The sequence below is a fragment of the Cheilinus undulatus genome, linkage group 8 (genome assembly GCF_018320785.1).
Source record: "Cheilinus undulatus linkage group 8, ASM1832078v1, whole genome shotgun sequence".
Lineage (NCBI taxonomy): Eukaryota > Metazoa > Chordata > Actinopteri > Labriformes > Labridae > Cheilinus > Cheilinus undulatus.
The window spans coordinates 18333942-18622299 of NC_054872.1; the positions used below are offsets into that span (position 1 = coordinate 18333942).

At 38.9% G+C, this 288358-nt stretch overlaps 3 protein-coding genes across 4 annotated transcripts in view; 1 reads left to right on the plus strand and 2 right to left on the minus strand.

Moving 5' to 3' along the window:
• The first annotated feature begins 5168 nt into the window (after positions 1-5168).
• Positions 5169-242339, plus strand: LOC121513676 (RNA-binding motif, single-stranded-interacting protein 3-like). 2 transcript variants are annotated; one of them, XM_041793581.1, is made up of 14 exons: positions 5169-6483; positions 67828-68024; positions 86821-86879; positions 102777-102868; positions 161614-161771; positions 164843-164922; positions 190529-190635; positions 201295-201338; positions 211941-212037; positions 217578-217628; positions 235781-235897; positions 236246-236332; positions 236819-236943; positions 238927-242339. In XM_041793581.1, exons 1-14 carry the CDS (start codon positions 6409-6411, stop codon positions 238928-238930), a joined length of 1293 nt encoding a protein of 430 aa, XP_041649515.1. In that variant the 5' UTR covers positions 5169-6408; the 3' UTR covers positions 238931-242339. The 2 variants fall into 2 exon arrangements, with proteins under 2 accessions (XP_041649515.1, XP_041649516.1); XM_041793582.1 differs by lacking the exon at positions 217578-217628.
• Positions 242340-245002: 2663 nt separating this feature from the next.
• entpd3 (ectonucleoside triphosphate diphosphohydrolase 3) lies at positions 245003-265909 on the minus strand. The gene is made up of 10 exons (XM_041794378.1): positions 265783-265909; positions 261350-261487; positions 257937-258054; positions 257502-257661; positions 254940-255099; positions 254602-254829; positions 252866-253129; positions 252666-252776; positions 248986-249123; positions 245003-245880 (listed from the first exon to the last, which is right to left on the minus strand). Exons 2-10 carry the CDS (start codon positions 261482-261484, stop codon positions 245692-245694), a joined length of 1503 nt encoding a protein of 500 aa, XP_041650312.1. The 5' UTR covers positions 261485-261487; positions 265783-265909; the 3' UTR covers positions 245003-245691.
• Positions 265910-285256: 19347 nt separating this feature from the next.
• The window catches only part of ddc (dopa decarboxylase), a 32933-nt gene continuing 29831 nt past the window's right edge, over positions 285257-288358 (minus strand). The window contains exon 14 of the mRNA XM_041794379.1: positions 285257-288358. This exon is cut by the window's right edge and continues 848 nt beyond it. The gene's annotated coding sequence lies outside the window, so the exon portion shown is untranslated.

Genomic DNA, 288358 nt, shown 5'->3' on the forward strand with positions numbered 1-288358 from the left:
GCGGGGCATTCAGGGACATGTTTTGGAGGGTTGTTCAAGCATGTGTGCACACTTGGATTTATCTGTTTTTATGTTGGTGGGTGATAACGGCTGATTCTGATACTGAGAAAACAGAAGAAAATAATAGCTTAAAATAACTGAACTATAGTAAATGTTGCTTCAAGGGTTCTGATAACTGTTAAAATTCTCTCACAGCTATCATACTGTTCAATTTAAATTATCATTAAAACGGTCGATAATTGTGTAATGTCACAGTAAGTTCGTTCAGGCAGCATGCTACATGGGATTGTCTACTGAGTTAAATGGGGAAAAAAAGCACACAGGTCGACTCAGAATTAAAGGAAACAATTAGGGTCTTTCCCCATCTTTTGTCTGCAACACATGCCTGATTTCAGGCTGATATCGATGCCTTCATTTATCTAAAAAATCTTAGAGAAAGCAGTGCTTTTACAACTCCACTCTTATCTAAATGATCATGGCATTTTTGATGTTTTCCAATGTGGTTTTAAGCCTTTTGACAGCAGTTTTAGTCCAGTTTTAGTCGCCAAAAAGTCCTTACATTTTAGTCTTTACTTTTAGTCATATCATATTTCCTCTCTTAAAAAATAGCCCAACTGTAAAAGAATTAAACACACATTTACAATTAATAGCCTCAATGTGACAATCTAAAATAAACTGTTGAAAATACTAACACTGGATAACATTTTTATTCATAATGGTACATTTACTAATGCGCCTTAATGATCAAATTCTTTATTGATAATTTTAGTAATATTAGTATGAATATTGATGCATTTGGGGTGGAAAAATGAGACAATATGTTCTAACTGAACTCATGCTTTACATCTTCTTATATTACTTATTATGCAAACATTTCTCCTTTAAAGGATCACATTTATTCAGTTTTTTCACTAAAACTAAAATTCCAATTTCTCCATGTGACTTTGAACACATCACAATAAGTTCATTTTATTCTCCTTGAATTGCCAAAAGTCCAAGCCTCTTTAAACACATCTGAATGTAACATACGTCACTTTCTTTGACTCGCCAATTAGCATTTGCCTTGCCAATTTTAACATGGATTTCAACTTTGGATTAATATTTTTAACTATAAAGGAACCTAGTACAAGGTTTTGGAGTTTTTTTTACCACTACAACTCTGACCAAGAATGAGAAGGATTACTGTCCAGTAGCTGCGATTGACTGGCAACCAGTCCAGGGTGTACCCCTCCTCTCACCCAGTGACGATGATGTGTAGTCTACCAATCAAGCTCCTCTCTCTGTCACACTTCTTCATACACTGAGGCATGCTGCTCCTCCTGCTCTCTCTCCTCTGGTAGTTTTAACAGACAGCAGGTTAGACACACAGAAGAGAAATGTCACAGAATGTCTATCACTCTGGCACGGACATTTTAGTCTCATCTCGTCTTTGTAACAAAAAGTAACCTACTTTTTGTCAGATTTTTATCATCGGTAATCTATTTATAGCCTGTCCTTGTCCCATCTTCCTCCTTGTAAAAAAGTTGTGTACGAACATTTTTCTCGTAGTTTTTTTTAAAATGAAAACGAAATATGAAATAAACGAAAATATTTTTTTATTGACTACTGACTCTTTTAATACTTTCAGATCTAAAAGCTGCCTTTAACACAATTCTCATTGCTCACTTTGAACATTGTGTAAGTTTAACAGGTACAGCCCGAAACTGGTTCAGGTCTTTCGATTCAGAGAGGTCTGTTAAAATAAAATTGGTAACTGTGTGGGGTTCCTCAGGGTTCTATATTTGGCCCCATTCTTTTCTCCCTTTACCTCCTCCCTCTTGGGTCTATTTCTGATAACAGGGAATATTGTGCCATCTTTATGCAGACGACACACAAATTTATCTGCTGATAAAAAGAAAAGATGGTAGCTCTATAACCGACTGCTAGACTGTCTGAGTGCCTGGGTGGCCCTGAGCTTATGGCTCTCTATTTATCCTTTTCCTGTCTATTTTGGCTCGTAATCGCTTGTGGTTTTCAGTGTCCCTTAGGCATTTTGGTTTCTTTGCACCACTTTCACATTTTTCAGACACATTTTTGTACTTTCACAAGTTCCTGCTGCCATCCAAAAGTTACATGTGCAGTTAAAGAGCAACTCAGCTGAATAATAAGTAGGCCTTCTTCCTATTAACCAATCACAAAGACTTTTCTTAATTCAAGTTATTGATTTTCCCCTCCCCTTAGGGCCCATTACACAAAATTTTGGATTTCTGTTATTCCCCTGGCCTTATTGGGCCCCTTCTCATGGATGAGCCCCGGGGCTCCAGCTCTTGTAAGAACTTGCATTAAAATGGGCAAGAGTCCAGGCAGTACATAAGTATATCAGATACAGTAATGTAAACATTGCAGATGCTAAGAGCTAGTGCTGCTAATGCTAATAGCCCAGCCCCACTTCTCCTGCTATATTTGTGATAGAAATGGTAAACGGAAGAAAGAAGTGGGTCTGCTGTTGAAAATGCACTCATGATGTAATAAAGTATGTTTAAAAATACCACGCACTTTAAAATATATATTTTTAAAAATTTCCATGCTAACTGCTCTTCATTACCCAGCGGTGGCTGTGCTTGCTTGACATCCCGTCTTCTGTCACAAGATTGAATCCTTTACACACATATTAATGGCAATTTACAAGTCGCATTCAAACCTACTGCCGCTAAAGTGTTTGTATGAGTGAGTAGTGCAACACAGTCACAGCAATAAATACGTTTAGAAAAATAAAGCTTTCACAATCACGAGCAGAGTTGCACTTGAACTCACAAATGTTATCACTCAGACATACGCATATCCCCGTGAGCCACAGACTCACAGCTCTATTGCTCAGCTGACAGGTATCTATTACGTTTTCTCCTCACTACAGTCAGTTTAAACACTACACTGTAGCCCCCACCACACTTAATATTAACATTTAACTTTTATTTGGATAGCCACCTCTTGATAGTGTTTTATTTCTAAATAGTCTAGCATCAGAGTGGATTGTAAGTTAGTAATGAATAAATCTGTTGTTCTCAGTAAAAACCTAACATGTTCAGGTGTTTTGCCGACAAAGGCTCAAAAAGCTGTTTTAAGAAGTGTAAGCCAAAAGTTACCTGAATGTTGAAGTCTGTGGGAAGTTTTATGACAATACTTCCCAGACTTTTCTAAACATCAAAGATTTCAAATTTTAAAACTGGGAAGCACTATAGACCACATCTGAAGAAGCTCAAAATATTTGAAAATGTAAGAGGAGGCACAGCATCTGGGTTACAAAGTGAGTCTTCTTCTGGTACTTTATTTGGGTCTCAATTTCCAATATTATTGATATTTTCATATAGCGTCTCTTTACATTAGGTATGAGTTTTCTGTTTTTGTACCACTTTCTTTCAAACTACTTTTTAGGATTATTAGAAAGGAAATTAATTCAACTGATGGCCGTCCAATATGGCGGTTCTGACCCAAACAAATCCCATAATTTAATGCACAGTGAGGTCGGTTGCCAAGCTCTATTGCCTCAGAATTGTAGAAATTAATATATGAATTCTAACATGAATAGATCTATTAACAAGTTGAAAGGTATATATATGCATATATGATGCGTTCAGGTCAGCTCAGAAAGTGGACACATGAAAATTTCATAAAGTGTTCATTTGTCACGTCAAGACAACAAAAATTCATTTTTTGATGAGAAGCTTCAATAAATACACTTATCAATATGAGGAATGTGTAATTTAGGGATATTTGATTGATGTGCCAGACTGAATCATAACTCTTTAACTTTAGCTCTACTAAGAACCCTGAGCAACGCCCCCCCACCCCCCCCCGCTTGTCTTATTGCATCTAATTGGTTAAAAGTCATAGACAGAAGCAAAAGCACCAATACAGACACAGCAATTCAGGCACAGCAATACCTCCTTTTATTTAGTGGTCTTGTGCGGGGAGGGGTCGCATCACTACAACAAAAGCGCAAAAACCTCTTCTCTGCACAATATAAGCTTTTGGTGTGGCCCTCTGTTCCGGTTTGAATAAGAGTGGTCCAGTTCTGAGTAAACTGTAGTAGTCCTATAGTGACATCCAAGCTAACAGCTAACGCCCACCGCCATGATCAGAAAGCCATGCCGAACAGAACGGGAGTAGAGCGAGAACATTTTTTCTGTCACAGAAAGCTTTCAGTGTTGCTCTCTGTGCTTGTTTATTGAAGACAGGTCGTCAAGTTCAGACCGCTGTGGCTCAGTCCCAGCTAATGAGTCCACTAGCAGGCCCAAGCACTCACAACAAGTAACGTATTTCCTCATAACTTTACCATACTCATGCTGAAGCAGGTCAACAGAAGAGCAAAAACATCTTTCCCAACACCAAAAGCTTATAGGGTTGTTTTTATTCTGTATTTCATGCTGAGATATGGCCCAGTTCTAGTAAAAAAGATGCAATGCTAAAGCTATATCAGAGGTAGTTAGTGCAGTGGAGGCAGCCATAACCACAGACTTTCAGTACAACCAAACCCAACTCTGAAAGTAGGATCCCTCACACACTCAGTCACTCAGACACAGACAAAGCCATATGTAGAGCTGACCTCAGCGTTCAGCCAAAAATCTACTGTCATCATTTTGTCTTTCCACCAAACAGCAAAGAAGTATTGATAAGGACTCTGATCAATAAGACATATAAATAAGGCTGTCAATATCAATAAAAATTGATAACTTCTATCCCTAATCATGATAGAAAGTTTAAATATTGTTTTATCTCTTTGCTTGTATCTATGGCAGCTTTTTATCATGGATAAAGTAGCACTGCTGCAGCGATAGAGTGCCAGTAGGGGGGCCTCTCTGTTTCCAAATTCTACTCCTCGTGTATCCTCTCCTCACCCTTTACCCCTGCTCCTGCTCTTCATGCTCCCTCCTCCTGCTCCGCCTTTCTGTCAGAAGAACAGCCCATCTCTGTCTCGCTCTTTTTCTCTGTTTCTCTCACACATGCACAACCCCGGGGCTGGAACGAGGGCAGGACCAACCACTCCCACTGTTCTCTAGCTCCACGAAAAGCACAGAGGGGGAAAAAGAGAGAGAGAGAGAGAGAGAGAGAGAGAGAGAGAGGAAGGGAGGAGCATCACTGCGCTGAAGCCGAGCCCCCTCTATGCCTCAGCACGCAGAGTGGAGCAGACGGCAACAGCCTCACAAACACGCTCCCCCCTCTCAGTTACATGCACAGTCACACACATACCACACGCATACACACATCACAAGCACTACCACCGCTGTTGCTGCTGCCATCACTACCACACATACACACGCTCACAGTGACGGCTGCCAAGCGCAGTGGGAAGCAAGCCGTCAGGGAGAGAGCTTGAGAAGAAAGAGGGATTGCAGAGAAGAAAAGAGAAGAGAGTTGGAGGAGGCACCTTGTGGATCAGGAGGGATTTTCCTCAGTGTGAGTCTGGATAAGGCTATCTGCTTCTTCTCTGAGCGTGAGGAGTTTCTACCAAGGCTTTTCCCTTTTTTTTCTTTTCTCCTGCTCATCCTCCATGCCGGGCTCCTGCCGTATCTACCTATCTATCCCCGGAGCTTAACAAAAGAGGGAGCGAGAGAGAGAGGGAAAAAAAGGCAGTCACAGCTTCAGCTTCAGCTCCAGACCACCCTCTCTCTTCCTCCTCCTCCTCCTCTCCAAGCTCCACATCCATCCCTGAGTTCATCGCTGATTTAACTGTCTTGTGTGGATCGAGCCGGAGAGGAGGACAAGCGTGTCTTCTCCAGGATACACAAGCTCCCGGTGGGATCGGGGGGGGTCTTGTCTGGTGCGAGAAAGAGTGAAAGAAGGAGGGAGGGGAGGAAGAACCAGACGGGGAAAACGGATACACAGGAAGAGAGATAGAGACGCCAAAGAGAGAGACAAGAGTGAGTGACGCCGGGAAATTCAGGGGCATGTTCAGGGCAGAAGAAGAAGAGGAAGAGTGAGTCTGGATTTCTAGAGCGGAGAGAGCAAGGAACCGGCAACCGGATCCCATCCATTCCCTCCTTCTCCTCCTCCTCATCCTCTTCTTCTTCCCTCTCCTTTAACCTCTCTTCTATTGTTTCCTGCATTCTTCTACCTATCCTAAATCTTCCTTTCCTCACCCTATTCCCCTTTTCCCCCTTGCCACTCCGGATTCTGTTTTTCCAAACCCCCTCGGGAAGGATGGTTCTGTGAGCTCCCAGACAAGTAGACAGACTAAAAAAAAAAAAAAATCCCATCCTTCTGTCACACGAACACTCCGCTAAGAGGAGAGCGTCCCTGTTCTGCATCCTCCACCTCTTGGAATCACATCGTCTGAAGGATCCAGGCCAGCTCCCTTGGAGTGATCGTATACCCACACCTGCCAGCTTCCACATCTCCAGCCTCCAGCACCTTCGATCGGATTCCAGCTACATGGGAAAACGTTTGGAGCAGCAGCCAATGTACCCCCACTACACCTACTACTACCCCCACTATCTCCAGACCAAGGTAGGATGGTCAGCCAAGTTGACCTATTTTACCCCTCTGAGTCAAAGTGTGTTTGTAAGACGTAAATATACACCAGTTTTCAGCTTGGAAATGCCTCAAAAGCAGCTGTAAATATTCATGTGTTGTCTCTTTGAATGTCCTTTGCAATGTAGAGAAAACTCCTTTTCCAGATGGTTTCAAGAGTTTGATTGCTAAGTAATTCCTATGTGTTCAAAAGCCTAAAAATGGTATATTTGTGGCAAACTGAGACAGTGCAATTGGGTTCGCCGAGCTAGAAAAGACTAGCATTTACTCACTTAACTCCCTATGGTGAGACTGCCTCAAAATCCAAAGGGTAGATGGGGAAATTGCCTCGAAGGGCAGCTTGCTAAATGGCACCACCTCCCCTCTCCCCCATCTGTCTCTGAGTGGGGTGATATTGGTGTCACTCAGCTGGGTTTTTCCTTTTTTCCATCCACACTGAGCGCTTGACCCCATCCTCCCCTCTCCGACCCCACCAGCTCCAAGTTCAAGTTCAGGCCATGAGGCCCCACTCTTCCTCCAGCTCTTTTTTTCTCACTCCTACTTTGTCCCTCTCACGCTTTGTCACCCCCTACCTCTCCACCCACTCCTCTCTGGCCACTACAGCCCATACTCTCTGTGCTGTTGACGGACCATGATACACTTCTTAGATTGCAAACTGTGTGGAGTTTTTTTGTTCTGTCACTTTTATGCCAGTGACGCATACACATAAACACACACTCCGCTCTGAGTCCTCTACCACCAAGAAGAGGAAAATGGATTACCAAGGCCTGATCGATTGCTCCTGCATCATATCGCCCGGCCCCGCCGTTCCCTTTGTCTGATGTGATTCATTTGTTTTTCCCTTCCGTGTGATAGTAAGTGTGAGGAGTTGGCAGGTTTGCTGCAATATTTAGTAAATGTGCTCATGTCAGTAGGCAAGAGAGATGGAGAGAGAGAAGCGGAGATGAAAGAGTGGAAGTGGGATGGGAATAGAGATCATGTTGTTGGGTGGACACAGTGTGGGAAGAACAGGTAAGGAAATTATTGCTCTGCGGTTAAAAATATCCTCAACTTTGACCAATACAGACACAGCATGATGCATTCACAGGCCGATAGCAATGCATCAAGTGTGAATATGGAGTCTTTAACACTGCTGTCTTAACTCTCAACACATCACTAGCTTTCCTCTTTTGGTTCCAAATACGTGATTTAACACACAGCATTCAGAGAAGTTCCTATTTGATGTCTACGCAAACTATTCTCCTTCTATCTTTCTCCTGCATGAAAAATCACATTTTCAGTGACCTTAACATGCCCCCAAACTCCCCACGCTTGGTACAGGCATCAGATACTGCAAAAAATGTTATATTTGGGGGATTTTTGCAGCACTCTTGCAAAGTGGCAGCATTTGAAATCTTCAAAAAGGAGTCCCCATAGAGGTTATTTTGACCTACATGCAAGAAATTGGGTAGGCGTTTTACACACATGAAGACTTCCAAAAAAGCCTCATGCATTCATGCCCAAAACCTCACAGGAAGTCAGCCTTTTTCATTTGAATTTCAAATAAAGGTGAGCATCTTTACAACACACTTTAAAAAACAGTAAGTTGAAAATATTATTGAAACTAAAAACGTCAAACTTCAGTGACGAGTGACAATAACTGAGAGGAACCAGAAAGTCCTCTTCCATCATGTCCAGTACATCATTCACTGGGTATTACTGTTGCTCCCCACAGTCGGGACTGCTCTAACTGAGTCAGTCGCTTCACTCATGGTGCAAAAGTGTCTAATGCCTTATGCTTTGTTCACACCAGACCCAAGTAAAATCATTCGAGTTACTCACATATAAAGTCAATGCCTTGGGCAGCACGAACACCACCAATGTGTGGGACGAATTGTGGATTCACGTCCCACTCGACGTTTGCTTCATTCTCTTTCTTGCAAGAGTTGGAAAATCTGAACTCAAGTGGATCACTTGTGCTGCAATGGCCAATCAGGTTATGCATGTCAGATTTATACATCTCTGAAGGATGGTCTTGGGGGTCAATTCAACTGGAAAATTGAAAGAAAACTTGTGGAGTCTGTCTACGGTTATCCCGAGTTATACAACACAATGTGCCTGTTCTACCAGCGCAGTAATATAAAGGGAGCTCGCTTGGAGGAAAGTGAGTGAGGAGGTCAGAATCCATGGAAAGTTGTGAAAACTTTTGCCTGTCATTTTGTCACAGCAGTTACAATGCAGCAATCCTGTCAATGTAGTCGAGCTCAGCCATGTTTGTTGACAACTGACTGAAATGCTGGACTTAGGAGAAGACAACCCCTCCCCTCTTGTGTCCTGTGGGCAACCACATACACTTTTGACACACAAGTGGAGCGACTTCGCTCGAATAAAAAAAAAAAAAAAATCAAACGAGTAAGCTCCCTATATTTGCACATATATGGTCGTGCAAATATGCAATCTTTCACATTTGGTGTGAAGAAGACATAAGGCATTCTGGGAAAACTTTGCAGATTAAGGGCTGATTGTCAAATAATTTGAGTACAATCACTAAAATACTTGGAATGATTGAGTACTGTTACCTTAAAACTGAAACTGTGTTTAATCAACTCAGAAAAATAGAGCTGAAATAGCTATAGCTTTGGATTTTTAACACATTTTGTAACAACCTTCAACTGTTTGGTCTTACTCAAAAAAAACTGTTTCCTAATTACTGTTAAAAGGTAGGCAAACAACACATTAGAAAAATCTGCCTCTGTGTCTTATCAGGCAGGTCATATTTAATGGATAATCAAAAAACAAACTGTTTTTGGCTTTTTAGGAACATTTTGAGAATTAAAAATGTCATTAAGAAAGATCAAAGATCACAATGCCCGAAGAAGGTCACACATATAGAACAAAATAATGTTACATCACCAGTGTCCTATTCTTTGATATTCTTATTTGATCAGAACGCAAAAAAAATATGATATACATAATTTACTTCCACAGATATATCAGCCAATAGATTAACAGCAAATTACACTCTGAACCAAGAAGGCATTGACAATACAATAGACAAGAAATAGGGAGTAATAATCCTGATTTATCATCTAAAATAAGACTTTACCAAGAACATCAACACAGTTGATGGACATATTTTTGTCCTAAGCTGAGGTCTCATGAAACACGTATGAAACATTTTTGTCCATCTCAAATCACAGGCTTTGCATTTTAAAAACTCATTTTACTACTGTTCTTTATACAGCTCCACCTGCCTTACTCTTCAACATCTAAATCTTTTCCTTTTTTTCCTTTTAACAGAACTAAACCCTGTGAAAGTATAAATATCCATTTTAAACGGCTGAGCAGGCTAAAAATAGCTTTTCAAGCACATCACAATTGGCACAATATTAAATTTGTCAGGTTGGGGAAAGGTGTTACTGACGCCTCGCTGATCATGAAAAGAGCTGTTTCATTTTCTTATTTGAAAAGATGGATTCACATTCAGGATGTTTTTAACGCTTAAGCTGTTGATAATTTTAGCATGACTATTTCATGCTTATTGACCTTATTATCAATCAATTATCAGCTCTTGGGACCACTGAGTGTTAGCCAGCTTAATATACTAATTTCAACACAATTACACTCGTGTGCTCATTATGGTTGTTATGAAACCAAGGTTTAAAACTTAGTAAAAATCAAACAATATTGGTCCCTGCTGTGATAACATGACAATAAAAATAAAAGCTCTAGGCACACAAAAATGGGTAATTTCTTGTTTTTAGTTATCAAAAGTTGCAGGTGAAGTGCTGCACACTGTCTAAATTGCACAGTACTTCTGGTTCAGAAACACTGCTGTAATATTTGCACAGTTTAGATAGTCTTAAAGAGTTGACCTTCATTTTTTGATGGATTTGTAACTCTTTCATGTAACTATCCTATCAAATGTATGCCGTTGTTTCTAAAGGTTTGGTACCTTCATATACAAACTTACATTAACCTCCTGAGACCTGAGCCTTTTTATGGAATACATTTTAAGCTTCTCACATTATTTGGGATAAGCAGGCCTGCCCATAGATTTCACTGGGCCCTTTAAAAACCCAAAGAATGAGCCCTTCCTAGTTGTGATTTATTGATTATCAGTGTTTGTGTGTTTGATTAGTAGCATTAACTAGTCTAAGGGCCACTTTATTGATTTTGCACTCTTTTTTCCTGCCTGTTTTTGCCCTTTTTGATTCATTTTAGCCATATTAAACATGTTTTGGCACTATAAACCCAATTTTTGCCACTTTTTTTGTATTGTATTTCACCATCTTTTCTGCCCATTTTTGCCATTTCTGTCACTTGTAACCACTTGTCACATTTTTTCTTTCTGTTTTTGTCACTTTTGACCCATTTTAGCCATTTTAAACACATTTCAGCACCATTGATCCAATATTTACCACTTTTCAGTTTTATTTTGCAGTCTCTTTTGCCATTTTTTTTTCCATTTTCCATCCATTCCTGTCACCTGTAATCCCTTGGCACCACTTTTTCTGCCCCTTTTTTGACACTTTAAATGCCTTAAAGCCCGATAACTCAAATAATAACCAGAAAATTCTCATTTTATGGAACTGAAATTTTTATTTCATCTTCATCTACCAATATCCAAGAAAAGAAAATTTGCCATAAAATTTTGCAAAGTTTCTTTTCAGAAATGCACACACGTTCCCCAAGATTTTAAAGATGTTACATAACATTTCTCTGAAATTCTTAAACATATTTCTAAAGTATCCCAAAAAAGAATACACAGAAATTTCTTCAAACATTCACATTTCCCAAATCTCCATTAATATTGCCTGAAAATGTTCAGATTCCTCCAAACATCCCCATAAATTTCCCAAATTTCCCTGAAAATTTCAACAAATTTCCAAGCAATTTTCCCCAGGACTTCCAGAAATTGCCAACATATCCAAACAAATTCCCTAAAATTTCCATAAAAATGTCTGAAAATTATAAAACAACTTCTCCAAACATTTCAAGCACATTACTCTAACTTTGATGGACATCAGAACTATTCACTCAAAAATTCTGACAGTCAAAATTATTAATCCTTTGTAGGAAAGAAAGCCAGAATATTATGTCCTTGTATGTACATGCGAGGACTTGAAATAACAAAGACAATTTCATATTGAAATATGTACCATTAAATTATTGAGGTATTTAAAAATATGACACTCCTAGTCCTCATGTTTCTAAATCCAGTATAGGCCAGTATAGGTTCAGCGCCATCAAATACAAGCTGATTGAAATGCAGCATTATTTCACTGAGGCAGCTCTCCACCTTCACTTTTTCAAAATAAAATAAATATTACTAATTAACTACTGAATAAATTTGCAGATGACACATGCAGATTGCAGTTGCAGCATGTCAACCCGTTTGCACTCACATCTGGGAGCTGTCAGATGTTTTTAAGAGCATGCTCAAGATGAGCAAACAGAAGCCGGAGACTGTTTGTTAATGCACATCTGTGATTTGGTTGTAATGATGAGCAGAGCTGCCTCTTTGTTTGCTAATCTGAAGCAGTAAATGCACGTCTACTGCTTGATCATATTAAAACTTGTTGTTTCTACATTTCCTTTTAATGAGAGAACCTTCAAGCCTTTATACTGTAATTGTCTCTCGGCAGAAGTGTTGTTTTTGTTTAATGCATATATTTTTCCTCGACCACAATAAATGAAAGCGACAAACAGAATAAATCTTCTTGATAATGCAATTTTCTCACAAATACCACAAGCAATAACTTTGACAGTGATATTTGCCCGCCTCTTCTTTCATTGTGTTGATGCATTAATACTGCAGGTTAACACTTGTTAAAAAATAGTTGTGATTGCATTTAATGAATTAAGAGCAAATCTCATTTAAATTCCTAGCAATAAAGATGCTGTCGATCTAATCATCCCTGCAGTGCATCCAATAAAAGTCAGCATGTGATTTGTGGGTCCATTATGCTGCATGCACATGCATGTTGGATAGACTTCAACATTTGATGCACGTCTGTCGGCCTGTTTTATGTGTGCAGATGTCATCATGTCACTCTGCTGTGTCTTCTTCAATGATTTATCGCTGATGGTTCAAGGTCATCTCATTTCACTCAAGTATCTGCAACAGGCATCAGGCTCCATCCGACACTTTGCTCCTTACACTCCATCCGTCCCTCTTTCTGCTGTCAAGGTCAAATCAAATTGGATCCTACCGTCACTAGCATTCCCTCTCGGCTGTGGTTTTGTGTGTGCATATGCATCCATGTATGAATAAAGTCTGCGTGTGTAGGTCAGCGTTGCACCCGTGACTGTGCATGAGCCTCTAACTTTGCCCGTCAACATGAGTGTGAGCGTGGACTGAATATATATGCACACTTTTGTGTGACTCATAGACTGTATAAGTGCCTGTGTGTGTCCTACATTAATATGTGTGTGGCCCCTGAACAGTGACTCCCCTGCCTGACCCCGTCTCTGTGCGGCTTGCTGTCATTAAAGCACTCCAGGTCCCAGAAGAACAGATCTGTGTATGTGTATGTGGTATGAGTGCAATAGTGTGGAAGGCCTCATATAGCTGCTCTACATCTATTCGGACCTTGACAACAGGACGCTCTTTGATCAGTGTGTGCCACTTTTAAACTCAAATATGAGCAGTGTTTGGGCATGAATGACAGTGTGCAGGTGCTTTCACAGCCTTCTCTTTAACAGTTGTATTTATTGTGAGGTCACTTTTTAGCTTTTTCCACATTCAATTATTTCTCTCTATTCCTTTTTCTTCTCTACCTTGTTTAGTTTTCTTACTTTCTTTTTTTATCCCTTATTTCTTTCTCTCTTTCCCTGTTTTCCTCTTTTTATGGATTTGGTAGCTAGTGTAACGATTAGCTCTGATATAGCACAGGGAGAACAGGGTTAGTTGTCGCAGGGTTGGTTGTCACACTCATTATAACTCGCCACCAGAGCATGCTTGGTATGGAAATTTCCAGAATTGGGATCAGAGCTCACCTTCTCTGGGGTAGGACAGCTGAACTTGACGTGAGAGGACATTTTCGTGTTTTTAATGTCAAACTGAATATATCAGCTCCACAGTATATTTTTTTAGGCTTTTACACAGTGGGTTTAAAACAAAACAATTGTTACCCTTAAAAAGTGTGAAGGGAAAGTTATGGTTTAGAGTTTTGTTTACTTGCTAACTTGTCATTAGACAGTTGTTGGTTTGGTCATTACATTCTCTTTGGGGTTGGTTGTCACAGCCGTTCAGGGGAGGTATGGGAGATGTGCTGGAAACCATAAGATACAATGGCTCCCTTTGGAGCATTACCTCAGTGGTAGCTATGGTACAGCAGGAGTTGTATCTGATCTGGGCCACATTTCTTTCTCAAAACCAATGCAAAGACCTTAGCATGAGTTTTATTCACCAGCAAGCTCATAGACTACGATAGCTCTTGTCTGTCAAGCTCAGCTTACTACCGGAGCAGTGCATGCTTACTACCTTATGTTGTCCTGTTGCTCTGATTGGCCCTTAACGTATGCGACAGAACATTGTCCTATATCCTTCTGGGATTCTTTTGATTCTCAAACGCTTTGTATGGGAGGTTTGCCGGATGAATCTGCACCATCACCCAGCCACTGTCCTCACAGCTGCTTTTGACACTATCAACCACTCCATCCTGCTCTCCCATCTGGAACACTCCCTCAGCATCACCAGCACCGTCCTATCATGGATCAGATCATATCTCACAGATAGAAACCAATTTGTTCACATAAATAACTGCTTCTCCTCCACAACTCCCCTGTCTCAAGGTGTCCCCCAGGGTTCAGTGCTTGGTCCCCTCCTTTTCATCATACTTCCCCTTGGCAACATCATCCATCTCCAAGGGCTCAATTTCCACTGTTATGCAGATGATCCATCCAACTCTCAACCAACTCATTTATAACTAGTACTCTTACAACCCTGTCAAACTGCTTAAACGACATAAAATCATGAAAGAATACACATTTCCTTTCACTAATTTAAAGTAAATCTGACATCATAGTCATCGGTCCTGAATCTGTCTCTAAGAACATTCAAAACTTCAACCTCACAACCTTCACCCCCTCCCCTCATATCCACAATCTAGGCATCATTTTTGACAGTAACCTCTCCTTTGAACAGCATCTCACGCAACTTACCAAAACCGCCTTCTTTCACCTTAAAAACATAGCCCGTCTCTGCTCACTACTGTCCTTTTCTGCAGCTGAAACCTTAATCCATGTTTTTATCACTTCCAGACTCGGTTATTGTTATAGCATTCTCTACGGTACATCCTCCAAAGTTCTCAGTAAACTTCTATATATCCAAAACTCTGCTGCACACCTCCTCACCCATACCAGATCCCGTGATCACATCATCCCCATTCTTCAAAATCTCCACTGGCTCCCTATCCCCTACTGAATTCAATTTAAAATCCTGCGCCTTACCTTCAAAACCCCTAATGCTCTGGCCCCACCCTACCCCACTGACCTCCTTCCCCGTTACACTCCCAGAGCTTTTCTCCATAGCCGGCCCTTCCCTTTGGAACTCTGGAACTCACTCCCAACTCATATCCAAAACTGCACGGACCTTCCCACCTTCAAACCACACCTCTTTAGACAAGATTTTAATCTGTGATTCTGATCTTGCTTTGTCTTTTGTTTTGCTTGTGTTGACTTTGTCTGTTTTTATGGTACTGTTTATGTGGTTTTATCTTTTTTTCTGCTTTGTACAGTGTCTTTGAGTTTTTATGAAAATAAAATTATTATTATTATTACTATTATTAAAAGTGCCAGCTGTCTCCAGGCGTATTACCAGGGGTTACAAGGCCCAAAAAAAGAAATGGTGTCAAGAACTGTCTATTCTCTCTCCTTTTTTTTGTCCCTATGATATTTCTTTTCCCTCAGTTTTCTCCTTTTTCTCTCACTCTTTCTATTTTTCTATCTCTTGTTAGTCCCTGCCTCTTCTTTATATTTCTCTCTTCTTTTTCATCACTCCCCCTTTCTTTTGCTTTCTTTCTTTTCCTCTCCCTCCTCATCTCTTTCTCTTTCCACTGCTTATCTTCTTCCTCCTTAACTCCTTTTTGTTGTCTCTCTCCCCCCACCCTCTCCCTAACTGATCTGATTGGAGATGTAAATGACCTCTTATTAATCTTGATTCCAGGGAGTGGAGCCTCTCCTCCTGTGGAAATCAATCATGTGTGTGTGTTTTGTGTGTATTTGTGCTGCTCCCTTCACTGCTCTACAATCGCAATCTTTAAACAGAGCGGCTCACATGCATTACGCCTTCACACAAAGGCAGTTATGAAATGACTAGCTTAAACTAACAATGCTCAGGCGGATGACGGAGTGTGTGTAAATGCTCGGCTATTAAACAGAGAATGGCTGCTTCTCAGCCTCCATAATGGGCTGTAGGTACAGTTAGTGTACATTAGCATGGGGCAGGGAGGGACAGCGCGCCCTCTTATGTGAGCCCAGTGGCCTTTAATCATGGCTGTAAGAGGGCTGGAGAGGATCAGGGGGAGGGTTAATGCTGAAGCACAGCTGCATTGTTGAGTTCTCTGTCATTTGTTAAAATTAAATCAGAGTAGAGCTGGAGGGATGAGCCATGCAGCTAAAAATCTATAATATATCATGTACAATCAATGTCTAGGATTCTCTTACAGTAATGGCCTCTTTCACTGGCATTTCTTGGTACCCCAGCTACTTAAAAGTGCATGATGTATCTTTTAAACAGTACATGATATGTTTTCTTAAATATTGAAGCAAAGCCATATGAGTAACTGAAGGTGAAAAATGAATTTTTGTGGCTCACATTTGATGTTTTGGATATTTTTCTTTGGTGGGGGACCCTTTTTGCTTTGTGTGTTGCTGGTGACACATTTGGCCAAGCACACTTTGCATTACTGTAATTACATTACAGTTAATGGAAAAATTAACCAACGTGTGGTCATTATGGTAATTTCACCTTTTCTCACTGAAATCCTAAAAATCAAATTCCTTTTATTGTTTTCTTCATTTTTAACTGTTGAGATGTTCTTTTAACATGCAGTGCATTGTAAATAACTGCCAGATGTTGAAAATCCTAAGTCAGGCCTATTCAATTAGCGGCCCGGGGTCCACATGCGGCCAAGAACCAACCCCAAAGTGGCCCAGCCTGTGGTCATGCCATAAATGCAGAGAGCAACCTATTCCGCAAGTTTTCATAAATTCCCACAGTATTTCAGACCATGAATGCAACACTATGTGGCTAGCAATGCTGACAGAAGTAGCCCCAAGATACCGGGTAGCCTACAAAACACATCCTTTTCAACTGTAGTTACAACTGTGCTCATTTAGTTTGTATGCACTTTAAGATATGCCTGGGTAAGATGTGACCAGAATTATATTTTTTTAAGAATTTCATTTTATTTTTCATTCAAGTGAAAAAAGAAAAAAAACATTCTACCTTGGGTTATGTTCAAATACAGCTCTGTTGTTGTGTTATTATGCACTTTTTGTTGTGCTTTTGTCATGTTACCAAATTTAAAAGGGAGACTATGAATAAAAAGTGCATATTTTTCATCAAATTGGTCTGTATTTGTTCGAAATTCAACATTACCAGCTGCTTACTGGGCACCAAACATGTCTGGCCCAGTTATATTTCTTGATTTTAAAATGTGGCCCAGTTGAATTTGTAATTTAATAGCCCTGTCCTAAGTATTCTGGAAAAAGCACTTTCTCACCGGACATTTTCTGGGCCTTTTACAGTTAAAAAAAGAGTCCAGACAGACATTTTGTTAAGGGCAATTTGACTGAATTTTAAGTGCTGATTTTAAGTCTCAAAGTGTAATTTTCACTCAATTCTGAGTAATTTCTGGTAAGTTGAAGTTTTGGGTAAATTCTTGTTGTTTTGATGTTAAACACTTCTGCACCATGTTTGAAGTTATCCACTGAGTTGAACACTTCCTGACTGTGTTTAGGAATTGTCTAAAAGATGGCAAATCTTCAACTCAGGGCCTATCCTATCTGTCTGCTCCATGGTTGCCATGAGCCATCTGACCTTGCCACAGTTGTTCAATGTGAGGTGGGCTATTTATAAAGAATGTAAAGTGCTCTGCACTGTGTAATGAATTAATGTTATAAATACCTCAAATGTACACCAGAAGTGAAGGAAATAATCCAACAGGACTTGCATGAGATAGTGCTTTTCTATCCATCTGACTACTCAAAGCCACAGGTCACACCTACCCACTCACACCATTTACTCCACATTTACACACTGATGGCAGAGGTTGCTATGAAGAATTGGCCATCAGTATTAACTATTCCCATCCATACTCATTTACACATCACCAGCAAAGCAGTGGGAGCAAATTGGGGTGAAGTGTCTTGCCCAAGGACACATCAAACTGACTGCTGGAGCTGGGGATCGGACCCTCAACCTTCTGATTGCAGGATAACCAACTCTACCTACTGAGCCACGGTCACATTGTGTTTAAAGTACACTTCAATGCGTAAATGAGGATCACCTGAGAGTAGTGAATGTCTCTCAAGTGATTGTAGTATAAAGTCATATGTGTCTGGAAAATCTAGTCACTGGTTAATCAGTATTCCTGGCTACCTCAGAGTACAGGTTAATGAAAAGTATAAGTAAGGGGGTGGGTACAAAAAGATTTCCAAGAAGCTGAACTTTCTACAGAGTTTGATTAAATATATTATAAAGACTGCTTGGTTAAGTGGAAGAAAGTTATTCAGTCTGATGAGATGAAAATGGAGCTTTTTGGCCATCAGGCAAGACATTATATTTGTCAGACACCAAACACTGCACATTACCAAAAACACACCATCCCCTATGTAAAGCATAGTTTTGCAGCATCCTGCTGTAGGGATGCTTTTTAGCAGCCAACCTGGAAGGCTTGTGAAGGTAGAGGGTAAAATGAATGCATCAAAACATAGGAAAATCCTGGAGGACAGTCTTATTCAGTCTGCAAGAGAACTTGGCTTGGGAGAAGATTTATTTTAAGCAAGGCAATGACCCTGAAGCATACACAGCTAGCTGTAGACAAAGCTACACAGAAGTTGTTTAAAGACAACAAAGTAAATATTCTGGAGTGGTCGAGTCAAAGCCTCAACCTCAATACAATAGAAAATTTGTGAATATTTATGCAGTCACTTATTTTACATTACATATTTTTATTCAACTGGCATTACTTTGTAGAACTCTGTTTTCACTTTGACATTGAAGATTTGTTTTCTATCAGAAAAGCCCAATTTTATTGGCCATGATTGATTTATAAAATCAGTCAAAGGGTTAAACATCCAAGGGGGTGAATACTCTTAATTCGCAGTGTATTATGAATAGAATGTAACACTAGATAGAATAATAGATACTAATAGAATGAATGGAGTGTTAGATTGACAGACAGATAGATGCAGCATTAGCAATATTGCAGACACACAAGACAATTTGGGTGACGAGGGAGCTGAGCCTGAAGTCAAAGCTGTCAATTTACAGTCGATCTTCTTTCCAGCCCTCATCTATGACTACGGTCAGGAGTTTTGGCCAGCAACCAAAAGGATGAGATCGCTGACAAAAGTGGACAAAATGAGAATCCTCAGGAAGGTGGCTGGGCTTGGATTTAGAGATGGAGTGAGGAGCTCAGACATTTGGGGGTAGCTTGAAGCATATTTTTTCGCACTTAAAGGAGTCAGTTGAGGTGAATTTGGAACCTGATCAGAATGCTTCCTTGGCACTTCCAGCAAGTCCAATGGTAGGAGAGCTCAGGGTAGACCCAGGACTTTCTGGAGGGATTGTGTATCTGGCATGATGACACCTCAGAATCCCCCAGGAGGAGCTGGAAAATGTCACTGGGGAGAGGGTTGCCTTGCTTTTTATACACCTATAGTTGGACCTTCATCAGTATACATGTGGGCTCCTGTGATTGTAGTACAGTTCTCTAAGTTTTCTATCTTCTCATCCTCTCCTGAAGACTGACTGAGGATGTGAATCTTTGATGCTAATCTGTAAGAGCCAGATAAAAGAGAAGCTGAAAGGAAAAAGAGCCACATTATCAACCAGCTGATCATTAGCTTGCTGCAGATCAGTGTGCTAATATGCTCAGTGGCACACGAGGAGCTTTAATTAGGCTAATGAGAAACAGCGTTCAGCTGATATCAAAGTAATGACACATGCGGACACGCCCGGACATCTAAATAGAATATTTCATCCCTTCAAAAATGAGCTTTTCACATTCAATTACTCTCTATTATGCACTCAATAAATGTGGCCGGCGGTTGGCTTAGCTGTGATGAGTAAACATCAGAAAGAAAGAAAGGAGGGAAAGGAGGACACTGAGATATGCTTGCTTTAAATAAAAACGGATGCAAAAACACTCGTGACACCACAGCTTTTCTGCTACTTTCTTCCTTCCTACCTTGTTTCCTTCCTCGCTTGTCAACTCCTAAGCAGAAACAGCAGCCATGAATTATGCAGCACACACATAAAGAAACTGTACAGCAAAGTAAACAGGGGATATGGGGTTTATATCACAACATGCATTCTGCTCATGCTCCATTCCTCCTCACACATCTGCCTCTCTGCTTCAGCTGCAGTTTTACAACCAGCAGTATTATTATATACTTCTTTTTTAAGACCAAGCAATTCAGATAGAATCTGCTCTTGTAGTATGCAAATGCAGAAATAGAGAATAGCCTTATGTTGCCTTCTTCTAATGCCCTCCCAACACTTTTTATCCCTCCTTTTTCCCCTCCTCTCTCTCCTACTGTGTTCTGGGCTCTCTCTCTCCTACCATCTGTTCACTGTGCCTGGCCTGGGTACTTTTTTACTGCTTAAAAGGGACTCTCCTAACCACCCATATATGTCCATTTATTATTCTCCGTGGGCTGTTCTATTCTTGTCCCGGTACAGTAGCGAGCGGGACGGACGCTCACCGATGCTTTGCCGTGTTGAACAGGAGTGAAAAAGCTTTAGCAGGTCAGCAACAGCAGCAGAAAAAAATCTCACCCCTGCCAGGTTTTGTGATGAAAATATGTGGAGGAAGGAGAACAAGGAGGAGAGCAGAGCAAAATATATCAAAAAGAGAGAACAGATGGTGCTAGAAAGAATTCAAATGGAGAAAAAAGAGATAGAGATCTAAAGGGAAATAAAGAGCAATGCAGTGAAGGAGAGAAGTTGTAGGCCAGGTCAGGGAATAATGGTGCTGCTGCATTTTTAATAGTTGGCCACTTTGTAGCGACCCTTGTCTAATGGATTCTCAGCCTCTTAAAAGCTCCTGTCAGAGCCCTCTACCTCAAGCAGTTACACCAAGGAAATTGCTGAGGGCTCCAATAGTCACCAGTGCTTCCTGATAGACGATCCGGTGATCTAATGTTGTCTGGCAGCAAACATAATTCCAGTTAGTGCGCAGATGTTTTGGCAAATTATGTTTGGAGCTAAATTTACTCACAGGAAGGAGAAAGTGAAACACAGGGCGGCTAAGAAAATGAGACTCGCTCTGATGTCACGGCTCTCCGAGACGTACAGCTAAGTGCCTGACAAAGACGTTATTGGTGGGTGCAAAAGGAGAGACAAAGAGCACAACCTCTCACTGTTAGCTATTTTAAGTGTCTGAGTGTGCGTGTAATTCAGTGCAGAGGGTACGGCTGCTGCTGATCTAGTTAAGAGTTAGAAAGAGAGAGATTCTTTACAGTCTTTACAAATACCTTTCACTCTTCATTTATGATGTGGCCTTCAGCTAGACAGTAAATAACCAATGCTTAGACAGATTTCTCACATCCATTTACTAACAGAACAGGTGGAAAGATGCTTATTCATTAGTTTTCTAGTGTCCTTGTTGCACGGCAACTTCATAAAATCTCTAATTAGATTTCAATTTGTTTTAAAATGTATAAAGGTTGTGATAAGTCTGTTTAAATACTCCTCTCATCTTTCTTATACTTCAAAAATGCGAGCATCTTATGTACTAATTTGCCTTACAAGGCAGTACTAAAGTTTATAATTTTAGTGTCATAAAATGAGATGTCAGTACATCATAGACACATTGAATGTGACAATTAGGGATGATATTGATGTGTAAATACATCCATCCATTTTCTCCTGCTTCAATCGCGGTGGCAGCAGGCTAAACAAGTCAACCCAGACATCTCTCTCCCCAGCAACATTTTCCAACTCCTCCTGGGGGATTCAAAGGCATTCCCAGGCCAGATGAATATATAATCCCTCCAGCGAGTTCTGGGTCTACCCCAGGGTCTCCTTCCAGTTGGACGTGCCCGGAAGACCTCCATAGGGAGGTGACCAGGAGGCATCCTAATCAGATGCCTGAATCACCTCAACTGGCTCCTTTTGAAGCGATGGAGCAGCACCTCTACTTCGAGATCTTTCCGGATGTCCAAGCTCCTCACCCTATCTCTAAGGCTGAGCCCAGCCATCTTCCTGACGAATCTCATTTTGATCGCTTGAACCTGCAATCTTGTTCTTAATGTGTAAATATGAATGGAAATCTATCTGTACGCACAACCTTGGCTTCAAAATATCCATCTGGAAGGGCTCCATGCAAACAAACAAAATCCATATTTTTTCCTTTTAAGGCAGGTGGTAATGATCTTGTAATAGGTTGGCTTTAACCAAGTAATAACTCAAAAGTTTGGAAATATTATATTGTGTGACCACATGCACCAAAACCAGACGTCCAAATGACGAATACAAATAAAGTTACACCCCTAGTTTTATACATGCTGAATATTTTTTACACCATGATTGCATCCATGCTGTCAGCATTAGTGTTTAAGAGAGAGAGAGAGATATTATAAATCATAAAAATTGGCCAGTAATGGTGAACTTTATTGGGCTGTAATTGAGAATGTGTTTCATTAAACGGAGCATGCAGGTTTCAGAGCAGAGCTACAGTTCATGTGAGGTTTAGAAGTTGAGCACACAGCTCACATTACCCACATTTGTTTAGACTGTTTCACTAAAGTGCTGCACTTTTCCTCAGTCTGGGCATTATTCACAAAGCCTTTTTAACCTTTTTCTGTATATTTTCTGAAAAATGTACATTCGTTGATTTTTTTTGTGTGCAAAAACCATCTAATTTGGTGACAATGATGTATTTAGCTTGGATCAATGCATTCATTAGTCTCAGTGGTCTCACGTATTCATCAGCCAATCTGTGTGGGAGGCTTTTTACACCAAACCTGTTGACCCGTGATCTCCCCGTGTCACACTGTTTACACAGAGAGTGGGTGTGGAAACGGGACATGAGTCAGGCAGAGCATCACATATTGGCTGATGTTGTCTCCTTCTTAAATTACAATTGAACTGATCCCGTTGAATGAGGGCTCTTGTTTGGCCTCTTCTATGAATCAGATAATACATTTTCTGAAAGTCGCTTTGTTATAACATATATCTAGTTCACTCTCAGTCGTCACTAATGAAGTTAACATTTAATTAGAGCCTCTTTTCTTATGCACATTTATTCAGTCATTTTCATTCAGCTGTGGGGTTGTGTGGGATAAATTTATGTTGGAGAGAACATTAAAATCTCTAAATCTGATGTTTCTTTACTCGCAAGATAAAGACAGCAAATCTTAAAAAGCCCCTCTGTTTTATTGCTTCTATTTCTTTGTTGTATATAACAGGAAATATTCTGATTAGTCTTTGTGCTCACTGACTGAATACACTGATTTAATTGAAAACATCCCTCCCTGACATAACCATTATTTGCTCCCATTCTGGGCATTAAATACATGATGTCATTATTACTGACAATGGAGGGATTTGTTCTGTGCTCTTCTTATGCTCATTTAGCGTGGGATGTTGGGGCGTTGGGGTGTGAGGGTCTGAGCGTTGGTGGGCGAGTGATCCCCACACCAGGGACCAGAGAGATAATTGAAAGAATGACCCGAGGGATTTCCCCCCTCATATGCGGCTCCTTATCTGACTTTGCCTTCTTGTATCTCTCTCCCCGCTGTCTCTCTCTTTTACTTTCAGTCTTCTGGGACTATTCTCATCTCAAGGCAGAGCAGGATAGAAATAAAGGAAATTTCCATTCATTTATGATGTTATTATGAATGTATCTGACCTCAAATGCAATCCGGAAAGTCTATCATTTAACCTTCTTTCTCGACTACTTCAGTGCCTTTGCATTTTTATCACAAAATGACTTTGAACATCCTCAGAAGATCTGGACCTGTTGGATTCAGAGGGAGTAATGAGGGTAGTGATAGCTGTAAGGAGACTTCTCTGAAGAGAAAATGGGAATTTGACTCAATATCCTCTGCTTTAAGAAATTCTCAACCTGTTTAAAGTAGCTGTCATCTCTCTTGCACTTCATATCAGGAGCTTGAAAAATGTTGTCCTGCGGCAGTTAAGTCTCATCTGCTCTCAGGAAACACACCAGATGAGGCAAAACCAAAAATAATGCTCTCTAATAGGACTGCAGAATATGAGCATGTGCAATAAAAAACACCACATATGAATAGATATGAAAAGTCTTAACAATGCTTTCTCAAACCGAGTGCACACATATCATGGCCATATTTTATCATCACTTTGATGGATTGGTTAAAGCTCAAGCAAACAGTCTGCCACCTTCACAATAACTGGTACCATATAGGGGATGAAAATTAAATAAAAACATTTAAGAATTTATTTTAGATTCAGGGAAACATGATGCAACCAGGGGTTATGTGTGAGAAGATACACTGAGAAACCAAACAAGGTACTCAAAATTTTTGTTGAAACTGATTACATCATATTTTTAGTTGTGGAAATACATTTTTGAGTATAACTGAAGTGAGAATATCTGATTTACTCTAAAATCCCTGATGAGTTAATAGAACTCAAAACATTAGAGGCGACTGATAGCATAAAAAATTAAGAAACTAAAACACTAAACTTGTGTAGTAGCAGGTACTTAGCCATTACAAGTTATATCAACTCAATTTCACTCATCTCTTAAGTTGGGTTAACTTTTTTTCAGTTAAACTACACTGTGGAAATGTTCCTACACTTAAAAATCTGGTTTAAATCCAACTCAAAACAACATGTTTAAGTACTTTTTGCAAAGCCTCATGTTCTTTATTGACTGAATTTTTCCCTTACTTCTATCACGCACTGCAATCTTGAACATTCATGCCAATCAAGACAGGCCCTCCTACCAGAATGAAGGGGACAATAACTGATAGGTACACACTGAACCAGGGTGTACTTTTTCATTATGTTCAGTGTATCACCCCTTGTATAATGGGATTGATCTCCACAGGTGGGACTTCTCTAACTGAGTCAATAACCTCACTCATAGTGCAAAAGCATCTAATGCCCAAAGGCATTCTGGGAAAACTGCCCAGATTAAAGGATGATTGTCAAATAACTTTATTAAGTATACAGCACTGATAATTGTACAGAAAGAAATATTTATTCAAAGGTCAGAGTTTTTATTGAAGTGTTGGAGAAACTCCAACAAACAGGACATCAAGTATTTAAAATCACTAAAATAATGAATATTTAATGAGGTAAACTCTTAAAGGTGCCAAGCTGTTTCAACTTAAAATAAAGACAAAGCAAGTTGCATTAATTAAATTGAGCTTTAACCACTCTTGTGAGCTTGTGGAGCCAATATTAATTCAGTAGTTCAGGAACTCATAAATAATATTAATATTTCCAATTGAATTCTACCAGCAAATATTTAAACTTTTCTGAGTATTGATATGAAGTTTTTCTACAAATAAAGTCAATTTATCAGCAAATAGTAAACTTTTCCTAGCAAATTATTTCAAGTTTTACAATTAAATAATTTGTCCTTAAATAAACACTATTAATTTTTTTCAGGAGTATTGATATATATATTTTTTTAAATCAAAAATGTCCCCTTTAATCATCTACTACTAAATTCCCTCAACAAGTAATATCAAATCTTATCAACAAACAGTTTCAGTTCTGTCAACCAATAATTTTTCCCAGACAAATGTCTGGTTACATGTTCCCAGCAGGTTACATCAAAATATCCCTACAAGTATTTTTTTTCCTTTCCTTTTTTTTTATTTTACCAACAAACAATCTCTAATTTATTCTGCAAAAAGTTGGTTCTCAAAAATTAAATCACAATTTGTCTCTATAATTTCAATTTTTTCCCAACCAAAAAGCAGGTTTTTACAATAATTTATTTACATTTTTTTGAATAAATGACACCAGCTACCACAAAAAATAAAACCAGGTTCAAGCAATAAATAATATAAGGTGATTTAATAATGAAATGTTTTCCTAACTACTAGTCTTAAAAATAAAGTCATTTTTTTTCAACATATTATATTGTCAGCAAATATCTAGTTTCTTCAACAAGTATTATCAAGTTGTACCCCCAAGATATGAAATTTTCCCCTACAAATAATATTAGATTTTTCAAATGAGTTTAAACTTTCCAACATAAAGTTTTCTTGCTATTTCATCATTTCTTTCCCCATATATTTTTTAGTATTGAGTACTGTTTGTTGGGAAAACAGATTATCAGTTGGTGAGGAAACTTGGTGTTGGGAAAGTTAAGTAATTACTTAGAGAACTTGATACTTTTTCTTAAAATCCTGATTTTATTTGTTGGGAAAAACTTGCCATTTTGGTGGTAAAACTTGATTATTATTCATTGCAGAAACTGGATGTTTGCTGGGAAAACCTTGATTTTACTGGTAAAATTTGATTTCGAAAAACTGGTTATATTTGCTGAGAAAACTTGAGAATAGTAGTTAGGAAAACTGTATTATTTGTTGAAAACACTCTATATTTGTTGCTTAAACTTGGTATTTACTGAGAAAGCTCAAAAGATATTGAGAAAACCTGTTATCAGTTATTTTGGAAACCATGTATTAATTCTTGAGGAAAGCAGCTATTTGTTGGGAAATCTTGAAATTTGTAAGGATATCATTCATTTTTGGGAGAAGCAGCTATTTGCTGAAGAAACTAGTGACTAAAACAATATCCAGTTTCTCCAACAACCAATGCCAAATTTCCCAAACAAAGAAAGAGCCTCATGATTCCCAGAAGAACTGAAAAAATGAACACCATGGACTATATAAATCATGGACATGGTCTCAGTGATGTCACTCATGTGTTTAGGTCTAATGAGGCCCATTGATGGATTAGTGGATGGTTTCAGGTCACGAAGCAGGCTAAGAAGCAGAGTTGGGGTGAATTAATGTTTTGGTTGTTGAAATACGCCCATCTCACCAACATTTTCCAAATGAAACACACAAACATCTCAGTTTAAGTTCAGTAGGACTGAGCTCAAATAAGGCCTAGACAGCTACAGTGTTCCCAGCCATCAGTCAAGTCAGCCACATATTTATAATGCCTAATCATGCATCACTTATAGCCCTAGTATGTGGACAAAGATACGAATGAGGAAAAACCTCCATTTTTAAATATACCTGTCTACATGTGGACTAGGCCAGAGAAGGGGCGGGGTTTCTCACAGAGCCATCATTGAAAGAGGGGGATTTTCTACATGGACACTCAAGGACGTGCAGTTCTTTTGCACTTCTGCCTTGGCTTCATTTTTCAGCACTACTTTGTTAGTGTACCTGAACACAAGTATTCAAAATAAAAACTGCCTGACATTGAGTATTTTCCATTTCAAAGGAGTCTAAAAATTCTATTAACTTACATTACTGTATTCAAATATTGCCATATGCTGTCATCATTACAAAAGAATAACAAACAGGAGCACACGCTGTGCCTTCTCCTCTTTTCTCCACTGTCTCACCTTACAAGCTGCTGGTGTTTAAATCCATGTCACTTAAGACAAGCACACAGGAGGCTTTTATTTTGTATCTAGCAGCGCAGTAGGACAGCTCCAAGTGTGAATAACCTCCAGAGCTCAACCCTGCGTGCTTTCTCTCCCAGTCTGTTTGGAATATATAAAGAAACAGGGTTCAACTCTATAAAAGTGGTGCAGTGTTTGCCCTCACAGACACTTTAGCTGGGTTACAGACACACTCTTGTCCCTGAGCCAGAGGTGGCCGTCCAGGCCAAACATCTCCTATTCCTCGCTAATGAAATCCTGAATAAAATCCTCCCTGCTCAGCTTGATCCCACGCGCACACACACACCACTTTACAAGCACAAACACACAAACACAGACACCCACTCTCCAGGGTTCTGCCACACACTGAACCCCTGCGGTCCCAGCCAGGGATTATCCTAGGAAAACACTCCTTTTGTTGGGCCCCAGTCAAATTACTTTTCAAAGCTCTCGTGCTTTTTATCGAAGCTGTTACTATGCGAGTGTGTGTGAAGCAGTTCTAACACAGGCTGATGCTGATTGCAGGGAGGCCGTCCAAACCGAGCGGTCACTAATGACACATGAAAGTAGGCTGTTTATATTGCCCCCAATTTGTGTGTGTGTGTTGATATGTGTGCACGTATGTGTGTGAGAGAAAGAGGTTGCGTGTCTGTATCTGCTCATATGTCAGTGATTTTCTAAAGATAGTTTAACACCAGATCACCATGTTCTGTTGTGTGTTGGCAGGCTGCTCTGGCGTTTGCGTCATTTCAACTTGACATTTATGAATAAACATAGTTATAGTCGTACAAACAACAACATGGATGAAGTTGCACTTGTTGCTGGCCACTCCTGGAGGTTCACCCAGGCAGCCAGAAAATACCGAGATACTGAATGGGTGCAAGTGGAAACTGATTGCTCCAAATCCTTGCAGAAAAGTATTTGTTACCTGAACAGAACTAAAAACATATGAAGAATTCATATCTTAGAAGAATTATTTTAATTCACCTGCACTGGAGGGTTTTCTAGCAGTAAAGGCCTGTTTAAGGTCATGTCAGAGCATCTCAATTGGATTTAATTCCAGACTTTGGCTAGATTACTTCAAAACCTTCAATTTTTTGAGCCATTCAGAGGTGGACCTGCTGGTGCATTTCAGATCATTGTCCTACTGCATAACCCAAATGAGCTTGAGGTTCCACATGCCTATTCTCTGAGTTGCTTGGAGTGTTCTTTTGTCTTCATGGTGTAATGGTAGCCAGGACTACTGTTTAACCAGTGACTGGACCTTCCAGACACAGGTGTCTCTATTCTGCAATCACTTGAGACACTTTCACTGCACTAAGGTAATCCCAATTTCACTAATTGTAAGACTACTAGTGCCACTTGAATGCACCTCTGTTGAATTAGGTCAGTCACTTTAAAGGGGTTGAATATTTATGCAGTCACTTACATGTTTTATCTAATCAACATTAGTTTGTAGAAATCTGTTTACACTTTGACATTTAATAGTTTTTTTTTTTTTTTTTTTTTTTTTTTTTTTTGTGTCAAAAAACAAAATTAAATTTACCATGATTGATTTTTAAAGTCAGCCTAGCGGGACCATGATGCAGTGACCACCTAACAGCATATGAGTAAAAAAAAAAAAAAAAAAAAAAAAAGGTTCCTGAGATTTTTCAAATGGCAGAGATTGTACCAAATGGCACAAGAGGGGATTTCGCCTGGAGATTTTTTTTTTTACTAAAATCTCTCTTATTTTGTCCTAATAACCCTCTAGTGGCATGTAAGTTGACAGAGATAATGTCAAAATATGGTGCTTTGGCCTATTGGAGATTTTTGGACTTCAACTGCATTATTTCTATGAGATATAGCTATGCAAAATCGCAACAAAAAAAAAAAAAGGGAAAAATGAAACGTTTTATTTGGCAACTTAATTCTCTCTGATCCAGTAACATATATAACCATATTTACACTTCTGAACACATTTTACAAGTTCCCTCTTCATTATTGTACCTTGATCATTCAAATAGAGCCTGTAGTTACAGAGTTATACTCATTTAAAGATGGACTGTACATTTCTAGCAGTAGAGCTTAATAAAAGAGGCTAGGGCGTAACAGTATAAAACATCCAAGGGGGTGAATATTTTTAAAGGCACTGTAGTAGCTTAAGTATCTCCACCTCGTCCACTCCTCAAACATAGTTAATGGTTTAATGAGAGCTCTATAATGACAGGAAGTGCTTGGTCATGTTATTGTTTGGTGGATAATTATTTTCAGAGAAACCAACTCTTTGCCTGGGCCTCAGCCAGCTCAGTTGACTGGGCACAAGTTGTTAAGCTACATTCAGCTTCTATTCATTCACACGACTGCCTCTCCTCTGAGACCACCAGTCTTTTTCAGAGTCCTGGGAGAGTGTGTCGTGTGTTGTGGTGTGTGCTTACTTGTGTTTGTGTTCATGGGTGTGTACACGAGATGTGAGTTTGCCTGAATCAGGGTGAGATGAGGCGAGAGTGCCAAAGTGAGAGATAAACAGAGACTATCAACACAGGAGAAGAAGCAAAACGTGTACGTGTGTCCTCGAGAGCGTGTGTGTCGAGGGTGTAAACTAGCTTTGTAGCTCTCAGTGAAGTGTTGATTTAAGTGGAAGTGGAGGGAGGAGATGGGATAAAAGGCCTGACTAGATTAGGCTGGCACACACTACTGAGGCGTGCTGTACTGCTTGGCCTTTCAGCGCACTCTGTACCGAGCGTGAGTGTGCGTTTGTGAGAGTGAGCCTGCTCTGTTGGTTTTTGTGTGCGTATCTGTGGGCTGCAGTTGCTCTGCTGATGATATTGGTGCAGCTGTGCAATAAAGCTGCAGATTAGCAGAGCCACATTAGCCACAGAGAACACTTGGCTGCTCTTATATCATCTTATAGGAATACTCTGTGTATGTTACCAAGCAAAGTGCCATTGTGGAGGTACTGAGGCTTTAAAGTGTCATCCACAGCCCTCAAAGTCCGTACAGAGTGTCCCAGATCTCTGTGGAGCAGAATGCAAACAGATCACAAACATCACAGCTGCTCTTTCCATATTTATTTCCTCTATTATAGTCATAACCTTGTATTTTCTGCTGGTATAAGTTCTAATATACTGCATATTCCAGCTCCCCCACCCAGACACCCCGCTGTTTAAAGTCAAGCTAGTCTCCAACAATAATAGTTCATTGGCTAAGTCGTTTGCAGAACTGTCTCTTGGCGTTAGCCTCCCTATGTGAAGAAGACTGACAGTCAGAGGTAAAAATAACATTTAAAGTGGTTTTAAAAGCTCGAGGTGTGCTTGATTTAACTGAAACAGACAACTTAACAGCTTCAAAAGTGGCAACGCTGCTTGTAAAATCTGACAACTCATCCACCCTCTGCTTTTTTTCAGGTATTGAGCATTTATTCTACTGCTGTTTAAGCCTGGTTTAAAGAGCAGCAGAGAAGCTCTCATATTATTGGCAGGGTGTTTGTGCAGTAATGTTTAACAATCATTGGGCTTTTATTATTAACAGAACAGTGCTTAAAGCGCAGTTGAATGAGTGGGAGTCCAGGGGCTGTCACACTTTGGCAACGCTGAGGTGTTAACTGAAGCCACGGCTAAACAATTGTTCATAGTAATAAAACATTTTCTGGCGTCTGTTCAGAGTTGCCTGAACTCCACCACCACACTGTCAATTGCACTGAGCTATCAGATGAGACAGACACATTAGTGTGCCACATGTGCAACACCAGCAATCTGCATATTTCATTGATTCCACCTCCTCTGTGAATGATTTAGAGGCAGTATCTGCATGTGTGATTGCATCCTCGTAGGTGTTGACACAGCTTCTGTGCGCATTTATAGGCTCAGTTTGTACGTGTGTATCATTCCTGGATGCCACCTTCATTAAAATGCACTTTGTGAAGTGAAAAGATGCTCTGTATGCATTATCTACAACAGAGCATCAATACAGAAACTACACAGGATATGAAGAGGACTCTCTTATCAAAACTTGACATTGTTCTTGAACTCTCACGTATTTGTGGGTGTTCCTCAGCTTTCCTCAGCTGTTTTAAGACTGACCTATGACTCAAGGTGACTGACTCACTATTGAAGTTGGCTGGGCTATGCAGTATTTCCCAGAAGTTTCCACTAGCAACATCCTTTTCTCTGTAATCTCTCTTTATTTCACTATAAATCTATGATCTCTCTCATTTCAAAAATCTTATCTCTTTTTCCTTTTATTATTAACTTTATTCATCAGGCTTTAAACAGACTTGACACTGGTTTGCCTTCATAGCTTTATTTCTAACAATGAACATGCTGGAGTTACTCGTATTTATTATTAATTAATTAATTCTCAATCATCCATCCATCTTTTTATTTGTCATTTATTTTGATAAGTTTCAATATCTTAATATTTCAGCATTTACCTTTGCTTTTGGTTCATAGTAACATGTAAGTATAAGATGTCAGCTGGAGGGTCGCAGATGGCTTAGCACAGTGGTTCCCATCCTTTTCTCTTGGAGCCCCCCCTTCATGTATGTAAGAGAAGCTGAGCCCCCTCAGCTCCCACCTTAAAAAGTGGCACATCGCTGTCAAAAATCAACCCAAAGGAAATCGGCCTCAGCATGTTTTCTTACCTCAAGACCTTTGTAAAAACTAGCTAATAAGTGTTTAATCAAGATTTTAGTTTATATGTGCTGATTAAAGTTTGACACCTTCAGAGCAGAGAAAGCCTCAACATCCCCCACTTAGTTGGGAACCAGTGGCCCCGTGGTTAGGTGGTGCCCCGTGGTTAGGTCGTGCCCAGTGGTTAGGTCGTGCCCCGTGCAATTCAGTCATTTCACCGTGTTAGTAATTTTTATTTGGAAATAGTAAGCTTTAGAATGGTAATGTTGTTAGATGCTACAATGTTGTGACAGTTAATATTATCATAAAAGCTACTTCATGCTTATAAAGGAATTATTATTAGTACATGTTTTTATGCAGTTGCAGTTTTTATTGTATTTCTATTTCATGGTCTAAGTCTAATGCTACATTATGGTTATCATAACAGTTATAACACGGCAACAGTTACAGCTCTGTCATAATAATAATAGTGGTCATTACATCTTAAAACAGTTACGACATCTTAATATTAAAGTTATGACATTTACATTAAGATACTACTGGTAATAGGAACAGATATTAAATGGTCATAGTTATTTCATTTATGTGTGATAGATTTTTGTACTAATAGCAACAGTTATTACATGATGATAGAAAATATAATATGCCTTTAATGGCAAGGTTACTACATAGAAATATAAAGAGTTGCATAGTAATCCATAATGAACTAGAAAAGCACTCAGAGAGCACAGACCTCCGCCATTAGCCTTATCTCCCAAGAGTGAAGAATCCTTTAAAAACATTTCTGGATCCAGACGGTGATCCGGATCACTCCCAAAATGTAATTCACCGATTCCTCCCTCCCTGGTGGGGTGGAGACATGGTGAGGCAAAGCATTGGCTTTGCTACGTGTGGACTGTCATGCCGGAAGCACCCATGGTCTCACCGGACAACTGGAAGTCATGGCAGAGGGTGAATACTCCTCTATTTCTCCCAGCGTTGTGAGTATTCTTGCTACAAATTCGCTGTCTTTTTCTCTGTTATGCTCCGACTCGTCTCCTCGACTGAACGTGCGTCTTTCAAACTCTATAAACTCCAAAACTTTGAATAGATACACATCCAAAAATGCTGCTGGGGTTGAAGTTACTCATGTCCGCCATCTCCTGGTGTAAAGTGGTAACAGCGCAGACCTATGCCATTATCTCCTAATAGTACAGAATCCTTTAAAAAATTCCTGGATCCAGACGGTGATCCGAATCACTCCCCAAATCTAATCAGTTCTTCCTTATGCCATTTCTGACATTTCCTGAAAATTTCATGAAAATCCGTCCATGACTTTTTGAGTTATGTTGCTAACAACAAACAAACAAACAAACAAACCCACCCAATCACATCACCTCCTTGGCTGAGGTAATAAGTGAATGTTGGTGCCATGATAGAGGTTGATTGGTGAGTCATGAGCTTGCTGTATTTAGCAGCTAGAGACCTTTTTAATGCTTGCATATCCGTTAGTATTTTGTAGTCATTTATAAAATGTACTTCCACAGTAGCTGATTTGTTTTCTAATTTATTTTTTATTTACTGATGTAAATGATTCAACTACAATGTCGACCGGAAGAAGTAAGAAATGCAAATACTCTTCTGTCTAGACTGTAATTACAGAAACACATGCATGCACACACAGACTAAAATAGGATGTACAACAAGTATTTGCACATGATAAAATCCTGTACACACACACAGAGGCCCTCTCTGCAGCTGTCAAATGCAGGATTAGATGCAGTGCAGGCTTTGAGTACAACAGGAGGAGCATTCAGTGCACCGCTGTGACAGAAAACACTAACTGCCACACTCTTACCAATACCAACCCCAGAATTATCCTCTCAGCAGAGGTCTCTCTCAGTCCTTTCTGTCGCTCCAAAGTAGAAATCAATGATGTGGGGGACACTCAGACGGTACGGCGGGAGACCCACCTGCACACGAAATGCACAATATGAGAAGGTGATATTTTCATCTGAAGAGAAAATGCCGGATGCAGATGGAGGCTGATGCTTTTCTTCTTCCAATACTTGGACTAGGGGTGTCCTTGACTGAGGATTTAGACAGTAAAATTTGATTGGTCAGATTTTGCTTATCAACTAATCAAGTGTCTTTAAATATTTTATTTTGAAACATAAGAGATAAACCATACAATTCAACTCTTTTTCTCCTAGACTTGGAATAAAGTCTTTTTTGATGCTGCATCTCTCTGGTGACTGGATTTAACCTTTCTCAGAAGTATTACTAAGACGACGGAGGTGAAACTGCAACCAATCTTCTTATTGCACTGCACTGAGTTGATCCAAAGGATTATATTCAGGAACCCAGCGTATTCTACTAATGGATATGTCTAGTTATGGGGAACTGTCACAGAGTGTACTTCTCAGAAACAAATCTGCTGCCAAGGAGGGGGTAAGATAAGTTGTAGGCAGGTACTTAAAAAATAAATTGGTCGAGAAACAGACAGCTGATTATAACACAAAAACTCTGCGCCTTTCTAAACAGCACACAGTTTAGCCTGATGCTCAAATCATGTTCACAAAGACCCTGTTCTGAGGGGGCTAAGGTGGAGTTGGTTACCTTCTGGTGGAGATATCTGGAGAATTAGACTTCCAACAAGGATGGAAAATATAAAAGTTAAAAAAAAAAAATCAGTAAAAGGGAAGGAGATTAAAGAAGACAACCAGAATTTCCTTTTCAGCCAAAGAGTTTAAGAGTTTAGAATGATATAATATGGTTGAATAAAATACAATAGGAAAAACTTTATTATCTCTCTGGCACCACTGATCCTTCACGTATTATGCCCTTTGTGACTGAAATAAAGAATTGGATGTTCAAAGTTTTTCTTCAGCTCAGTGACTCCAAATAAAGATCATATTATGACTCCCTCTGGCTCCTGTACTTGCTACATTAATAATCTCTCCCTCAGTTTAGGTGTCCTGTCTAATAATGTTTGCAAAAAGGCTCAAAACCTGGGGGTTATCTTTGACTCTGACCTCTTTTAATCCCCAAATGACCAACTTTATGCTTTGCTCAACTGAGACAGTCAACCCAAATCAGGTCAAGTCATCCCTGCATTAAACATATCAGACTCATCTGCTGCAATGCTTTTTATTCCAGGGTGAGCGCATCAAAAGATTGTAATAAATTCAAAACACTGCTGCAAGGCTTTTACATTTAGCATGAGAACTGACCACACCACAACTGCCCTTTCCCAAAAGCCAGATAGACTGTCTCACATATTTATGGCATGGGATGATTGCACATCCACCTGGGCAAAAGCCGATGCAGTGCCTTGAAGAAATGGAGGCTGATTGAACGAGTGTTCTGTCTGTCACATTCATCAACAGCCAATCAGAAAAATGAAATGTATGAAGTAGTAGGAGTGTGCCACTCCAGGGAGTAAACCACACAATGTGAGCTCAACTGGCAGCTGTTATCATTGTTCACTATTAGTGGAGTCCATCAGTGTATCCAGCTCTTTGTTATCCTTAAATGATGCTGATTGGTCCAGCCATTCTCAGACGCCTCTCAAGTCAACCATGTAGACTGATGGGCAGCAAAAGTCACTGGTCTTGTCAAGTGAGAACTTCCCCTCAACAGTGTTTTGTCCAGTTGGTTCCACAACACATGCTAGCTCTAGATAATGAGAAGCCCAATACTATCCAGACAGTGAAGTCCAGTAGTTTTAAATGTAACACTTTTTCCAGGTTTATGTAATTATCACAGGACCCAAGTTAAATTCACATGTTGGAAGTGTAATATTTTTACTCTCTTATAGTGTTAATTTTCAACACTCACTTTTAAGTGTACTTTTAACAAGGGATGTAATCTCATTAAATTCTCCAGGTATAATAATATGATAAAAAAGTCCTGGGTCCAGTATTAAAGACAGTGTCAAAAACAAACAAAACACAAAAACCATCCCAAATGAGATCTGAACAAAAAGTGATGTTTGCAGCAGTTGCACTTTAAGAGTCTGTTGGCCTGGCAGGATTCCTCACATCTTAGCGAATCTTTTAAGGGTGATAATTTGCCAAGTGGCTCCTCATGTCCCTCATATTCTCCACGAGGTATGTCACTGCAGTCTGGCAGGGTCTGCCAATTGTTTTTCTTTGCAGAAAAAACTGCCTGTCACCTTTCAGCACTCACCTCAGCAACAGAGCTGTCTCCACTACCCCTGCATGCTGCCCTGGCCTCAGACTCACTCTCAATCTCAACCACCTATATCAGGAGACATGGAGATGCATTGAGCATTCTTTCATATTGATAATTGAAATAAGCTTAATGTAGATTGTTCATATGAAGATTTCTGTGATGTTACTAAGTCATGTTATCAGCATGTCAAATACACAGGTAGTATAACAGCCTAATAATTATGTAGGCTACATTAGAAATGGACCACCTCCCTCAAACATGACGGAGCAGTTTGACAGTTCAGAAATTATCAAATGTGTGTTCAGACCTGGAGTCTTTTCTTAATGGATGCTGTCAGAGAGAGAGGAATAACATCATGAGAGAGAAAAAGTGAGTAAATAAGACCCTAAATATGTTTAGAACTACAAATGAACTTCCTTCTGTCAGTTCTTTTTTTTATAATGTCACAGTTCCAACCCTTATCCTTCATCTGGGCTTAGGACCTGCAAAAATGACTCAAGAGAGATACTCTTGCAGTTACTTCAAATTGTATTTTTAGTTGTTTTCTAAATTCTATTTTTCAAAAGTTTAGTTTTCTTAACTTCGGATTAGTTTTGAAACTTATGGTCCATTTAAGAGCCTACAACAAATCACAGTGAGACATGAACATTTTTAACCATTTGATTCATAATGTTTTTCTTTTTTTCTTCGGTTCTAAATGAACCAAAAAGAGAACAGAAAAATGTGGACGTGGAGGGTTGAACATCTGCTCTGACTGCAGCTGAGAGGGACTGCTGTGTAAAGACTGGGCTGCCTGTCTGAGTGCTTTGAGACTGGGAGGGGCTCACAGCAGCCTCCGCTGCTCACTGAGAGAAGCAGTAACAATACATGCTTTCACGTCAGTCTCCTAAATTTTCCAATAACACCAGAAAAAGTCGCTAGATTTGTCGCTAGTTGCTTTTTAAAAAAGAGTGGCTAGAGGGGTCTGAAAACTCACTAAATATAGCAACAAAGTCGCTAGGTTGGCAACACTGCTCCTGCACAACGCACCAGCCTGCTCGGGTTGCTAGCCTGCTAACATTCTTATCAGAAAAGCTGGCTGTGTTTGGCCATGGAAGAACGTGATTTAGCTGTTTGGTCACTCAAGGGAAAACTTGGGCAACTCTAACTTACTTTCCTTTTCTTTTGAAAAAAAAAAACTCCTTATGTCCATCTCTTGTCTGTAGAACAGTCAAAGAAAGTATTTCAGCAAAAGCTGGACATTTTGACATTCGCTGTCGCTGTCATTGATCCGACTGCCAGTCTCAATTGTCTCAATATGCCTGCATGATGCGGCTGTGTATGCAGGAAACCAGGAAAACACGGAGTGTGGATTTCTACAGATATGGGTATTTCCCCTACTGATAAAGTGGAACGGATTTGATTGTGAAGCAATGGAAAGTATGCTGGAGTAGACTGGTCATGCACAAATACTTTTGATGGCAAATGTGGGGGGGGGGGTCCAAATAATTTTTTTTTTTTTTTTTTTTTTTTTTAAGGTTAGGGGGACATGACCCCCCCCCATGAGCAAAGGAATCCCAGCATAGATCACTGTACACCAACATGTAGACACATCTTAAACTAAAACATACCATTAGCATTGAGTCAAAACTTCTTATCTCCATTTTACATGATTTTGACTTTATTTTTTAAATAAATGAGTACTATGGGTCACCCTTTAATCGGTCAGTGGGTTTTTACAGATTTTAAACCAGTTCAGTGTCGAGCATGATGCTGTCTTTCATAATTCAGTGCTAAATAATGTTAAAAAAAAATGTTTTCTAGAACATAAGGGATTTTGGAGACAAGAGCTTTAGCTCTGATGCCGATAATATGCAAACACTCTGCCCAAGGGCATGAAGAGGATCATTTGCCCACATACCCTCCAGATCTGAAATGGCAGTAGGCAGAGCTTAGTTTGACCTTTGTCAGAGCTGACCTAACTGATGGATCAACACTGTCAAAAAATTCCAACACTGAAGACCATTCAACTCAGAACAGAGTTAAAATTTTAAAGTTCCGGTAAAACATTAACAAAATATCTCACATGTGAAAAAACATTAAACACACTTCGAACAGAACGTGCTGTATATTTAAGGTCACAAATCCAACAGGGCAGCAGGTTCTTAATAGATACTATAGATGTTCAGTAATAACATAAATAATTAAATGCAGTATAAGTTAACTTCAAAATACCCTAACTGAATTGCATCACAGTTATAAATCACTAAATAGTAAGAAGAGGTGTAAATGTATTCACAGCATATCAAGAGCCAGCTCAGATTCAGAGAAAGCACCAAGACACTGTCACACAGACTTCAAAACACACAATCTGGTCTTCCCAGCAGTCTGTTAGAGACGGGAAGTCCAGCTGAATTAGAGATTGAGTGGAGAACCCCGACAGAAGTGGAACAGGAGTGACAAAAGTGGCGAAGAGAGAAAACAGAGACAAAGCAACAGAGGCAGACTCTCGCTTTCTTCCAAAGTACAGCCACAAGCTGTTGGTCTCATGCTGCCAACCTAGCTCAACTTCCCAGCACTAGATAAGCTTGGTGTCAGTGTGTGAGTGTGTATGTGTACATAATTCATAACCGTAGCCAAATCAAGATCCACAGATTACCATGACCAGTGGCACAGGAGAGGAGAGGAAGAGAGGGAGGAGAAGAGGAGAGAAAAAGTCTAAAAAATAAGCCATGCATTTGAGAAGCCATTTCAGGTTACAGAGCTTGAACTAGTTTATATTCCCCCCACTCTTACCTGTACACACCAGTGTGTGTTTACACTCACGTTCCCAGCGGCTCCTTGTGTAAAACACTCTCCTCCCTCTGTTTCTCTATCTCCCCTCGCCTCCCTCCCTCCCTCTTTTTACTTTCAAGGAAGGGTAATCCCTCTTGTAGCTAATGTGCTGTGACATTTCATGGTACAATAGGATTTAGGAGACACTATGTATTCTCGTGGTGCCGGGGTCTGGCTGATAACCTCGCTGTCTGGCTGATTTTGGACCGAAGCGACTCAGGATCAGTTTTTATCTCATTTTGGAAATCTAATTCTCAAGGTGGAAGCGGAGTTAACAATAACACAAACTCTGGGGTGACACAGCTTGAATCATGGGTGAACCAAGGTGGCTGCATTTGCTCTTCTGACATCTGGGATAATAAAAAAAGCTGCAAACTTGATCTGATTAATTGATTTAACTTTGAGAAAACTGCCATGGTGGATTTTTGTTTCTCTGAGTGGAGACGTCTCATATAACTAGTCTAAGTAAGGGGTGAACTTTTTTAATCAAATCATACGTAAAGCTGAAACCTTTTCCCTTCTTATAATGGATTAAGAAGTATTAGGAATAGGACAGAGTATTAAAGAAAGGATTTTTTAGTTGAAGAAACTATGAGTAATTTTGAGTAATTTAAGTTTAACAGAGAGATTGAAGCATAATATATCGCCGTATATTAGTGCCCTAATTTGCCGGTCCAGTTTTAGATTTTTTTTTTTTTTTTTAAATGTCAACTTTATTCAGAAACAAAGTCTGGCAATCACATTCATGAAATAATCACATAGCAAATGTTACACACTAACAAACATTTCATAAATAAAACAGAAACAGATCAGAGATCTTATCTGTGATTAAATTAGACCCATTAAGAAGTAGTTACACAAACGGTAGCTCACTGCTTTGTTAGCTTCAGCTACATGGCTATGTAACTAATGTTACTACATAAGCCAATGTAGCCAAGTTAGCAAATGTAGCTAAAGCTAACTTAGCCACTTAGATAATGCACATATGTAGCACACATAGCCGCTTTGCGAGCTTAGCTTTAGCTACATAGGCTACATTTTTACATTATCTACGTAGCTTACGTGGCTAACAAGGCGCTACCTAAGCAACACTTCCTACAATATTTTTTAAGGAGGATGAGCTTTTTCCTGTGAGCACACTGTTTACTCGGCTTTATTAAACATTTTGTGACTAGGTTTTGCAGGTCAGATTTTAACTTTTGGTATCTGAACCATTACCTTAACTCTTTCCCAAACCCTAAAAGGAAATGTGAACCTACTTAATTTCAAAAGTTTTTTGTGTGCATTTGCGTTCTGAAATATACTTTGTCTTAGATGAAAGGTTGGTGAGAGTGGCCGTCAGAGATGTACAGTCTGCAGCCAGACCCCCTCTCATGTTTTCTGCTGCTGTGGCCTCGCATAAATTGAAAACATTGCATTATAACAGCACAACAGTTACACCAAATCACAGAAAATTCAAACATGCTTTAGTTTACTGATAGCAAAAAGGCATTGGTTAAAGTTTGTGTAATTTCCAATAACTACATTAATATAGTCTCAGTGAGCCCGCCCACTGGTTTTTGAAAAGGCTCAGTAATGGCACTCAACAAGTTGGAAATGCTAACTCAAACTTACTTTTGATTAACCTTGTACCAGGCAAAGACCTGGAGTTCATGAAGACCTTAGCTTCCCTGCCTTGCCCTGTGCTGCGCTGTGCTCTGGACATGTTTCTAGTGTGTAAGGTTGTTTGCCTTTGGTCAGAGCAAAACTGCGGCACTGCAGAGCACTGTGCAGCTGATGTATGTGGAAATTACTTGTTAGTTAATAGTTAGCCTCCCTGCTAACGGCTACAATTTGGCCGCCTGTCAGTCAAGTCAGCCGCACCACTAATTATGCAAATGTTATGCATAACTGAAGCTTGATCCTTACCTGGGTCGTAAATCTAGGCTGTAGCCTACATGGTAGGTCTGCAATAGCCTGAACCCTACACTCAAGGAACTGCAGGTTTTTACTTTCTTGCATTGGTCTTTGGTATTTTTATTTTTCAGGGGTCTGCAGTACCACACTTCAATGTACCATATAAAAAGCTCTACATTAAAATAGAAGAAAAACATTCTCTAGATCTACGTTATCATTTTTATTGGCCTGTTATGATTTGTATTGATCAGGCATTCTGTGTCTAAACCACCTGACTTATTAGTGTTAAAGGTAAGCATTGTAGCTGGAGGGAAATGAATCAATTTTCTATAAAGGCAGTCTTGGCGCATGAGATGATGATTGAAACAGATAGAAGGGTTTCCCTTTGGATCAGCTGAGGGCTGCTGTGCTTATCTCCCCAGCAGAGCTGATGTGGTAGGACGGGATGTGGGGGCGGTAAATGTGCTCATCAACCTCCAGGCACAGATCTAATGCTGCCAGAGTGCCTTCAGCTGGGCAACACTAATGTTATGGGGGATAAATGTTAAACACTAAGCATGACATTCATTGTGGATTATTCTTTGAGTTTGACTGAACAAACAGGATGTTTGCCGGCGATAAATAAGAGAACAGAGGGAAGAGGTTGTGATGTTTTCCTTTTGTTTTGAACTTTACATCCCATGATTGAGCACCCAATAAAAAATCCTTTAGTTAGTTTTTTTGCAAAGTGTCAGCACCTTACCCTGAGAGGCATTTTAAACAGTTTACAAGCAGACAAAACCGTGAGCACAAACTGCTGACTTCTAGCAGCTTTAAAACATTCAACTGAACCAGTTAAGAGATGTATTTTCACTCAGAAGCATGAACTTGACACATTTTTTTCTGTATCAGAAAAATGCATTCTGCACAGAGTGATGTAATTTAAAACAAGGTTGCTTTACACACATTTCTTTGAGAGCTCAATTGTAAAACTGTTTCAAGTGATCTATTTTTCAAAGACCGAAAAGAACATTCTCATTTTTCCCCCTCTGATACCTGTGCAGATTTTAAATTACAAGAGAGCATAGAATAACTCATACCGGCATGGAGAGGACTGGAATAAAAAATGTCTCTCACTGTGGAATAAAATAAGGACAAATTGTTTTTTCAAGGCTATAAGATGATGATAACGGCTCGTCTTTTTTATTGTTTCCTTTTTGTTCAAGCTGCAGCAAATCCGAGGATTCTGAGAGGCAAATTCAATTCAGGACCTGTCATTTTCCACCAAGTCAAGCCTTAAATCATCAATGAACCACTCTAATCCAAGTCACCCGTGAGCCCCCGGTGCTGCTCCGTCTTCCCCAGCTAAATGCAGATTACAACTGAAGTGAGCCAAGTGTTTATCAAGCAAACAACCGTGCAAAGGGACCCACGTCTTGTCGCCTTGATTTGCCGTTAAGATTCATTTCAAGAGTGTGACAGGGAGCGTGAGATGGTCTGAAGCGGAGAAGTGTCACGCCCAGATTCATGAGACGGGGGGTTGGCAGGCCTGTGCTGTTTTGGCTGACTGTGTGATACCTGGAGGGAGCTCGGTGGTGCCGCTGCCGCTTCTGCTGCTGCACTGTAGCCAATTTAGCTGGAGCACAGCTGCTGAGAGGCTCCCTGAGGTGTGTGTGTCTGTGTGTGCTTCAGGATTAAGCCACAGCACCAATTAAAGCCTCAGACCGGTTTTTAAAGGATAAATTATTAACAGCAGAAGTGACCTCTCTGGTGGCCTTTCCTCCCTTCTCTGCAGCCTCCATCTTTGTCACTCTGCTCTCCGCTTTGCCATCCTTTTTGTTTCACTCCATCTTTGTGTCCCTGGTACAACCGCCAAAACACAATGAAGGGTTATTTGAAATGCTTGGATATTTTTCTCCCTTATTTCAGAGTTTAAATGGGAAAAACAAGTCTTTTCGCACATTCTGAATGTCCCAAAAGTTGCAATTCAAAACCTGAACTCTCATCTTCTCACATGGCAAGAGCGGAGAAATGGCAATGACGGGGAATGCGTTCCATCAGCAAAGCACATTGGAGAAAGATTTCTCTGTTTACCTCGCTGCAGCTCCATAACTTCTCTTTCAAGATGTGTTTTTCCCTTGCTGAATACTTTTGTGTATTTATGCCTGCAGGATACAGCTGATTGTTTCTCTACACAGCTGCATTTCCAATAGCAAAAGCATGTTAGCCAGTAATGGATACTTTTAACCTTTTCCAGGTAATTTGATCAGGCCTTTAAATCAATCACTCTGTCTAGGTAATGATCAGTGAATATAGTGTGCAGCCCTCACTGTTCAGCCCCTGTTTTTTTAAATGGCTGAACCATGTCTGTTTCTGATATGATGGCAGGGTCAATACTGGCTCTGAATTATAAATGGGAGCTGCTGTGTAGCTTCGCTCACACGGACAAAAGAGAAGTTGAAGTGGTTTAGAGACCTTAATATTTTTAACACCTGGGTGAATTCATGCAGCCAGTTAGAATTTCAGTAAGTGGAATTTCCTGTGGAAATGGTGCTGCATCCTCTCACTAATGTATCTTGGTCCAACGGCTCATCATAATCCGGACGCAATTTGTTTGGGTAGTTGGCTCTATTAACACACTGCTGGAACAAAGTACACTGAATATAAATTTTGAGTTTCTCAGCAACCAGAGGGTGAATATACAAGAGATGTATTTCTAAATGAAAATCCCATTCGTGTAAGTATTAGCTCCACGGCCAGCTCAAGGCCGTGTTCAAACGTTTTTCATGAATCCTAAGCTTGGATACTAAATGTAAACTGATGGTCAGTTTAACAACTTATCTTTCTCTCTGCTATCTCTCTGTTTCTCTTACAACCTCCCTTTACTTCAGAATAAAGCAGGGCACATATTAGAGGATAAACATGCCAATTTGGGTCAGACTTCCCCCTTCTGACAAAGTCAGCAAAGACCTGATAATCTGGTCTAAAGATTATCTCGCCAGATTATCCTGTGGTGTGATGTCTTGAGAGATGTTTCCCTTTTCATTCTGCTCAGGAGATGATTGGAGCTGATCCGACTTGAGATGGATGTTCAGTAATTAAGATTAGAAAATCTTGGGGGGTTGCCAATCAGGAAGTAGGTTGACCAAAAGAGGAAGCACAACAAACACAGCCATTATAGCAATAATAAATGTAAACTATAAAGTCAAATGGGCATCAAAGATGGAGCACCAACTTGTTGATTTATGGCAACGACACAAATATAAAGACAATGTGTCCTAATAAACATACTCCAAGCAGACAAAAGTATTTGGCCACACCGGTTGTTAATTGAATTGGTGTGTTTTAATTGGACCTGTTGCCACAGGTGTTTAAAAAAGAGCACCTAGCAATGCAGTCTACATTTGCAAACAGTTGTAATACAAAATGGGTCACTCTGTAGAGCTCAGTGACTTCAAGTGTGGTACAGTGATGGATGCCTCCATTACTATAAGACAGTTTGTAAAATTTCATACCTGCTGGATATTCCCTTGTCAACTGTAAGTGATATTACAAAGTGGAAGTGTTTAGGAACAACAGCAGGCATTAATGAAGTAGAAGTCCATGTAAAACAGAGAGCTGGGTCAACAACTGCTAAAGCATGGTGCGTAAGAGTCGACAACACCGCTGATTTCATAGCTGAAGAGCTCAGAACCCCCACTGGCATTAATGTAAGCACAAAAACTGTGCTGCCAGAGCTTCAAGGAATGCTTTCCATCACCAAGTCCTATGCTAAGCATCAGATGGAGTGGTGTAAAGCACACTGGCACTAGGCAGGACAAATCACACTTTTTTGTTTGGCAGACAGGTGAGTCTGGGTTTGGTGGATGCAAGGAGAACGTTACCTGCCTGACTGCACTGTGCCAGCTATAAAATTTGATGGAGGAGGGATAATGGTATGGGGCTGTTTATCAGTATTTGGGCTAGGCCCTCTACCTCCAGTGAAGGGCAATCTTAATGCTTCAGCATACCAAGACATTTTGGACAATGCTATGCCTCTAACTTTGTGGCAACAGTCTGAGGAAGGCTCTTTTGTATTCCAACATGACTGCATCCCTGTATTAATATGGATTTTAATAAGTCAGCCTCCAGCAGACAGGAACTGCACCTTTTTGCACTTCCAAATGAGCTCCATTTTCTTAAAACCAGAAATCCCCACATGACATGGCGGGGCATAAAGATCCAGGAAAAACTACATCTTAATAGGGGTAAGATGTTAGAGTTTGAAGTAACATCTCAGTATCCATTGATTTTTGATTCAGTGCATTCTGTTGTGGAAATTTCTTTGTTGTCATTGTAGGTGCTATCATTTAATATCATTTAAATAGTGAACAAATCATCTGATCACAGCGTACCTTAACCTGACTTCAACAAACCATAATCACCCCCTGGGCTTTAAATGAATCGAGCCGACCCACATTAGGTCTAACTTGTCTCACAGCTGATTCTGTGTCTGATGTCTGGCTTTCATTGTTAGGAATTTCTCTTGCCATATTTTTCTTGCATGTTTCCACCTAATCTCCCACATAAAAACTAATGATCTGCCTGCTCTCTACCTTTGTTACGAAGTCCTGTTATGGATTTTCCCTCTCGATATCCTCAGGTCATCATCTGATCTCAGTCAGCGAGCTTGGGTTTCACTCAATATGTTCTTACACTCTGATCTCTTCTTCCGCCTCTCCCTCTTTCTCTCCACCTCTCCGTCTCTGTCCTGGCCCTGAATATTTCTTCTGCTCAGATTTGATGAAGGAATTTAATTAGAGCAGAGACAGAAACAAGAAGGAATGAGCAGCAGTGAGAGGAGGAAGCAGAAGCAGAGTAATAATGAATGGTCAGTGACCCTGTGAGCAGGCAAGGTAAAGATAAGTGTGTTTAAATCAGACCTGGTCGATGTGAAGGAGAGAGGTGCATTGAACCTTTTACAGCATTACATGAAACTGTATAGATGTAGTGGTGCATTGATGTTGTAATATTGCTCCATTTCCTTCTGAAATTACAGATTCACCCTGAAGTATCCATGCAGCATCACATGAGTTGAATAATCTTTGAGCAGATGCCTTCTGCACCATCACATGCCTCATAATTTCACATTCTGTTTGCCTCATAGCTCAGTGAGATGACCTTAAACAGGAGTATTTTCTGCACTGTTTTCATTGGACTTACACTGACATAGAGTCTCTGGAGCACATCACATCACTGTCTGATTTGTTTGTCTGTGCTAAGCTCTATATTGTGCTGAGTGCCATTGCACACCACAAAACTGTAGGATATTTAATGTGTTCTTCATGCATTTGCAAATTATGAATCCATATATGACGTAAAGGATTTCACAAGAGCTATTGGAAAGTAGCTTGCTTGGTAATTGGGCAAACTAACACCTATTTTTAAATTTGCTCTCTAATTTTGATTGTTGCTTGTTGGATGGCTTTTTTCAGCCTTGCCTTTGAACATAGAGCATGCTGAGCTGGGAACTACTTTATCTGCAATTTTTGTTTGGTTAACACTACGTTTGTAAGCACATAAACATGACCAAACTGTGTTGTGCTAATGTAAAGCCTCACAGTGCTGCTTGTGTGGTTGTAGGCTATGGTGGCATGGTAACAAAGCCAAATAAATGAGACAGAGAGACTTAACCTTCCAAGATGAAATTAGTGGCTGCAAACAGTATAAACATTTGCCAGATAATTATGGATATCATAAACTTCATCAAAGATCAGTAAAATTCTCACATTTCTTTTACAAAACACCTCTACTACACTTGGCGCCTTCTGCTCAGCACACCCCTATAGAAGCCAATGGCAGCTCTGTTCACCATTTCCTGGTTGGCGCAACAGGCAAACAAATGCATTTCGACATGTTTAGCAATGAATTAAGTTTGTGAGTTAAGAATATTCATGTGTTTATTTGACTTTACCATGCAGTACTTGATTCAGGTTTGAATGTCTGTTGTTTGTCAGAGAGAGTATTTTTAACTAAGCAATGCTGAGCTAATATAACACAGGCCTCTCAGCTAGGGTGACCAGATGTCCCAGATTTCCAGGGACAGTACCCATTTTAAGAGACTTGTCCCAGACAGGTTTTAACTGTAACGAAGTACAAAAAACACTCCCACAAATTTAAACAGATACCACATTTCAATTGTGCAGCAGCTCCCTCTAATTCACAACAGAATATAATACTTTCTGGTATTTGTCAAACTGATCCACTGTCAAAAAATCAAGAGAAAGTTTACTGTTTTGCTCTGTAAAACCAGTTAAAATGCTTTTAATTGGAAACTGCAACTGCAGGATTTTTTTTCATAAGCCATACATTATGAAATGAGCAGGGCTTTAAACACCTAGTTTTTGATGTGCATTTACAAAATCTTAACACACAGATTTATCAAAGTCTCACTGTTTTCATTTCAAATGAATATTTTACCGCATGATTTTGAAGAATATTTTTGGTCCGTATGCGTGCTAAGGTACCACAATGAAAATGTGATCCTCTTTTTCAAGATGTTTATCTTGGTTCACCACATATTTGAAGAGTAATATCATCCGATGTGAGGTAATACAGACCGACAGTGACCCTACTGCGCTGTTTCATAACTTCCACCTCTGCAACAGACTTTCTCCACACTGAATCTATTCCCCTGCACCTGATGTTATTATTGCTTTGCTGCCTGCTGCAGTAATGTGATGCCTTTCCAATTTCTTTTGCTTTCAGTGCAGATATAATATACTGTATGTCATGACCTGCGATGTTTCTACACTTATACAGTTTAATTGATTCACTAATGAGAGTATCCCCCTCCCACACATACCTGCCAATTGTTATCTTCCAGTTTCTCATTGTTGCCGAGAGAAAACAAACCCAACACACACGTGCATGCGCCAACACACGCTATCCCCTATCTGTGCAGCTTCCTATTGTTGCAGCGCAGAAACATTATTCTGTCTGCACACTTATTCTATAGTCTCCATTCTTTGACCTGGCGCTATATAAGCATTCTGTCTTCTTCTCATGCCCTCTTATTCTGATGGTAATTTGACTGCCTGAAAGGACTGGCGGAGGATTGTTCCAGTCTCATTCAACAAAATACGCTAAAAAGTCATTCCTGGGATTAAAAAAAAAAAAGCTTGGCGGTGGATTTCCAGGGCTCTGTTGTCGTCTCTGCATTTGCCTGTCGGCCCCCTGTTCATATGCTAATGAGCCAGGGCTTGATTGTTTCCTCATATTTTAATCTCCTGCACAGTGTCGGAAGGGAGGGGATGGGGGGGGCGGCGGATAGGAGGTGTGCAAGCACAAGGAAGAGATGAGACATAGGGGGAAGAGATGATGGAAGAGGACAAGAGGGAGCTGTTGAGGAATGGAAAATTAGGGAATATATGACAAAAGACAATATAGAGGGAAAAGAAAGCAAAGTGTTTGACTGGAAAAGTATGAAGATGTGAGGGGCAGGTGTGAGAGCAGGATATCATTAATATGCAAGGAAGAGACAATGAGATAAAGAGGACTGATAAGCAACACATACAGTTTACCTTATAAGGAGAAATCCAGTCATTAGCAGTGACAAAGAGCTGAGGCTGCTGCAGAGTAATATTTAACATTCATTTATTTTCAACTTTGAGAAAAGTCACCAAAGAACAACGACACCTTCCTTTCTTATAGGTCTGTGTAAAATCTATCCTCATCTGCTGCCTCTTATGCATACTGCAGGATGGAAACACTGACCAAAGGGCAATGAGAGGAGGAGCGAGAGAGTCTTTCTTGAATAAACTAACGGCCCATTTACATAAATATACATAATAAAAGAGCTTTGTGCAAAGCTCCTCTTCAATATGCATGTTTTTTCCCCCTTTTTGTAACTTGTATGCAAGAGGTCATGCAATTAAGAGGGAAGAATGCAGCATAGTGCTTTTTTTTGGGAAATATGCTCACACAGGAGGACGTGGGTTTTTAGAAGTATAATGTGCAGTGGAATGATTCTTTTGGATGTCACTCAGGAAAGAGTGTGCAAGGTCAGCTGTTTCATTGCAGTTAGATTTGTTAGTTGCTGTGATTGTTGCAGACAGCAACACCCTAAGGAAATAGTTTTAATGAGGACTTGAATCTTGTGCAAAGTACGTACAGTATGTTCAGCATGAGAAATGAGCTTTGACAGACTTAATCATCTTAAAGTGTTTGGGAAAAAAACAAAAACCCTACTTCGTCAAAAAGCTAACCAAAAAAGAACGATGACATTTATGTGGTTGTAATTTTGGCAGCCATGTACAATTATGCATGGACTTGGTCTTTTTAGTTAATTTTTTTCATCTCTTTCTGGAGCACTCTCTTGGCCAGGTGTATTTTTCACATACCAGGAATTCATTGGATACTTCACTCAGTCTTAACAGCAGTGCTTTTTCTTTCATTCTCAGCTCTAAATCTAATCGCAGAGCAGAAAAAGGTCCTTTAAAGTCTACCTTTTGTCTACTGGGACAGTTGTGCAAAAATGTAGATACTGATGAATAATATCACATTAAATATAAAGCTGATAGATGCTTCTGTTGGTGAAACAGACAAGATGGCCCAGCCTTTGACCTACTTGCTGAAAAGTGATGTTGCAAATATTTGAGTCACATCCACCTCCAGTTGCATTACGTAATTACCTTATAGTCAGCTCATGTAGGATACAATACCAACACAATACAACCTAAGTTGCTCTACACCAGGTTATATGCTTGATATACTATACAGTGTTACAATACAATACACCATTATACAAGACAAAAAACACAATTCACCACTGTACAGAACACCACTCTATTAACTCATTGAGTGCCAGCCCTTTTATAAAATGGAAAGTGGCTTGTGTCAGCGTTTTTGGCCATTTTGAGTCACCTTTCAAGACCCACAGAGTATTTTGTACTATGACTCTGAAAACACCTAATAGCTCAAATGAAAGAAGAAACTCTCTATTTTATCATGGAAAAAAAACAGTTGTTTGCACCTTGCTCCGTTCTTGATCTATCTGAAGTTGAATAGAGGTTAGTTTCACCAAAAAGACCACTTTTTTTCTAGAAAGCTGAGAAAAATGCATTTTTGTGAAAGAGAGTCTGTCAAGCAAAACAATGATTTGAATGTTATAATTTTGCCTTCAGTGACATGAAATACATCTGAAAACTGTATTACAAATGTTATTTTATTGTAAAATAAGTAACAATGCCTCCAGTCATTGTCATGCCATTCACACTCTGGAACTGGACGGCCTCCACAGGACCCCCCAATACGCCCACGTCCTCTCCTGCTTGTGTTTCCCCTGGCACTACCAGTAAATTATATAAGTTATATGGTTTATATATATAATATAGAATTTTTTTTTTGTTCTTACCTCTTTTTCTGCCAACAGACGGTGTTGAAGAACTGCATGGGGCTTGCTCTTCTCTAAAGTCTGCTTCTGAAATCACAGGAGCACATGAGTGATGGTTTCATTTGATAAATTTGGCTGAATAATCAGTGAGTTTCTAACGTCAACTCACCTCCATTGCTCTGTTACGGAGAACAAGATCCGCTCCGCTCACTCGGCAGCCATTCCTCAGAGTCAGGGTCAGAAAGTCCGTCTCTGAAGTGTCGTTGCTGTATGCATCCAGCTGGCGAGAGGCTCCCTTATTTCTCCAACACACGGGGAGACCTCGTGGCTTTCTTTAGCCTCGTGGCTGGCCAAGGCAGATGAATGAAAGCGCTGATCCCTGGATTCACTGTCGTTAAGTTCAGTATCAGTTTCAGTGAGTAAGCGATTTCTCAGGCAAAAGTTTAAAGTTTCTTCTAGCGTCTATTTTAGAATTTTTAGCTTAGATTACCTCCATAACGATCGCTCTGCTCTTTAACCCAAGGGTCTCCACTGTGGCTTTGATCTACCTTCTCTTCCGACTGTAGTGATCTGACTATGTATCCCAGAAGCCCCTAATTACTCACAGGGAGCGTGAGAGTGCCCCCTTGTGCCAGCTGCTGAAAAAACACTTTGGCGTATATATACGTCAATGGCACTCAAGCGTTGGTTTTTAAATGAGGTGTATATACGTCAATGGCACTCAATGAGTTAACAAGAAAATAAGACAATATGTTTCCTTATTTTACAAAATCTAACACTGCAGTAAGGCAGATTACAATATGATTAGCCATGATGCGTTACAATACACCACAATACAATAGGCAACGATATGATGGGGTGTGCAATGTAACATTATGCTAGGATATAATATTCCATGCCACAAGATGATATGCTGCTTTATAAATCTCTACATTATGCTAAGATACAATATGATAAGATAAGCCATTATACACTACTATATGAAATGCCACAGTAAAACAGTACAATATGCTGTAATGATACCACACAATATGATAGGCCACACAGCAAGAACTGGAGAGTCGAATACTCAGTGTTAAATATTTAAGTGTAATTTTAACTACATTCTGAGTAAATGGCCCTCAGTGATGGAGTTATTTGACAGTGCTGATGCACCAGTGTTAGTCCAACTCTGTAGACCAGGGCTATTCAATTACAAATTCAACTGGGCCAAAAAAGCTCTCTTGAGTTGTGCATATACGCACCATTTTTGTACAGCTGCAGCTGTAAGATGCAATCAAACTCTGCACTTATACAGCTCTCTCCTGTGATCTCTTTGGGAAGTTTGTCCAGAAAGTCGGGTGTTTCTCAATGTGGTGCCTTTGGACATTGTACTCTTTCAGTACCCCAACGCACTCATGGCAAATTAAACATATGGGTTTGGCGTTTGAGCTTGATGGTAAAATAAACAAGTATTTGTCAGTCCACACAGGGTTAAAACGATGATTTCCATCGCCAATTTTAGGACATGTTTTATACAAGGCATCTGGGGCTACTTCTGTCAGTGTTGCTAGCAATGCTTAAAAACAACGCAGTGCATTGTAGGTAGACTGTTGCATTCATGGTCTGAAATATTGTGGGATCACTGCTGGGATTCACTTGCTCATGTTTCTTGAATTATCTTAAGTTTTTACGTTTTTGATGTTAAGCACTTTTGCACCATGAGTGTAACTGTCTACTAAGTTGGTACTTCTTGTAAAGGCTTTCTCATGATAATGGAGAGAGTGCAGTCTGTCAACTCAGGGCATGTTTAGACTCTGAGTCTGCCTCATTGCTCCATAGTTGCCATAAAATACCTCACATTGCCTGAGCAGTCAATGGTATCAGGTATATTAGTGGTTCCCTAATTTTCATTTTGAGAAACTTGCATGTCTTGTTCTTGTTATGAATAGGTTTGTGAGAGAGGGGCAGTAGTTATCCACAATATTCTATACCCACTGGAGTTAATTGTAATACACTCATTAGTGTAACACAGCAGAGTTAGTGCAGACCAGAAAAGTTGGTGTGGTGTTATTTTTTCTGTAGAAGCCTGCAGACCCACACAGCTGATCAGAGGATATCAGTGAAGGAGACAAAATGCCGAAAGCTGCATCGTAAATTAGTGTCTGGCACAGAGGTTTTTTTTGGGAGAACTTAAGTACTTTTTCTACGTTTTCGACACAGTGCACAGGCGAGCCAAGATATTTTTTTGCCCCATTCTTATGTAAAACTTGTTAAACTACACTGATAAAACATTCCCATCCATAGCCACTATGCCGTAGATCTCTCTGAGCTCGGAGCAACTTTCATATAAATCACTGGAGACTATAGCCAAGTACCTCATACGAACCAACTTCAAAAATCCCAAAATATCCCTTAAAGATCTGGGCATACTTAGCTACCGCCACAGTAGCATTGATCAATACAAACATCTTTTTCAAAATGTGATGAAGATTATTGGTATTTCTATTATTACCTCCACCAAGGAGGTTATGTGATTGGGTGGGCTTGTTCGTTTGTTAGTTTGTTTGTTAGCAACATAACTCAAAAAGTTTTTTTTTTTGTTTTGTTTTTTTACCTTTTCAGTTTGTGGTTTAAGCTTAACCTGAACTCTGACCCATTTCTGATGAGCACTTTTGTGCTGGACTTTTCTGCAGCTCAGCCTGTAAAGTTACAAAATGCTAAAAAAATAAGCACATATGCACAGAAATTACCCGCTCCAGACACAGCTGTTGCAAAAGCCTATGTCTGTAGATTTTGTTTATTTTTCACAAACACACACAGCCTTGACCCCACAATCAATATATGTGCAGCCTAATGTAGATTCAAATCAATCTTGAGTTAAACAGCTTGCCTGTAAACTAACACATCGATTGCACCTCCTCTCTCCCTGACCTCCTCAAAAACACAGCCACAGGAAATCTTGGAGAGTTCAGCGACTCACCCATCACCTCCTTATCTCCCATGCTGGTCAGACAGCACCAAACCTGAACTCCATGTTCTTCTGGGGATGTTTTTGCAATTTGTTTATGACAGCTCAAGTGTTGTTGATGCAGTTGTATGTGATGTAAACAAGAGAGTTAGAGAGGTAGCGATGACTGGAAGGAGGTGTTCCGCAGGGAAGTGAACTGGGCGACCTGATATTCTGAGAAGACGGGGAAAACTTGGAAGGAGTTGTTAGGGAGGGAGACTGTGAAAAGGCTGGGAGAGGAGAGGGAATTAGGGAGGAGGTGGAATAAATAAGAAATCTTTACATAAAGAAAGTAAAAGCACATAAGCTGCACATGTAATTCCAAAATGCAGAACCCAATCCTTTATGTTTGCAAGAAATTAAAACATAGGATTATATTATTTGAAACATTTTAGTTAAATAGATCAATGCATTTCAATCTAAGGAGTTTTATGCACTTAAGCTTGAAATTTAATCTATTGTTCTGCTTTACTCTTTGATTAAATCTCACAAACTGAACAAGTGTTATGGCTTTATGTTGCTTTTCTCCACTGATGAAAAATTGAACATGTCATGCTGACTTTATTCTGAAAGGTCAACTCTGAATTTCTAACTCTGAACTGATCATTTTTTCCATGCTGATTGACCTTAAAACTTTTCTGTCAGTCAGGGCTGATGAAACTTGCAGACACCCTGGTAAAACATGATATCAAGTTATTTTAGTCTCCTTATACTGCAGAGAGACTGCGGGTCCTGACTCTAACAGCCTGAAGAAACAATGATTATGGCTGTATCCGCTCAAGGGTATAGTTTAATCTAGTGTTACTCTTGTAAAATGCTGTGGTATGTTTTGTTTGGTGAAAGATAATCATAAAGACGGATAAATGACGTGTATTTTACTGCACAATGGTTCAGGTATGTTATTGAAAATGGCATGAGAAAAGGTCTTAAAACGTCTACTGTTTAACTTAATGAAACGTGCAGGCGCTGTTATGACTACGTTAACTCATAGAATGTGATTACCACTGGACTCCATGTAAGGAAAAACTAATTTCATGGAATTCTGACATTCTAACTGAATTTGACTTTGGAATGATTTTATTAAATAACCTTCTGGTGGTAATTCAACCAGATGTATAATTTACTCTTTAAGAATACCTGTAGCCCACACATTCCTCTGCTTCATACTGAAGTCTGTGGGTATCCTGATTGGATACCATTAGGCTTGTCTCCCAAAGATAATGCCCACATCCTTAACAGACCTTGCAGCAGTCTTTCCTGCTCTTCCAGCCTCCAAATGTCATTTCTTTCTTATTTTTAACTTTTATAAATATTCATACATTAATAGTATGCGATCCTTGTAAACATAGCTGCCAGGGGCATTCATCCAATCACCCTTAGAGGTTTTTTTCAAGCTCTGTTCTTTCCCAAATGCCGTCTGTGGAAGGTTTTCCACATGGATGTGTGTAACAAATCCATCTGGCGTGTCAGGTTAGCAACTTTTCAATTCAGTCTTTATGTAGCTGCAGGTAAAAATGTTGGCTTTGGAAAAAGAATCGTTAGCCAGTGGTGGAGCAAAATTATGGTCAAGTAAGCATGAGATATAACAGAATGGCAGCATCTAGTAGAAGTTCATGCTTTCTGTGTAGAGGTCCTTAATACAACATCCCATCTAGTTGGGATTTATTGACTATGTGTTGGTCCAGTAGGGTTGGTTCTGGCATCCCAGCTAAAAGTTACCTTCTGTTGGAGCTGAAAATTATGTGAAGATATTGTTGGGTATGGGGTTGAAAATGTGAAATCGTGCCACTTTTTTTTTTTTTTTACACCTTTTCACTATTACACCCATTTTTGCAACTTTCAACCCATTTCTGCCACATTTGGTGACTTTTAACTCATTTCAGACACTTTATTTGCCACTTTTAACCCATCTTTACAACTGTCTTACTACTTGAAAACAAGTTTTTCCCACTTTTAACCAATTTTCAATTTTTTTTAACCATTTTTAACCAATTTTCAAATTTTTTTCCCTTGCAACTTTAAACCCTTTAGGCAGTTCTTGCCACTTTTACTCAATTTTGACCACTTTTTGCCACTATTTACCCATAAAGCCACTTTTTAGCCCTTTTGAAACAAATTTTACAACTGTTTTGCCACTTAAGCCAAGTTTTGCATTTATATCCACTTTTAACCAGCTTTTACTAATTGCCACTTTCAACCCTTTTTTGTTTCTTTTTGCCATTTTCAGCCCATTTTGACCACTGTTGCCTATTTTTTTCTTTTACATCATTTTGGAATTATTTAATTATTTTAATTCATTCATTTATTTTTTTCAAGTTGTCACGGTTTCTTCTTCTGTATTTTCTTGGAGCCTGATGAGAAATAAATTTCCAAATAGTTTAGTTCAATGTGCTCATCCACACTGTTATTACCTAAAAAATGTTATTCTGTTTCAAGAAAAGGGGTTTACAATTTGAAAAATTCTATATTGTACTACAGCATTAACAAAGTAATTTCATAGTAGCTCTGATAAGCATGGTTATTATTTGGGTTAGAAATAAAGTGTGGTTATCACAGCTTAACTTTATAATGAATCATTATTTTCATCATCTCTGTGGGCTCCCCTTTGGCAGGGCCCCAGAAAGCTGCCCCCTTTATCACCCCTTAAGGGTGCCTTTTGGACACAATTTCCAATCAAAGACAACGTGGTGACCGTTCAATCAAGCTATTTTTGTAAATTCCTGAAAAATCTGCTGTTGTGTTTTCTAATGGTTTATGACAGCAGCAGTAGCCAAGGCTTAATTTAGCTGCTTGCATAATCTCTAAACAGGGACGTATATCAGGAGGTTTGTTTCATTTCCAATGTGTTCATAAGCTCTTCCTTAATGCCTTCCTCTGCTGTGTTTAGAGGCACGCAGAGTAAGACAGAGAATCTCGGCGCTGGACCCAAAAATAGATTGCATTCTTTCCGTGTTTCAGGAAGCATCAGAAGAGGCCGGAACAACTCGCTCTTCCATGTCCCATCTTTTCTCCCCTCTGTCCTTTGCCTTTTACACTCGTTTGTTCTCGTTGGCCATTCTTTTTCACTCTATTCTTTTCTCTCCTGCCTGCTCCCTCACTGCCTCTTTATCCCTTTCTTCCTACCTCTCACCGAAGGTTCACCCCTCAGTGGGAATATGCAACTTCTTTTCCTCAACTCTCCTTCCCTTCTACCTTTACTTAGTTATTGTTTCCATCCCTGTATCTGTAATGGACTCTGAATACAGCGCTGTAATGTCTCACGCCCACACCACTGTGAAACATTGTGTTGCATCATATTCAATTTTTCTCTCAGGGGCTTATTTCCAGATACGAGCCATGGTAAATGTACAGCATAAACAATGTTTCTGTTTCACATTTGATGTGTGCCTCTCTGTATGTCTGTCTCTGTGTTGCTCAGACGAAGATCAATGTGCATGGATACAACAGCAGCACGCTGACGCACACACAGCCATGCAGTAACAAAAATCGCTTTTGCTGAAAATAGCAGAGGAAACCTGACCTTAGCAAGGTCATTCCGCTTTTTCCGGAACTGTGGAAAGAACTGAGCTGTGGTCGAATGTGTGAGAGTGTTTGTGTGCCCGTTTGAGTGTGTAGGGGGTCATTTTAAAGGCTTTCCAGGAGCGACTCATTGTTTGGAAAGTAGAAAATCTGCAGGGTCAAAAGGGCTCTCTATAGACTGTACTCTCAGGTGTGCACACTACAGTGCAGCCTTGTTTGAATACTTTTAGACAGTGGAGTCTGCTTTGCCTTCTTGAGGACACATTTTTCAAGCCATTTCTGTAGAAATCACTGCATGTTTTCAATATTAATTTACTCTTGTTGTATTTCAGTACACCATACTTTTTCCAGGGCATCAGAAAATATTTTTACTAATTCATTTTTGTAAATAGACACAGTACAAACAGTTGATTATCCTTATCCTTATCCTTATATTCTTTATGACTATCAGTGAAAAAGTGATTCTCTCCAGATTCTCAATATTTCAGCTTCAATATCAATCAACTTAATCTTTGTTGGATGTATGGACTGTAACCACCTCCATGTAACTGCTTTTTTTGCTGGCTGCTTATAATATGAAATCTCAAATACCCATAACACTCAACCAAGAGGAATTAGGTCCTTTTGAATTTTTGCCATTTAATAGGAAGTAGTTTTTTTCAGGGGCATTCATGAAACCAACTAAGAATTTGGTTACCTGCTTAATAGACCAATGCAAAAAAAAAAAAAAACAGTTATTCAGCTTGTGTATGAAACTCAAAGGGCATTGCTCTGGTGTCTCCTCAAAGTTTGATGCCTCGCCATGGTAAAGAAAGTGGCTTTAACTAAAAAAAAAAAAGAAAAAAAAAAGAAGAAGAATAAAAGGAAAAAAGGACAGTTCTTTCCAGGTTACCAAAATCCCTCTTGAAATGGATTTCAACATCCTGAAATCAACCTGTCATGTTGTAATGTGGCAACAGCTGTTACCATGGCAGAGTATTATTCGCCATGAAAAAGGAAGTCATTTTTTTAGGGGCCTAACTCCTCCGGGGGCATTCATGAAACCAACTGGTTACCTGCTTAAGGAGACCAATGCAAAAACAAAAAAAAGTATTCCGCTTGTGTATGAAACTCAAAGGGTATGGCTGTGGCGTCTCCTCTGAGTTTGATGCCTCGCCATGGCACAGTAAGTGGCTTTAACTCAAAAAACAAGGCCAGTTTTTCCAGGTTGCCCAAATCCCTCTTAAAATGGGTTTTAACATCCTTATATCAACCTGCCATTCTATCATGTGAAGCTTACAGGTCTGCAACAACTGTTTTTGCCCTAGATAATTAATCACCATGAAACAGGAATTAGTTTTTTAGTGGCTTTGAACACCTGTACTGCCATGACTTCTAGTAGACACAAGGATAAGATACATCTGAATTTTCATAGGGGTTTCATCAGAGGTCATGGCTAAATGACTCAGTGGCTTAATAAGGCCACGACAACAAATTGATCAAATTGTTAACACTCCATTATCAAAATGTAGGTAAAGACTTTTCTGCATCAGTTTGTTGTGTTGTGCAGTCATGGCATGACTTGATGAGGCACGGAGCTGTTTATATCACACGCTGACAGTTGATAATCTTTACTAGCACTGAAAAAATTATGAAAATTTCATATCACATTCTCCAAAAATTTCAAGAAAATTACTTAAACTTCAAGAGACATTCAGGACAATTTCCTCAAAAATTCTAATAGCAGAATTAATTATTATGTTGTAGCAAAACCAAGCTGTAGCACCCTCATACTTACATGCAGGGCTGATGAGGTTAATGTGTCTGGGCCACCAGAATTGGACATAACTTTTCAATATTAAAATCCCCCTGCCATGTTCCCACTCTCTATAGCCTTGTTAGTAAATTCAGGCTAGAACAATAACTCAAACCAAAGCTGACCTGTAGCCTACATCTACCTTCCTGTTTTGGACCTTCATACCAAAATTGGTAGACATTGTTTCCTAAGTCTGATTCAGTTTGTGTGTGGCTACTACTTCCCAGACAGACTGCTGTAAAATTTGTTAAAGGAAATGTTGCATCAGTGCAGCAAATACAACACAGTATTTTCACCTCTTCAGCCTGAGCTTGTCTGGACTCTTTCCACTGTAGCTTAAAAATCTATGAATAGCATCACTGTGTCTGCAGTACATTCTTGTACTTATTGGAAGGAGAGACTTCCTGTTTAAAGACAAACTAGACAATGTTAATTGCTTAGGTTACCCACAAGGCCACTTTTCTCAAAGGAGAAGGCTTGAGTGATAACTCTAAAGATTGGTTCAGCAGACACCCTAAGACACAAATCCCCTTAAAAGGTAGCATGTAGGTTTTCTTTAGTGGCAGCTCTGATTAACTAAATTTGACTTTAAAGGGTATTTTGAATTAAGGAATATCAGAATTTTTGGAATGAGATTAGATGTTCACCGATGCATCAGTTCAACACTGATAATGCTAAGCCTTGCAGAGAGACCTCAGCACATCAGCAAATGGTGTTGACAACACCACCTGACAACAAAAGGTGTCAGCAGCACATTAATATCTGTTGTGTAGAATTGATTTAATGCTGGCATCTAATTCATTTAACTGTTGATTTGGAGGCGAAGTTTTCACCGTCATTTTTGGTGCTCCTGCCCAATAATATAATTTTTGTACCACTTTGGTGGTTGGTCTCTAACACTGTACTCAGTGCAAACAAGCCTTAGCAAAAACAACGTCCCAATATTCATTGTTTACTGTGTCTCACATAAAAAACTGAGTTTTAATTTCTGTTTAATTTTTTTCTTTTGCCTTTACTGTCCCATGACTTTTTTTAATATAAGTGACATTACCGCTCATATTCTTAAAGGCCAGGTTGTCCTAAAAAAAAAGGGTTGTGTAGAGCTTGACTGTGCTCCTCAGGGTTGATGTTTGACAAGCTTTGTAATAGTCCAGTCAACACACAGTGGTAAAAAACAATGCAAATATTAAATACATATTTAACAGATTAAATTTATAATTTAAACATCAAAGATATTTACACATACTTAAGCTGTTAGCCGTCCAGCTACAATAGAAAGCAGCTGTTTCATAAACAATGCCACGATCATTGCCGGGAGTTGTTAATGAATCCCAGATGACAAATAAAGGAAGATGCTTTGGAATCATCTCAATGAAAAAGGAAAGAAATAATTCTTTCCTTTTTCTCTCATTCATTAACTGCTAGGTCCATAGTTGTTTTAAGGATGGACAGCATTGGTACAGTGTTAATTTTGTCAGCTATTTTTAATTTTAGTCTTAGTTTTAGTCTTTAAATGAAATGCATTTTAGTTTTAGTCACATTTTCATCATTTCTGTCCTTTTACTTTTAGTCTAGTTTGAGTCCATAAAACATCCTCACATTTTAGTCTTTACTTTTAGTCCAAGCATTTATTTTCTTGCCTAAATCTGGTACCAAATCATGGTAGTTTGTTCTATGTACTCTGCCAAACCTGGGGTCCTTGCTTTCTACAGCTGAGAGGCAGAAAAGCTACAGCTGCATTGTATTTTGACAGATTTACCAACAGTGGAGAAAAATCATGGATTTTGAATGTCCGATGAAAACTACATTACATTTTAGTCTAGTTTTAATCATCTTGACGAAAACTAAACTTAGTTTTTTTCAGTTTTAGTCATCAAAGATCTGTTTTTGTTTATTTTAGTTCAGTTTTAGTTCAGTAGTTCAGTCGACAAATTTAACGCTTCAGTGGTGGTCAAGAGGGCCGCATCAATTTATCATCAAAGCAAAAGGGTTAAATTGTGTAAAAAATGGTACTTTTCTCAATTAAATCATTGTAATTACTATTATTTCAATGAAATGAAGAATATGTTGCCTACATGATCATTTATTATACCACATTTGGTTTTTTTTAAGTCAAGTGCAAATAGAAATAGCTAAATTTCAAGATGCTGTTTCAGTGCAGCGAACATGATAGTTACGTTTTGCATGTATTTTACTTGCATATTTATTTTTATAGCAATAAGTGATGATGAAAAAAAACCTGTTGTACAGGATGGAATTGCGTTTTTTTTTTACAGAGTAAATAATATTAATTATTATATTTTATATGTATTTTATATTAATATTATTATTATTAGTTAAATATTGGTATCGGCCAAAATGAGTTTTAAAATATTGGCATATCGGATATCAGCAAAAATCCAATATCATGCATCCCTACTAATTACTTTAAAGGATTTTTATTCAAGTATTAACTACTGACTTTATATCTTTTATAACATTATTTTGCCCAGATGAGTGTCTGATAAAAGAGGAACTCTGAATAAATGTGGTTGAACTCCTAAAAGGTAAGCCCCATACTTGTGTGAGACACGTTAAAGCTGAAAAGTCTCCACTGTTTTCTTGAATAGTAGAGGTTGTGGTGCTGTCCAAATACATGTGGATCTAACTGTAGGAGGTTTCCTTAAGTCCATCACCCTTATATAGACTGAATTTGAGGTCAGTGAAGCCAGTGCATGTACACTGTATTGCCAAAAGTATTCGCTCACCTGCCTTGACTCGCATATGAACTTAAGTGACATCCCATTCTTATTACATGATGTCAGTCCACCCTTTGCAGCTATAACAGCTTCAACTTTTGGGAAGGCTTTCCACAAGGTTTAGGAGTGTGTTTATGGGAATTTTTGACCATTCTTCCAGAAGCACATTTGTGAGGTCACACACTGATGTTGGATGAGGAGGCCTGGCTCTCAGTCTCTGCTCTAATTCATCCCAAAGGCATTCTATCGGGTTGAGGTCAGGACTCTGTGCAGGCCAGTAAAGTTCATCCGCACCAAACTCTCTCATCCATGTCTTCATGGACCTTGCTTTGTCCACTGGTGCACAGTCATGTTGGAACAGGAAGGGGCCATCCCCAAACTGTTCCCACAAAGTTGGGAGCATGGAATTGTCCAAAATCTCTTGGTATGCTGAAGCATTCAGAGTTCCTTTCACTGGAACTAAGGGGCCAAGCTCAGTTCCTGAAAAACAACCCCACACCATAATCCCCCCTCCACCAAACTTTACACTTGGCACAATGCAAGTACCGTTCTCCTGGCAACCACCAAACCCAGACTCGTCCATCAGATTTGCCAGATGAAGAAGCATGATTGGCCACTCCAGAGAGTGTGTCTCCTCTGCTCTAGAGTCCAGTGGCGGCGTTCTTTACACCACTGCATCCAACGCTTTGCATTGCACTTGGTGATGTATGACTTGGATGCAGCTGCTCGGCCATGGAAACCCATTCCATGAAGCTCTCTATGCACTGTTCTTGAGCTAATCTCAAGGCCACATGAAGTTTGGCAGTCTGTAGCGATTGACTCTGCAGAAAGTTGGCGACCTCTTCACACTTTGCACCTCAGCATCCGCTGACCACGCCCCATCATTTTACATGGCCTACCACTTCGTGGCTGAGTTGCTCATTCCCAATTGCTTCCACTTTGTTATAATACCACTGATAGTTCACTGTGGAATATTCAGGAGCGAGGAGATTTCACGACATGACTTGTTGCACAGGTTGCAACCTATCACAGTACCACGCTGGAATTCACTGAGCTCCTGAGAGCGACCCATTCTTTACAAATGTTTTTAGAAACAGTCTGCATGTCTAGGTGCTTGATTTTACACACCTGTGGCCATGGAAAGTAATTAAAACACCTGATTTCATTTATTTGGATGGGTGAGTGAATACTTTTGGCAATATAGTGTATTTCTATAAGCAGAACAACAGACCTGTTTTGATATATCCTGTGAGATGTGCATATATAGCTGCGGCCACATAACTAGTTTATTGAAGTAGATAACTGCCCAGGGTATGATGTATAAAACTTTACACAGTATCTAGAGAATAAGGAACTTGAACAATTTTCTTCTTTTTTGCCTCGTCTCTACCTTCTCAAATGTATGCTCATCAGGTAGTCAGCAGCATTCACTTATATGACACCTTGCAGAAATGTTTGGGGGTGTGCTGCTGTTCACAGGCTCAGCCGTGCATGAAATCTACAAAAACACGTTAACTGTGTTTGCTTTGTGTGACAGTTTGTGTCACTGCCTCTGAGCCTTTCTCCCACTGCGAGAGCTGCTCCACTGTACTAAGTGTGTCAACAATACCAGCTGAGAGGCAGCCTTCAGTCCACACACACCGACTGCACAGTAATCCTTAAAAGAGACAGAGACCGGGAGAAGGAGAGGAGCGAAGGAAATAGAGCAAGAATGTGGAAAGCGGTGGGATAGAGGTGAAAGGAGTGAGGGATTGAGCGATGGAGGAGTTGAATTTGACAGTGAGCGAGAGAGGGTGAGGAGAGGAGAGACAGAGATTTTAATGTTTCAAAGGATTTCCCTATCACAGTCTCTGACACGTTACATACACAGCTCACTATCGTCCCAGCCCTGACAGCTGCACAAATTGGCTGGAAGAGGTTTCCCGGGCCAGGCCTTTGATCAGGTGTGTGTTGTGTCTGTGCGAGAGGGGTTTGTGTATTTGTACATACCTGGGCTCATTGTGTGTTTGTGTGAGTGTCAGAGGGTGAAAAAAGATGCTTTTCTTCTCCAAATCATGCTGGAATGAGATGAATGAACAGAGAGAATGTTACCAGTGTGTGTGTGAATAAACACTGTCTGTCTGCATAAATCTGAGTGTATGCATCCATTATGTTTATAAGTATGCCATGTGTGCTATGTGTCTTATCTAAATCATGTTAAGCTGTTATTACAGATCTCAAAATAGAAGGCTGTGCTCTTTTATTCGTATCTGACACTCTTATAAAACATGTATCTAGGTTATTTTTTGTAGAGGGTTGGTAAACAAAGCCAGTGTTAAATGGCATTCAGCACAGCTCAGACTTGGTGGGTTTTCATAATTCTTCCTACAGACAAAGTCAACACTGCCAGGCACTGGAGAGTTTCTCTGGAGGAGTGCAGATTTTTATGTTCAACTTCGCTTTTTATACACGAGTTAAAAACGATTAGTCCTTCTATGAAATGTCAGTTTTTCCAAACAGCCTAAAATTCTTTTGGATGCTCACATTATTTTACTTTGAACACAAAAACTATGCTAATCGTCAGTTGTGCCTGCAACAGCCTGCAGTCATTAGTTGTAGTTTTCAACAAGTCTCAGACGTGTCTCCTGAGGAATACCAGCCCATTCTTCTTTGACCATTCTCTCAAGCTCCTCCAGATTTGATGGTCTTCTGGCATGGATCTTGGTCTTCAGTTCAGGGCTTTGTGCAGGCCAGTCAGTAATGTTCGTTTGGTCTTCTGGAGGTATTGCTTCACCAGGAGCCACGTGTGTTCTTGGTCGCCATGTTGGCAGACAAAGTGATGAATGCATTGGTGCGTTGTTCATGCCAGAGTGACCAACACAACCACATTAGCTGATTTGCGACAAATGCTGGTTGAAAAAATGGGATGCCACCCCACAGCAGTGTGTGACAGGACTGGTGACCAGCATGAGGAGGAGGAGCCAGGCTGTTGAGGCTGTGTATGGTTCTTTCACACACTACCACTACATACTATTCCTGTGTGAACTCTCGCTATGATCTCTGCCCGCTGATCAGGGCTGCATGTCTACAGAAAATGCCACCTAGAGTTCAATGCAAGGAGCTGCACTTTTTTTACGTATAGATTAAAAGCTGATAAACTAATATAATATTGTCCGTGTTTTCACCATTAACCAGCTTGGAATATGTATACTAGAATTACAGATATAAAATAGGACTGATATTGTAGAAATAACTGCAAATTTGGCCAACCAAGAAAGAGGCGAGTATGTCCATATATGGACATATGAACGCCCGAATAGGTTAAGCTAAGCTAAGCTAACTTGTGTTGCCATTCAGATGTTTGTTTTTGTTAATTACTCGTTTTGTATCTTACCATCCCTTCCAGCTGTTCACTTAAATGTTTAAATATAATTGACACTACAAAAACGATCTTACAGCACTTCATATCGACTGATAAATCCTGATATACTTCATATCAAAGCTGTTTATCTAGATGCAATTCATATCAAGCTGATAAATATGACTTGTCTTAGCCTGTTATCTAGTTGGCAGGTTGGTCAGCTGACACACTGCTAGCACACTGGTCTCTCCTGAAATCTAATGCAAAAGTTCATTTTTTTCAAAGTACAGTACTTGTGGCATATTCCGGACAAAAATGTTTAAGAGGGGAGAAGTTTTGTTGGCAGGTCGGACAACACAGAGATTTCCATAGGAATGAATGGACTTTTGGCTGACATACCTCCGTATGTCATACGGGGTATGTCCTAAAAAAATATGTGGAAATGAGCCTTGAATGAGCTTTCATACTACTCCAAACAAACTATTTGGGGAAACTCACCAAGGCTTTCCTTGGTAGAACATAGCCAAGTGTATGGTGGTAAATCTCCTCTGCCTTAGTACCCAAAATGAGTTGAGAACTGTCTCAATTCATATTAACCAGAGGGCTCATTTTTTTACATATTACTTATTTCTGATATAATGCTTGCTTAGTCTTGTTTAAATCTTAGTCTTGATTCTTAATGTAAAAAGGAACCGTCAAAAATTCACTCAGCTGGCCTATAAAATGTCAGATAATTCAAACTCAACATCAGTGGTTGAAAGATAACACCTTTAGATGTGGGAATTCCAAAAAATCAAAATTTACAAAAGAAAAAAAATGTTTTTTTAAATCGTTTTAATCAGTAATTGATCGTCAGACTTGTTGGTATCTTTCTTGATTGCATAACTGAGTTATTAACTCCTTTTAAATTGAATTAAGTCTGTGTTAGCAGGAGAAAATTATTATTTTTTCTATTGAATAAAAGAAGTGGTAGATATTTTGGAAAGTGCTCTGAAGGACAAACTTGCAACTGGTTTTATTATGAAGTATAACCAAGTGCAGCCTTTTTTTATCCCTGTACTTTGTCATGTTTTTACTGAAGTGTGTGGGCTCATTCGGAGCTGTTAGTGTTAGGCACTCGCCTGTAAATGACACTACTCCACAGGCACCATCTCCTCTTACTGCTCCATGTCTGCCGTGTATGTGTTGAATCCTGTTAGCACACTCTCTCTCAGCTGACAGCGTGCTTGCATGTGTGTGTGTGTGTTTGTGTCAGGAATTGTCTGCCAGTGGAGGGAAGTACAGGTAATGGATTAATACCAGAGCTGGCTGCGGCTCCACATCGCTGTGTGGTGACAACCTGTCATTATCACAAACAGCGGCTCAGACGCACAAGCTCATACACGCTTTCTAGTATTTGTGATCACACATGCACAGACATTAGCTAAATACAGTCTTGATCTGAGCACACCTGTCTGTCTCCCTGCACTCTCTCTCCCTTTTCTGTCTCTCTCTTCGGTCACTGGGGCTCACAGTGAGACTTGTCTGTGATCATCTCAAACCGCAGTGAGGTCTTGAACTTGTTCCAATCAGTTCCCTGCAGCGGGGCCGATCCTGAGACCAGATTTCTTTGTGGCTGTTTTGCTCCAAACATCAAGAAAGCAGGCAGTGTTTTGAACGCTGTTTTCATAAGAGCCATCTGGCTTGTTTACTTCCTCCAAACTTAACCTAATAGTTTTTCTGTGAGACAGCAAACAGGCAGGGGATGGTTTGCTCTCTGAAACCATCAGCTGCAAACCCTCATTAATCCACACACTGCCTTTCCTCCCTGCCAGAAATGGTCATCTTATTAAGTCATTAAGTCAGCATTGAGCTGTGTAATTGGACAGCCCAGGCTGATAGGAAACGTTTGGGTAAGTTAGGGACAATAATGGGCCAAGGCATGGATTAGACATTAAATGGTCTGCTTTATGCCCCAACAGTGAGTTTCCTCACACTTCTTAAAGTGCATGAAATATACCCACACAGTGTTGTTTTGTTTCAGAATAGATGACAGCATCTTAAAGTATAAAAGTCACTGGTATCAGAAAAATAAAATATGACTGACGTTGATGAGCTTCAGTAAAAAAATAGAAAAATAAAAAAATGAAAATAACCAATTCAAAATTCAGTTTAAGTGGAAACAGCCTGACAATTCTCCTTTGGCTGGAGTGATTTCTAAATGGTCACTTCAGTCAGAAAAAGGCACAGACTGAACTGTCGTTAAGAATATATCTGGTCTCAGTGAGAGGGAGCTCAGTAAGAGAGGATCAAGGGAGGGTCGTCCAAGAAAGTCCTGCTCATACCAAGTCTGGAAATTGGTCTTGTAGACAGAGAGGGGCCAGTTTACTTCCTGAGCACTGCTGGACAAGGCAACAGAACCCCAAACAACCCAAACTGTGCTCCTTTGTGGACGGCAGCCATTCACTCTTACATTCTCAATCAGCAAAAAACTTAATCCCAAATTTCACCCCTAAAAAACTGTGTGTGAATGATTAGATAAGTTCCTGATAGGACACTAACCTCTGCATTCAGTGTGTTATGAATGCCTGTATATGTATTACATGATGCAGTACAGCCTGTTGTGGCCATTTATACAAGCTCCTGCTATAAAACCCTGATTGTAATGAGGACTACTCATTACACATATCCTGCTTCCTTCCCTTAATGCGCTTCCTGTTGATTAATGATATTAAAGTCAGAAAAGATCCTTCACAAGGATTTGATTTTGCTGCAAAGATCGTTTGTACTTTGATTGGCACATCAGAGAGATGGAAACTTAAAAGGGGAATTTCAGTATTTTTGAAGTTGAGTCATATAAGGTATGTAGCAGTAGTGGTGATATTAGCCTCCAGTGATTTCAGTGAGCATTGCTCCTTAAGGACTCACTGGCTGAACTGTCCAGGAAGCTAGGCTATAAAGTGTAACAGATGGGTACAGTTTCTCCTCAGAATTAAATGACTTGGTGGTAAAAATGGGCCACAAAACAATGTTGGCTCAAACATATGCACTATTAAAATCTTTTTAAGCATTTTATTTTGTTCACAGAAAGCCTCTGTATTTGTGTCACTATTTTGCAAAGCAAGAGCACATAACCAGTAGCCAAATCCTGCACGACACAGTGGCGTACAACAAACCGAAAATACTGATTTCTTTCATCACTTTAAAATAACTGTCTTTGCATTGTGAAACTGTTGGTATTAATGTCTCATAAAGGTAAAAAAAACCCCAGTATTTTTCATGTTATGACCTTGAGTGACCTTTGACTTTCCTCTTCTCTCCTGTGTCTGCAGCAGTCCTATGCTCCTCCCCCTCCACCCATGGCTCCGCCCAGCCCTGGTACCACTGGAGGAGGAGGAGGGGGAGGTGGTGGAGGAGGTGGAGGAGGTCATGGAGGAGGGTTAGTGGAGCAGCTTAGTAAGACCAATCTGTACATCAGAGGCCTGCCACCGGCCACCACAGACCAGGACCTCATCAAACTCTGCCAGCCGTGAGTCCCATCATTGTCTTTTTTACTCTCCAACTCGATCTGAGTGTGCTGTCGCTCTGCAGATACATCCTTAGGAGTGCAGCTCCACTCAGTTCACTGCAGCTCTGCTCAGACCAGCTTGTTGTAATTAGTTTAGCGTGAGTCCAACAGCAGTGTATAATGAGCATCAACAGTTTGCTCTTGACCTCTGTGTTCCTCCCCTGTGCTTCCGCAGAGGAAAAAACACAACCCAGCTGGGCCTAACCCATCCGTTCCCTTCTGCACCAGGTCATATTTACACACAAGCTGCACAGGGACAGACACACACACTCCTCTGCATGTCAGCAGAACATGCAAACCCTCAAACTTCAATCTCCAACAGAGTCTTATTTAAAGACATTGAAATATCTCGCACCATGGCCCATTATTCCTTTCATTTCATGATTAAAGTGGTAAAGCTAAGTTGAAAGTAAACTTTAATTGCATTGCGGTTAACACTATCAAGGGAGACTTGTAAAATTTGTGACAACATTAATTGTCAATCCTCTAAACATTTCAGTGAAAGCTGTAATGAATGATCAGATGTTTCTGTACATTATAGCACACTGTAATGAAAGAGAAGAGTCCCTGATGTTTGAACCCACTGTAAAACAAATGTCTTAACACAGTTTGTGTTGTTCTCTGCTAAAACAGGGTAAACAGAGGGATTGTAAGTCCATTCTTCACTTTGAAAACAGTATTTGTCAAAAACAAACTTTCCACAGTGTCCTCTCAGTAGCTGTACAAAGCTTTAAAGCTTTTTAACTCAGTGTTCACTGGTAGATATAGCAGCAAAATAAACATTAGACAACTGAAGGTTATTTAAACATCTTTGATTCAGTGGATTGTGTTGTCTTTAATCATTTAGTATGCAGATTAAATAGATAGTATACTCCTTATAATGACTATATGAATGGCCTCCTTTAAGTAAAGTAGTTCTGTGTTCAACATAATATAAAAGGTTGTGGATTTAAACAAGTCTTCTTCCCCAGTTGTTGGCTGCACAAATAATAATCCATCTGGCAACATCTGCTGTTCTGCCCTGCTGATTCCATACTTTTACATTTTTCTTTATACATTAATTTTGGCCCTGTTTCTGGCTCTGTTTTCTCAGACGTTTCCTATTGAAGCTTTCCCAGATGGATGTGCGAAACAAATCCATCTGGTGTGTCAGGTTAACATTGGCCCCTATTTTAATAAATTTGCCTCAGTGCAAAAAAAAAAAAAAGCTAAATTCAGAAATACCTGGCTGAACTACTGTTAACACTCGGTGGCTACTTTACTTTGCTGAGATGACATGCGCAAAATTTCCAGTGATCAAGAAAACAATTTTGCATTTGCATCTGAACTACAGCTGACAGCATTAATGCATTAATTGTGATAAACTATGATGAGTACACTTTTTTTGCAATTAATTGCATGCTTTATGGACCCTTTCAGCAAACTCAAATTCAGTCACTGCATTGTCTCCCTGCAGTTACAGTGATGAAAAATTAGTACATAACTGCTCCTTAAAGTTTCATTTCACCTAAACCCTCTGACACTGATGTCATACTGTATGTGACAAGAAGTGACAGTTTATAAAAGTTTAAATACCTTTGAACCATTATTTGGAGACTCTTACATATCTTCTTCCTGAAGTTTGCCATTCCAATGATACTATTCATGCCAACGTTGCTCTTAGAGAAGCTTTTCTTTTGAGTCTGGAACCTGGGTGACTTTCTGGGGCCTATAAAAATGAAATCCATCCCAGTCAATATGATATTGAACATATTTTTATCCTTGTTTTGATACATTTTTTAGCGTTTCTGCCGCAAGCAGCTAATGCTAATGCCATTTGATATCCTACAATCCCCTTCCATTCTGACAGATGTGGTGTCTCACAGTAGTGGTCTGCAACAGGGGGTGTCTGAGATCTGTGGTCTGCAGTCAGACTGCTCTCTAAAAAAATGTGTAATCCAGTTAAAGTAGGTATCTAATAAATCAGCATACTAAATTAGCTTGATAAATAAACCTTGTTATAGCATGTCTCAGATTCAAGCGTGACATCATAGTCAACCCCTAATCAGCTCATCCATGTTTGGTCAGTGTGGCATGCCATCAGCGCTAAAACACACAGATCCATGCAAACTGCACAGATCAGGACACCCTTTGAGTGTTTGCACCTAAATAGCATTTCTCCAGTTAATCTGTGAAACAGACCTAGAGACATTTTAGATGGCTGGAGAAAATTATGTACAATTTATAGAGCTATTCATGCTTTTAATTCTCTCGTAGAGAATCAGTCGCTCTTAGCAAAAAGCTACAATCCTGTAGTTGCCTATCAGGACTTTAATTTGAACTGTTTAGCACTCATGTTGTCCTCTCCTTTATGCCCGAAGTCAGTCCTGCACATTTCATTCCAAGTCTTCCAAGCCTGAACCAACAGAGACAAAAAAGAAATGTTGCAAGCAGCTAGCCCAAAGAGGATCATGTTTGCCTTCAGCTATTACTTGATGCGATCAAGTGTAACAGGGGAAAGATATACTGAGCTAAATATTCTACAGGATAGGACTTTGAATGAGCTTTAAAGCATTTTGTGAACAGTGTCATTGATTTTGGATTAAAAATAGCAGATAGATATATAATGTGAAGGCTGTAACACAGAGTATAAACAAATACACACTTACTCATCCACCGTACCTTGGCCTTCTGCGTGCCAGCTGCAGTTCAGGCCTGTTGTATTTCAGCTCAGCCCTGGAGGCATTCTGGAAAAGCGGGGTGAAAAATGGGGGCCAATAAAAGTTTCATTAGACGCCCCGTCAGTGTGCCAAGTGCCCAGTAACATTTAGGAAAGGTCAGCAGGGGAGGGGGCCTGTGTGTGTGCTGGTGGGCAGCGGCCTTAGCCTTGGGTTTCCAACTCTCTGCGGCGTTCGGAAATAGACTGAGTGGCAGTTTCCTGTCACTCAGTGACACGACACGCACGCACAAATGCACACAAACAGGCTTTTCATTCATGCACACAGTTACAATGAATAACGGAAGGACGCTCCCTCGACGCTGGCACACACACACTCTCACACACTCACTCTTTGAGATCAATGTCATCCTCTTCCTCATTGTTACCAAGCGTGGCTTTTTTTTTTTTCCCTCTCTCTGTGCCCAGCCGCCCACCAGCTCCATCCTCTCCCCTCACATTCTGTCATGCTCCTCATTTCCTCCCTCCATCCTTCTCTTTCTCCCCCCCCCCCCTCTGTCTCTGTGCCAGTTCTCGGAGTGTCAGTGAAAAGTGCTGTTGTCAGCTGACATTTCCAATCACTCCCCCGGTCGCCCAAACTATGGACACACTTTTAACGTCTGGGGACAGAGCCGAACGTGAGCTGAATGTAAAGACTGGCACAAGGACAATTTTCTCTCCCACTCGCTCGCTCACTCACTCACTCGCCTTCTCTCACACTTGTTGACACATCTATCTATCTATCTATCTATCTATCTATCTATCTATCTATCTATCTATCTATCTATCTATCTATCTATCTATCTATCTATCTATCTATCTATCTATCTATCTATCTATCTATCTATCTATCTATCTATCTATCTATCTATCTATCTATCTATCTATCTATCTATCTAATATTGCTATGTGTAATATGTTCAATCTGTTCTCCTACTGCAGCCTTTCCCAATCTTCAGTATGCAGTGGCACAGTTTGAGACTTGAAAATCATCTGGGGCCCACCAAAAAACTCTTGTAAAACCTTAAACCTAAAGCCACTTAAATTTTCATTCTATTTTTTTTTCTCTGTAAATGTTCGCTGTGGTTCCAGCAAACTGAGTCCTAGTTGCATTACTGTCTCTAGAGCACTGAAAAATTCTTTTTTTTTTTTCTCTTTTAGTCACATTATTTTATTTCCTACTTTAGAGACAACTGTGTACATATTTTTTTTCAATAAAATCATCAATATCAGCCAGCGATTACTTATTTTAATCCTTAATGATACTGATATAATCATTAGTATTATTTCTTTATTCATCCACACTAGGGATGTTAGAAAATATCGATACACTGTTATATCGCGATATTTCATGGCGCAATACTGTATTGATGTTTTATTTTTTCAAATTTTATTATTATTATTATTTTATCTGTTTATCTAGTTTTTGGAACACCGAAAAGTTCATGTAACAAACGCGTACACAAGATACACAGACAAACAGAGACAAAGTACAGACAGGCCAGTTGATTGTACAGACTAGTAGATCAGTTGGTTTAAGTTATATAATTGTGTGAGTGTGTGTGTGATTTCCCCTGGAAACAGAGCCCAAAGCTGAAAGAAATGATTGCAGGTAGTCAGGCAGGAAAATAAACAAATAGAATTAAACCAAGCTAGTACCTAGAGCAAGGCCTTGCTGCCTATCTATTGACGCCACCATGGTAGATGCAGTAGCAATCACAATATCACTAAGGAGACAAAATTAATTCATTAATAATTTAATTAAATTGTTATATAATGTCCAAAGTCAGTTGTAAAGGGGAGTGCAGACCACCACATCTCCCAAGGCAGCCGGACTCAGTTCAGGCACCACTAAGGTGCATCAGATTTGGACAGTGCAATTATTCAGTTAGTTATTAAAACAAGTTTTTCAGCAACACCACAAGAGATAGTTTTTGCCCTGAGAGTTGTTCAATATGCAGAAAAAACAAAAGAGACTGGACCTATTCTTTAGACAAACAGCCCCCAGACCCTGAGAAGGGAACCTATTCATCAGCAAGAGCCATGGCCAATCATTTTATTTCTATATTTCTTAAAAAGGGCTTGAACAGAATGAATATTTGTTAATTCTTTGGTCCCAAAAAGAGGGTAGAACAAGTTTGTGCAAAAAAAAATTCTTAGTCATGAATTTTTACTGTGTTTAATACATAAAAATGTAGTTATAATTTCTGATTTGTATTTTTCTGTTATCTTTATAGTCCCATAACTTTTTAAAATTCCAGTGACTTTACTGCACATATTCTACATATTCTTAAAGTTGTCCTGAAGAAAAGGATTGGTTAGAGTATGACTGTACACCACAGAGTTGATGTTCTACAGCCTTTTCAAGACAATAAGTTCAGGCTAGACACAATGGTTAAAAACATAGCATAGAGCTCAGAGGGTTAATCAAGGTTAGACCTGATCATAAATATCTAATATTTATCTATTTATAAGGAATTTCACCCTTTAAATGCCAGTTTAAAAAAAATCATAATGTAAAACAAAAAAATATATATATTTTTCAAATATTACATGCAAAATTGTTACACAGTGGATGTAAGTGGCAAAAAATGGACACTATTGTAAATAGCAGTACTAAAAATTTATATAAAAGAACCCACTTTTTTTGCATGACAATCAGACTTGATTATGAAAATCAAAAACTGATACATTTTTAGGAATTTATCACTTTATTTGCCAGTTAAAGAATAAAAACCCAGATTTTTGTCATGTTGAGACAAAAAAATGAAATACTTTTCACATACTACATGCTGCACGTATGGCCTTTAGGGAGATTATTACAGCCTTGAATATGTAACAACCTTTACTTTTTAAGTAATTTTTTTTATTTTATTTTATTTTAATGAATTGTGATGATAGTGGCTCCTTTAGAAAACCAGAAAAAAGCTAGAGATTTTCCATCATGCCAAATATGTAAATCAGTAAAGAAATTAGCTATCAAGACTAAAACCATTTATTGTAAATTGTTTATTTCCTACAATTTAAAAAAATCAGATTTTAATAAAGGCTCTAATTGAAACTGTATTTTTGAGCAAGCCTCAAGTGGAGGCTTGAGGAACTGCGGGGTTTTTTTTTGCATTTCAGCAGTGGCTTCATTTAACATCACAGTGGTTGCACTTCAGGGTAAAGTGACAAATCAACAGTTATTTATAAATGTTCCACTGAATTCAGAGAAAACCTGTAAGTAATAGCCTTGTTACTTTGACATGCCACTTATTCATTGATTTTCACTTCTTTTATGTGTGCATCATGCTGAATGCCTTCAGGACCACTAGCTTAAAACACGCATCTTTCTCCTTATGTGAACTCTATTGACTTGTTTTTCTCTTGCATGACACGGCACTAAGAGTCAGCAGTTCTTTTGCAAACACTCTGCTGTTGTCCGTGGTCATTTCACTGTAATTATATTGATAAAAAGATCCTTTATGTAGGATCCTAAATGGAGAGGGTATCGAGCTCTCTGAAGAGTTATGGCCCTGGGATGCAGTGGAGATTATACTCATCTAAACTCAATTTACCCACCATTGTATCTGAAATAGAGTAATACTCGGCTATTTGGTCTGACATAAATCTTTATGGCAAAAGTTCACACTGCAGCCCACACTGTGATGCTATCAGATGAAAGGAAAATAAGAAAAAGATAGGAAAAGAGCCTCAAATGTGTGGTCACAGAACAGTTTACCTCTGAATTTCCTACCTAAGCAGCTTGATAGACTGTTTGAAACTTCATGGAAAAGCATCGCTGCGGATAAAGTTAACGCTTCAGTAACAGCAAGCCATCTTCTGAATTCACAGCACATTTTCTTTTCATCATGAAGCACTCCAAGACTTCATTTCTTCATAGAGCCTGAACATCTACATAGGGAGAATGAATTCAAGGACTTCTGAAGCACAGCACCCCCCAGTCCTCCCTCTGTGTTTGTCTGAGTCGAACTGTCAGAGGGGGAGGAAAATGAGGGACAAGACAGCTGCATTGGATTCCCAATTAGGGGATACCACACGTAGAGACCAACCTGCATGTACACTCAAGAATGCACATCCACACTCAGTCAGAGAGGACATTCACCACTTAGAGCTGTGCACATATACATAATGTATGGATTCTCACGGATATCCTGCAGAGATGAGCGAGTGTGTGTCATCAATAGGCGAGAATCTATAAGGGGAAGGAGTTCCTAAAGGAGATGAAAACACCAATCTGAAGATGAGAGCAACCTCTGAGGACTGTCTTTAACACTTCACACATACAGCCAGGGAGCCCACAGATTTCTTCATATCTGCACAAAGTTCAAGTACTGACAGTCTTCTTTAAATCATGACAGTTGGAAAATACACCAGTTTCACCTCGCTTTATGTTCTGCATTGCTATTCTGAAAAATATAACAAAAGTTCAGTCATGGAAACCGTTCTAAGGAGTTTCCATGGGTAGAGCGAAACACGTCACTCCCTCCTGAAAGGACTGTCATAGTAAAAGTCAGTCTGTCAGGCAAACCCCCCAACCACCCCCAGCTCCATTTGATGCTGTGGAAAGATCTGTCATCTATTGTTTTTTACTGTTATGCGGGATATAATAGCATTTCTCTAAAGCCAAGGTAAATAAAGAACATAAGGTTAGGGTTAGGTTAATACTCCTGGCACCAGTCAAGAACATTGAGGTATTAACACAACTTTTTGGTCAAATTTAAAAACTGATGTTAATATAAGGGGTCCCCAATGTGACAAAATACATACAGTTAATGGATCTTATTCCAATGTCTTAAAACAAACATTATAGAGTGTAGGTAGGAAGTATTCACCCCCCTGGATGTTTCAACATTTTAGTGATTTTTATAAATCAGTCATGGTCAATATAGTTTGGTTTTTCTGACAAAAAAAAACTCTTGAAGTTCAAAGTGAAACATATAATGCAAAGTAATGTCAGTTTAAGCTAAATATGTAATGTAAAATAATTGATTACATAAATATTCACTCCCTTCAAGTTGATATTTAGTAGAATCTTTGGCAGCAACCATTGCACTGAGTCTTAGTGATGGGTGGTTCATGTAAGAGCCATTTCATATCACTGTTACTATTACCAATTTTATTTTTATATAGATTGTGTGTGTCTGTTTTTTTTTTTTTTATTAATTAGTTGGAATGATCTTTTGCCCTCTACCATAGGCACGCCATGCATTAAGGATTATTGTTTGATGGTGTAACGTTAATGTTTTATTTCAGGTGTGTCATATAGCCAAGCCAATAAGCAGATTTCATCTGCCCCGCAAGGTGTTTGGGGGGAAAGAACATTGAAAAAATGTATTACATGATATTTTCATATATTAGTAGTAGATTTAGTTAGAGTAAAATACCTGCCCACTTACCAGTCATATGCTATGGCAGGTCTGGCAGGTCAAATGAAGCCAAACTGGAACCTGAATGAAGAGCCGTTTGGGAGCCGAAAGAACCGTCTCCTTTTGCTGAGCTGAACCAAATGAACCGGATCATTGAAAAGAGCCATAATTCACATCACTACTGAGTCTGTGTGGATAGGTCTCTATCAGTCTAGCATTTAACTCCATTCTTCTTTGCAACACTGTTCAAGCTCTGTCCGGTTGCACAGGGATTGGGCGTGATCAGCCCTTTTCAAGTCCAGCAAATTCACTATCAGACTGAAGTCTGGCCTTTGACTCTGCCACTCCAGAACATCCACCTTGTCGTTAAAGCATTTCCGTGTAACTTTTGCTGCATTCATAGAGTCATTGTCTTGCTGGAAAATGAATCGTCTCCCAAGCGGTATTCTTTTGCAGACTGAATGAGATTGTCCTTCAGGATTTTCCTATAGTTTGCCAGATTAATTTCCCCCTCTACCAGGGCTGGAGTTTCATGGCTCATACCAGCCCACTTTAGTTCCCAACCTCTCACTAAAGTTACTGAATTGCATATTAAGTGTATTGATTATATTAATGTTCAATTCAGCTATTATTAATATTCATAAAGCATTCTTCTATTCTTCGAAAGCACCTTCTATGCCACCCGTTCATTTCTACACACAGGCGTTGTAGTTTAAAAGTCTTCCCTTCATAGAAAGATTTTTTTCCCAGTCATTTGTTAGTCAAGTTAGTTTTATTTACTACATATCCCTGAATCATTAGGGTTTTTTCTTGGCACCGTTTATTATGAACGGGTCTATACTGTACTTTTTTTACATTAATATTGACTGAATCTTACCCATCCACTCTTAAGGCTTGTGTTTGTTCATGGTGATGGCTCTTCTTCTCTCAGCAGCACACTGGTTGAGGGGCTGCAGCTGCTGAAGAGATGATGTTTAACTCTTAGTTCTTCTAACACAGCTACAGTTTGGATAGAGCTTATTTGTGTTGTGTACTTATATATACATTGTTGTGCAGGCTATTATAATTCATTAATTTGATTCATAAACTTGGACAGTGGTTTGCATAATTTATGCTGCTGTGTGTGGAACATCTCATCTGGCACTGCTAGCTTGTGTGTCATCTCCTCCTTGCATGTTTACATCGTATGGTCACTCAGTTTGTGAGGACGGCCGGATCCTGGCAGATTTACACGTGTCATGCTACTTACATTTCTTGTCGATGGATTAAACTGAACTCTGGGGGATGTTCAGTGCCTTGGAAACTGTTTGAATCCATCCCCTTACTTATACTTTCCAATAACCTTTTTTTTAGTTGCTTGGGGTGTTCTTTTGTCTTCATGGTGTAATGGTAGCCAGGAATAGCCGCTTTAAAGGGGGTGAAAATGTAAGAAAACGCTTATTTTACATTACATATTTTTATATTCAATTGGCATTACTTTGTACAAATCTGTTTTCATTTATATTATAAATGACTGATGACTGATTTATGTACTCAGTTAGAGGCTAAAACATCCAAGGGGGTGACTACTTTTTATAGGCACTGCAAATAAATTAAAAAATTGAGCTTTATTGGTCCTTGGGCTAAATAATGGACTGGACAGTTGGTATGAGGGGATACTGGTTAGTTCGGAAGAACCCCTACAAGGATGCTGATGGCCTAGCCGTTACTTTGAACCCCTAAGAGAGGCTACAGCCCTCCATGCAGGTGTATGGGGGTGAAATCCAATATGTCATTCCCTACTCTCTCCTGATTCCCTAAGCTATTCACTGTCCTATCTAGTTAATGCAGAAGTCCAAAAATAAAAAAATAAAAGAAGAAGAGCCCTTATGTTAGTATTTCAAGGAGGATGAAACCAGTTGTTCTCAAAGTAAAGCAGTGGCTCTGGTTAAGCCCACTTTGTCAAGCTTGTTGGAAAATCACTCCACAGTTGCTTCACACTTCACTCCCATTATGGGCTCTTTAGTCGTGCTGAACATCCAATAGAAACAAATGACACACTCACATATTTTTCGATGACTCCTTTTTGGACAGCGTAATAACTAACCTTAACCATCTGGCTCTTTGTAGTCCTTTTTGGATTTGTTGTAAGTAGTTAGAATAGTTTTTTATGAGCGTCTCGTGTGTCGCCGCTGTCGGGTCAAGTGCGGGTCGTCTTTATTTCAAGTCACTCTCGGCTGCTCGAATCAATGAGAACGGCTCCAGCTGGGACGGAACAGGACATTCTGCACTCTCTTACTTCATCATCTGATCTATTATCAATACTTTCTTCCACTTCTGCAGCACAATGGCAGACTGTTGTGGCTATCCGGATAAGATGGGATTTTGCAGCAGAGTGAGACAATACTTTGGACGGCTTTTTGTTGTCGTAGTTTGACATTTCCACAAGGCCATGCCGTCATCCGTCCAAAACTTCTGATTTTCTTGTTTTTCTGCCTGGATAAATTGTGCAACCAGAGAAAAAAAAACAGGTGGAGGCACATTTGAACTTCACACACATGGATGTGAAGATGACACAGACACACTGAAGAAAGTCTGTTTGTTTTCCACAGGCGGCTGTGAACATATTATTTCACAGATCATAATGTGTCACCCAGGTAGAGCTCTCTTTCTTGCTCTTTTTTGCCACAAACAAACAGTCTGGAAATGTTTTTTCTTTCTCTTGCTTGGAAAAAACGACGTGCCAAAACATCGATGGTGCATGAGATCTTTGTCACACAAGGAATCACACCCACACACTCAGATATGTCCGACACACTGTAGGTGTTTACACTCACAAACACGCACCAAGTTTAAATCACACAGAGGCAGAAGTCAACAAAGAGCCAGATGGTGTGTGTAATGTGTGTGATTACTGCTTTGGTGTTTTTTTTTTGATCTGCGATGTTGCCTCGCGTGTGCATGTTTGTCTGTGTGTGGGCGATTAGTCCTGCCTTGTTTTTTTTTTCTCTGTTTTCTGCGTCTGCAATGGTTGGATTCCTCCCCAAACCGCAGGCCATAGACCTTGTTTACCACTTCATAAAAAAATCACCCAGTGAGTGTTCGGTTTGATTCCAGCCTGTCACAATTGCTGCATTTGTAAATACCCTAAAAATAGCTTAAATCACAGGAAAGTGTGAGAAAATTGAACATTACTCCAAAGAGCTGATTTTCTCCTCCTTCCAATTTGGAGATCATAAGCTGCTTCGGCTGTCGTGTTATGTGTGATAGCGGCCTTTTAAAGCCTTTTTTTTAAACGTCTTTCTTTCTAAAGTCTTCTGTCCCAATAGAGTTTGATGTGAGGCTGTCAGGCGGGCGAGTCTCTCTTCTCTTCTGTGCGCTGACAGAAGCAGTTGGCTGACAGAGACTCTCCTGATGGTGACAGCTAAATGATCTCTTCTTTATTAAACACCTCTTACTATCTCTCGATCGCTCCCTGACTACCGCGCTTCCTCCTCGCCTTCGGTGTCTCTTTTTATCTTTTGACTGACTGCTCTCCCTCTCCTCGTCTATTCCTCATTCCTCCGAGTCTCTCTCTCTCTCCCTCCTCCTTCCTTTCCCTCACGTTTTTCACCCTGACTCCCACACTGTATCTTCTGCTTTTCTGTCTCCCTCCTTGTCTCTTGTTTTCTCTCCCTTAAAAGAAAGAGTGAATGCACGTCCATCTCTCACCTGTGGACGTCAGCCAGTCCACTAGCCAGCTCGTCGGTCTGTCAATCTGTTTGATAGTCACTCAGCCAGCCAGTCAGTCATTGTGCGGCAGTGTTAAAACATTAATTAAAAAAGTCTCATCCATAGATCCAGGCAGGGATCCAGCCTGATCTCAGCCATCCAACATTTCTGTCTGAGTCTTTTTCTCCTTCCTCCCTCGTCTCTGTCCTTGTTTTCTCTTCTCAGCCGCCTTCTCAGTTTGTTTCTTTCCGCACTCTTTCTAGACAGGGCCGATAAGAAACATTATTTAGCACTTTCTGATAGGTGTAGTAAAGAAATGGGATAGAAGTAAAAAATAAGGGGAAAAGACAGAGATAGAGGCAGGGGAGTCAAATGTAACAACGAGGGTAAGGCAATAAAAAGTTGGCAGAGAGAACAAGCAGAAAGGGGTATGGAGGTTGTCCTTCTCTTTTATAGCACCTATAAGCAGGGATGGGTGCTGCAGCCTGGTTATTATTATCATTTAAGGGACAGTACTGTCTCTTCTCTGAGGCCTAAGGCTGGGACTTTAAATGGACCAAATGGATAAATGGGGACTCTGATGGAGCTTTGGTGTCATTGTTGGACTCAGAGGGGGGCAGAGGAAGCAAACACCCCCTCTGCTGCCCTTATGTTAAAAAAAATTGTAAAATGTGCCCTCTTCAATGTCCCAATGGTACTTTGGCATGATGAAGTGCTATTCAGGTCGTCCCTCTAGTGGTTAAAACATGACAAAGTGCCTTCTTAGCTGCCCTCTTAGTGTCATAAGGTTATATGTTGCTCTCTAATGGGTCCTCTTAATAGACACAACTTTATAAAAATGTCCTCTAGAATGCCTTGAAGTGTGCAAAAAAAAGGCAAAGTGCCCTCTAGATGTCCTTCTAATGGACAAAATGTCATGTAGCATGCTCAAGCAGTGAACAAATAATGAGAGTGCCCTCAGAGCACCATTCCAATGAACTAAATATCTTAGAAGACAAACTTGATAAAGTGCCCTGTAGGATGTTTAAACAGTGAACAAAGCGTAAGAAAGGGCCCAATAGCATGCATCTCTATTGGTTAAGTATGATAAAGTGCCCTTTTAGTTGCCCACCCAGTAGACAGTGAGAAAGTGCCCTCTAGGAAACACCCTGAAGTACTATACAGGGATAAAGTGTCATCTAAGGTGTCATCTGAGTAGACAAAACCTGCTTAAGTGCCCTCTACAGTGCCCTACTAGTGCACAAAAAATAAGTAGGTGCCCTCTAGGTGCCCTTCTGTGAGACAAAATAGGATGAAGTGTCCTGTAGGGTGCCCTTGTATTGGTAAAAATATGATAAAGTGTCCTCTAGGTGCCCTTTCTATCAGTCAAAACAGAATGAAGTGCACTCTATTGGTCAAAATGTGATAAAATGCCCTCTAGGGTTCCTTCTGCCATTCTGCCTTCTACTTAACCTTCTATTAAAAATATGAAGTGCCCTGTAGGTGCTCCTTCTATCAGTCAAAATGTGATAAAGTGCCCTCTTGGTGCCCTTTCTGTCAGTCAAAATATAACAGAGTGCCCTCTTACTGCCCTTTCTACAAGTCAAAATATGATAAAGTGCCCTCTAGGATTCCTTTCTATCAATCAAAATAGGATTAAGAGCCCTCACCATTCTTTAAGTCAAATATGATAAATTGACTTCTAGGTGCCCTTTCTATGAGTCAAGATATGATAAAGCGTCCTTTTAGTTGCCTTGTCTATAAGTCAAAACATGATTAAGTGCCCTCTTTGGTGCCCTGTACCAGAGAAAACTTGCTTAAGTGCCAGTGGACAAAAATGAAGTGCCCTTCTAGAGTTGTATGCAGCACATGGGCTTAAACGAAGTTCTGCTAAACTCCAACATACAACATAGTGACAGTCAGTTCTCTGACTCAAATTTGCACTCTCAATGAGAAAAGTTGTAGCCTTGTTTGGTCTTATCAAGCATGTTCATGTGAACCTTTACAGAGAAGTGAGTGTTGCCAAGTAAAGTGGGGTACACACTACAAGATCAGTGTGATTTGGTCTGATTCTCTCCTTCTGACCAAAGTCAGCAAAGACCCAGTTATCTGATGATTCTAAAGACAATCTCTCCAGATTTTCCTGTGGTGTAGAGTGTGTAAAGAGTGATATATTTTCCTCTCTGCTCAGGGCTGCTCCAAATTTTGAAATCTTAAATATTAAATGTTCAATATTTACAAAAAGAAGTCCAGAATCTGTTTGATGGCGAATGAATTTTGTTAGAATGTGGTGTTCTGTGTTGGTCATCTTGTTGCATACCAAACACTATGAAACAAGAGCAGGTAAATCTGTCATTATTCACATGGGGTCCTTCTTCTATTAAAGTATTGACAAAAGATCTGGTTAACACAAACCAAAGGAGAGGGGATCATCATTTCTTTCTAGAGAAACACTTCTTTGGCCCGGTATGCTGTGGATGAATATTAAAAGTGTCTCCCACAGTGTTGTAAAATGCCCTTCGCACCTGTAATGGTCTCCTGTCTTGAATTTCAGGGGCTTTTCAATCAAATTAGCACCCCACCAGGTTTATTTACTAAAGAGTGTATCACTGCTTTCTTTAAATGAATAATTATGGTGTAATGAAAGTGGACGCACACTCACTAATCGCCACCTGCAGGGTGGAGACAGCTCCATGTTTCTGTCTGATACGTGCCAGTGTTGAAGGGAAATTATTCTGTTTTTATTCAAAGTTGCTTACCTGCTAGCCTTTCTACAGGCTCACTTTCAGAGTGAACTTCCAGTGGATTTGTGTTCTGATCACAGATGACTCTCTTGTCATTGTCTTTTCATTGATAATCCAGTGAACAAGACACACTACCGCTAGTTCTACTTTTAAATTTTTATGATGTTAGGTTTTCCATTCTTATTACATTGCAGCTTTAAGTTGGATGTAAATATCAATAATTATCACCACTAATCCAGAGGCCTTGGTCTTTAAACCTGGCAGCCTGGGTTAGACTGACCTTTCCCATCAGTCGCCTCCCGCCCTCTCTCTCCTTGATTTTCAACTCCATTTCCTATCAATAAGAGCATTAAAGCCCAAAAACAAATCAAATCTAGCCAATATCTTTATTAAAAAGGAATAGTTCCTTTATTCAAACTCATGATCTGATGGGAACAATTAGTTCTGTACTCAGGGGAGGTGACATTCTCTGAATTTAGACACTGCTTCTTTCTCCTAAAGCACGCTGCAGTCCTGAGCTAAATGTCAATGCGAGCTTAACAACTTCCTCACTATGAGAATCTTATCGGGCTGATATTTAGCAGGAATTATCTCTAACATTCAGTATCTAAGCTGAGCATGGTAGCATGCTAACATTTGCTAATTAGCTCTTAACACAAATCACAGCTAGTGCTAAAGGAAAGGTTGTTGGAAAAGTGTTGATCTGACTTATATGAAGTTCATGAACGATGGAATTTTTATATTATCATTACAAGCTAGAATAAGATAAAAATCAAATTTAAAATCCTTCACAATAAAGGTAAAGTGGGGGCTTTCAGTATGAGGAAATAATTATACCACACAAATAGACTTAGAAGACATTCACACCTATATTTATGACACAGTGGACGTTGAAATGTGGCTGGAATCAAGTTACTGATGTGTACTTGATTTTAATTAGGCTACACACAGCAGAGCCTGAAGGCCCAGTAGGATCAGTGAGACATGGAATTGAATCAACATCAGAGTTTTGGACTACTACAAAGTTTTAGATCAATTGTTTCTCTGTATTTCAGTGATTCATTTGTATTTCTTTAGTACGTCAGCTTTCCACTGTCAGTAAAAAACCTGGCTCTGTGTTTGTTTCACCATAGTTGCAATTTTTACTTTGGATGGGTGAACTACTTAAAAACTAATTATTTCATCTCTGTTTTTTGGGTTGATTGAACACATTTTTAGTTTTTTTAAGTAAAAGTACTTAATAATTTTAAGTACTTTTTGTCTTTGTAGTCAAGTCATTTGACAGTCATCCCTTAATCTGCAGGGTTTGCCCAGAATGCCTTTTGGCATTAGACACTTTTGCAGTTGTATTTAAAAAAAATTAAGTGTAGGAAAGTTTCCACAGCATAGTTGAACTCAAAATCAAAAGCTCAAAAGGCAATTCATGATGCTGGATGGTCTCCGAGACAGGTGGTCTAATAAATTTGCTAAGCACTGCTTAACAAATTTATTAGACCACCTGTCATATTTATCTCAGAGACCATCAAGCATCATGAAGTGCTTTAATGCGGACTCTTTTATTTTCAGTGAGCTCTCCACTCCAATAAAGAATTTCTACCTGAATTCACCTTTTTATACCCAAATTTGAGCCGGCTTGCTGGGCTTCTCAGAGAAGTCAGAAATTAATCAAGCATAACATTCAACCACTAAAACTCATTTTTCTGTTCAGGAATGCAAGTAAATAACTATAATTTGACATATTAATCAAGAAATAATAATGTTTTTTTCTATTTTTTCAGTTTTTTTGTAAATCAGTAAATGTGAAAATTCATGGATAACAATAATAATTATATTTCAGCATTAAAAATATCATTTGGGTTAAAGAGCTTCTACATATTGGTGTATTAACCATTGCAGAAACATAAAAAATGATTTTGGTTTCACCAGTTTTTGCCAGTGCTGTTAATTTAGGGCAGCTGTGGCATAAACCTTACTTTGGGTGGTGGTCAGATAAATTTGTTAAGCACTGTACATATACACATTCATATATACCAGAGGTGGCGCTGGACTTTTTTGTTGTCCGTCATTTTGACAGAAAGGGTCGTAAAAATTCCGTCATGCCATTTTACAATACGTCATTTTAATTTCCTCTTTAATATCTGTAATATGATATAATTCAATATGACTTTATTGGTAGTGTTTAATTAATGAAGCACCATTTCTAAACTTATATTAAAAAAACAGTCTTTGACGTTCTGCATTTTAATGGCACTGAGAGAAAGATGGGCACAGCAGCAGCGACCACTCCTTGTCATTTTTATGCAGCGACGGTGGAGCAACAATCCCTGTCTTTAAGCAAGCAAATATGAACTATGCCATTTAAGATATCACGCACAGTTTTGAGGATATTTTTAATGTTAAGATTTTGTAGTTTGACAACCATAGCCGATAAGTTGTTAAAATGCTGCACTGTGGAGCTGTGCGCATTTGTCTGCTCCACAGTATCCGTAATCCGAAAAAAACATCAGGCACTCAGACCTTGCACACTGAGTCCGGTGCATTCGTATTTGCCTTGACTGCGAAAATTTGTAGAATGTGGCAAATAGTTTTATACTGCAAGCCTGTGGCTCTGTCACTCCTTTAAAATCTTGCTGGATCCATCCTGACAAAGAGCTTCATACAGCACACGCTCATGCATCATAGAGCAGAGACAAGTTTGAGAGATGGAGAACAACTTTTTGATTCTGTCTCTGTTATGACCTGTGAGTAGGCTACAAACATATGCCTTTATCTGTTATATTTCCATGACTGATATCATGGAAACTATGGTATTAAAGTGAGGTTTCAGAGAGAGAGAAAGAAAGCGGGGGGGGGGGGGGTCAGGCGGTGGTGAGCAAGAGAGCATGAAGCAACAGGCACTGATCTGAATCATCATTCACCCTTCTCTCTGTAATATCTCCATGGTTGATATCCACATGATAAATGAGCAAACTTTGGTGTTAAAGTGAGGTTTAGGTGGTGAGCAAGCGAGGTGGAAGCAGCGGGAACTATTTTGAATCATCAGTCACCTTGGACACATATGAAATTTCACATAAAATCGAACCTGTTACAAAACAAGGGAAATAAACGACAATTTTGGCATCAGTGTGCAGACGTGATTAGACCAACATGAAACAGGCTCACTGTGCCAAGGCCTCTGCATACCTGTGTACTGAAACACCTGCAGGCTGCAGCAGCCTCTCAGTGCTGTCAGCATGGAGACCGACGTGCTTTCATTAGTCTACAATGTTTAGGTCAGTGAGAGAGCCCACTGGGTACAAGATTTTTAATAGATGAAATAAATGCAAAATGGAAAAGGCTCATGCATCTGTCTGTATATGCAGGCTCATCCTCATCATTCTAGTCTGTCAAAATGATGGACAGCCTTCAAAATTCTCTGTCATCCTTCAAAAAAATCTGTCAGTGACGGAGAATATTCGGTTAACGCGACCTCTGATATATACATACAAGTACATACATATATACCTACACATACACACATATACAGCATATGTACATACATACACTGACATACCTAAGAGTGTAACAGGCTACAGTAAAAACCTCAAATAACCTAAGACAGATTCACAAAAAAGGGGGGGTAAGATGATCAAAGAAGGTATGAGTGTGTACAATTATAAATAAATCAAATCGATCAAAATATTAGTTTAGAATTCAAATATAGGCTGATCTATTTACTAATCAGGTAGATTTTCTAAAATATGTTCATCTAACAATATTGATCTAAATTATTCTTAATTTTGAAAACATCTTCTACAGAAAAGGTTTGAAATCAATCTACAAGATCACATGATTCTTTTAAATGAACCTCACCTGTGTCTGTGTCTTGTTCAAGCCCTGATGAAGACCCTGTGTGGTTGAAACCAGTCGGCTTTCCTTGTGATTTTATTGTTTTATTAGATATGCCCTGAAACATTAAAGGCTTTTTAACCTAATCCTTGACTTGAGCAAAAATAGAAACCTTTGACAAGTAAAGGCACCAGCTGATTTCCAAGTCATGTCGTGGATATCATAGATATCTTTTTAACACTTACTGACAATACATGGGTGAAGTGCTGAACAATTCAGTCAACACCAAAGAGGTGGACAGTCTGAATAACCTGCTGATCACATGATCATGGTAACCCTGGAGCATGCATCATCTTGCAAGGCTAAGAATGTGTTTTTCATTCAGAGTATCTGCCCTAAATCAGCAGCTCACCAGAGTAGTCACTGTCATTTTCTTGTTGTCTTTACAGATATGGAAAGATTGTGTCAACAAAGGCCATCTTGGACAAGAACACCAATCAGTGTAAAGGTAAGTCAGAATCCATTTAATCCTTACTGTGTGATCAATGTAAAGTCAGTGAGTACTTTGTGTTTAAGGATCTTTATGTGATTAAAGACTGGAATACTCTGAATTTCATGAAACTTGGCAGCTTGCAGGCAGACCAATCAGTGCCTGATGGGGAGGGCGTTTGTTTTATGCTGTTCCTGTTCTCTGGTACTTTTTAGTATTTCCAATTAATCAATGCCAACATATTTTTACAATGTGCTGACACGTCTGTCAACAGTGTGAATCAAACCAGAGGAAAAACTGCAACTTGTGTGAGCCATCTGATGCTCTGTTGTGCAAAGTCCATGTGTTTGACCTAGAAACTCAAAATCTTGAGCTATATATAATGAGGTTCTGAAATTCTTTCATCCCTGTAAATGACGGACTGCTTCACAGACCCATTTTATTTCATCTTTGTAAAGATGATTTGAGGATTGCATTGTAATGACACTTAGAGTCGAGCAGCTTTTGAAAGCAAGATGTTCCCGTTGTTGTCATCAGTCAAATCAAAACACAGAGCACCATCTGATGCACACAATGTGTTTCAGATCGTCTCTGTGGTGAATGAGGCCCACTCCAGTGTCTTCTGATGAGGGTCGGCTTGATTGTTGGAGTGCTGGGAACAAAGCACTAATCAATATGATTGTAGTCGTCTGTTTCTGAAGAGGCACGCAAGAGCATGTGTTGAGAGTGATTGCTACTCATCTGCTGAGGCTGCTCTCGAAGGTATGCTGACATGCTTATGGACAAAAGCAAACGCCCTGTAATCAGCCAATCAGATTCAATGGTAGGAGGGCAGAAGAAGTCAGTCACATTGATAACAAAGGCAGAGATCTTAACACAAATTATAAGACTCCATCAGCTGTGATTACTTCAAATAGAATATCTTGAGTAAATGATTCCTGCCTGTCAGATTATTGTTTGGCAACCCCAAACCTCCTGAGTTCCATTTGGAAACTTCAGTTCTTATCATCCAAATCTTATTCAGGGCAGTACAAATAATGTCATTACATTAGCTGCTTTGGCATCCCATAATTCAGTCAGGGGAGACTCAATATGAGTTTAACATTAATTAACATTATTATTACATTACATTTAACATAAATGTATTAATTTATTTATTTCACAAATTTAAATGAAAGAGAAACATGCAGTCTTTGCACATTAGACTCCATTGTGATGACTTCATCTACTTGAAAGGGTGGTAAGACAAACAGCAGGAATAGGATACCTCCCCTTATGGACTGTAGAATGGGTGGTGAGTTGATGAGGGTTCAGATGAGGAGTAGACTGATGAGAAGCTGGACCAGGAACCAATGAGGTGGATGAGAAGAGGAAACTGAGGTATGCAGAATGAGGTGAGCAGAAGACCTGTGAGAATCTGGACTAGATGCTGATTAGCTGAATGGAGGTGGCTGGGGTGGAGGAGGGTGGCGGTGTCCACCCTGAAACGACAGGCTGACAGTGAAAGAGAGGGTGACAGATTTATAATATGACAGTTGCATTATGATTTGTCGAATGAGGTTGTGGCAGAATCTGATCAGCTGATCAGTGGAGCGGGAAGAGAGAAGGAATGGAAGAAGAAAGAGATATGAACAAGTGGTGACTGATGAATGAGTAAAAACAGTCTTCTTGCTTCAGCTTTCATCGAGCTTCATTAAAACAGCTAGAGCTCTGAAAACACATGGAGTCAGCTGTCCTGACATCAAGATGGCCTAAGGCAAAAAGAAAACTCTTTAACCCTTTAAAACCTACCATTGTGCATGTCTGCCAGGACATATTCTAACATTTTTACATACTGTAGTGCAATTTTTTGGAGTATTTTTATTTGCTTTACATCAATATAACCCTTATATCCCAAGTGTTATTAATATGTATTAGCATATGTCTTGACTACTACAATAAATTGCTTAAAAGTGCAATAAACCTTAAAAAATGAAAAAAAAAAAAAAAAAAAAAAAATCACATATTTCAAAATATAGAAATTGCACAGCTTTATCCCTCAAATTTGTAAATGTAAAAAAGCTTAACAATATCCCTTGGAACTGCAGGAAATTTATTAAGAGTCTGTACACAACTTGCTTTTTGAGCTATAGTCAAAATGTGCCAGATGAGTAGTTGTACTCTTCATCTGATGCTGTAATTAGTTTGAAAGCTTTGCGCCAGCTGCAAAACCATTTAGTGTGACCAGGTTTTTGCGGCTCCATAACTATGTATGTGTGGAAGTGTGTCAAAGGCAGTGTTTGGTAGTGTTACTTTTGAAACTAACCCGTTAGATTACTGCGTTACAAACTGAGAAAAGTAATTTGTTACATTACTGCATTACCTACTTCTAAAAATAACGCGTTAGAGTACTTTTGCGTTACTAAATATTAAAACCCTTTAACCACTCGTTGGTTTTAAAAACAACAGATAATGACCACAGGTCTGCATTTGAATGTGCAGACTCTAATGCCAATGTACAGCCTCATTTACAGCCCATAATCAGTATCTCTGCAGCCTGAGAGCACTGCTGACAGACAGGAAGACCTTGACAGCTCTTTAACATGCTCACAATCTGACAACAAGCTGAGCAGAATCACTCCAACGCTGTGCGTAATAATTGTGCGTAATTGGAACAGCTGCACAGCTGATTCAATGAAAGCAAACAGAGCTTTTAAACTTACGTTTCACCAGGATGCTGTTCTTGTCCCTTTATCCAAAAATCCATCATAATGGGGATAATTCCACAGTGGCCTGCTGTCCTCTCTGTCATTTCACTGGCTCAACAAGCTAACAATGCACACGTAATGGCACAGAATGTTTACGTTCTGCTGGTACGGCGCTACGTGCCAATGTGACTACAGGAAGAGAGAAGGACAAACAGAGTAGATGCTTCAAGGAACTTTTTTTTCTCTCTCTCTCTTTTTGAAGCCACGGAAGAGAGAGGAAATGTGGGATTTTTCTTCTAGTAACGAATTACTTTTATGAAAATGTAACTAATAATGGGATTACTTGGATTGTAAAACTAACGTGTTACGTTACTCCAAAAAAGTTTTCTGAGTACTCTAACGGATTGCTTTGTAAGGCGTTACCCCCAACACTGGTCAAAGGTGTGTGTGATGGATGTCTGCTGTGTGTGGGTTGTGTGTCTGAGTGTTTTTGTAAAAAAGTAGGGGTGAAACGAGAGCGAGTATGTGTGCAGGCAAAGTTCTCCAGTGTATTACGCGAAAAAATACAACTCCTGGGAAAATACGCCACTTCCTGTTGTTGGGCGGTCTATCAGGTAGGGACACATAAGAATCATGTCACAGATAATGCCCACAACACGATGATGTTTATTTCAATGAAGAAAGTGTTGCAAATACCCGTGGTCTCGTTTACAAAGATTTTTGTTATGTGCGCTTTATTGTGTATTTTTACAAACCCATCACTGCGACAAAAAAGTGCTCTGAAACATGGTGAATGTGTGAAATGTTAGTGTAACTCCCCAGATTTTATATGCAAAAAAAAAAAGATCGATCGATCTTACCCGGTTTCAAATCTACCGCCAATCAAAAACTAATATGCTAATCGGAGAGCTGGCGCTAAGCTGGGTTCTATAGGGATACACCTCTGTTTTAATTATAAGTCTCTATTTTTTGCTTTTTAATCCATTTACATCTTTCCATGTTTTGGAGATCAGTCAATATCAGCAAAGCATCACAGGAGTCGACAGCGTATGATTCATCTCTTGGTTCAGCCCTGAGAACTTAGTCCAGCTTTCTGAACCAGGGGGGAGTTTCCTTTTCATCTCTAGAGGCTCCACTTTGTCAAGCCGGTCTCTACTTTTACATATTACTAGGGTTGCCTGCTTTTTCTCTTCCAAATCAGGGACACAAATTATGTTTGGACCTCTGCCACAGCTGTGTGGACACGATGTGTGAATATTGTGTTGTGTTCAAGGGAGAAATGTGTGTTTGACCAGTAGTTATAGTAAAACTATTATTTTTATATTATTTAACACCTCTTTCACATAAAAGACCCCTGCTCAGTCAGGGCTTTATTAGACGGCCCCTGCCTAATAAACCTCAAAATGAATGAGAAGATAAATCACAGCTTGAAGCTTACTCTGAAAGTATCAGTGACAAAAATTCCCCAATCCTTGTCATAGCTGGGTTTATTCAATTCTATATTCACATTTGTGCACAAACCAAACAAAACCATCCATACACATAAACAGCGGTAGGGGGAAACAGGGTTGGTTGTCACACTTTTTCCTCTAGTGTGAATTGCCTATCATCAAAATACCTATCAGCAGTCATTCCTACATTAAATTGAAGCTTAAGGTGTTGGTCTGAAATATGTCCCTCTCATTTTCAAACTTTTTGTAACGAAGAGGTCATTAACTATTAAAGACACTCTAGCAAATTGTGACAACCAACCCCATCACAGGGATGGTTGTCACATACTATGGGGTTGTTCGTCACAATGTTTATATTAATTGGAACCACTTAAAAAGATGGCAAAACTAAATTTAAAAAAAAAACTGAAACTTGAAAATTGAATTGCATTGCCAAGTTGACAAACATAACTCAATGCAGTTTAACACAAACTGAGCAAGGCGCATGGACAGGAATATCTTTATACCAGGCTGTAGGCTTATAGCAACATAATGAACAAAACAAATAGGCCTATTGATAAGAGCCTACTCAACTAGGCTACACACATTCACTATCTGAGTAACAGTGATGGCAAATGTAGGGTCACTGCACTCCAACTAAGCAGAGCTGGTGTTCCCCACTGGTAGCACATCTAACACTTCTCCCATACCTCCCCTGAACGGCTGTGACAACCAACCCCAAGGAGAAAGTGACAACAAACCCCAACTGAAATTTCTTGCTAGAATCAGGGCTAACAACCATCTAACCACAAGTTAGCTAGCTGACAACAATCTCAATTATAGCTTTCCAGTCACGCATTTTATGGGTAAGAAATGTTTTGTAGTGTAAAAGTCTAGAAGAGAAATACTGAGGAACTGAATATTTTCATTTGACCTGAAAAACACAAAAAGTCCTTTCACCTCAAGTTCAGCTGCCCTACTCCAGAAAAGATTGTCAAGGTTAGCTTTGGTCCCAATTCTAAAAATTTCCAGACCAAATTTTGGGAGATAGCGCCCTCTGGTGGCGAGATATAATGAGCGTGACATACCCGTGTGACAGCCAACCCTATTCTCCCATATTTGTGGCTTTTGATGCTGCAGGTAAAGCTGATGTGCTGAGAATAAGGGGCACAATAATTTGTTTTGAGCTCAGTGACACTGTAGTGTGTACAATACATGACTGTATTGTAACAGCAAGTATTGATGTAATTCGTAACAAACTTCTCTTTTTCCCACAAATATCTTCTACTCTGAAAATTATACCACAGATCTCAGTCTGAGAATGAGTTTAGATATACTTATCATAGAAAATAAATAAAACCATTAAACATTGCTTATATACTGTAATTTAAACATTATTATTAACCTGGGACCTACTAAAAGTCCCTTACTGACCCTCTGATGGTCCCTGGACTCAACTCTGAGAACCACTCAAATTAACCTTAAAATAAGCAGTAAGATAAACCACAGCTCAGAGCCTTATGATGATTAAAAAAAACAACTTTAAATACACAAGAGAGGCATGACTCACCAGGTTTATTTTTTCATAGCGATTTCATATTGTTACAGCTACAAGGAGTGTAAAGTCTTTCACGTTCTAGAAAGAAGTCCTGACATAATGAGTCACATTCGACACATTAAGATCAGCACTGTGCTGAACCTGCACAAATTGTGCATGGAGCACATATGATGCTTCTCTCTTGCTGCATTTTTCATCTTCTGGTTTTGTCGATATCACAAAAAAATGTACCAATATTGATACCTTTTGCTGGCATGACCTTCTTGTGCATCACTGTAGGAGCATGCTGCAGAGTCTCTGACAGACTGAAAAAGAATTTTCCCCCTTATTGATTCCTGAGTTTTTTCATATTTATCACACTTAAATGTTTTGGATCATCTGTACTAAATCACGGACATCAAACAGGTAGACCAAGGAAAACAGCAGCATTTGATTACAGAAACATTGTGAGTGCTGTAAAGAAAGGCCCTAAAACAACTGTTAGTGACATCAGCAACAACCTCCAGAGGACAGGAGTGAAGGTATCACCATCTACTGTTCACAGAAGACTTCATGAACAAAAGTACCGAGGCTACACTAGAAGATGCAAACCACTCATGAGCAAGAAGACCAGGAAGGTCAGGCTGGAGTTAACCAAACAGTACAGAGACCACCCTCAAACATTTTGGGACAAAGTTTTATGGACTGGTGAGACAAAGATGGACTTTTACCAAAGTGATGGAAAGACTAAAGTTGGGAAAAGAAAGGATTTGCTCATGATCCCAAACATACAAGCTCATCTGAAACACAGTGGAGGTAATGTCATGGCTTAGGCATGCATGGCTTCTTCTGGATTCCATTTTTAATTGTGGTTTTTCCATTTTTCTTATCCAACAACACAAACTTTTAAAAAAAGATAAAAACTGATGTTATTTGTACTTTTACAAGTACAAATATTGAGCATAAAAATATGTTTAAAGTCTGTTTTGTTTTTGTAAAACTGCCTCCTTGTTGTGAGTCAATAAAGATGCGTGTGTTTGTAAGTGAATGATAGGAACATTCTTGGCATCAGATCTTGCACTGTAGTAAATACAGAAAATATTCCAGTAGGGCTTTTATGAATACTAAACCCTCAGGGAGACTGTTTGAAAATGCAAACTGCATGCAGACATCCATCTTCAGATTTATGCTTGTTATTTAATGTACGGAATGCAGCAGCTGCAGCTGTTGCAGCAGCCTGCATCCGCGTCAGCATTTTTTTTTTTTTTTTCACTGCTGGTGATGCAGACTTCATACACCTCTTAGCCAGTTGTTAACTCACAATGAAGGAGTTTCATTATCAATCGACCATTAGAATGCCTTACAACCGGATAAGTGTTGGTTTGATTGCAGAGGCAGTCAGTGGGGACAAGATAAGTGCTTGGCGTGACTAAGAGAGTACAAATTGGCACAGAGAGTTCTCCTGGAAAAGGGAGGGATGGATGGGAGGGAGGAAGAGGTACAGAGGAGGGGGTAAAAATAACCTGGGGCAGACAGAAAAAGGAAGGAGACCCTTTGAAAGTGATGACAGCAGACAGACACGTCTTTTCAGGAAGATTTTTCAGAGAGGAAAGAGAGTATGAGGAATCAAGACAAAGAGACAGGTGGATAAATAAATCCTGTTCAGTAAGTTTGTTTGCTGATGTTGTGATCCAGACGTCCAGGATGGTTCTGTGTGTTTTGAACTGCTCCAAAAAAATCTCACATGCTTTTTGTTTCAATTTTCTGTCCCTGAAAAAAAAAAAAAACACATTGATTTATGGTGCATGGTTCTATAAAAAAGCCCACCCTCCTGTCAGAAATACTGTGTAGCTATGTCATTTCATTGAACTAGAAAGCAAACATTTCACTTTGATCTCCCAGATAACATCATGATTTCTTTGTGAAGTCCTCAGCTCTGCAGCGGGCTCCATGTTAAACACACTGACAGTTTTCTAGTTAGCAGCGTGGGAGCTCCGGGGGAGGCAGAGGGCACGGAGCACAGGATGGAGGAAGGAAACGAGAGGAAACCACTTTAGATTGTAAAGGATTTCCATTTCCCAAAGACAAGCGCCCTCCCTCCCTCTCTCCATCTCCACGTCTACTGCCTTTTTCTCCGCCTCCTCCTTTCCTCTCTGGTCTCCTTCTCTTTCTCTCTGTCTGCCACTCTCTTCTCCTCTCTTCTCCACTCTCCCCCCTTTGCTCTTTCTCTGCTTTTCCTCCTCGACTCTGTTAGCCAATTCTGATGGCCCAAGGCCAGGAACTCTGGGAGCTCAGGAGATTAGATGGGAGCTAGGGATGTGTGTATGTGTGAGTGCTCGTGTTTATCTGTGCTTCCATCTGTGTCCATGAGCCGATATGAGTGTGTCTTCACATGTGTGTGTGAGTGCATTTTGTAATAAATGTTTTTTTTTTGCTTTCTGTTCCAGAGTGGAGTATTTGTCAGGCCTGACTGAGCGAGATGAAATTTCATCTGTGTGTCATCATAAGGCCGCAGATGTGAGGGACAGGGCACAAATGAGAGGGATTATATCATTCACAGATATTATTTTCACTATTCTGCTCTCTGGAAATATCCATATCCATGTGCTGAGAAGAGCTATTGCTTACATCCACATGAGATTAAAGTGTCACCCAGCTAAATAAGGGCCAGCTTTCAGTGTAAAGGTTAGAGGAAAATTTACAAATTACATTTAGGGGAGAGTAACATGCTGCAACTTGATTGGCAGGAGTCTGTCAGAGCCTCAAGTGGCTGCCGCAAATCAGATGATGATTTTCTACCAGCCAGATGAGCAGAGGAGGGTAGTAACGCGTTACATTTACTCCGTTACATGTACTTGAGTTTTGTTTTTTTTTTTTTTTTTAATCCTACTTCTGAGAGTAGTTATTGAGCAGAGTACGTTTTACTCCTACTCCGTTACATCTATGATTAAAAAACTATACTTCTACTCTGTTGAACTGGGCAATACACTGGTAGCTACTTTTACTTGTCTATAATTTATTTTCATTAAGTTTTTTTTTACACTCAGCTGAGCTCTCACAGCAGCATGAGGTAAAATCCTCAGCACACAGAGTAAACGGAGGAGTGACCCCTCCCCCTTAACTATCAACAGTTGGAGATAATGGCTGAAGATGTAATACCTGCGTCTCCTTTAGAGGAGCATGTTCATCCTGTCCAACCTCAAGACTCTTTGCCTTTCAAACGACGAGGAACAACAGCAACATAATGGGCTGCTTATTGTGTTTACCTTAAACAGTGGAAATCTCAAGCTTCAAAAATAGCACGTCAAATCTAAGAAAGCATGTATGGTAAGAAAGATAAACAAGCTAACGACTGCACTGCTAGTTAGCTAAATGTATAAGTTCAAATCTCTGTTTTAACTTGCAGACTGCAAAGACACAGTTGTGTCAGTGATAAATGATGTCACGTGTCCAACCACTTAAGCAACTCTGCCATGTTACATCGTAAGTGATAATATTATCATATGCGTGTGGCATATCTCTTCTATCAGTGATTATACCAAACATGGTTATAACGTGGGGCTAGTGGGCCAAAGTTGTCTTTGGTTTTAATAAGTTTCAGTTTGGCTTGCTGAATTTGTTGAGTGATAATCAGGATAAAAATTCATAAAGTGAAGCTAGAAAGTAAAAATTAAATTAAAAAAGAAGAAATGCAAGGTACAAATTTATGTATATGAGATTAAAACCATCTTGTAGAAATAACATAACTATAATGAGAGAAAGAATCCGTTTTATTTTCTCATTATACTGAATTTTTAATCTCATAATTGTGATTAACAAACATAACTTGACTGCTGCTTTGAGTATTAAGTTACATTTTTTATTTCTTGTAACTATTTTGGTGAGTTATGTCACTTTATTTATGACAATGTGCAGTTTACAATACTACCCCTGGATAATATGTTGTAATGCGGTACGTTTTAATAAATTGCACGAAATGAAGTTACTCACTACTTGAGTAGTCTTTTAATAAGGTACTTATTCACTCTTGCTCAAGTACTTATTTTTATGAGTACTTTTACTGCTACCTGAGTAATTATTATTGTTAAGTTACAGTACTTTTACTTGAGTACTGTAACTGTGTACTCTACCCACCACTTAAGATGAGGTTTTAGTAATTTAGAGACTCCAGGCAAAAATGGGCATGAGGTCCTCATTCAATCATAGCTTTGAGTCATGTGACAGATGCAGAGACCTGGAGGGATTAAAAAAGACCTTAGGACTAGTGATGGTCATAAGCGTTTAATTTCCCATCTGATTAAACACGACATACACTATATGGACAAAAGTATTTGGTTGCCTGACCATTACACCAACTGGGACTTTATTGAAATTGTATTCACATAAAAGTACTTTAACATGGAGTCTCCCCTGACCCCCCCGACCCCCCCCCCCCCTGTCCTTGCTCATCCGTCCTCAGATCTCTGTCCTCTTTCATCCCTGGCAGTTTAAGAGCTTTGGGCCCTAAAGATGGCAGGTCAAGACTTGAGACACACCCAGTGGAGTCACAGCTTTTCTTCTTATTTGCACTAGTATTATCTGTGATGATAAAACCACTTTGTTTAAAATCAGCACAGTTCTCCTTTAAACCCCAAAATTTCTTGTTCACATCTGCTGATAATACTGAATTACTGCCAGCAAACAAAACTTCCCTGTTCTGGACGTGTTGAGACTAAATTACATATTTTGGGTTGTATTTTCAGACTAATTAGATGCACAGACCGACCATGGTTAAACAAACACCCGTTATTATGCTAAAAGTGTGAAATATAAAATGTGAAACTTGTTAAATTTCTTTGGAAGTAATTCAAGCGTCCTGCCGGGCTGCTGATGAATACTGTATGTTTGTGAATTCTCAATGAGTCTAACTGTTTTAGATCGGCCCTAATTAGATTCATAGAGATCAGAAACTCTGAATGCTTGTTTATGCATGTATGAAGGTTTTTATTTATGTGTTGTTTTTTTTATCTGTGCATGCATGTTTGTCTTGATCCATGTTTGTCACAAATGTGCATGTCATATTTGTGTGTAATGTATGTATGTGTGCATGTGACATCCTACTTTGGCTAAATTGTGGCTCTCTCATTAGCAGCAGGATAAATATTTGTGTGCTTAGTAGATATCTTGCTGTGAAAGCAGCTTGCTGCCTTTGAACAATGAAAAAAATCAACTGCTTATCAGCAAAACAGAGCAAGGCTCTGAATCCAGAAAAATACAGACAGACAAGAACAGATGTTAGGAATGAAGAGTGTATGAGAGATGTGTGTGCTCTCTCCTAACATGTTTACACTTTGGATTGCAATGAGTGCAGCTTTTGAAATGTGGATCATTTAATTGTGTTAACACGCAGACCACTCTAAACTACAGCTGGAATCTCAAAGCGGCTGTGCTGTGAGAACATCAGTCTCTCCTGCTTGCTGCTCGCCTGCTAATTTCGCTTTTTAATTTGTTTTCCAGCCCAAACAGTTCTCGGTTCTCACATAACTTGCACGCTAAAATCACTCACACACAAGCTATGGCCACATTTACAGGGAAATGATTCACTGACAAGATGTTGTTATTTCCAGTTTCAAAAGTTTCATGTTCAGACAAAAAAACACAAAAACAGCTACTTTTTTATTTGTTAATGCAATAATTTATTATTTTGTACATAACACCTCTCCCTCTTTCTGAAACATCACACTTTTAGATGGATTTAGATCTATAAAACACAATAAAGAAGGCTAGAAGTTCATTTATTTTACATGCTTTTACTTCAACCATAAATCCTATTACAGTAACAGTTTATATGAAGCATTTACATTACAGCTCTTTAATGACATGAAAAACCCATCCTATAGTAAGATCTCATACATAGACTAATACCTTAATGCAAGTTTTGTCTTGCCTGTGATCATATTTATCTATCCCTGCAGTCTGCAGAAGCTGTCTGTGTGCATGGGGAGCATGCTGACGAGTCTGTTAAAGGGGACATATTTTACCCTTTTAAGACAAGTTTATATTGGTCTCAGAGGTTCCCAAAACATGCCTGTGAAGTTTGTTGCTGAAAAAAAACTTTAGTATAGGATTTTTGTATGTCTAAAAAACCGTCTGTTTCAGCCCCACTCAGAACGAGCTGTTTCTGTGTACGTGGCTTTAAATGTTGAGCTGTCTGACTCCGCCCCTGACTTCGCTCTTCTCAGGAAATGGTTGTGGCTTAATAGATGTTGTTCTCCTGACCTTCCTCTCAGCTGGATCCCCCTCTCAGCTGAGAGAAGGGTCAGGAGAGGAGGGTGGAACTTTCTTCCAAGCGGGGAGGGCCAACCGAACCTGGGGGCGGTGCTTACTCCCCACATGACATCATGAGGGGGAAGTCTGAGAGTCTGAGAACGGCTTGTTTTAGCACACATTTTCTGAAAGGTGGCAAAAGAGTGTGTGCGTGTGTGTGTGTGTGTGGGGGGGGGTGTTCTTGTACTTGAGGGGATTGTGGACAACCCAGGGGCACATTTTTTTGCTAGAAAAGCCTGAAAAAAGGATTTTTGCATAATATGTCCCCTTTAACTTTTATCCTCTCTATGTCCTTTCTTCTGGTCTGTACATAAACAATAAGTCCCTACGCAACTCAGTTTCCTGCTAAGACGAGACAAAGCTAGAGTAATTTGGTAACAGACACTTAAGAAAACCAAGAGTTTAATTGGATTCTAGTTAAGTATTCAGAATACCTGTAACACTACTACAATGCAGAAACGCTGTTTGACTGTTGTGTGGTGCATTCAAGAGCATTAGATTACATTTGTTTTAATGAGCATACTTAAGAAACAGTATAAAACGGTGTTAAAACAGTGCCCCGCCTTTGGCTGATGAAAATACTTTTGCCTCCACCCCTCCACCTGTCACAGTACATATTGACATGTAGAAACATGTAAACATACCACAAACACACCGGCATTGACAACTTTTGCACACAAATTCCTTTTTTGGGGGGGGGGTTAACACAACATAAAACCTAAAAGTTTTGAAATTGACTCTGAATATGAACAGCTTGCTGAAAATAAAAACTTAACAAACATCTTTAAAATTTACAAGTCCTGCAATAATTTCAGTGACTACTGTGGTAATTTGGTACTACAGATCTCTTGAGTCTTGGATGCAGCTGCAGACTGACGATCTCAGGCCATTTTCAATGTCCAGCTTTAATTTTTTTTTTTTGGGGGGGGGGGGTCTTCTTTGCAGCAACAGCAGAAAAAACAACTATCTCGCACAGGTGTTGCAAAGGGAAAGAGTGTGGCCAAGGCTCTCAATGACATTATTGAATCTGAGGTGACATCAATGAACTGTTCTATGCCCCCTCCAATCATGACCTCAGACCCCAGTGGGGGGGGGGGGGGCACTTTGGGAACCACTGACTTAAATTACCGAATCAGAGGTGGGCCACTGTTTCCTCATGACTTTTACTCTTGGCACCTTGTCCCCTTGTTTACAACCTGGCTGATCTCACTAGTTTGCTACTGAACTGCTAGTAAACATTCACTTCTTAGCTCTTGGGGGCCCCCTGGTTATTACGGGGTCCTAAGCAACCGCTTATGTCGCTTATGCCTTGGGCTGGCTCTGCTCAGGGCAAATGAAGGTGGGACCTTCATAATGAAACAGACAGGTACATGGCTAAATATTAACACATTTTATATTAAGTAGTTAAATTTGACTCACTTGGCATGCATAAGAATGAAACTGTCTACTTATGGCTTCAATTCACCACCTTATTGTGTGTCACCAGTTTTTCTCAGCTACAAAACATTCATATGCATGGGTCAGAGTTGGCTCAGAGGTTCGCACATTTTACCGTCAGGTCTGTTTTTTATAGATCACAGGCTCTGCACAAGAAGTGGCGTACACCAACTTAAGGTCCTGTTTTGTGCGTACACAACATTTATAAATGAGAGCCCAGGTTAACTTTAATTACCTGTAGGTAGATGTGTTTTGCAGCTAGGGAGATTGTAACATCCATTATGACACACAGGTCACAAGACAGAAGTAACATGAAACAACAGGGAGAAGAGAGCCACAATCCAAACCAGGGATGTAATACCTTACATCATAGATCACAGGGATGTGAGGTAGATACATCAGTTAATCCATAGTTGAAAGAAAATGAAACTATGAATTGGTGGATAATTGTGTGGTTAAATGGGATGCAATAGGCTGCATAAAAATGTCAATGTAGTGTCAGAAGAAACAATAAGTCACTGATAATGAGCATGTATTGGTTTTTGTTTTTTCATTGCAGAGGTCAGGCTAAAATCTTGTATCTAAATTTTTCATGATTTTAATTAGTTTTTATAAATCAGTGTTAGTGGTCACCCTTTACATCTGTCAGTGGGTTTTAAGCAATTTTAAAGAGACAAAAAATTTCAAATTATGTGTTTTTTTATTTCCTGTAAAGTGGTCATTTTGAAGTCTTTGGCTCGGCACCAGCATTGTGCGAGTTCCACCTGGTCTAAAGATTTTTTAAGATATAAGAATGAGCTTTTAGCTCTGAGATGCTTTTCAAAGAGATGATTAAGATTAAGGTTGGCTATTTGGGTATTTATATCTCACACTGGGGCATTTACTGTGGTTCTGTGGCTTTATTAACATAAAAGAGATGCTTTCTAATTTTTTTCCACTCATCATTAATTCTTGAGCTAAAGAGGGAGGGGGCTCATATTGTTCTTTGCCCTGGGCCTCCAAATATCTTAAACCTGCCCTGCATCAAAGCTGCAGCTCTCCCAGAAATTTTGTTCCGTCCTGCCCTATTTTGGAGCTTTGGTTTCCTGTTTCTGCACTTTTGACTGTATTTATGATCAGTAGTAGATGAAAGACCAAATAAAACACCCACGTTTGGACAAGTTTCAATTGATATTACGTCATCTCAACATGTGATCTGTGTGTGTTACGCTTGTTGATAATGACGCACATCAGCATAATCATCATAAAATATGAGTGTGGAGGAGAATCGGCAGGAAGTGGCTGGAGAAAAATTTTGAAAGGAGGGCATAGGAAGCTTCAATTTGAACACAAGACAGCACACGTCAATGAATGAACTTGTGGCCCGAGAGCCACGGGTTGAGTATCCATGTATTAAAATGTACTAAAACCTACAGTTTAAGTAAACACTGCTGTTGTCAGGACATGCATTTTTTTTTAAAGATGGAGAATAAAATACTCAGTGCTGCAACACCATGGAGGGTTCATTGGTACCACTGGAACCATGTGCACCACTTGTGTAAAGTCTATGTTTCCATCAGGATCTATTTATAGCCTTCTGGAGAGTATTCAAGCACCTTAATGCTGTTGTCATGTGCACAAGCACCAAAAAAAGCAATAAAAGGTCGCTTTTTAGAGTCAATGTTAAATGTCTTTGTGCCCCTTTAAAACAGGTCAGATTTGTGCAACCATAGATTGATATGTGTAAATTCAGAGTTTTTGTCCTGCAGGGCCTCCTTTATGACTCGACCTAGATCAGCCGTCAGCAGTCTGACACGTGCACGCAGAGACACACAAAATAGCTCCAACCTTATCGCAATAAAATCGATTGATGCCTTTTCTCTTAGCGTCTTTATTTCTTTAAACAAGACCCTCTATCACTTTAATAGCTACATTAAATGCTGGTCATTTTTCTTGATGTCACTTGTGCAGAGGCAGAGACGTATAATATTGACCACTACTAAAGAAAGTATACATGTACTGACAGATTTAGAGCAGCGTGAGGACAAATCTGGTTCACATGAGAGGCAGAGGGAAATTAAATGTCAGACAACAGAATGAGATTTGAGCTACATGATGCTGAATTTGTGTTTGTCGTCTAATATTAGGACGCTGAAACACATTAGAGTCGTTACAAATTATAGACATGATTTCATTAAAGAGAGACGTGGTACACAGAAACCGGCTCCGTCATTTGAGGATCTTTTGGATCATAAACACTGTGGCAAGAGTTACTGTTATGACACCATTTCTGTTGATGCTCTGTGCTAAAACACATTTAATGGAGGAGCTAGCAGCTTTCATTAGATACGTGACCTGACTTGATTTTGACACGTTTAAAGGATTTATGCAGTGTTAGAAACAAAACGCAGGCTGAGGTTGCACTGTAATATTCTGAAGATTATTATCTGTTTTGGTCTTGTTCTTTTTTTATTATTTTCTTCCCACCTTATTCCTCCTGCTCATCCTCTTCCTCTTCTTTGTGCTCATGTATGCACAGGCTATGGCTTTGTGGACTTTGACAGCCCTGCAGCAGCACAGAAGGCTGTGGCCTCGCTCAAAGCCAGCGGAGTCCAGGCACAGATGGCAAAGGTAAGCCTCACCCCGACCCTCCTCTATATACTCTGCTAAAGTTGTTATTGATGTGATCTTGTGGTGCTTGAGTCCAGAGGCATGGACAACTGAGGTGGTTTAACAAACCCAGGACATCTTACTGTTGTCTGCTGCCATTGTTGCATTATAGTGGTTGGTAAACTTGACACACAAACCCAGGATTTATTTATCTAGCCATGTGTGACAGTCTAGATTTCAGTATGGGCCATGTCCATGGCTCTGTCTGTAGCCAGGCATTGAAATAAAATTCAGATTGTCAGATAGTTTAAACCTTTATCCCCTTTCGGAGATTTCAAGAGTGGACTATGACATTTATACAGGGGAGACTTATAAACCAAATTTTACAGTACAAGAAGCATGAAGTGACAGATTTTTTTTATTTTGCCGACAAGCGACTGTGGCTCAGTTGGAGCTCAGTTGAGTCAATCGTCTTCTAAACAGAAGGACCTGCATTCAGTCCCCAGCTCCTCCAGCAACATGTCGATGTGTCTGTAGGCACATAATCCCTAAAAAGCAGAAAAAGTGGCAATAATGGGTTAAAGAAGAAAAATAATGAAGGTTGTGATAAAGGTTTAAAAAGTGGAAAAAACAGGAAGAAAAGTTGGAGATATAAGATAAAAAAGTGGCAAAAAGGGGTTAACAGAGCAAAACAGACTGGGAAAAAGTGGCAAAATTGGTTAGAAGAGATAAAAAATGGGCAGAAAAGGTGGTGAAATAGGATTAAAAAGTGGCAAAATGTGTTTAAAGTGGCACAAATGGGTTAACAGAGGCAAAAAATAGGGTGAAAGTGGCAAAAATGAGCAGAAAAGGTGGTGAAATAGGATTAAATAGTTGAATAATGGCTGAGAAGTGGCAAAATGAGTAGAATAATTGATGGAAAGGGTTTTTGAAAGTGGCAAAAATGGGTTAAAGGTGATAAGAAATGAGCAGAAAATGTGGTAAAATAGGATTCAGTAAGGTTTTTAAAAAGGGTTTAAGGTGGCAAAACAGGCAGAAAAAAGTGATAGAAAGCAGTGTTCATATTGGCCGCTATATTTTTAATTTTTGTCTCAGTCTTTAGATTCAATGTCTTTTAGCTTTAGTCACATTTAAGTCATTTCTACCCTTCATAATTTTGTCATGTTTAAAACACATTTTAGTCTAGTTTTAGTCCAGATACAGACTCAATCACATCACCTTCTGTCCCTTCGTCTCAGGGTGTAAATATCTTGGATTCTTGATTGATGATTCTTTGACTTTTAAGCTTCATATTGATCAACTTAGAAAGAAGTTAAAGCTGAGACTGGGTTTTTATTCCAGGATTAAGTCTTGTTTTTCGTTTGAAGCAAAGAAAAGACTTGTTTCTGCCACTTCTCTGTCTTTGATTGATTACGCTGAGGTTCTGTACATGCATGATTTTCTGAATGCCTTAAATCTTTAGATACTGTAGGTATACCATGGGGCACTGAGGTTTATAACAAAGCTTGAGTCTCTAACTTATCATTATACTCTGTATGATTGAGTTGGTTGGCCATCTTTGACCACACATAGGCTAAATCATTGGCACATCCTTTTTTATAAGGCTTTACTAAATCTGCTTCCATCTTATTTGTGTGATTTCATTCATGTCAGAAGTTCTGGAAGCTACAGTCTTCACTCTGTGACTCAGTCACAGGATTTACTGTTGCTCTCTGTATCCAAAGTCCATCTTGAAATGGGTAAAAAAGAGTTTCAGGAATGCTGCTCCTGCAGCCTGAAATCTTCTTCAGGAGACCTTATATCTTTAGGAGCTGGTCTCTTTAAATGTTTTTAAAGGTAGATTGAAGGCATTGGAGGGTGATTTATCAGGTTGTAGATGTTTTGACTGATGACTTTCTGATCTGTGACTCAGATTTGGTATCTTTGTTATTTTTAATTGCTTTGTTTTTTGTGTCTGTGCCTTTGTTAAATATACTGCTGCCTGTCTTGGCCAGGACACTCTTGTAAATGAGATTTTTAATTTCAGTGAGTTTTTCCTGGTTAAATAAAATCCAATAAAAATTCCTGACATTTTATATTTTTATTTCTAGTCCAAGCATTTATTCTCTTGACTTAATCTAGTATCAAACCATGGTAGTGGGCTCTCTGCACCCTGCCAAACCTGGGGTCTCTTCTTTCTACAGAGAGAGGCAGAATAGCTACAGCTGCATTGTATTTTGACAGATTTACCCACAGTGGAGAAATGTCATGGATTTTGAATGTCTGAAAAAATGCATTTTAGTGTAATTTTAGTCATCTTGACAAAAATTAAACCTTCTTTAAGTCAGTTTAGTCATCAAAGATCTATTTTTGGCTAATCTTAGTCTAGTCTTTCTCATGGAAACAAGGCTGTCAGCCAACATTTTTAGTCGTAGTTTTAGTCGATGAAATTAACACTGATGGAAAGGGTTTTAAAAGTGGCAACAATGGGTTTGTAGTGCCAAAAAATGTTAAAGTGGCTAAAATGGGTCAACAGAACCACAAAAATAGGTAGAAATTGCCAAGATGGGTTGGAAGTGGTAGAAAAAGTGGTAAAAGTGGGTTTAAAGTGGCAAAAACGAGCATGTGACGAAAAAGGGTTAAAATGAGGCAAAATAGATAAAAAGTGTACAAAACTGATTAAAAGTGCCAAATAAATAAATAATAATAATAATGATAAATACGTGGGAAAAGTGTTTAAAAAGTGGTACTATAAAGTAACTGTCAGCCATGATGCTAGCACCAATGCTACTGATCCATCATGCATACACTGATATTACCAATTTATCACAACTGAAGGGGCCAATCTCTGGTTCTCTGGGTTTTGGCCAAACCTGTGGGCCCGTCTAATGAGTACCTGAAGGAGAAGTTGCTGAAAGCCCATGGTTAGACTTCAGGTTACATCTCCTAACCTGAATCCTGCTATGTTTTGAGGCCTCAGATGGACTCTGTCAGCAGTTGAGCTGGTGATGATGGTGGTGATGATGAAGGATGCTTTGTCTGACATGTGGAAACAACAAAAACAGTGACAACAGCGCTGTGACGCTGATAATCAGGATCACTGGACTGACTGTCAGTTACATGGTTGTATTGATAGTTGGGAGACTGATAGCTGCGGCTTTGATTAAGTCAATGATGAGGTTATTGATTGTGTGTGTATAGAGTTATTGATAAACAACTATGGTCATGATGGAGTTATTGATCCAATCACAGATAAGATGAGAGAAAAATGGAGCAGATGATACCGGCAGCTGAGCTTTTTTCTCTTCCTTTTTTTAGGTTTTTCTCTGGCCCTGTTGTGTTCTTGCTGTCTATTTCCTCTCAAATGGCCCATAATCATTTATGTTTGTCTGTGGGCTTGTTTATGTGTGTGTGTGTGTTTGTATAGCTGGCAACAATGCTGTGCCAAAACATGTGGGCCCAACCAGCACAATCACATTATCCTTCAATGCGTGTGAGAGAAAAGACACTGAATAGCCTGCCTTCCCTTCACATTCATTAAAGCCGTATCGCTGCATACTTCCTTTTTTATAAATGAGAGACGAGTGCAATTAAAATGGGCCAGTCTTCAGGCAACAGGAGCATCCCGTTGAATTAAACAGCAGCAAGGCTCTGAGCCACCTTTGCCTCGCTCTTCTATTAAACCTCTTTTCATTAGACTTCCATCTCTTAGTTTGTTCCTAACTGCTGGGGGGGCATTTTGAGGAGCACTGTTGATGTGTTTAGCTGTTATTAAAAAGAGAAGAACCCTTCGACTCCTCAGAGATTGAGTTTTCCGCAGGGATGGAGCGGAGGGCAAGGAGTCAATTCCAAATGAAATTACACACACTTCTTACTGTTTCATGAGCTAATTATGCGCCGAGACGCAGACGACCCGGCTAAGTTTCCCCCCCGATTCAGGGTGCAACGAGGATGTCAGACTCCAGAAAAAAACACACTAATGTTGGATTTCAACATTCTGTAAGATGAGCAGCTTAATTGCGGTTTGACGAAATCTTGGTTTTAACACGCTCAGTACCAATTAGACTGACTGAGACGCATTTCACGCCATGCTGTTTCCTTCATCCTCGTCAGAGTACGCTGAGGTTTGTAGGTTAGACGGGATAGAAACTTTTCTTCCTTTTTCCAGTCTGAGAGATAGATGAAAGATTTCCATCAAAGACAGACTGAGGTGGCAGAGGAGTGGAGAAAAAATGACATCATTTTTGGAGGAGAGATTTAATGTCTAAGAAATGCAAATTTTAGTTGCTTTGGAGGAGTTGGAGTTTTGACTAGTTTGGCTTTTGTCCATCACCACCAAGACTGCGCTGGACTTAAACACTGGTTTAATCACAGTGTGGATGCCAATGGCTTCTTATTTGTAATTTACAAGATAATTCAAACTATAAATGATGAAGAAAAGGCTGCATGGTGGTGCAGTGGTAAGTATTGCCACCTTACAAAAGGTTCCTGGTTAGAATTCAGCCTGGGCGATATGGCTTAAATATATCACAGTTTACTCTTTTTTCCTCTGAGGTAATGGTATTATACTGAGCTATTACAAATTAAAAGACATAATGCATTTATATGCATATCCAACCCCGTTCCTCCAACCTCTCCAACAGAGATGTCTTGAAACATCAAATGCAACACATAACAGTACAGTCCATCTGCCTGCAAGATCTGATTTTACTGCAGTAAGAGCAAAGTCAAATCCTCAAAGGCTTCGTCTTGGTCCACTGCAGTTTGTACATCATTTGTCCGTTGCTTCGGGCAGAATATGGACACTTCTGTGCTTGGCAGATTGTTTTAAGATGACAGGTTTTATGTGTCTTACTTTGAAATAGTACAAAAATAGAGCAATATGAGTCACTTTTGGGGACTTCTTTGGAGAAAGACTGTGGATTGTGACCTGTGCATGTAGAAGTACGTTTTCAGCCAAAAAAAAAAAAAAAAACTCTTCGTCTATAAATTTTAAGCCCCGTCTGCCTGAAATATAGCAATCTACAGTAAGATTCAAAGCATTTTTTTTGCAGCTGGATGTAGCCATAGATAGGTGAGATAAAAGCAGGTTGAAAGAAAAAGCTAGCTGAAAATGCCAAAGAAGGAAAGTACACCTTCAAATTTAAAGGTCCTCTAAATTGATTAAAAAAAAAAAACATCTGTACTTTAGATTTGTTGGATGACAAGCCACTGTTTTATGAACTACCAGCCAAATTTTACTCATAAAAACATCTGAGTTACACTTCAACATCATGAAAATGAGACAGTAAAATCTGCTCTAGGATGGTGCCTGCATGTCAGCTGAATGAGCTGAAGCCACGCCCACTCACAAGAAATACTATCAAATAAAAAAGAAATGCTACAGCCTGAATGGAGGAATTATCTGTCTGCTATGCTTCTATATTTAAACTCTCTTTTTTAAGCCACCAGAGGATCAATCGCATTTATGTCATGACAGACAGTATAGAGCTTAAAAAGTCTTTAATTCTTTTCACCCTGTATTTAATTTTTCAGATATTTCCCTATATTTAATTTTCTGAGTGGCATAAAGTTATGTCTCTCTCCAATTTGTGAGATGTCTTTGTTGTTAGGTTGCTGATGAAAACACTCAATTTTCTGATGTTGCTCTTCACTATAAAAGTGTTCAATGATGATTACATTGCAGGCTTTTACTGTGACAGACTTGGCAGGAATAGAACATGTCTAACATTGGATACTTGACTAAACTTTAGCATAGCAATGGTAACAGACAGAAGGGATTAAACTGTTTCATTGGAGAGAGACAAAGCCACAGTCGACTTCTCTTAATTGTCCAGAACTAAAGACGGGTGAAATATGGATTAAAACACACCTTCAGCAGGTAAGATGTTTATTCCTGCTGCATTTGGTTCAAGTGAAAAACAGACAAGTAGAGGAGAACAGGATTGGTTGTAACACTTTTTACTCTAGTTTGAATTGCAGATCATCAAAACATCTTTTATTGGTCATTCTTACATTAAATTGATGCTTGAGTTATTGGCTTGAAGTGTGTATCTCTTTCATTTTCCAATTATGTAAACAAGAGGGTATAAACGATCAAAACACCCTGACACATTGTGAAAACCAATCCATCACTTGTATGGTTGTCACACTATGGGGTTGTTTGTACAATGTTATTTTAATGGGAATATTCTTTAAAAGAAGGCATATAGTACATAACTCAATGCAGCTTAACACAAAATGAGCAAGAAACATGGAGGAAGAAACAGGACATCTTCAGGCCAGCCTATAGGCCTATGGCAACATAATGAATAAAACACATAGGCCTAACAGTAATAGCCTACTCAACTGGGCCACACACATTCAATATTTGAGTTACAGTGATGGCAAATGTAGGGTCAGCGCACTCCAGCTAAGCATAGCTTGTGCCCACTGGTAGCACATCCAACACTTTTCACGTACCTTCCCTGAATGGCTGTGACAACCAACCCCAACTGGAATTTCTTGCTAGCATCAAGGCTAACAACAATCTAAACTATAGCTTACTCTTCACACTTTTTAAGGGTAAGAATTCTGTTGTTATAAACCCATTCTGTAAAAGCCTTTATGAAAAATTCTGAGGGGCTGTATAATTATAATTTAACATGAAAAACTCTTCTCACCTCAAGTTCAGCCATCCTACTCCAGAGGAGACTATGGAGGTTGGCTTTGGTCCCAATTCTGGACATTTCCATACCAAATTTTGGGAAACAGCGCCCTCTGGTGGCAAGATATAATGTGCGTGACAACCAACCCATGTGACAACCAACTCTGTTCTCTCCTACTCCAGCACTTAGCCTGCCCCCTGACCTTAACATGAACTCTTGTCAGAGCACAGCTGCCTGGCACTGTGCCAAAGCAGAGAGACAGAAGTTGGGGATTAAATTAATCGTTTTCTGGCACATACCTCTGTTATGATATTTTTAATGATCTGTAGGCTGAGAGATTTGGGAAATTTACCTCAAAATGAAGAAAAACATAGCGTGTAGCTGGCTGTTAACTTAATAAAGGCAGTGACATCAGCTAACAACAGAGATGACCTGCTCTGGGATTTTATATCGTTGTAGCGTATATCGTTGTAACTTTCTAACAGTCTAAATCCACTAATTCAGTCACTCATATCTCAAGGTTTTCCATTTTTCAACCTTATTCCAACATATCCAGACTCAAATTTAAGATTTCACTTCAAAGGGAGGCAGAACTGGACTATAGTGTTAGTCTAGTTATACGGTAGTAAAATTGAGTATCTGTTAGTCACAATTCTAACCAAATTATGCATACTCTTTCACCTCTCCACCCACCCCTATACCCCTACCTTTCTGTATCTTAAACTTAAATGTTGGCAGCAATGCCTGTACCACTCTATCTGAGGTTAAATGCACTGGACGGATCATTATAAAATGACAATATTAATCCCTAACATGGGATGACATTTTGATTGACACAGGAAATTACATTTTTCATACCTCTAAACCTTTAAAGCTTTTATATGATTACAAAGACAAACAAGAGTAATAGGCATAAATAACTCTTTTCAAAAGCTCTTTGTTTTCCAGCAACCAAAGCCGATTTGTTAACGGTTAAATCTTTTGCTTTTAAGGATTTGCTTTAGTGTGCCACTATTAGACAACAGTGGAAGCTGCCTTTAATGATTTTTTTGTTTGCAACAAGGAAAATAAGCAGAGAAAGAAAAGATGTAATTGAGATGCTCACCTGACTGTGGTGGAGGTTGTCCAGGAGATTCAGTTTGTTTTGACTCAGTTAGAAAGTAAAGAATGGTACCCTAAGCAGTGGAGAACGTAGCAGTGAAAGTCTGATCAGTGGATTCAGCTGATTCTCTGGTTGTATTTATATGCAGTAACCAGGGGTGTCCTGATCCTTTCACATGTATCAGATCATAGCCAATTTAAGCATTTTTTAATGGATTGGCAGTTAGATCCAGCAGCCTGACCAATCATTTGCATCAGCTGTTGTAAATGGATCACACTTTGCAGCAGACCGTATATGCCTGAGTAAAGGCCTTCACACATTAAGGACAATGCAAATAAACAGCTCGAACATGTGAATAATTCTGAGGTGAATTTAGACACGCCTTTCTATGCACATCTGGAATGATGCGATTTTGAGAATATTTGCGATATGCGATTTTTCACTCTAATTCAGCAGCAGGTCCACGGTCATCACTTCTGGGTAACATTTTGAGTTGTTTCAGGGTTGATATGGTGTGTTTGTTTCTGTCCTCTGGTAAACAGTGATATATGGAGCAGAAAATAAAAATTAGTTTCCTGCCTCTCTCTTCTCTAGTCCAGGTTTGTCAGCTGTTTTGACCACTAAGTGAATATGTAACTTTATTTTTTGACTAACTATTAAAGTGAAGCAGAGTGATTACACTTTCTGAGTCGAAATTTGATTTTATGTTTTAGATCTGAAAAAAATCTGTTACATATTGGGACAGAGCTCCATGATCTCTCAGTTCTCCAACAGTCAAACTGTAAAGATCAAACTGTAAAACATGTAAACTGTAAACATCAACTGTTTACTGGAGAAATAACATCAGACATACTTCCACTGTCTCGTGCAAAGAGGATTTAATGTACAGTCCTTAACAAATTTATTAGACCACCTGTCATATTTGTCTCAGAGACCATCCAGCATCATGAGCATCGTGCTTTAATGTGGACTCTTTCATTTTCAGTGAGGTCTCCATGTTTTACCATTTTGAACAGGAATGAGGGATTTCAAACTGAATTCACCCAAATTTGAGCCAGCTCACTGGGCTTCTCAGAGAAGTCAGAAATTAATCAAGCATAACATTCAACCACTAAAACTCATTTTTCTGTTCGGAAATGCAAGTAAATAACTATAATTTGACATATTAATCAAGAAATATTAATGTGCTTTACTATTTTTTCGTTTTTTTGTTTTTTTTTGTAAATCAGTAAATTTGAAAATTCATGGATAACAATAATAATTATATTTTAGCATTAAAAATACTATTTGGATTAAAGAGCTTCTACATATTGGTGTATTAACCATTGCAAAGGGCAGCTGTGGCATAAACCTTCCTTTGGTTCAGGTTAGGGTGGTCTAATAAATTTGTTAAGCACTGTATATTCATTTATGAGAAGACGTCAATAAGCCTAAAGAACTTGGGCAGCATTTACAGCTGTCCAGTCAATAGTCATGCAGGTAGATGTACTGGTTGTGTTGGATGTATCAGGATGAAGGGTTGGAAAGTTCCCTCAGGAGGTAAAAAGAGTAGGGGAAATTCTATTGGTAATGTCTGATGTTGTGCAGTTCCAGGCCACTGCCAAGTCTCCAGAGCTGCATTAAACCTGCAAGTTTTAGTTTTAATTAGACTTTAGGTGTACCTGTACAACAACTCTTTTCTCCACTTACCTACACTTGTAAATGGACCTTGGGAAAAGGATTTTTGCCAAGGCCTCAGAGTGTGTAGCAAAGAACAAGAAAACACAGTGACTCCCATATGTTTTCACACGTGCTAATGAAAAGTTCTAAAAAATTCAGACAGACTGCCCCTGAAATCTTCCTGGGTTGCTGCTGCACTCCTGTATCTGACAATAGGAGACTATCCATGTCAGATGGGGATGGTGGGTCCCAGCAGGAAGGACAAAATGTTAGATGGATAGATGGAGTAAAAAACAAACAGAAAAATTAAACAAACAACAAAAAAAACATGCTAAAAATGCAAAAAAATAATAATGCATAAAAGTCAATATTGCTGCCAATCACTGACAAAAACCCTAAAATGTATTCAACACTCACAAAAAAAGTATTTTGCTTGTAGCTTATTGAAAATAATTAATTTTCTGTTTTTCATCAAAAACAAAGTCGTATCATGACAAAAAAATGCCATTTAAAGGGTTAATAATTAAAAAAAAATTAATGAATGTTTGATATCAATGGTTATGTCAATTGGAGAGTTGTAGATGAAAGCAGAATAAAATATTAATGTATAGTATTTTTTATGGTAACTTTAATAAAGGCGCATTTGTTGGGGCTTAGCAGCTTGATTGTGACTAATATTAAAACAATCCCTAAGGGTTAAAGTTATTATTGATATTATGCACCATTCCTCTCTGAACCAAGGAAACACTAAGACAACAAAAACTCCCTTGTCATGTGTAACGGTGCCACACATGGATAAAAAAGCAGCTGAGAGCCTCAGAGTGATTTAATCCTGGTTATGTGTTAGTAATAGCAATGTCAAAGTAATTTACAGATCTTATTTACCATTTATTCAAAGTCATACAGTGGTGAAATTATTTCTTGATCTTGGGAAAGTTTGTCTTTAATAAAAACTGCACAACACTTCCATCAGCTCTCACAGACAATAGGCTAATCTTTACTCTTTTCATGCTGTGCTTTACCATTCTCATCATGTTTAATTTAATAAGGCCAATTTTCATGGTAAGGGTTGTATTTTTCACCAAATAACTGCATAATGGCTCGGTGTCTCTGCGCCCTGTGGGTATGTGCAGTGACTGGCCTAAAACATCATAGGGAAGTGTTAAAGCTGCGCCTTTTGACTTATTAACAAAGTTTCAGTGCACACACTTTTTTGTGTAGCTTTAACGTAGTATCTCATGGCCAACCCGCCGTGTGATGCTGGCTACACGGTGGCGGACCCATATTTAATCATGTTCAGGCAACACCGGCGACTACAGCTCACAAAACTGCAAGTGAAATATCATCTCGTCCAGTCAAGTTTCCTTTTGGGTCTGCTTCATTAAAATCCAGTAGTTTTCCAGCTCTGTCACTTATCTTACAAGCCCATAGCAAATGGAAGGCACTCAACTCTGGTGTGATGTCGTTCCTAGCTCTGGCTTAAAGCTTTTGAGATAAATGGAAAATCCAGGAATAATGACTTGGCGCAAAATTTGGGGATTTTATCGAAAATCTGTACATATTTTGGATTTTTTCATGGCACCAGTTTCGAACCAGTACACACAAGAAGTCTTCTGAGAGGTATCAAGGACAATAGGAGTAATGATATGGCATGCAAATAAACACAGACACACCTCCAACCATACTAGTAAGATTGCTAGTTTCTATTTTGTGTCAGCATCAAGCTAACAAACTTAGATGGTACTACTGTGGAAAAATGTGACCCACTGAGAAATCATGCACCAGCCGACACTACAAAGAGTAGACGGAATAAAACATAACCCGGGCATTGTTAGACTGTGTTGCTAATCACACTAGGGCATAAGCTAAACTGAGGGTTGGCTGTAAAATTGCTTTAAATACCAGCAGATTTTGAAGTAGCCTTATATATCACGGCATCAGGTGTGAGATGAGTTAACCATGATTAAAAAAACTTCCTGACATCCTGAGTTCAGCTGAAGCAGTGTCAGACTGGTTTTGTGTTGGTAATTTTATCCACAGTGAGAAACAATTTATCCATTAAACCCTGCAGCTCGCTCTGACACCGTCTTTGTGGTAGGTGCTTGTTTTGGCTGAGAAATAAATGAGACAAGAAGAAAATAGAGCTAAATGTGGAGGGAGAAAAAACAGTGTGGATGTGCATGTAAGCGTGTGCGCTGCCTTCCTCAGTCTTCTTGGTAATTACTGTTGACCTTAAAGATGATTACTGCTAGCTGAACTCTCCCTCTCGCCTGCTTACATTTTGTGTTTCTGTCTCATTGTCACTGTCTCTTTCTCTAACTACATCTATGTTAATCTTCACTCCAACACTGGAATCATCATGACACTTTAACTTCTACTTTAAATGGACAACATTGGAATATTTAATTTGACTTCCTACAGGTTTAAGATCAGGATGTATGCATCTTTCTTCTTCTTTTTTTTGGTTCTTCTTATGAGTGGGAATCCTGCATGCTGCAACTGGGTCCTGGACTTCTTGTGAAACAAAACCTTTTGTGTGCTCATGCGTATGTGTGTGTAAAAGTTGTGTGTGATCTTGTAATTACAAAAGACTTAAAGCCTCAGGTAGAAAGCATTTAGCTAAGTAAAAATATTAGTATTCACATGAGGCGTCACTTTTAGCTTGCACACAGTAAAACTCAAACCTTTTTTGCATACAAGCAAGTGTGAGTGTGCGTACAATAACAGTTACAGAAGACCAAGGTCACTATGCTAATTAGAGAGATGCTACCACCGGCGGTGACACTTCACACCTCCTTCTCTCTCTCTTTCTTCTCTCCTCCACTTTGTCCTTGCCACCTTCTCTCCTCTCTTTTTTTTACCTCCTACTCATCCCCCTTTTTTTGTGCTCGGTTTATACTCTTTATTTGACCCCTCCCATTGTCCTCATCCTTTCCCCCTCTCTCTCCTTTCTCTGTAGTTTCTCTGTGTGTTTGTCTGCAGCAGGTGCTGCAATGCCTCCTCCAGAGTCATTAGTTACAGGGTTGAGCGAGGACAGAGAGTGAAGGGTAGAGAGAGAGGGGAGGGGGGTTCTGGGTGGGCTGAAAGAGGAAGGTTCACTGTGATGAGGAAGAGGAGAAAATGAAGTGCACACAAAGAAGATGTGCTTCGTTGCATGACTGCCAATTATCAGCCATGATTAAACCCCTGGGATAGTCCTGTTGTCTGTTTTCTCTCCTTTATTAGTCTTTCTGTATCTCGTCCTTTCATGTTCTTTCTGTCATATTTTTTCTATTTTTGTTGTATGTGTTTGGTTGGGTTGGTTTTGGTTTCTCACTGCAAACAGACTTTACATGACAAACCTACATGATATCATCAGTGTGGGCTGCGTGTCTCTGTCATTTACATTGATTGGTTTAATTGGCCGGTGGGCGTCTGACATCAGCAAAGCTGCATAATGCTCGTAGCTTGTATGAGGAAAAAAAAATGAATGAAACAGTCATTTACCATCATCATCATCATCATCATCACCATAATATTATTGTTGATTTACCAACAGGCCGAACTCAATCATAGTGAAAGCGCTGCTTATTCACAGCACATCACGTACTTTCATAGCTTACTGCTGCTGCAGTTTCTTCACCTTTAGGTGGAGCTGTTCTCCCATCCTCTAATAGCATCTGTCTTTCATCCTCCTGGAAACGGTTGGAAAGTTCCCAATTGGATCCTAATAGCATCGTCTCCTCTTCCCCCCATGTGCTTCCACAGCTCATTTGGTTTTGGTGTTGGATTTATTTTTCTGGTTCTCATGCCATAATTTCCTGTTATTGATACGAAGGTCCGAACCTTTTAAAATAATGCTTTCACACGGGGCATGAACTGGACCGTGGTTTCACTTTGGTTGGGACTGAGACCATCTCTTTTGGTTCGTCGGTTTGGTCCGAACTTTGGTCCAGGGGAGGTTTCACACCTATCCCTTTGGTTCAGATTAAACTGGAAAGTCCAGAACTAATGATGTAGGTGTGAAAGCACCCTTAGTCTGTCTCCTATTTCTGTCTCGCTGTCTTTGTTATTCATTTTCTCTCTCTCTCTCTTTTCTTTATTTACCCATTATTTTCTTTTCAGTTTTTCTATTCAATTTTTCTTTTAAACAGTTTTTCTTCATTTATTTTTTGTTTAATATTTCTTTGTCTTTTGATCCTTCTCACATTCTCTTCATTTTCTTTTCTTTTTTTTGTTTGCATTTAAATTTCTTTTACTCTTATTTTTTTTAATTTATCATTTATTTCTCTATTCATTTATTTATTTCTATCTTCTTGTTGCATTTTAACTCTTTCTCAGTTAAGCTTTTTCTTTCTTTCTCTCTTTCTAATTTTTCTCTTTATTCTTTTTTATTTTGTTCTGTCTAGCTGTCTTTTTTTGTCATTCATTCTCTCTTTCTTTTTGTCTTTTCTTTCTGTAATTGCCCTTTGCTATCTTTCTGTTTAGTTCTTTTTTTTTTTTTTTCAATTATATTCTTTTTTCATTGCTTTTTTTCATCATTTATTTTGTTTTGTTTATTCTTTCTTACTCTCTTTTTAATCCTTGGTACATTCATTCTCATTTTTTTTCTTTAGTTTTGTTTTCTGATTTTTGCTTTTTATTTTCTCTTTTAATTTATTTATTTACTTATTTATCTATTCATTCATTTATCTTTGTATCTTTTCTTGGTGCATTTTCCTTTTTATTTAATTTCTTTCTTTCTTTCTTTCTTTCTTTCTTTCTTTCTTCCTCAATTCAATTAAATTAGCCTTTTTGGCATGCAAAACGTGTTATTTTTGCCAAAGCAGTATACAAATTAATGTATGAATGAAATACCAGGAAAAAAAAAATATTACAGTGTTATAACTGGTATCTGTGTCAAAACTGTAGGTTTCAATTTAAGAATTACAGATTAAAATTCAATACCTTCAGTAAAAGTAGTTACAGATTAGCAGGTTACATGATGTTTTCAAAAATATAGAAATTCTAAAATTGTAAAAAAGAGTTTGAAAATAGGTTTATTCTGTCTTGTTCATGGTGGTGGTGTGTTTGCACTCTTATGCACTTCATACAGCAGATCTGGAAGTTTCTTTCCATTGCTCTACTGATTAACTATTTATGTTTGCTGGTGGGAAGTTTAAAGAACTCATCTTTGATGGCATTGTATAAAGGACAGGTGGGTATTAAATGCAGCTCTGTTTCCACCTCCTGTTGGCTGCAGTGGGTGCTCAGTCTGTCTTCTTTAGGGATCCAGCTTTGTCTATTATTTTTATTATTGTTGTCTCTCAGTGACGAGGTTGTGCTCACTGAGTCTTTCTTTCTTTCTTTCTTTCTTTCTTTCTTTCTTTCTTTCTCCTACCGTGTGTGTCTGATAAACTTGCTTGATCTTGTCTGTTGATGTGGTTATGTATTTGTGTGTGTTATTTGTGTGTATTGATAGTCAAGGTTAGTGATGGGAAAAGGAGGACTGGCATATCATTAGAGATGAGCAGAGAAGAAAAACATATATAGACAGGAAGACTTGAGCATCTCTCTTTGCTTTCTGCTTGTCCATCACTCTCTTGTCTTTTTCTTTTAACAGTGCCCTTTTTTTCACCTCACTTTCTCCTTTTCTTCATCTTTCACCTCAGTTTGTTCAAACATGTCCCTTTTCTGTCCATTTTTTGCCTGTTTTTATCTTTCTCTTTGTCTCTTTTAAGCCTTTTTCAGGCAGATATGATACACTAACACTGTAGACTAACCCCTAACTGACCAGTAAACATTAAAATTGGGGCTTTCTGATTTCTAATGTAACAAAATAGTTGATGAAGTTTGCTCAGATACCTTAGCTGGAAACACTTTATCAAAATTATCCCTAACATTGTGTTGCAATTTTGCTTAAACCAGGGTTTATCTACACCATGCCAAGAATCGCCATTTAGACCTTGCACATACATTTAAGCACAGTTGACTTTTCAACAAAATAGAAATATTCTCTGCTATTAAAAGAGTATATAATGGTCCAGAATGTCCAATGAAATTGGAGTTGCTCTAAATTTTTGCAGAATTTGAAATTCTCCAGAGTATTCATTGAAGTTTTGGGGCATATGTTGATATATTTTGGAATGTTTTATTGAAACTTTTGGGTGAATTTTGTTTCAATTATTTGGCAATATAATGGGAATTCAGGAAATGCGTGTGTGGAACTTTGTTTGGAAGTTTTCAAATGGAAATTTTATTAAATGCATTTGTAATTTTTGGGGGGGGTTGACCTTTGAAATTTTCATAAATTGTCAGAAATTTCAGGGATGTTTTGGGGAATTTTTGGTCATTTTCATTTAATTTCAATTCTAGTGAATTTATTTGTACATTTTGGGGATTGTAATAAGAACATTTTGGGGGAAACTGCTTGAAAATGTTCTATAATTTACATGGAAATTTGGGGGGAAATTTCAATTGGAATGTTTTTAACTTTATGATAAAGTTTCACTAAAACAATTTTGGGAATATAAGGAGACATTTTGGGGAACTTTCAAAAGATACTCAGAAATTTTAGATAATTCCTTTGAAATTTGGAGGAATTTGGGACTTTTAAAGGAAAATTTTTAAGAAATGTATAAGTTTGGGCACAAATGTTGTTTACACTTGGCCTTTTCAAGCCCTTGCATTCCATCATCAAATTAGCAAGAAAAATGACTTCACCATTATCTCTCTCAATGTATGACACCATTTCTTACAGACTGAAGACCACCAACAACTGACCAAATGACTGACACACAGCTAAAACATCTGTTCCAAAACCGATCCAGAGCTGTATTTTCTGCAAAAACAAGGAGTGGGGTCTGGCTGCAGACCATACATCTTTGATGGCCATGCACTCTCAGACCGTTCATCTGAGATGGCGAATATCTCAGAATGGATGTGCCATAATTTACTGATGCAGTATATTTTCAGTTTTGGATTATTATTTTCTTTTAATTCAACTTAATTCATAAACAAAATCTGGAAGTTACATTCATGAAATAACCACATTGTAAACATTTGAAACTAAGCAACATTTTATAAACAAAATAGAGAAAAAGATCAGAGGTCTCGTATGGGATTAAATTATGTACAGTGTAGCATGAACAGTGGCTCACTTTAGCTTTGTTAGCTTTAGCTTAAGCTAATATAGCTACATTAACTATGTACTTGAATTACAACATGATTAATGAAGCTAAGTTAGCATTAGCAACAGAAGCTTCAGCAAACGTTAAAGCTAACTTAGCTACTTAGATAACGTAGATATGTAGCTTATGTAGCGGCTTTGTAAGCTTAACTTTAGCTTTGTTATCCACATGGCACAGTTATCTATGTAGCGCTGTTATCTGTATAGCTCAGTTATCTACGTATAGCTCCATTATCCACATAGCTCTGTTATAGGTATCTGTTGTTTATGTAGCTCTGTTATCTATGTAGCTGTTTTTTAACGTAGCTCTCTTATCTAAGTAGCTCCATTATCCACGTAGCTCTGTTATCTATATATATAGTTCAGTTATCTATGTAGGACTGTAATCTATGTAGCTCTGTTATCTTTATAGCTGCGTTATCCATGTAGCTATATTATCTAGCACTGTTAACTACATAACTGCATTTTCCACATAGTTCCGTTATCCATGAGGATGAGGACAAGCCTTTTTTTTCGTATAAGTAGACTTTACTTGGCTTTATTACACATAATCAGGTTTTGGAGGTCAAGTTTTTAAGTTTTAATTTTTGGTATCCCAGCTGTTACCTATCCCTAAGTTTAAATTGATTTTGTTTCAAAAGTTGTAGCTTGTACAGTATTCGTGTTCTGAGACAGACAGCATCTTGGATGAATGGTCTGTAAGTGTGGCCATCAGAGATGGACAGTCTGCAGCCAGACTATCTTGGAAACAGGACCTTTAAGAGATTTGCAGACATAATCTTTGCTGAAAACTACTTCCTGTTCAAAGACAAGGCTGAGCCTGTACTTATCAGATCTTACTTATCCCACATAAGTGGGAGAAACTAAAAATACACTTCAACAAGCTCAGATCTCAGAGGGTTGAAATAAACTTTATATAAAAACATAAAAACAAACATATTAACTCATAAATGTAAAGCTACTTGTCACTGTTTTATGTGGGTTTTACTAATACAATGATGGGAGCTGGGGGCTCCAAAGAAGACGGTACTTTAATGTAGTTGGTTCTGACAAATAAAACTTGTCAAACAACTACTGAAATACATTTTAATTAGAAAAGGGTTGTTTTTTTAATCTCAAGATATTATGCCAAAGTATTTGGGATGACAAACACTCTTTCTCTGGACACCATTTGCTTCAGATCCACCAGGTTCTATTAAACTACACAACCACACCAATAATCACTTCAATTTCTTTATTATTCTCTTTCAGTCAGAAAACTTTGATTGCAGCATCACTTTTGCGCCTGTTGGTTTTGACCTCCAATCTCCTTTGAGGAGTGATGGGATCACATTTTAAACTCACATAGTCAAAGTCTGCAGGCAGATGCTGGTGTGGCGATGGAGCTTTAAATTTGAGTGCAGCTCTCATGACTGGCAGAGCTGGCAGTAAGAGAACTGAGGGAAAGAGCAGACATTTTACAGTTTAAACAGACGGCCAAGCTGGCAGGACATTTTTGTCTAGAACAACTCATATGAAGTGGAAATCAGTGCAGTTCAAGTTGTCTGCCTGTACTAGCGAGCAGGCTCCATTTAGAATAATAGAATCAAATTTAAATGTTATGAGTTTGCCATGCCAGTTCAGCCAGTCTGTAAACAGAACAGTCCTTGTTTTCAATTTCAGTTCAATCTGTCCTTGTCCTTGAGGAACTTCTGCTTTCCATGAGGACTTCACTACCAATACATACTACTTTCCCCCCCCAAATCCAGCAGTAACTGTTCCTTCCCTATATTCTTAAAATCCATTTAAAAATCTCAGATGAGAAATGTGATTAATTAAAATGTTCTTTTCTCCCCTGTGTGCCCCATCCTTGTGTCTGGTTCAAAGCAGAGTTGACTTTGTAAAATCCAGATAATGAATCATTCTCAGTTGAAAGTGGAGGAGAGGGAAGCAGCCAAGGACGTGTGCAAGTGTATTCTCAGCGACTCTGCTGAAGCTGAGTGGATGCGTGTGAGTGTTTGAACCTGTGACTCTTTGTGAGTCTGGACCACCTCAGGTCCAACAAAAGAAGGAGGCAAACAATGAAGAGAAAGAGGAAAGAAAAGAGAGGGGAGGGAGGGAGGCGAGTGAGTAAAACCCAATCGAATTACATGTAATCTGGCCTGAATGTGCACAACCATCAGCTGCTCTCCAATCTTATTAACCCTGCATTACCAACCCTGCTGTGTGTGTGTACTCTTTACGTCCATGAGTGTGGAGGAGGCAGAAAGGAGGAGTTAAGTGGATAAGTGAGAAAAGGAAAGGAAGAGATGGGAGAGTGAGAGAGGCAGAGGAGAAAATGAAGATGAATATTTGTGTTTGGGTGATTAATGTTCCTCTGTGGCATTGCTAATGGAAAAAAATATGTCTCATCACAGCAGTAATCATGATCATTTCTGGTGATACTTAACAGTTTATTTTGCAGCAATAACTCATAAATTAAACCATCAGAAGGGTTTGCATGTGAATCAAAATATGACAATCAAGTCTCATGTCATGGTAGTAGTAGTGGCCTTCATACTATTGTGGTTTAAAAACATGGAGGGCTCACACTGGAGCATTCAGCTTTTCAGCATAATTAACTGCTAATTGTTAAAGCTCTTTATTTCAATGTAGGATAGATACTAATTAAAAATATCAGATAAAATTTGTTATAACCACTGTCAAAGGTAACTAGTGTAACTTTTATGGATTATGTTTTATGTCAATCCAGAGCAGTAGCACTTGCATTGTTTATGGTATCTCAAGAACCATGAGATGGATCTCTATGAAGAGAACTGTGATTGAAAGCTCACCCTTTTACCGATCCAAGGCGCCTTCTGCCATTTAAATTCCTTCCTGAACATTTTTAATCAAGACACAAAGCACAGTGTTTATTCAGAGCTTTGATACTACAAATGCACATCACTATAATTTAAATGATAATGTGACTTTTACTTTTTTACAATAAAAGAATTAGCAGTGTTGGTATCAGTCCAGGATCAGTCAAAGAATAACAAGGGACAAGATAACCCTACACTGCCTATATAAAGTATTCACCCCCTTAGATGTTTTATTAATCTAATAAACCAATCATGGCCAGAGTAATTAGGCTTTCTTTTTTTCAAAAAACATATTTTTAAACCCTCTTTAATGTCAAAATGAAAACAGATTTTCTACACAGTAATTTTCATTAAAAGTGAGTAAGGTAAATTAAGTGGCTTCAAAAACGTTTAACCCCGTTCGAGTCAGTATTTAGTTGATGCACCTTTCGCTACAGCACTGAGTCTGTTTGGATAGGTCTAAATCAGACTTGCACAGTAGGACAGTTTACTCCATTCTTCTTTGCAAAACTACTTGTCCAGTCACAAATTCTCTGCTGGATTGAGGTCTGGGTTTTGACTCGGCCACTCCAGAGCATTCATCTGGTTGTCTTTAAACCATTTCGGTGTAGCTTTCACTGTTTGACTCCTTGTCTTGCTTGAAAATAAATTTTTCCCTGGATATAGTTGTCTTGAATAAGATTGTCCTCCAAGATTTTCCTATATTTTGCTGCGTTCATTTGACCCTCTACCTTTACAAGCCTTTCAGGCCTGCTGAGAAGCATCCCCACAGCATGATGCTGCCACCACCATGCTACACAGTGGAGATGGTGTATTTGTGGTGATGTGTAGTGTTTGGTGTCCGCCACACATAGCATCTTGTCTGATGTCCAACAAAGGATGATTTTGTCTCACCAGATCAAAAAACTTTCTTCCACTTGACCATGGAGTCTCCCACTTGCCTTCTGGGGAACTAGTTCAGATTTAATATGAGATTTCTTTGCCTTTGTCACACAGACAAACAGTTGTCTTTGACACTTTCCCATAAAGGTTTGACTGGTGAAGAACCTGGGCAACAGCTGCTGTATACAGAGTCTCTCCCATCTCAGTTGCTGAAGCCTGTTGCTCCTTCAGAGTAGTCATAGGTGTCTTGGCGGCCTCACTCAGTTTGGGAGGCCTGATCTAGGTGGATGTACACATGTGCCATCTTCCTTACATTTCATGATGATGAGTCCAACTGAACTCTGGAGGATGTTCAGTGTCTTGGAAATTGTTTTGTACCCATCACCGTAATTATACTTTTGAATATCCTTTTCTCTGAGTTGCTTTGAGTGTTCTTTTGTCTTAAAGGTGTAATGGTAGCCAGGAATACTGATTAACCAGTGACTGGACCTTCCAGACACAGGTGTCTTTATACTGCAATCACTTCAGACACATTCACTGCACTCAGGTGATCCCCATTTCACTAATTTTGTGACTAATAACACCAGTTAGGTGGACCTCTGATGAATTAGGTCAGTCACTTTAAACGGGGTGAATATTTATCCCATCATTTATTTTACCTTACATATTTTTATTCAGTTGACATTACTTTGTAGAAATCTGTTCTCACTTTGACATTAAAGTTTTTTTTTTTTTTTTTTTTTGTCAAAAAGCCAACCTTTATTGACCATGATTGATTTCTAACATCAATTAAAGGGTTAAATCTCCAAGGAGGTGAATGCTTTTTGTAGGCACTGTAATCAGGATGAACCTAAGCAACATTCTGGAGCTGACAGTGTCTTGGGAGATTGCACCTGGCAAAGTGTATGAATGGAAAAGTCTGAAGGGAGCAGGTGAAATAGAAAAACACAGCTGGAATGGTGATCCCTGTTGAGATCAGGTGAAGAAGTTTCATAACTACTTCAATAACCAGGCTAGGGAATGGGGGTTCATGGACTAGCCTCCTGACAAGCTGTGAAATTGGTACGAGTAGCTCTGAAGCGAAGTGGCACTGGAGATGAATGTCTCCAACTGGGCAACAGGATTGTCAGAAAGAGAGGTAATAAAGAGAGACACACCTGGAATGCCAGGTGTGGCCCTTGAGCTGTCTGGAGGTGTTGTTGGCCCAATCAGCAGAACACCAATGAAGGAGGGTGTGCCCACCTGATGACTGATGGAGTAATTACCCCTCCCCTACCCAGACACCTGCTCTATTTACTCCTTGGATTGTTACAAGTCCTGTGTGATCAACAGACATGGTATTCCTTTTTTCATGTAGTTTGTTAATTTCACAAGTTGTGTGCAGCTTTACTCAGAGATCCCCACATTCAGGGTCCAAATGAGACACAATCTTTTGTTGATGAAGCCTGAAGTGAATTACTGATCTCTTAAATGGAATCAAATGTTGCAAACAGCTGGAGATGTTAAACTGCATCGTGCTGTGAGTACCAGAGTGTTTTTCTTCTAAAGTCCTCAGCTGTAACTAAAATGCTCTTTGCATCTTTACATCATATCAAAGACATTTTATATGAAATGGTTTCTTTATAATTAAAGCCACGGAATTCTGGTTTCATTAGTTTTAATGTGCACATCTCTCTGTGGACAGCATCAATTAAAAGACTTTGAAATCTGCCGTCCCCTGCATCACGCTTGACAACAGATACAGCAGAAAGAAAAACTACTAGGTGGAGGCGAAGTGGACTGTTGAAGAAAATGTCCCTAAAGCTTCATACAAAAAGGAAAGATTTAAGAGCCTTAAGGGACTTCTCTGCCTCATATGAGAGCCTTTTCTGATTTTATAGCTCATGAAAATGTGGTCCCAGCCCATAGAATAAATAGTACAGCAGAAAACAAGCATCTGGACCATGATGTCATGACGTGAGGTCATGCACAAATAAAATATAAGTACATGCTGTTCAGTCAACACACTTGATTAAAAGCCAGGAATAATGTTGTTTAATACAAGGCAGTCATTATGTTTCCTCAAAGATATCATTAATTAAATCAAATTAAATACACCACCATGAAATAAAACCTGCTCATGTTTGATTTCTCCCCCAGGCTGGCTGTTTCAAACACAACAGAGAGTGTGTGATGGATGTAAAGTTTTTCCAAACACAAATACGTAGACTTAGTTAATGATGGGAGTCCTAAACAGATGTAGTGTTTGAATCATCAGTCCGTACAGAAATGCTATCAGGTTTTAGCACCATTTTAGAGCAGCACGTGACTAAAACCTGCAACAGAGGTATAAAATGATGTTCTTGTGGAAGAAGAAAAGATCGAAAATCTCATCTTTCTATCAAGAGTAGTTCTTTTTAGTTATGGTGAATGCCACATTTAGAAGTGAAACTCTTCTGATTTAGTTTATCTAGATGCAGCTGTTATATAATTCTAGGGTAGTGGTACCCAACCTTTTCTCCTAGGGCCCCCCTACTCATATCTAAGAAAAGCTAAGCCCTCCCAGGACCCAGCTGTAAAAATGAAACATCAGTTTTAATTGTTTTTTGTTGACAAATCCTGACATAATAAACAGACTTGTTCTTGACAAAATATTTTTATAGACTACCACAATTCTATTAGGGCCACTCTATTGAGGAGCTGTTTATTTAATAAGAAAAAAAAAAAAAAAAAAACTTTTTTATGTTTAAAAATGGACTCATTTAAGAGAAAAAAAAATTGAAAATTTTTCCTTTAAAAGTTGTAAATGGACATGAACCAAAACTTGAAATTTTGAGATTACAAAGTTAAAAATCCAACAACTGTTTTCAGTTTGGTTAATTTGCTTTTTTATATTACACAGCTGTAAATTCATGTTTTTTCAAACTTGATGTTTTTAAGTGTCTAATGTCAAAATTTAAGACTTTTTAAACGTGGAAATTTCTATTTTTTCTCGTAAATGTCCCACTTTTAAGATAAATGGCTGTGCAGGAGCAGTATGTGGAATTTGAGGGTAATATTTGGTCAACAGAATAGGTGAATAGGTGGTGAGGGGCACTGTTGACCTATAGATTAGATTGCATGGCCTTTGCAGAGTCAGAGTTTGGATCTGACCTGTGGCTCCACACCAGCATGCCATTCCCAAGTTTTTCTGTAAATGTCCCACTTTTGAGATTAATCGCCATGCAGATGCATCCCCAATCCAATCTCCAATCATAAATCAGTGCAACACCTGTCAGTGGGTTTCTTGACATTTTAAACCCAAGTTTTAAAAGATGCTGACTTTTACCATTCAGTCTTAAATTCTTTGAAGGATAAAGTTTTTTATTTAAATTTCCCTGAAAATTAGTGATTTTTCAGCATTGAGGTTTTGCCAGCAATATACAGTTCTTAACAAATTTATTAGACCACCACCCAAAGTAAGGTTTATGCCACAGCTGCCCTAAATTAACAGCACTGGTAATTACCAAAATCATTTTTTATGTTTCTGCAATGGTTAATACACCATGTAGAAGCTCTTTAACCCAAATGATATTTTTAATGCTAAAATATATTATTATTGTTATCCATGAATTTTCACATTTACTGATTTACAATAAAAACGAAAAAATAGTAAAGCACATTAATATTTCTTGATTAATATGTCAAATTATAGTTATTTACTTGCATTTCTGAACAGAAAAATGAGTTTTAGTGGTTGAATGTTATGCTTGATTCATTTCTGACTTCTCTGAGAAGCCCAGTGAGCCGGCTCAAATTTGGGTGAATTCAGTTTGAAATTCCTCATTGCTGTTCAAAATGGTAAAAGGTGGAGAGCCCACTGAAAATGAAAGAGTCCGTACTAAAGCACTTCATGATGCTGGATGGTCTCTGAGACAAATATGACAGGTGGTCTTCTAAATTTGTTAAGCACTGAACATATATTGCTGGCATATCAGTTAGAAGCAATTTACTGCTGGTATAGTGTGGTTTAGTAAAGAGATGAACTCTTCAGACCAAGTTTGTTTTTCATTTGATTTTTTTGTTGTTTTTTCTTTTGTTTTGTTTTGTTTTTTCATTATAATTTAGTATTTTTTAAGCAGGCTTTACGACTCCTGTGGACACTCAAGGAATTGCATTTCTTTGCACTTCTTCATTGGCTATATTTTACAGCACTGCAGGTTGCTGCTAGATTTAGATCAAATGATCAGCTGAACAAGACATGTGTGAGGACACAGTGAATGGAAGCAGATGCTACAATCTAATGGACTGTAAAACATAAGCCCATTTAGGGATATTGTTTGTTTCTATTGTAACCATCAGGTTCAGTTTCTTCTCTTGGTCCTCCAAAACTTAAAGCAATTTTCTAATCTTTATTGTATAAAAAAGAGGTCTTATCTTAGCCATATACAGTCTATATACCAACTGCCCCTAGATATAACCCTTTAACCCCTAGAGGACAGAAAACAATGAGTGGTACTGGGAAATACTTCCATGAACAGAGTAGTTTAACTGGGGAGTGTGGGCGGTGCTTGGTTTTTGACAGAGATAGCTGGAGGACAGCTCTAAAAAGACACAGATAACTGGAAAACACTCTAAAAACGCCTAGCCTCGCAGTCTCTCCCTCAGTGAAATCAGCCTTTGAGTGGACCGCTGGGGCGAGGGAGGTTGTGGGGAGAGAAATTTATGGAGGGAGTGGGAAGCCCGAGCTGTAGCTAGGGAGGATGGAGAAAGAGAGGGAGATGAGAGAGGGATGGGTGAGCTCAGAGAAGGACGAAAGCAGAGTAATCAAGAAGACGGAGGAAGTACAGGAAGGGAATAAAAGAGAGGAAGAAGAAGAAAAGGGTGGTGCTGAATTTAAAGCCTACTCCACACACACACTGTGGAATACTTATGAATGAAGTATATTAATAGTAGCAGCAGCGGCTGACTGAGATGTCCCTATTTTATGAGATGCTATTAAGTCTCTCCCCTGATTGGCTGTTGAGTCCTTACATCACTCATTGTTATTGGTAGCCAGGCGTGTTTGTTGTTTGTCATTGGGTAGGCAGCAGCAGCAGCAGCAGAGTTGGCTGGATTCACAATCTGACGGCATAATTCAGACATTGATCAAACTTTGTGGACAGCAGCATCCAAACTGCTCATCCAGAGAGAGGGAAAGAGAGAGAGGGAGAGAGAGAGAGGGAGCGCTCTGAGTAGAATATCACAAATCAAATGCTGTAACCTTTTAGTGCGTCTGAGCCTGCACATGCTCACTGAAAACCAATGAGCCTTTTTCTCTCGCTGTGCCCATCAGCTTGTCTCTCCCTCTTCACTTCTCTTTCTCTCTCTCTTTTCTTCCTTTTCTTGTCCATCTTCCAATCACATATCCCCACTGCACGTCTACCTCCTGAAAGTTTTCCACGGAGTCTCTCAGGGTCGGTTTTCTTTATCGATCTGAACAGGAATGCAGGAGGAATCATGATGACGGTCGAGTAAACACCTGAAATGCCCACTGCTCCTTGTAACATTTACTTAAATGAAACATTTGTATGCATGTGCTTGTCCTCTTGCAAGCACATATTTTTTTTCTCTAGCTCAAAATTCAGGATCCTCGCAGCTCTTTGTAATGAGGCAGCAGGGAATCGGTGGTACCCAGGACAATTGCTTCACTTGTATGCAAAAACTGGTTGATTCAAATGTTTCCTTGGCTCTGTGTAACACTGTTTTGCAAGGCAAAGTGCACACAGGGCGCGCCTTTACACATAACCATGTTAAGGCAGTTTTGTGTCCTGAATTCAGATTGTACACACAAAAAACTTTTCCAATTACTCTGAATTATTCTGACAACCAGGGCAGTTTTATAGCAAGAAAAAATACTAAAAAAAGTTCAATAACTTGCAAAGCAATATAAGTCCATCCTTTTTATTGTAGCTAAATCCTAGTGAACGTCATCTCCTAAGACCGATCACCCATGAGTCTGGGTGAATCTCTTCATGATAAAACACACAGACAAGAAAATCAACTAGGGGAACTCCCCTTAACAGAACCAGAGACACAGAGAAACGGCCATCTGCCTTGACTGGTTGTTGTGGTGTGACAGCAAACATTTCTCAAAACCTCCAGGAACTTGATTTCAAAATGCAAAAGTTCAAAAGTGATACACTATATGTGAAAACTTATTTGGCTGCCTGACCATTACACCTACAGGGAGTGTAATGTAAATACATGTACTTTAATATACATGTTATATCCCTTTTGAGGATATAACAGCCTCCACTTGGAAGGCTTTCCGCAAGATTTTTCTATTCTGTAGAGCTTTTATGAGATCAGGCATGTTGGACGAAAAAAGCTGGCTTGAAATCTCCATTCCAGTTCATCCCAAAGGTGCTCAATGGGGTTGAGGGGCGGGCCAGTCAAGTTTTTCCACACTGAACTCATCAGACCATGTGTTTATAGTCCTTGCTTTGTGCACTGGGGAACAGTCATGTTTAAATGGAAAAGGGCCTTCCCCAAACTGTTGCCACAAAGCTGGAAGCATAGTATTGTCCAAAATGTCTTTGCATGCTGAAGCATTAAAATTGCCCTTTGGAGATGAGGGGGCTTGCCCAAACCCTGACAACTAGCCCTATACCATTGTCCCTCCTCCACCAAACTTCACCGTCAGCACAATGCAGTCAAGCAGGTAATGTTCTTTTGGAGAAGCATGGTTCTTCACTCCACAGAACAGAAAATCAACTAACAGAGCGTAAGCATTATTGAATCTTTAAAAATGTGCGCCTTTTCAACTAGATTATAAGGCACTTATCAAATCCTCCTTTCAAACCTGACTGACTGAATTATAGAAAGACTGAAAGATTAAACTGCCACTTATTTGTTAATGAACTTTTATCTGCACTTTCATAGATTAGGAGACAAGCCTTATGATTACTAAAGCTGGTATATTTGCTGTCACGTCATTCTTCCTTAGATATATGCAACAGCATACATACGTATAATCAGTGCTTTAAAATGTCAAGTTGATTTAATGCCTTGCGGCAACAGACACTCTAAAAGTCAAGGACATGAAACCTTAATGTCTTCATAATCATGAAATAAGACTGCTGTGCACATAAAGGGAAGGCAATAGTCATTTTGTGCAATATGTACTTTTGCAGGTTTACCTTCAGGTGGCAGGTCAGAAAAGGATATTACACATTATGGGAAGAGCTTAGAAGATTCAATGGAGAGCCAGTGGCAGTCTTTTTTTCTGGCTGGAGAGGGCAAATTGGACATTAGCTACCATGGTCCAGAGAGTGGAGGAAAAAATCCCTGGCTGCTCCCATGAATGCTGAATGAAGAGGTGATTAGGTTCATGCTCTATGTATGCTGGTATAATAAATCACATGTAATTGCTGCTCTTTTTCACTTACTACTGTCAAGAGTGATTGGCTAAAGTGTGAAGATGTTTATCACTGTGCTGGCTGCTTAGAAGTGTATTCTTGGTTGTCATTCCTAACATGTGTAAATTTGGTTTTGGTACTGCTCTGGATCTGACATGTGGGACTCTAAAACTGCGTTATTTAAACTGGACATGTTTAAAGACCCTTGACAAAGTCTAATTTCTTTATAAGAGGGGTGGTGTGGTTTGTACAGGTGAAATAAGATGAATGTGAGTCTGCTGTGATGATTTGTCCTTGGTGAAGGATGTGATGGCAATCACTGTGCTGTCTTCGCAATGGTGCACTAGTGTGTAAGGATGTAGCAGTACCTGACAATGAAATTACAAATGGAGATGCAGGTGGTGCTATCTGCTTTTGAATCATATTTGATATACCAGGTATGGCTATAAGATAATAATGTGACTGCTCCTATGAGGATAAAACCATGTGGTTCACAGTCACTACGAGTGTTATATATTAAAGGTTGGGTATTCACGCACAGCTGCTGGAAGTTTCCAGTAAGTGACGTCTTTAGTTCACTGCTAGCTATGGATTGAATTGCACATGTTTTTGCTAAGGTGTCAAAAAGTGATTAGCTTAAAAGTTGAGCAGCTCATTAACTTGAATTTTTATTGGTGAACCTGAACAAAACAGCATCCATTTTTTTCATACATTAACTGAGGTGAATGGGGAACACTGCATGTCACAAGCACATGTGTTTGAACAGCACAAAAGATGTTGTATAGGCAGAGGGGATGTCCAAGACCATGAACGTTCTGAGCGCCCATGCATGTCAAAAACTTCTGAAAACATTTAACAAATTGAACAAATTGTTCAAAATTATTGACGACTCAGTAGAAGAATGTTCTCCATTGATAAAGAGACAGTTCAGCAAATTTTGCATGAAAATTTGAGCATGACAAACGCATGTGCCAAAGTTCTCCCAAAATGTCTGACTCTTGCCGAAAAGAAAACATAAGCAAATATGTGCAGACATTTTGGAACAAACTGAAGGAAGCGCACATTTTTAAGAGTGATTACATGTGATGAAACTTGGAGCTTGCTATAAGAGCCTGAGACAAAATGGCAGTCAATGCATTGTCACCAAGAATGAAGAAAGTCCAGATTCAAGTCCAAATTTAAGGCCATGTTGATTGTTTTCTTTCACATTATTATGTATTATTTTGGAGGAGTAGGTTCCAGAAGGGTCAGTGATGAACAGGTTCTGGAAAAACTGCAAGAAAAAGTCTGAAAAAAGAGACCACAATTGTGGAAAACTGGTTTCATTCTTCATCAAGACAAGGTGCCAGCTCAAACTGCGCTCTTGGTAAAGTAGCCGTAAAACAAATCACAGCGCTCAATCACCCTCCCTATTCACCTGATCTAACACTGTTTGACTCTTCCCTTTTTCCTCAGATCAAATCTGTGCTCAGAGACACAAAGAAACATCAATATTGTGTTGCAATAAAGAATTTGGATTTTTGGAGCCCTGCAGTGTGAGACATTTTTCTGTTCATTCTATGTCATTATTTTCATCTCTGCAGCTGCCCAGCTGGATCTGCATGTAAGACTTCTCTCCTAAATGTTAACCTTTCCCATTTGGTTACATGATTTCCTTAGTTCATTAAAACAAGAAAACCAATTAATGGAACTGACAAAACAAAAAATCATTTTTGGAAATTTGTTTTCCTGTTTTTCCGTTTTTGTAACTGAAACAAAAAAATGGGAAAACGGTTTGTTTTACCTTTTTTCCATTTTTTTGTCAAAAACAGAATAACAGGAGTTCCTCCTGATTTCCGAGGCTGGTTTGTAACAGGAAATGAAGCTGCCAGAAAATACACTGACCCACTCACTCTCTGGCCATGCATATGAGAACTCTGTCGTGTGTTTGTGTCGAAGTGTGTATTGTGAGGAATCTGTGTGTAATTGTATGCACGCACCAGGGATGAAACATTCAGAAGTGCGTGTTTGTGCATATGCATGAGTGTGCGTGTTTGACCAGCTGACCTTTTCTCATCGCATCTGCTGACTCAGGCTGGTTTTCCCCTTCTAAGAGTGAGTAACCTTGGCCCGCCAAGCTGTCAGCTGGCCCCTTTGTGCCCTCGTCCCAACATCTAAAGATGGTGAGAAAAATCTCTGCACCACAACAACGACACACTCCAAGAGAACATCTTCAAAAACTGCACACTGCAAAGAAGTTGTATCTTCAAAAAGCCACCTTCTGATGCACCACCGGTGCCGTTTACAGACTTTTATCAACCGCCAGCATTTTCATTTAACTCCCTCACACGTTGCTACGTGTTGCTTTGGATCTGCAGCTGGGATTGTTTTCTAACAAGGAGGCTCGGGTTCAAACTCAAACACTGTTTGACAAAAAGGATCATTTGCTTAACTGTTTTTGCTGAGAGTAGTTAGATTAGAGTACAACAAAAGCCAATAAAAATGCAGCATAAAAATGAGAGAATCCCAGTGTTTGGTTTTAGATTGATGCCAGTGGTTTTTGAAAAGCCAGGACAAACCAAGCTGAGCTAAATCAGACCAAAATAGAGGCAGGGATAAAGATGACATAAATAAAGTTGGTCACATGACTGCATCTTTGTATTTTAAGAAATGTGGTCGTAAATTATTGAGTAATGATATAAAGAGGGAGAGAGTGCAGTTCTCAAACATGGCAACCTTTTGACCTTTTCAATTCTTGTCTTTTCTTCAATCCTATGCCCTACATTATATTTCTCTTCTCTTTTATTTCCCCTTTTTCTACTTTCTCTCCATCATCTCCATGTTTGACTGTTTTTCCACTCCCTGTTTTTTTCTTTTTCTGTATTTTTGTCACTTCAGCCCCCTCATTTCCTTCTCACTCGAAGTTGTTTCTCCTCTCACTTTTCCCCTCCTTTTTTCCTCTTCCTTCTCACTTTCTCTCTCCCAAGCCATCCCCCTGGAGGTTAATCCCTCCAGTTTCAAATAGAGATAACCATGGCAACAGGCCACGGCTTTCAGGCTTTGGGTCTGTATAGGACAGAGGCATTGATCAGGATGAAATAGTGTCAGGTGTTGGTGCAGAACACGCAACATGCACTCATGAACACACGTTTGTGTGTGTGTGTGAATGGGAGGCAGGACATCCACTAACCCTGACTTTGCTGCAGTCTCTCTCTTTACAGTTTGTGAAAATCAACCACGTAAACATGGAGCTGCTGTTGCAAAATCGATCTGTTGTTAAATCTAACAAATCCCCCCTGCACAGGACGTGTTTGAAATGATGCAAACAGGAAGGGCATAAAAATCACTATTTAAGGTAAACCTCGGCAACCCTTAAATTTTAAAAAGTAACATTTTAGCTCCAACAACTCTGGAGCAACTTGAACCTTCAACCTCCTACAGCAAAGCTTCCTATATGAGATCAGTTCTGCCCTAAGAGTAGGTGTAAATGTGGCCTCAAACCCAAACATGTCCCTTAACTCAAACTCATATCACATACGTATAAAAAATGACACTTTATACGAGTATCCTACACTGCCTCTCTGTTGATTGCACTTGGTTATAGTTGCCATTTACAGCACACACATTCATTCACTCATGTACTCATACATGACCTTGATGGCTGCTCCACAGTGTGACAGATGTAGTGGGAAAAGCAGACTTGATGAAAAAGGACTTTTATTGAAGTGTAAACCAGTATTCCTCTCCTCTGGGACTTTATAGCCAAGGCCAGCAGAAGGTGTGGGTGGACATGGACGACTTAACTCCCCATAATGCAGCAAGTCAACCAGCCTGTGTAACTTTTATAAGTGCTGCAAGTGTTACATGCCCTTGGATATGACAGTTTCATTTTTAGACTCGTACTGCAGCGCAATTAAGGTGGGAAAAAAGGCAGTAGCCTTTGCCCTACAGCCACTCATTTGCACTCTAACACACACTTTTCTTAGCTTGTTCTCAAGGGAATTTTTTTTTTTAATCCACAAATGAGTGACTGCAGGAAACAAAAGATGCATGGTGTAAATGATCAACAGGGAACTGAATGAACATGCATCAGAATTTAGTCTTTGTTTATTCAAGCATCTGTCTAACAGCATTTTCCTCTGCATTACAGTGTCCAACAAGGGCAATCCACCTGCAACGGTCCATGTGATTTATCTCAGGAAAAACATACTGAAATTACATGATGCACAACTGGTATCAAACTACTGTATGTTGTTTTCCCATCTAAACAATACATGATGGATTGGCCAGATTCCATGTCCGTCATCAGGCAAATTTATCATGCAAAGCTACAATCTACAATATTTGTGCCGAACAGAAAACAGTTTTGGACCAGTCAGAGTCGTTTAGGAGAATGGGGCAGTAGCTACAGGCGGTTGAAGCTGTACTGTGAGTCAGTAGCAATGGCTGCCACAGGTGTAGCAATTAGCTTGAATGTAGCTTCAGTACAGCGACAGTTTTATTAGAAGTTGACCACATTTCTTATTAAAACAGAGAGCAATTAAGTACAAGATAACATTAGACACAAAACCTAAGAGAAATTAAAACAAGTGCTGTACAAGCCAGTCTTGATGCTGAGAAAGCTTTTGAATGTGTTAGTTGGGTGTAATTTTTTCTGGTTTTGGAGTGATTTGGCTTCACCAAAAAACCACCAAAGAACCACATGTCTACAGCCTCATTTCATCTTGTCACTCTGATTGGCCTGTCATGAATGTGACAGACAGAATGTCCAATCACCATCTGAGAATTTTTGTAATATCCCTGCCCTTCCCACGCTTTGTATGGGAGGTTTCCTTGATGAATATGAAAAATATCCACGCAATGGATACATGAAACACAAGGCTGCTCTTAAGGGGAGATAAAAGGGAGAAATCTCAGGGGCCCACCCAACTTGAGGGCCAATGGAGGTCAGCAAAATGGTAGTCCACTGTAAAGTTAAGCCCTGGTAATGATATTTTTATTGTTTTACCTGAATAATAAGCTCTATTACCAAAGCAACAAAAAATGAATTTTACTTATTTATGCTATAGTAAAATATAGTCTTTTAAAATATATATGCTCCTTTTCTTTAAATAGAATTACATTTGTATTGGTGATGCTGACAATATGGACAGGCACACTGAACTCAACAATAAGGAAAGTATTGCCAGTCTTCCTAGCAAGGCCATAATGTGTACAAACATCAAGAAAAAAGCAGAAAAAACTTTAGCAACTTAGATGGAAAACAATTACATAATTGTGAAAAGATGCAAAATAGGTCAAAAGTGGAAAAAGGGGCATGTAAGAAGAGTGGCAAAAAGAGGTAGAAAGTGACAAAAATGTATAGAGAGAGGTAAAAAATTGGTCAGAAGTTTCAAAAATGTCCATAAGGAGGTAAAAATGGGATAAAGTGGCAAGAAAAAGCCGTAAAAATGGGTGAAAATTGGCTAAAGTGATATTAAAGTGTCAAAAAAAGTAGCAAGAATGGTCAAATGGCAAAAAAAATCTGCAAAAAGCAGAAAGAACGTGTAAAAAGTAGTAGCAATTGCTGGAAAGTGGAGGAGATAATAGTTAGAAGTTTTGACTATGGCCAAAAAAATGGCAAAATTGGCAAAAATGGGAAAAAAAGAGGCAAGAAATGACAGAAAACAGCACAAATGGGATAAGAGTGCCAAAAAGAAGTGGCAAAAATAGGTGATAAGTTAAAAAAAATGGCATTAAGTGAAAAAAATGGCCAACAAGGGCAACAAAAAGCAAAAATGAGTGAAAAAAAATGTAGCTGTGGGCAGCTCTGATGAAACAGTTTATCTTGCACGTCAGGTGATGGCTTTGTGCCCTCCAAACCTGTGCAAATGAGTCAAAGATGTCATCTTTGACTCACCACCTCTGCCACCACTTTTATGCCTCTGTTTGATTATGGTTGTGTCTCTGTTTATTTATGGTTGTGTCTTAAAAGCATGCTTCTCAAATCTTTGGACACTGAACACGATGGTCTCTGAGGTTCATTACCAATCTGAGGCTTTAACTCATGATTATTGGTTGGTCTCAATATGACCACTTCTAGGCATATCCTTATTCATTAGGCTATACTAAACCTGCTTCCATCGTACTTGTGTGATTTTGTGTGATATTATTAAGTGCTGAGAGTTACAGTCTTTGCTCTGTGACTCAGGACAAGACTTACTTTTGCTATCTGCCTCCAAGTGTTTCCCGAAATGAGTTTCAGAAACACTGCACCAGCAGTCTGCTCTGCTGCAGCTAAATTTTACAGGAGCTATTAATTTTGGCAGCTATTTTAAATTTTGTTTTGGTCTTTATATTAAACTTATTAATTAAAGTTTTAGTCTGGATCCAACAAAAACTCAAAATTGGAGTCCAGATGATGTCAATAAAAAGTTGTTAAGTCAAAACATTGATTCTCTTGAACTTTCTTTATTGGCTATATTGAAAACTTGATTTATACAGTATGTTAAATGCACTTTTAAGGGGGTTTTAATGCACTATCATTATTTAGTTTCATTTAAAATACACTATTGAAAATACTGATAAACCTTAAATGATCTCTCACCTCATCTCTTGTTCAACTTGTTTTTTGTCATGTAATATGCACAGTGGAGAAAAATACGTTTTGATTATTTAACAGTCCAGCACTAACACTTTAGTCTCATTTAGTCTACATCAGGGTTGGACTGGCAATCTGGCATATCAGGCTTTTTTCCTGGTGGGCTGATGCACTTTCAGGCTGGTATGATTTATCTCTGTTTTATCCTGCTAATCACCGGCCCATAGAGGATGGGCAACGGCCAATTCGTTGTTTCTTTAATGACAGTTGATTGGTCCAATCTCACTCCAAAAGCAGGGTGTTTGCAGGGTCTTAAAAGATTTAAAAGTTGATAAATTGATTTACTCAAAATTGAGGCAATCAAAAAGACTTGTTTTTCTGCTTATCTGCATGTTTTAATCACATGTGAGACACAAATGTAACTTCACCAGATCCACCATCAGTCTGCACATTTATCTATGTTCTGGCTTGTTGTGCTATCAGTGCACCCTTGAAGCTCCGCTTTATCTCTAGCAAGTTAACTATGTGATCTAGTGTGACCAGAGGTAAATCTAAGCCCAGCTGATTGACACTTGTGTTGAGATGTCTGGAGTCATTATGCATGACGGGGATTCAAGTTTTGTTTCTCTTTTGCATTGCATCTTTTCACTCCATTCAGGGCAGAAGCTTTGTATCAAACCTTATGAATCTTATAAACATTTCCCTTGCCGCCTAGCTCATCATCTTTATGTGGACAAAATTTTGCTCTGTCATCTGCATAAAGGTGTGACTCAGCACAGAGTAAAGCTGCAGATAGATTCTCTATTCTTTGCTTTGCTTTTTGAATTACATCTTTAGACAGAGAAGACAGTGGAAACAAAGCATGCACAATTATTGGAGATGTAGCAGCTGCAGTCCATTCTTGGTGAATCAGGTCTTTAATGTCTGGTTTTCATCACTTTGTAAATAATAAGGCGGTTTTACTAAGCAAACTCATAGGCCTGCAGTGCTATTTTTAATGCATTTCTCTTTTGCATGCAATTTTTTTTTTTACCTTGTATCGAGCATTTGCAGCACATTTGATGTCAACAGCTGTTGCATGTTTTTTTATTTGCATTCATTCTGTGATTGCATGTGTTTTTCAAATTTTGCATGCTATTTTGACTTCACACCATTTCTGATTGTCACTGTGCTTCAAGCCTGTCTGTAACAGGAGAGAAAAAGCCAGCCTCTCTAAGAATCTAGTGTGCCCCCTTCTCCCCTCTGAGCCAGTTCTTGTGTCTGAGCCAATGTTTTATGTTTTAATCACTGCAGTGCCAACAGCACAAACCTACTCCTCCCCTGCACTCTTCCAGAACTTTTTTTTTTTTTTAATTTTGCAGTTTCCCTTTAATTTGTTTTCTCTCTGGCTGTGGCTCTTAACTTCATTTCCCAATAATTTGTCTGAGGACAAGCCACATGCCATTAGCGAGGAAGCCAGAAACAAAAAAATGCATTCAATAAGTTTGTCTAAAAAACTTTCTTTATTAATTTTCTCTTTCCTTATCCAAGAAAGTGCTTCCTCTGTGATAATCCAGCTATCCAGCAAGCCTTCTGGTTTATTGCATTTTTCTAATGAAATGCTCTGATACAGACAGGCAATCAAGGAGCAATTCAGTGAAAGGAGAGGAGCGGGAGAGGAAATGGAGGAGGTAGAATGTGAGTCATTGTAGGAGCAAAGCTGAAGTTGCTTTCAATCTGTTAGAGTAGGTAGTGCAGGTTCACAGTGTGGGCTGCAGAGCATGCTCCCAGAATGCAAGTGTTTGATTCTGCTCTTGACCAGATGACCACTGCTTATTCTCTCTCTCTCTCCCACATGTACTGTCACATTTAAAAGATACTGTCCAACCAGATTAAAATCCTCTCTACGGAGATAAGCAAGAGGAGAGAATCATTAGACTGATGCACTTTGAATAAAAAATAACATCCAAAAAAGTCGACCTAAATCACAGTGAGAAAATAAAATTAAAACATTTAAATGGCCTTCATTCAAAGTTTATGTAGATAATGTCATTTTTAGTTGGCAACAAGAAATTTAGCACCAAATTATTTAAGTTCAACATGTTGTCCATTCCACTTTTGGTGACTATTACTGTTGCCTTTATGGTAAATCAAAGAATAATAATTATATCGTCACTGAGGATTTTTCAAAGTTGAGAATAAATGCATTACCTTACCTAGAATGTCTTGTTGAGATCTCCTTCAGCTCATACTTACATGTGGTGTTCTCCAGGGATGAATTCTTGGTCCTCTCCTATTTTATATGCTATTGCTGCAGCTGGGCCTCATAAAAGCTACAGGATATATTTTACATTTCTTTCCTGATGATACACCATGTTATGTTGTCCTATAACCAGGACGTTCAATTACTGTGACACGCAGTATGGTTTTATTCTTTAGAGGCCTGCTCACTATTTTCATTTAAACTGGTGGGCCAAAAGAGATGTAAGCTTGTTGCCTTTAGTATTAGGCTGAACCGGTTTAAAAATGCACCTATTCTTGTGCCTCATAGCAATATCAGGTAGGACTGGCACTGGACTGGGATTTATCTTTGCATTTGCACTAATGTTAATCAGCCTCTAAAATTTTTAGGGATTATTTATTAACACTCAGTTTGTTATGTTAAATATTCTATCTTTAAACCACCATATAAACTATATGGACAAAAGTAATCGGGCACCTTATCATCAATCCACAGGGACTATAATGACATTGTATTCAAATACATGTACTTTTGCAGGCATATCAGCTTCCACTCTACTTGGAAGGCTTACCACAAGAATTTGGAGTGTTTCTGTGGGAATTTGTGTTCATTCATTCTGAAGAGCATATATGAGGTCCAGTGTTAATTTTGTCAAGTAAAACTATGACTACAAATTGTCAACAGGCTTTTTCAATGAGAAAGATTAGACAAAGATAAGCCAAAAATAGATCTTTGATGACTTAAACTGACTAAAAGTAAGTTTAGTTTCATCAAAATGACTAAAACTACACTAAAATGTTATTTAGTTTTTGTCATACATTCTAAATATTTGTCCACTGTGGGTAAATCTGTCAATACAAAATGCATCTGTAGCTATTTCTCCCAGCTGTAGAAAGCAGGGACCCTGGTTTGACAGGGTTCAGAGAAAATCACTAACATGATTTGGTACCAGATTCAGGCAAGAGAATAAATGCTTGGACTAAAAGTTGTGACTAAAATGTGAGGAATTTTTATGGACCAAAACTAGATGAGAATTTTTTGGAGTTTTGGTCAACCAAAGCTAGTCTAAAGTAAAAAACTTTTAATTTAAAGACAGACTAAAATTAAAAGTAGCTGTCAAAATGAACACTGATAAGGTCAGGCACTGATGCTGGACAAGAAGGCCAGGCTAGCAATCTCCGTTTCAGATCATCCCAAAGGTGCTTGAAGGGGTTGAGGTCAGGGCTCTGTGCATGCCAGTCATGTTCTTCCACTCTGAACTCATCAAACCATGTCTTTATAATCCTTGCTTTGTGTTGGGGCACAGTCATGTTGGAATGGAAAAAGGGCCTCCCCCAAACTGTTACCACAAAGTTGGAAGCTACGCTTTGTCGCAAAGGTCTCGGTATGCTGAAGCATTAAGATTGATTTTCACTGGAGATTAGGGGTCTAGCCCAAACCCCAAAAACAGACCAATACCTGTACTTTCCTCCACCAAACTTTCAAAGTTGGCACAGTGCAGTCAGGCAGGTAACATTCTTCCGGCATCTGCCACACCCAGACTCCAAAGACCACATTTCCACCGCTCCACAGTCCAGTGGTGTGCTTGCATGCTGTTGCACAGCCATTGAAACCTACTCTAGAAAGCTCCTGCAGCACAGCTTTTGTGCTCACATTAATGCCAGTGGGATTTCAGAACTGTTCAACAGTGGATCAGCAGAATGTTGGTGATTTTGTGCATCATGGTGTTTTTTGTTACCTTTACGTGGTCTTCTGCTTCTTGGCTGAGTTGCTGTTGTTCCTAAATGCTTCATCTTCCTTTTAGTTGTTTATTAGTTAAGTTACCTATGTAAACTCTTCCAAAAAGGCCCCTCCCTGAAATCGGACTGTTTTTCCTTGTATTCTTTTTTAATCATTTTTGTATTTTATTTGATATAACTGGGTAATACTCTACATTGTTGAACTTTCAGCCAATAACTGTGAATCATGGGATAGTCCTAATCCAGGGTAAGACCTCTGTCAAATGCTGAGTATTTAAATATATGGGTGATATCTGCAGTCCTCAGAGTCTGAAAAGACCTCACTGTGATGATGCAGCACCAGACACTCACACACACATGCAACCCTCCCTCTCCCAAAATCTGGGTGTGTACCTGCAGAGTCAGAGACAACTCCCCTCTTTGGTTCCAGACCCCATGAATCATTTAGCGCCAGGATTTCCCTGAAGCCTGCTCTCTGTCTTCGGGCACATGCTGCAACATCAGGCTGACAAGGCCAAGAATGACACGGAAAACCGTTTATCAGACATATAAGAGGTTTTTTTCAAAGTATTGGGGTTTTTAACATTCAAGCTCACTCAGTAATTGCAAATTTTGGTTTCCTGGGTCAGGATGCTCTATTATTGTCACAAGGGACAGCTATTGATGTGTTGTTGTTGAATAGCTTTATTGTAAACAGCCTTATCTGACCTCTAAAAGATTAAGGTTCTTAATCAGTGTTGAAGTCTGGAAGTGTATTTAAATCTTAAAATCATCTACTGTGATTAAATTTGTATAAAACATATCCTTGAATATATAAATATGATAAATAATTCTGGATTTTCACTCAAGGTCAGTAATTTTTGCTCCGACTTTGAGTGATCGTTCTGAAAGAGCTTAGTGTTTAAAAATGAGTGACAGTTTGGCTAGGAGCGAAAAAGCATGAGTGAAAGTGAAAGTCCTAGGTTGTAAATAAGTTAAAATATTCAGTTATTTAAAAAACAGGAAAAAAAAGCGCAGAGAGTTTTTTGTGTTAATTTAGCATGTTTTTCCCTGCCAGACTGTTCTCTGGGAATTCCCGACTCAGACTGGGAAGGGGAATTTTCTCTGTGCTTTTATTAACCTTGAACAAATGCGTGCATCCATGTGCACAGAGGCACTTAAGTTGACCCACTGATCACACACATTCTGGCTCGATCCCCACACACACTCCTCTGACTGGCAGGTGCATGGAAGAAAAATACATTTTTATGGAAGACTCGTGACTGTGCGATGTGCGTGTTTACATTCATGTGTGTTTAGTGAAGGCCTGTCTCAGATCATCCGTCTGCATTCCAGGTAATTAGGCTGGCCAACAGCTGAGTCCCATTAGCCCTGATTACAGCATTCAGTACCACAGAAGAAGAGAGAGAGAAAAGGAAAGGAGCCAGAGAAATGAGAGAGGGAGATGTGTTTGGATTGTACTTTAAAAATCAGTTATAGAGCTCCTGTGAGGATTATTCTGATTGTGTTCATTTTGGCACCTCCTGAATACAAAGCGATGTCTCTTATCACTTTGATTATCCTGTCCTGTACATGTGTCACCTGTTTTATTTTACAAAAAAGTTAAAAACATTACTTGCATTGCCCATATGTTACCAAATGTATGTGTAGAAACATCTTTATATGAGGGCTTTTGTCAGTTGGATGATTGATTGATAAGCTCTTTGACTGTAATCTCACTGGTCAACCAATCACAGAGAGAGAGGGAGGACAGGGAGAGTGAGAGAGACAGAGGACAATGAAGCAGAAAGAGTCATCTCTAAGTGATAGTAACTAAAGCAGTGATGCAGAGGAATAAAATGTTATTTTGTCTTTTTTCACACTGGTCATGTTCTGAATAAGTCTGGATTGCTGTTGAGTCAGAACAACAGATCAAAGATCACAGGAAACAATGAGTTCATGCAGGAATAGTATGAAAACCAGCCATTTTGCCTTTTTAAGGTTGATTTGCTGTTCACTTCCATATTAATCCTTCATTTTTTGCTTCTACTGTCGGTGAATACATCAGAATCCTGGATAAAATAAGTCAAATCACCTTTCCAAGAATACCCTAATTAGCTTGAATGCTGTGCTTGAACCATTTAGAGTACGAGCACAAACAACTTGTCTTTAGAAAGGTAACACTCTGTAGTTTCTTCCCAGACTGTCAGACTTACTGTAGCTGCTACTGCTAGTGAGTAATTCAACAAAAAACAAAATATCGGTTTAAACTCAGCTGGACCAAAGCATGCAACTTTAGCTAGCTCAGGCTCAAAGTTGATAACAATAAAACAGAAAGTGAGGATTTTACACCTGTTTTTGTGAGGATAAGTCCAAGCATTTTCCAATTGAGACTCCATTTTTCTCTATAGCATTGCTAATAACTGCCTAGAACAAAAATAGTTTATCACAGGACAATAGAGAACAAGAACACTAATTTGAAATTATACAAAAGCAGTCCATGGATCATGTTTGACTGGATTTAGATTGTGTGGACTCTTTCTGACACAGCAGGACTGTTTTGATGGATTATTATGATCAGGGGAGCTTCTAACGCTGAGCTGTGGCACTTTTGTTATTGTTTGTTTGTTGTTAGCCAGGCAAATGCATTAATTGTGGCAGCTGAGGGTTTTTTTTTATCCTGGAATGGTTAATATGGTCGGGATTCTGAGCATCAGAGCTTTCTGGTGGTGTATTACATGTTATATTTACATTTTATAAATCAGTGAATAGTAAGGAAAAACAATCTGCCAGCCCACCAATGGGCCCTTGGATTTTTCAGGGGTTTAAAGGTATACATTTTCTAGAAGGAATGCGTTGATGGCTTCATGTTAAATTCGGTGGTTTTCAACCTCAGAAGTGAACTTTTATTCACCAGTGTTGCTGTTGTAGCTTTGTGACCCAGTGATCAACAGGTGACATGTAGCATGTGCCACAAGATGGGCGTGATGTTGATACAGTGCCAATTTACAATCAGGAGTTTGTGCATTGTGTTGTATTTCAAAGGTGACAGCATGCTTTGCACATTCTTCCTCCTGTTTGGGTTGATCTCTCAGTGGACTGATGTGTTTTAGCAGTAAATCTAATTCTCACCTGTTTTCCTCAACACCATGTAGCCACCTTTTATAGTGCTATCTTTGTCAACTAATACACAGATGATATTGTTCAGTGGCTCCTGCTCATTGTTGGGCTGTCTGTGTTATGCAAGGTTCTATGTGTCTTACATCCACCCCTCTCTGCAGCAGTTATTTAAAAAAAAAAGTTTGTAGAAACTAAAAACTTCTTGCAGTATCTTTGAGATATTACACTGGATATTTCTTTACATATTTGAGTATGCAGACCTTGCATTTTTAAGAAATGATTCTCAAAGCCAGGCATCTCTTCCTCGGTAAGTTTTCTGGGCTCAGTCAAATGTAAGGAACTATTTTGCATTGGTACCCATGAGCATGTGTTTCATATTTTGGTGTGCAACTCTCCAAAAATGTGTCAGTCTTCAATGTGGCTTCCCAAGGTGGAAGTTTGACCAAAGTTGCAATCTTAACTTCAATCCAAAATGAATCACAGGCCTGTTTTTGTAAGATTCCTACAAGATAAGAAACCTCATATTTTAGGATGAGTCTTAATTCCACATTTGGGTTTCTGGCTGCAAAAAGTTCAGGGCTGCAATGTTTGGGAGTAACAAAAACCACATAACCACAGGAAGTGAAGCCACTTTTGCTCAGCTGTTAGGAATCAAGACCACACTCATAAGTTGTGTTTGTGTGGTCAGACTGCAAAATAAACAACAACATCATCAACAAAGAGGGCCAGCACAGATGTAACATTACAACCAGGCCTGGATGTTGTTTAGTCTGTTTGTGTGTCGATCCAAAGTGTCTTTCACATCAACCCCAGGAGGGACAGACCAACTTAAGAGGCATTTCTATCAGCATCCAGCTCAGGAAATGTGTATTTAATCTCACTGTATGTCCACATCCACCCTTTCTTCCTCCATTTAGTGCTCTTCTATCTCTGTCTGACCCACCTTGATGGTTTTCATGTCTCAGGATTGGGTGATTGATTCCAGCTCTGGATGGCTGGCGGACAAGAAGCCTGCACTGTTGTGTGTAGAAGCGGCTACACTCTGCTCCGTGTGATAAATTAGCGGCCTTTTAATGCACACAGTAGGGACACGGTAGAGAGAAAGAAAAATGCGGACAGGATGAAAAGGGAAGATGTCATATTAACCTGGAATAAGAAAGAAGGGACACTGGAGAGCAATGCATGAGCAGAGTATAATTTAGGAGAGGCAAATATGCAAAAAAGCAGCTAAACAGGTAACTGCATGTGAGTTTAGATAAGGAGTGCTGTGTGAAGTCTCTGGATTCTAAAAAAGTCCTCTCTTAACGCTCCAAATGAGTCATAAGTGTAAAGGCACATGCAGTGGTGAAGAAACACTACCCATCACAAACCTGAATTAAACACTGAAGTCAGTCTCTCACTAAGTCTTGTGTGATGCTGTTTCTCTTTGCCACTTCACAGCAACCGGAGAGCCACAAAGTGGAAAACAGCCATTCAACTCCAGAATATTTTTATGTGTATGCCATCACTTGAAATGCCTCTAGCCCCAGTTTTAATGATGCTTGAATGTTCTTCTCAATCCTTTCAGAAAGTTGGTGAAGCTAAATGACCTTTGCAGCCAATTAACCACAGAAAAAACCTGGCGTATAATTCACTGAGTGTTTTCTCTTTCTTCTTCACAAGTTGTTCCTTCCTTGGAAGTTAAGAGGATGTGACAATGATGATAACGGCCATGCCCTTTTGAATTATTGCAGATTAAACCCAATTCTGTGGAGATATTCAACTCAAAAAAGCTACATAAAAGAATAGACCAGCTGTGGCCCTGTCTATCCATCCATTATCATTACTCCTTGTCCTGTTTGGAGTTGTAGGAGGTTGGAGCCAATCACACTGTCTTTGGACAGGAGGCTGGGTCACCAGTCAATCACAGAGCTGACATAGAATGACAGACAACCGGTCATGCTCACACCTACGGGCAGTTTAGTGGCGCATCTTAACCTAACAAGCATGTTTTTGTGTTATGAGAGGAAGCAACCATGCATGGGTGAGCATGCACACAGGAAGGCCCCTGTCTGATGGCGATTCAAACCAGGACCCTTGTTCCTTTGAGGCAACAGCTCTAGCTGTTGGCTCACAGCCATCACCTTGAGAGCTATACTCTTTAATATACGTTATGAGAACACCATGAAATAGAATACATTATAAAGCATATCGTATCAGAGAATAATGTTGAAACATCTACCTCATTGGCTGTGATTTTCATTTAGGCACTTAAGCCAACCAAATTAATCATGGTCAATATAAGTTGGCTTTTTGACAAAAAAAAAAGAAACCCTTTCTTTATGTCAAAGTGAAAAAAGATTTTTAATAAAGTAATGTCAAATAAAAATGTGTAGTCTAATAAGTGACTGCCTAAATATTCACCCTCTTTTAAAGTGACTGACCTAATTCAACAGAGGTCCAGTAAATTGTTGCTAGTAGTCTCACAATTAGAGAAATGGGGATCACCTAAGTGCAGTGAATGTATTTCATGTGATTGTAGTCTAAAGACACCTGGAAGGTCCAGTCGTGGGTGTATCAGTACACTGGATCTCAGAGAAAAGCTTACTGAAAAGTTTAAGTCTGGGTATGATACAAAAAAACATTTTCAAGCCACTGAAAATCCCTGGAGTTCAGTAAAATCCATCATTCAAACTGAGTAACTGTGAAAGAAGGAGACCGGCGAGAACGGCCACCAAGACACCTATTAATACTCTGGAGGAGTTCCAAGCTTCAGCAGCCGAGATGGGAGAGACTCTGCATACAACTGTTGCCCAGGTTCTTCACCAGCCAAAGCTTTATGGGAAAGTCACAAAGAGAAAGCCACTGTTGAAGAGTACTATTGAATCTGGACTAGAGTTCACCAAAAGGCTTGTGGGGGACTCCATGGTCAAGCGGGAGAAAGTTCTGTAGTCTGATGAGACCAAATTGGCCCTTTCAGGCCATCAGACAAGACAGCAAACACTGCACATCACCAAAAACACACACCACCCACACTGTGAGGCACAGTGGTGGCAATATTATGCTGTGGGGATGCTTCTTGGCAGCTAGCCCTGGAAGGCTTGTAAATGTAGAGGGTAAAATGAAGGTGCACATGGAAAACTCCTAGAGGATCATCATATTCAGTCTTTAACAGAACTACAGCTTGGTAGAAGATTTAATTCCCAGCAAAACAATGATGCATGCAGCAAAAGATACACAGAAATGGTTTAAAGACCACAAGGCGAATGTTCTGGAGTGGCAGAGTCAAAGACCAGACCTCATCCATTAGAGAATTTGTGGCTGGACTTGAAAAGGCCTGTTCATTCCTTTGATTGATTTGGAGGGGGTGAATATTTATGCTGTTGCTTATTCTTTACATGATGCATTTTTATGTAATTGGTACGTAGAAATCTGTTTTCACTTTGAATACTTTTTATAGGCACTGTAATTACTTGTAACTATGTTTTGTTTAGTGCTAACTTTCTTTATACTAACAAGACGACTAATCAGTGAGCCAATATGAGTCAGCATGTGCTGAAAATCAGAGCAAAGTCACTTTCAGGTTATGTGTTTAGACCTATGAATGAAAGAAGCTCACACGACAACTTAATACTATAACATCCACATGCAGAAATATCTGTTTTTGTGTATTTCCCACTGCACAAGAGAAGACTACACTGGGGAGAGCTTGTGTATATTAGAGACAGCAGCACGCGTACAACGATAAGAGCTGACCAGAGACCACATGATGAGGTAATCAGTATCCAAGTGTTGATTCCAGCGAGCCTCCAGTCATCATGTAGATGGAGAAAAGTGTATATCTCCATGGCTAATGAAACCCTGGGGATTTCAGGGTTTAGGGTTCATAAAGTATTTATGGTATGTTCATTAAGTATTGATTAAGCCGTTACAGGGAGTTTAGACACCCAGACAATCATTATGAAAGATTAGAACTTGGCTCGAAGGAAGAAGACGATGGAGGAAGTGTGGAGAGGGAAAGAGGTAGAGGTGTGGGATAAATGGAAATGACAGAGAAAGGAGATGAAGATGGCGTGAGGGAGGAAAGTGTAAAAGATGAGGCAAGGGAAAGAGCAAGGAGGCAAGAGAGAAAAAGAAAAGGAAGTAGAAGTGGAGGAAAATGTGCTCTTTAAATATTAATTAAGCATTCAGATAGCATTTTAGCTTGGAAGACTACCATTATAGGAGATTAGGTTTTAATCTGAGGAAGAGGAGGAGAGGAATAGCAAGTACTGTAGATAAAGGGAGGAAGTGAGTGATAGAAAGGAGGTGGGCTGATGGGGGGGCCAAAGGAGAAGGAAGAATAGATGGATTAAAAGAGGAAATGAGCAGGATTAGGTAAAAGACAAGCATGAAAGGTGAAAGGAAGGAATCAAGACATAATGAATAGAAAGTCTCATTTCCCTAATCATATACTGCTCCTTTAAGAGAGTGTTCTGTGAGTTGTTTTCGAAGCATTTCTAGTCCCTGGTATGCACTTTATTTTCTTTTTTCTATACATCCTCGTTAAATACCTGCTCTTTCTTGATCGGGATCTCAGAAAGGTTGTGATATGTCATTTTTATGTGAAGTGTTGCTATTTGAGATGCAAAAGAGCTCCCAAAGATATGTGACATTCAAGCACCGCCTCGGCAGACATCCATCTGTCTTGCATGCAGATCCAGCAAGTGTTTTCCACAGGTATTTAAGTATCATTTTGCCCTCTCTTTACCCTCCGGCTCTTCAGCAGGTGGTTTGTGCGGTAAAGGGTAACCAGGAAGTAGCATGATAAGAGGTACAGACCTGCTGTAATGATGCAGCAATGAGGTTTAATGGGGCTGAAAACACGGGTTGACTGGCTGGCAGGCAGGCTACACAGTCAGGCAAGGAGGCACAGTTGGTGTGAAGCTGTTTCCCGCTTGTGACAGATGTTACAGAGAGAGAGAGAGGGACAAAGAGATGGAGAGAGAGGGGGACAGAGAGAGAGAGGGAGAAAGGTGAGTCATTTGCAACATGCAGAGTGAGAGATCACAGCAAAGTTACTTTTTGCAAACAGCAACTTTGAGCAAAGTCAAGCAGAGTTCATTCACATGTGGCTGCTCTGAAGTACTTTCACTTCATATCCCAGAAGTGCTCATGCAAACAAATAAATGGTTTTAAGGCCAGCTGTGTGTGGAGATGAAGTGTAATGGGACTTTGATAACACACCATGATGCCCCTGTTGCTTCTGTACTCATCACACTATTCATTTCCCCATACTGAGACCAGAGAAGGATCTTCAGACAGCAGCAGATGTTGGAATCAAAAACGGAAGTAGCAAAAGAAAATATTATGGCATCAGTACACTTGTGTGGACTTTGGAAAAAGTATGTGAAACACAACAGCTGTGAAGCTGGAAAAGCAGAGTAAGATTGTGTGAAAGACGTATTATCTTTGGATGAAATTTGCTTGACCACAAAAGAGGAAGTACAGTTTTTATATGGAGTTATTATCATGGCTTTATCCAAAAGTACATTTAGAGTTATGAGAGCATGAACTGGGTACTTTCACATTAGGACCCAGATCCGAGTACACTTGAGCCCAAGGCCTGGTTCAGTTTGGTCAGTGTGAATGCGAGCATACCACACTCAGGCACCTAGACTTAGTCTGCTTGGACAGTTGGCGGGCACAGTTCAAGTGGATTCTGGCATGGTACATATGACATGGGAACACAACCATACCTTGATATGGGACAGCTATGATGTCATCTGTTACACATCTGTCCAGGGGGGAAGGCCCATAACATAATAAATTAGAAAAAAGGAATTTTCCTTTCCGGTCCCCAAACAAATGAACAGGGTCAAAATGCAATTTTAACAACTATTTATTTAAAATTACTCAAATAAATGACTTTTACAACAATTTAAACAAAACACTAGGGATACAAACTAAGGAAGTACGAGCTGCATTCAAAAGCAAGATTGATCCAAAAGACAGAATTATGGAAAATACCAACTAAATGAGCAATATACAGCAAGATGATCAAAGTTAGGACATTACCACAAAATCACGGTTTCTCAAAATCGCAATCTCTGTCTACATGAGACCACAGGAAACCAAAAAAAGGCTTTAGTAAAGTGATTTATAAAGCTCTCTCTACAAGGACAGTACTGCATATTCACTGTTGTTCATGTGTTTTTGATAACATGCAACATTTTTATCACACATGGGGGCACGAGAGCATTTCATCACTTAATCCTCCTCATTACCATCCTAGCGCGGCAGCAACATTTCACGGCACATATTAACACAAAAATGCTGTGCTGGATCAGTCTTGTTATAATGAAGATATCCTTTAAGATTGTCTAATATTCCACAGACATTTTTTTCCTCCTACAGCTTTTAATTTTTTGTGGATTTTCTCAGAAGGTGCAGCTCTTCCTGCCTAAAGCGCAACAGGATAAAGATAGCCTTTTCAGAATGATATTTGTATTTCCCCTTCTTTAATTTTATCTGCTTCTTGAAGTGATTAACTATCTTTTTTAACCTTAAAATGAAAACTTGTCTCCTGTCTCCTCCATCAGCTGCGCACTGATGTGCAGCCAGTGGAGGAGGAGATATGGGAGTCTACGGGATGAAGTTTCTGTACTAAAACTTTAAGACAAAAAGAAAAAGTCTAAATCATTTCTAAGAAGCAGATATATATAAACAGAGGGAAAATAGAAATAGTATTCCTAAAAGGCTCCAGCTGTGCTCAGGAGCAGCACTGTGCTTTCTGAGAAAATCTGTGAGAATTTAAAGGCTATAGGAGCTGAGTTTGTCAGTGGAAAATGAATTATTCTCAGCGCATATATCCACCTTATTCCTGGGGCCGCTACTGTAAATCTGAATATAGGCAAAACTTCTTGTGCTAAGGTGGAAGTACATAATTACATGTAATTTAACACAGCAGCTAACGATACATGCTAACTATGAACGACAGTTGTTTGATAGAAAATCACAGCAAATTTGTAAATATTGATATATTTTTGAAATCACATTGTTTGTTTTGTAAGCTGTAAGTAAGTAAATTAGGTGGATACTACATTATTCCGGGGTCTACTGCTATAAATTGGCACTTCCCGTACAGTAGCAATAAAAGCAAAACATGATTCTTCCAAGGGATTACTGAAGTGATTTAGCGTCAACAGTGGTTGTTCTGTAATAAATATTTGCTGCAATAAATACTGCTTTATTTTTGTTAACTTAATCAAGTTAAATGAGTTGAATGTTTAAATATTTTCTGTAATGCTCAGTACCTGTTGTTTCAGTTGTGGTACTATTTACGTGACAAAGTTAAATATATGTCTCTAACAACAGTGTTTTAAACATGCTGTTCACTGTTTAAGTGCATTTAAGATGTAATTCTTTCAACATCAATTCATTATTAATTCAAAACTTGACATTTACCAAACTGAAGAGCTGACTACTTCAGTCAAGGTTAATTTTATTTAATATAATTCCCACATTTTAAGAGGGATTAGTTGGTGGAATAAGGATTTCAGCAACCCCACAAACTAGGAATGTTATGTGAAGGTAATGTCCAAACTCATTTAACAAAACGTGATCGTTTATTACTATACTGATATGAAACTAATAAAGTTAGCTAAATATGCTCGTCTAGGTTATCAGAGGTAATGTCGTCACTTTGTACTCTTAAGTAGAGGGCAGAGAAATAATAATATTTTCCTGATTGAGGTGAAGCAGTCAAAAGTTACATATTTTAATGTCCAAATTGCTCTAAAAATCGCATTTCACATTTCATATTCAATGCAAAGTCCCATTTAGATAGAAGGGACCGGAAGTTGCGCTCATATTTCACGCAAAGAATCATGGGAACTAGGAATAAGGTAGATACGTTACAAGATTGATCTTGCAAAGCCTTTTTTTTGTTTAAACAAGACTTGAAATTTCTCCGCCGTGCTACGATCGTGATGACAGTGATTATCATGAGGATCGATAAAAATTAACATGTAATCATTTCCAAAATTACTGTCATAGCCTGAATTAAAAAAAAAAGTCATTGATAGCACTCCAACTGAGAATAATATTCTCTCTTCTCTAAATCCAGCTGTCTGTGACTTGACAAGGTGAATCACAGTTAACTACACCAAACGGCTTGTAAATGGACAGGCAGACGCTATAAAGACTTTGCGTTTTCACCTGAAAACGCTGGCGTGTAAATAGGGCCTCAGCCTCACATTCCACTTCCACCAGCCTCTCCCCCACTGACCAATCACCAAGCACCACCTGGGAAGACAACCAAAGATCCACACACATGAAAGACAGCACACTCACAAGCACATGAGATGAACAAAGTTGTATGAACAGACAGAGCCCTCACTCTTACACTAAAGGAGGACACAAAGCACAACAGCAATGTGAAAGCAAGCCAGCAGGGGAGAGGGTAGGGGGACCAATCACATCAGGGCACAGCGATTTTTAAGTCTGTAAAAAGACTTAAGACAACAAAAGTGAATCCAGCATAGAAAGCAAAAGATGTCTTCTTTTTAGAACAAAGCTGACTGTAGGAAAAACTTAGCTGGGTGGAAGTTAACTAAGATTATGTGGTAATGAGGAGCTTCTCTCTGCTTTATTGTAAAAAAAAAATTCAGATAAAGGTAAATAGTTTACAAAGGAAAGATAAGAAAAAAAAAGAATTATAGCTGAAATCAGCATAAAAGCTAAACAGTTTATTTGTTTACTGGTTTCTTTAGTTGATCAAGGTCAGAGGTCCCCATCTGTCTGTATGGGATGCCCATATTTGGTCGATCCTGTACCTACTGGTTAGTCCAGACCAAGAGCAGAAATACATTACAAGCATGTCCCTAGAAAAATCTATGTAAAAAGATGACAAGTTACAGACATTTAAGCAAGGGACCTAAGATTTAAGAGTAAGAAGACACTTTGAGCACAAATGGAGAAGATCTAAGACCAAACAGACTTTATGAACACAAAAGCTGGTTGTAAGGGAAAGTTTAAAAAAAAATTGAGCACAAAATCAATGAGTCATACTCTCCAAACTTTAGAATGCGTTCTTGAATAAATCCTCAATAATAACTCCAAAATTAACCATTTTTTTTCTTCACGACTTTCAAACAGAGAGAACACGCAGGATTGTGTCAGTGATGCCTCCGTACACTGCGGGGAAAATCCTTCACACACAGAGCAACACTTCAGTGAGAACTGAAATCCTTTTTTGTCAAAATGAGGTAGTTATTGTTCACAAGGTCCACAGCTACAGAAAGAGTTAAAAGCAAAGTGGAGTATAGCCTCAGGTTCGCTCCAGGAACTAATTTGTCTGAATGATAGAAACTGTGTGACTTTAAAGAGTAGCACTGAATTAACTTGTAACCCGGATTTGTAATAGTGCTTTCATCAACTTTAGTCTTATCAGCCTCGGAAACTTTTACTGCTGAATCTTCTCTTGGGTATTCACTGTTTAGCCTTTAAGATCTATTTCTTTGTCCTAACCTTGTGTGTAAATTCCCTGTTTGTTAAGAAGGGCCTTATTAAGATGTTGTTTCCATTATTTCTTAATGTGCCTAGTCTTAGTGTGCTGCAGTTTGTCACTGTGTATAAGCATGCTCCCATGAGGCAGTAGTTAAGAACTCTGTAAACCTGAATATGTATTGATTTTATAAACAAAAGGCTCACAGTAAAGTCATCTTTCTCTGAATGTGGTCAGTGGAACACAGATGTGTTGTTTTACAAGTTTAAGGCTTGAATAATTTGAACAGAAGGCAGCCCTGCATCCAGGACATTAAATTTGTATTATGCTGAAGTGCTCTCCTAATGAAGTTGTGGTTACAAAGTAATCACTGCTTAGGCTATACAGAGTTTTCTTAAGATTAAATGAAACAGCACGGCCATGAATCAAGCTTAACTCACAATAGACCTCTTGGGTTGAATCTTGCATGCACTGTGCCGTGCAGGGATGGAGATACACTTCCTGTTTCACCATGTATTTGCATGTGTCCGCTTGCATTATGAGTGATCTTGTGAATATACTTTCCTATAAGTATCGTGTTACTGGAGTACACCACTAGAGGTAATATGAGTGAGCTCAATCAGTACACATCTACCTGATGTGAAAGATGTAAACGACAAACATGGAAACGCTTGAGGAGGTTAGGATAATGTTAATCCTGAGATCAGATCGATATAATGCTAAAATTGATCATCAGTATTAACATTAGATCAGCTCAGGCCAATGACTGATGGTCAGATGACACCATCTGCTCTTTATTTCTGTAACATTTTCATCCACACATGGACATGCTTTGGACATGCTTTTAATATGTATAGATGTTAATTCGACAAAAAGAGACACGAGTCATAAAAACTTGAAGAACAAGTTTAAGGGTTTTCTCATGAGTCTGGAACTTGGGTAACTTTCCAGGGTCTTAAAACATAAAATTCACACCACTAAATCTGAGATCGAACATATTTTTCTCTATTTTTCAATTTATTTTTTATCGTTTCTTCCACTATCTTAGTGAGGCTGAATAGCTCATAATAGAGAGAAAAAGAGACAGAGAGCCTGTGATGTGTCCCTCAGTGTCTCTGCAGACAGGAACTGCTCTAGGTAATGGCTCATAATCAGCCAATTTAAAAAAGAGCCAGGACTTTTTTGTGAGTATGTGAATATTTTGAATACTTTTTGTCACAGAATGATTATTTTTTTCACTTTTTGGTCCCCAAGAGAATGGCGAACCAGTCTGTGTCATAAAAAGTCTTGGTTTTTGTTTACTGTGTGTCCTACATGAAAATCTTTGAGTTTTGATTTCCGCTTAGTTTTTTTGTCCTTTTATATTTATAATCCCATAACCATTTTTTCAATCTAAGTGGCATTACTGCAGCACACATGTTCTTAAAAGCCCAAGTTGTGGTGAAAAAAAAGATGTTTTGATCTTGAAAGTGCTCCGCAGCGTGGATGTTTTACAACCTTTTTCAGACATAAAGTCCAGGTGAGACAAATTGAATAGAAAATAGCTTAGGGCTCAGAGGGTTTATAAAAACTCATCCAAAAAAGCTCAGATACATTTAGCTGAAAGTCACCATTTTGCATAGTCACTTTCACAACTGATCATATTTTCATCAGTTTCCGGATCAGTTTTCCAGTTATTTGTCCTAGCTAGTTTGACGGACACATTTGTCTCTCTGCAGTTACAATAACACACTGATATGCAGAGCTGTGGTCTGACTTTACCAGTTTGTCTTTAAAACTTTCAGCCATTATTGTCTCTGCTGCTTTGTTGACTGTCACACTATTTCTGCCTCCACCAGTCATGTATATATACTGCTTCTTGTGTCTGCATGGTGTTCATTTTTTAGGACGTGCAGAGCAGACACAGAATAGTGACTCTTGGGATATGTGGCAGCCATGATGCGTCCCTGTACATATAATTACGGATGAGTATATCTCTGGCCTCGGACTGCCACATTGGAGTCTTGAATTTCTGCCCTCAAGCTGGTCTGTGATTCAATTAACTTAACAAATGAGCATGATCAGTCTTAGAAACATGTTATGATTATGGTTTGGATAGAAAGGTTGGTGGTTTTGGGCAAATTTTAAATTAAAATATACAGCCGAAGTCCATGCTTTCTTGTTCAGTTTGAATGTTAATTAAACAAAAAAGATACATTTGCAATTCCTGCAGTAGTCAGAGTTTACAGTAGTTCATAATGAGACCTATTACATGGCACCGGTAACTGAGTGGATATGTCCACCAATCCCATGTGTGAGGCCCATGTTCAGGTCTGGCTTGTGGCTCCTTTCCGGGATGTAATTTCCTACACTCTCTCTCACCAGTCTCCAACTCTATCTGCAATCGTGTCTAATAAAAGCATGAAAGACAGAATTAAAGAAAATAGGGTCCTTTTCCTTCTGGTAGAATTGTTCCTGAAACCAGTAAAGCCACCCCCTGCTGGACATTAGAATCCCTGCAGGTTAAAAGCAAACTAGGCTCAACATTTGGAAGTAAAGGTGACTTCTTTTTTAAGTCTTTGAACAGGAGAAATGATGTGATGTTCACATGGACACCTGGCAGTTGTTTGAAGACAGACTTGAAAACTGTTGAAGTTAAAAGCGAAGTTTTAATAGTGGTGTTGAAAAGCAGGTCAGTCAAAGTAGAAGGGTTTGATGATGATCTCAGTGATCTCACTCAGTAAGAAAGATGAGTCTAAGATCAATGACAGGCTGCACAGCTGTTACACATGACTCCATGCCTTTGATGTTGCTGCTCTCGCCTGTCACTGCTTGCATCAACACACACTCGCACACAGACGCAGAAATGCACGTAAATGTGGAAGATTACATTTAAAGCCAGTTGCCGTGTGTGGGTAGACAACTGTGCCACTGTGTGTGTGGGACTGTGTGCCAAAAGGAAAATCCCTGCTGACGAGGAGAGATATTCAGACGGAGAGAGAAAGTGAGAATATTTCAGTCTTCTTCAGTGGAGCTGCTCTGCTTCTTCTGAGTCACTGATTACATAGATGGCTTTGGTCACAGTCGGCCAGAAGTGGAACTCCCACTCTGGAAATCAAACGGCTCGGCACCATGCAATGGAAAATCCTCCATGGAGAAGGGAAATATTTATGCTCAAAATGAGCCACATAGGGCGGCCGGTTTCGTCACACTTTCACACAAGTATTCACACACACGCAGTCAAAGAAATATACAGCCTACTGTTGTCTGCCATGGAACTTAAATTACACTTAACATGTTAGATTTTTACCGTGCAGTTTGAATTACACAATATAGCATGGATTAAAAGTATCTGATTCATTTTTTATGACACCAGTGGAATCAAATGTACAAACAGCATCACATTACAACACTGTATGGATTCTGTTTCACTGAATGGCTGTTTCTGCTGTTTGATGTTCTACAGCATAAGAGAGAGAGAGAATAATAACTTTATTTATGTAACACATTTTAAAAAAAAAGCTTTACAAAAGGCTCTCTCATACAATACAAGCAAAAGCAAGAAAACCCACACAACAGAAGAACCAAAATAAAGAACATGAACAGAACAACCTAAAAGCCAAAAGAACTCATGTAAGAACCCAAACAACAAGAGACACTGAAACTGCAATGAAACACAAAAAATTATAACCTGAACCTTAAAAGAACACAGACATTAAAGGAACCTCCTCGCTCCAACAAAAGAGGAACCAAAAAACAAAAGAACCCATGAACAAAAAACAAAAACCCTAACAGGACCTAAACAGGACCTAAACAACATAACAACAGAAAATCATCAAAAGAACCCAAACAACAGTAGAACCTAAACTACATAACAACAAACTATCAAAAGAACCCAAACAACAGTAGAACCTAAACAACATAACAACAAACTATCAAAAGAACCCAAAAGGCAGTAGAACCTAAACAACATAACAAAAAACTATCAAAAGAACCCAAACAGCAGTAGAACCTAAACAACATAACAAACTATCAAAAGAACCCAAAAGGTAGTAGAACCTAAACAACATAACAAAAAACTATCAAAAGAACCCAAAAGGCAGTAGAACCTAAACAACATAACAAAAAACTATCAAAAGAACCCAAACAACAGTAGAACCTAAACAACATAACAAAAAACTATCAAAAGAACCCAAAAGGCAGTAGAACCTAAACAACATAACAAAAAACTATCAAAAGAACCCAAACAGCAGTAGAACCTAAACAACATAACAAAAAACTATCAAAAGAACCCAAACAGCAGTAGAACCTAAACAACATAACAAAAAACTATCAAAAGAACCCAAAAGGCAGTAGAACCTAAACAACATAACAACAAACTATCAAAAGAACCCAAACAGCAGTAGAACCTAAACAACATAACAACAAACTATCAAAAGAACCCAAACAGCAGTAGAACCTAAACAACATAACAAAAAACTATCAAAAGAACCCAAAAGGCAGTAGGACCTAAACAACATAACAAAAAACTATCAAAAGAACCCAAACAGCAGTAGAACCTAAACAACATAACAAAAAACTATCAAAAGAACCCAAAAGGCAGTAGAACCTAAACAACATAACAAAAAACTATCAAAAGAACCCAAAAGGCAGTAGAACCTAAACAACATAACAAAAAACTATCAAAAGAACCCAAACAGCAGTAGAACCTAAACAACATAACAAAAAACTATCAAAAGAACCCAAACAGCAGTAGAACCTAAACAACATAACAACAAAACTATCAAAAAGAACCCAAACAACAGTAGAACCTAAACAACATAACAAAAAACTATCAAAAGAACCCAAACAGCAGTAGAACCTAAACAACATAACAAAAAACTATCAAAAGAACCCAAACAGCAGTAGAACCTAAACAACATAACAAAAAACTATCAAAAGAACCCAAAAGGCAGTAGGACCTAAACAACATAACAAAAAACTATCAAAAGAACCCAAAAGGCAGTAGAACCTAAACAACATAACAAAAAACTATCAAAAGAACCCAAACAACAAAAGAACCTAAACAACATAACAAAAAACTATCAAAAGAACCCAAAAGGCAGTAGGACCTAAACAACATTACAAAAAACTATCTAAAGAACCCAAAAGGCAGTAGAACCTAAATAACATAACAAAAAACTATCAAAAGAACCCAAAAGGCAGTAGGACCTAAACAACATAACAAAAAACTATCAAAAGAACCCAAAAGGCAGTAGAACCTAAACAACATAACAAAAAACTATCTAAAGAACCAAAACAACAAAAGAACCTAAACAACATAACAAAAAACTATCAAAAGAACCCAAAAGGCAGTAGAACCTAAATAACATAACAACAAACTATCAAAAGAACCCAAACAACAAAAGAACCTAAACAACATAACAAAAAACTATCAAAAGAACCCAAACAGCAGTAGAACCTAAACAACATAACAACAAAACTATCAAAAGAACCCAAAAGGCAGTAGAACCTAAACAACATAACAAACTATCAAAAGAACCCAAAAGGTAGTAGAACCTAAACAACATAACAACAAACTATCAAAAGAACCCAAACAACAGTAGAACCTAAACAACATAACAAAAAACTATCAAAAGAACCCAAAAGGCAGTAGAACCTAAACAACATAACAAAAAACTATCAAAAGAACCCAAACAGCAGTAGAACCTAAACAACATAACAACAAACTATCAAAAGAACCCAAACAACAGTAGAACCTAAACAACATAACAAAAAACTATCAAAAGAACTCAAACAACAGTAGAACCTAAACAACATAACAAAAAACTATCAAAAGAACCCAAAAGGCAGTAGAACCTAAACAACATAACAAAAAACTATCAAAAGAACCCAAACAGCAGTAGAACCTAAACAACATAACAAAAAACTATCAAAAGAACCCAAAAGGCAGTAGAACCTAAACAACATAACAAAAAACTATCAAAAGAACCCAAACAGCAGTAGAACCTAAACAACATAACAAAAAACTATCAAAAGAACCCAAACAGCAGTAGAACCTAAACAACATAACAACAAAACTATCAAAAAGAACCCAAACAACAGTAGAACCTAAACAACATAACAACAGAAATATCAAAAGAACCCAAACAACATAAAAACCCAAACAATATAAAACAACAAAAGAAACCCAACAGGGAAAGAATAAACATACAACAAACAAATGATCTCAAAATATTACAAACCTAAAAGCATTAGCATACACACATACTACAATACAACATATAAACCAACTACTTCAAAAAACACTTAGAACCATAGTAACATTAAAACCCAAACATATTGAAAATGATTAGAACCCAAGCATTTTAAAAACACGAACAAACTACAATACGCCTTAAAACCCAAGCAATATAAAAACCCAGATAACACAAAAAGGTTCCAAGCAAGCAAGAATCTAAACATGATGGAAACAAACAACAAAAGAACCCAAACAAGGAAAAAAATAGAAATAAACAACATTAGAATCCAACAAACATAAGAAGCCAATCAATATGGGAAACAAATCAAGAACACCCATGAAAAGAACACAAACATTAGAACCCAAACAGCACTAGCATCCAAACATTAAACCCAAAACAACATGAGAAACAACTTAGATCCACACAACTGTACTTGATCATAAGAGCCCAAACAAGAAAACACAACAACATTAGAGCATAAACAACTAATAAGAACAGAAGAACCTTATAAAATAAAAACTGATGCAACATGGCTGAATGCATCAAATGCATATCAAAATACAGTCATGGACGGTAATTAGAAGGGACCAATTGAATAAGAAACAAATCTAAATTAAATAAGAAAGAATATGAGAAACACTGTGAACCACTTTTGAGCATGAGTGGCTTACTAATGGACTGTATCAGAAACGTTTGCACATCCCTTAGTACAAGAATGCTCATGGTTTATTTCAAAATACCTATTTCACTAATTTCCCTTAAAGGCCCTATCTTTATCATGAATGCATTCTAAGATTAATGCATCTTTTAAGACAAATGAGTACACAGGATTCTGTCAGGCACAGAGGGGAACTGAGGCCAATGCAGCAATCACTTCTTGTGAAATAAGAAAACATCAGCAGCACTGAGAGAGACATTTTCTGGAGCCAAAAACTATTATAACGTCATGAAATGATGGAGTTTGAACTTTTGCAACATGTATTTTTGACCTCTATTTCCATTTGTGTTTCTTCATGTCTTTCTGTCTTAATGGCAAAATGGAAAAGCCAGAATCCAGTCCCACATCCATCGTCATCACTACACTAACACACACAGGCTCACACACAAATATGCTCTTTCAGAAACTTGCACAGGCTTTGGTTTCCTTCTGAAGATCATTTAAATAAACTGCTTCTGACAAAGATAATCGAAATACACAAGTCGAACTGAAAGGCCAATAAGAAGGAAGTTCCCTCTTTTCTTAAAAAAATGAATGCAACTGATCTCTGAATCCTGAGGGGGATTTTCCTCATAGCTTCAGGGGTTCTGAGCATGAAGCCTGTGCTCTGCCATTTCTATGAAATGTTTATTCCTCTTTTGAGGGAAGTTTTGCCACTTGAATTAAATCTACTGATATTTTTCAGTGGGATATTCGGTTATAAATATGGAAATAAAACCACTAAATGCCATCCACAACCTTTAAAGCATTCACTGTTAGAAAACAGGTTTTACAGGGAGTTAAAGTGAAGTTCAAAATTTACATGTCTTAATTACGAACATTTTTAAATTTTCGCAGGTCAAGAGGGCCATCGTCATTGGCTTCCAGGTCTTTTATATGCTTCCCATGAGCTTTTGATTTATTGTTTCAAATTTGTGTTAAAGTTTAAGAAATTCAGTGTATTTTTCTATTATGTCTTTTTGGAAAACACCCACATTTATGGGAAACAAAAATCCATTGAATCTCTTCAAAGCTTTGAAGGCATCTTTATAAGACCTCATCACCAAAATGTGAAACGTATCTTTAAACTTTTGCCAATTCATAATGAGGGGATAAAAAACCATTTCACACCTTCTGTGTCTCCAAACAGCAACAAGAACAAGACCCCACCAACCTCTACATATCCAACCTCCCGCTGTCCATGGATGAGCAGGAGCTGGAGAACATGCTGAAGCCTTTTGGTCATGTGATCTCCACAAGGATACTGAGGGACGCCAACGGCCTGAGCAGAGGAGTCGGCTTTGCAAGGTATGCATAGTCACGAGTCTTTGATTGAAGTCATTCAGAAATCTCTGCTCCATTATGTGAGAACACAAGAAGTAAGGTCATTTGTTTTTGGTAGACTGTTTCTTTGCTTTAACAATATTAAATCTTCTAGAAAACCTGTTTGAAATGGTGCCACATTTGTAAGGAACATGCATTTGTGGGATGAGCAGCAGAGCTGAGTGGGTTGCACCCATGAAAAACTTTCCAAATCTTCTCTGCCAATGCCAAGCAGCTTATTTGGCTGTTGCTTTTTACTCTTGTTTTGAGCATCTGGTACCTCAGGTGCTGACATCAGATGCCAGTGGTCAGTAGGTGACTGCTACAAGAATCTGCATGCCACATTTGACTGCTCTGGATAGAGCTTGTGGGATAGAGCAACTTCAAGCTGGTGTTTTTAAAACAAGTTGCAGCATTATTTGGGGTGAGTCCTACTAGTACCACCTCCAAACTGAAGGCCAAGTTCCATATAACGGGATGTCAGAGAAAGGCCACAAGGTGGACATCCCAGGAAGACAGTTACCTCACCCTGTCAGCATTTAGGAACTGTAGGCTGTCTTCTACAGATTTTCAGTCAAAGTTTGCAGAATGATATGGCTGAAGGCTGTCTGCCCAGACAATTGAGAACAGACTTCTTGCAGCCAATCTCCGATCCCACTGGCTGTCAAGCCCCTATGGAGGAATGTCATGTTCCTCCAGATAAGTCCAGATTCTGCCTAAGGCAGTTGTATCGTGGGTTCTAAGTGTGGAGAGGAGTCAAAGAACACGATGCTGATTTCACTGATAGAGTAACATCTTTAGGTGGAGGCAATGTGATGGTGTGGAGCAGCATCTCCCCCACTGGAAAAACGAGGCTTGTCATCACTGTAGGCAATCGGAGTGATATATCGAGATGAGATTCTGCAACCAGTGGCAATCCAGTATCTCCACAATCTGGGACCAAACTCTATCCTCCAAGATGACAACGCTGGCCCCCACAGAGCGGGGTTTATCAGAGACTACCTCCACAATTTGGGAGTGGGGAGGAGGGAATGGTCTGCCAGCAGTCCTGACCTTAACCCCACTGAACACTTGTGGGATCAGCTTGGGCGTGCTGTTCATGGCCAAGGGAACCAACACAACCACATTGGCTGACTGATACTTAGTTCTGCTACTGATCCCACGAATGCATGTTCCCTACAAATGTGGCACCATTTAAAAGGGAAATAGACAGACTTTCCAACAGTAGAAGATATAGCATTGTTACAGCAAAGAAAGAATCTACCAAACACAGATTTCTTTACTTTTTGTGCAAAGTTTATTTGACATGAAAGTATAAATCTTTCTTCTTTTGTATTTCTTTCTTCTCTTTGTTTGGTGATTCTTGTAACACCTCCTACAGACCGTGTGTTTTAAGCAATCTTTTAAGTTTCTGGCATGCTACACTCTGCTACATGAATCTGTTAGGACATCAAGTTTGATATGTGCAGTCTAAACGATGACAATTCCTACTAAATGCTGCTGAATGGCAGGCTGCGACACATATACCGATATCCAAGAAATAAACATTAGATCGTGTCATTGATCTATGCCGCCAGTGCTGTGGAAACTAATGAAGAAAAAGCAGCAACAAAGCCGTTGTAATTATAGCATTCAGATGCTTATGAATACACCTGAGATCAAGATATTCCTCCATGGTGGAATCCAACAAACTTCTGCTTTTCGCCATTGTCTACAGTCTAATGCTAAATTTCATGGTTATCGTTATGGAATTATCTCCTGTATTCCTGTTGGTTGGTTGTTTGACATACTGTAGGTTGTAGCAGTAGTCACATTGTGAAATGGTAATCCTAAATTTCTGACACGGTCAGAATTTTCTCCTGGGCTATCTTTGGTTGCAGGACCATGCCACCGACTGTCTGTCAACCTGTCTCACAATGCAACAAAGGATTACAATTTTAGAGCCACGACCAAAGATATTGCCGGGATTGGTCATCTTTTGTCTGGGGCAGCCCAAAACCAAACAGTGTATATTAGGCTTAAAGAAGGGAGAGAGAAAGAGAGAGACAGAGAGAAAGAAAATATTATCTATTTTGTGGATAGCAGAGCGATCTTAGTTGAATTAAAAAAGAAAAAGGCTAAAATGGTTGGGAAATATACTGTCTTTCAGTACTGGTTCATCCAGGTAAGATTGATTTAACAGCATTTAACCAGCAGGCTGATCCGTGCATATAGACTTCAAATGCCAAGACTGAATTTAGGTTCCAGCTCTATCCTTTTAAAAGCCAAGATTTTTTTTTTTATTTCCACATTGAGTTGTATTCAAATAGATTAATTTTATTGAAATTTCAGACAAAAATAGCACAGACAATTATGTGTTGTATTAATAAGAAAAAGCACCACGACGCTGACCTAACCTCCTGCTGTTAATAACCAAAGGACTTCTAGTTCTAATGGAACAAGTCCACATTCCTGTACCCTTGGCCCCGTCACCCTCCTCTGTGTCTGTGTGGTCGTCTCAGTTACACCGCGGAGTGTGCCGCTGATTAGAATGCAGTCAGGGCTCCATTCAGGGTCACCGGCTACGTGAAGAAAACCCGAGACATGCTCACACACCACACACACACACACAGTCTCATTCTCCTGTCACCGTTTCCTCTCCCACACACACTCATGCTCACACGCTGGCTTTTGCTTGCCAAGCAGGCAATTAGTCATTGAGCTGTGATTGGGTGAGCGGAGCTGAATAGGGGCAGACAAAGAGGACATGACACACAACAGATCAGACTGAATGGAGCTTTTAAACCGGGACAAAGGAGAGGAAACCCCGTAGAAAAAACACAGACACACATTCTTAAGGCATTTGCTCGGGGATACAAAGACAAATAAGCACAGATGCATATAGTGACAGGGGGTTTAATGCACCTGCTGTAATGTAGGACACATTTGCATGCACACATTTCTGCATACATTGGCACACTTTAACAGAAGCACAGCACCAATTCTAGATATAAAACAGTAACAGAAGGAGCGATTTGTCCTCAAGTAACACCTCCATCCTTCTCTCTTTCTTTCAGGATGGAGTCGACAGAAAAGTGCGATGTCGTGATTCAAAATTTCAACGGGAAATTCTTGAAAACCCCTCCAGGCATGACAGGTAGGTGTCCATCAGCAAGAAAACAGCTCTGAGCTAGAAAGACTGGCGGTGTTTCTCTATAGGTCAGCGTGCTCATAGAGATGCATCATACACTCAGCCTTCCTACACATAAAGGTTGCTGCACTCAAAGGTCACGTTATTTTAACATGAACTCGGTTTGCTGCCAATCTCTCCAAACACTTCCAGTGAGTTCACAGTGCTCTGTTTGTTTCATGAAAGAAATCTTTTGTGTCCTCGGAATGAGAAAACTCATGACACAGTGGGCAGCTGCATGAGTGGGGCCAGAAGCTGTTTCTTTTTTCATATCAGGACTTGCACAGAATTTGAGTGTATGATCTGTACTTGTATTATATTTATTAATTACCTCAGTTTACAACAGAGACTTTGCAAGCAGGGATGGAGTCGCTATCCAGCATACCGGGCATTTCCAGATGGGTCGACGCACTTTTGGGCCAGTATGATTTATTCATTCATTTTTATCTGCTATGAACCGGCTCTACAGCTGCGCTGTCTCTTTATGACCGTTGACTGGTCCGATCACGTCTCCTAAAGGTCCTACACCCCCTTTCCCATCCCCACTCAGCTCCTTCTTGAAAGTGAAAGTATTCAGAGAAAACAAACTTACCAAAACGATCGATTGGAACTGTAAATAAACGCCAAATAAAAAAAAAACAGTCAGTCAAGATGCTGCATAGGTGTCAAAAACTTTGCAGTCCTAAAGGAGATGGTCTGATGCATGGTGAATGTACAGCTACACCGTGTGGAGGAGGAGAGGACAGAGCAGGACAGGCTGGTGTGTGACAGGGGAACAGAGGTGCAGACAGGTGAACCTGAGAGTGAAGCAGTGAATGAGCTCTGTGGATTATCATAATATAAGGTAAAAAGCATTATTAGACTGTGGGTCCACTTTATATATGAAGAAAAAATGTTTGAGATTAAATATGTAGCTCTTCTATGATCTGAAGAATGATGGTTAAGATGGTTAAGTCCTCTTGCTACACCTTAAAAGTTTCCATTAAGACTTCTTTTACTTTGTGTTCATGAGTTTTGAGAAGCAGCTTCAAATGTATGTTTTTTGACATTATTACTGTCATCAGTTCAGTAAATCTACTGGGCTGATGACAGAATTTTTTTACTGTCAGCATTTATTTTACATTTGGGTATTTTTTGTTGATTGAAAATACAAAGATGATAAATAATAGCATACATTTTTAAAGTAATTACTTGCTTTTTCTCTTGAGTAGGGTGGATTTGTCCACTTTACTCACCTCAGAACAGTGAATCACCATTAGATGTGCCTGTGCCTTACTGAGCGCTCAGCGGAGAATTGATTTCTCCCAGTAATCTGTAGTGTGATTCTCTAACTGTTTTTAGTCTCTTTTTTGTATCATCCTGTTGTGAGACCTCTTGGTGTAAAGGGATGTTTCTGTGAGCCTTTATTTCCCCATGTGAAGTTGAAATTCTCTGCTTTAAGTGTGAAGGAAGTGATTTAAACTTCACTGACCATGCTCTTTATGTACATGTGTGATGATGAGATCTGTTGTTCTGTGTTCAGCTGCTGAGAACAACAGAAGAATTAACTTCTAGAAGTCTAAATTTGGACACTACATTGTGGTATTAATCAGTAATGTTACATTAGGGTCACTATCTCCATATGTTGCCACTTGTTTGGCTTGAGGTTACCATGATATGCTCTCAGCGTATTTTTGGAGCATTCAGTATCTTTGAACTTAGTCTAGAGAATGTTTTGGGCATTATCTGTCAGTGTTTTGGGTTGTTGAAATGAACAAACATTTGTATGAAGTAAGCATTTTTGTCCACTTGTGATGATAAGGGTGTTTAAATCTTAAGAAATAGTCCTGTATGGTACATTTAGAACAAATAAAAAAGAGCTCTCTTTAAGCATTAAAATGTCTGTATTTTCACGGCATGGTCATGTGTAGACCTCAGAAACACACTATAACGTGTTTTAGCATCAAGTCTTCATCAGGAAGTCAAACAAACAGAAGCCTGGAAGCTGTAGGTTCTTTTAAAATGGTCCTGACCAATAGGAACCTGCCAACTGGGCATAAAGGTAATGGCCTGCAGAGGGTGTTAATACAGGTCAAAGGACAGACAAAAAAACCTCACATATAGAAATATTTACATATATACGCATGACAAAGAGAAATAAAGAACAGTGCAGAGATGTATATATGTATATATATATATATGTGTGTGTGTGTACATTTGTCATGTTCTTTATTTGTCTTTGTCATGTGTACATATTTAAATATAATATATTTACATATAATATAGATATTTCTATAAGTGAGTTTTTTTTGTGTCCTTTGACCTGTATTAACACCATCTGCTGGCTGTTTTATATGTTGACACCCATTTAGTATTGGCAAAGCTTCACCTCTACAGCACCCACCTTCCACTTTCTAATCTAAAGCTTTTTTGGCACCCTCATATTTGCTCTTACACTGCCAAGCCACCAAACTAAATTTCATTAAACCATTCATATTCTAAAAATGTTGGGGCACTGTGTTTGATGTGAATAAAAACAGAATGAAATTATTTGCAAATCTCATTAACCCATATTTTATTTACAACATAAACACATATCAGATGTTGAAACTGAAATATGTTATCCTTCAATGAAAAATATTAGCCTATTTTATATTTGATGGCTGCAACACATCTCAAAAACACTGGGCCAGGGCCATGTTTACCAGTGTATAGCATCCCCTCTTCTTTTACCAGCAGTCTGTAAAGGTCTGGGGAGTGAGGAGATCAGTTGCTGGAGTTAACTCAGGGATCACCTTTTGAGCAGAGCCTCTTATCACCATGCAATCCTGTATATTTATTTGGTGTTCCTGACTGAAAACAGACTTATGTGCCCTCAGGTGTGACAGCATCTGTTTGTGTACAAAGCTGTGTCCATGTGACTGATTATTTATCAACTTCATCTCCACTGCCTCGCTCTTTAGACCACCTTGAGTTGATTTAGTAGAAAGATCTGACTGATGAAATCCTCCACTGTGCTGGACACAGATTAAGACACACACACAGACAGACAAACCCCAAAGCAAACGATCGGTCTGCCAAATGAACAGCACAGACTTGTTGCTTTCATACACAGAGGGGGAGAAAAGAGGGGGCGTGAGGAAGGGGAGGATGAAAGGATGGGAGGAGAGGAGGAGGAGATGTAGTGAGGATGTAAGATGGGATGTGGGATGTCACTTGTTTTGAAGAAGAGATGAGAGGAGTGTGGGTGTGAGAGAAAGTGACGTACAGAGAGAGCACAGTGGGGTGACTGAACATGAGTGGATAACAGAAGGACAAGGTGAGAGAAAAGAGGGAGCTGAAGAGACGGGAAACATACTGAAGAAGAAAAAATGAGAGAGAAGATACAGAGACACTCAAATAATCAGATAAAGGGAAAAAATGGAAAACAAGGACAGATAGAAGCGTTCCCTACACTCTGGCAGTGTGATTTGTTTGGTGGGCTGCTCACTTTCTCACCAGAACACACTCATACACTGTTCTGCCTCTCTGGAACATACAGCAGAGTCATTTTATAGCACTTGAATGATGCATCATTGCCTTCACTGCTGCAGCTCTCTGCAGCTTGTGTATGTGTGATCTATCTTAACTATTCTACAAACAAATGCATAAGCAGCCATCAACAGCACTGTGCAATAATCTCTCTCTTTTTTTTAGGTTTTTTACAGCCCCTAAATGTTTCAGAAACACCTGTGTGTCCATCTTTAATCAAATTGATGGGAAATGCAGCTGTTTTAGAGATCTACAGGTGCAGAATATCATGTTTAAGTTTTGTTTGTGATTTAATTCAAAGAGTTAGACTTCTGTATGTTCTAGATTAATTTCATACAAAGTGGAATATCTGAAGATTGTTTCGTTTGAACCTTGATGAGCTCCTTTTGCACAGATTACTGCATCTATGCTACGTGCATGGAGCCAGTCAGTCTGTGGCACTGCTGGGGGGTTATGAAGTCCAGGTTGCCTCCCCACCCCAATCATATCTAAGAAATGCTAAGCCATCCAGGACCCATTTGGAAAAGTACCCATCCATTTAAATTGTTTTTATTGACAAAATCCAAACAAAATAGGCCTACCATCCATTATTATGACAGGATGTCAGGAACACTCAAAAAGAAAAAAAAAAAAGAAAAAAAGGATCCATTAGTTTTTTCAGAAAATAAAAAAACCTCAAAATACTCATGTTTAAAAAGTCATCAATTTAAAAGAAAAAAACTTTTTTCTCTCTTTTTTTTTTGCTTTAACAATATGTACATGAACTAAAAATTGTTGTTTTAGATTATAAAGTTAAAAAGTTGAAAATCAAACCATTTATTGCAGTTTGGTTTCTTGAAAATGTTTAACATTGTAAATTTCTCATTTAAAAAAACTTGTATTCTTTTAGTTACAATATCAAAATTTAAGATTTTACAAACTTGGATATGCCAAGACTTTTATAAAAAATGTATAACTTTTGAAATCCTGAGTTTTTTTTCTTGTAAATATACAAATTTATCATCTTAAAAAATTATTTATTTCCCCCCAAAAATGTTCACTTTTCTCAAAAAAATAAACAAATCCTCTTTTCTAGGTTGGCCCTAATATACTTTCATACATTATATTTCTAACCATGAATTATTTCATTTTAAAAGACTGTGTACATCTAATTTTGACAGAACTTTACAGATAGCTGATGCTACTGGTTGCAGGACTCCAAATGAATCAAATGTCAGCTGAATATATGTATATACAGAAGACAAAAAACAACTTGTTTACATATCATGCTGTTTTAATATTCTGTGTAATTACCTCCACATGTCCAAAAATGATTTGGATTTAAAAATGCTCGTTCACCTCTGCATCGCTGACCGTGGCTGTCCATATTTTCCTCTCTGTGCTGTGTCTGTCTGTGTGTAGGAATGTTGACTGAATTGCGTTGAGCCCACAAACCAGTAAAACTGTGAAAATCTGGCCACCCATCACTGTGTACTGATCCACAGAACACACAGACACAACAAACACGTACACACACAGTTGTTGCTGATCTAATACACACACAGAGGATCCCTGCCAGGTGGTGTTGATTTGTGTCAGTGGTTTTCTGTGTCACCAACAGTCTGTGGTACTTCTCTGCCTGATGTGGTGATAGCTTTGTACTCAGTGCTGGTGTTGGTCTACCAGTGACCAACATCTTTGGTCTTAATACAATCCAGATATCTCTGGTCTCAAAGGTTAAAGCTGCTCTGAGGTTACACGTATGTGCGTGAGTGATAGATGTGTCCTCCTATGTTTCTCTCATCAGTCTCACCGTCCATCTGTGCAGCCTGATGTATTGACAGGCAGCAGTAATATTTTACTCTCAAGCAGCAGGATTCATGCCAACATTGATCACATGACCAGATCTTCCATCAGCCCCTTGTTAACAGGAAGTCCATCGATCCACAGCTTCCTGGATCCTCTGGTCGTAGAGATAGAGGATGTAGATCTGCCATGGACTTATATCTCTGCTGCTGACCTTTCATTCATGCACCGAGAGCTTATATCTGGTCACACTTAGGATCTACAGTGAGCATGCGTTTTATTTGTTTCTTTGTTGGTATAAATAAATACCAGCCTTAAGCCTTTTTTTCCTAAATAATAAAGTAATAGAAACGTGCTTACATCTCCTAGAAACTCTTTCATCTCCAAATCAGATAAAAGTCTGGATTTATTCCTATTTGATAGACAAAGAGATTTAATTTTCTACAACATTTCTCTATTTTCTATGGAGAAAAAAATGTTTTTTAGTGGTCCTTAAGTACCTTTTAGTTTTACAGTAATGAGTGGTAATTATCTAGTAATTATTCGAGAATAAGGTGGTAATTTCCTTGTAATAAGTTGGCATTTAACCAAGTTATAACTTGGGGGTATTAAGTAAGTATTTACCTAGTAGTAATGTATGAATTATCAAGTTATTCCTCATAATACTGTGGCAAGTCTCTGGTAATTAGGTGACATTTTACCCTAACTCCCCAACCCTAACCCCTAACCCTCATAATCAGCATTTCTCTGGTAGTTAGGGGGCATTTTATCCTAACCCTGTCTCCAAGCGGTGTAATATTGTGGCAGTTCTCTGGTAATTTGGTGGTATTTTATCCTAAACCTAACCCCCCAACCCTAACCCTTGTAATATTTTATCAATTTTCTGGTAGTTAGGTGGTATTTTATTCCAACCCTAACTCCCCTTACCCTAACTCCTAACCATTAACCCTCATAATATCATGGCAATTCTCTGGTAATTAGGTGGCATTTAAACCTAATCCAAACCCTCTAACCCTTAACCCTGGCTCTCACAATACTGTGGCAGTTTTCTGGTAATTAGCTGGTATTTTACCAAGTAACAGATGCTAATTTTCCTTATAGGTTTCTTAATAATTCCCAAGAAGTTTCTTAATCTGTCCCTCTAAATCAAAGTTCCTGGATAATTTTCAAGTAATCTTTAGCATAAAGATAGGGTTTGGGTAAAATACCACCTAATTCCTAGAGAATTGCCACAATATTATGAGGAATTACTTGATATTTTATACATTATTACAAAATAAACACTTTCTCAATATTCATGTGTTTCTGATGTAATAACCTCCTTATCCTTAAGAAATTACTAGATACTTATTTCTATAAATTGACTTTGTAATAAAGACCGCCTAAAATAAACATTGCTGTAAACTTGGGCTGTTCAGATGGAAACAACACTGACAGCATTCAGGAGAAGAATATGTTCCAACCAGCCATTAGAGTTTAGTGCTCATAAATTTATGATTTAATATTCATTGAGTTTCTACTTTTAAACTTGAAAATTGAGGAATTTTTAAACCCAAAACCATATAAACTTGCAACTCCATAAACGATAAAATTAAAAAAGTATTAGATCATTTTTTTCATTTTTGTCCCTAAATCCGCCTTTGTGCATTGGCACAGTTTCCAGTTAAACTTTAAGATAGTGTGAATGTTCTAATAACTTATTATGTTGTGTTGATGTTATTCTGAATGATGTTAAACTCTCCAACTGAGATAAAAAGTTAGTTATTAAGAATATGAGTGTTATGTATGAGGAAATATCTATATATATTAAATTTCACCTAAATATGAATATAAACTAGGAAAGTGCCTGGGAGAAGATTACTGCTGTTACATCACAATCAGAAGGTCTCTTCTCTGGCTTGCATCCTAGTTCAGCCATGAATCAAAGGAAAATAGAAGTAAAGTCAATTTAAAGATTGGACAACACAGTTATGTGACTTGTTTGACTAATTCTCTCCCTTTTTGACGACCCTTTTGTCCCTTTTCATTTCTTGTTTATCCCTTTTTCTTTTTCTGGTTATCTTCCTTCAGACATTCAACCTCAATCTCATTCCTCTTCAACATTTTGCAATAATTCCCTCTCTCTGTTCCACTATCTAAAACAGCAGATCTTTGACTGTCTGTCGTCTGGTGGCAGGACACACAAACTGAGGACAAGAGTCAGAAGACTCCAGATCTCAGACAAGGCCCCATAATCAGTCAGCGCTTTCAATAAAAATCAGGAAGCTTTTAAAAATGTGTACAGTCTTCAATATCTGCTACCATCATGAGACATTTAGTCCCCATTCATTGCTGGAGCGGTTCAATACTGTACTTTCATAAATGGGAAATGAATTTTAGTTGATGTTTCTGATAATGGAAGAAAAAACTGAAGGAGGCTTTTATGAGAAAAATATTGTGTGATTATGTTGCAGAGCTGCTGTGTCAGACTTGGTGTCATCTTACATGCCATATTCACAGCTAATTATTCTGCACTTTCACACAGCCTTGGGTATTAAAATGAGATGCTTTATAGAAAATAATCAAATCACATTATTGCTGTCACATGCAGGCGTTGGAGTTATCTTAAAGTCATTTTTAATTAATTCCCTTATAGATTTTTGATCCGTTTTATGGAACCAAAGCACTCTGTAGCCTTCTAACATGTTGAGTTTATCTACATAAATACCCAACAGGCCTGTTACTTTTAAAAGCACAAACCACAAGTGTAACTGCAGTGTTTTTTCATCTCCACTGTGACGATCTACCAATGCAGACATACATATCTTCAATGTGATGGTGTAGACAGATGTTTTGATTTTCTGTAGATCTGATTGGGCTATTAATCAACCAATCAATGTATCAATTTATATCGATTGATCATTACACCCCTAGTAAATTTGACCCTTTATGATTTTCCTGTATATTTGGAAAAAATGTGAGCCTCTGATTCTCAAAATTCTCAGCTTGTCAGGTACGCATGTCAATGGCACAGGACTGGTGCTCACACAGGCGGTCTGAAAATCTTGACCTGACTTAACATGCACACTAAAATGAAAATCAAGCTGTGATGCAACTGTCACGTGACCGCCACTCACCCAATCTGAAAAGCTGTAAGAGCCAGATCTGAAAAGAAAGGATAAGGCCTGTTGAAAGAACTATGACTTGAGAAGATCTGTGATCCTTGCGTAGACTGTAGATGTCCTTGTGGGGGACTCTAAATGCGCAGAGGGAGGAAGCTGAAGCATTGGGAATGCACATCTTATGGGCCAAAACAAAGATCCTGGCATTTGGGGATGTCTTGGATGCTGCCATTGAGTCTGTGTCTGTGGATGGTGAGAGCTTTACCAGTATCTGAGCGTGAGGATCAAAGTCAGTCTGTTAGAACTTGGTTACTCCAGTCTTGCTCTCTTGTGAGGCCTGTGCTTCTTGGGGACTCCTTAGTGACAGCGTCTTTGGAGCATTTTTAGGTAGACCGTGTGTCTAATGCTGACGTGCTCAAGAGAGTGGGTTGGGAAGGGTCAGCCTCCAGACACGGAAATGGCAGCTGTGCTTTTAGGGGCACCTTTCCAAGGCCCGATCCAGCCAACCACATACCGGGTGTCCAGGACTCGGTGGGCTGGTCAAGCCAAGGGCGACCACGAGGTGGCAGCTGAGAGATACTTAGAAGATTGGGCATTGGCTTGGCACAGACCTGGATGATGACCATCAGGAGGCCTAAGCAGTACGGGACCAAGGTTGATGAGGCAAAGTGCTGAGCCAGCATATGCGGAGCTCCCATATCAGACCTGACTTATCTAGAGAGAGAGAGAGAGAGAGAGAGCGAGAGAGAGGGAAATTGTGCCCATTTTATACATGTCTCAGTGGCATTGAATAGCACCATTGTAACTGCCTGTGGGAAATAGTGCTGGTCTTTGTGTATCAAAGGCTATTTTCAGTGAGGCTCTTGCATAAGGTGCATTTTTTGCACCATTTTTTGCATTTTCCCTAACTAACATAAATGCAAAGGGAACAGGTGCTCCCAGGATGTTTGACTGCCTGTCCCCTTTTATACTTGCTCTGTAGATTGCATGCTATTTTATTCTCTCATTTTTACAGGTTTAGTGGCTGCAATAGCAGCACATTCCTTTGGCGAATCATGCCGTTTTTCAAAATAGTACCACATTTCTCTACAATCTTTTGTCACAGTTCCCTCAGACAGAGCTTTGTTTCCTGTCCTTTGCACAGAACATGTATTTTATTTTGTCTGCTACTAGATCAAGTTACAGTTGACAAAGTCGATGTTGTAGGAAATCATTTGTGATATAAAGTAAACCCTTGTTGTGTGAGAATTGCTTCCTCCTGTTTCTCTTTATGTTTGCGATGACAAATGTAGTAGATGTTGAAACCTTGTCTCTAGTGGGCACCAGAAATGAATGATGTGGTGATTGGATGTCAAACAAGCAGCAGCAGAGAAGACAAAGCATGGGGATTATCTGTTTCTCTAGTTTAATATAAGTTTTATAAAGTCTAAATCTCACTTCTCTCTCTCTTCCTACAGTTTTGTTTATTTCTGTAGACACGTCTGTTAAATTTTTAATATTGTCAAAGTGCTTAAAGCAATATGAATAAACATTTTCTAATATATATATATATATATATATATATATATATTCAAATCCTTTTTATTTCCGTGGCAAATCCTTTTCTTCCTCTCCTGTGTGATCCTTGAACATTTAACCCTCTGGAGTGTGTATTGTTCTGCAGGGCTTTGAGCTCTTTGATGCTTGAACAGAAAAAAAAAAGATGGCTTCCCATTCAGCCCAGCTCGGGGATTCCTCATACTGTCACATTTGGGAATTGGATCCCATTTTCCAACTGAATGATTTCCCATGTTATTTGCTAATGGATTAGATTTTATTTTAAATGAGAATTTTTTTCCCCATATGAAGGATTGGGTCCCACTTCTATCTTTCCTCTCTCCCACAGTGAAAACTGAAACCTTTGTGCCATTAAAAGCTAAATGTTTAACCTGCCTACTGATGGTTTCCCTGCTTAGAAGCACCAAAGAAAAAATTGATTGTGTTTACTGTGTTTCCTGCACTTAACCAGTGCTTCCATACTGTAGTTACCTGTGTGTTACACCCCCCACTGCATTTTTCTTCACCTTATTTTCCTCTCCGGTGTTCTTCTCACTAGAGAGGAGTGTGATGTTTGTTTGCTCTGCTGGGGTTTTAACACTTCCTATGTTGCAACACCTTAGTTTGTAATATCCCACCGCTTTAATGAGAGAGAACAGTGTGTGATCCAGTCTTCACATCAAGCTCACTCACCCTGCCTTTCCTGTAAAAATATCAAATTCATAACTGTATTTCACATCATTTGTACTGTTTATACATCAAGAGAGCCATACAGTATAATCAGCCTCTCTGTCATTTTTCTAACATCTCTCCCAGTCGTCTGCCTTTTATTTCTAATTTACATTGCCTGTCTATATCAACAGGATGCTACAACAACAAATCTTGCAGTGATTTGTTCACTATTTGATTCACAGAGCAGTGACACAATGGATAAATGAAACTGGTAAATCAGCTGCTGAAAGCCTCAGGTAATGGGTTAAGATAAATCTAGGAGTAAACACTTCTCAATTGGTGAGTAAAAACAGCTATAGCTTTTGTCTGCTGAAGCATTTAGTAAATTAACTTCAGATATACTCTTGTCAAGTTTGCAGCTCCCAAGGAAGATGTGTTTGTCCCAATAATATGAAAATTAGAGGATGTGTGCAGAGATATAGTTGATGTTCTCCCTCTCTCGTGTTGCTAACATTGATTTTATTTAGTCTAATTATACATTAAATGCAATGTGGGAATTTATGAGAGAGGAAACCTGTTTTTTAACACAGTTTTGCCAGTGGGGAACTGTAAGGGCCCTCTAGGCCCACAGAGAGGGCCTAATTGCCAATTTTTAGTAGTATTTCTATGAGAATCTTGTGCAATATGGGTTATGAGGTTAGATCTGTCATTGATATGTGCAGCTCTGTGTGCACATGGATTATTGTTGCTGTTGTTCTACCTTATCACTGATACTCTATCATCTGGCTGCTCAATGTGTACAGCACTTGCAGTCCAAGAATCCATCCATCCATCCATCCATCCATCTCCTTATCTGGGGCTGGGTCCCAGTGGTAGCAGGCTGAAAGTCAGCCAGGACATCTTTCCCCCCAGTGTCACTCCACAGCTCCTTCTGGGGGATAGTAAGGCATATACAGATCAGACACAATACATTATCCCGCCAGTGCATTCTGGGGCTTCCCCAAGGTCTCCTCTCAGCCGAATGTGCCCTGAAGACCTCCAAAGAGAGGCGCCCTGGAGGCATACTGATCAGGTGCCTCAATTGGCTCCTTTCAATGCAAAGGAGCAGCAGCTCTACTCTCAGCTCCTTCTGGATGTCTAAACTCCAAACCCCAGATCTAAGGCTGAACCCAGACACCCTATGGAGGAAACTTATTTTGGCCACTGGTATCCACAGTCTTATTCAGTCATTACCCAGAAGTCATGACCATAGGTGAGGGTTGGGAGGTAGATCGAAAAACTAAAGCTTTGCCTTTCGGCACAGTTCCCTTTTCACCAAGTATCCTATTGTATCATATCGTATCATATTGTATCGCATTGTATTTTATCTTATCTTATCTTATCTTATTTTATCTTATCTTAAGTTTGAAAAAGTCACTGTCCATGGTGCTGAAGTGTGTCTCCTCTCTGGCTGTGTGTGTTGTCTTGATTGTAGTCTTATATGAGATGTTGTTTGAGTAATGTGGTACATGGCAGAGTTGGAAGCTGTGATTTGCACCAGTGCTGTCTAAATATTCTCATGAACTGCTTACAGTTTGTGGGATGATAAATTTGCAAAGGAAGATTTGCATTGCTCATGAAATCAGCTCTTTTGTTTCAATACTTTCTATCTCCATTTTTATGGCCGACCACCGAGGTCAATCACATGCAGTCACATATATGTGACTGCAGTAGTATTTCACCAGCAGCCAAGGCCTCCAACTTATACTATACTTCAAACAAAAGATGGCACTACATTTTTTTTCTGTGCTCTCTAACAGAACTGCTATTATAGCAGCCGAGATGGACAAAGCAGCTGTTCTCTCAGGCAAGCCACAGCAGGCCGAATAAGGAATAGGGCAGTAGTGCCATGAGTAGTAGTAGAGTACCATGGCGCTTTACACTACTGTTATTGTTTGGAGGCGCTTCAGACGGCACAGGTGTTTTTTGGGGTTTAGTTGTGCTGCAAGCTGGTAAACAATAGTTACCAGCGTAGCAATTAAAACTGGATAATATTTTTTTATTTAAAGATGAGCAAAGGACTTTACTGGAAGTCCTCCTTGGCGGGAGAGAGGTTTAGGATCTTACCCCAACCGGCATGAGTTTGTTTTACCAACTGGCTCCACAGATAGCAGTGGTATCAGCTACTGTGTCAAGTTCACTCTCCGGAGCTGCACATGCCCACAACATTAAAAGTTTTACTGTTCTGATTGGTCTTCAATGAATGAGGTAGACAGATAAAGATAGGAATGGGATGGAAGTTTGAAAGCATACAGGGGTCAAGATTATGTGTTTTGATAAGAGGCTGTGCAGCAACATGTTTAGAAACAGCTGGAGAAACAGCAGCCTGACATAAGAGATGTATTTACAAGAGTTAAAATGCATGGCCCAGCTGAGTTAAAAACATTCTTTAAAAGCCTGGGAGGAATACTGTCAGAGGGACATGTAGAAGGTCTTAGTTTTTGAACCACCTTAGACAGCTCTGCCAGAGACACTGGCTCAAACTGGTCAAAGACAGACACACAACAGATCGGGAGCTGCACACACACACACAACCAGTGTGCACTCCCCGACAGGCCCACAGGATAATCAATCTCCTGCTGTGAGGGTGGATCACTTTGCCCTCCAGTGACATTCATATTGAAGGCAAATGCCACACAGAAATAAGTTTCATACAGTATGAGTCTGCCTCAAAATTATATATCACTAGCAGGATTTCAATGAAAAATGGCTAAATCCATCTGGAAAAATAAAGCAAGTCTGTGGCTGTTGTTCTGTCAGAGTGCATGCAGTTTTTGAATAATATGTGATTCCTTCCAGAGGTGGAACTTCACATAATTAAACTCCTTAAAAGTCAAGTTCTGCCTGTTTTTTTTTTCAATACTACTAGAGAGCAGTTGACCTCACAGAGCAGCAGTAACCTCCACATATTTAAAAATGGTGTTGGGATTTTCTCAGGGAATGAGCTCTCACGTCTACCCTGTCAGGACACTGATACAATAGCCTGGAGAAATAAGGGGAATATTGTTTTTCTAAGGGTTTACAAAGATCAATTTATGTGTGACTTCAGCAAAGCTTTTCGCTCATCTCACTTAAACTTAATTCAACTTCATGTCCTGTTTACTGAAAATTAACATCTGTGAACTCCTCAAATGTCCAAACATTTGGTTCCAACTGTGTTAATTAACTTGACGTGTCCAAATGCGACCCGTTATTCAGGGGCAGACACAGCTGCGCCAAAATTCATCATGAATTCATCACTTGGTGTTACAGAGCCGTGAGAGTGAAAGCAGCAGGGGTCAAAGCGACAATTAAAAACGTCCTTCTTCTTTTTAAAGGCCTCTTGTGAAATGCAACAGATTGTAGTGATGTAGCTGTGAAAGCAGGCTGAATAATTCATCTGATGCAGCAGTCACAGCAGATTTTTTGTCTCCAGGTAATCTTGTCCCCGTAGCTGTTGTTTCCCCTTGTATGGGATGGTGACTAAGTTTTTCCCTAGGAATAAATAACATTTATAATTGTCTTTATCATCTTCTGTTTTTATGACTTGTCTCTTTGCTTGTGAGTGAATAAATAGATTAAATTGCATCTGTTTTACCCATGTAGAAATGCTTGATACCACAACCCTTGCCTACACAACAGTGACATTACTCATCTTTGTTACATTACTGCTGCAGTATGAAGACAGTTCAAGAAATCTAGATACATTTGATACTATACTGATATTGCTATAGTACTGCAGATTTACGCTGAGCTCATTTTGCACCTCTTTTCATGTCTTGCTATTTCTTTGAATGGACGACATGTATACGTTTTTGATGCATGGCTCTGTCGAACATTTTAATTATTTCCGTGAAATTACTCAATAGACTTGTCTTTTCATAGGTTTGCTGATTTCTGCAGTGCACCCTTTCAACTTTTTGCACATTTTTTTGCCAATAGTAATTAATCCTTAGCCAATGGCATTTCTTCCACTGTTTGAGCCTAATTGAATCTCAGTTTGTACAACTAATTTTGCAAAACTGACTAATTATGGCCCGTATAAGAGAAATCCACTCAATTAAAAGGTGAAAATAAACCCTGGGAACCAAAAAAGTACTTTTCAAACATGACATTTAGTTTTATGTGCTCCTATTTAATTCAGTCAAGCAGGAATGAATGCAAACAAAGCTATTAAACAACACATCCACATAATGCCATACTTGTATAATAATAATATTCAGGAAGTTAAGAATAAAACCTTTCTAAGGTTAAGAGAAAAGACCTGTAGACACCAGGTGTAAACCAAAAGTTAAAACTTATTTCACTCGCAGTAGTTACAGTGTAGATTTCTGTGTTAAGTATACAGTGCCTATAAAAAGTATTCACCCCCTTGAATGTTTTACCCTTTTATTGATTTCATAAATCCATCATAGACAATATAATTTGCCTTTTTGATAATAACAAGGTAAAACAAGTGACTGCATAGATATTCATCCCTTCAATCCAGTATTAGTAAATGCACCTTTGGCTGCAATCACAGCACTAAGTCTGTGTGGATAGGTCTCAGTCATGCTTGCACATCTGGACAGTGCAATCTTACTTGATTCTCCTTCACAAAACTGCTCAAACTCTGTCAGGTTGTACAGGGATCAGGCATGAACAGCTCTTTTCAAGTCCAGTCACAAATTCTCTAATGGATGAGGTCTGGGCTTTGACTTTGCCACTCCACAACATTCACCTTGTTGTCTTAAAAAAACATTTCTGTGCAGTTTTCTTCTATGCTTAGGGTCATTGTCTTCCTGGAAAATAAATCTTCTCCCAAGCGGTTGTCCTCCAGGATTTCCTTACATTTTGCTGCATTCCAGCTGCAAAGAAAGCATCCCTACAGCGTGATGCTGCCACCACCACCCTTCACAGTGGGGGTGGTATGTTTGTGGTCATGTGCAGTGTTTGGAGTCTGCAAACAAAGCATCTTGTGTGATGGCCAAAAGGCACCATTTTAGTCTCATAGGACCTAAGAACTTCCTTCCACTTTACCATGGAGTCTCCCACATGCCTTTTGGTTAACTCTTGTTGAGATTTATCTGAGTTTTCTTCAACAGTGGCTTTTTCTTTGCCACTCTCGCATAAAGCTTTGACCGGTGAAGAACCCAGGTAACAGTTGCTGTATGCAGAGTCTCTCCCATCTCAGCTGCTGAAGCTTGTAGATCCTTCAGAGTCTGCTTAATGTATTCTGCTTAATTAGAGCAGTCACTTTAATGCAATCACTTTTTTACATCCAGTTTTTTTAAACTGACATTACTTTGTAGAAATCTGTTTTCACTTCGACATTTGTTTTTTGTATATTCTTATTAAAATAAAAGCCAAATTATATTGGCCATGGTTGATTTATAAAATCAGTGAAAGGGTTAAACATCCAAGAGGGCAAATGCCTTCTATAGGCACTGTAATATGGACATGGAGAGCATATTCTAATAGATTTACCTTTAGGAATGATATGGGGCAGTTAAGGTTTGGAGGTAAATAATATATTCATGCTGCTACAATTACTGTAGAGGCTGTTTGGTGTTTGGTGCATGACAAATGTTTGCATCTTTGTAAGTATAAAGGAAAATGTGACATGAGGAGACACAATCACACACTTCATACAGGCTTAGAGGCAGCATCTGTGCTCTGCTGCTGTTTTGTTTTCCTGCTGTGACAAACTGAGAAAGCCAGATTGTCGACAGCTGACAACTTGTCAAGTTTGTAGTCAAGTCACTTTTATTTCTCTTTCTGAGGAGTAGCTCAAAGAGAGAAGAAACTCCTGCTGATCTAAAACAACTGTTTGTCCTCTGCATTTGCATTAAAATGAAAGATCTGTCTGTTGGAGTCAGTTTCTTATTCTTATGCAACGAGCCGATCACATAAACAGCTTAAATATTGTGTTTTTGGAATTAAGAGGGATGAAAAATGGAGACATTTGTTGTAAGAGTCTATTAGGAAGTAGCTGGTCCTGAGGGAGCAAAATAAAGTAAGATGTCACTGTTTTTTAACAGACAGACAGACAGCGCTTGTTAAAAATGACATACTGCAACAACGTTTTTTTACAAAGGCATTAGTCCAGTTCCATTTTGATATACTGAATATTCAGACAAACATTCACAAACATAACAGCATTCCTGTCAGCTGTTTTTCTATCAGAGCTGCTGAAAATGCTCCAGACTTTAAACACAGGCTGCGTGGGTGCTATGGGCCAGTGTTTACTTGCACAAACACGCCCACATATACACACATATATCAGTATTGTTATATTCAAGTCCTCTGAGTGTTTTTCAGACACAGCTGCAGGACACCAATAATTGGCCGACTAAAAAATCTGGACAGCATAAATGTACAAAGTTGTCTCTATTATTAGTAGAAGAATCAGAGTTTTGTACACAGATACCAAAATGTTGGATACACGGAAATGTTGGAGTTTAATCCTGTTATTATTAAATATGATGTAAGATTGTACTTTCATTATATTTAACACATCAAACACTGAACCAGTTTGTTGCCTAAGCTGCAGCTTAAGTAAAAACAAAATCTAACTATAAGTGCAATGTTTTCCTGCATGTAATATATTGTGTGCTTGATTGTATTCTCTTTACAATAAAATCTAGTATGTAAGACACACTTAAATCCCTTTTCATCAACTAAAAGGTTGGCTACAACCAATATACAAATATAAAACAATGAGATCAACAATGGCACAGCCCAGGGTAGTGTCTCACTGCTTCTCTCCTTTAGTGGGTCAAAATAATTCATTTTAAGATAATGGTTGAATAGTGGTTGATAAGTAGATAGATAGAAACTTATTTTGAAATTGTAAAACAGAGTGCAAAGTGGCCATACAAAAAGAAAGGAAATAATGCTCTTAGACAAAATAAAAAAGTTGTTCTGGCTACCATTACACCATTTAGACAAAAGTACACTCCAAACAACTAAGACAAAAGGATATTAAAAAGTATACGTCAGGAGTGGATGCAAAAGCCATTTTCAAAGCTCTGAACATCTGTGAGGTTCAGTTCAAACCATCATCAAGGGATGGAAGAGACAGACACGTGTAAATCTGCCTAGACCAGACTGTCCTCACAAACTGAGTGATTGTGCAAGAAGGAGACTAGTGAGTATACATTTACTTATTTTTTGTAGAAATCTGGTCAAAATCATAGGCACTGTATCATATACATGTTGACCTATGCTCTATTAATGAAAGCTTTAACATTTACATTTCACAGACTTCCTACAACCAAAGACTTTTCTAAAGTCTCTCAAATGATCACTAATATTGGCCACTGGAGCTCTGTCAAACTCAGACAGCTCACATGAGCTTCCAATTGAGGAAAAAAAGAGCTAAATGTTAATGATGACCTTGGTTTGGAGAGCAGAGCAGTATTAAAGTATAGGGGTCAACCAAAAAAGAGCTGTAAAAAAAAAAAGGCAAGGTTGTATATTCTCAGTTTTTGACGACTTTGGAAAACAGGTGCCTGGAGCCTCCATCCTGAATTTTTTTCATCTATTAATTACATCCATGCAAAAATACATCAACTTCCTCTTTTCCTGTAAGCCAAGCTTTTACCACACTAATGGACTTATTTTGCTTATCTTCGCGGTTCATTTGAAGCAGTGGAAAGACGAGCAAAAATGCATTAAAAAATAGGCTTTAAGTGACTTAATGTTGTTCCTGTGTCTGCACGGATGCACAGCTGTAGAGCTGAAAGAGTCTTTATTGGAAAACACAGTGCCATCCACTTTAAAGGTATAATATTGAGTTGATGTCCAGTAGGTGTTGATCTTTAGCAACAGACTAATGCCAACCACACCACGTCCCCTCCTCAGCTATCTCTCCCTCAGTTATCAGACCAAGTTCAGGCATTTATAGAACTGATTTCCATCCAGATTTATTTTGAAACTGACTGGATACTATGTTTCTTCTCTTGTGTGTTTTTGTATGGGTGATCTGCTCTTTGCAGCCTGAGACGTCCTGGCAGTTGGCTCTGCTGAAAATACCGTGACTATGAAAGTTTCAGCCCCCTGAATGTTTTACCCTTTATTGATTTTATAAATTAATCATGGTTGATTTATTTGGGCTGTTTTCAACGCCCCAAAAAAACCTCTAATGTTAAAGTGAAAACAGATTTCTACTAAGTAATGTCAATTAAATAAAAATAGGTAATGTACTGTAAATACCTGCATAAATATTCACCCCTGTCAAATCAGTATTTAGTAGATGCACCTTTGGCTGTAATCACAGCACTGAGTCTGTGTGGATGGGCCTCTTTCAGGCTTGCACATCTGGACACTGCAATCTTACCAGGGATTTTGATGTGAAAAGCTCTTTTCAACTCCAGTTACAAATTCTCAGCCTTGCTGGAAAATAAATCTTCTTCCAAGTCATAGTTCTCTTTCAGACTGAATAAGATTGTCCTCAAGGATTTTTATATCATTTGCCACATTTTTCTTGCCCTCTACTTTCATAAGCCTTCAGGTCTGGCTGCCAAAAAGCATCCCCACAGCATGATGCTGCCACCACCATGCTTCACAGTGGGGATTGTGTGTTTGTGGTGATGTGCAGTGTTTGGAGTCTGCCAAACGTAACGTCTTGTCCGATGTCCAAAAGGCCCCATTATTGTCTCATAAGACCAAAGATCTTTCTTCCACCTGACCATGGAGTCTACTGCATGCGTTTTGGTGAACTCTAGCCAAGACTGAATGTGAGTTTTCTTCAACAGTGGCCACTCTCCCATGAAACTTCAATGAAGAACCTGGGTAAAAGTTGTATGCAGAGTCTCTCCCACCTCACCTGCTGAAGCATGTAACTCCTTCAAAGTAGTCATAGGTGTCCAGGTGGTCTCTCACACTAGTCACCTTTTTGCACGGTCACTCAGATTGTAAGGACGGCCTGATCTAGGCAGATTTACACATGTGCCATACTCCTTTATTTTATTGATGATGGATTCAACTGAACTCCTGGGAAATGCCTCAGATTTTTTTTTTTTTTTTTTTTTTGCATCCATCTAACCGTTTTCTCTGACTTGCCTGGAGTGTTGTTTTGTGTTCATGGTGCAATGGTAGCCAGGAATACTGATAAACCATTGACTGGACCGTCCAGACACAGGTGTCTTTGTGTTTAAATCACTTGAGACACATTCACTGCAATCAGGTGATTCCCATTTTGATAAATGTGAGACTACTAGCAACACTTGGCTGGACCTCTGTTGAATTAGGTCAGTCACTTTATATCGGTACAAAGCTGAAGGTTTGATTTTAGTCACTTTGCAGTGAAGACTCCTCAGTGCTTTTTACAAAGACTTAAATTAAAATCATCACATTCTTTTCTGCACCAAGTTATGGTTTTCTGCTGAGAAACACAGTATACATATTTACTGTATACATACACGCACATATGGTGGCTTTAGATGAATGCACCAAGCATGCTGGGTAAACGAGAGAGAGAAGAGGAGTGACTGAAGCAGATGAATGTCAAAGGCATGATGATAAAAGAGGCATATCTATGCATCCTGTTATTCACATAGGATTCAGGTTGTAACAGCGTAATGACAAAGTATTCCTAAATGCTGTATAATCACACGCCTCTGTGTTTTCTTCATGTTACCTTCGGAGCACACAGTACGGCCTGAAGCATTACAAATAACCCTCGTCTCAACCTTGAGCTCTAAACACTTTCCTCTACTGAGATCTCCTCTCTGTATTTTCTGTTAACAGAGATGAACAATCATTTTTCTTGAAGTAGGCGAGGCAATTGTGTAATTTATTTTTCACATTCATAATGTTTGAATTAGTACCAGAATGATGATATCGGCTCTGCTTCTTCAGAGCATTTTAACATCTTCGAAGAGCGTCTTTAAGCAGTGCACAGTCAGTGATGATTTGATGTCTCTGCAGTTTGAAATCATTGCCAGTAAAAAGACAAGGATGCTGGCTGAAATAAAGGCTTAAAATGTTCTGTTTTCTACTGACACTCACAGGCTTTTTACTGTAACTCAGTTATGATGATTCGCAGCTTCTACACTTTTCATAATGATTTGCCTCATGTGTTGTCTAATTAATACGTTTTTTTTTTATTATTTTCAAAACAGTGTAGATAGGAGGGCTTTCTGTGAGATTTATGTGTTATTTGTCAAAGAAAAGCAGCATTTTTTAATGCATAAATTCCAAAATAATCAAGTTTGACCCAGGCTCTGTACATGTGAGCTCCAGGCAGTGACACTACCTACCCTTGTGCATGGCCCCCCACAATCATAACAGAACTATTCATGAAGCAAACATTACAAAGAAGAAAGAGCTTAGAAAGAGGACTGGGTGAAGGCTGAGCCAAGGTGAGGTGCTCTGATCAGGGTTGTAGCACTCACCCTTGCCATATCAGGTAACTCTACCTCCCCCAACTCCCTCATTTTAATGAAGAAAGCAAGGACAAAGAAGGAGATGAATGGTTTTCTTCTACCTTTATTTTGGCTTCCAACTAGCATTATTCTTCCAAATCCACTGACTGATTTTACTGCTTCATCCGACATCAAGGGAGAGTCTAACAACATCAATGGCTGCATTCAAAAACACTGTCAGCATACTCTGTACTCTCACATTCTTGCAAAAGCTGTGATTGGTTGATTGAAAAGGGGAACAAAGGAGTTAAATAATGCTTAAAAGTTATCACTTTGTGGTAATGGGCAGAGAAGAGCAGTGGCGTGGATTGACCTACACACTGAGTCTCATTATTTAATAACCCAGGCTTTTATTTACGTCGGTCTTTGTCTACAAAATGTATTTGTCTTTATTGTCAGGTAGGCATTAGCATAAGTTTGACCTTTAATTATGGCCAAACAAAACTTGTCAAATTGTAAATTTTCTTAGATCCTTATTTGTGTCCAAAAATTCCATCCGTTGCCAACCTGCTGCAAAGCTGCTACACATATGAGCATTATAGATTATTTGCAGATGAAGTCAGTGAATAACTCCAGATGTGTAGTAGGAAATGATTCCTGCATAGACAAGCTCTATCAAAACGCCAAAGGTCTGTGCTATTTACAGCTCTACCATCTAGTCAAATTGGAAAAAGCTCTGAAAGTAGTGATACACCACTGCAAAAAATCTAAAAAGCTCAAGAAGAAATGGCAACAGATGGCTTAAAAAATCCTGTCACGGTTTGGCATGCTTGTCTGTCTATCCTTGATCGTTGCAGTGGGAAATCTGTTTTCTTTTTAGAGATCTGGATCATTTGGCTTAGCTCAGTAACAAGAGCTGGCTCTCAAACTGGACATAAAAGACACATTAAAGAGTCAGCCCATAGAGCCAGTTCATTCATGAACAGCTTATCATTATTCAGTCAAAAACACCACATTATTTAGTTAATCCGAATTTAGTTAATTTGATTCTCAGAACAACGATTCAATATTTGTCGATATCACAAAGTCTGCCATGATTCGATTTCGATTTGATTTGATTTAGAGGCCTGCAATTGATATCAGACGATATTGTGAACCCATTTACCACAATCTGTTACTTTTCACATAAAGGGAAAAAAACACAATATTGATACTCTCTTGGCTGCTAGCCATTACCTGCTATTCGCGCCTAGCGGTGTTGTGACTAGTGAATGGGTGGAAACTGTCATAACCAAGCACGTGGTGGAACTTTCAAAATAAAAGCTTAAGGTGAAAATGGCGATGTTTATACTTTCAATCGATTTGACTGAATCATTGCTCAATCGATATATCGATCCAGATCGGTGAATCGTTACACCCCTACTAGCTAATGTATTTAAAGATTAAATACACCCTGGTATGTCTTGACTGAACATCTTTTTATCTATTTTTTTTTTTTTTCAATTTTGATCATATCTGCTGCTAGCGTTGCATGCTAACCGCTGTATTGTATCCTACAATGCTTTGTGACAGACTGACAACCAATGGCTGGCTGTTCTGTCATCACATCATTATGGAGATGGTCTAAATATCTCATAATGGAGAGAAAGAGAGACAGAGTGATTTGGTCCTCTGTGTCACTGCAGACAGAAACTGCTTTGAGAATGGTTCAAATAGAGCCAATACAAAAAAGTGCAAAGGATTTTTTTTATTTTTATTGAACAGTCAATAATTTAAAGTTGTTTTTTACAGAATGATTATTTCTTCTCTTTTGGTCCCCAACAGATTAGTTTTCTATTTTGCCTTAATAGGCCCTTAACATATTTAAAATTCAAGTGACATTACTGCACTTGAATTTCTTGAAAAAAGGATGTTTACAGCTTGACTGTGCACCACAGTGTTGATGTTCCACAAGCTTTTTAAGCCAAAAAGTCCAGGCAAGACACAATGGTTAAAAAATACAGCTTAGGGCTAAACGGTTTAATGCATGTTTATGACTAAAAGAAAAGAAAGCAAAGAAAGGATGCTGGCAATTAAATGGTATCTTGATTCTTGAACCATGTCAAATCTACAGCATGTTTATGACAAACGAGGGCGAAAAGCTGTTAAAGGGGCACAGCTAGCCGCTTAGCTGCTTAATACTCCCCCTTCATCTTGCGAGACGTTCAGTATGAGGTCTGAAGAACTAAGCAATATGATCAACTGCAGGAAACTTTGTTAACCATTGAGAAAAATCACTTTTTCATGAAATGCATACCCCGTGTTTGTAGAATATTTCTGATGATAAAAACTTACTTCAAAGGCATACAGCAGGGATCATCAAGTGGAGGCCTGGGGGGCACATCAGGCCTCCCCATGGCTTCCCATCCGTCTCCCTAGAGGATAATCAAATTCAGAAAATTGGAGAAGGAAAAAATATGGCATGCTATTGTTTAACTTTTTTTCTTCAAGTTTAAATAAAATGTTAAACTTAGCTACTTCTCAAGCAAGAAGCCAATAGGTATTGTATTTCTGTAACCTGGCATGGTAAAAAAATACTTTTCATTCCCGTCTTGATTAAAATGACATTTTTAAGGCTCTATCAGAGTGCAGTTTTCCTTTCTGAGAATCTACACAAAAGATCTGTTTCCTGCATGTGTGTTTGACCTTTTACTACTCAGCTGATTAGCATCAGACTAGGTGATAGACATCAAGAGGGCTCCAGAAATATGTAGCTAAAATATCTCAATCGCCCCCCTGTGGCTGGCTTCAGTATAGGCGATAAGTATATTGCCTCACTGTTAAATGCTTAAAGTTCCATTCGACTTTTAAAGAAAAGAAGAAAATGTTTTTAAAATAATATGTTTATTCAACCAAAATATTGATTTTACTTTAGTTTATTTCAGTGTCCGGCCCTCATAGTGTCTGTCAAGAAAAAGATGGCGCTTGTGTGAATGGAGTTGATGACCCCTGACATATAGGCTCCAAAACGTTAGAAACATGTGCCAAAATGGTCTTGACTGTAATTCTAAGAGTTACCCTTGATCAACATGTTCATGTTCTCAGTGTGCATTACATTAGGTGGAAGATGTGAATGCATCTCTAAAGAAATCGACCACTAACATGACCCCTACATGATCCACTCTGTTCCGTCTATTAACTCACTATCACTCAGTCTTTAATGAATATTTCTCCTCTCTCTCCTTCATATCTTTCCTCTTCTATCTCTCCTTCATTTTCTTCTCTACTTGAGAAACTCTTTAAAAGTCCTCCTTTCTGCTGGATCAGTTTTTCACTCAAGGAGCACTCTAAAGAGTTTTTTTATGAATATTTTTTTTCTAGCTAAAATTTTAAGAGGAAACTCTTAGGAAGCGTCGTTATCTTATGAACTTGCATGAACTTCTTTTCTTTTTAGATGATTAATAAGCAAAATAAAAGGCTGCTTTTAAATTAATATCTGACAAATCTCTGCATGTAAACCTTCAAACAACAACAGGAAATACAAGAAATGTACCGAATTTAGGTTCTGATTGCAAATGGATGTGGCTTAATGGATGTGGCTGTCCTGATCCTCCTTTCAGCTGGCATCTGAGAAGAGGATCAGGAGAGGGGGGCAGAACTTTCTTCCAAGCAGGGAGGGCAAACAGAACCCAGGGGCGGCGCTAGGCCAGGTGCACATGTTTTTTGTTATAGAAGCTTGAAGAGTGATTTTTGCATAATATTTCCACTTTAAAAAAAGACAAATAAATATATCAAATCACCAAAGACAACATGGAACATGTTGAAACATGAACTGTCTCTTGAATTTCTGACTTTGTAAGTCATCAAATGTCTGTGCTGAGTGTCTTGGCTCATGTTAAGCTTAACATACTCTTTGCAGTGTTTGTTGAATCATCTGTTGCATAAATGTTTGTCAGAAGTAGAAACCATGAGTCAGTCTTTTAAGAAAGTCTACAGAAATGTCTGACACATAACAAAGTCCCTTTTCTTATGGATAATCCCGCTACAGTCCAGCCACTTCCTCCTTTGAGTGTGCAGCCTGTGAGGTTGAAGTTAGAGTTGGGTGAACTTATGTACAGGAGGTCACACTCTGCTAATCGTGTTTGTTATTGGAGCTTTCTACTCTTTCTGGTCCAGAAAGGAGCCATGTTGTCTTTGGAGCGATCATAATCGCAGAGTATCGCCCGGGGTCAGATTGTGTGAAGTTATTTGACGTGTTAAGTACGCATGTTTGGTTTGTCGTTTAGACCACGCTCATACAAGCTTTGATGATTCGCCTGCGGTTTTATTTCTGCTGTTGTTGAATTGCAATTGTAGGGTTGCAGCGATGTTAAGATAACTGCTCTTGTTTAGATGTTTGGATTTTGAAGATAAATGTAAGAGCTGAAGAGCTGTTTTCAGGTCCACATGATTTATGTTGTGATTTGGTTTCAGCCGCAGCATAAATACGTCTTTAAATCTTATCTCTGAAATGTAATTCAAACATAATCTAATGCATGAATTTGTACTTTTTCCTGCTATTAAGATGATTAATGCGTCTATGTGTTTGTCCTTGTCTCCCTCTCGGTCTGACTCACGCTGCAGCCCCTGCAGAGCCGTTGCTGTGCAAGTTTGCTGACGGAGGCCAGAAGAAGAGGCAGACCCAGGTCAAGTATCCCCAGAATGGTCGACCATGGACGCGGGAAGGAGAGGTGAGACCTGCAAGTTTATTTAATCATCAATATGAAAAAAAGCTCTTCTTCGTAAAAGATCCCATTTAACAGCCGCAGGAGCTTTGTCTTGGAAGTGCAACAAGAGAAAAATGTCTTTTAACCATTTTTCTAAGACATAATCCCTTTTACCCTCTGCCACTTTGAAAGAAAGAGTCTTTCCTCAGGCAGAATTATGCATCAGCAGACATTTCCCAAATCTCCAAGAGCACTTTATTTCTCACAGTCAGAATAAGTACACTGCGGCCTCTTATATGGTTTTCAACAGGGAGTAGTCAAGTTAACTAAACAAAGAAGTGGTGTTATTGGAACTTAGTCACTGCTATGAGAACTGTGTGTCTAAAAACCAACTTTAAACCATTTCCGGCTCAGATTTCTTGCAAAAGCACAACAGGAACCCAGTGAAAATAGTCAGAAAAATGGGTTGAAATACATTCAAGCTGTTCAACGGATTGTTCTTTAGTATTTCCCAGCCCAGTGTTGAGTTAAGTGTGATCTTCTTGACATAAAACTGAATAGAAAGTCCAAGAAGTCATCCTTTTTGACGTTCTTTTTGACATCAGTTTCCGTTTCAAATTTAACCAACATTCAATGGCCTGACAGGCCCCCCTACAGCTTCATTATCAGCTTTCATTTCCAATAACACTCTTCAGGGCGGATTAGAGAAGCTGCTGACAGTATGAAAGCTGACATATACAAAGGTTGATAATTTTAAAATCAAGGTTTCTGCAAAACACCAATGCCAAGTTCTTTTCCTTTTGTCAAACCTCCCACCCTCAGTCTGTCTGTCATCTTCAGACAAAAATGAAACCTCGGCTGAGGGCAGATTGACTGTTGCACAATGCAGAGAGTTCAGAAGTTGCCGGTGTCAATACCAAAGCTTTAATTTACCGAACAAGAGAAAGTGAATAATAATGTCGCCGCCCACACACTGTGTGCAGTTTGAACCGTTTCCCAACATCACAGTGCTCAGAGTTGGGGAAAGAGCAGGGTGGTGAAGTGAAATGAAATGGAACCAGGCTGAAACAAGAGCCGCCACAACATAAACAGGATATAATAGTGTGTGTGTGACCTGTTTGTGTTTGTGTCAAGAGGAAGAGATTGTAGGTTTAGGTTTTAATTTGTGAGGACAAAGACTGACACAATATAACTGACAGGAGAAGCCAACAGAGATAATCAGCAGGCCTCTTATTGACATTTATGATTCATTGGCTGGATTTAGAATAAGAAATGATGGGATGTTTGTGAACAAAAGGATATGTGATTCACTACAGAAGGATAGAAACCTGAAAGAAACAACTTATAGCCATGGGGAGAGGATCACTTTGTATTCCTTTTTCATCATTCAGTAGTTTAGTTTCACGATTCAGGAAGAACTGAGATGTCTTGCTGCAGACTGTTCACCTGAGACATCATATAACTCAGAACAAAGTACCTTGATTTTATGGTACAACGCATTTCCAGTTTTAGTTTTAGTTTTTTTTTTTTTCTTTTTTTTATTTACTTTATTCATAAACAAAGTGCGGCATTTACATTCATCAAACAAACCCCACTGAAAACATAACAGACTAAGCTACATGTCAAAAACAAAACAGAAAATGGTCAGAGGTCTAAGATGGGATTAAATCTTGTATAGACCTGTTTAAAAGTAGATGCACTGCTCAAAACAATAAAGGGAACTCTTAAATTACCCATCCCAGATCTCGATGAATTAAATATTCAAGTTGAAAATCTTTTTTGATTACGTAGTGGAATGTGTTGAAAACAAAATAACACAAGAATGTTCAATGGAAACCAAAACCATTAACCCATGGAGGATTGGATTCAGAATCATACTCAAAATTAAAGTGGACAAATCAGAAAACAGGCTGATCCAACTTCTGTGAAATTCCTCACAACTCAAAATGAAGCTCATTATTGTGTATGGCCTCTACGTGCATGGATGCACTCCCTACAACATCTGGGCATGCTCCTGATGAGATTACGGTCTGCTGAGGGATCTCCTCCCAAACCTGGATCAGGGCATCAGTCAACTCCTGGACAGTCTGTGCAGTGTACATAAACTGTGGCTCAGTGTAGTTAGCTTTAGCTGTCAGCTTTAGCTACAGCTAACATAGCTACACTAGCTATTTAACAAAGGTTACTACACAAGCCAGTGTAGCTAAGTGAGCTTTAGCAAACATGGCTCAAGCTAACCTGGTTAACTACATAACGTACCTTCACAGCTTACATAGCTGCTTTGTACGCTTAGCTTAGCTATGTTAGCAACATGAGCTTTACCTAATGTAACATTATTTATATCTAAATAAACATCATCTGTAGCTAAGTTAGCTTTAGCAATGTGAGCTATAGCAAACATCACTAAAGCTTATTTGGCTACGTAGATAACATAGCTTGCATAGATGCTTTAAGAGCTTAGCTTTAGCTATGTAAGCTACTTGGCGATGTAGCTAAATTATCTATGGCTAAGTTAGCTTTAGCAATGCAAGCTTTAATGAATTAAGCTAAGGCTGATTTAGCTATGTAGATAATGTAGCTCCCTAGCTTCTTTTTGAGCTTGGATTTAGCTATGTAGCTTGTTATTTACGTAGCTTTGCATCTATTGAAGCTAATAAGTGACATTTGCTGAATAAGAATGTCTTCTTGGAGTTAAAGCTTTTTCCTGTAAGCAGACTGTCTATTCTGCTTTATTAAACATTTTGTCATCAGGTTTTGCAGATCAGGTTTTTAACTGTTAACTTTTAATAACCTTAACACCTACCCTAACCCAAAACAGAAGTTTAATTTGATTTACTTTGAAAGTTTTAGCATCTTTTCCGTTCAGAGATAAATGGTATGCCAGATGAACAGTCTGCGAGAATGGCAATCAGAGATGAACAGTCTGTAGCCAGACTGTCTTGGAAAAATTTGGCCTAAATATCTCATAGCATGACCTTGCAAAGCAGATGGTTACGTCCATTTCTGTGTTTCTCACTGGCGAATTCATCTTGCAAAGCTCCCGTCTGAACCATTCTGGCCCGGTTAGAAAGTGACAGGACCATTAAGCAGTACTTTCGGGCGCGGCAGAGTCGCGACGTAAGCAATCAGCAACAAGAGGTCCCTGCAATTATGGCGAAGAGATTAGCGTGGATGCCGCTGAAGTGCCTATTTTGTCAGAACTTGACAACATTTCATTGTTAAAAGAAGAACAAAGAACAACGTTGAGTTGTGTTGAGTCGTGTACTGACATGTCTATAGACGCCATGGTTCGTGTTATGCAGTTCTGTCTAGAGTTTACTCCTTTGGTAGGGGCGCAGCTCGGTAGCAGCTACGTCATGTGTTTTGTTGCTCTGATTGGCCCGTAAAGATGTGACAGACAAAATGTTCATCCAGTCACCCTCTAAGTTTTTTCAAAGGCTCTGCCATTTCCCAAACACTGTCTATGAGTGGCCAGGTTACACAGCATATTTCATTAAAAAGATGTATGAACACCTAATGCTAAGCTACCTCGTTTAGCTATTCAAATGTTTGTTTGAACCCTGACCAGTTTCCCAGTCCCTGCCACTAAAAACACCCCCACAGCATGATGCTGACACCCCCATGCTTCACTGTTGGGCAGGTGATAAGAGATGCCTGCTTTCCTCCAGAGATAACGTTTGGAATTGAGGCCAAACATTTCAATTTTGATTTAATCAAACCACAGACTTTTGTTTCTTACAGTCTGAGTGTGCTTCAGCTGCTGTAATGCAAACTCTTTGTGGGCTTTTATATGTTTTGAACTAAGAAGAGGCTTCCATTCAGCCACTCTGCCATTAAGCCCAGATTGGTGGAGGGCTGTAATGATGATTTTCCTTCTAGAGCGTTGTCCCATCTACACACAGGATCTCTGGATCTCAGGCAGAGTAACCATCAGAACCATTGTTGTGATTTTCTATCACTTTTTGCTATTTTTATGTCAGGATTGTGAAGAAGTGGTCCTTTGTAGCTGTTACTAGTGGCTTTGTTTTTATCTCTTGATCAAAGTGTTTCCTTGTGTTTCTCTTATGTTGTAATTGTCATTGGCTTCTTGATTTTGTATTTTGTCCCCATGTTGGTCTTTGAGGCTGTTTCATGTGGCTTTTTGTCATCAACTTTGGTTCCTTTACTTACAGTCCATACATTTAGTTGTTAATGTGATGATGTTTGTTTCTCTTTGTTGTAATTTGCATCTGTGTTTATGTGGTCCTAGTTGATTTTTGGGCCCTTTGTGGCTATTTACAAGCACAGATGAGGTATTTAGTTTTCTGTCTGTTTTGATAGTTGTCAGTGTGATGATTTTTTATGTTGTTTAGTCGTTTTGAGTCCCTTTGAAGTGATGCGATATCTCTTGTTGTTTATGAGTCATCAGTCTGGTCCATGTGAGCATTTTTAAGTCTCTTTATTGTTGTTTTGTATCTGCATGTTGTTGTTTTTTCAATTCTATTGTGGTTATGTATACGTAGATTTTTTTGTCAGTGTGGGTCTTTGAAGTTGTTGATGTGATGATGTTTATAACCTCTTTATGTCATTTTTGTTCCCATTGAAGTAGCATTTTGTCCTTTTGTCAGTATTCATAATGTTTTTGGCATAACTTGGACTGTTTGTTACTTTTTTTTTCTCTTTTCTGTTTATTGCTCTAGTTGTTTTTTTTTTGTTTGTTTGTTTGTTTTGGTGTGTTGTGTGTCTCTTGGTTGTTGATTTTAATTCCTTTGTTGTCTCAGACTAGTGAATGCATGGCTCTTGAGCCACAAGTCGCTTTTTTTGTGATGACTTGTGGCTCTTCTAAGTCTTACTTGAAAAAAATAATTCCCCAAAAAATTTAAAAAGGGGAATTCTGACCTCAGAAATGATCCATCGCAAGTCACATCAACCAGGTTGATTCCCACACGTATACATAGGCTTTGATTGTTTAATTGTCCCCCTTTATTTTTTTGTCCGTATATTTCCATCACTATAAATATCACTGATCATTAAGAAAAGGAACAAAATAGGTTCCCAACCTGACTTTGTACTTTTGTTTGACTTCAGTAATTCAAAGTGGATATTTGTGTAGGATGAGGTCTAAACCAGCTGTTGCATGAAAGAATAGATCTTTAATTCAACATTTTTAAAATTGTATCATTTATCTTTTTTTTATTATTTTCAAAAATATAACTTTTAGGCCAATCATTCTGATTTAAGTCATCTCATCAAACACACTTAACCAAACACATTCAGTGAAGATATGTAGTCATGAAATGCATTATTTCACTTTTTATCACTTATCTGATGTATTTTATCACTGATTTTCAGGATTTTATAACTCTGTCTTCAATGTTTACCATATTAAAACTAATCTTTTTAAATGGATTAGTTATTGTGTTATTGTATTTAGATATGCTGGTATATTAACAAGAACACAGTGAACAAAGAATAATGCAAAATGAACAAAACCATCATCTGACAGAGCTGACAAACATCTGAAAGAGTTAACTATGGGGATTTAAAAGAATTGGCATAAAATAGCTTTTAAATCCAAATAATAACCTTAACTGACTCATACTGTTTAAAATTTTGTATTCACTGGAGTTAATAATAGAGTTTGACAAACATCTGATGAATTGACAAACATCCAACAGAGTTGACGAGATCTGACAAAACTGATGAACATCTTATTAGTTGACAATAGGGAGGGCAAGTAATAGCAAAAACATGATTTTTTCAAATAATTACCTTAATTGGCTACAGACAAACAAAACAAAACAAAAAAGAAAGTTCAACCCAAGCTCTGCGTGCTCTGATTTTTGTTTTTTCTTTATTTAGTAGCCGACAGAGTCAACCAACATATGGAGTTGACAAACCACTGAAGGAGTTGACCATAGGGATTAAAATTAACGGCTTAAAGGAGTTTTTACCCCAAATACCTTTACAGACTCTAGATAATTGAGAAGAATGAAAGGGGAACCAAACTCTCTACATTCTTTTAGTGATGAAAATCTGACTGAGTTGAAAATGGGGATATAAAGTAATGGCCTCAACCAGCTTAGTAGCTACTTTTTTAAAATTTGTTCTTTTTGTTTATTGGATTATTCCTGGTCTGCAGCTCTGTGTCTTTTTGTCATTGTGTTATGTGTCTTTGTAGTTTTTACATGTCTCTTTGTCATTCTGTATCTTTTTGGCCGTTTTTTGTTGTTTTGTTTGTGTCTCTCATCATAATATTGTAGCTGTTTGCTGCCTCTTTGTTGTTGTTTTTTGTCCTTTCATCATTTTGTGGCTTTTCATTGTGTCTCTTTGCAGTTGTTTTGATGAATGTGTTGCTGTTTATGAGTCTTTCATGGTGTATTTGTCATCGTGGTGGTTGTTTGTAGTCACTTCAAACAGTTTTCTCAGATCAAAGGACCCCCCTGAGTATTTTGGCCCTGATACCTCTCCCCATTGGGTCAGATCAGTCATTTATGCATGAGGTTGCATTGTTGCAACACAGAGATATGAAGTTGTGTAAACATATGTAACATCTCAAGATAAATGTTCACATATAACATCCAAAATGAGGCAAAAGTGAGTGATGCTGTGCAGTCAGTGGGTTTAGATGAAGCTTTTAGAAAATGTAGAGGACGAGTTTCAAACAGAGAGCTGTTTTAGAGAGTTGATCTCCTCCAGCTCTGTTCAAACACGCCACTCAATACATCAACAAGGAACCAGCAGGGAATATCAATTTAGCCTAAGGTGAAAACTATGACTCTTGTCTATGTATAATGTATTTTCATCTGCTTTAAATCAGATGTTGCTTCCAGAACGGGTACGATAATTATCCGTAGCTTTGCAATGATTCTTTTTTTTTTTTGCTATTTGGTGTCATCAACTGTCGGCACTCAGTGTTATTGCCTGTGCTGTCAATATTCCCCTTATCTTGGCAAGAGACTGTGTTTGGGGAAAACCAAACATCTCAGCCGAGTTCAGCGCCGGGGCACACTTTCAACTCTGGCCAATTTGGAGAAGAGTGACTTGTGTGGAATATCGAACAAGTACAAATGACTTGTGTATGGCTGCAGATAGAGGGGGGGTGGGGGGTGTTAGTATTTTAGCAAGATAGAAAAGAAAAAAAATTTTGATGACTGAATGAAGTTTTTTAACATTGCCAAGAGGCAGACAAGTGGATGAAGATCTTTTTCAAAGCTGAGCAGCGAGACGCACAATCTCATTCACTTACACGTCCTAGAAGAAAAGAGACATGCACAGTCATACTGATGCACACTTGACTTCAAATGTCAACATTTAATGACATGGAGGAGGAAGACAGAGTACTTAGATACACTCTTGTAGCTCTGAGTGTCTGATACTAATATATAATACCACTGAATTGCAAAGCCTTATTTATTTCATGTATTCTGGGTCAGAACTCTGGTTTGAAACTGATAGAGACTGCTGAAGGAAAACTACAAAAATGTGCCTTCTTGTTGCTCTGTGAGAAGGCCACCTCCAGTTTTGGTGTATTAGCATGCCGTTGATTGTGATAATCTAATTTTCCCATGTTAAGTACTGTAAAATCTGGAATATAAGTCATACTGCTGTATGAGAAAGTGTATTTTGGTGGTTTCTCAGCAGTTCAAAGGCTTCAACTGTCATCCAGCATGATGGTTGTCATTATGTTCAGCAGTGTCGACAATGTGTTTGTGTGAAGTTGTGTAGCCTCCGTTTCCATCTTAAGCAGTCTGTACTCCTGCTAAGCTACAGGTATGGCAGTTCAGCTCTCATAATTGTGTACTAAGGACCCAAAGCCATTGTTGTGCCTAAATGAGCTCAATGAACACACTCATATTTCAAATGAACAGTAAACTGAGCTGTTTTGAAGTGATGAATTAAATGTGAGCTTCACTCTGGAGAATGATGGTCTAGGTACCAAAAATTCAGAGCACTGAGAGCAGACGTTGGACTGACAGCCAGGGCTGCCCCCCTTAGATTTGACTGGGCCCCTGAAAAACCTAAAGAGTGGACCCTCCCCAGTTGTGATTTACTGATGATGTCAGTGTATGTGTTGGATTAGTAGCATTGGTGCTAGCATCCTGGCTGACTGTTACCTCATTTTGGACTGGAATGTTAATCAAACTACAGCTGGGTTCTGATGTTGGAAATATTTATTCATCCTATTTTTTACCCCTTTCCACCACTTGTTACCACCATTTTTGCTACTTCTTTTTTCTACGTTAGACAAATTTTTGCTGTTTGTTGCCATTTTTGCCATTTATCACCTGTTTTGGACATTTTTTTACACTGCTATTCAATTTTTGCTGCTTTTGGCCATTTTCCTCCCTTTCTTTTGGCACTTTATCCCATTTTTTTGACACTTTTTACCCAATGTAATTGCTTTCCATCCATTTTTCTAATTTTCACCCTTTGTTATTGCTCTATACTTTTTACCAATTTTTTGTGTCTTTCTTCCCATCATTGCTACTTTTCACCCTTGCAACTTGTTTTGGCACTTTATCACATTTTTGCCACTTTTACCATTTTTTTTTTACCACTTTCCTTCTATTTTCACCACTTCTACCTGTTTTAGCCTCTTTTTTTTTTTTTACCTTTTTGCCACTTTAATTTGGCAGTTTTATCCCAGTTTTTTCTTTTTTTGTTTTTGCTTTATTGGCTCTTTCAACCCATTTTTACCACTTTTTACCCATTTCTGCTACTTTTTGCTACTTTAACTCATTTTCACTATTTTTACTCATTTTTGCAACTTTCTGCCCATTTTTGCCACTGTTCCTCCATGCAACATGTTTGGTCATTTATCCCATTGTTGCCCTTTTTTGTCTATTTTTTGCCAGTTTTTAACCATTTTTGCAGCTTTCTGCCCATTTCTGACACTTTTTGCCAATGTGCCTTTTTTGTCATTTCATCCGATTGTTTGCATTATTTACCCACTCTACTGTTTCTGCCCATTCATACCACTTCTTTTTGCAACTTCTAATCATTTGTGTGTTTTTCCACAGTTTTGTTGTTGTTTTTCACTTTTTACTCATTTTCTACATTACTTTCCTGATCGTTTAGTTCAGTTTGCCCATCCACATCGTCAACATCACCAATAGAAAAGGTAATTCTGTTAAAAGGAAAGGGGTTTACATTTCTGAAAAGGCTATATTTTTCTACAGCATAATTGAATTTAAAATAATCATGTTTTGTTGCCTTCTTAAGAGTGTTTATTATGCAGTTTGAATATTAAATATGGTTATATTATTATTGTTAACTTTACAATGAACCATTATTGTGCTGACCTCCATGGGCCTCCAGTTTGGCTAGGCCCCAGAAAGCTCTCCGTCCATTACAATACACAGTGAACGGGGGCATTTTCAGTCATGAGTGTTTGCAGCTGAACTTGCAGTCATGAAAGAGCATGACCATGACAAAGCTTTAGACAGATAACCTCAAATACCTCCTAGTGTTTTGTACAGGTGTATTAGTCACTGGTGGGAAGGGTGCAGCACTTTTAGATGTAAAAGTAGGTTATAAATTTGTACTAGATTTTTATGTTAAATATTTATAGTGGGCTCCACAGCTCTGGATAGTGTTTAGAGACAGCTGGACTCATTAAAGTGAAATGTAATCTTTTTTATTTTTTACTAATGGAGCAGTTCTGGTTGTTGCCAGCTTGAGGACTGACAGTACAGATGTTTGCTTTTACAACAAGAACCAGCTATGTGTTTGGCAACTCAGAGCAACTGATTTACCAGTAACCATTTGTCTTCATTTAATCCAGATTGTTCATTTATCTTTTATGTGTTCACAAAGCTACACATTTGGAAATAAGTGTTTATGTTCAGTTAAGTTCAAAGTCAAACAGTTGTGTTTCTTTGAGGACAGAGTGGATCCAGAGTCTGTTTCTCACAAAATGAGTCTATCTGTAGATTTTGTGTTCATCCAGCTCACCTCTGACAGTTTTACTTCTTGTTAAATGTGGATAAGATTAACAGAATTTACCAGATTTGTTTTGAAGAGATGTGTTATCAGTTATTTTTTACAGTTATTTTTGGCCTGTTTTGAATAAGTATCAGCTATGAATAATTTACTAAATGCTCACACTCATAATTAAGACAGTTATTGAGGAAGATGAAGATGTTTGGGATTCTTGGTATTACCTGTTCCAGAAAATAGACAGCAGTGTGTCTAAAATGATGTGGATTTAGGACAGTTACCAGTGAAGTACCACAGGGATCGAAGATTGATATTTTATCAATGTCAATATCAGTAGCAATTATGTATAAATCAAGAAATACCCTGAAGACCTTATAAATATTTAATCACTGATTGTTACACAGTAACTCTCCAACACAATCTCTTGTTTTATATATCTGTGAGTATTGCTGCGCATGATGAGTACACTTTAAGTGTCTCACTTGCTCACACCTACTTATGCTGAATAACTTTATTAAACATAGTTCTGACTGGCTCTTCTGATATCAATTAAGCTTGAGGACTTCATGAATTGTTCTTTATTTAGCACAGGGTTGTCAGGGAAATTAAAGCTATTGTGTTCAGGAAAATTCCTTCCTGCAGTTTTTCATTCTCATTGAATTATTTAATAATCATTTTTTACATCAAAATCTTATTAAAGTGTGATTTAGTACTCACATCAAGTATTTTAACCTTTAGCTGTCTCTTCTGTTTTTTCTCCAGAGTGGCATGGCGCTGACATATGATCCCTCCGCAATGCAGAACGGGTAGGTTTGACGTTTAACATCCCAAGTTTCTCAATACGGTCTGTTGTTAGCTATGTATTTTTCTTCACTAAAAGTTACCAGCCAGCTTCGTGCTGTGTTTTTGTTTATTTTGTGAGAAATTTCACAAATCCATCAGCCACAGTGGCCTATGGGGCATTAAAATATGATAGAATATGATAATAGAGAGAATTGTCCCAGAAAACAGTAAATTTAATCCCCAAAGTCTGTCTAAGCTCACGGAGCCAGGCAGCTGCACTGTAGCATTTTTTTATTATTTGAGAGGATTGTATCTCTTTTGAATGGGTGTTGCTTTGGCTAATTCAGCCAACACGCCCAAACCATTCTAGAGCAGATATTACTGCCTCATTATTCATGATTTTGAAGCTTAATTTGATCAACTTTGTGGTGTTTTTCATGACTGAAGTTTGGGCACAGTGGCCTGTCATACAGCAAATCTAAAATAAAGATTTTTTTAATCACTTTACAGGGACTTTAATGTTCACTTGGGGTTACTGTACATCATAAAGTTGTTGCTCCCCTTTTTATTCCAGGCATACATTTAAGATCTACTGGGAACAGCCCCACGACCCACATTTGGGTCCTGACCCAGCAGTTGAGAACCACTGATCTAGAATATATAGAAGTTCCACTTCTTACATTAAATCACAGGAAAAAAAAAAGAACTTTTTCATGATATTATATTTTTGAGGTGCACCTGTATACAGTATCTCTGATTTTATTCCTGCAAGTTTTCTTTTGGTTTCCACTCTCTGACTAATATTTGTAAAGCAAAACCCTCAATTAATCCAGAGTCCCTGTTAGTGAGCCTTTAGGAAATTGACACCTTCTTACATGCAGCAATCCTGCAGAGATGTACACATCAGCCTTCATCAGCAGTAATACGTACGAAAGCTCTTGCATGCAAATGAGCAGACCACACACACGCTTAAATATTCAGATACAACTCAAGCATCACTACAACACATACTCAGACACACACTTTCTTTGTCGCGCTCTCGCCCTCATTCTCAGATCTCAGCGCCGTACTCTGAGCCTTTATTAATGCACCTATGCATACAAGCTGTCAGACATGTAGGTTTTGATTGCAGACAGGGAAGTTGGGCGGTGTTGCAGCGCCCGCTGTAAGACTTTCGTCAGCCTGGGCTATCTGCAGTGCTCTCAGGCTGAATGCAGACAGCCCAGCGTCTGCTGGTTTCAGGGGGGAAATTGGAGATCGGTCCCGTCTGCTAGGAATGCTGCTGGTGATGCAGCCCCAGGAGACGCTTCCCTGCAACTCCGTCTTTTTTTCTCTTCCTTTTGTCGACTCAGTACAACTCACTCTGTGTCCATACTTTCTTTCTCTTTTCTTTCTTTTCTTTTGTGCCTTAAACATTTGACTTCTCTTTACCTCAATCAAACATATCTTTTCAATTTTTCCCTTTTGCTTCTAGCAATATGGTGTTTTCCAGTCTTTTTCCCTACTTATCTTTATCCCTACTCTCTACTTGCATGCAGGATGCTCTACATGTGGTCATTTCTGGTGTCTTAGTGTCCGTGTGTGTCCTTGCCCATGTATAAATGCATGCTAACACATGAGCATCTGTGCGCTCTCATCGCTTAAGCCCTCTCCAACCTCTCTTCCGAGGTCACTCGAGCTCCTTCCGGCGAGCCACTAAATGACTGTGAAATGCTAATGCAGCTAATTAGAGAGGAGAAAAGCAGGGAGGTGAGGGGGGGCAGGATAAAAAGAGAGGACTGGGCAGGTCAAGAGGAGGGCAAAGGCAAAAATAAAGTCAGCCCAAGGAGAGGGGAAGGGTACAAATCAATTACAGGTTTTGCAAGTCTCTCTGAGCTGGAGGATGGCTGGTTTTTAGGGTTTGATGCCAATCTCATGTTATTGGAAGCATGTGTCCCAACTGGCCAGACTGCATTGGCTTTCTGCCTGTTCCTGACTTTATCAGGGAGACACGAAATTCACTTTCTCTGGGTCTCTCTTCCCCCAGTCTCCCACCTCCTATCTGGTCCATTTGCCATCTTGTCTCTCCGTTTGTCTCTTTTTGTACTCTCCCTTCATACTCTTTTGCTCAACTCTCTTTCTCCCCTCTCATCTGCCCACACACGTTTATATTTTAGCATGCCGCCCCACATTTCATCGCCAAAAAAGTCACTGAGGTCGGCACTAAATCATCCTCTAAATTTTCAGGGCGAACTCCTGACAGTGCAGCGAGGTCACACCGGGGATTCATAGAGAGGTTTTAAATTCAATCTCGCTGTAATGTTCTGTTCGCAATTACATGTTTAGTGCATTGTTTAAATAGCCGAGCTGGAGTCCCTATTGACAGCGAGCTGCTCAGGACTAATAGCCTCCATCAATAACCTTGGATCTGTCCTCTACCTACTCTTTCTCTCTCTCGATACACGTCACTCTAATGAAAAATACGATAAACACAATCAGAGAAGCATATCGAATAACACGGCTGTGCTTGCTCATTTGTATTCATCAGTGATAGTAATACAGTTTCTGTAATGCAGCTCATATATTAATTGTCAGTCAAAAAGATGGATCCACACCGCTACATAATCAGGAGAGTTTTTTCCTCTTCTCACTGATCACCACTTTGAGATGTTCCATTTCTTTCTCCAACCTCCACGATTTATCCTTTTCAACTTTTTCCATTTCAAAGGACATACAAAGTTGAAGCGTGTAATTGAATGCAGCTTTAAAGTGCTATTGCATAAAGATTGTGTGAGTAACTTTTATCCTGTATTGATCTTGGAAAAATATCATGGACAGAGCAGACTTTTTACCTCTTTCAGTACATTTACATGCACAGTTGACAGGCAACTCGCATTGTAAGGTGGATACTGGGGTGGTGGTGGTCCTGTCCTTGTCCCCAAATGCAGTACCTACTAAAAGCATTTACTCTTTTGGATGTTTTACCTGTTTATTGATTTTATAAATCAATCATGGTCAATATAATTTAGCTTTTTGATGCTAGTAGTCTCAAATTTTGTGGAATGGAGTTCAACCGAGTGCAGTGATTTGCTTCATGTGATTGTAGTATATGGAAAGTCCAGTCACTGGTTAATCAGAATTCATGGCTCCCATTACACCATGAAACATAAGGACACTCCAAGCAACAGGCTGTCCTCACAAACTGAATGAAGATGCAAGAAGGAGACTAGTGAGAGAGGCCACCAAGACACCTATGACTATTCTGAAGGTGTTACTAGCTTCAGCAGCTGAGATGGGACAGATTCTACAACAACTGTTGCAATCAGATTAAATCTTGACTAGACTTCACCAGAAGGCATGTGGGAGACTCCATGGACAAGTGGGAGAAAGCTTTTTGGTCTAATAAGACCAAAATGGCGCTTTTTAGTCACCAGACAAAGCATTATGTTTGGCAGACACCAAACATTACATTTCCCCACAAACACACCATCCCCACTGTGAAACATGGTGGTGGCAGCATCATGCTGTGGGGATGCTTCTTGTTAGCCAGTTGGAAAGCTTGTAAAGGCAGAGGGTGAAGTGTATGTGGCAAAATGTATGGAAATCCTGTAAGATAATCTCATTTGGTCTTTAACACCCCTTTCCCACTGGCCGAAAACCCGTTTAAACCCTCTAACAATCGGCTCCTGTCGGCAGTGGGAAAGGCTCTAATCGGCATTCAGACCCAGGTCAACTGACCCTGCAATGGACACCGGTTTTTATCGGCTCGCCTCCAATCGGCTCCAGTGAGAATGTCACACCTGGGTGAACACGGGATAACTTTGGCGTAACGTGCCTTCGTTTATATTAATACAAGTAATACGTTCCTTGCCTGTTGTGATCTCATGGATCCTTTTTGTTGTTGTTGCACAGAAACTTTATTCTGTCAGCTGTGCGTTTAAGCCTGAGGATGCAGGAGTTTAAAGGCAGAAGTTTCACAGCACTGCGGCACAGTTTAACGGGGCATTTAAACACAAAAATGCCCATGTCATAACGAACATATCCACTGAGAATTTTTTTTTTTTTTTTTCCCAAGGACAGATTTAGCTGATTCAACCTGTTAAAACCGTATGGATTATCTCATAAAGTGCCATGCATCCTGTCCATGCACAGCTGGAAAGAGAGATCCTTTTCAAACAATATAATCTATTAACCTTTCATTTATTTATTTATTGCATTATTTGCCTCTTGGAAATGATCACATCGATCCTCTTTTTTGTTTGTTATAACACAGAAACTTCAGCTTTTCAGCTGCACATTAAAGCCTGATGCCCGCTGCTGTTGAAGGAGACAGTATAGGCAGAGGTTTCCAACACTGCAGCACAGTTTAACATACAAACACAAAAATGCTTGTCTAGCTCACTCTTGTCATAATGAAGATATCTACTGAAAGCTATTATTTTTTTGTGAACAAGTCAGGCTTCTACAGCCTTGGATTTCTCATGGCGTATCACGTGAGAAGTGCAGTGCTTCCTGCTTAAAAATGTAGCTGGAGAATAGGAGACTTTTCTAAAAGGTTGTTTCTATTTTCCTTTATCATATGTCTGCTCCTTGGAAATGACTATGTATTTTTTTTTTTTTTAGTTTTCACCCTTAAATCTCAGTCTGAAAAGTCTGCCATCTCCTCCATCAGCTGTTAAGCCAGATGAAAGCTGATAGAGGAGACCAGAGTTTGGCCGGCTGAAGTTTCTGTTTTAAATCATTAAAAAGATCGGTTTGCCTAATATTTCCAAGAAGCAGATAAATGTGAAAATTGAAATGGAAACATTGTTCATAAAAGGTTCTCCTTTACTTTATTTGGCTGCGCTCATAATCCATGAGAAACTCGAGGCTGTGGGAGCTGAATATGTCAGTAGAACATTAATTATTCTCAGCAGATATCTTTGTTATAGAAAGACTGAGCTAGAAAAGCAACGTGATGACATCAGCTTGACATACCAGAGAAAAAAAAAACAGCCATGCAGCTCGTCTGCTGGTGATCAGACCCGGGTCTACTGGCAATGGGAAAGGAGTCACTAAGAGAACTATTGCTTGGAAGAAGACTTTGCAGCAAGACAATGACTCAAAGCATACAGCAAAAGGTTGATCTTTCTTATCCACTGACAGGACTAGTCACAATTTTAAAAATTAAGAATTTCTCTGTCTTTGAAAATTTTAGAAAACAGAGTTGAAAGATCTTTGAAAAAAAATCATGCCTACTTTTTAAATTAACATAGATCTTATAGTGCAGAAATTCTACAAATAGTATCTTGTCATTTATCTTTTTCTTTTTAATCAATGCTCAATGTCCTATGCCTTGTCCTATGTAATTTTTTTATGATTAATGTGTATGTTGTCTTGGGTGAAGAGCTCCAGAGACATTTTCTTTCACTGTGGTACACAAAAAGTTAATTTTGAATCTTGATCTTGGTTTCTAAGAACATAAAACCTAAGGAAAGGAAGGTAAACTCATCTTTTTACAGGCAAAAGGTACCCTGGTTTAACCTAGGTGAGAAATATACGTATTCATGCTTTGTGCGGGTATTGGACCTTGAAAGGCGTCTTGAGCTGTTTTGAATTTGTAAAACACAATTCTGTCAAAAGATTGTGCTTAAAAGTTAAAAGAAATTAAATCAAAGTGCAGGACTGGATGACGTTATCTGAAGTATTCATGTGTAAGTGACAAGGGCAACTCATTTGCAATTTGACTTACATTAGGTAAATCACCCTGCAAATTCTTAAAGGATGCAAATTTAAATGCAAAAAATTCAGATTTGCATGTGCTGCAACTTAAAATCACAAAGTTCTGCAAAAAGCTAAGACATCTGCATCACTCGCTGCCAGTTTAACCCTTAATCTTTAATGGCAATACTGCAGGGCTGTTAGGGCACTCATTGGCAGCTCTACTGGGGAGTCCTGGGATGCACGTAGCTAGCTTAAGCTGCAGGTTTACTGAGTTTGCAGTTGCTGAGGGTTGGCTTTTGTTGGCTACTGTATTCTTGTTTCTGTTTCTGGTCCAAGTAGTATCATCGACTAGAGTTTGAGCAGAATTTGACTGTAGGAACTCCAACTATTCTTGCTTTTCAAGTTGCTAGTCAGGCCTTAAACAATGAGTTTACACTGAGAAGTTGGCTGTTGTTCTCAGAGACAAATAGAGCTGTCAGATGATAGCCAATGGGTTCTTAGTTTGGTATTAATTTTAGTCCGTTCCATAACCATCTAAAACTGCACACAGGATCTTTAAACAGACACACGCAAAGGAAAAGTGCATGCATGATATATAAAACACTGTTCTCTGTGAAGCTTTACCAAAGAAAACCTAAGGAGATAATAGAGAAAGCTGAAGTTGGAAATCACAAAAAAGTTTATTAAAATCATGTCCTTTCAAGGAGTCAAGAGAAAAATCTAAGTAATATGAGCCAACATCAACAAATCTACGACAGAGCGCACAATCAACCTCTCTCTGAACCACAGCTGAACCTTACAGGAGGAAAAATATTGCCCAAATAATTCATGAGATTTCTTTCTGCTGCCAAGGAAATGAACCATGTTGTATTGTTGAGAAGTAAGGCGTAACTATTGTAGCTTTGCTCTCTATGTACCACTATACTTAGACTCCAACTCACCAAGTAGAGCATAAAAATCCCTGTGAAGCACAATCACTCTCTGGAGCTTATCGCAGCAGTTAGAAACCAACTGCATCCAAACGCCCGGACTGCAGCCGTTTAAAAATATCTGAGGCTTTGCATCTCACAGTTGAGTTCAAAACTACTCGCACTATCAGTGACCGAACAAATGTAATGTGAAACAGAAAGGTCTGAAAGAAAAAAGGCAAGCACCTCTGCAACCAATTTCACACAGAAATGAGATGTGTGCTGGTGTCAGATCAAAGTAACACCAGTCCAAACCCCTTTCCCTCATTCTGGCTGGTTTACTGAGCCTGACCATTATCTCAGGTGTCAGAATGGAGACAGTAGTGTATATTTGATTGTGTCTAGACATTTCGTATGACCTTTGTAGGGGACATATCATGAAAAACCTGTGTTTTCAGTATTTTTACATGTATATTCAGGTTTCTACAAAACCACAAAACCTGTTAAAAGTGACACTGATGGTCCGCGAAGAATCTGCTCTTCTTGTGGCATCACAATAGGTGCCGTCATAATAAGACCTGCCCATTGTAGTAAAATATTTATAATTCCAATTATACCTGCCATATATTTTACGTGCCATATTCCTTTAATTTCTTGGTGATGGATTTAACTGAACTCCAGGGGAATGCCTCAGATTTTTTTTTTTGTATCTATCTCCTGACTCATACTTTTCAATAACCTGTTGTCTGAGTTGCTTGGAGTGTTCTTTTGTCTTCATGGTATAATGGTATCCATGAATACTGATTGACCAGTGCCTGGAACTTCCTGACTCAGGTGTCTTTATACTACAATCACCTGAGATGTATTCACTGCACTCGAGTGATCCCCATTTCACTAACTGTGAGGCTACTAGACTACTATCTTACACATTTCTAAACTTACTTTACTTTTTAGAAATCTGTCACTTTGACAATTAAAGATGTTCTCTTTGTTTTGTTTTGTTTTGTTTTGTTTGCCAAAAAAGTCAAATACAATGAACATGATTGACTCATAGAACAATGAAAGGGTAAAACATCCAAGGAGATGAATTATTTTTATATGCACTGTATACTGCACTCATTGTATCCCACAATGCATTGTGAAAAGAAATGAACAACCAATGGTCACTGGTCCACTAATATACCCATCATGCATCACAGTTCAAAGCTTAAGCTAAGCAGAAAGTGGTGTTTTGACCGTCATGAGTGAGCATTTAGCTCACTGATTAATAATATGATTTTAAGTCTTGGATTCATTCATCATATAACAATTAAACATAAACTTCTCCAAGATATAAGTAGAAACATGGCCGCTGGTCATTCTGCCTTTTCAGTGGCCTCACAAAATTATGTTCTTGGACACACACCACTTTGCGACCTTCTAAAGGCCACCAGAATTATTTTGAAGAGGGTGAAACCTTAAGCCTATGATGTAACACATGCTATATAGTCTTTGCTGAAGTGCTCAGAGAGAGAGAGAATCTTTATCTAGGTCAGGACGCTGTTTGTCTTTATTTCTCTTCAATAAATGGACTATAGTCTTGCAGTTATGAGTTCAGTGTCTGTTTCTATATGTCAGTGTATCTTAGCATCAACCTTGGGATACAACTGACTGTTTAATAACTGCTTTTTTGTCACTGTGACTATGATGACAGTAGTTACGAAGGACATATAAAACATTATCCTAGCATAGATTAAATGGTATAGTCCACAGCAGAACAGATTTTTGTGTGAGTTTAAGGCAGACACTCTCTATGATAGAAGTTGTTAGTGTTCTGTACGTTTCTTGTCACCACTCCACCTCTACTCTGCTAAACCAGTACAGAACCCTGCAGGAGACACACCTGTCAGCACCGCTGTCAGTGATGGCATTACACACTCTTTTATAACTAATTGAAAGTAAACTTCTCAGCAGTATGAATGATTTGACAATCACTGTGATAACAACTTTTTGTTTTGCCTTTTTTTTAACAAAGAAGTCCCATTAGGATTGAAAATCTCATCTTCAGGACGGACTTGGCCAAGGTAGCAGATATACATAATAACCAGTGTACATTATCAAACAACTTAAACAACATGGAAAAATCCCAGCAATCTAAAGAAAACGTGTTTTTCAAATGATCTTTTCAGAAAATCAACTACATGTCTCTGTCACAGTATTCTATAGCATACTCCCCATTTTGCTAAATGATATCAGAGAATCTATTTTAAGCCCCTTTTGAAGATGATTCCATGTTTAAGGTGCATTTAGAAAGAAGCAGATTTCCCCTGGTTTTTAAGCACTCAAGTACAGTGAAAACATTTTGGGATGCTGCAATCACTCATTTTTTAATACTATCTATAGTTTCTATGGGTATTAACATTGCCGAACTAAAGTTCAGGGCATTGATTATCTTTTTTAAAGCAGCAGTTGTTGGCTGACAGCATGGTGAGTTTACCTTCATGAAATTGGAGTACTAGCTTACTCAACAGGGCTACCATTTATTTTTGTATTTAAATATTAACCCCTTAAAGCCTGTTGTCGCATATTTGATAAATACCTTTATGATACCTTTATCTAATCAATATGGTCATATATTACTAAAAAAAAAACTTCTGAATACAATCTGAAAAATGATAAAAATGCCCTCAAGTGGATTATCAGTTACCAAAAACACCCAAAGTATCAAATGATATACAAGAAATGTAAATGTTAAATTTTATGGAAATTTTGATTTTTTTTTTTTTTTTTTTCAGTAGAAAGTGAAATAAACATTTCATTTCCAAAGAATTGGAATTTTCTGGCTATAATTTGTGTTTTCAGGCTTTCAGAGGTTAAGAGACACAGCTCAATCTGACAATTACATAAAACCACAGGGGAAGAATCACTTTATTTTCAGGAGCATGCCCTACTTTTGATTGTTGGCAGCACATCACCTTCCAGCTAGTTACTTTTGGACCTTCCACCTGTTGACCTTGCTAACAAGTTGCCAACAGGATAGTAAGCACTAAACTGATGTTTGACGTGAAGGCCTGGCCTGCAATCTCTGTTCCAGTTCATCCTATAGGTGCTCAATGAGGTTGAGATCACTGAACACTGAACTCATCAAACCCTGTCTTTATAGTCATTGCTTTGTGCGCTGGGGCACGGTGATGTTTGAGTACAAACAGCCTTCCCCAAACTGTTGCCACAAAGTTATAAGCACAAGGTTGTCCAAAATGTCTTGGTATGTTGAACCATTAAGATTCATCTCCCAATTAAGTCTTTCAGCTTTACATATGATCATGCCTGTGATGGAGATAGGAGGTGGAGGTCTACTCTCTGTCTCTGCCTTGTTCTCCCCTCCCTCGCTCCATTATTCAGTCAACAGACACTCTGGGATCGATCGGGCACAGCAACATGGCCTGGCGGATGAAACATGTCCTCTCTAGGTACACAATGATAAATAAAGCACTGCGAGCCACAGAGCAACAGCATTCTGCCTCTGCAGGGTTTAGGGGGTGAAAATGGAGAAAAGAGTGAGGAATCAGAAGGGCAAACAAAGCTATAGGAGAAGTAAACAGTACATAGCACAGATGTTACAGATGCCGCTTCCTCTACAAGGTGAAGCATGCGTAGGTGCTAACATGAAGGGTAATATTGAAATTTTTCACCCACTCACATTAGGGTGATAATTCATTATAATGCATAGCAGTAGAGCAGACTCTTTTGTAACATGATGTGCACTCCGGTGCTGTGTCAAGTCTTATTTAGAGATGTCTTTGATGGTGTGGCGCTGAGTGGAGCTGCAATATTTATTGTTTCCATGACAGCCTTGATGATGTCTGATCCGCTTTGTCAGCTTTGTCTTGATGTGCACCGGGTGGTTGGAAACAAAGGGGAACAAAAGGCTCATTTTCACCTTTGTGTGTGGCTACGTATGGAGAGATAAATGTCTTTCAAAGAGCTTTTGTTTCACTTGTTTGCTGTGTGATGCACATGATTTAAAAATTAAACCCCTTCCTGTGTGTTTTTTAGGTTTTACTCTTCGCCATACAGTATCTCCACCAATCGAATGATTGCACAGACGTCAATCACACCCTTCATAGCGGCCTCTCCTGTTTCAACGTACCAGGTGGGTGGACTTTGCAATCTGCTCATCTAGACCAAGCTTTGAAGACCTGGAAAAGTTCCACATATCATGCTTTTTTCACATCAGAACCATTGCCAAAATGAAACCAATACTCACCCAATCAGAACTTAAACAAAAATAATCCAAGCCCTAATTTTCTCCAAGCTTGATTACTGTACCTCACTTCTACCTGGTGTCAATCAAAGGTCACTGTCTCACCTCCAGCTAGTTCAGAAAGCAGCAGCTAGGCTTCGGGTTTGAACATACAAAATCAAATCACCCCAATTTTGGCTTCGCTACATTGGCTTCCTGTTAGTTTTAGAATTGATTTTAATATTTTGCTCATTACTTAGAAAGCATTAAAGGGTCTGGCTCCAAGCTACATTTCAGAGCTATTGATCGACTATTAGCAAGCCCACAGCTGTAGATCCTCAGGTGGAGGCAACCTGGTCATTCCAAAGTCAAGACGTGAAACTAAAGGGAATAGGGCCTGTTCCATCAGGACCCCTCTGACTTTGGAAGAGACTGCCTGAGGAAATAAGGCATGCAGAGTCAGTCCTGGTGGTCTCAGGTTTTGGTGGTTAGTTCCTGTGTTGGCTGGGTACTCTTTTTTTGATGTCTTATGATGTTGTGGTTCCTGTGATGTTTAAGGATGTGGTAATGCTTTGATTGTTAGGATGTCATGATTCTAGTCATAGTTCTTGTTCTTGCAGTTTCTCAGGATGTCTTAGTTCTTGTGATGTCTCAGGCTTTCTTAGTTCTTTGACACAAAGGATTTTAGAGCTTTTGATATCTTAAGATATCACAGTTCCGGTGATGTCTCAGGATGTCTTACCTCTTTGACGTCTTGGGATGTCATGGTTCTTGTGATGTCTCAGGATGTCTTACCTCTTTGACGTCTTGGGATGTCATGGTTCTTGTGATGTCTCAGGATGACTCAGTTCCCTGACCTTTTAGATGGTCATGGTTCTTGCAGTCTTCAGGATGTCTTAGGTCTTTGACATCTCAGGATGTCTTAGGTCTTTGAAGTCTTGGGATGTCATAGTTCTTTGACGTCTTAGGATGTCTTTGTTTTCGTTGACGTCTTGGGATGTCATGGTTCTTGTGATGTGTGAGGACGTCCTGGTTCTTTAAGGTTTGGGATGTTGTGGTTCTAGTGATGTCCTAGGATGTCTTAGGTCTTTGACGTCTTAGGATGTGATGTCTCAGGATGTGGTTGTTCTTGATGTCTTAGGATGTCTTACTTCTTGGGATGTCTTAGTTCTTGTGATTTCTTGAGAGGTTATATTACTAATGATGTCTCATGTTGACTGGGTAATAGTGTTGTTTGGGTTAGGGTTTAATATGTAGGTTTGGGTATTGTTCTGTTCATCTTCTTTTACCTTAAGGGTTCTATTGAGGTCAATAATGTTGTTTTTCATTCTTTTTTATTTTGCGTTCTGCTGCTTTGTTTTTTGTTTATTCATTGATTTATTTGCATTACAAAGCATTTGTAAACCCTTGTTTCTAAAAGTGCTGCATATTTTAGTGTATTTAGTTATTTTATCACTGCAGACATTTTCAAACTCCCACAAGAAACTGGCTGTAAAGCGTAGGATGCAAGTTTGTGTTTAACAACTTCATAAGCTGCAGAACCTTAAATTTTAGAGTGATTTTATGAGACTTAACAATAACTTCCATTTCTTCAGCAACAGCCAGTATTACTTATTATAAGCAATGCAGACCTTGTGTTTTTTAATATCTTGAAAACACTGAAACCAACATAATTGTGCCTTGTATTGGTTTTAATTGTATATTATGGACTAAAAATTAGACAAATACTGGTTAGACTCGAGTCTTTTCAGGGAAGTGTAGTCAATAATATTTTCTTCATGTTGTTTCCCTCACAAATTAAGGGTTTATGAAACTGTTTTTAAGCTGCACCATAATACTGAATCGATATTTCAAGCTCCAAACTTTAATATGACTTCATTAGCTCGCTTGTTCTTTGGCCATGGGATTTTGCAAAGAAACCAAGTTTCAAGGCAGACACAGCTCCAGTATAGCATCCCATGGGCATCTATTGCAACCCGATAGCAACAGCATGTTGAGTATGGTTAATAACTTGGTAGAAATATGCTAGACTGGAGATTTAGTTCAGTAGCTACAAATCAGTGGCAGTTCAAGTCTCACTTTCAAAAGGAAAACTACAAAAAGACCAAAAGCAACAATGAACTGAACCCACTGACAAGAAGCACTGTTCGTCACTTGGAATAGGTCTAATTTAGAAAGAAAAATAAAATCTTTTGGGGAAAATCTTTGACATAATAAAGGATCAATAAGACCCACTGTTGCAACTCTCAACTATTAACCATAGTAATTTAGGGCCAATCCCACCAACATCAATTTTCTGTCTTAAACAAAAAGTATGTAGATTCTGCTCTCAGGGGGCTTTCAGTCAAAGCAATAACAAAAGTTGACCAGAAAAGATGCAGTGCTCAGCTCTGCAGCCTACATTGAATACCAGGCTCTGTTCTGCACTCTGCACTCCATACAGTGAATACACCTGTATGAGTAAACCAGTGTTTTGTTTTTGTGGATGAATTTTAAGAACAACTTGTTGTTTGCTGTTTAGTCTTATGGAGTGCAATTCTTTATTAGATTAAGTCTTCAGTTTAAAACATGTAGGCTAAGAAGCAGAGAGAGCCTCTCTCTCTTTTGTTATTATTTTGATATAGAGGCCCCTGGTGGCAGAATGTACTTACTGTTGATTTAAGATGAAATTTTCACAAGGTTTTTATATCAATTTGATTCACTTTGCTGATTTATTAGATACAGCTTTAGCTGGATAACCCAGATATTTAGAGCGCAGCCTGGCTGCAGGCCACAGACCTCAGACGCCCCATGTTGCAGACCACTAGAGTGAGACACCACCTCTGTATAGACCCATTTTAGAAGTAACTAAGGGAACACTGGGTCACTTTGCTTCATAAGCTTCGGCTAAAGCTAACATTGGTTTGCTAGCTAGGTAGTTCAAGTTACGACATATGCCCATTTAGCTTTGGCTGGAGCTAACACAGTTTAAGGGAGCCACTTCGCATAACTACTTAAAACCGGTCTAGCTTTAGCAAATGTACCACAATCTATTGTAGCAAGCATAGCTGTGTTTGCTTTAGCTATATTAGATGTGTAAATATGTTACCTAGTTAGCTTACCTAACTAAGATGGCTAATATAGCTTTGTTATCTTTAGATTTAGCTATATTATTTGAGTAGTCAATAAAGCTAAGTTAGCAGTAGCCTCGGCTATGTTAGCTGCTTTAGAGTGTTTTCATGGAGGGCAAGCTTTTTTCCTGTTTAGCTGGCTCCATAAGCATTTTGTAATCCCGTTTTGCAGGTCAGATTTTTTTACTTTTAACATTTGGTATCCTAACCCTTGCCTTTACCCTTACCCTTACCAGTAGTTTAATCTTATTTAATTTTGAAAGTTCTAGCATGTATTTCCCTTCTGACAAATCCAGCTTAATGGTCTGTAAGGCGGGTGTCTGGGATCTGGGATCTGCTGTTGGACTATCTTGATTTTTATGGACCCACATCAATTCAAAACAAGAAGCAAGCAACAGAACTAAGCAGAGCTTTGTGTCTAGTTTCTTCTCGACCTGGAAATGTCTAGTGGGGCCTAAACATTTCAAAGGTCGGGGGCTGCAGATGGTTTATGTTCTTTGTTACTGGAGGCACTTGAATGACTGAGGACAGTAGAAGACATGAAAGCAGAATGGCGGCCTCCAGAAATAGTTCTTGCTTCCTCATGTAGTAGTCTTTATTGTAACATTGATCATGTTTATCGACAAACCATAAACAGTCACAGTAGCTCTGTCCTGGCATCCACCGTTGCAAGACACGGACCGTTACAACTAAAAAGTTAAGGCATAAGGACCTGTTAGAAATAACTGAGGATGTGTAAATGCTCATTAAAAATTTCTAACAGTCATTCTTTAATTAATGTGGACGCTTTAATGATTCTGCTTATTGTTGCTTAAAATAACTAACAAATGTGTATTAAAATCCATTAAGCCATTTCCTTGACATTTGCCCGGATAGAAAGTCCCCAGCTGTTACAGAAAATTACTCAGCCTTTTAAAGAAATAAAGAGTATACATTTGCGATCTGTTTTTCCAGATTTCTGCCTTCACTTTGAACAAATGGGGCTTTCAGTGCAGCACACAGGGGAAGTCTGAAAGTATTGAGAGACGGATTAACACATTGTTGGTTTTGGTCTTTTCGTGGGATTTGCTGGCAGAAAGAAAAATATTGAATAACAGCTGCCTCATCTTTAGGGAAGTTGGCAACTTAAGTGGGAGCAGAGCTTTTGAAATAAATAATGTTTAATTTTTTTGGATTGATCCCACACACACTCACTTGAGCACTTTATTTGCTGTTTGTATTCCCCGCACATTCAGGTATAACGAGTCTTTTTAAGGAAAGACTTAAATGCTGAAAACTGAGTTATCATTTCTCTCTATTAAAGTGCAGCTATGATAAAACACAGGCTTATGTTGCAGCACTCCTCCCATCGATCTTTCATTCTCAGGCACAAATCCTCCTTTTGTCTCGCTTGCTGTTCCCATGTGCTGCATCCTTTCTCTTTCTCTCACACACAAAACGCTCTAATTCATGTCAAAGCTGGTTGGCGAAGGCGCCTTTGAGAGACTGACTTGATCCTTGTTTTTTGTCAAACAACCAGACGTTAAAACAAACAGGAGTCCTCCCCGTACAGGTTCCCTGCTGCAAATGAGGCAGACTGATGCAAAGACACAGCTTCAGCATAGCAGATTAGCACTCTCAGATAAAAAAACATGCCTCCTTTTGAGGTAAATTAACCTTCGACTCCACATAGGTGAGCCAACATACTCATATATAATTAGTACATAGATACATGTGACAACAGGGGTCTTTGGGGAGTTGTTTCTCCTCATGTTTGGGTTGGGCAGTGGGAAGCAGAAGGAGATGAAAGTGTTGATTTGTGGCCAAGACAGGCTTTGATGATGAAACCTCCACTGTGAAGCAGTAATTATTCCACTGTATTGCTCTCTGTGGTCTTCATATCCTCTTATAATTACAACATAACATACTGTATAGTGGACCCTTTGTTACCGCAGTAATATTCTTTAAGACACACTGCCGCAGGGAGCCACGCTCTGAAATGGGTTTGTAAAGACTCGAGCTAATGATTAATTTTCTCCCTGCTTTTCTCATTTTCGCCTCCCTTCCTGTCATTCTGTCGTCCAATTGTCCTTCTTTATGTTCCCTCTTCTCTCAATTCTTTATCCACTTATAACAATCTTCTTTTTGATCTTCCCTTTCCTCTCATCTCCCCCTGACCTCCCTTCTGCATCCTCCTACTCATGCTCATCCCCTCCTTTAATTACTGTATTTCCCCTTCCTTCCTTCCTCATCTTACTTTCTTATTTCTGCTTCCTTCATCATCTCTGATTTTACCGTCGTCACCACTACCTTTTCTTCACCGTCTCTTCTTTCTTCTGTTTTTTTTTTTTTTTCACACAGGTCCAGAGTACATCTTGGATGCCACATCAACAGTATGTTATGCAACCTACAGTAAGTTTTTCAACCAGCCTCTCTTTGGTGTTTTTATGTTTTATTATAGCTCTTCCCAGTGGAGTTGTTTTCTCAGTTTTCTGACACTTTTCACTGCCTCCTTGTTACCCTACATTCCTGCTTGTCATCTCTGTGTGGTAGCATGTCTCTGTACTCACTCTTCAAGCATTTTCCAGCCTTCAAGTCCCCAAAAAATCCAGATTCAGCATAGTTATGCTTATTGACAAAGCCTAAAATGCAGTGTCATTGTCTGTCAAATTGGCTGCTGCAGGGTTTTTAGACATTTCAAAGGCATAAATAAGGGAAACTGCACAGTGCAATTAGAAAGTATTGACTGCCTTCACTTTTTTCTTTGTCCTTATGTTGCAGCCTGATACCACAGTAGTTTAAATTCACATTTTCTCTCAAATAATCTACACTCAGTATCCCATAATGACAAAGTGAAAACAGAATTTTAATGTTTTTGCAAATGTATTAAAAAAGAAAAAACTATAAAATCACATTGATGTCTGCAGCAAGTACAGCCTTGAGTCTTTCTGAATATGATACAAGCTTTGCACACCTGGATTGCAGGATTTTCTGCCATTCCTCTCTGCACATCCTCTCAACATCAGTCAGGTTTGATGGGGGCCGTCAGTAGACTGCCATTTCCAGGTCTCTCCAGAAATGTTCAACATGGTTTAAGTCAGGACTTTTGCTGGGTCACAGGATATTCACAGAGTTGTCTGGCTATGTGCTTAGGGTCATTGTCATGTTGGAAGGTGAATCTTCGCCCCAGACTTAAGTCCTAAGTGCTGTGGAACAGGTTTTTATTAAGAATATTGATTTGCTCCATTCAGCTTTCCCTCAACCCTGATTCTTCTACCGGTCACTGCTGCTGAAAACACCCCCACAGCATGATGCTGCCACCACCACGCTTTGCTGTTAGGATGGTATTGGGCAGGTGATGAGTGGTACTTGGTTTCCTCCAGACAAAAGGTTTGGAATTGAGGCCAAACAGTTCAATCTTGGTTTCATCAAACCAGAGAATCTTGTTTCTCACAGTCTGAGAGTCCTTCAGGAGTTTTTTTTTTTCTTTTTGCAAACTCCAAGCAAGCTTTCATGTGTTATGCACCGAGGAGAGGCTTCTGTCTAGCCACTCTACCATAAAGCCCAGATCGGTGGAAGGCTGCAGTGATTGTTGTCCCTCTGGAGCTTTGTCCCATTGTCCCATCTCCACAAAAGGATCTCTGGAGATCAGTCAGAGTGGCCAGCCGGTTCTTGGTCACCTCTCTTACTAAGGACCTTCTCTCTTTATTGCCAGTTTGGCCATGTTAGCTCTTGAAGAGTTCCTGGTTGTTCCAAAAGTGTTCCATTTGAGGATTATGGAGGCCACTGTACTCTTGGGAATGTTCAGTGCAGCAGACATTTTTTGTTGTCTTCCCCAGATCTTTTCCTTGCAACAATCCTGTCTCTGAGCTCTCCAGGCAATTCCTTTGACTTCATGGCTTGGTTTTTGCACTGATTTGCATTGTCAGCTGTGAGGCCTTCTATAGAGAGGTGTGTGCCTTTCCAAATGTTCAATAATTTTGCACAGTCAAGGTGTAGAAAATCTCAGCAAAGATCTAGAGAAATGGGAGGAACCTGAGCTATATCTCAAGTGGTGTTGCAAAGGGTCAGACTACTTTTGTCAATGTGTTATTTCAGCTTTTTATTTTTAATAAATTTGCATCACTTCACTTTGTCATAATGGGGTACTAAGTTTAGATTTATATTCTTAATGATGCACTGTGTGCTTGAATGTATAATATAATGTTTTTCTACAGAGGAGTATTAATGATTTTCCATCGCTGATGCTTTTTTAATCTGCTTTAAGCCTGTTGGAGCTCAAATAAGGAAAATAGTCATTATATAACAACTATCCCTTGAACTCCAGACCCCCTTTAAAAACCGTGTGTCGCACCGCTTCATTCACACACATTAACCCCCCTCTCATTTCCCTCTACACGTTCATGAAGGCCATCAAATATAAGAAGGATGTCTTTCTCCCTTATCTATCTGCTTCTCCTCTTCTGAAGAAAAAGGAAAACAGTCACAAAAATGACATTGCATTAAAAGAAAAATCATTATTTATAGTGCCCCATCATATGAGGGTGACTAGTGTAAATGAAAGACAAAGAAACCACTGGAGCCCTACATCTAAGTTTAAGCCTGCTGAATCAGCTCAGAGTAACCTCCTTAAAGCAGCCTGGAAAGCTTAGTGGAGCCAAGTGTAAAATCTGTAATAAAAGGCTGCCCCCTGCTGGTGTAAAAGAATGTGGAGGCCCAAGTCTTTAACAGTAAAATCAGCCAGTTTCATCACTAATATCTTCTTTAGATGTTTTTTAAGAAGATTAAAAAAACATCTAGGCATATCCATGAAGCTGTTTTTTCCTTGCGAGCATATTTTTTATTGCTTTTCAATATTTTGATATCATAGATGTGCTTACAAATACATGTGCAACTAAACATAGACAACGCAAAACACAACAAAAGGTATATAACAGATAACAGATTTTAGATTTTTGATATCCTTACATTTAATCCCATACAGATGATCTTAAAAACTAAGAACATGAAAAAGTTCATTTTTTTACTGTGATTTAAGTCAAGAAGTGAAACTTTCATGTATTCTAGATTCATCTCATACAACATGAAATACTTCAAGACTTTTTTTGTTTAAATGTTGATGATTACGGCTTACCGCTCACAAAAACAACAGTCCAAAGAAAGGATTTATAATATAGAAATGTTGACCCTCTGGAAAATTATGCTCATTTATGCACTCAGTCATTGGTTAGAGCTCCTTTTACAAAGATACTGCATCTATGCATTGCATAGCATGGAGCCGATCAGTCTGTGGTACTGCTGGGGAGTTATAAAGTCCAGGTTGCTCTGATATCAGCCTTCAGCTTGTCTGTATTATTGCATCTGATGTCTTTAGTCTTCATCTTGACATTTTCCCAGAGATTCTCTTCGGGGTTTAGGTCAGACCAGTTGGCTGGCCAATTACACACACATCAAACCAGTTTCTGGTAGTTTTGTCTTCCCTGTTGCAAAATCCTCCTGGAAAAGGAAATCAGTATCTTCATGAAGCTTTTCAGCGTTTGGAAACATAGAGTGCTCTAAAATGTCCTGGTAGACGGCTGACAGCGTTGACTCTTGATAAAGCTCAGTGGACCAACAGCAGCAGATGACATGGCATCCCAAACCATCGCTGACTGGAATCTGGACTTCAAGCATCGTGGATTCTGTGCCTCTCTGATATTCCTCCAGACTCTGGGACCTTGATTTCCAGTTGAAACGCAAAATTTTATTTCCATCTGAAAACAGGACTTTGGACAACTTATTATCAGTCCAGTTCTTTTTCGCCCAGTTGAGAATCTTGTTGCTTTTGGTTCAGGAATAGCTTGACACTAAGAACAAGACACCTAGTCCATTTCCTAGACCTGCCTGTGTATGTTGGCTCTTGATCCACTGACTCCACCCTCACCCTTGTGAAGCTCCCCTAAAAGCTTGAATCTGCTTTTTTTTTCTTTTTTTTTTTTTTCTAAAGGCTAAGCTCAGTCATGTTGCTTGTGCACCTTCTCTTACCACACTTTTCTCTTCCAGTCAAGTTTCATTGAATATGCTTTGATACAGCCTTTGAGAACAGCCTGCCTACAGCAGTGATCTTCTGTGGCTTACCCTCCTTTTAGGGTGATAGTCTTCTGGGATAGAATCAAGTTGGCAACCTTTCCCATGATTGTGGTTGCGTGTACTGAACAAAAGTGAGAGAATAAAGGCTCAGGAAACCTTTGCAAATTTGAATTTTCCACAATATACAAATATTTTGAGATTTTTGATGAGCTGTAAGCCGTAATCATTAAGATGAAAACAAAAAAAGGTCTTGAAATGTTTCACTTTGTGTGAGATGAATCTAGAATATATGGAGATGCAGCTTTCTGAAGTGAATCACAGGGGGGAAAGGAACTTTTACTTGGTCTTCTAATTTTTTAGATGCACCATTATGTCCAAATAAACTGCAGAAGGCAACTGAAGAATGATCCCCTGATGCTTTCACTATATTGGTCAAGTGTCTGTTTTCTAGAAAATAAATTAAGCAGTCCCAGATGTTGCTACAGAGTGCTCATTTGCCCTTGATAGCGTAGGTAATCTTTGCTATAGGGAGAGTTAGAAATAGTTCAGAATTCCAAAACCTATTCTTGGTCTATCCTCTCTTTTTCATGCCAGAGCAGTGACTCTTTTATCTAACAACAAGCTAATTTCTGAAAAAAGATTCAGATGTTTCCTTTTTACAGTATCTTACCATTATTACAGTTATGACCATTATTTCATGAAAAGACATCAGATGTTTGTCAGGCTTGGAAATGTTTCCTATCTCCAGTACTCTGCTTTCAGCCCAAATTTAGCATCTTCCATCATGGAGCTGTTTGTAAATGTAGAGTTGTGTTTTTGAATTGATAAATGCCATGTTGCCATGTCCTCATAAGCTCAAAGTACGTGCAATGGCAAAGTAATGCGTCCCTTTAACGCTTGACCTTGGCTGCTGAGCGACACGTGTGGACATGTGTCAAGCTTGACTCTGCTCCCTCTCAAGTCCAGGGTTGTGGCTCATCAGTCCCCTTAATGAATCCTTTAATGATTGCCACCAGTGTGGCAATTAGCTTGAGTGTAGCTATGGTATAGCTGCAGTTTTATCAGAACTGGGCCACATTCTTTATTAAATCAAGAGCAAAGACCCACACCGTGTTTGTGATTGTTACAGGCAGGGTTTGGTTGTACTGTGACCCAGTATGCACAATGAGTGCCTGTGGAGTGATTAGCTCGGGTGTAGCCACAGTAGCAGCAAAATCCTCTTCTGGATCAACAAAAGCTTTTACTATTTGGCTCTTTGGTCTTCTAACAGCAAAATGTTGTCCTTCAATGCTAATACTATAGCTGCATTCATGCTAACCTTTTAAATGGCCACCATGTGTAGGGGAGACTTTGGACAGCTGCAACACTTTTTACATTATTCTCAGTTACTCAGGGACTATTTGGACAAGGCACACCAAATTTTTACATATTAAACTTACCAGTGTCTGCTAATTACCCAATGCCATTTAAAGATAGCTACATATGACATATCAATCACAATATTTATTTGAATGGAGGAATTCAGATGTTGCAATTGACCCCAGACCTGGGGACAGTTGCAACACGGATCGGGGACCGTTGCAACATATTAAAGAAACATTAAATTTCACTGATTAACTTCTGCTTTTGTCTCAATAAGCACAATATTCCTACAATATTAAAGTATAATATATTTAATAAGTTTTGTTTTGTGTAAAACATAGGCCTACCATGAGTCGATGTGCAGATGTTACCGAAGCTATAAAAACTCAGTATTTCAGTGTGGGACAAAAATAATGGAATAATTTGCAATACAAAAAACATTGATTAAATATGTTTCAGGGTACAAAATCCAAATTGTTTTAAAACTCTATATGACAACAAATAAATTGACTTTTCTCCTTTTTTCACAGGAAAATGTATGTGGCTAGTTTGTCCCATAGCACAACAGATACAACAAAAATTGTTCATTTTTGCTCAACAAGTTGTTTGGGGAATCATTTTGTTTAGCATTAGTATTAGTTTCTCATTGTCTTACAATATAATTGCCTGTACTGATCATCAGCAATGAAATATATTAACTGTGCCTATTTTGAACTAAAACTCTTCAAAAATAGTGTTAGATGGTCTGTTTTGATATGAGCAAGGGGACAGTTGCAACCATCCCCATGGTATCAGTCATGACAAAACATCATGTGCTTGCTAGCCACACTGACATTGACACATGCTAACCATGTGACTGAATAGTCAACAAAACAATGACTCAAACTAGATAAGTTTGGATTAATTCATACAAAAGATCAGGACAATATGACAAAAATACAGCTCATGAAAAAAGCTACTTTCATACCCCCAAAATAGCTTTGTCTTTATACAAGCAGGACCAGATGCTCAATATGGCCCCTCTCTTCTTGGTGGGCAGAGGGTCTAACTGAGCATGTGCAGTGTGAGTGTCATCACTCTAGCATCTTTCTGATTGAAGAAATAAGGCTTGATGCAACTGTCCCTTGTTGTAACTGTCCCCAGTCTCCCCTATAAGTCTAACTTAACAAGGCCCTGACTACTGCCTTTTTCTCCTCACATGATGCTGATTGGTCCAGTCAGAACAGGCATAGTCAAGCCAGTGCTGACAAGAATTCTTATTAGAAAGGTGGATATAAGGCAAAGGCAAAGAAATCAGTATAAATACATCTACAAGATGGAAACCATATAATACACTAGAGTTGTATAAAAACCTCATAAGCTATGGCTCCAAATACACAATAAAACACAGACACATGTACATAGAGCCTTGAATATCGACCGTGTGTGTAGGTGTGCATCAGTAACACTGTGGGTATATCCTGTAGATACTCTTTCTTATATACTGTCTGACACACAAACAAACTTCAAGGCTTTAGCTCAGAGACTGTATACAGCTATAAGTACATGAGATTGAGCTCTGAGCCTGTACAGGCTTCAACCTGAGCTCAACATAAAGCCCCAGCTGACACCCTGCCTCTCTAACATGTAGTAACAACACAAACATACTGTGTAAAATCTCTGCACCTTCATCCACATGATTTACAGTTCTCTCTGTAATTGTGGAGAAAGTGAAAAACTCAGCGGTTTCCCTGTTTATCCCTCAGTACGACCGCTTCCATAGAAGAGAAAGTCATGGGCAGAGTAGATCCAGGTTTAGATTGTACAGTAACCTTGAGAGTGCTTCTGATGAAAATAAACCTTTATTACCTCTTAAACATTCAGTCATGAATAGTTCTCAGTCCCACTGGTTATTCTCATGTACAGTTTGCACAAGTGATTTTTAATAACTGTTTAACTGGATTGTAAAAAATCCATTTAATTTTATACACACAGGCTTTAATGACACACCTGTTCACAGAAAAGGTTCACATGAAGGAGAGAGAAATGAGACTTTGATAGGAACATTTCAGTCCATCACAAAATTAGAGTTAATCATGTAACAAATACACAATCCAACGATCTAAGGGGCTGAGAAACGTAAGTTATTAAGGTGTTTGTACAAGTCATGTGGAAAGAACAGCATGAGCTGATCTGTTTTCTTAAATGAAGCTATTAAATCTCCCCATCATAATTTCTTATAATTACAAGTTAATCAGCAGGTGTTTAGTATTAGTGTGCAAAAGCAAAAGATCTTTTTCAAAAAATTTTCGCTCAGCATGCAGACCCCCGACAAATATGTAAGAGCAGTCTATTTCACAGGTTGTTATACGTTTGCTGAATCATTCATGAAAATGTGGAGGGCCGCCCCTTATCTCCAATTCTGTTTGTGATTTTCATGGACAGGATCTCAAGGCACAACCAGGAGGGGGAAGTTCTTCTGTTAGGTGACCTAGTTTCACTTAACTGAAATGATTTTTACATTTTAGCTTTAGTTATTTCATTTGTTTTTGTTAACTGTAATAACTTTGGTATGGAATGTCATATTTAGTGAACGGAGTCCTCAATGAAAATCAGATGTAAGCCCTTGCAGAATGGTGAGTTTAGAAGAGTGCTCTTGTTATCGTAATGTACTATTGTTTTGTGTGAGAGCCCCCTCGCAGCCGAATTTACATACTATGCATTATGCACTATGCATTTAAGATGTTGTAAGGGAAATTTTTGACATCAGCTTCCCTAAAATACAAGCAATTTAAGAATCTTTGCCAGGGAGGATTTCCCAGTAGAGACCAAAGATTAATGGCGGTCTTTGGCATGAGCAAGTTTGTGATAGCCCAGTTTTGGGCTATTATGACCATAAATTGCAGAAAGTACTGGAAGATGTCCGAGTGACGTCAGACATTTGGTTACTAAAGGGGGCTTCATTTCAACCTGAATTGTTTTTTTTAACCAGGATATTTGCATTCTTCTCTGATGTAAGAATCATCATTTTAACATGAGTTGTGTATTGACCTCTGGTGCTTCTGCAGCCAGCCTGGACACTCAACAAAGTGCAGGTTCTGACACTTCTACAGTGGCTTCATTATTCAACACCAGAGTTTGCTGCTTGATTATGACATATCCTCCTCCTATTTTGTAATAGAGGAATGCGATTCACAGTTGAGCAGGCCTTTACCTAATGGATATAGTCTAAAAAATAAAGTTGGCTTCTCTTACAAAGACACAGAAGTCAGATTTTATCATCCAGATTTTTATCATACCACACCACTTAATGAGTTGGTTTCTTGCCAATATCTAGAGACTATTTCATACATAAAAAAATCAGTTGTGCTCCAATGAAATTGTCAGCAGTCGGGGGATGGAAGATAACGACGGCACAGATTTGCTATATCAGCCATGCACTGAGGGATTCCAGTGAAATAGTGCCACAACACAATAGTTAAACTACTTTCAAATTCTCTCAGTTTTTCTCTCTGCCTATCTGTCTTCCTCTTTGTGTCTTTCTGCCAACTCCTAAAAACATTCTGTTGTCATGTCTGATTAAAATTGTGTCTGTGAGAGAGGATAATACCCCTCCGTAAATGTGTTTTCAAACAAATGTCCCATCTAATTATCTGGCAGGCTGCTTGATATGACTTTCTAAGACTGGGGGAGAAGAAAGAGGGAGATAGAAGGGAAGGAGCATCGGAGAAAGAGGAAAAAGATAACAACAGGAGTTAACCGTGTGTGTTTGACAGAGGGAGGACAGGGGAAAAGAGGCAGACTCAGGAAACGGAGAGGAAAGACGGGATTACAAAGAATAAATCAGGAACAAAGAAAAGAAAACAACAACTGCAAAAGCATGTCTGGGCTGTGCGCGCCTGTTCCCCAGCCTTGTCTCTGCATAGTCAAAATCCCTGTTAGACAACAAAGGAGAAGGCTAGTCATTGTATTTCCTGGATATAGAGGAGCTTGGCAAATTAAAGCTGTGCCAGGGAGGGAAACACAGAGAGAGAGCAGCTTAATTCTGTTCCTATGGCAGCAGTGGTTTCATGGCTGCTATCAGCACAGTTAAAGAGAAGTAACTTTGACTGTTGGCTTACTGACACATTTAGGTTGACGAACACAAGCACACCTCTCAGGCAGCGATAGTTAGAGATTATATGTCTGTGGTAGCAAATCTGGAAGTTTTTCTTTAGTATCACTTCACTGTTAGAGATACACCGTCAGCACTGAACTTCACCGTCACAGAGAGGTAACCAGATGCTGCAAAAACATGACTCTATTGTTTGAGCAAGTCTTATGGGAATTCTGCTAGATTCTAACATTACTTACAGTGGAACCACATCCTGGCACTTTGGGTCCTTGCTGAGTGCTTTCAGGAACTCGATAGTGGGTTTCTTGCAGCCTATGTTGACTTGCAGAAGGCATTTGACTTGCTGAGTAGAGATGCCCTCTGGAGGATTCTGGAGCAGGATCCCAAGTTCACTCATCCAGCTGATGTCTGCCCTATATTCTGGTACAGAGTCTTAGCTCCTACCTCTTTGGTACCTGTATGGTCTGGATAATGGGGCAGGTAACAGGTCCTTGTGGAAACTGTAGATGTCCTTATGGGGGCTCTTAACTTGCTGAGTGAGAAGTTTGAAGAGTAGGGAATGCATGTCTCCTTAGTCAAACCAAAGATCCAGGCATTTTGGGATGCATTGAATATGTGTCTGTGAATGGTGGGAGTACAGAAGTTCTGGAGCAGTTCACCTATTTTGGCAGTGTCAAACGGTTGCAATTAACTGCAGACTTGGACTTGCACGCAGAGTGATGGGTTCACTGAACAGTGAGGTGTATCTGAGCATGCGGACGAAAGCTGAGAGTTTTTTGGTCCTTGGTTCTCCCGGTCATCCTATACTCCTGTAAGGCCTAGACATTGTCTGATGGCCAGTAAAGTAAAAGTAAGGTAAAAAACTAGGTCTGTAAGCAGCACTGAAGGGCCCTCACACCCTGGCACATTTCCGAGTCTGTGGCAACCACAGGTGTGAAGTTGTGTTGGTGAACCATGCAATGTGCTGCAGCACAGCAGAGACGTCATATAGCCCCTCCAGGACTGTCATTAAATAAAAAACAATGGCATGTTGCACTTAGCATATGGTGTTGTAGTTGCTGTAAACACTATGTGGCAGTATGAAAAACAGCAAGATGCTTATATGTTATGATCTGGACAGGACTGATTTATCTTATATATGATATAAAGAAGATGGGGCATTTGTGTTAAGAGGTGTTACCGGTTTCTTACAGTAGGTGGGGCAACAGCAAAATCATGAAATTAACATTAAAATGTGAATGGGGCAGACCTTGATCATACATGTGAAAGTTGAAGCAAATCAGAAGTTTAATATGAGAGTTACGCCAACTTCCTGTGAAACAGCAGGCATATTGAAAATGGTCGCCATCGCCACCAAGGCATCCTTTAATAAGACGTATTACTGTTGTGAACGAATATTGAGGCATTCTATCAAAATCTGAGCCTGACAGGTTCAACTCAGTAAGAGGAATAAAAAATGGCCCAGTTGTGTCTTTGGGCCATTAAATTAAGACAACTTGCAAGTCACTGAAATGTGTCACTTTTGTATGAATTAATCCTATTGCTAGTCGGGGGAGGTACATCAAAACAATACAACTAACCTTTGAATGTGTAGATGGGCAAACTTTGATCAGACGTGAAATTTGAAGCAAATTGCTTGGGTGTGTTCTGTGTGTTACTGTTGTGTTGTCTGAGAATTTTGAAGAACACAGAATGATAATTACAAAAGTCAGAACAGGTTAAAATCATTTGACACCATCAAAATCGCCTTACTTTTAAATTGAGATGAAGCTGGTGGACTTCCTGTTGGGATTTTGGCATGGGTCCAAGAGGCTTTTTTGTAGGTTTTATGATGATCCATATGCAGACTGAAAATCATAAGCCCAGGTTAAATGGTTTGCGGGGGCGGAATTTTTCAAATAGATTTTGAGGGAAGAAAATCGAAATTCAGAGTAGGAAATGTTCAACTGGCAGAAGGGGGCGTTGTGACAAAGTGATTATATTAATGCATGAAGGTATTCAGGATCAATGTGTGATCATCCCAGTGAAGTAGGGTGATGGCTGACATGGGCACTGTAGTGTTATATAGAATCAAAATAGTTGGCACAATTCAAAGAACAACTTTGGGCCCTGATTACGGCCCCACCCTATGCTGAACACTCCTGCATAGCACAGCTTTAGATGCCCATCTTGTCTAGAATAAGCACACAAAACTTCGATGAATTCTGTAGGTGATGAACCTTCAGATGTGACACCAATGATGTAAAACCAAAACAGCCTAAAATTACCAAAATTGGACCTTTAACTGTTTGTAAGATGCTTCCTGTAAATTTTGGAGGATCATCCCATGAGACTTTTTTATTCGTCCAATCATGATACATATGTGTACCGATTGTCATGCATGTAGCTCTTACCCAATCACCTATCTCATGTCTGAGAAATGGATTTGCACAATTCCACTGCCAGACAAACTTCCACTGGGGGACAATTTTATGCAAGGTTTTAGGGACTTTTTAGGCCCCCAAAACAAGCCGTGAAGGGCCAACCAAAACAATATCTAAGGATGCCTATAGTTTCAATAGGGTCCTGTCACCTAGGCCAGTGCTCTGGCCCTGCTTTTTGTAATCCATGTTACTCTGTAGGTTTGAAGATCACCAACATATGAACAAGACAATTTCAAAATAGCTGATTAAAAACTCCTCACAAGGGTTTCAATGACCCAAATTTAAAAGGTTAAAAGAAGAAACACCAGTGTTAAGTGCTGTTTTTAATCCCACAGGAATGAAGAAGGTGCACAAACACTCCCATAACTTTCTGTGTACACATTCACAATGGAGACACGCATCTCAGATGAGTCGACACACACCCGTACAGACACCTATACACACAGTGGAGTGCCTTAAGGACTGTGTGTTTCCTACTCTTGGTGCAATGCCCAGATTACTTGAACTCCCTGTCTTTACATCCTAATTAGTGAGAGGATGTCTTTGTGCATAATTACTCACAAATCCCCCCTACAGGAAATGAATGCATTACCCTAACCAGGCATAGCAAAAGAGACAAGGAAGGCGGCTTATAATGGGAGGGCTGTAATGAGACATCCAAAGAATTGGGATTTTAGATCTTCCTGAGTTAAATTGCCATGTTAAACTCATTTGGGAAGACAAATAGGGTGCAGAATGTGAAAAAGAGCGCACAAATCGGCACATATCCAAGCTCTTGAGTGCTGCACAAAGGTGTGCAAACACTAACATGCATAAAGGTGTGTGTTTAGAGTTAACAAGCTACTGATACCTTTATTTCTGCTGTATGTGGTCCTGTAAAATCTAATAAAATCTTGTTAGAACTAACTAAGGGTTTAATTTAAGTAGGTAAAACCATTATGTAGGATGATACAGACATCTGTTTCCAGGCCACACAATCTCACAACCTAACATGCAAAGAGCACCTGTCTAACCAGCTCCACCAACTGGTTTTCTTGATGTAAATGTGTGTCATTTCCACTAATACCATGCATTCGATGCTGCCTGTAGCTTCCTGCTGCACAGCTTCACTTCTCTTCAGGAGAAACAACAGCGAGAAACGAGGAGGAGAAGAATAATAGAGGAGTGAGTGAGAGAAAGAGCGAGTTCAAAGTTGGAGAGCAGATCCTGAATTTTTCTCTCTCATGTCCTCAGGGAGAAGATAACTGTCTGTCTTGCGCTCTCATTTATTGCTTACTGCAGGAAAAAAAATGTCTGATACAGGAAAACATGATACAAATACACTCACTCTACCACAGAGAATCGCACACTCCACACACACCTGCTAATGCATGGTCTGGATGCATGAAGACGGGGAGTTGAACACTCATGCAGCTATAAATCAGAGCAGACAATTAGTCATTGTGGGTTTTTCCTTAGCTTGGTGTAGCTTTGTGTGTGTGTGGAGGCCTGCTGTGAGGTTGGAAGAAGTGAGAGAAAGAGCGAGGGAGGATGAGAAATCATTAAACCACAGATTGTATTATATAGATGGATGGAAAGCCAGGGTATTAGCTCGATTCTGGCTGCTAAATCTACCTGCCAGTGCCAAAGATTTGTGCTGGTTTGGGGGTAGATCTGTTGATGTATTTGTGTGTGTACAGTGTGTAGAAAGTGCAAGCAATTTACTTGTGATGCTGAGGATAGTGTTGACAGAGCATAACTGATAGCCAGGCTGGTGTGTTCTTCAAACAGCTCTCCTTATGAAGACAGCAGTCAGGAGGAAGTGCGCTCAAGACTGTTAACAACTGTGACAACTGTGTGTGTTTGTGTGTGTGCCTTCCTGTGAAGCCAAGAATCTTCACATACACTGTGAACAACTTTGACAGACTGTATATGTCTTTGAAAGGAAACTTCACACACCTATAAGGTTCATTACTGTTTTCATGTTGTGTATCCCTGTGTAATACTACACACTCACAATATAGTTCAGAAGGCTTCCATACAGTTGCACTGTAGCCTAAATTTAACACCTTTAGTACCTGTTCTTATCTCAACGTGCAGCTTCAGTAGTGCCTACTGCTCTCTGGAGAAAAACTGACACACTCCCACAGATGCATGCTGTCTGTGTGCGCTCAAGGGAAGTGTAGTTAAACAGCTATCACAAATGCATAGTGTTTACCTCTGCAGGGATGTTGCCAGGTGTCTGAGCACACGGTGTGAAGAGTCTCCTATTAGATCTAAACAGAGCTGTTGAGTCTGGAGCAGCAGCTGTACGGGGAAAGGAGATCTCAGTGCATCAAGGTGTTAGCAGGCATCAAAGCCGCTCACGCTGAACAGATTTACAGTAAAAGCCTTTCTGCTCCATTACGAGGTGTGTTCTGTCAAGCCTGCCTGCCAAGCAGCAGACTGACTGTGTACAAAGTCAAACTACTGCAGGCATCAATTTAACTAGGGAGGAAGTCTGTCTAAACTCAGTTTCTGTTAGCTATGTGGATTAAAAAGAGCCAGAGTTGGGAAGTAACTAATTACATTTTTTCAAATTACAGGATTGAGTCGTTTTCTGGGTACTTTGACTTTTTTGAGTACATCAGTAATATTACTTCTAAGTTTTAACCAAAGTGACTGCACTTTTACTTGAGTACACTTCTCTTACACTTGTCCAACCCATTTACTACACAGTAGCACATAGAGGCTACTCAGTACTCAGTGCTTTAAGTAAACTTTAAATTAAATACTTTTAACTCTTACTTCAGTAGATTTATAGACTAGTACTTTTACTCTGACTTAAGTACATTTTAACCAAAGTGACTGTATTTTTACTTGAGTACAATAGCCGTGTAGTTTTCCACCCCTAACCAGACAAGGTAAAAACCTAATGGCTGACTGCAACTATCAGAGATGCCTGTTGAATTGCCTGACTGGCAGAGTGATATTATCATTATTGGTATTTTTGTTTTTTGTTTTTTTTTAGCTAAATTTATTGTGGCAACTTAAATGTATAGCTACATCCTGTCCTCTCTCTCTCTGTCTCTCCTCTTAAAAAAGGTGTTCTCTGTGTATATATCTACAGAGACATTTGTCAGACTTCACTGATAGAGACAGACAGTGTCACTGGAGATTACATCTTTTGTCAGATATAAGTCTTTAATGATAGAAAGTTTATAGTAACAATAAAACACTAACTGTTAATGAACGGTTTATTCTTAAATAAATTAAAAACTGCAACAGGTTTCATGAACATTTGTAATTCTCCTAAGACAGGTGTGCAAGGGTCTTTATATAAGTAAAACTAAGCTGAATGTCAATTTTTAGTGTTTCTATCATTTTTATATCTGTTACTTATTAATAAACAGCACTTTATCATATTCCCTGCAAATGAAGACATGCTAAACATTTAAGTAGTGTTCTCTTAACGATGCAAATATGGAGATTTTAATGTTTATTTGTTCCCCATAATCATATAGTATTAATGGAATATTTACCAATTTTTTTTTTTAACATAGCGCACACCCCTGGCTCAAGCAGGTGACACAGACACACACAGCTGGAGCACACACACACAGCACTGATGCGCTGATCCTCCATGGTCAGAGAGGAGCCTTAAGAGGAGAAAGTTCTGCTGTTTGTCCTCCAGTATTCTGAAACTTTTTCCCTCAATAGATAGAAGCCTGAGGTCTACACTACCAACATGTTAGTGTGCATTTCAGTGTAGATGTGTGCATGAGGATCGCGTTTGTGTGTGTCATTGTTATGCAGCATGAACAAAGACACGGATGAGAGGAGAGCTGCCAACACTGGGGCTAAAAAGATGAACGGTCAAAGAGAAAGGGACGATAGGAGAAAGAGTGACGGGGGACAGGAGATCATGATGAAAAAATTAAAAACTGAAGATTGTGCATGAGTCTCAAATCCCGAAATATATTCTCTGCACAAGACAAGCTGTCAGTGTGGCTCTCTTCTCTGGTTTTAACAAGAACAGCGGTCTAGTTCAGTGTAAACTGCAGCGGTCTTACAGCGACATCCAAGCTAACAGCTAACGCCGAACAATACTGAACAAGGCCACCGCGATGATCCAAAAGCCATGCCGAAACAGACCGGGAGTAGAGCAAGAACATTTTTTTCTGTCACAGAAAGCTTTCAGTGTTGCTCTCTGTGCTTGTTTGGATAAGACATTAGCAGGGATATACCAACTCATCTGTATACAACAACTAACCCTTTCCCTGTAACTATCACAAAATCATGCCAAAGCAGGGCGGCAGAAGAGCGACAACATCATTTTCTGTCGCAGAAGGCTTTCTGTGTTGCTCTCAGTGCTAACTGTGATGAAGAAATGTGCTGGTTTGGCTAAGGCTGAGCTAACGTTCGGCTAGCAGGCCGTAAATACAAGCATTCACACAACAAGCAACCCTTTCCCCCTTTAACTATCACACACTTATGCTGAAGCGGTTTGGCAGAAAAGCAAATCACCCTTTCTCTTACAGAAAGCTTTTAGTGTTGCTGTCTTTGCTTGTTTTAATAAAAAAATGTCCAGTTTTGACTAAGTGCTGCTGCGATTAATTCAGAGCTAATCGCTACACAAGCAGCCAGCATACACAAGCATTCGCACAACAAGTTTGAAGTTTGATTGAAGTTAGCTTTTCCCCCTCAACTATCACATAGTCATGCCAAAGCAGGTCAGCACAGGAGTGAAAACATCTTTCCCAACATGAACACGCCATTTTTAAAGGAGAAAATAATTTTGGACAAGTCGACATTAAAGTTGAAATGACTAGAATAAAGTTGAATTGTGATAATTAAGTTGAAACACAATTTCGAGATTGCATTCGAAATGATGAGAAAAAGTTGAAACTTGTTATAACTAGCGGATCATAGACGCTGTGTGTTTTTAGTGGCAAAGAGAGATTGTCTTTGTTGTTAAATCCAATAATGAGGTATAATTTCACATATTCATTGATATGAGGCATAAGGCATACTGTATAGACAGGCACAATTCTCTGTTATTGTTTTAAATATACATCAACAGGAGCACACAGCGCTCTGTCTCTCTTCCTCTTCCGTCTGATCACCTGTAGAGGCGCAGAGGTGACAGACTCAACCTCATTACGTAATGGGAGAGCGAAGGGACATTGATCGCTCTTTTATTGATCACAGGCTGCTGTTAATGACAAAATGTTAAAAAAAAGGCAGAAAGGGAACATTTTGTCCCATGTTGCACCGGAAACTTTAGATAACAGTATTGTGTATGATACAGAAAATGTTACCTGCAAAACGCCATGTACACGATGTACATTACATTTGTGTATGGAATTTAGAAATAAAACCCCCATATGTTTTAATTGCTGCTTTCATACAGCGCCTCCATGCTTCCCTTCAGATATGTCAGTAGATTTGTTTCTATTGATATTGTCTGTCCCACCACAACAAACACTGATCAATAAACAAGTGATGAATCTCCCTTCGCTCTCCCATTACCGAGGTAGAGCCTGTAACCTGTGCGTCTCTACAGGTGATCAGACGGAGAGGAAGACAAGAGCGGTTCTCTCCTGTTGATGTATTTAAGACAATAACAGAGAATTGTGACTGTCTCTTCAAAATGCCTTAAGCCTCATATCAATGAATATGTGGAAATTATACCTCATTATTGGATTTAACAACAAAGAGATTCTCTCTTTGCCACATAAACACAGAGCGTCTATGATCCGCTAGTAATAACAAGTTTCAACTTTTTTCTCGTCATTTCGACTGTAATCTCGAAATTGTGTTTCAACTTTATTATCACAATTTCGACTTTATTATCGACTTTATTCTCGTCATTTGGACTTTAATCTCAACTTGCCCAAAATCATTTTCTCCATCAAAAATGGCCCTAATCCGCTTCTATATGATAGATGAGATAAGATAAGATATTCCTTTATTAGGAATATCTTATCTTATCTTATAGGGCCCTCAAAGTAGCATCACTCACTCAGGAACTCGGTCAGTCAGTCAGTCAGTCAGTCAGACAGACAGGGACAGACCCATCTGTAGGGCTGACCTCAGCAGTTAGCCGAGAAGCGCTAACTGAGCATGAAGTATACATGTAGGGTAGGGTGACCGGATGTCCCCAGTTTCTAGGGACAGTTCCCTTTTTAAGAGACCAATCCCAAGAAATGTCCCAGACTTTTTTGTGGTTTTACACAGACTAGCAGCTTCTTAGTTTTTCACTACAGACTGAATAAAACTCTGACAACTTAGTTGCCTGGATGCATTTTGATGAGCTATGAGTGCTCTGCTTAAACTAAGGCATTTCCTGTAAGTGGTCAAATTTTCTTCCAAAATTAAAGTCAACTTGCATTTAACCAGCTGAAAGCTTTTATTAGGAAGCTGCAACTGCAGTGTTTGGTTTTCATGAGCAACTTGACACAGTGCCAAGGTAGCTTATATTTAAAAAATAATGGATAAAAGGTGCATAAAAAATCCAGGATCAGCATGATCCTCAGTTCTTTATCTCACTCTTTACCCTGACAGACAGAAAAGGGTTTCTGACTGCAGTAAGAGGTTGTTCACCCTGTTAAAAATTTCTAACCTTGTCTATCATGTTTCCTTTCTTTCTCCCTTAGGGTGCTGTGATCACCCCGGCCGCGGCCATAGAGCCCAGTTTGTCTCTTCACCCCTCCAGTGTAATGGCTCCTCTCACCCAGCAGATGAACCACCTGTCTCTGGGCACTACAGGCACTGTAAGTCTCTGATATGTCTTTTTCTAGTCTCACATTAAACCACGTGTTCTTTTATTTAACTAGTTATTCATTTTAACTGATTGGAGAGCAGAGATTCCTGCTATGATTAAGATGATCTCACAGCAGAAACACCATAACCACACCAATAAAAGTGCCTCTTTATGTTTTAAATACATCTGAAATGTGCATTCACCCTGGAGCAAAGTCAGCTAATTTTCAGCTGTATGAAAGTCAAATAAAAACACTCTTTTCCTCAGAAATTCCTCTTAACACTTAAATCCAGAGTTAGTAAAGGACATGTTTGAACCTTTATCATACTTTTCTCTGTGCCCCTCCTTTTCTCTGCAGTACATGCCTGCTGCAGCTGCTGCTCCTATGCAAGGAACCTACATTCCCCAGTACACTGCAGTGCCTGCCTCTGCCATCACAGTGGAAGTAAGGACAAATAGAGGTTGTTTATTGTTGTTTATAGCCCGGTAGCTTCATACAGCTATAGTAGAGGACTCACCTTACCAGAATATTGAGAATTTTACATTACATTTTGTAAATGCTGTAAATGACAGAGATTTTAATCTCTGAAACCTCTGTTGCACTTATTTATTACAACAGAGAAAAATTAATGATAAGAAGCTGAGATAGTATCACAGTTAGGTTGTGAGTCCTTGTTATTCAGGGTAAGACACCTACTGTTTTAACTAATTTCCCAAGAGCAGAAAGAACTGTTATTGAATTCTAATATGAGCAGAAAAATCACACTGATGAAAAACTTTACTTTTAGTCAATACAGACGGAGTTATTATGTGTTTAACTTTTTGTGTGGTTCTGAGGAAACTTAAACAAGGCTCTATAAAACATAAAAACCTTCTTACAATACCAGTCTACATGTCTGACGTGTTTGTATGGTTGTGGTTGTGATGCCAGGGCGTGGTGACAGACACATCTCCACAGACAGCAGCCCCCACCTCACAGGACGGCAGCGGGCAGCAGCCTTTATCAGTGGAGAATACAGGAGAGCATACCACAGCCTACTCCTACCAACAGTCCAAGTGAGTAAACAAATGTCTCTGATACAACTTAGATTATATGGACAAAAGTATTCAGCTGCCTAACTATTACACCAACAGAGGCTGTAATGATATTGTATTCAAATACATGTACTTTAATATGGAGTTGGTCACCCTTTTGCAGCTATAACAGCCTCCACTCTTCTCAGAAGGCTTTCCACAAGATTTTGGCGTGTTTTTGTGGGAATTTGTGCTCATTCATTCTGTAGAGCATTCATGAGGTCAGCCACTAATGTTGGACAAGAGGGTCTGGTTCACAATCTCCATTCCAGTTAATTGTTAAGGTGCTGGATGGGGTTGAGGTCAGGGCTCTGTGCTGGTCAGTCACGTTCTTCCACACCAAACTCATTAAAAACATGCCTTTATAGTCCTTGCTTTGTGGTCATGTTGGAATAGAAAAGGGGCCTTACCCAAGCTGTTGCCACAAAGTTGGTAGCATAGCATTGTCCAGAATGTCTTGGAATGCTGAAGCATTGAGCTTACAAAGTGGAAACAAAATTTTAGTTTTGCAAATTTATTTAAAAGAAAGAACTGGAATATCGCATTGACATAAGTATTCAGACCCTTGAATATGACGCAACAAGCTTTGCACACCTTCACTGAGGGATTTTCTGTCATTCTTCTTTGTAAATCCTCTCAATTTCAGTCAGTCAGTGGACAGCCATTTCAGATCTTTGTACATATGTTCGATAGAGTTCAAGTCAGGGCCCTGGCTGGGCCGCTCTAGAACATTCATAGCCACTCCTGTGTTGGCTTTGCCCCTTGCTGAGGGTCATAAGTGCTACAGAATAGATTTTCATCAAGGATATTTCTTTGCTCCACACTTTGCTTTGCATGCTTTGCTCCATTCAGCATTCTCTCAACCCTGACCAGTCTTCAAGTCTCTGCTGCTGAAAAGCACCCCCTCAGTATGATGCTGGGATGAAATTGAGCAGGTGATGAGTGGTGCCTGGTTTCCTCCAGACATGACATATAGAAGTTCAATCTTGGTTTCATCAGACCAAAGAATCTTGTTTCTTACAGTCCTGCGGGTGCAAAGTTCAAGTGAGCTTTCATGTTTTTTTGCAATGAGGAAAGGCTTTTGCCTTGTCACTCTGCCATAAAGCCCAGATTGGTGGAGGGCTGTAGTGATGGTTGTCCTTCTGGAACTTTACCCCATCTCCACACAGGATCTCTGGAGCTCAATCACAGTAACCATCAGGTTCTTGGTGACCTCTCTTACCATTCTCCTCCGATTGTTCAGTTTGGCCATTTGACCAGCCCTATGAAGAGTCCTGGTTGTGCCAAACATCTTATATTTGAGACTTATGGAGGTCACTGTGCTTTTGGGAACCTTCTGAGCTGCACATTTTTTTGTTGCCTATCCCAGATCTCTACCTTGCAACAACCCTGCAGTTCTTTTGACCTCATGGTTTGGTTTATGCTCAGATATGCATTGATAGCTGTGAGGCTTTCTAGAGTGCTGTGTGCTTTTAAAAATCATGTCCAACCAATTTAATTTACCAACGCTGGACTCCAATCAAGGTGGAGCAACATCTTAGCAGTGAGATATTTCATTAGAGATTTCATTTGGCATACTTAGATGAAAAAAAGTCCTGATGGGGAGTATTGGTAACAGTTTGTGCTGAGGTGTTGATTAGAACATTAAATCGATCATTTTGAATAGTGCAAACCTGACCGGCTAAAGGAGGTTATTGTGTGTATTTACATAGACAGAATGGTTTTCTATTTGTTGTGGGAGGTTTTGGTCACAGAATCCTGTCAACTTTTGCATGTACACCACTTCCTCAGAATTTTTATCGTCCTCCAGGTGTTCATCCGCCTCGTTTCTCTGCTTTCTAGATAACCTGCTGGTGGTTTCCTTCACAGACGGCCGCTGGACAAAGACAGTTGTTTCAGCTTTTGTAACGGTGACATTGTCCACAGTTTTTTTTTCCCTCTAACTTGTTTTTCTGTCTCCTCCAGATAACGAGATTGGGAGGAATCATCGCTGCATTGCCTTCAGAAGGACTGCACTGAGACGCCGGAGACACATGGAGAATCAAAATGAAATGAGGACAAAAACTAGAAAGAAAAAAAAGAGGTGACACGGGAACACTGAGGGGAGAATGCTTCCACTGTGCACAGGCACCAAAAACATGACAAAATGAAGAAAAAAAAATATCTTTCGTACTTGGTTGAGGCAAAAAAAAAAAAAAAAAAGAAAAGAAATGATGGTTTTGTGGACTTGAGGACAATGAAATCAAACACAGTCTAAAACTTTTGAGTTTCCCACTGTGAGACTGGACTCTGCCTCTAACAGAAGAAGCCAGGACTGAAACCTGAACTCAACCAACAAACTGTACAGAAAAAAAGAACATTTGAATGTGCAGGTAGATTTTCAGACTTTTTTATGAAAAAATTAAAAAGGAAGCAACGTCTAGGGGGGAAACAGATTGTCTTCCTTTGATATTAAGCTACATTATTTTCATTCTTTTTATTATTTGAGTAGTTTTCTAGAATATTAATGTTTTTTCGTAACTCTTTATGCCTTAATTTTTTCAAACTTTGGAAACAAACATCCAGAGTGTTGAATTTTAAAACAAGACTGATGGTTGAATGATTTTAAAGGCTCATGGAGAGAAGAAATCTACAAAGCTATCTGTACAGGATTTAAAAAAAAGGCATTTGTATGAAGATGATTTTAAATTATGTGGTGCGGTGCAGCTGATGTTGTCAGTAAGAAAAAAAATCGTCCTTAGGGGTCAATCTGCTGCTTCCTGAACGATGCGGTTAAGTTTAATCATCAGATAGAAGTTCTGTTTTCCATCACATTTCTACTTTTTATAGATTTTTTTCCCCTGTTTGTTTGATTGCCGTCTTTTTTTTTTTTTTTTTGCTTTGCCTGCTTTGCTTGTCACACTGCAAAAAAAGAAAAGAAAAATAAGGAAAAAGTCTGACTTTGAAAAAAAAAAGCAGGAAAAAAAACGCTAGGATTTTTAAATGTGCAAAAAGCAATAGTTTTAGTAAAACTGTTGACAGTTTCTTGAGTCTTTCTTAACTGTTGAACAAAAAGCAGCCTACAGGGGGCTTATTTTATACCAAAGATGAAGAAACTAGGTAGAGAAGAGATCTTCCTCACTGTATGTTGCTTTTTCTTTCAGTTTTTTCACCTCTTTGAACTGAGATCTTTCTTGCTCATCATGCTGTTTGTGATTTTATCAGAGACTGAGAAGGAGCAGATGATCTTTAACACAACTTCCTCAACCAGAAGATTGAACTCTGGGATGTTTTATTTGTCTCATGATCAAACTTTGATGATCTATCGTGGGCAGTAATATCTGTGGAGACCAGGCGCCCTGTGGGCTGGAGAGTGTGGAGGAGGAAATTATTTGGTAAACTTTTATTTTTGAGGGAAATATGATTATATCTGGTGTATTATTGCCGATATTTTTTTGCAGCCAACAACACCCTCTTTGGCTGTACTGATGATTCAAAAATCCTGAATGCAGACACTGAGAAGCTGTAAATCATCATGACAGTTAGCCAAATGCTCTACATTTCTTATACATCAGATTGTTTCACGCCAATGTCTTGCCAAACACAAGCCATCTAAAATGTGAGCAGGGCAGGACAAGCATTTATCTTTATTCAAATGATTTCAGCTTATATGTACTCTTGAACAAGAACAAGGAGAAATGTTTTTCTTTTTCTTTTGTATTGCCTTTTTTTTAAAATTGATTATGATGTTTGAGCTGCTAAATACTTTTAATTATTGGGGATTTAGGTTGTGTTTGGTTGGGTGAGTGTGGCAAAGGGAGGCCCACAGGGGTGACAGATATAGGCTTCTAAAATCCAAGGTCAAGACAGAAAATAATGTATTGTAATTCACTGATATAAGACATTCAAATCATCATAGGTTGTAAGTTGTAGCATTTTTAGGTGAAAGAAGATGAGTATTTCTGGTTGTAGTTCTCAGAAAACAATACGAGCTTTCACTATAGCAATGAAATTTCCATGTGCAAAATCTGAGTAAATATTTTCTTCACCATGGCTGTTTTGTTTTTGGTTTTTGTTTTTTTTTTCAGTTTTGCTCTAAATGAGCACAAATCAAACCAATCAGAATTTGTCTGTAGACAGTGCTAAAAAGTTTTTGTTTGCTGGAGTTAGTGCTGTTGCCTCATAGTAAGAAGGTTCCTGTTCGCTTACCAATCAGGGCATTTCTGTGTGCAGGTTCTCCCAGAGCATGCGTGGGTTCTCTCCAGGTACTCCAGCTTCCTCCCACCACCATAGTCATGTTCATTAGGTCAGGAACACTATCGTCATACATTTTACCATTTTATTGCGAAATGGAGATACAGTTTTAGTTAGTCAAGCATCATGCTTTGACTTTCCAGGAAGTGCATCGCTAGAGACCCCCATATGGATGGATATATTCATGACAATGTGTACCAAATACAATAAAATTGGTTCAAAAGCAATTAATCAGTAGTAGCACAAATCTGAATATGAGCTTTGTACAAGCTTTGTGATACAAAGGAGGAGGCTGGGGTGGGGGAGGTTAAGCTTTGCCAGCAGCAGGAGTGCAGCATTAATGCAAGGAGGGGTTAGTGAGGAAGGGTATAGGGATTTTCAAATACACTTAATATGTTGAGAAAAAGAGCTGTGGGAGCTGATTTTCTGAAAAGAACACGTGTTGGTTCTCCTTCAGTTTTATTCTTGTGACCATGCTCATCATCCCTGAGTAAACAGGGCGGTTTCATCCTCCACATGGTTTGAGGCTGCAGAGGGAGGGGTTCAAGCATGAAAAGAAAATATGTGTGAAACATGTTTAAGCCTCTAAGTAAAGCATAAACAAGCTGCCCATCAGTGTGACTACAAAGCTGAGAACAACAAACCAAGAGGAGTTAAACTTCACCCTCTTTTTCTAAAGCCAACCCTTTTGCTCTATGATTAATATTCAGCTTGCCACATTTTACATCTCTAACTGTCTAATCCTGGCTCTGGAGGCTACACCCTAAAAGCCCACCCACCCAACCACTAATGAAAGAAGCTAATAGAGAGAGGAACAGATGAACGTATGGTAAAAACATGGTTCAACCAAAATCAACCAGACACAAACCTCTATGGGAAAATAAGTTATTGAGAGAAGAGAGAGAAAGTAGAAATGGTGAGAACAAAGTAATATTTATGAGATCTTTTTTTGTACAGGTGTGTAAAAGAAGATGCAACAGAAATAACTTTGATGATGCTATTTTTTTATTTGCTTGGTCACATGCCTCCCATGTCTTTCAAATTGTGATTCTGAGAGTGTCTGTAGAAACAGTGGATATTTCTGTAGTTTCAAATGTCTTTTTTTTCTTTTGGGTTTCTTTTTAGACAAATCTTTCAATAAAAAATGTTCAAAACAGTCGTTTCTCATTTTGTATGTTCTGCAGGTGTATAACAACACCACTAGAGGGCACTGTAGTACCAGTTACAAGATGCTGAGGCAGAGGCACTGTGCCTCAATATCACAGTATCAATTTGATAATATGGGGGAGGTACCAGTAACTTGTGTAGATGGTTTTGATTTGAATATCACACCATGCAACTGTAATTTCAACAGCAATGTATTTTAGGGTATGAAAGCCTTGAGCTCATACAGCAGCCACAAAGTAGATATATTTATTATTTACTAAATGAGAACTGTATTGTTATCAAACAGAACAGAGGAATGTCAAAACACTCTTACAAATGCACACAAACAGTTTTATTAATGCTGTCTTCAATACGAAATAATATCCTGCCGCACTAAACTGTGTGTATAGATGGACTGAGCACGAACTGTCCGAGAGTGAAGCCACATAATTCGAGAGGGGTCTGGCTGCACTCCGCAGCTCTCAGACACCCCCTCTTGTGGACCTCACTGTGAGACGCCGCTTCTGTCATTTGTTGGTACAACACATTTGCCGTTTTAGAATTTTTTTCTTTTTAGTCAGCTTTATTCAGAAGTCTGGCAGTTGCGTTAATGAAAACTTCACATTGTAAATATTATAGACCAAGCAACATTTCCTAATTAAAAACAGGAAGAAAGGTCGGAGGTCTAATCTGAGATTTAATCATGTAAAGACTCCTTTCAGAAGTGTTACACAAATGTTAGCTTTAGCTACATTAGCTCTAGCCAAAGCTAACAACACAGCTACACTAGCAACATAATTAGTGTTACTATTTAAGCCAAGGTAACTATGCTAGCTTTAGCTTTACATGAGCTTTTGCAACCATGGCCAAAGCTAACAAAGCTACATAAGCTACGTAGGCAATGTAGCTATGTTAGCTCTAGCAAATGTAACATAAGCCTGCATTGCTAATGTAGCGAGATCGATCAGGCCTGGAAAAGTGTGACAGGTGCCTGTAAAAGCACAGCTGCCATTCCCGTATTAAGCAACTGACCCTTTCCATTCCATTAGATATGTAATCTTGCCAACAATACCCAAAAAATGTGCAGAAGAGAAGCTGTGACAAAGTACTCCAGATGGAGCCTCTGGTCATTAATCAATGTCCAGGCCTCACAAAAGTACAGTAAGACTGGGAGGACAAAGGACTGAAAGACTCTTACTTTTGTCTACATGCTCAGATACCAGGAATGCCACACTGTCTTAGGTGAATCGGTCCACAACTTCCACGCTCCCACGTCTGAACTTCATTTAATTACCTAGTCTGTTTGTTGGCAGACCGCCGAGGTCAGCCCTACACATGGGACCGTATGTCCCTGACTGACTGACCGCCTGACTGGGTAACTCAGTGAGTGACTATACTTTCAGAGCTGTACAGAGATTGTACAATTTCGTACATGGAGCATAGTGGACCTCTGCTTACGCCATGCTCTGTTAACCTCGCAAAGCAGATGGATATACCAGACTCCATGTATGTCATCAAGCACAGCGATCTTTAAACGCTCCAATCAACACTGTTCAGAACAATCTGCATCAGTTGAGGAGAGTGCAGCAGTAGCAACAGCAGGTTTTTGTTGTATTCAAAGCTGTTTGCAATGGCTGCCTCCATGTGATAATTACCTCGGATTTAGCTTTATCATAGGGTCAGATTTACCGGATCACGTTTCTGTACAAAATAAAGAACAAAAACAACACTAAAAGCTTTTCATGATGGAAAAAATGTTTTCGCTCTTCTGCTTTGGCATGAGTATGTAATCATTAGGGGGAAAGGGGTAGTTTGGTGTGAGTGGTTGTATACGGTAGCTGCTAGTGGGGTGATTAGCCCAGACGTAGCCACAGCAGCAGTTTTGTCAGAACTGGACAACATTTTTTTAATTAAAACAAGGGCAGAGGGCAACACTGAAAGCTTTTCATGACAGAAAAGATGTTCCTACCCAAACCCAGATGAATGTGAAATACATCCATGCAATGGTGATATGAAACAGTCTATCTGGCATGCCAGGTTAATGCTCTGTCTAAAGAGTTGTGGATACCTTGTTTGGGGGAGTAGGTGGAGCTACTCATTTTCCCTGTCTGGCATCACAACAGCCATCCCATATAGTTGCGGTCAGCCAAATACCAGGTTTTAACCTAGTCTTGTTTGCTCAAACCATATCATTACCTCCACCAAGGAGGTTATGTGATCAGCAGGGTTTGTTAGTTTGTTTGTTGGCAACATAACTCAAAAAGTTATCGACGTATTTTGATGAAATTTTCAGGAAATGTCAGAAATGGTATAAGGAAGATCTGATTTGATTTTAGGAGTGATCTGGATCACCGTCTGGATCCAGGAATTTTTTTTTAAAGGATTCTTTACTATTGGGAGATAGGGCTAATGGCGGAGGTTTGAGCTCTCCGAGTGCTTTTCTAGTTTCAGACTTTTTCCTACCCATTCGGCTGTGCATATCCTGAAAATTACAGAAAGGGAAACTCTTCCTAAAGATGCAATGACACAGGGTTAACAAGAGAAATGATGTCTAAGTGAAAATTAAAAAAAAAAAATCATTTACCACACTGTTGCATTCTTGTATTTAAATTGCTTCTTTTTAAAAATAAAGTAAACGCAGGCACATTGTACATACTTACAATATTTATTAGAGATGTTTTTATCCATTAAATGTGGAGTATCATTGTGTATCACTGGTATAAAATACTACAATAAAACACTACCATCAAATCTGGACAAAGTGCTACCATACCAGGGATGCATTCAGTGCAATAACAGTCTACATACTACAGTCTTTAAAATTAAAGTCAACTGATGGGGTTATCGCTAGTCATGCTTTTGCCTGAGGGTCCCTGTTTGTGTGTAACTCTAAGGGTACACAACGTGGGACAAAAAGGAGAACATTTCTGAACATTTGAGCTACTTTCAAATAAAACTATCGTGTCATCTATATGCCACCAAAACAACATTTCTCTGTAAATAGGTTGGGGAAAAAAATGAAAATAAGATCCTTTGATTGTAGACCAAAGGCCTCCCTGAGGAACAAAATTTGTTTTAATGTTTTTAACAATTTTTAATGTTATAACACCAATTGAACATTTGAAACCGTTCAAACATGCTGTGAGGCTTAAAATCTGAGACTCTTGTTTCCCTTTTCAAAAACTCCAATGACTGAAACAAGAGGCAGTGAATGGCTCAGGCTGAAAAAAACAAAACAAAAACATCATTATAAGTAGCTGTCACTAGTGCTTCAGTTGTGCTACTGTGGTGCTCTTAAAGGATTACAGCCATCTCCGAGAGACAAAAGGCCCATCTTTCCCTTTTTAATACTCAGTAGCACATGCGAATGCAGAGGATGAAAACACTGACGACAGTTATGATGGTTAGAGCTGAAAATAGAAAGATAAGGCCAGCGAAGACAGGGTTTGTCATGGGGGGGTTGATTTTCACTTCAGACGGAATCATGTTGGACATGCTCAGCATGTAGCCCAAACTCCAACCTATGCTGGTGTCCCCTACCTGGAGAAAAGAAAGGAAAAAAGGAGAACGTATGTTCTTGCCGTGAATTAGTGATCACAAATTTGTATTAACTGTGAACACAGGCTAACAAGGACAAAGGTGCTGCAACATGCAAAAGGATTTTCCTTTAACTGAAAAGACTACCTCTAAACATACAAACAGCGAAAATTAGAAAAACAATAAACCAAACAGCCTAATCCAAATTCACAATACTGCATATTCTTTTATCCTATAGAGGTGAACCAAGTCTTTAGTGGGCGCTGGGTAGAAGTTAATGGATTATGGGGAAATGGTCCATAAAATCCAATGTCTAGGATGGCCTTTGGATACCTATTGTTTTACTATTGGCATTATATTGCTTTAAGTAGATATTAGCTTAATTGATATCAGATGTGAAAACTTAAAGTGATATATTTTCTGTAAATATCAGCCACAACAACATATTAGGTCCATTCTAAAAAATAAAGAGGATCTGCTAATTTTCAAGAAAAAAAACTATTTTTTGAGTTTGAAAGTTAGTATATTTGACAGGAAAAAAATCATAGTGAGTTATTTTAAGTCAGAAAACTTCACTTTCTTATCCTCTGCACACATGGCTTTATAGAAAATTTTAGTTTCATGAGTAGAATCATGAATTTATGAGATACAAAGCCAAAATAAATGGTTGGATAGCTCCCAGTTTACAAGTTCAGATGATGATATCATTCTGGGCTAAAATCACAAGTACGTCATTAATGATCAGAAAAAAGTATAGCTTGATTAAGATGAAAACTGCAGGACTTGTGCAAGGAACACAGCTTCATCTGGTATGATCACTTTAAAATCTAAGAAAAATTGTTTTAAAAAACAATTTCAACACTACTGTTTTTGTTGATAGAACACATTTTTAATTTTAAGCACACAGGACTCGATCACATTAAGCATTTTTTGTCATTGTATCCTTTGGGCATTAGATACTTGAGTGAAGTTACCCCCCAGTTACAGAAGTCCTGTCAGTGGGTGCCAACTTAAACATAGCCAGAATGATGTACCGTACTATGTGGAAGAGCACGTTCTGGCTCAGACTGCACCCTTTAGTCTTGCTACTTGTAGTCAATCAAATTAGTTCAGAATGGGTAGCCTTATTGTTCAAACTTAATTATGTGAAGAAAAAAAAAAGAAAACTAAAGTGGATTAGAAACCAGTTAATTATATATCTTGGCTTCAGCCACACCGAAAAAAAATATTTCAGCTGCTTACAAATCTTTACACAATCAGTTTATCTAAATATTTGGAGTTCTTAAAACTTGATCAGCTTTTAAAACTCTAAAATTTGAAGGTTTTTGTCAGGACCAACAGACTTACATCAGCTCAAATCGTCTTCTTTATTTTAAGATTTCATTAAGATTTATGTTTGAACTACATTTAACTATCTGTATAGATATCAGTATGAGCTAAAAATGATTAGCATATTGGATATTGGCAAAAGTCAAATATCATTAATTCTTCATATTGATATGACCAATTTATCAATATAAAAGTTATGCGCTACAAGTACAGCTGCCACCATGACCCACTGCACACAACTCAGTGTCATTGATGATAAGCTTCCAATACTACAAGCAGCAGCTTCATAGTTCACAATGTCCTGTGATACATGGCGATAAAGACCAGACTGACAGAGGTAGAAATCATATCATTTATCCCTCATCAGATCCTGCATTTTCTTTGAAGAATGCAAGTGGTAAGCGGAGCAGGGTAGCCCAACTCTGTCAGACCGTGTGTCTGTCTTGCACGGTAAGCTGATGCTACTAATAGAGTGACATAGCTGCACAGGGACTTCACATTATGAATCTAAATTGACATCATTATGCAGACTCCAAAACTGCTAGACTATAGCATATATACCGAGGCAACTTAAATTACAGATTTTACAGTATATTGTGTCGCAGAATGTGTATCTGTTGCAACTTTTTCCTGCATGTTTTTAAAATTTTTTCTTTTGTTTTTTTGTTCTTTTTTTTTTTTTTTTTTTTCTTTTTGATTGATTTGCTTTTATATCCAACTGACAATCTTTTGGGCTGTTACTGCCGAGTCGTCTTTGTTTCCACTGCAGCTAATTCTGTGCATTGCCTTGCATGTCTGGAGGCAATAATAGCAAATACAGCTCTGTTATGAAGTCTAATACAGCTCCAGGGTAAAAGATGAGTCACAATACCCAAAGACAATCCCTGTAAAGAATCCAAGCATCTCTGTTTTCTAAAATCCTCTTAAGGACCTCTCCAGACTCCCAGACACCCCAGAGGCTACCAACAGCTCACACTGCACACTTATTCTCTTGTTGGAGGGGCTGGAAATTGGGAGCATTGCCAGATTTTCTAAGAACATTCTCATGAGTTAAAAGGGTAACCGCCATGCAATTAGGAACATGCTGATGTAATGTGTCACTTTTTAATAGCTTCTTTCTTCTCTGTTATTCATGAGTTATTGTCACACTCAAGGAATCCCCTTCAGCTGCAGGGAGTTCCTTTGTGCTGACACGTCACGTCCTGGGGGTTTTCAGGAGAGATACACAGCCTGTCTTTCTCTGGTGACTGGTATGTCAGCCATCCATCTTCAGTGGGTGGCCTCATTTACCCTGGTGTAAGTTAGATACTGTTAAATGTCTGTGTCTGAACATGAAAGGATGCTTGCAGCAGCTCCCATAAAACTGCCATAGAAATAGTCTTAACATTGCTTGAACTTCTCCTAAAGAGCATTTTGTTTTTGATAAAACAGGAATACAAAAAGTGTGTATGTATTGAATGTAAAGCTGTGCAAGGCTGGCTGCTTTTACAAAATAAATAGGGTAAGATTTTAGACTGAATTTGTCCAATCCAACCATAAGAGGGTCATGACCTGATTTTAGGGTTGTTGCAAACGATTCTTTTGTCCAAATAATCAGGGAAGCTCTCTGGTGTAGTATTGCAAGCAGACGTGGGTATATACTCTTTATGTGGTGTACTGTCCAGTTAGAAGTGGGTTTTTCTTTGGAGACAACAAAATAAGTGTGTGTATACTCCATATACCTGTGTATTACCTGCATTACAAACTCTGGGTTTGATGTTGTGTTTTTGTCCAACCAACCTGTTTTTCAAAGTGAATATTTTTCCATGTCTCTTCATCAAACTTGTATCCATCAGCCAGCAGCATAAAGACATAATGAGCTGCATAGCAATATGTCTTGAGATATCTGTCAGAGATCCAGGTCTTTTCTTGCTTCAGCTTAAAAAAAGAGGACAGAAAACATTGTTAAGCTTTTAATATTATAAAAATTGATTTTAACTGCAAAGACATTAAAAACTTCATACACAGAAAAGTAAATAAACCTTCTGCAAAATCAGAATACATTTTCCCACAGGTCAGACAAATTGTTAACACACTAGTGAACCATTTCTTTCTCCAAAATCTCAAAATAACTTGTCCAATCCCAGGCATAGTAACCTTGCAAATACATCTCTGAGTGTGGTATGGAAAAGATTTACAATACTTTTAATTAAGTAGTCTCATATTGCCTAATGCAGTGGTTCTCAACTGATCCGGCCTCAGGACCCTCCAGTCTGTCTTATGACAGATCGCGACCCAAGTTTCCAAAAAATTTTCAACAACACATGTTTAGTTAACTGAATATGTTGCGGTTTGGAACATGATTGGACCAAAACATCTGATGTTAAAAAGAAAAGGGACAAAACTGACAAATTTTTCTCCCTCTCTCCCCATCATTATGTGTACATTTTTGCCAGTTTTCCAGAGAACTTCTGAAATTACTTTATCATACTCATTTATGCAAAAGAGGAGAAAAAATAGTTGAAATATCGATCAAACACTTAAATTTAACCAATTTCACAGTAAAAAAGGGTAAGATAAAAGGTATCGACGCATGTCCAGTAAAGACTTAAGGACTTTTGCCACCATTTTTTTTTCAGACATCTAGTCGCGACCCACTGAAAACTGCTCCGTGACCCACCTTTGAGTCCTGACCCACCAGTTGAGAACCACTAGTGTAATGAAAAAAATGTCTCTTCAATAGTTTATTCAATCCCTTAAAGCCTGAAAACACAAATAATAGCCAGAAAGTTCTAATTTTTTGGAAATTAAATGTTCATTTGACTTTCTACTGAAATTTTAAAAATCCAAATTTCCATCAAATTTAACAATTTTATTTTCAGTATCTCATTTTATTCATTAGGTGTTTTCAGTAACTGATTATCCACTTGAGAGCATTTTTATCATTTGTCAGATTTGCATTCAGAAGTGTTTTTTGAGTAATTGGTTGATCATATTGATTAGATAGAGGTATCATAAAAGTATGTATCAATTATGCGACAATATGCGGGTCAAGGAGATGACTGCAGTTTTGATACCACAGCTTAATCAGCACCAGGAGAGAAATGTTGTCATACAACTTTCACACCTCAGTAAGTGGTCTGCAGATGTTTTGCCTCAGGAAGAGAGTCCTTCTCCCAGCTCTTGTGTGGTAAAATGAAGAGGAATGTGGTTTGCCATTAGGCTCAAAAGTTCTTGTGTTTTCCAGACCACCCATCAAAACATTTTTACAATACACCATCCTCATCTATCTGTATTGTATGGAAGAGGATAAGGGTCAATAAAAAAATTTTCTAAGATGTTGTTTTTTCCTATTCAAATAAATTCAGAATTCTGAGTTTTAAAAAATCTGACTTCATCTCAGAATTCAGATTTTTTTTCTCAGAATTGGGAAAAAAATTTTATCTCAAACATTTTATTTTCAGTGGCCCATAGTATTGTCACTCTCTTGTTCTTGTATTTATGCTGCCATAAAAACTAAGTTACAAGGGATAGGTCATGGTTCTCATACATTTAGATAGTTATTAATCTATTGTTTGACATTTGAAGTTTCGTGCAACTTTAAACAACTTTTAGCAAAAAAAAAAAAAAAGAACAACACATTTTTTCCCTTTCTTTTTAGCTACACCTGGTTGTAATGTGGTGCTACAGGCACACAGTGACTGTGGTAAATCTAAAGTCTGTTTGCTGATCACCACTGATTAACTAAAGAGAAGACAGCCTTAGTTTCATGTCAGATAAAATGATGCATTGCAGACAGCAGAGTTGCTAAGGCAGGGTACACTCTACAAGATAAATGGGTCCAATCGCCCCCTCCTTCCAAAGTCAGCAAAGTCCTGATTATTTAATGGTTTTAAAGATTATCATGCCAGATTTTTCTGTTGCTGAGGTGTTTTAAGATGGATTTTATTAATTGTTTGACAATCATCCTTTAAACTGCTGAATTTTCCCAGAATGCCTTTGGGCATTAGACACTTTTGCACCCTGAGTGAAGTTGCTGACTCATTAAGAGGTGTCCTGCCTGTACTGCTCCATGTCTATGTGTATGGGGTGCTAAACATGATGGTGGAGCTCATCCTGGTTCAGAGTGCACTTTTCAATATTACCACACAATTCAAGATAAACAAGATAGAGGGCTTTTTTTAATTAAAGGCTAAAACAGCCACATCAGGGCTGTTTTTCACAGTTGATAAAACACTTTTAGTTTTAAGTAAACAGTCCTCGATCACTCTTAAGTATTTCTTGCATCCTATTCAATTTTATGACAATCATCTTAACCCTCTGAGCCCCTGACCTATGTTTAACCACTGTGTCTGTTAGACTTTTTGTCTTAAAAAGCTTGCAAAACATCAACCCTGTGGTGCACAGTCAAGCTTTAAACATCCCCTTTTTTTCGGGATAGTCTGGGCTATAAAATATTTGTGCTGCGACAATATAACTTGATTTTTTTAAAGTTATGGGACCATAAAGACTAAAGAGAAAAACTGAATGGAAATTAAAACTCGAAGTTTTATGTAAATATTAATGACTACGAATTTTTCTTGGAGAAATATCTTTCCTTTGCTTTTTGGGGACAGAGGGTAGTAGTATAAAAAAAAAACAGATCATCCCTTGACTTCAAAAAAATTCACATTTTAGAAAAAAGTCCTGGCACTTTTGAGAATTTTAGTCATTTTTCAAAGCAGTTCCTATCTACAGTGACACAGAGGGACGCATGACAGCCTTTCTGTGTCTCTTTCTCTCCTGTAAGTGTCATTAAGGCTCTCTCCTCCAATTTGTGTTTGCAACTGTTTGGCAAAGCATGATGTTACGACGGAACAGTGTGCCATTGGTTGTCACAGCTTAGTCAGAGTGCATTGTGGGATACATACAGACAATATGAAAAATGGCAATACCTGCTAGCAGCAGGGACGATCAAAAAATGGATTGTGAAATGGATCAAAAACACGTTCAATATCAGTGTTACTGGTGTGGATTTAATCTATAAAGACCCTGGAAAGTCACCCAAGTTCCAGGCGCAGTAGAAAATGTTCTGTAAGAGCTACAAAAGCATAGATAGCATCATAAGAACCACACAAAAGAAAATAAAACAGAAAAGTAAGTGGCTATGATCAATGGTTCAAAAGTTATTCAACTCTGAAGAACATATCTCTTCTTGTCATACAACAATGCCGGGCTCAGTTAATCTGCAGAGATTTCCTAGAATGCTCTTGGGGATGAAACACTTTTGCACCATGACTGAAGTTATCCACTCGGTTAGAGAAGGAACACTTATATGGCAGGTCTGGTGTACAGAACAAAATCAAAAAGCACTTACTTATTCCTGGTGCATTTGTCATTCATTGCATCTTACAGTCACAAAGGTTAGACTACTCCTAGTGTCAAGAATCTCTGAACATAAAATATGTGAAAAATTCAAGTGAAAACCACTTTCCACTTACCACTTTCCAATGTGAGTGGCAGAATTTCCGAACTAAAGCTCTGAAATCACCTAAATCTGATGTGCCATTCACCGACAGTGCTCTAGCAGTGTAGAAGAATCCTGCATATGCCTGACAAAAAGAGCAGAAACATAAAGGTTTTTTTAGTGTTTTTTTTTTTTCATTTCAACCTCTCTTTGTGATTAGCTGTGCTTTCTTACCATGAACTCTCCAACGACGGGTGGCTGCTCCACCCCGTTGAAGGAACACTGGGGTGCGGAGCAGGTCTTGAAATCAAAAATGGACTTGACGGCATTACCACAACCATCTGAATCAGCAGTTCCCACCATGAAATACGCTTGATCTGGGTTGTAGTTTGTGGGCGTCTTGGTGCACTCTGTGTCATAAATGGTCGAGGCCTTTAAGGTGATGTTGAAACCTTCAGGGTAGCAGGGGTTTATAATGAAGGAAGGGTCAGATGATCGCTGGAACAGAGGAGGGAGACATGTCAGGAGGAGAAATAGGAGTAGTCTTGGAAGAATGAGAAATAAAAAAAAATTGGACAGCTCTTTTGCAAACTTTTTTCAAAATGTTTAAATCCTGCTGCACACTTAGTCCCATAACAAATTCTCCCTGCCTAGCCCTCTTAAGCTGCCAGTGCTATTAGTCTCCAGTATTATGTCATATGCTTCCGGAAAAAGGCGGTTCCAGCAGACTAAATTGATGCCATTCAAGGTTGGATCAATATTGTTAATGACATAATGCATTCATCTCTGGTCTCCCTTTGACTCTCAGCAGATCAGCGACAGCAGTGATCATGCATCAATTTTTAATGTTTGTTGGTCTGCACACGTATGCAAAAAGCCACAACAAGAACACACATTCTTCTAAACATGAATCCAAAACATGTTCTCCTTAGGGGAGTAGCTCAGGGAAGAGCCAACACCCTTATTTCAGTTAAATGTGATGTAATTTCTTTTTTTTTCTTTTGTTTTTCAGACATGCAAACAACAAAGAAACGCCCAGTCAAAGAGAGGGCCCATAGAAGTCAAGGTCTGTTGTAAAGTTGTGCTGTAATAGCAATGTTTTTTTTAACTTGAATTATAATCACTCTTACCAAAGCAACAAAAAAAATAATATAGCCTGTTTAAAATATGAACCTCTTTTCTTAAAACAGAACTATCTTTGTATTGGTGATGTTGACAATGTGGATGTGAACACTAAACCAACTAAACTAAACAATTAGGAAAGATGTGTCAGAGTTCATGGCAAGGTCATACTGCACACAAACTCCCGGATGCAAAAAAAGCAATTCAACAACTAAAATTGAAAACAATGACATGACAAAAATGCAAAATAGTTTTAAAGTGGCGACAACAAAAGTGGCAGAAATAGGCAGAAAGATGCAAAATTGCGTAAAAAGTAGTAAAAATTGATAAAGAGTGACAAAAATTGGTTAAAAGTAGCAATAAGAGGCAAAAATTGAATAAAAGTGCTTACAAGGAAGTGGTGAACATGGGCGGAAAATGGCAAAAATGGTTAAAAGTGCCAAAAAGAAATGGCTGAAATGGGTGAAATTAGCAAAATAGAAGTAAAAATGGGCAAAAAAATTATAAAAATGGGATGGAAGTGCCAGTAAACAGTGGCAAAAATGGGCAGAAAGTGGCAAAAAAAAGCCAACAAACAGAACAAAATGGTTAAAAGTAGCAAAAAAAAAGACACAAAATTGGGCGGAAAAAGTGGAAAAGGGGCTAAAAAGTGGCACGAATGAAAAATTCCAACATCAGAACTCTGTAATAGTTTGATACACTTTTAATGCCCTAAATGAGGTAAATGTCAGCAGGACACAAGAACCATCACAGATCTATTGACATCAACCATTTAATCACAAGTGGGGAGGGGCCCATTCTCTGGGTTTTTCAGGTGCCCAGCCAATTCTGCACGCAGGCCTGCATACCTGTATGACTTTGTCCAGAACTCTCTTCTCTGCTTCATTTTTCCCATAGCAGAGGAAACTATGAGTGTAGACATTGTAAGGGTATCCGTAAAGCTTCACAAGCCTGTAGTCTTCCCCCCTGAGATCCTCCTGGACGGCAAAGGCGATCTGTGTTGATGCTCCGCCGAGGTCCATGGAGCCCACAGTCTGTGCCCCCTCTGGTCGAAAATACCTGTTAAATGCATGTCCCTGAAAAAAAAACAAGAACGTATAAAGTGTAGTTGACCTTTTGATGGTCCTGTTTGTTAAGCGCTATTCATCTTGTTTAATCTCCGATTAGATAAAGGATTGAATCTTACCTCCAGAAAGTTTCCCATGAGGTAGTTGACAGTCACCCACCCATACAGCCCCTCCTCCTGACCAGTAATGATGGATGCATTTTGGAAGTCAAAAGGCAAAGAGCTGAGGTATTCTCTGAGGTTTTTCAGGATTTCATTGGACCTCTGTTCATCCCTCTCACTTCACAGAAAATAGAGCACAAAAACAGATGTTATTAGAAAGAGCAGTGATGAGGCGAAGTGAAAAACAGATGCAGTGTGTTATGGAAAATGCTATTACACTGGTTATTTTCTAATATGTTTAGGTTCTTACTTTTTGCAAATGACATAAGAAGATCGATACATCTGTATGTTTTGTGTGAAATAAGTGCTAGCACAGAGACAATGAACTTAACCTAGACAAAAAATGCAAGGATGGCGCTTATTCATCTTTAAGTAGTAACACAATATAGGCTAGTGTATCTTCTTCGTTAAAGAGTAACCAAAACCTAAGAGCACTTTTTTAAGATTGATACATATGAATAGTTAGTTGTTCAGCTGATCAGTTGGGGTCCAAATCTTGACATGTAGGTACAAAATATTTAAATTCTGCAGAGTTACGTAGCCAATGTAGCAAAAGCTAACTCACAAAGTAGTTACACAGCTATGTATTTACATCATCTACATAGCTAAATTAGCTTTAACCATTTTTGCTAAAGATTACACTGCTAAAGCTAACTTAGCTACATTGGCTTATCTAGTAATGTTAATTACCTTGCTATAGCGTAGCTGTTAGCGTTGGCTGAGGCCAAAAAGCTAAAGCAAGCAACCGTTCATGTAACTTCTTCTAAAACAGGTCTGTGCATAATGCAATCCCAGGTTAGACCTTTGACCTTTTTCTCTGTTTTATTCCTTAGTCTGTAATCTTTGGAATGTAGTCATTTCATGAATGTAACTGCCAGAATTTGTTTATTAAAATTAAAGTTGATTTTTTTTTTCTTTTGTTAAATCTGAAACTGGAAATACTGCACTGTGCTACTATTGCACAGGCAAATTACGGCGCTTCCGTTCTGAGGTAAATGGCATCTCACATGAACAGTTGGATTGGCTGTCAGAGATGTACGGTCTGCAGCCAGACTGTCGTGAGCTTTGCCAGTAAAGGCAAGCTCAACCAATCAGAGGTATTGCTGAGACACTGTGACGAGATGGATTTTCTTGTAATAAGGTCATAAATACAGACTTTCCTTGTTAACATAATAATGCATCATTGTTCCCCATTTCAACTGTATTTTGGGTGGAAAAAACATCTGTAAAATTCACAATTAGCAGTAGAACAGGGAAGTTTCATGGGTAAAGGCAGGCTCAACCAATCAGAGATGCCATTGTGACTCTGGGATTGTTATTAATGTTGTCTTGGGGGCATGAGGCTTTGTCTGCTCTGAGGCTGTCAAAAACAGATTTGCACATATTTAGTAAAATCATGATAAAACACTCAATAAAGAGTTTGTACAATGGTCTTTTGGTAAGAAAAAGATGTGTAGAGCGATTTATTTAGGATTTTATCAATGAAATAATTATATGGATGTTGATATTTTAAAAAAAAATGTCAGTATTTTTGAGTGGGTCCTATAGGGGGGCTCAGCATCTCTTCAATACAAGTAGGAGGGTCTCTAAGTAAAAATGTAGGGAACCACTGCTTTACATGACCATACATTACTGTAAGTAAGTAGGTTAGTCAACCCTGAATGGTTGTGATGGTATAGCCAATGTCAAATCTGAAAAAGCAGCACAGACTAGATAAAGTGGTTGATGGTGTTGCATTAAGAAGAAGGAATGGATGTCTTAACCCCTGTCCCAGCCCTGCCCATGACCTTCTGAAGGCGTTTTTGTAAATTCCAGCTAAAACTCTGGGGTCTCCTGAATCTGAACTTGCAAGCCCTTCCTGTAGTCTTTCTAATAAGCTAAACTGAGCTAAGCCAGTCATCTCATAACCCCAGCTTCATTAGCCATACACATGTGAATTCTTTGGATTCTTTAATGCTACTCCCAGACAAGAGAATCAAAGTAAAGTTCCCAAAATCAAACCTTTTGATCCAATAAAAGAGCAATTTAGCTCCAGCCTCTCAATCCACAACATAACTCCTTTTTGTTTCCCTCCCACATGTGTTTTTGACAAAGTGCCGCTGTTTTTAGAGCGGATCTTACAACATGCTGTCAAAAACTGATTTGATTTGTATTTGTGTTAAGTATTTTAGACTTAACATAGTGGATTATTTTGAGTGGAGTCAAGGACTAAATCAGAGCAAAACACATAAGTACCATGCACTTTAAAACTCATTAACCACCAAAAGACTATGAGGGGAAAAAAACAATTTGAACATCCAGGATCTAAGTATCACCAGCTTGTGAATGTTTCCCCCAGTCTTGAGTCTTAACACGTTTTACTGCTAGGCCTTTATTGTTACTCCAAGGTCTTTGGGAGAAACTATTTGGAGTATGAACAGGGCATGAATGGGCCCAGATTGTTCAGATCTTTCCTGTCACTCCCTATTATAAGTAATAGGGAGAGAATCAACAAAGCTGAATTATTTCAACACTTCTTACTGCAGCAGTCTCATTCCAGCCGTGGCTCCCAGAAAGAGTGGCGTGGTTTTATGCTTTTCAACAGGAATGATTTTCATGATTTCGCCCATGCACGTGTTGAATGCCTCCCACGATTTGGCATCCTTCTCTGGGTCGACTTTCATCTCTGAGATACCATCACCTGTTGGCACAGAGCCAGGCTTGAAATTTGTTCTTAAGTACAGGAGCTTAATGCACAGAGCGAGGTGCTTTCATTAATGCATATTGTTACATTTTTTATTTCCTCCGTTGAATAAGGGTTGATGGATGTCTGGTATTTTGAAATACAAAGTAAGCTCTGGCTTAGAATTTTTGCTCATTTACTTCAAGAAAAAAAAGCATCTCTCTCTACTTAAATGCTTTTATTACCCAATTTGGACAAACTGCAGTTTTATTTCGTAAAGACAAGAGACTCACCAGCAACTCTGCAGTTATGTCTCTCAGTCACCACTCCGGTTTCATTCTCCTTCTCCCCTGGCCACTCGTACAGGTACACATTTGACCGAGATGAACCAGAGTCTATCACTATACCATACTGCAGAAGGCAAAAAGTCGCATCAAAAAAGCACATTTGGTTTATATAATTGCACACTCTACCTTGTATAGAATAAGGTTTCAAAGCTCTCGAAGATCTACCTAAGCATGTATACAAAAAAAAAACAATTAAACAACAGAAAGGCTTCTACAACAGCTGGTGTTATAAATCAAGAGAGTGGAGAAGTACTAAAAACTGCGGTTCCTGAAGTGTCCACTTGAGACAGGGTCCAAAAAACAAAGTCTCCATTTGAGCCTGTGTTAAAATGTCCATTTTCGCTAAAGAATTAAGCATGTATACTGCCTGGTTCAAAGTGTGGCTCTTTTCTTCATGTGTTAAATTATACAGGGTCTACTTTTTTAGCTAATACATTTTGATAATATTGACCATAGAGAGTTACATAATTAAACATAGAAGAGTTTAGCCGGGAGGCTAGACTTCATGTTAGCTAAATCCAGTACCAACCACTAAACTGTCTGCTTTGTTATGGTTGTTTTCATTAGTGGGGTTCCCTTCAAATGTATTGCCAACAACTGTTTTTTTTTTTTTACATCTAGCATGAGAAAAATGCTCATTTGTGCAAATTTTCTATTCACTACTGTTCTGTGGATATCAGGTGTCAACAGGTTGACCAGTAGGTGGCGCTACTTGTGCAAAAATTAAAAAAAAAAAAAAAAAAAAAAAAAACACTGCAGAAGACAAGGGCTCAATGCCATGTAGCATTATGGTTGATAGAACACTATCTTGGAAGCTAATAACAGAATAAACAGAACAAGGACTTTTTCTGCAGAGATAGAGTTTTGAGCAAATTTACCTAAACCTATGAGCTCTTGGAGGAGTTCTAGGAGAGTTATTAATGTTTGCGACTTTTTGTAGGGTTTAACATCCTCAGACCCTGTTCGCACATATGAGGACATTAATAATAAATAATAATAATAAATTTTATTTATAATGCACTTTACATTTAGAAACAAATCTCAAAGTAAGACAAGTAGGTGCATAAGGGTAAAAGCGTTAAATAGAATAAAAACAGGATTAAAATAAAATCAGAAAAAGAATAGCACAAAGCAGGAATAAAAACAGTTTAAAGACACCAGAGTTCTGATAAGTTCAAAGTACGAGAGGGTGGGATCTAGAGGCAGAGTGGTCAATGTCTGTTAGTCGGTGAATGCTTTTTGGAAGAGAAAGGTTTTGAGTTGTTTTTTGAAGGATTCAACTGTCTGTGGAGTTTTTATGTGGTCAGGGAGGGTGTTCCAGATGCGGGGTGCGGAGGAGCAGAAGGTACGGTCACCCATCGTGCGAAGTTTGGTTCTGGGTGTGAGGAGGCAGTAGGAGTTGCTGGAACGGAGGTGTCTTGAGGTGGTTCAGGGGGGTTAACAGTTCTTTGAGATATGATGGGGCATTGCCATAGATGCACTGGTGGTTGAGGAGGGAGGTTTTGTATTGGATTCTAAAGTGGATGGGAAGCCAGTGTAGGGATTGCAGGATTGGTGTGATGTGTTCAAATTTACGCACTGTCATCAGGATCCTAGCTGTGCTGTTTTGAACGTATTGGAGCTTTTGAAGGTTCTTGCTTGGGATCCCGAAGAGAAGTGCGTTACAGTAATCCAGCCCATTACATTACAACATAATAATACTAATACTAGAATAGTTTTAGATAATTGTCTGGAATATCCAATGAAGTTTAAGTAATTCACTTAAAGTACTGGTGTAATTTGTTAAGAATTTTTCAGGAATTTTCATGGATAGTTTTAGAAATATATCTTGGGAATTCAATTGCATAAAAATATTGGGCTATTTTGTATATTTTTTGAGACATTCATTTGAAAATTTTTGCAGTTAAATTTCTTACCATTTTCCTGGAAATTAGGGCCTTTATTTGGATGTTTGGGGGAGTTTGGAAACTTTCAGGCATGCTTGTGTACATGAAGGAAATGTATTCGTAATAACCAGGAATTTATTTGAATTTTTGAGGGGAATATGCTTTGAAATGTTTAGGTTGTCTCAGGAAACGCATCATTTTCATCAAATATATTTGTGTTTTTTGGGAAATTTGCTACGAGATTTTGGGGATTTTATTTACATTTTCACAAATTTATTTTGAATTTTGGGGGAAAATTAGATCAATATTAAGGTTTTATGATGAAGGTCAACTGAAACATTTGAAAAAATTTGAGGGCATTTTTTTTGGGAAAATTTTAAAAAGATGTTTACAATTTTTCATTGAAATTTTAGGTAGTATCTTTAAAATTTCAAGAAATTTGTGTTAATATAGGAAATAATTTTTTGTCAAAATTAATTCCTGTTAAAAGACAAGATCAAGCCTTTACACTTATCAGGTCCTCATAAGCCCAGTTAGTAGGAGAAACTAAAAATGCATTCTAATTACAAATGCAATCTCAGGTCTCAGGAGGTTAAATATTCCCTAGAAAGTTGCCTCAGTTTCTGCCCCTTTTTTTTTTCTTTCTTTTTTGCCTGTCATGGCATGGCTATGAATTGTACATTGCAAGTCTAGTTATTTGGTTCAAAATGCTTGCCAAAAGTTTTTTTCTTTTCATTTGCATTGATAACAATGGTGAGTATTTAAGATGAGGTAAGGCATTATTATCACTGCTTAAATTTACATGGACCATGTTTTTGATGCCCATTATGGTCCCAGGAAGTTTTCTCCTTTATGCCACCTAATGGGCAGCCATTCCTCCAAGGCTAAAACTTTTCACTGAGGGCTTTTTGTTTATTTGTTGGTTGGTTGTTTTCACAGTCTTTCCAGTCAGTTTTTTTATGCAGAAGTGGGTGGAAACCCACTAACTATTGTTTTATATAACTATAACTAAAGATAAGTTCACATTTTTGTCTGCTTCTTTCTCTTTCTCTCCATCATGAGTGATTCAGATCTTATTGTAATCTGTGCAGTAAGAGTTGCACACTTTGACACACATGACTTAATGACTGAGTTTTATATTTGTTGTTATAAAATATGTTATTATAATTGTCTTCTTGAGAGTCCAGGCTTCCCATATGGCAACCCCCCTCAATGGGTTTCATAACACTTCCTCAGAGACCAATGGGTGACATCATGGAGACTCCATCTATGTTACAAACAGTCTTGAGCACCTCCCAGTACCCCCCTCTAAATAAATACACGAGGTTCTGCAGGGCCACAATCTCACCTTGACCCTGGCCTGTCATCTGGATAGTGTCACATTCATAGCATTTCTGTTCTCCTGCTATGTGAAGTCAAGCAGCTCTACAGCCTGGAATAACGTGCCTCTGAGTTTACATGCACAATGTTCACCTCTATTGTGTACTCTTTAGTCGCCCAGGTGTCCTGAATGACCGCCACAGCAACTAGAGCAGCAATACTGGCCAGGAGGAGGAGCAGCACTCCAGCTATGCGACACTTGTAGCCCAGCGGCTGTTTGGAAGCCATTTCCTGTTGGTGAGAAATAGGGTAAAAATACCAGAATTGTGGTTTTATCTAAAAGCATTTCAGACTGATAGTGCCTAGAGAGCTTTGAAAAGTACTGATGAGCAGAAAATAGAAGACCGTATTTACCATAAGCTGGGGGAAAAGATCGTAAAAGCATTAAAAGTTCTGACATCAGCAATATCACCCCATTAACTGATGCATAAAAGGGAAAATTCTGAAAAAGAACTTGTGGGTAGCTGCCTGAGTCTAACCTCAGGAAAATCCAAAGGGAAATTTATGTTAGTAAGCATTTTAACCATCGTCTGGTCAGAATACTATCTTGTCTCAGTTAAAGATTTGAAATAAGTATATTCAATTTCATGAGCAAATGAAACATTTTTTATAGTGCGTCAGGCTATTCCTTCAAGGTCACAGATATATCCATTACATGGACATATTTACATTCATCTCTTTCTGTGTCTAAGCCAGTCAGAACATGTGCAAAAACACCTTCTCTGGCAAGAGAAGCTTTCTCTGTGCCTCTTTGCTCTTGTTTACAGATATGGGGTCTATTTCTGATAAAACTGCCGCTGTGGCTACATGCAAGCTAATTGCTCCACCAGTAGCCATTGTATATACTGAATCAACAGCAATTACTCTCCAGCCCACACCCCTTCCCATGTCAAAGCAGGTCAGCAAAAGAGTGAAAACATCTTTTTCATCAGTGCTTTTTTTTTTTTGCTCTTTATTTTGTAAAGAAACAAGATCCAGTTCTGATAAAACTGCCAGTCTACTACAGCTACATCCAAGGTAATTGCTAAGCTAGTGGCAGCCAATGCTATCGGCTTCCAGTGCAGCTAAACCCCAACCATAGCTAGCCTTGTTCGCCTGAAAGTGATGCTGATTGGCTAGATCCATTTTCCTTCATTGCATAACCATTGTAGATTGGAGCTTTACAGCAAAGACTTGGAGTCAGGCCAGTCCATCTGCTTTCCACGGGTAACCTCATGGATTGAAAGATACCCAACTCAGAGATGAAACATTTAAATCCTGAATGAGATTTCTTTGTATTGTGTGTATACTCTGTGATGGAAAACAGAGTCTCGTTCCAAACCCAACATGTGTGCTTTGATGTTGAAAACTTGAACACATGCTAACTAAAAAAAAACAATATTTCCCTTACACCAGACCGACGTTCTTACAGGAATAAAAACATACATTCCACATGCAGTCATATGGTGAGTGCAATATGGCTGCAATTATTGGTTACAACCTTCAACTTAAAAAAAAAAGACAAAAAGCACACCCTTGAATATGCATATTGGACAAAATTGATTTCATTTTTGGTTTGATTATATGGCATTTGCATGCAATGTGTGCCTTAGTCCTGCATTTTCTGTATGTACACCAACCTTTTAAGCTTTGCATAAGAGCGGGCTCAACATGGTCATTTAAAAATAGAATTTTTTAAGTCATGGGAACAGTGAGTGAAACACAGTAGTCACTTTGTTTGAACTTGCAGAAATTCCCACATCACAGTGTCTAATTACAACCTTATGTTAGCAGAAGTAGTGCTGCCTCAGCTTGTCACAGGTGTTGCGATAACACTGTCAAACACAACCCAACATCTCCTTCTCTATATCTCGCTTCTAACATTCCTTTAAAAGCTGTATTAATCCCAAACCAAATATATGAATCCACAGCTGTCAGGCTGTAAAAACACCACAAATGGCTATGTTTGTTTTCCTTCAAATTACAGCTTCCAGCGTCGTCTCAGCAACGTCAGTGAAAACAAGCAGGTCAAAGCTGCTTGGCAAGGTGGGATTACTACCTGAGGACATGACAGCCAGCATGTCTGATGACTATGTGAAGTCTGTTTAACACACCACAGTAACTTGGAATACCAGTGATACCACAGTTAACATTTCTTTGCCCTTACATTAATCCTGAAGAAGATTCAAAGCCTTAGGTTTCATAAGATTCAACTTATTCTTTCAACCTTGCTCTTACTGTTTAAAAGAGAAACACAAGAAATCAAAGTGTCATTACACCTGTTAGCGGTTCCCTTTAGTTCAACATACAAAAATTAAATTAAATGCTACAACTTTGCAAAGATTGTTTCACATTCTTTTCCCACACTCAGTGAACAGAGTTCATAAGTTAACTGTCACTGCATGCATGACTATAAAACACCAAATAAACATGAACTAATTGCAGATATTCAGTGTCTAAAAGAGGCTAAGATGTCTTTTTCTGATAGTAACAACCGTTTTTCACACCCATGCAGATTGATATGTCTGAGTTGTAAAAAAAGCATCTTTCAAGTAACATGAGCTCATTGATCTGCAGCTTTCCTGGCTCTGCTGATGGTTAATCTAGTCATTAACATCACCGTCCTGTTGGCTCCTGGTTCACTACACAATGTCGATGACTTTAAGTGATATCTATTACAAGGACTCAAGCTTTTACACTAGTAACTACAATCTTTATCCTGACTTTGTGACGATGTGTGCTTCAGTATATTAAAAACAGGGTTCATTCATGTCCAATTTTATATGTGTGACAGTACTTCTGTTTTTTAGCTGTTTTTCTCTCTTACATCTCTGATTTGTCCTGCCAAGCTTTGTTTTCTTAAGTAAACATCAGATAGTAAAGCTCAAGCTCAAACTTACTTCAGTCAAACTGGCTGCTCTAACTAATGAGCTAAGCAGAGAGGGATAACCTGGATACATAAAACAGAGCAAACAACAATCTCACACCTTCATTTGGGTTGAAATGCCCAAGTTTAGCCTTCAGTTCTGTGTATTTATACCTCTATTTTCCAGTTTTTTTTTAAATATAAATGGACAGTTTATGCCTCTGAGAGAAACTCCTCTCTGCGAACGGATGCTGAGTGTTAAGACTGTGTGACCAAAGCTATTCATAACACTCCAATACAACAAAACATAGCGTATTTAAAGGTCCTGAGACAGACAAGAAAGTACATGAATGACTCTCTATGATCTTCAAAAGTCAACAGATCATCACTGGCAAAACTGTCTTCTTCTGTGATGTTATTATTCAGTGTTGGCCCTTGTGTTTCTGCTTTCCACCCATTTGCCATGTTTTTCCAACCATTGCTGCTTTTGCTGCTTTCTGCCCATTTTGTTTTTCATTTTTTACCCATCCTTATCACGTCTTTTTGGCCCCTTTTGACTGTCATTGTCACTTCTTCATAGCACTTTTGTTGCATTTTTGCCACTTTCTATATCGCACTTTGATCCCACTTGTGCTGCTTTCCATCCATTTTTACCACTTTTACCCTTTTTATTTTTTTATTGCTGCTCTCTGCCCATTTTTGCCACTTTTCAGTAATGCCACATCTTTTGCCACTTTAACCTATTTTTGTAGGGGTTTTTTACGATTATATAATTGTTTACCATTTAGGTTTTTAAAGTTTTTCTCTGCTTTTTTCTGGCATCCTGACATTTTTGTACGTTATGACCTTGCTATGAAATTTGACATATCTTCCCTAATTGCTCTGTTAATTGTGCCCATCCACATTGTCAACATCACCAATTGAATAAATAAACAAAATTCATTTTTTGCTGCTTTAATAAGAGTTATTATTCAGTTATGGACCATGATTTTTCTGACCCCCATTGGCCCCCAATTTGACTGGACCCCAGAAATCTCTTCCCTTCATCCTCCCTTATGGTCGGCCTTGCTTACCTGTTATCATGCCATTTTCAGGCATGGTGTAAGGGAATAAATTGGACATATTACTTACTATTACCACTCTGCTGAAGCCCTCTTGAAAAGGGTCTAAAATCACTTTTGCTTGATGCAGCATTCCCCTTGTTCTAAAGGAATTACACATGGTTTGACTGGTCTTCAAACCACAAACAAAAATGAACTGCCCTTTATCCTGTTATCCACCCTCCTGTGGAACGCCCCCCTCTTACTCCTCATCCATGCAAAACGTAAACAATAAACACAGTAAAACATCTATTTCTTTTGGAAGAAAACTCGAGAAACCAGTAAATTGAAGTGTAAAGTTTATGTTCAAGCTTTCATACTGACCCACAATGCTCCTGTGATACTGATATTTGAAGCCTGGGGGGATATCTCAGAAATTTTTACACCTTATCACTTCTGCCTGTAGGGACTGGCCCTAATGAGGGTGAGGACTGAAGATAAACACCTACTCATGAATAACTTCTGCAGAAGAGCCAGAGACAATAAATCACATCAAACAATGGCATAAACTAGTAAATAAATGTTTTGTTGATGTGTAAATAAATGCATGTGAGTAAAGGAGGTGTGTGTTTGTTTCTTACCTTGAGGAACTGGTTTGTAGATCCTGGTCGGGAGTGGGAGTGGGATGTCTGAGGAGAAGGGAAGAGAGGAAACAAGGGAGTAGCAGAGGACTGAAGACAGAAGGAGAGAAAGAGAAGAGTAAGAGAGTGTGCTGTGAGCGGGAGAGATCTTAAGAGTGATTGGTCCTCAGGAACGGGAGTGTTGTACCCCAACAAAACACAGAGAGAGGGAGAGAGGAGGACATGGGAGGAGCAAGAACACGCACAGTTGTCTTTACACCACTCCCATCAAAGCAGAGAAACTTAGCCAAGCCTGGAGTGATGCAAGGCTGATTCTGGTGGCTAATGATTAAGCACAGCTACTGATGTATGCATATAGAACAGTGTGAGAAGAGAGAGGGGGGTCTAATTGATGTAATCAATAAGATAAGTGCAGTAAGGCTGAGTATCTTCTGCACAAGCTCTCATCCAATAGAGCTTGTATTTGTCAGCCTTGAATTGGAAAACAAAAGTAGAAGGATCAAGCACTGAGCAAACAATCAAGGACGAGTTGGTACTTGTAGACGTCTGATTCCATATGACTTCTCACATGAGTCATTCATTAATCTGTTGAACATGTGGAACACTGTTCAGCAACCTGTTTATTTTGCTTTCAGGTGGAAAAAAAGGGTGGAAAGCCTTCTTTAAACTGTGTGTGAATTTGTTGTAGCACTATCCGGAAACATTAGAGAGGCCTGCTTTTGTCTGTGTTTTATGTCTAATAAGCCTATTAATGGGGTGGAGAGCTGTCAAAATGCATCAGCCTTCAAAGTCCAGATGGCAGTTCAAAACATCTTGAACCAGTCCAGACAACAGGTCCAAACAATCCTCAGGAACTGTACACAGACACACTCCCATTTCTTCTTTGTTTCATTTGTTCAGTCATTTATTCATCTATTATGGCAATCACTCAGCGAATCATGCTCATTCTCCTTCCTTTTTATGCTCAATGTTTACAGACAACAATTACCCTCAGGTGATGTTCTGTATTGCTTTAAAATCTCTGATTGAATTAAACCAAGACAACACTCCTCTCCTGAAGGGACCTTGTTCATTGTACATGTCAGAGTCAATGAACTACTTACAGACAGCAGCTACAGCAGCTCCTAAAATAGACGTCTACAGTAGCTCTGGAGGAACTTCCAGGGAAAACCCTCAAATGAAATCAAGTATATCAGCTGTAGCTCAGAGGCCCTTTTCATATTTGGCATTAACATAACTGTAAACAGAAGTAGACTGCACTTGACTACAGGTGTTTATACTGTGTATCAACATTACATCTCCAGTGATGACCTGCTATTGGAACTCACTTGTGCACCTCATATGCAAATGACAGCCTGTAGGTAATTTCTGTCTGTTTGCCAGCAAAGCAGTGCACACACCTTTTGAATGGTTCTATAGATTATCCCAAAGGATTTTCTTGTGGTGTATTTAAAGTGATCTTTTCTTCTCTGATCTTCCTGAAAGACAATTAGAGCCACTCGTCATAAGTCTAGGCGAATCTAAGAGATCATGAATGAAGCTTAGCATTTAGTTCATGCAGGACACGGAAGTGACCAGCTGATGGCCAGCTGATTCCAATTATCACCTCCCAGCTCCCACGACCAATCACAGCTCTTCCTCTTAACTTTGAAAATGACATATTTCTCACTAATCCCTGTTTGCATTAACGCTGATGCACCATGCTGCTGCTTCTGGCAAAGCTTAACCTCCTCCAACCTAGCTTCCCCCTTTATAGCATAAAGCTTGCTGCACCCACATATTCAGATTGATGCTACTTTAGATTAATTGCTTTTGAACTTATTTCATTGTATTCAGTACGTATTGTCATAAATGTATCAATCCATATGGGGGTTTCGAGCTGCGCACTTGCCTAAAAGTCAAAGCATGCTGCTTGACTAACCCAGGAGGCATCTTTTGAGTAGAGCCTTCTCCACCAAGTAAAACTGTGTATCCATTTTGCAATAAAATTGTTAAATGTGTGGCGAGAGAATTCCTGACTGAAATAAAAGAGGATTGTTACAGAGCAATAGCCAATCAAGAAACAAGTTTACCACAGGAGGAAGCACAACAAATGCAGCCATGGCATGGATAGGACATTTTAAGTGTAAAGTTAGATGGATGTCACAATAGAGGACTAATTTGTTGATCTGTGGCAAAAACAAGAATGTGAAAATGATTCCTGTAAAACATGCAACAATCGAACTAACAAAGAGAGAAGCTGGAGTGGAATCGCTACCGCACTGCATGTAGGAGGTAGCTGACAGCTAGCCATAATTAACTGGTACAGGATTTTAGATTTTTTTAATTTCACCTTTGCTCACCAAGTCTGGCAGTTAAATTCATGACACAGTCACATAGCAAACATTACAGACTAAGCAACATTATATATTTAGAACAGAAATGTCTTATGTCTTATGCAGGATTAAATCATGTAGACCTGTTTAACAAGTAGTTATGCAAACAGTGGCTTGCGAATGTAGCTACATTAGTTGAGGTAAAGCTGACAAAGCTAACGCAAGTCACTGTTTGCATAACTACTTCTAAGACAAGTCTAGCTTTGTCGCAAATCTAACATAGCTTCATTTGCTTTAGCTTTAGCTACATTAGTTATGTAGCTACACTACCTACTTAGCTAACATATCTTCGTTAGCCACAGATTTAGCTGTGTAGCTACATAACCCAGGAAGCTTATGTAGCTAAGGTATCTTCATTAGCCATAGATTTAGCTACATAGCTATGTAAACCTAAAAAGATAATGTAGCTAATGTAGCTTTGTTAGCTATAGATTTAGCTACCTTGTAGTGAAAGTGTTTCCTGAGCAAAGAAAACATTGTTTACCTAAACAACATTTTCCCCACTCAGCTTAGAATATCCAAATCACAGAGATCATGTTCAAAAATCTGCTTTATAATTTATGTAGTGTTCTACAGATGAGGGAGCACCTGGCTCAGTGCTGTCGTCTACTGGACTGAGTGTACAACCAGTCAAAAAAAACGTTATTTACCTCAGGTAAAGTCTGCTGACATTTCCAGTGTTTGTTTACTTACAGTTTCACAGTACACCTTGCGTGGAGCTTTGAGGTCTTGTCAACAGCTTTGGGACCCGGCATAAGCTTTGACACTTTTTATTGGTTTAAATTTGTAAAACCCATCGCCAGATGTTGGCACAGATTTAGAAAGAGGTCATGGCCAATGATATAATTTTCCCTGATTGGTCTGTTATCATGTTCTTATCCCTCCTGCTCAGGTAATGGTCTGGCGCTGGAGGCTTTATGTTCTCAGATTTTCAAACCGTCTGTTCTTGTGAATGCTTGTACGTACATCCATCCTGGCCATTCTTGTTAATGTGTTATCTCAAGAACACTTTGGGGGATTTCCTTCAAATCTGGCACAAATGTCAAGAGGGGTCTGGCTGCAAATGTACATTTCTGACGGCCATTCTCACAGACCATTCATCCGAGACATCCTTAGTGTCAAACATGGGAAATTCTGTGATATGCTGCTACAATGTATTTCCAGCTTTAGAATTTTTATAAATATTCTGCCTTATTCATAAACAAAGACTGGCAGTCAAAAAATTTCATTAATAAAACAGAGAGGAAGGCCAAAGGTCTAATCCAGGATTGAATTATGTATAGACCAGTTTTAGAAGTATTTACATAAATGGCGGCTCTATCTAGCTTCATTAACTTTAGCGAACGCTAGCAATGTTATTAAAGTTACTATATAAGCCAATGTAGTTTAGTGAGCTTTAGCAATACAAGCTTAATCAAACATAGCTAAAGCTAACTTAGCTACATAGATACATAGCTTATAGAGCTTTAGCTACACTATCTGCATTGCTACGTTGACTCCATAGCTCTGTTAGCTGCATAGATTAAGCAGCTAACAGAGCTACATAAGCTACGATGGCTGCAATGGAATGTTTTCATGGAGGATGTGCTTTATTCCCATAAGCAGACTTTTTGCTCGGCTCTAATCAATATTTTGTCATAAGGTTTTGCATGTCAGACTTTTAACTTTTAACTATTGGTGTCTTAACTGTTACCTTAACCCTTACCCCAAACGGAAGTTTGATCCAATTTTATTCAGAAAGTCTAGCGTGGATTTCTGCTCTGAGATATACGTTGTCTCAGTGTGAGAGTGGCTGTCAGAGAAGGACGGTATGCAGCCACATTGTCTTTCATGTGTCCACTCTGACTCAAGGATGAACTGATCAGATTTTCATGTCAACATCAAGGTCATTTGGTCTTATGTTCATCCCTTGCTTGGGAAAAAAATACCTCAAGAATGTCTTAAAGGAATTTTTCAGACTCAAGGATGAAATATTTTTTTATTTTGGAGGTACAAGGTCTGGATCAAAAATCTTCCCAGCCCTTTTCCTTGACCCTCTAATGTACTTTCACTGTCTTGTAATTGTAAAGACGGCGGAGGAAATCCTCAGGTGCTAATTCTTTTTTTTCTTTCACTCAGATTGGATTCAGTCTATCTTTAAACATACTGAGCTACAGCAAAACCATTGTATGTGAATATAAAATATTAGTGCAACAGATATTTTTGCACCCTGACACAATCGTTCCTCATTCACTGTCTTTTTCTGGGTACATTCTGTTTTTCAGGGATCTAAATCATGTTGTTTAACACTTAGCCTTCTGCCATAGTTTGCAGTAAAACTGACTTTACCTGTACAATCTCAGCCTCAGGCTTCTGTGAACTGAGTTTACCAGGAATGTGAATAACACACCAGTCTGAGGATCTTGCAGCTCATATTACAACGTGCTTTTTCTACAATATGCACTTTGCGCCATCAGTTGCATGATGTTCTCAGTTCCATCATCGCTGGTCCTGCTTTGAAAGTCCTGTGAATTCCTAAATATTTGGGCTTTTGGGTGGTCCTCTGGTATCTACACTGCTTTCAAAGAAGATAGTAATGGGCTTCGTCAAAGTGAGTTAAATGTCTGTTTCAGCACTCAGAGAGTGAAGATTAATTATTTTTAGCTGCCTCTAGTGAGACCTGAAACCCCTGGTCTAAGCGAACCGGAAAGATGGGCTGCTGAAAATTAAATTTTCACCTGGAGAGGAAATAGAAGGAAGGCACAGAGCTCCTGTTAACTGTTTGAGTGTCTAGCCCCCTGGACACAGATTACGCCTATATACCATAGAAGTACTAGAACAGTACTTTCACTATACTGTAAGATACTGGAGCATGTCCCACCAGTGGTGCCCTTTGTAAAAGGAGGAGAACAGATGCTTTGAGTTCACATCCTGCCACACTAATAGAGGACACATGTGAGGTATCAAGTAGGCTGGATGAGTCAGGGCTAAACAATCACTTTGTGTTTCTTAGGCCCAACTTCCTTCCTCCAGAGTCTTTCCACACCAGTGCTTTGGATATTAAACAGTCTGCATGTTAACATCCATGTGTTCTGGGTCACTTTAAGCATCTTGCTCTCCACATTTTGCCGGTGTGCATCTTGGGGCATGCTCAACTGGGTTCAATTACTTGTTTGGAAAATCTTGAATCCACAATCCACAGGACTGTATTATGTTGCCTGCACTGGCATGCAACAGCCCAGCAGCAACCTACAGTGCTGAAAAATGAAGCCATTGTGGAAGTGCAACATCTATAGTTTCTCTGAGTCTCCATGTGCCAAGGAATCCCCATTAGAGCTTACACAATATCCATTTTTATAGCTCATCTTTTTGCTATCATAAAGTTTAAGAGTTATTCTTAAATCATTTGCCATGAGGCTAGAATGCTAAAAACTCAACTCAATCTCTTTGCCTGTTACAAGATTGAACAGAAGCTCAGTAGGGTCAACGCTTGCAATGTGAAGACTGCATTGTTCAACTTCTAAAAACACCCAGAAACCAGCGGGTCATGTCACTGAGACTGTGTCCGGGTATGTAAAGTCTATGGCACCAAGACTTTGCTGGCACCAACAAATAACAGGCACTCTAAAAGAGGTTGGCCCAGACATGGGCCAAGTTATGTATAATCTTAATGAGGTATGAAAACACACTAATTGTGTATACATTAAGTGCCATTAGCTAATGCCTCTACTGCTTCAGTCCGGAACTGGATTTAACTGGGACACAACTTTCTTAAAGTAATAGTGGATAACATGGCTCACAGAGAGTAACTGCAAGATTCATTGGCAGTTTTTGGAGGACGATGCAGGCAAATGGTTCTTTCAATAGAAAATGTTCCCCCTAGTCTGTTAGAACTCTTACCCCACGCATTCATTTTGTAAAGCATTTATGAGGTCAGACAGGCACTAATGTTGGACAAGAAGGCCTGGCTTCCAATACCCATTTCAATTCATCCCAAAGGTGCTTGATGGGGTTGAAGTGGAGATAAGGGGCCTAGCCCAAAACCCTGAAAAACAGCCCCATACCATTATCCTTCCTCCACCAAACTTCACAGTTGGCACAATGTACTCAGGCAGATAAGATTCTCCCAGCATCCCCCATGCCTAGACTCGCCCATCTAACTGCCAAACAGAGAAGCGTCATTTCTTATTCCACAGAACACATTTCCAGTGCTTCAAGGTCTAGTGTTGGTGTGCTCTACACCACTCCATCTGACACTTGGCATTGGACTTGATGATTTGAGGCTTGCATACAGCTGCTAGGCCATGGAAACCCATTCTATGAAGCTCCCGCAGAACAGTTTTTGTTCTTGAATTTATGCCAGTGGATGTTTGAAATTACTGAGCTTTTCAGAAAGAGCCATTTCATAACCACTAATGTTTGCAAATAGAGACTGCATGGCCAGGTACTTAATTTTATACACCTGTGGCATTGGGTCTAATTGAAACACCTGAATTCTATAAATAATAGCTGTGGCCAAATACTTTTGTCCATATAGTGTATATCACTTTAAATAAGCTGTGCCCCATTTCAGAGCCTGCTCCCTTTGCAGGATGGTCCCAACAAAAACACCCTTTACCAGCCATGATCTGTCCAGTGCATACTTAATAGCCCAACATACATACCCTAAGATGAAAACAAAAGAGGTTCTTAGAAACTTCAACCTGTCTTCACAATAACAGCTCAAGTTACAGAACATTAGTTTTGTACTTTAGTTTAAGAGAAGATATCAAGGTTGCTATGGCGTAAGCTGGGTGCTTGAATGGATGCAACCCTGAAATGAGGCAGCTTTAGTTATCTGAACACATAAAATTACCGTAAGGTGTGGCCAAACAGGCCAGACAGGGTCGACATCAGCTTCTGTCTCAACCAATTATCATTTAGGCACCTTTAATTTGTTTTAGGCTGTACACATGAAGGCTATCACTGAGAAACAACCGAAATGTTCTGTGCTCATGGCTTATGACTGGATAGAAAACAATTATTTTCACTATAAATTATAAACACTTAAAACATGCTCCATGCTCACAAGGAAGGGTTGATTTAATCATAAGCAATAGGCGACCCGCTCTCTGCTGCAGATTCCACATTACATCAATACATTAAATCTTGACGGTAAAACTTTTGCAAAATCCATATTCCATTTCATAAACATAGTTAAGCTATGTCTGAGTTCCCTCCATTGTTACTCAATTAATGTTTTCTCATAAATGTGTTGTGTACTTCCCATATAGCCTGATGGTCAAACTTGTAGAACTTCTAAACTTGATTGTCTGAATTGTTAATGTACAGCCAGATAATCAACTATTGGACATCCTTTGTGAAATTCAATTATGTTATACAATATTTCTCCTTCTTCTACATAATATATTATATAGTGGCATAGAGCCTTTTTAACACAGTAAGGAGGGTCCATCAGACTCTCAACATTACCAGCTATACATTAAGACAGTTGCTACTCCTCTGAGATCTAGACGGCAGCCCAGACAAGTCCTTGCTAATTATGTGTGTGAGTGTGTGTGTGTGTCCAAATCTGTGCTTTCAAAATGACTCCTGGCCGCAAGCTGAGACAGGAAATGTGGTGGTGTTGAGGCCAGATCAATTAGTGGACAGAGGCACTTCAAATCCGCAGAGAGACTGGGCATGAGAATGAGAATACCCCAGTTTCAGCGGTGGTTCTTAATGGGGTTTGCACTGGGTGTCTCCTTTGTCTCTGTTCAGTTGCTTTCTAACCTCTTCTTGTGATGTCTCTTCTTCATGCGTGACACGTGTTAAATGTTTGTCAAACCATTCTTTGAAAAAGTCAGTTCTTACTCAGTGTATCTTACAACCATGTTGTAAATGCAATGCAGTTTGTGTATTGTGTTCCTTAATCACTCTTTCATTCATCCCTCCACTCCCTGACCCTTACCTTCCTTCATCTCTCAGACTTTATCCTCACCCCTTCATTTATCCATCCCTCCACCCTTAAGGCCTTTGCACACTGAATCTGATTCTTTGGTCCAGATTTGCTGCACTTTAGCAAAGAAATAAGATCTTATTTTGTGTTGATCACGTTTGTGCAGAAACTTTCGTCCATAGTTATTTTTCTACCCTTACCCTTTTATAATGTTTTTCAGAACTGGTTTGATTTTTGTGTTTTGTTCACATCTGTCAGGTCAGGTCAGCACTTTGCTGCGTCATCCTTGGTCCTGTACTGCCCTTTGCCCTTACCATACAGCCCTTGACCTTCACCCTGCCATCACCACCCCTCAGCCCTTACTGATACCCCTTTATTCCTCCATCCTTTGACCCTTATCCTTATCCTTTCATCCATCCTTTGTTCACCCTTCCCCTTTATTCCTCCACCCCTTGAACTTTGCCTTTATCCTTTCATCCAACCATCCCTTGAACCCCACCCTTACCCCTTCACTCTCCATCCCTTGGATTTTCTCCCACCCCCTAGTCCTCCTACTTGTCTTTTCCCACCCAAGTGCAGCTTTGGTAGATTGATCAGATGGGGTGTGGGAGCATATGCCTCTTCAGCTCTCCACCACATCAACCTTGGTCATGTACTGCTCTTGCTTCCAGATGGCTATTGCTGAGGCCTGTGCCTGTGCCATCCATCCTTCATCCATGGGCCCTTTCATCCATCCCCTGACCCTTGACCCTCCATCCATCCCTCAGTGTTTACCCCTTAATCCCTCCATCCCTTTACCCCTACCCTTACCCTTATATCCATCCACATGTCCACCCTTTCCCCTTCACCCATCCATCCCCTGGCCCTTATCCTTACCCATTCATTCCTCCATCCTTCAGACCAGGGGTGTCAAACTGAAGGCCCGGGGGCCAAATCTGGCCAGTGGCGCAGTTATACCTGGCCCAAGAGATCATATATTTTTATTGTAACTGGCCCACCAGTTTGAGGTCTGCAGATTTCCTCAAGTATAACAATGTAAACTTAACCTTAATGATTGAAAATATCCTTGTTAAGTCACAAGAATTAGAAAGAGTAAAGAGTTAAAATAATTTGATAAAAAGTGAGGAATGTGGGGGAAAAAAAATTGTGTTTTCATTTCACAATTATGACTTAAAGTTGTTGTTTTGAGTTTTAATATCATATTTTGACCTTTTAAAATTATAATTTTGACTTTTATTTCATATTTTGACCATCTGGGTTCTCAATTTATATTTTTGAGTTATATTTTGACATTTTAAATTCATGAATTTGAATTTTAATCCCAAATATCAACCTTTTCAATTTAAAATCTTAAATTTTCATCTCATCTTTGGACCTTTATAAGTCAATATTTTTTATTTTTATCCTATATTTTGACCTTTTAAACATATGAATTTAAATAATATCTCATATCTAACCTTCTAAACTCTTGATTAGATTTTTTGTCTGGCATCTTGACCTTTATAACTCCTAAATATAATTTTTATTTCCAATTATTGACCTTTTTGATTCAAAAATTGTAATCTCATATTTGACCTTTTAAAGTTATTGTCTTGAATTTTATCTCATATTTTGACCTTTTAAACTTAGGATTTTGAATTTTATTAAGTACTTTAACTGTTTAAAATCTTGATTTTAACTTTTGACCTTTCTTTTGTTTATCTCATCAATTATTTATCATCAGTGTTAAGGGGTTTTTTTCCCTATAATTGGGTACCTGTGTAGATGAGGTTGACAGTTGACAGGAAATACTTACCCGGTTAGTCCCTCAGGTTAGACCCAAATTCAGATTTCAGCCCCTGCTGTGTGTGTTTTACATCCCTGATTTAGACCATTACCCTATCCCTTCAACCATCAATCCTATGATCCTTTGTCCCGTTTGCTGGCCCTTCCATCCAAGACTCTTACACTTTTTTCATTCATCCATCTGTTAACCCCTACCTTCATCCTTTAATCCCTTCATCCATCCGCCATTCCACCCTTGCCTTTTTCCCTCCATCCCATGGCCTTTCCTTCATCTTTTCACCCATCACTCAAGACCAACTAAACATTTTCATTCCACTTTTTTTATTGGTTTCATGTTCTATGTTAGTGAATACCAGATTTATCACCTAATGCAAATACCAACTAGTGTAATCTACAGCACTTTGAGCATTTGTTGAGTCAGAGATTTATATAGTGAAATGTCTTATTAATAATGTACTCTATATCGACAGTCATAAAATAACTCCAGTCCATTCTTGGTCAGATTTAACTCTTGTAATTTCTCTGCAGTGCCACTGAGTCATTAAGTTTCTAATGCATGGGTTTCTAATATGTGGGCTAGTGCACTCTAAACCCAACTAAAATGGGTCCTTGTGGTGGTGGTCACCATGAAAAGCTGCTGGAATGAAAATAGCGTACCTCTACTTAGCACAAAACACTTTCCTCATCCTCCACTGATGTACCAGAGAGGTGTAACACAACCCAACATCTCTTGCATACTAAAGCTGTGAAACAACACTCATCACACTATTGAATTATCAGAGAGGAAACACTTAACCAAATAGAACTCAAAGTATTAAAAGCAATCAGTGTGCAGTACAACACAAGGCTTTAAATGCTGCACATGTAACCTGATCTCTGAGATCTCAAGTATAGCTGTGACTTCAGATTCACTTACGTGCTGATAGCTGCTGGATCATAAGGTTTTCCCAGCTTATGCCTCCCATGTGAGAACAAGTCTGAGGCAAGCTGTCAATAAGCAGCAACCTCAGAAGAGACATTTTTGAGATGTTGTAAAGAGAATGCTGGGAAAACTAGAGTTGACATCATGTGTTGTATTGTTTGGGTTAGAAATGTATTCTGTTCAATGATAATGCAAACATCCCTATGTTACAGGTTTACCTGTTATAAGAGCGTTTCCAGTCTCCATAATGTTGTTTTAATCCATAAAGCTAAAATTACTCTTCATATACCAATTAATCATTATGTAAGTCAACAATAACAATTACATTCAGGCTGAATTTGACATTTCAATTTGTTTTTGTGCTCTAATTTTCAGTGTTACTTACCGTGTTTTCATTGTTTGATTTCTCATCTTTGTTTTTCTATGTTGTGTTTTAAGACTGAAAAGCAGTAATCATGTCAAAAAGAAAAAGTAGTACAAGAAGATTAAAGATAATAATGCCATTTCATCAGGTTCAAATTTGATTTGGTGCCTTAAAAATCCTGAGCAATATCAGAATTTCTTTGGAGTCTGGTTTCAATACAGCACAGTACAGTACTAACTGTGTGAAACACATCCATCTGGAAAACCTCTCATTGACAGCGATTGGGAAAGGGCAAAGCATTTGAAAAAACTCAGAGGGTGATTGGATGAACGTTCTGTCTGTCACACTTTTATGGGCCAGAGAAACAAAACACGATGTAGCTACTACCAAGCCGCGCCCGCTGAAGGAGTGGACTACATACAGAACTGCATAACCCAAACCATGGACTATGGACATGTCAGTACACAACTTTTGTCACTTTTGAAAAGATAACAACTCACTGCGGTTCTTTGTTCTTCCTTTAACCAATAAATGTCATCAAGTCCTGATAAAACTGGCGCTTTAACAGCATCCACGCTAGTGTCTTCTGCCATAATTGCACCTGTCTCTTGTCACGTCAAGGCTCCACCGCATCCATAAGTTCTGCCACTCATTTTTGATTGGTCCTGTCACTTTCTAACAGGACCCAAACAGTTCAGACAGGAGCTTTGCAAGATGGATTCGCCAGTGAGAAACACAGAAACGGGCGTATCCATCTGCTTTGCAAGGTTAGTACAGTACAGTTTGGTTCCATCTTTCATGAAATTGGCAGACAAAATGTTTCCGTAGACTTCTGAGTTCATTTTGCTGTGTGTTACATCATCTGTGAAGATTGATGAGCCCGTCCCAGTAGAAGCCATGCAAGCCCAAGCCATGACATTACCTCCACTGTGTTTTACAGATGAGCCTGTATGTTTGGTATCATGAGAAGATCCTTTCTTTCTCCAACCTTTAGTCTTTCCGTCAATTTGGTTAAGGTTCATCTTTGTCTCAGCAATACTTAAAACTTTGTCCCAGAATTTTTGAGGCTCGTCTTTGTACTTTTTGGCAAATTCCAGCCTGGCTTTCCTGGTCTTCTTGCTCATGAGTGGTTTGCATCTTCTGGTGTAGCCTCTGTACTTTTGTTCATGAAGTCTTCTGTGAACAGTAGATGGTGATACCTTCACTCCTGTCCTCTGGAGGTTGTTGCTGATGTCACTAACAGTTGTTTTATGGTCTTTCTTTACAACACTCACAATATGTCTGTTGCTAACTGCTGCTGTTTTCCTTGGTCTACCCATTCGACATCTATTACTTAGTACACCAGCGATTTCTTTCTTCTTCAGAACATTCCACATGATTATACAGACTATAGCCAATGATTGTGCAATGGCTCAGATTGATTTTCCATCTTCTTTTAACTTCACAATCGCTTGTTTTTCACCCATGGACAACTCTTTGGTTTCCATGTTGGTTACACCTCTAACCATAAAATGCAGTCTCCAAAGGCAAACCCCAAATCTGAAACTGAGTGTAGACACCCAGCACTACTAATTTTTTGAATAATAAATGTAATAAGACACACCAAGGCAGCAAAACACACCTGTCAGGCACATGTTTCAATACTTAAGATAAGATAAGATAAGCCTTTCTCCATCCCCCATTGGGGTAAATTTGGTTATTACAACAGCACGATGGGAGAGGGTAAAGTTATTGGCTAGAATTAGTCTGTGGTTATTATGGATTTAGAGTCTAATATTTATGCTGGTTGAGAGGGTCAGTGTATGAATTTTCTGACTTCAGTCTATTTACATACCAATATCTATTATTTAATAATAATAGTTTTATTTGAATATTAATTCTGAGACTGATTTTTGCTTCTTTTTGGTTGCTATTCCCTGTTGTAAGGGCAGTGCCCCTTAAATTATTACTCTTGTATGATAATTCTATTTATTTACACGAATAATTATAATATGATTATGATAAAATGATGATCAATATTTTAACAAGAAACCAAAACCTACCGTTAAAACCCCAACAAGACAATATGATACAATATGCATTATATGGTACAATATATTGCTAGTCAGTATGAACAGTACTTTACGATATGATATGATTTCATATAAGCACTTTGTTTTTCCATGAATCTCGGGGGTGGGGGGGGTGGACTCCCAGCTCTGCTATCGCACAGTAGAATTGCTTTCTGCTGCAAAAATACATTTACAGACAATATAGCCTTCCCCAACAGCACTCTTTGCTCTCAGATGACTCCAGAACAGAACATATCTGTCACTTTAGCTGAAAATAAAGCAATTTGTTGTGAAATGGGAATTGACCTTTTTTTTATCCTTTTCTTGTTTTAACCTTGTTCTTATGGACACAAATACATTACAGATGACAACAGAAAAAGAGGTCAGTAAAGGTAACGGTCAGAGGAAAAACACATTAGGAGTGAGAATAAACCCAGACTGGGATGACAGTTCTCTAATATTGCATGAATAAGAACCCATTCATCGCCTAAATGTAAAAGGAGCCATTAGTTGATCTGGAAGCACTGGTTATTTACAATATGGTGGCAACAATGGAGAAGAGCTCCAAGCTGGGGTCAGGTTGCTCAGTATTTTCGCAGCAGTAAGTTATAAGCTAATAAAAAATTACTGCAAAAGTAGACAGAAAACACTGAAGATAAAAAGATGTCCCTGAAAATAAGATATGATTATGTTACAAGAAGGATATACTTGCTTCTTGTTTGGCTTTGGTTTCTTGTCATCCTGAAACGTTCAGCATGATGAAATATTTTTTGACTTTCATAAGCTGCTTGACGACGGCCATACGATCTAATGGAGACAGTGAAGTCCTACCGTAACACATAAAAATAGTAACTGTGTCTTTACATAGTGCACAACTGTATTTTTGACTCAAAGAGGTAGTGGCCAAGCAAAGGGCAGGTCATGTAGATGTGTAATTGCTGGTATCAGTATCAACAGCATATTTTTGGATGTAGGTCAACCAGTGACAACTGTGTAGCTGTCACTGGATGGACGATGTGATAGTCCACTTCAAAGAAGGATGTGTAATAGCGCCACTCTGTGGTCACATAATGCAACTGAAGAGACAATTAAAAACACTGCTAACATACTTTAGATATTTGTTTTCTAAAATTGTATGATAAAAGTCTTATAAAGGAAGAAATATAGATAACTAAATTGTAGAGCAATGCTTTAAAAAAATAACTTTGAGTTTTACTCAAATCTTAAATTAAGATTAGCTTTTAAAACATCATTACAGTCCAGTTGATCCATGTGGACAGAAGATAAAAATCAGATTTGGCAATCATATGTAATCTATTTACCATTAACTGAGTGTTTAAGTAAAATGCCAGGTATCATATCTTTACATTTCTGACCATGAACATTGAGCTAATGCATAAGATAGCTTAGCTCATTTAAGTTTTTAATGCCCGTAACTGAATTAATGAGGGGATGGTGGAGTACAAAAAGAATGACATTAAGCCAAAGAAAGAGCCTATTTTTTAATGAATGCCACAAATAATTACAAAGAGCATTTGGCTGGTTAAAAAAAACAAGATGAGATGTTTTTTCATCAGAAAATACTGCATACACGTGTAAAGGAGAAGCTTAGAAGGGCTGATACTCACTGCTTTGTCGAGAGGAGGCAGGCCTGTGCAGCCTTTAGGGAGGTATGCAAAAGGACAGCTATGTCAAAGAGTCTAAAATAATGGCAACAATTGCTAAACATGGGATTAGAGTGCCAAAAGGAAGGATATTGCCAGAAGTATTTACTCACCCATCCAAATAATTGAAATCAGGTGTTCCAATCACTTCCATGGCCACAGGTGTATAAAATCAAACACCTAGGCATGCAGACTGTTTCTACAAACATTTGTGAAAGAATGGGTCGCTCTCAGGAGCTCAGTGAATTCCAGCGTGGTACTGTGATAGGATGCCGTCTGTGCAACAAGAGCACTAGAGCAGTGGAGATGCGTTCTCTGGAGTGACGAATCGCCCTTCTCCATCTGGCAATTTGATGGACGAGTCTGGGTTTGGAGGTTGCCAGGAGAACGGTACTTGTCTGACTGTGTTGTGCCAAGTGTAAAGTTTGGTGGAGGGGGATTATGGTGTGGGGTTGTTTTTCAGGAGCTGGGCTTGGCCCCTTTGTTCCAGTGAAAGGAACTCTGAATGCTTCAGCATATCAAGAGAATTTGGACAATTCCATGCTGAGACTGAGAGCCAGGCCTTCTCATCCAACATCAGTGTGTGACCTCACAAATGCGCTTCTAGAAGAATGGTCAAAAATTCCCATAAACACACTCCTAAACCTTGTTGAAAGCCAAACTAGCCAGTAGACATCGCTCCATTTATTTGCTTTTTTTATCAATATGATTAAGTAATCATGTGAATTATGCATAAATAATGCACACTTTGATGGGGACTCTGTTTAGCTCTGATGCTCTGGTATGTGATTATTCAAGGATACATAAAAGAGGTGAAAATGTATTAGTGCCCATGGGTCACTTGCACTTCTGTAATGGCACCATTAATACCAAGAGGTACGTACAGATTTTGGAGAAACTTATTCTTTCATCCAGATGACATATTTTTTCAGAAACACAATGTAAAGCCTCATTCTGCAACAGCATTGCTTCAAAATAAAATCATGCATGCAGTCCTCTGTTAAAATGTACAGCACATTATAAAGGGAAAAAAATTACAAAAACCAGGCATTATTTACCTACAAGAATGTAATATGTCACCTGAAATTACAAAGCCTATTTTCAAAAAAGCTGGGATGTTGTAAATTGTGAAATACAACAGAATAGAGTGAAACAATTTGAACAAACTCAACACCAAGGCAACATATTTAATTGGTAGACATATATTTTTATGTCTGCAGCATGTTTCAAAAAAGCTGGGACAGGAGCATGCTTACATATTGCATCACTTTTTCTTCTAACACTTTGTACGCATCTCATTGTTGAAATATTGGAAGTGGAATTGGCACTTTGTCAGAAGTAAATGTTGTGAAGGTAAATTCTCTAAGTTAAAGTTTTAACACCACATCTTAACAAAGAACAAGAGAAAGTGCAACAGGTTATGAGGTGTCCTACTTCTCTCTCAGCTGAGAGCAAAACCAGGAACAAAGTGGCAACAGGTATGAGGGAGGAGCACATCCATTAAACCGAAGGGAAAACATTTGCTAGAGGGCAAAGGTGTCGCCTTAAAAAAAGCACGACTCGTTTACAGCAATAAAAGTTTATTATGCCATTAATCATTTATGATTTAACTGTGCCACAGAGAAAGAGAGGAACCAGATCTCTGCACATCTGTGTAATGAAAACATTTTTGGTATTTGCCCTTTAAGTTGTATCAGCATGTTGCACTGTATGGGACTATTTGGGGTTAACAAAAATCCCCTCTCATTTGAAAAAACTTTATTGTATTGAATGTCAGATATTAAGTCCTAAAATCACAGTGGGGGTCAACAACAGCTAAAAGTTGCCAGTGCTCTCTGTGTCTGGGGTAAAGAGTTATTAACTTCCACCAACATTAATGTAAGAACAAAAGCTACATGGCGGGAGCTTCATGAGTTTACATGGCCAGGCAGCTGCATGCAAATCTCACATCACCACGTCCAACAGCAAGTGTCAGCTGTAAAGCACGCCAACACTGGAGTGTAGACTACAGCGGAAACGTGTTCTGTGAAGTGAGAAAATGAGAAAAGGTGGAAGGTGTAACTGTGAACTCTAAAGAGTTAACACCCAAAACTGGTGATGTATAAAATCTGTGTGCTCAGGATCTGATCTTTTTACTGCTATGATAATTTAGAAAAAGTACATATCAGCTGACTAGCTATCTCAAAACAGATCATTTGATAATTGGTATTTCTTTTTGTTTTTTTCCTGTTGGTCCCTCGTAGAGGAGCAGACAAATGGAGTCACTGGATCCCCATAAAACCAAAATCTCTGAAATCTTTTCCCAAGACTTTCCTATATGAACAGCAGAGGGTGCTGTTGCATCACTGCACACAGTGACAGCAGTTCAGACTGATTTATTTGACACCTCTGATTTAACCCTTTCAGTGCTTTATGTCATGATGCAGTTGTTACTTGATCTCAGGCATCAGTAACAGTGGCAAACAACTATTTTCCTATAAGTAATTAAGCGGTCAGTAGAGGGTAGTTACGGGATTAATAAGGTCAGTTATTCCTCCTTTTTTTCTCCTACAACTATCAAAATTCCCCCTGTCAAAACCTGGACAGAAAAACCTGCCTGGAAAAACAGATGGATGATACTTATTTAGATTCAGTCAGAATATACCTCCACATTCTGGCCACAAGCTGTCTGCCTTTGAAAGGGTCCTCATATCTGATCTTTGATGCCAGGCATGGTTAGGCCTGTTTAGAGGATTTCTTTAGTCTGTTTCATTGAACTAGACCTACAATCTTCAATCTGGTCCCAAAGCTCTTGTTAATGAATAGAGGAGAACGTATTGAGATGAGAGGAGGTAAAATTCTAAGGTGCTGCAAGTGAGGATACATGGGAGCAGCTTTTACTAACAGACACGCCCTCATGTACGATATGATTCACTGATTGGACACTTCAGCACCTCCAGTTTCTGTACAGCATCAGCAGTTTGTTAACTGAAAAAAGATGGACCACACTAGATTATAACTCATTTATTATTAGTCAGCTGATAATGATAACAGAGCCTGCATTAGTACTTGTACAACCCCAGTTCTAAAAGAGCTGGGGTGCTGTCTACACATCAAAGTTAAAGCTGTATCATCTAAAGAAGAAGTCCTCTCTGGGCCCAAACTCATTTGAAATGGACATAGACAAAATGGAAAACTGTTCTGTGGTCAGATGAATAACAAGTTTGAAATTCTTTTTGGAAAACACAGACACTATGTCCTGCAGACTAAAGGGGAGAGGAAACATCCAGCTTGTTATCAGCGTACAGTTCAAAAGCCTGCCTCTCTGATGGCGAGGGCAGCTTACTCATCTGTAAAGGCACTATCAATGCTGTAAAGTATAAAGACATTTTAGAGCAACAAAAATGGCAAAGATGACCCAGGGCTGTTGAATAGCTAGAATCCTACATTAGACAAGAATGGGACAGCATCCCTCTCCCATAACTTCAGCAACTGGTCTCATCTCCCAGATGTTTACAGACTGTTATTAAAAGAAGAGGAAATGCTACACAATGGTAAGCATGGCCCTGTCTACCTACTTTTTTGCAATGTGTTGCTGCCATCAAATTCAAAATTAGCTTTTTTTTTATGAAATAGTAAAATGTCTGAGTTTCAACATCGGGTATGTTATGTTCTTTTGTAAATAGAATATGGGTTTATTCTGACAACAGGATGCAAATATGAAAATAATCGCATTGTATAATTTAAATTTTACATGCATGGAGTCTCTTTGACATGTTTGATCAAGTTTGGCATGCCACTGTCTGCCACCCAAAAGGTAAAGGGCTCTTAAGTCTGTGGGTGCACCAAATAAAAAAATACTATAAATATTAACCATCACTGCAGATTAAAAATCTAAAAAATCTTCACAGTATTTTTTTCCCCACTGAACCTGGATTTAACATTTTAATCCCCTGATAATGACCAAATCATGTTCACTCAGTCTTAAAATGTGCAAAAAATGATGACTAACCATCTGCAACAATAAGTTTGATTTTAGATGGACTTCCCATGAGCCAAACCTTTTCTGTTTGTGGTTTATTTATAGAACTCCAGCCTTTGTCCTCAGGGATTAGGATGTTCAGAGGCTGAGCAGCACAGCATGATGGTTAGTTGTGTGTGTCCACGCCTGTCAACTATAATTGAGAGCACTGCCGTAGACGGACAGGCAGATTATATCAGGCAGCATGTTAACCACTCCTCTAGTTATGTGCTGAGGAACATAACATCAAACATACCCAACAATTTCACAACTTTTATCTAAAAGTCCTCTGAATAAAAAGTCCTCTGAATAAAAAAAAAAAAAAAAAAAAAAAAAAACAGACACAAACACCATGTGTATACTGCAATAGACTTTATTAAAATAAACCTTTCACAATCCATGCAACACACAGCCAAGCAGAACATATTGATCAGGAAGCTGACTGACAAAATTAGAGGAATTTACAACACCGTTTAGTGACATTACATATCATACATGATCACAGATACACACACCAAAGTGAAATAGATGTTCTGTGGATGGTGACAGACAGGAGACTATAATGAAGGTGTTTTACATACATTTGTTCGTCATTGGAATCTCTGTTAAACTTTGGGGCTTTATGCTAAAGAAAGTGATTTTGAGGGTGTAAAGACTTTCACAAGACAGTTAATAGATGGTTAATAGACAGTGTTAAAACTGATACTAATAATGAACTGAGAAATAAAATATTTTTTTATTTAAACTATTGTCTTTTTCATGAAATACAACTTAACATGATGGAATTGTATGGAAGCCCTTAAAGGACACCAACCAGTACATATTAGACAGACTGAAAAAAAAAAAAACATTTTTTAATTTCATTTATATTTTTGAGATCTCAATCTTTAAAACTCATTTGTTTAAGTTAGCAAAATTAATTTTACTCTTTTAACTCATCACTGATGAGCCTGTATTTTTATCTCAAGTTAATTGATGGGATAAGCCAAGATCTCAACCAGAATTACATGAAATATGAAGTGAAAATTAAAATGGTTGGACGGCAAAGGCCTCTGTCATACCATAAATAAATTATTCTTTTATTATCTATAATTATAATTACAATAAATGGCTCTGTGTCCTCCATAAAGTAGCACGTCTTTTTCTTGTCCTGTTTACAGACAAGTGATTGTCTTGTGCTACTGTTTGTTCAAATTACACTCTTGTGTGTATGACACTTTATAAATTTAATAGATGTGTACAAAGGAAAAAACAAAAATATATGTACATTCCTGCCATCATAAATGAAATAAATATATTTTTGTTAATGAGGTCATGAATTATTTAACCCTCCAGTATCATTTAAGAACTACCCTAAAAAGCCATTCATGGACAAAAATGTCACTGTGAAAAACACTGAATAAAAAATAAATAAAAATATTTTACCCCATTTTTTTTATGAATTCTTTTTTTTAACCTCAGCCCTGACCAAAGCTGCTAAGTATTAGAAAGTTTAGGGGTTTTAAGTTTTAAAATGCCAGATTGACAACAAGAGGTCATAATTGTTCTTTATCTTAAAAAAAAATCAGAAATATAAAAAATTTAGAAAATGAGTTGTTTTCTACAAAATAAAAGGCAGGTGTTGTTTTTTTTTTTTTGTTTGTTTGTTTGTTTTTGTTTGTTTTTGTTTGTTTGTTTGTTTTTGTTTTTTTCAAGCATAGTTCTGGCTAGTAAAGGATAGGCAACAAAATAGATTGTGTAGTATCCAATTAAAAACTTTATTCCTTAGCCATTTATGGACAAAAATGTCCACTTACAAAAAATGTAATAAAGTAATACAGATTCATATTTTCAACTTTTTAAAAAATCTGATCTTTCAGTCAACTTCAGTCCTAATTAAATCTACCAAATATTCAATTATTTTCAGTATTTTAACCCTTTAAATGCCAGTTTTCATACATGGTGTCACAGTAATGAAAATCACAAACAAAAAAATTATTCTCTAGTCTGGATATGTCAGACTTATCTGACACATCTATATGCTACTATGCTTGAAAAAAGACAGTTTGTTAGTTTGTAGTCAAACTGGCACCAAAAAGGGTAAAAATCAGCAAAATGTTCAAATATTTGGTCGTTATTGTCAAAATAATAAAAAATTACAAATGAGAAAAAAATGTAACTATTTTTTTGTTCATGTTTTTCACAGCTGACATGTTTGTCCACGAATGGCTTACTAGGGTAGTTTGAACAAAGTAAACTTTAGGCCCTTGAAAAAAAAAATTTGGATTTTAAAAATCTATCAAGACAAAAACCTTCCTACAAAAAAAAAAAAACGTGCCATTCACAAAGACACAGACAAAATTATCACAAAATAAAAGTGAAAAACTGACCCTTTTGGACAAAAATGTCCAGACTGATATGGAGGGTTAATGCACTTTCACAAGGGATTTAACCTGATCAGAGAACATCCTTAAACATTACATTTATAAAGCCATTGATACAACATACATTGAGTAATGTGAGAAATCAAACTTTGTCATTCATGTCCTCCATGTCTCACTTGAAATAACCACAAAAAAGAAGCCGCACATTGGCTCAGATTTTGTTACACACACAATGTGCAATACATTCATTGCAGAAATAAAAAAATTACCCTAAAACCACATAGCTAACCCAGCAAAAATAATTTAAATAAAGACACAGAAGCAGCAAAGACAGTAGAGATGAATCTGCAGAAGAGGGCTGGTTCTCTGAGGACGAAATATTACAGTCTCACTCTGTCATTGAATAATTCAGAAAAGTAATATTCAGAATCTCTGACATGTTTTTTTCTTTCTCATTATTCTCATATGCTGTAAATTTTAAACCCAATTCAAAAAAGGTTGGGATGTTGTGTAAAATGTAAATAAATACAGAACACAGTGATTTTAAAATCCTTTTAACCTAAATTCATCTGAATAAGGCACAAAGATGAGATATTTATTGGTGAGCTGATAAACCTCATTGTCTTTGTTTCTTTGTGCTAGCTAGGCTCGCACTGTCCCACTCTACCTCTGAGGTTTTTGCACCCTGCTCCTGTGAGCGACCAAGCTGTCGACATTGAATGACCTTCAACCCCACAGGCAATGCTGCAATAACAACCAGCATTATTCTGTGAGAGACAGAAACACTTCAAAAAATCGTTGTCAGTTTACACAGTGCATTGCTGCATTTATAAATCTAAGTTAAGACTACCATGAACAGTAAAACCATCAACAACATCCTGTGCTGCCAACTTGAGAGAGAGATGGACTGGCCTAAAGAAGAAAAATGTGATCTGACAGAACCACTTTACAAATGGCTTTTGGAAACAACATCTGTTGAGTTCTGCAGACTAAAAAAGGACCATCCAGACTGTTACCAAGACAAAGTTCAAAAGTCAACATCTGTGATGGTCTAGGGGTGTATTAGTGCCCATGGCATGGGTCACTTGCACATCCATGAAGGCACCAATAATGCTGAGAGGTACTGACAGGTTTT

Bases quoted from the DNA above. Each gene is read 5' to 3' on its own strand.
- LOC121513676 (XM_041793581.1), top strand. From the start codon at position 6,409: ATGGGAAAACGTTTGGAGCAGCAGCCAATGTACCCCCACTACACCTAC. The intron at 217,629-235,780 runs GTAAGTTTTTCA...TTTCTCCCTTAG, and splicing joins AGTATGTTATGCAACCTACA to GGTGCTGTGATCACCCCGGC. The intron at 235,898-236,245 runs GTAAGTCTCTGA...TTTTCTCTGCAG, and splicing joins CTCTGGGCACTACAGGCACT to TACATGCCTGCTGCAGCTGC.
- entpd3 (XM_041794378.1), bottom strand. From the start codon at position 261,484: ATGGCTTCCAAACAGCCGCTGGGCTACAAGTGTCGCATAGCTGGAGTG. The intron at 258,055-261,349 runs GTGAACATTGTG...TGCCTTCTGCAG, and splicing joins CTAAAGAGTACACAATAGAG to TATGGTATAGTGATAGACTC. The intron at 245,881-248,985 runs GTTGGTTGGACA...TCTTTTCTCCAG, and splicing joins ATATTCACTTTGAAAAACAG to GTAGGGGACACCAGCATAGG.